General features: G+C 35.6%; 3 protein-coding genes across 8 annotated transcripts; all 3 read right to left on the bottom strand.

Moving 5' to 3' along the window:
• Positions 1-12,224: 12,224 nt before the first annotated feature.
• Positions 12,225-12,923, bottom strand: LOC308653719 (mitochondrial import inner membrane translocase subunit Tim17-A-like). Its single transcript, XM_081302395.1, has one exon. It carries the CDS (start codon positions 12,888-12,890, stop codon positions 12,447-12,449), a length of 444 nt encoding a protein of 147 aa, XP_081158521.1. The 5' UTR covers positions 12,891-12,923; the 3' UTR covers positions 12,225-12,446.
• A 93,356-nt stretch (positions 12,924-106,279) lies between these two features.
• On the bottom strand, positions 106,280-223,449 carry LOC308655339 (uncharacterized protein; the record flags this gene model as incomplete). Its single annotated transcript, XM_081305397.1, has 12 exons — positions 106,280-106,379; positions 108,264-108,399; positions 117,083-117,269; positions 119,141-119,183; positions 120,721-120,878; positions 163,495-163,673; positions 175,724-175,834; positions 186,381-186,482; positions 192,484-192,651; positions 205,654-205,845; positions 211,983-214,322; positions 223,437-223,449. 12 exons carry the CDS (start codon positions 223,447-223,449, stop codon positions 106,280-106,282), a joined length of 3,729 nt encoding a protein of 1,242 aa, XP_081161523.1.
• A 27,606-nt stretch (positions 223,450-251,055) lies between these two features.
• On the bottom strand, positions 251,056-267,617 carry NUDT12 (nudix hydrolase 12). Of its 6 annotated transcripts, none has more exons than XM_081281721.1 (8): positions 267,499-267,617; positions 266,862-266,955; positions 264,695-264,906; positions 263,458-264,047; positions 260,532-260,699; positions 258,878-258,991; positions 254,303-254,502; positions 251,056-253,106 (listed from the first exon to the last, which is right to left on the bottom strand). In XM_081281721.1, exons 2-8 carry the CDS (start codon positions 266,931-266,933, stop codon positions 252,996-252,998), a joined length of 1,467 nt encoding a protein of 488 aa, XP_081137847.1. In that variant the 5' UTR covers positions 266,934-266,955; positions 267,499-267,617; the 3' UTR covers positions 251,056-252,995. The 6 variants fall into 6 exon arrangements, with proteins under 6 accessions (XP_081137847.1, XP_081137850.1, XP_081137848.1 ...); XM_081281724.1 differs by having other exon boundaries at positions 266,862-266,885; positions 267,499-267,600; XM_081281722.1 differs by lacking the exon at positions 266,862-266,955 and having other exon boundaries at positions 267,499-267,613.
• Between the last annotated feature and the right edge of the window lie 20,741 nt (positions 267,618-288,358).

Raw genomic sequence — 288,358 nt, 5'->3', positions numbered from 1 at the left:
TGCTTCCTTGATCCTGTGCCTCTGTTTTGTCCTCACAAGGTGTATCCAAAAAAATCAATGTCTACTGGATTTAGAGGAAATGTTTTTAATGGGTCTGCTGCTGCCAAGTCTCCCTGGGAAGCTTGATCAATGTCTCCACACCAGTGATAGAAGTATTGAGGCTTCAGCAGCCTGGTCTGAGAAGACCATCTCAGGGACTCTGGGTTTCAAATGTTTTGTGGAGGTCACATAGATATTATAAGTGAGTAGAGCAGTTAAGTACATGACAACAGGGACTATCAGGAACTGTGTGGAGCTGGGGGCATCTTATATACAGGAGGCAGCTGCTACTCATCCCAGTCAGCTGCATAAGGCAGCTTGGTCCCTGAGAGACAGGGATGTGAGGCAGGATTTTTCAAAAGAAAATTTCTCATATCCTTTTTCTCCATGTCTAGGATAAGAAACAGGTTAAGTTGTGGTCACATACAGTGACATTTGTGAATGTCCCACCATGAAGATAATGATTAAGAAATCTTCTAAGGTTTAAGCCTCTTGTGGAGGCACACACTATTTCCCTGGGCTGCCATGATAAAATACCATTGAATGAGAGGCTTAAACAAGAGAAATTAATTTTCTTGCAGTTCTAGAGGCTGAAAGTCCAAGATCAAGATGCTGAATTCCTCTGAGACCTTTCTCCTTGGCTTGCAGATGTCCACCTTCTTCCTGTAGGCTCACGTGGTCTTTTCTCTGGGCTTGACCATCCTTGGAATCCCTTTGTGTGCCCAGATGTCCTCTCTTAGAAAGGTGCATCAGTCAGATTGGGTTAAGGTCCATTCTAATGACCTTATTTTAACTTAATTGCCTCTTTAAAGACCATTTATCTGACTACACTGACATCCTGAGATGCCGGGGTTAGGACTCAGTGTGATTTGGATATGGTTTGGGTGTCCCATACAGGTCTATATTTAAAAGGCTTGGTCATCAGGGTGGCAGTATTGGGAGGTGGTAGAACCTTTGATAGAAGGGACCTTGTAACAGGTCCTTGGGTGATTGGAGGAGCTGCCTTAGAAAGAAACTTAAGATATTTTTTAGGCTCTATCCATTGCAATACACATGGAAGTTATGCAGACAAGGGAGAGCCCTTGCCAGAACATGTGCCATTCCATTTGGACTTTCAGGCTCCCAAACTGTAAGCTAAATAAACCTCTTTTCTTCCTAAGTAAATGTCTTGAGTATTTTGTTATACTAATGAAAATCTGGCTAATGTAGAGTTTCAAGCTGTGAATTCTGAGAAGGAACACAATTCTGTCCCTAGCAATGCAGCAACCCACAGCCCCAGTTCTTCAGAGGCAGGCAACTTGGGCCTCTGCATTCCATTCTCCTCATTGAGACCAGTAGACAAGTATGTATTATAAACATGGAGTAAACAACTCTAGTATCACATACACAGTGACTTAATTAATGGTTTAAGCTTATCCCTAGACAAGAATTCCCCAAAGAAACTTGTGATTAATGCAGATTATAAAGGCTTTCTGCACAGAGTATGGAAATACTTGACTCCTGCAACAGAATCAACTTTTTCATCATGTGAGCTGTACTCCATTCTGGAGATAGCATGGTCTTTAAATAGTTAGTAATTGGTACTTTGGTGCATTCCAGCATTTGTCACCACACACAGCTCTATTCTCTAAGAGAAAGCATCTGTGGTGAGAAATGGTGGTTTCTGCTCTCCATCTGTGTGTAGCCACAGTCTTAGAAGTCCATAACTGCTTAGCTTTCCAGATATAGGCTCCTTTGCTGCTGCTGAGAACAGACGGATTTTTCCAGTAAGTCAAGATGAGTTTTACCTCTTGTGGAAAACAGCAACATTAAAAAGCGTAGCAGAAATTGCATATCTTAAGGAAGTACTCCAAACTCTTCACTTGCAAACAAAGTGTATGTGCTTTTGTTTGGGGTGGAATGAAAACTGACAACATTGACCTAGTAACTTAAAAAGTTGGCATTGACTCATACAATTCTATAGCAAAAACAAATAACTTGGTAAAAAGTGGGTAAAGAATCTGAGTAGATGTTTTTCCAAGAAGACGTACAAATGGCCAATAGGCATTTGAAAACTTGTCAGCATTAGAAATAATCAGAGAAGTAAAAATCAAAACCATGGTGAAATGTCCAATCACATATGTTAGAAAGGCCTTTATAAAAAGGAAGAGGTAACAAGTGCTGATGAGCATGGGGAGAAAAGGGAATCCTGAACACTTTTCTTAGGAGTATAAATTTTATTAATGGCTCAACAATTATGGAAAATGGTATGGAGGTTCATCAGAAAATTAAAAAGTGAAATACTAGATGATCCAACAATTCCACATCTGGGTGTATATCCAAAGGAAATTAAATTAGTATCTCAAAGAAATATCTGCACCTAGTGCACCCCTATGTTCATTGAAACATTATTTACAACAGCCAAGGTATGGATGCAATGTAAGTGTCAACAAATAATGGATAAAGAAAAATATGCAAGTATTTTTAATATTCATTATCTACTATCTATCTTCATATATAAAGCATGGATGAACCCATAGGACATTATTTTGAGAGAGATAAGCCTGACAAAGAAAAACAAATACTAAATGATGTTATTTCTAGGTGGAATCTAAAACAATCAAACATAGAAAGTCAATTCATAGAAACAGAGTGTAACAGTGGTTACCAGGGACCAGGAAGAGGGACAAATGGGAGAGGTTGTCCTGATTAATTAGCACATCTAATACCACCTATGCTGTCCCTTTGATTCTCAGAACTTATTCCTCTCATAATTGGAATTAATCTGACAGTCATTACACAATGTATACATATATTAAATCATCACTGAGTGAGCCTTGAATATGTGCAATCTTTATATATCAATTAAATATTTTAAAAAGAATTTGATTTTAATATTCTCATTCACATTTTCCCTCCCTCCCTCCCTCCCTTCCTTCCTTCCTTTCTTTCTTTCTTTCTTTCTTTCTTTCTTTCTTTCTTTCTTTCTTTCTTTCTTTCTTTCTTTCTTATTTTTGGCACCAGATATTGAACCCGGGGCACTTAACCACTGAGCCACATCCTCAGCCCTTTTTTCCTTTTTTAATTAATTAATTTGTTCTAACTTGTTATACATGATAGCAGAATGCATTTCCATTCATAGTACACAAATGGAGCATGGTTTTTCATTTCTCTGTACACAAAGTAGAGTCTCACCATTTGTGTCTTCATACATGTATCTAGGGTAATGATGTCCATCTCATTCCACCAACTTTTCTACCACGTGCCCCACTTCCTTCTCCTCCCTCTCCTTTGCCCTATCCACAGTTTCTCCATTCCTCCCATGCTCCACCTTCCCGCCACCTCCCTGCCCCTCCATTATGAATCAGCATCCACTTATCAGAGAAAACATTCAGCCTTTGGTTTTTTGGGATAGGCTTACTTCACTTAGCATGATATTCTCAAACTCCATCCATTTACCTGCAAATGCCGTGATTGTATTCTCTTTTAATGCTGAGTAATATTCTATTGTGTGTGTGTGTGTGTGTGTGTATCACAGTTTTTTTAATATTTATTTTTTAGCTTTAGGTGGACACAACATCTTTATTTTATTTTTATGTGGTGCTGAGGATCGAACCCAGTGCCTCACGCATGCCAGGCAAACACACTACTACTTGAGCCACATCCCCAGCCCATACCATAGTTTCTTTATCCATTCATCTACTGATGGGCATCTAGTTTGGTTCCACAATTCAGCTATTGTGAATTGTGTTGCTATAAACATTGATGTGGCTGCTTCAGTAATATGCTGTTTTAAAGTCCTTAAATTGCTTAAGGCCTCATCAAATTACTGAGGTTGGCCTTGAATTTTTGATCCTCTGATCTCAACCTCCTGAGCTGGGGGATTACAGGGGTAAACTACCATGCCTGGCTTATTTCACATTTCTGTGACTCATTTTGTTACTTGATGAATCAAACTGCTCTTGCAAGCGCTGAAGTGTTTTTTAGAATCGCATGGGTAAAACAAACAAAATATGATATCTCATCTGTAATCCTAGAAAGTAGGATGCCTTAGTCTGCTCTGTGCTGCTGTAACAGAGTACCTGAGATCAGGTAATTTGTAAAGAACAGAAATTTAGTTCTTAAAGTTCTGGAGAGTGGGAAGTCCCCAAATTGGGTGGTGTGTGTGTGTGTGTGTGTGTGTGTGTGTGTGTGTGTGTGTGTGTGTATCTGGTGAGGTTCTTACTTCACCAATGGCAGAAGGTGAAAGAGCAAGAGAGGAACAGAGAAAATAGGGAACTGAACTTGCTTTTATAGCAAATGTACTCTGATTATAACAGATCATTCTTATGATGAAAACATTAATCAACTTATGAGGGCAGAGGCCTCAGGATTTAATCACCTACCTTTTAACACTATTTCATTAGGCATTAAGTTTCCAACTTTGGGAGACACAAATAAAACATAAATTCTTCTAGAAAATTCATAAGTGACAAATGTTTGGGAGTGGGTACTTGACCAAAGTTATCCTAGTCAGTTTTGCCACTTAAGAATTAGAATTGAGATCTCAGAGGCTCTATTTCATCCCTATGGAGTGTGAAGGGACAGAAACACAGGATTGAGAATATAGTATTTGGACCATGTGCATTCTAAGGCAGAGAAAGCCTGTCTACAAGAAGGAGAAAATTAAAAAGACAACCCAAGAGAAACAGAAATGGGAGCCTCTTTATTCCTAGGGCAACTGTGTAACCATAGTTCTTATCTCCAATTTCTTGTTTCCATCCCTAGTGTGGCCTATGTGTATTTTCTGCACTTGGCTTCAATGAATTCTCCACATTATCTTTCTAGTAAATACTACTATTTGCTTAAGAGAGGTTTAAAGGTTCAGTTTAATTATTAAAAGTGAAAGTATCAGCCTTACCAAGAAAAGCAATCAATTAACCATGGCAATTACCCAATTTTGAATACCATCTCAAATCTTTTGGTTCCTTTCATTTTAGGAGATTATCTCTGTAGTGAGTTATAGGTATTTCTACCAGTATATGATCTTGCCAAGCTTTGAAGAAGCAAATATTGTCATTTTTTGCTTCCTGGTTTATATTACTTTTGATGAGATTTTCTTAGTTTGAAAATTTCATTTGTGAAATATGGGAGCTGATTATGCTAATTTTAACAATGTAATACCAATACATTGCTAGCCCATTTTTGACTTTCAATAAATGGCTATGGATTAATTCATTTTGACTTCTTTTCCAAGTCTTTTGTGTAGCACAGGGCTTATATTATGGGGCAACACATGCTTCGCTGGGTAACACACTCTTCCTTAGCTTCTATGTGGCTGTTGACCTGCTCCGTGCCATGAAATGACCATGTTAGAATGAATGCAACAAATCCATCAACTGTATGATTTCAGATACTGTCTCTATATTACAATTTTCTTTCTTTCTTTTCTTTTCTTTCTTTCTTCTTTTTCTTTCTTTTTTCTTTTTTCTTTTTTTTTTTTTTTTTTTTTTGGTAAATCATCAGCTATGGAGGAGTACCAGATAGTACAGTCCAGAAAAATATAGGGCTGGATGAAGATTCATTTTCTGAGTAAGGTGTGAGATGTTCTGTTTAATTAAAGGTATAGTTTAGATCTCTATGGCTGCTCTAAATTAAGTGCCCTAAAATTACCCAGTGTAAAAAGCCAATTGGATAATCAGGGTTAGATCTAAAGTAGACTGAATCTTGCTGGCAGGTGTAAAACCCATGGGTATTTTAACACCAGGAGTATAGTCCAATGCACTTGTCCTTTGGAAGAAAACACCCTGGAGTGCTGTGATTTGATAGTTCTGCCTTCAGCTTTAGAAGCTGTTGCCAGGTAATTAGTGGTGCATCCTCAGGGCAGCACCTGCATAGCTGTTGCATGTAATTTAAGCAGGAATATAGACTCCTTGAGTCAAGAGAGTCAGAGCTTTCCTTATGCCTTTACTTGTCCTTTTTTTTTTCAGCCATAGCGCGCTCGCCTGGCATGCATGCGGCCCAGGTTCGATCCTCACCACCACATACAAACAAAGATGTTGTGTCTGCCGAAAACTGAAAAAAAAAAAAAGATAGCTGTAACTCTATATTTATACAATTAAAAGTGAATCGTGTACAACAATGTGAACATACTTAACATTACTGAGATATACATTTAAAATGACTAGGAAGGTAAATTTCATATGTATTTTGCCACAATTAAAAAGAAGAAAAAAAATAAAGAAACAAAGCGGTTTATGTCTTATTTTCACCTCTGGTTTGTCTGAGGTTTCAAGCAAGTGCCTATATAAGCAAGAGTATCCCCTTTTATTTTAAATTTATATTAAATGTTTTCTTGAATTAACATCATCCCACTACTGACCTTGAAATTTCAAGATTCTCAAACATCTAGTAAATACCCTTGACTTCTTTCTGTCTTTTCTTTCCATGAATATTTAATGAGCATTTGTGCATCTGAGACCAGAGAGAGGGGATGAAAAGCAGGATTTTCTCTCTGCCCTCAAGGAGATGCAGACTGGTTGGGATGACTGACAAACATTGGAGCAAAACTTAGGAGAGAACATCTGAACATGATCTTTGGGGATTCTAAAGGGGGCCTCTGGACAAGCCTGGAATCCTGGTAGAGGGTAGAGGTGCTAGGCTCACAGGAAAAGTGAAATCTGAAGAAAGAGTAAATAGGAGGTAGCTAGAATGTGAAAGGAAAGCTGGACATTGCTGACTGAAGGAACCACGTCTAAAAGAACACAAAGTATCCTGGGGTGGGGATGCAAAATAGTGCCAATGATTTTGTATATTTAGTGAGTAATATTTGAGTGGGAAAGTAAGGGCAGAGGTAGGGAAGGTAAGGAGGTGGTGGAAAATGAGGTCCCAGAAACAGGATCACGTCCTTATGTATCATACTCAGAGATTTAAAAAAAAAATGTTAGTTGTATATGAACACAATACCTTTATTTATTTATTTATTTTTATATGGTACTGAGGATTGAGCCCAGTGCCTCACGTGTGGTAGGCAAGCACTCTACCACTGAGCTACATCCCCAGCCCCAGAAGATGGGTATTATATGTAGGTTTTCCCAGAATGTTTGGGCAATAACTTTAGAGAGGAATTTAAACAGGAAATGAATAAGATTTGTGGTTTAGAAAAATCATCCTGACAGTGGTGTGGGAATGAATGAAAATAGAAAAGACTGCATGATGTGAGAAGGTGAGAAGCGACAAAGCTCTGAACTAGAGCTGTGGGGCTGGAGGAAAACAGAAGGGATTGAGCAACATAGAAAGTGACTGAGGAGAGAGAAGGAAGTGTCAAGAATGAGCAGCACTTTGAATGATGCATTAAGGTTTGTGGATTTCACTATATGTAAATTCCTTTACCCCAAGTAACCAGTTAATGATAGGCATGCTCAAGTATAGAGGTATGAAGTACACTGATGTCTGTATCCTATTTTTAAATGAGATTGTTTTATAGAAGGCCAAATGGATTGATAGGTAATAAAGAAAAGATAGCACAAATACTAGCTAGCTGTAAAACGTAGATGCTATGTACATGGGAATTCACTGTAAAATTCTTTAATTTTTTTCTACAAGATTAATAATTTTCAGAATAAGAACTAGGGGAAAATGTTGTTCCTAATTTATACAGTTAGAGAAGTTATGATTTATTATATAAAAATGTAGTAATTCAAGTTTTCAAGAATAAACCCAATAACTTGAGAACTCCATCACATGTATTACTTCCACAGTTCTATAGGATTCATATACTATGTTCATAATGCTAAACTAATGGATATTTAACTTCAATCTGTTTAGTTTAATGAACATATTGTATTCTTCTCAAAAATAACTAATATAATGACAGGTAAATGAACAGAGAAACCAAGCATTAACCTGAAGATCAGCAGATAAAACATATAAAGTGTTGCTTAACTCCATGTAGAAATTGGTCAAACTGATTCTGGTACTGCATGTGGGGATTGGGGAAGCGGGAATAGTATTTCTGAAAAGCAAACAAACAAACACAATCAAGCAATAAGTTCCTAACTGTTTGTGTGATCAGGATAATGACTATGCTGTTAATCAAGGGAAAGAATCTGGGAAAAGGACTAGATTTGGGTTGAGTGGGAGATAGCCAGAGACGGTTATTTCAGGTTTGGTCAGACTGAGTCTGAGATGTCACACAGACAGTTGGACATATGATTTTGGAACTCGGGAGAAGATTTTGCAATGGAGATTGGAAGTTCCTGGAATTTATTCATATGGTAATGTAGATGAGACTCTGAGAGGGTGGATTGAGTGTTAAATTGTCCAAGATTAGGACTATGAGGAAGAACTGAAGAAGACAGAGAGACAGGGAAGTGAAAATTTCCTTTAAGAGACAGGAAGAAAGAACACAAGAGAGGCGTGTCACAGATCTGTTGGGTGCTCCCCAGAGTTCAAATGAGGTTAGGGCTAAGCAGTGAATTTGGCAGTTCTAAGTGAGCAGAAACCCTGGTGAGATCAGTTGTGGTGAAGTTAGATTATATCACTGAGAAGGAGCAAACAGGAGGTTAGAATGTGGGTACAATGAGTCTAGATTGTTCTCTAAAGAAGTCTGGTTAGAATGGGTTGAGGTTAGACTTTGTTTTTTAAGATCAAAATGAGTCAAATCTATTTGGGGCATAAGCCTTGGTAATTGATGAAATGAACAGAAGTAGAAAGAGAAATAACCAAAGAGGTGAAAGACCTCTACAATGAAAACTACAGAACACTAAAGAAAGAAATTAAGGAAGACTTTAGAAGATGGAAAGATTTAACTTGTTCTTAGATAGGCAGACTTAATATTGTCAAGATGACTATACTTCCAAAAGTATTATGCAAATTCAATGCAATCCCAACCCAAATCCCAATGACATTCCTCATAGAAACAGAAAAAGCACTCATGAAATTCATCTGGAAAAACAAGAGACCCAGAATAGCCAAAGCAATCCTTAGCAAGAAGAGTGAACCTGGTGGCATTACTATTCCAGACCTTAAACTATACTACAGAACAATAGTAACAAAAACAGCAAGGTATTAGCACCAAAATAGACCTGTAGGCCAATGATACAAAATAGAGGACACAGAGACAAACCCACATAATTACAGTTATTTCATGTTAGACAAAGGCGACAAAAACATGTATTGGAGAAAAGATAACTTTTTCGACAAATGGTGCTGGGAAAGCTGGAAATCCACATGTAACAAAATGAAATTAAACCTCTATCTCTCACCATGCACAAAACTCAACTCAAAGTGGATCAAGAACTTAGGAATTAAACCAGAGACCTTGCACCTAATGGAAGAAAAAGTAGGCCCAAATCTCCATCATGTCAGATTAGGCACCAATTTCCTTAATAAGACTCCTACAGCACAAGAATTAAAACCAAGAATCAATAAATTAGATGGATTCAAACTAAAAAGCTTCTTTTCAGCAAAAGAAACAATCAGTGAGGTGAATAGAAAACCTACAGAACGGGAGCAAATCTTCACCATAAGCACATCAGATAGAGCACTAATCTCTAGGGTATTTAAAGCACTCAAAAACCTTAACACCAAAAAACCAAATAACCCAGTCAATAAATGGGCCAAGGAACTGAACAGACACTTCTAAAAAGAGGATATACAATAAATCAACAAATATATGAAAAAATGTTCAACATCTCTAGCAATTAGAGAAATGTAAATCAAAACTAAGATACCATCTCACTCTAGTCAGAATGGCAGCTATCAAGAATACAAACAACAATAAGTGTTGGTGAAGATGAGGGGGAAAGGCACACTCATACACTGCTGGTGAGACTGCAAATTGGTACAGCCAATATGGAAAGCAGTATGGAGAATTCTTGGAAAACTGGGAATGGAACCTCCATTTGACCCAGCTATCCCACTCCTAGGTCTATATGCAAAAGACTTAAAAACAGCATATTACAGGGACACAGTCACATCAATATTTATAGCAACAAAATTCACAATAGCCAAATTGTAGAATCAACGCAGATGCCCTTCAGTAGATGAATGGATAGGAAAATTTTGGTATATATATATACACAATAGAATATTACTCAGCATTAAAAGTGAATAAAATCATGGTATTCACAGGTAAATGGATGAAGTTGGAGAATATAATGCTAAGTGAAGTAAGCCAATTCCAAAAAACCAAGGCCAAATGTTTTCTTTGATATGAGGATGCTGACTCATAATGGTGATGGGGAAGGGGGAGGCATGGGAAGAATGGAGGAAATTTATACAGAACTAAGGGGAGGGAGGGGAAAGGAGGAGGGATAGAGGTAGGAAAGATGGTGGAATGAGTTAGACATCATTACCCTAAGTACATGTATAAAGAAATGAATAGTGTGAAAATACTTTGTGTACAACCAGTGACTTGAAAAATTGTGCTCTATATGTGTAATATGAAATGAATTACATTCTGCCATCATATATAAGTAATTAGAATAAATAAATAATTTAATAATAAAAGAAAGAAAGAGTAATAACCAAAGCTGTGTGTCCAAATGGCTGAGAAAGAAAAAGACTTCCAGGCTGAGTGGAAGGTTTAAACCTGGATGGGGGTAGGGAAACTTCCCTACCTTCCCATCAATAGGAGGTAAAGAAAGTAGGATGGGTGTGGGTAAGTTCCTTTCTTGCGGGTGGAAAGAAGAGAAGCAAAAAGCCATCTTGTTTTTTTGGGGAATGTTAACAGGTAAAAGTGATAGGGAGCTGGGTGCAGTAGTGTATAGAGGATCATAAGTTCAAGGTCATCCTTGGCAACTTAGCGAGACTCTCTCAAAAATAAAAAAAATTAAAAAAAAAGAAAAGTACTGGAGATGTAGCTCCATGGAAAGGTGCCCTTGCATTCAATCCCCAGGGCTGCAAAACAAACAAACAAATAAATAATAAGCAATAAAAGGTGATAGGAAAAGTGGAGAGTCAGAGATATATGAAGAGAATGGCTTTTATGGAATTATGAGCAGGAGCAGAATAGACACATGGAAAGAAATGCTGGCCATCAGCTGGCATGGTAGTAGTTTTCTTCAGGAGCTCTTAGTTACCTAGATTGGAGGTATCTACCTAGCTATTTCCATTCTGAACTGTTCCTCAGCTCTCAGCTCCCTTTTGCTCTTGGGTTGAATCTTCATCATAGATAGAATGTATCTGAGGCTGATAACTTTTTCTTTTGTAAAGAAATTCTCCACCTGTACATCTTAAGACAAATAGCCAGAAGTGAGTTCAAACATGTTTTCCCCAGAACTCCAATTTGAAATATAGCCTGTTAATGTTTTGATGTTATTATCATAATTAGATTGACCCTTACACCAAATCTGGTCAAAACCTAGCATTTATATTACATTTTGCAGCCTATCTCCTTGGGCAGGTAATATATTTTGCTTCGACAAGCCTGAATGTGTTCTGTGGCAAAACAGAAAGAAGTTGCCAAGTCTAATCCTATTTCCAAGATATTTCATACTCAGGCAAGATTTTGCATATTTAAATCAAAATTTCACTAGTGACCTTTAAATTTCCAACTGACCAACTGGAATCTCAGTGCTTTTCCTTCTAGAAAAATCTCCTCCAATCCTAATATCCACTTTTTCAAGTGTTTTCAAAAAGTAGACTGCAGGGTAGAAATGAACCAGATGCCTGGGTGACCCTCTGGTGTGTGGCTTACTGTGTGGCTCCTAGATGGTTCATTTTGACATCTTGATTCTCATTCTTTCTTTATCCCAATCTGGATTTCAGCAGCACACCCCTTTCTTCAATCTCCATCTGTGTAGAAATCCTAGAATGAGGATATTCCTGGCTTCTTCAGTAGCCATCTCCCCCTGCTCTTTTCTGGCATCTGATGTCTCACCACTGTCTCTTTCTGAGTCATTGTACTCAAGTGACAGGGCTTTTTTGGGTTTCAACTAGCCCTTATTTGATTTTTCAAAGAGTGAAGTTAGTAAAATTTTCTGGATTATTGAGTCCATTCAGAATAAATACCAAAAAATATTTTTTTTCCAACTTATTTGATCTTGATTTTTTTTTTTAAGTTCCAGTAGCTTTTTATTGTTTGAATAATAGAACACACAAAACCAGGCAGAGAAGTCCCTAAGTAAATGATGGTCATGTTCCACTGTTATTTGCCCTTTGGTCCTTCATCTTCTAAGCACTTATTATATTTTCTTTTAAGGATATTAGATATTTATTTTGATCACAAATGCAATCCGAGTGTGAATTCATAAATGTGGCATCTTTTATCCTGCCCCCTCCATGTTCCTTTAAATAGAAAAAAGTGCTAAATGTCTCTGCATAGCCCATTTGGCCACAGTTGTTCCACCTATGGTTTTAAAAACAGACTGCAACTTGATCTTCTGAAATCTTTCTTGAACTACAGCTCATTCTGTTAAAGAAATCCAGGGGAAAAAGTTCTACTGTTATTGTCGATAGTCTCCAAAAGGTGAGGATGGTAACTGAGTGGAAGGCAACTGGGAGGGGTCTTCAGCAAACGGAAGACCATTGGGAAACAGTGTAGAGGCAAATCTTGTCAACAAGATGCCAGCTCCTTCAATTAAAGCTAGGAGAATGCCACCCATTGCAGCTGACCCAACCATGGCCACTGGACCATTTCTTGTTGCCAGTATAGCTCCTGTTAAGGCACCACTAGTGATGGAGTTCCAGGGATCTTCTTTTCCTCTGACTTGAACCATACTACAGTCAATCATAGAGAACAGGCCTCCCCAAACTGCAAAACTACCTCCCAATTGTGGAGCCCTGGTTCTAATGGCTGTCAAACTCCCTCGTAGTCTGTGGTTTACTCCCACTGGAGAATTTTGAAAACCTTTGACTGCTTGAAAGATACCACCACCTATGGTACCCATCGTAAAGGCCCCACCACAGTCATCCACAATTCGCCAGGGATACTGGCATACTCCTCCATCTTGACTCCAGCTGCGTGGGCAAAGTTAAGATCTAATGCCATTCTTTGGATTCAGCCAGTCATTGTGTGAGCTTTGCTTTTTACCTTCTGCTTATGCAGTAGTATTTCCCCAGGTGTTAGTCAGCTCATATTTATTGGGAGCCTGCTTGAGCTTGTTGTTGCAATGAAGAGGTGGATTAGTCATAGTGCTCATCATCAAATGTGTTCATGGTTTGATTGGACAAAATAACGATTAACATACAGCAGCAATTCTCAAAATTTAATGTGCAGAATAATCAGGTGAATGGTGTTTTAATTTGCTTTTTCAATGCTGTGACCAAAGACTAGACAAGAATAATTTTATTTTTGTTTATTAAGAACTGTTTATTAAAATAAGTTTATTTTGGGATTCACTGTTTCAGAGGTCTCAGTCTATAGGTGGCCGATTCTATTCCTCGGGGCCTTAGATGAGGCAGGACATAAAGGTGGAAGAGTATGGTGAAGGGAAGTGGCTCAGAACATGGCCATCAAGAATTAAAGAGAGATTCCCCTCACCACTGACAAAATTTATAGCCCACAGGCATGCCCCCAATGACCCACTTCCTCCAGTTATAACCTACCTGCGTACGTTATCACCCAGTTAATCCCTATCGGGGACTTTCACATACTGAGCAGATTAAGTCTTTTGTAACCCAATCATTTCACCTCTAACCTTCCTTGCATTGTTTCACACATAGCTTTTGAGGGACACCTCACATCTAAACCATACAGATGGTTTTAAAAATGCAGATTCTTGAGCTCACTCTAAAGAGGTATGTTTTTTAAATCTGGTGAAGAATCAGCATGTTTTCTTTCTTTTTTTTTTTTTTCCAGTATTGGGGATTGAGCTCAGGACCTCACACATATTAGGTAAGTGATCTATTACTGAGCTACATTTTCCGCCCAGAATATGCATTTTACATAAGCACATGGGGATTGGGGTGTTGAAGAATAATGGAGGTTTGTATTATGCAGAAAGTGTGAGAATCATATTTTGAGAAATACCAACAGCAATGAATAAAGGTTATAATAAAGGTATCTACCCTGGGTGCTCTGGGTCCCAAAGAGGTACTGCCTGACTTAGCCAAGGAAGGTGGTTATGGGGTGGGGGAGGCTGAGGAGAAGTTTGATGGATACTTCACTGTCACCTCTCAAATTATCGGGTGGAGTAATGTGAACCCCACATCTTTGGCCTTTGTCTATAAAACCTACTCTAAAGCATTTTCTACTTGATCAATAGTGTGTACTCTTTGCTAGGATTTTTTCTTCTTTTTGACTAAACAATTATGTTGTCTAAAACTTCGTGCGTTTTGTGCATATCTTCCCATTTCTAGGCAAGTTGTAATTAGGTAGAAATTTCCTCCAAAACTGTATTTGCCACCCTCAGTTCCTTATTTCTGAATTTACATAATTTCACATGCTTTTTCATTTTTAGTGAACAAGCTTTTTTCTTAAACCTGAATTGAACCACACTCACCTCACCCAGTCATTGACTGGATTATTTGTTTCTCACAGTTCAAAAGGCAGGCTTTCGATGAAACTGGACTGCAAAGGAAGTGTTGAACTCAGATCAAATCATTTTCTCTCTAGAAAAACATTAATATTAAATATTTTTTTCTTTTCCTTGTAGTATGGGGGATTGAACCCAGGGTCTCTAGGCACATGCTCTACCACTCAATTATATCCTCAGTCCTAGAAATCCATTAGCTTTAATGAATACGAGTCTGTAGTTTTTCTCTTAGGAATTTTGTTATAAGAAGACTATGCAAGCAGCCTGATTGGAACAACTGACGACAAATGTGTATGGAAGGTCACTGTGTGATAACTTAGGACCTTTGTGTTTGTGTCTTTGAATTTAAACTTTAATGTTGAGAAAGTGTGAACTGTATCATGTTCAAATTTTTATGCTGTTAATATTAATTTTTTTTTGTTCTTTTTCGTTATACATGACAGCCAAAACTATTTTGATACATTTATACAAACATGGAATATATCTTATTCTAATTAGGATTCCAGTCTTATGGTTGTATATGATGTGGAGATTCACTGGTGGTGTGTTCATATGTACACATAGGAAAGTTGTGTCAGATTCATTACACTGTCTTTCCTATTTCTTTTACCCCTCCTTTCCCTTCATTCTCCTTTATCTAACCCACAGTACTTCTGTTTTTCCCCTCTCCCTGTTTGTTGTGGGTTAATATCCTCATATCAGAGAGAACATTCGACCTTTGGTATTTTGGGGATTGGCTTATTTGACTTAGCATGATTGTCTAATCTCTTAAATCATCGATGAGAAATGAGAAATAATATTAAATTGTGTAATATTTGTTTTTTATTTATTTGAAGTACTAATTTCCTCAAACTGAAATGTTGACATATAGGAACAGAGTTGTGTCATGTTGTCAGGCAGGAGAGACGTGAAAAAGTTGTCACCCATTTTATGAAAGAAGATGCTATGTACTGAATTTTGTTCCCCCCTCCCCAAGTTAGTGTGTTGAAGTCCTAACCTGCAATGTGACTACTTAGATATCTAGATTTTAGAAGGTAATGAGGGTTAAATGAGGTCACTCAGGTGGGGACTTAATCTAGTAGGATTGGTGGCCTTAAAAGCAGAGGAAAAGATTGTTTCTTTCTCTTTCTCTACATACCCCCTAACCACACCCCAACCCCCCCACACAAGGAAAGACAGAATGAACACACACTGAGAAGGCTGCTGACAGCAAGTCAGGAAGAGCCCTCAGCAGAACCCAGCTGCGTTGACACCCAGATCTTGGATTTCCAGCCTTCAGAAATGTGAGAGTGTCAATTTCTACTAAGTAAGCCACCCCGTGAATGGTAGTTGCTGTGGTACCCAGTCAACTAAGACAGCACAGACACAGGCACATTCCGGTTCTAGCTCTGCATCCATCTCACCTTATTCTCTTCAACCTCCCTCTAAGTTTCCTGAGAACCTGCTTTCCTTTCTGCAGAATGCTAGAGAATATATTTCCAGTTGCTGAAAATTTTGATTCTGATTACATCAAATGACCTGTTTTGTTGGAGATCATGTGTGTGGAGCCCAAAGAAATTTCAAGACCTTGTTTCTAACTCTTATTTAGCAGAAGGGAAAAGTAAGGCCCTAAAAATTAAACTAGGTGGGGGCTGGGGTTGTGGCTCAGTGGTAGAGTGCTCGCCTAGCAGTGCAAGGTGCTGGGTTTGATCCTCAGCACTACATAAAAATAAATAAATAAAATAAAGGTATAAAAATAAATTAAACTATGTGACTTGTTGTCACATAGTAGATGCACCTGGTAATGCCTGGAAGTAGTTTTCTTTGTTTCGTTTCCTATTATACCAATGAATGTGTTGTCAGGTGTTAAATATGAATAATGTTTTCTGTCATGAACCTATTTCATTGGAAAAATGTTAATGAACTGGAAAATGTTGAGCTTTTCAGAGTAAAGATAATCTTTATTATTGTATTGCAGAGATTTATGATTAAAATATTCTGAAATTCTTTCTTTTGCAGTTACCTATAATCACATCTAAGCTTTTTATAATTATTTATTAATAAGTAACAGCAGTATGAATATGAAGCAATATTTTATTTATAAATTTTGTATTTAAAAGTAACACCTGAATATGGAAAATAACAAATAATAATGATGATCTTAAAATGGATAGTAAGTTTCTCACACACTCTTCTTCATTTCCAATTATTCTCTCCAAAATAGCCACATCTTTTACTTTCTACAAATCTTTTTGAAGATTATCATGATAACTTTAGATAACATGCTTATTCCTTTATGCTTCCATAATCAATAGATCATATCTATAGAATTCCTGTTAATAAGTGAGTTAGTAATTCACATTACTCCTATATACCTGTCTTCCATGATTAAGTTTGAAAATTATGTTATTTTTAGTTTTTATCAACTTTTGTAATTTTAAATAATATCCTAAAACTTTATTATTATTATTATTTAGTACTATGGATTGAGCTCAAGGGAGCTCTACCACTGAACTATATCCCCAGTTTTTTTATTTTTTATTTTTTTGAGAGAGGGTCTCACTAAGTTCCTGAGGCTGGCCTTGAATTTGTAATCCTTGTGTCTCCACCTCCTGAGTCTTTGGGATTATAGGTATGTTCTATTGCTCCGAACTCAAGCTCTATTCTTTTAACATAATTTACTGATTTGTTGCTTTATAAAATGAATACATCTATGTAGTAGGGATGCCTACTCTTTTCTCACTTTTCCTTTCTTATATCATCCTTCTCTAAGTTACAGTCTTGCTTCTACATTATCAAAGTTAAAACAGTGTTTAGGACCCCAGTTATTTTGTCCAAATGGATTTTCTGGAAAAGAATGTGGAAATTGGAAGTTTGCCATTTAGAAACTTTTGGATTAAAAATTACATTTATTTGAATTATGATAGAAGTTAAATATATCACTATCATCTACTTTGCTTTTTGAAAATGACTTAGCATAAATAAAATTACAGAAAGAATATCACAAATAACATTTAAGTCTTTTTTTTTTTAATTGTGTAAATTTTTGTTAAATCAGAGTTTCCGGTTTGGTTCAAAAGTATCTGATTTGACACTACATTAAACTGTATTGCTTTAGGAGCCTAAATAATAACTTTTAAACTATAATTTGTTTATTTATTGAACTCAGCAAAATTCTATCTTTAATATGTTTTTGTCATGTCATGCTTAAAGTTATTTCATGTAACTAAGTCAGAACCTCACTATGGAATCACTCCTCACTATGGGATCACTTCTTCACGTCAAGAAGAGGTTCTTAGCCTTAATAATCTCTCTTGTATGGAATGCTATTATATCCATTGAAGTTTGTAGGACATATGTGGGCTTTGGGTCAAGTATATTTGGATTTTAAATAGGTTAAAAACTGTACTATGTTGTCTTTTGCGTGTGTGTGTGTGTGTGTGTGTGTGTGTATGTGTGTGTGCAGATTTCCAGTATGATTGCTAGGGACTTAATTCTTCCCATATTTTTGATGAAAATACATCTTGAACTTCCTTATCTATTTAGGATTTCATATCCTGCAGACATAAATCCAGGAACTAAGCTTAGCTCACAGAGCTCTGTATATTTTCACTTCCCCAGGGGTAGTTATATCATTTCTGAGGTAAGAAGATCAATACAGCATAGGGTTCTCTAAGTAAGGGCTAAACCAGCACCAAATATATCACTGATAAAGCCTTTAGTGGCTTCCTGTTGGTGATGTTCATCAAAGCTGTAAGGCTGACTAATATCAGGATTTGACTCTGCACAGGACTATGTGGCTGCAAAATATCTGACACAGTCTTCTTACTTGTCATGGCGTCTGAATGTTTTTTTTTTTCTTTCTTTTTATTGGTTTTATTTTTTAAATACATGACAGCGGAATGCATCGTTACTCTTATTACACATATAGAACAATTTTTCATACCTCTGTTTGTATATAAAGTATGTTCACGTCAATTCATGTCTTCATACATATACTTTGCATAATGATGTCTATCATATTGCCCCTCCCTTTCCTATCTAGAATTCATCTATTCCTCCCATGCTCTCCCTCCCTACCCCACTATGAGTCAGCCTCCTTATATCAGAAAAAACATTCGGCATTTGTGTTTTTGGGATTGGCTAACTTCACTTAGCATTATCTTCTCCAGAGTCATCCATTTACCTGCAAATGCCATGCTTTTATTCTCTTTTATTGCTGAGTAAAATTCCATTGTGCCACATTTTTTTTAATCCACTCATCCACTGAAGAGCAACTAGGTTGGCTCCACAATTTAGCTATTGTGACTTGTGCTGCTATAAACATTGATGTGGCTATGTCCCTGTAGTATGCTGTTTTTTAAGTCCTTTGGGTATAGACCTAGGAGAGGGATAGCTGGGTCAAATGGTGGTTCTATTCCCAGATTTCCAAGGAATCTCCATACTGCTTTCCATATTGGCTGCACCAATTTGCAGTCCCATCCTCTCTAACATTTATTATTGTTTTGTCTTCATAATAACTGCCATTCTGACTGGAGTAAGATGGTATCTTAGGGTAGTTTTGATTTGCATTTCTCTAATTGCTAGAGATGATGAACATTTTTTATATATTTGTTGATTGATTGAATATCCTCTTATGACAAGTGTCTGTTCATGTCCTTGGCTCATTTATTGATTGGGTTATTAGTTTTTTGGTGTTTAGCTTTTTGAGTTCTTTATATATCCTAGAGATTAGTGCTCTATCTGATGTGTGGGGGGTAAAAATTTGCTCCCAGGATGTAGGCTCTCTATTCACCTCACAGATTGTTTCTTTTGCTGAGAAGAAACTTTTTATTTTGAGTCTATCCCATTTATTGATTCTTGGTTTTAATTCTTACACTATAGGGGTCCTATTAAGGAAGTTGGGGCCTAATCCCACATGATGGAGATTAGGGCCTACATTTTCTTCTATTAGACACAGGGTCTCTGATTGTACTTCCAAATTCTAGATCCATTTTGAATTGAGTTTTGTGCATGGTGAGAGATAGGGGTTAAATTTTACAATTGATTGCAATGAGGTTACTCTTTAGGGCCCTTAATTCCTGATCAGATCATATTTATCATTATGAAAAAAATTATTAGGAACTAATATTGATATATAGTTTCATGGTTTTTACTAGATTATGAATTACTGAAGAGCATTCATTGGCTTTTTCTTCTTTATATCTTCAAGAGTATACTGTAGATGCTTCTTATAGGTAAGATAGATGGCAAATGATAGGCAATTGTGCGACCCCGGGGATCCGGGCTGACGGATTCGCCCGGCCTGCCCCGCGGCTACAGAATGCGGGACACCGCAGAGAAGCGATTAATTAGCAAGCAGGGAGGAAAGTGGCTACCATTCGGTGGAACCCCGCCGGCCAAGCCCGCACTGACCCCCGGGCTGAGTACGGGATATCAGACGGGGAAGGAAGCGATACAGTCCCGTCCCCCACAACGGAAACTCCACCAAGGCAATCAGCGGCCACCATCTTGGAGAGCTGAAGTATCCACCGCCACTCTCCGACAGACTGCAACAATAAAACAGGTCTGTGTCTCCTAGGCTCTCCTAGGCTTTCCGGGGGAGGGAGTATCAGAGTGAGCCCGCATAAATACTAGGGGAAAACTAGAGACACCTGACCTTCAACTCCCCCTCCCATCAGCAGCCAAAATGAAACCTGTCTAGCCAGCGCTGGGGGAGGGGCAAGCAGAAAAAATCAAAACGATAGACTGCCAGGGATCCCAATAGCCAATTGTGCGACCCCGGGGATCCGGGCTGACTGATTCGCCCGGCCTTCCCCACGGCTACAGAAGGCGGGACACCTCAGAGAAGTAATTAATTAGCAAGCAGGGAGAAAAGTGACTGCAATTCTGTGGAATCCTGCTGGATGAGCCTGCACTGACCCCCGGGCTGAGTACGGGATTTCAGAGGGGGAAGGAAGCGGTACAGTTCTATCCCCCACAACGGGAACAAAACAATAGAGTGCCGGGGTCCCCAATAGACACCCTCCACACCCAACAAACGGCAGGTCCAGAGTACAGTTTGAACTGCCGAGAGCCATCACTCAGGGGAAATCTGGTCTAGCAGGAGAAACCAAGACTAGCAGGAGAAACTAGGGGACTAGAGGCCAGGCCCTCGTGACTGGGCGGCTGGAAACCGCAGGCCCACCGGCGACAGTTCACCCACTGCCTGAGTAACTGGGATAGGACAACACCTGCCCGCCGGCTACCGACCGCAGGACAGGGTGCCTAGAGATCGCCCGCCCACCGGCGACAGCCAGCCTGCTGCCCGCACGACTGGGCGGCTGAAGTCCACTCCCCCGCCAGCGACAGATCACCCGCCCGCTGCCTGAGATACTGGGCGGCTGGAGACTGCCCGCCTGCCTCAACGGGGAGCTGAAACCAAACAGAGACAGTCCAGGCACACAGCCCCATTAGGACACCCCAGCAAGGAGCCTGGGGCCCGTCATAGCAGAGTAGTGACGTCACTGGAGCTCGGCCGTCGGAATTCCTTCCCAGCAAAATCCACCTTAGCAGGCACAGTTTAACAACACAAAGAAGAAACAACAGAGTAATACAGAACCAAAACAAATCTATAGAAGAGAGCAGAAACACGGCAATCAAATAGAGCTGCAAAGTAATGTGGACAACATGAAAAAACAAGGGAAGGAGTACAAACAATACAGGACAACTTAATTCTACAGGAGGACATAGAAACATCAGAAGCAGGGATAGGGAATGAACTCAAGGCCTACCTAACTCGAATGGAAAGGAATATTAGGGAAGACATGAGACAGCAAGTCCAAACAATAAAAGTATATTTTGAAAACGAATTAAACAAACAAATTCAAATGGCAAAGAACGAGCTCTACCAGGAGATAGAGATCTTAAAAAAAAAAATCAAACAATAATCCTAGAATTGCAGGAAAATATAAACCAAATTAAAAACTCAAACGAGAATATTACAAACAGACTTGATCAAGTAGAAGTCAGAACATCAGATAATGAAGACAAGGTTTATCAACTTGAAAAGAATATAGTCAACACAGAAAAGATGCTTAAATCCCATGAGCAATCTATTCAAGAGATATGGGATGTCATAAAAAAACCAAATTTGAGGGTCATCGGGATAGAAGAAGGCACAGAGACTCAAACCAAAGGAATGGACAGCATATTAAATGAAATAATTCTAGAAAACTTCCCGGAGATGAAAGATGAAATGGATTGCCAAATCCTGGAAGCCTACAGGACCCCAAACATTCAAAACCATAATAGACCAACTCCAAGACATACAATTATGAAGATAGCCAACGTACAGAACAAGGAGAGAATATTAAAAGCTACGAGAGAAAAGAGGCAGATTACATTCAGGGGTAAACCAATTAGGTTAATGACTGATTTCTCATCACAGACTTTGAAAGCGAGAAGATCCTGGAACAATGTATTTCAAACGCTGAAAAATAATGGATTCCAACCAAGAATACTGTATCCAGCAAAATTAAGCTTCAGATTTGACAATGAAATTAAAATCTTTCACGATAAACAAAAGCTAAAAGAATTCGCAGCAAGAAAACCAGCACTGCAAAGCATTTTGAGCAAAATACTACAAGAAGAGGAATTGAAAAATAGTGCCCAAAACTAACAGCAGGAGGTGTCTCAATAAAGGGGGAGGAAAATAACCAAAAAGTAAAACCAGCCAAACTAAAATAAATAAATAAAGAAGTATGACTGGAAGTACAAATCATATCTCAATTGTAACCTTAAATGTTAATGGCCTAAACTCACCAATCAAGAGACATAGGCTAGTAACCTGGATCAAAAAAATAAATCCAACAATATTCTGCCTTCAAGAGACTCATATGATAGGAAAAGACATACACAGGCTGAAGGTAAAAGGTTGGGAAAAATCATACCATTCACATGGCCCTCAGAAGCAAGCAGGAGTGGCCATACTCATATCGAATAAAATCAACTTTAAACCTAAGTTAATCAAGAAGGATAAAGAAGGACACTGTATCCTGTTAAAAGGAACCATCTACCAACAAGACATAACAATTATCAATTTGTATGCACCAAACAATGGAGCTTCAACGTTCATAAAACAAACTCTCCTCAAGTTCAAGAGTCAAATAGACCACAACACAATAATTATGGGTGACTTCAACACACTGCTCTTGCCATTAGACAGATCCTCTAGACAAAAACTGAATAAAGAAACTATAGAACTCAACAGCACAATCAATAACCTAGACTTAACTGACATATATAGAATATATCAACCATCATCAAGTGGATACACGTTCTTCTCAGCAGCACATGGATCCTACTCAAAGATAGACCATATATTATGCCATAAGGCAACGCTTAGTAAGTATAAAGGCATGGAGATAATACCATGCACCATATCTGATCACAATGGAATGAAATTGGAAATCAATGATAAAAGAAGGAAGGGAAAATCCTACATCACATGGAAAATGAACAATATGTTACTGAATGATCAATGGGTTACAGAAGACATAAAGGAGGAGATGAAAAAATTCTTAGAGACAAATGATAATACAGACACAACATACCGGAATCTATGGGACACAATGAAAGCAGTTTTAAAAGGAAAATTCATTTCTTGGAGTTCTTTCCTCAAAAAAAGAAATAACCAACAAATAAATGAACTCACACTACACCTCAAAAACCTAGAAAAGGAAGAGCAAAACAACAGCAAATGTAGTAGAAGACAAGAAATAATTAAAATTAGAGCAGAAATCAACGAAATTGAAACAAAAAAAAACCATTGAAAAAATTGATAAAACTAAAAGTTGGTTCTTTGAAAAAATAAATAAGATAGACAGGCCCTTAGCCATGCTAACGAAGAGAAGAAGAGAGAGAACTCAAATTACCAACATACGGGATGAAAAAGGCAATATCACAACAGACACTACAGAAATAAAGAAGATAATTAGAAAGTATTTTGAAACCCTATATTCCAATAAAATAGAAGATAGTGAAGATATCGATAAATTTCTTAAGGCATCTGATCTACCCAGATTGAGACAGGAAGACACACACAATTTAAACAGACCAATAACAAAGGAAGAAATAGAAGAAGCCATCAAAAGACTATCAACCAAGAAAAGCCCTGGACCTGATGGGTATACAGCGGAGTTCTACAAAACCTTCAAAGAAGAATTAATACCAATACTTTTCAAGCTATTTCAAGAAATAGAAAAAGAAGGAGCTCTTCCAAATTCATTCTATGAGGCCAACATCACTCTGATCCCAAAACCAGACAAAGACACTTCAAAGAAAGAAAACTACAGACCAATATCTCTAATGAACTTGGATGCAAAAATTCTCAATAAAATTCTGGCGAATCGAATACAAAAACATATCAAAAAACTTGTGCACCATGATCAAGTAGGATTCATCCCTGGGATGCAAGCCTGGTTCAATATATGGAAATCAATAAATGCTATTCACCACATCAACAGACTTAAAGACAAGAACCATATGATCATCTCAATAGATGCAGAAAAAGCATTTGACAAAGTACAGCATCCCTTTATGTTCAAAACACTAGAAAAACTAGGGATAACAGGAACTTACCTCAACATTGTAAAAGCTATATATGCTAAACCTCAGGCTAGCATCATCCTAAACGGAGAAAAACTGAAGGCATTCCCTCTAAAATCTGGAACAAGACAGGGATGCCCTCTATCACCACTTCTATTCAATTTAGTTCTCGAAGTACTAGCCAGAGCAATTAGACAGACAAAAGAAATTAAAGGCATAAAAATAGGAAAAGAAGAAATTAAATTATCGCTATTTGTGGATGACATGATAATATACCTAACAGACCCAAAAGGGTCTACAAAGAAGCTGCTAGAGTTAATAAATGAATTCAGCAAAGTAGCAGGTTATAAAATCAACACGCATAAATCAAAGGAATTCCTGTATATCAGCAACCAATCCTCTGAAATGGAAATAAGGAAAACCACTCCATTCACAATATCCTCAAAGAAAATAAGATACTTGGGAATCAACCTAACAAAAGAGGTGAAAGATCTATACAATGAAAACTACAGAACCCTAAAGAGAGAGATAGAAGAAGATCTCAGAAGATGGAAAAATGTACCCTGTTCATGGATAGGCAGAACTAACATCATCAAAATGGCGATATTACCCAAAGTTCTCTACAGGTTTAATGCGATGCCAATCAAAATCCCAACGGCATTTCTTGTTGAAATAGATAAAGCAATCATGAAATTCATATGGAAAGACAAAAGACCCAGAATAGCAAAAGCAGTTCTATGCAGGAAGAGTGAATCTGGAGGTATAGCGATACCAGAGTTCAAACTGTACTACAAAGCAATAGTAACAAAAACAGCATGGTACTGGTACCAAAACTGGCAGGTGGACCAATGGTACAGAATAGAGGACACAGAGACTAACCCACAAAGTTACAACTATCTTATATTTGATAAAGGAGCTAAAAACATGCAATGGAGGAAGGATAGCATCTTCAACAAATGGTGCTGGGAAAATTGGAAATCCATATGCAACAAAATGAAATTGAATCCCTTTCTCTCACCATCCACAAAAGTTAACTCAAAATGGATCAAGGAGCTAGATATCAAATCAGAGACCGTGCGTCTGATAGAAGAAAAAGTTGGCTCCGATCTACATATTGTGGGTTCAGGCTCCAAATTCCTTAATAGGACACCCATAGCACAAGAGTTAATAACAAGAATAAACAAATGGGACTTACTTAAACTAAAAAGTTTTTTCTCAGCAAGAGAAACAATAAAGGAGGTAAATAGAGAGCCTATATCATGGGAACAAATTTTTACCCCTCACACCTCAGATAGAGCCCTAATATCCAGAATGTACAAAGAACTCAAAAAATTAAACAATAAGATAACAAACAACCCAATCAACAAATGGGCCAAGGACCTGAACAGACACTTCTCAGAGCAGGACATACAATCAATCAACAAGTACATGAAAAAATGCTCACCATCTCTAGCAATCAGAGAAATGCAAATCAAAACCACCCTAAGATACCATCTCACTCCAGTAAGATTGGCAGCCATTATGAAGTCAAACAACAATAAGTGTTGGCGGGGATGTGGGGAAAAGGGTACACTTGTACACTGCTGGTGGGACTGCAAAATGGTGAGGCCAATTTGGAAAGCAGTATGGAGATTCCTGGGAAAGCTGGGAATGGATCCACCATTTGACCCAGCTATCGCCCTTCTCGGACTATTCCCTGAGGACCTTAAAAGAGCGCACTATAGGGATACGGCCACATCAATGATTATAGCGGCACAATTCACAATAGCTAGACTGTGGAACCAACCTAGATGCCCTTCAATAGATGAATGGATAAAAAAAATATGGCATCTATACACAATGGAGTATTATGCAGCACTAAGAAATGACAAAATCATAGAATTTGGAGGGAAATGGATGGCATTAGAGCAGATTATGCTAAGTGAAGCTAGCCAAGCCCTAAAAAACAAATGCCAAAGTCTTCTTTGATATAAAAAGAGCAACTAAGAGAACAGAACAGGAAGGAAGAGCATGAGGAAAAGACTAATAGTAAACAAAGACGAATGAGGGGAGAGAAAGGGAGAGAGAAGGGAAAGCATATGGAAATGGTAGGAGACCTTCAATGATACACAAAATTATAAGAGGTTATGAGGGGCAAGGGGGAGGGGGGAAAAAGGGGAGAGAATTGAACAACAGCAGAAGTGGTAGAGAGGGAAGATGGGAGGGGAGGTGAGGGGAGGGGGGATAGTAGGGGATAGGAAAGGTAGCAGAATACAACAGTCACTAATATGCCATTATGTAATAATGTGAGTATGTAACAGTTGTGATTCTGCAATCTGTATTTGGGGTAAAAATGGGAGTTCAAAACCCAATTGAGTCTAATGTATGAAAGATGATATATCATGAGCTCTGTAATGTTTTGAACAATCAATAAAAAAAAAGATAGATGGCAAATGCTTATTTTCTGCCTAGCACTATGCTAAATTATTCATATGCCTGATTTTCTTTAATTCTCAGAACAATCTCATGAAGGAGATAATCTTTAGTTCTGTTTCACAGATGAGTAATTTAAGGAGAAGAAAGCTTAATTCAGTTGGCATAAGGCAGTAAGCTAGTTAAATGATCAAGCTAGTGTTGATCTGAATGCTAAAATCTTCCAGAATGGCATAGACTTGGACTCACACAGTTTATAGCCTTTTCAGATGGCCTCCTTCATTTAATAAAGTGTACATAAGTTTCCTTCATGTGTTTTCCAAGCCTGAATGATATTACATTGTTTATACGTACCATACTCACCTTTAGAAGGACATCTTTGTTGCTTGAAAATTTGGGCAAATTATCAGTGAAGTTGCTATGATCATTGGTGTGCATGTTTTTGTGTGGACATATGTTTTTATTTCCTGTGAGTAAATACCATGGAGTGTAATTACTGGATCGTGTGGTAATAGTATGTACAGTTTGTAAAGTTTTGCATTCCTACTAGCAATGAATAAGGGTTCCTGTTGCGTCAGGTCCTCACCAGCATTTGTTATTGTCAGAATTTTGAATTTTGGCCATTTTAATAAGCATGAAGTGGTGTATTTTATTATATTAATTTGTTAATTCTTGAATGGCATATGATATTGAATATCTTTTCATATGCTCACTTGCCATTTGGTGTCTTGTTATTTATTTATGCCATTAGCTATTTTTGAATTAGATTGTTTCCTTATCATTGAATTCTGAGATTTTCTAAAATACAGTTTAGATAAAAGTGTTTTATTGGATGTGTCTTTTGCAGATGTCTTTTCTCAATCTGTTATTTCTCTTTTTATTTTCTTGACATTGTCTTTCTCACAGAAAAGTCTCAGATCTTATCGATTGATAGCTTATCAATTCTTCATGAGTCATACCTTTGGTGTTGTATTGCTGGCATGGGAGTGTAACACAGCATACAGCACATGCTAAAGTATGTGTAAGGTTTTGTGTTCAGTCCCCAGTACCACATCCACACACACAATAGTCATTGCCATACCCAAGGCCATCTAGAATTTTTTCCTGTTATCTTCTAGCTTTATAGTTTCCTGTTTTACATTTGGGTCTACGATCATTTTGTGAAGGCTATATACTCTGTGTCTATATTCATAAGTCTAGTTTGAGACATTGATTTTATTTGGTTTTGTTGATTTTTCTCTATTGTTTCCTTTTTTAAAAAAATTCATTGATTTCAGCTGTGCATTTTATTACTTATTTTATTTTGCTTACTCTGGATTTAAATTGCTCTTCTTTTCATAGTTTTATAAAGTGGAAACTTGGATTATTAATTTTAGATCCGTCTTTTATTCTAATATATACACTGAATACTGTAAATTTCCCTCTAAGCCTGCTTTTGCTGCATCACACAATTTTTTAAAGTTGTATTTTCATTTTTATCTAGCTCAAAATGCTTTCATTTTTAAAATTTCTTTGAGATTTACATCATTGATCTATTATTTATTTGTTTTATTATATAATATTTATTTTTTAATTACAAGCATATCATTTAATCTCTAAGCATTTGAGGATTTTCCAGTCATCTTTTGTATTTCCATTATTGATTTCTTGTTTAATTTCATTAAACTGTATGAATAACATGCTAAGAGCATTAATGGAGCAACTTACAACATGCAAAAACCAGATGAATAATGTAAGCAATATTCCTGGCAAATCTGTCTGTGGTTCTATTACTTGTTCAACCTCTTCAAATTATGTTTTGCTTTTCAGTGTGTATTGTAACTTTTTGTTGACAGATGGACATGATGTACTGGATAAAAGTTAAGTAAGGGGCTGGGGTTGTGGCTCAGTGGTAGAGTGCTTGCCTAGCATGTGTGAGGCACTGTGTTCTATTCTCAGCATTGCATATAAATAAATGAATAAAATAAATGTTCATCAACATCTAAAAGAATATTAAAAAGAAAAAAATAAATAGGTTGTTAGTAATTTGGTGATAAGGTATGGAGAAGAGAAAGCATTCTCTAGTCCTATGATAGTCTCCATCTTTGGATGAACCCTTGGACTTGAACTTCACTAGTTCTTCTCAGTTATTTGACTCTGTGAGAGGGAACTCTACGTCTAGAGGTGGTTAGGGTTGGGTATTTTCTTCCTTTTGGTAGGTTAGGCTCTGATAAAACTGCAGCGTATTAGGTACTGGTAAATAGTTTTTCCTAACGGCAGGCCTTGATAAATAAGAATATAATGCTCTGATCTATTTTAAGATGTTCCATTTCTCTTCCCTCTGTCACAAATAAGAGGGGATTTTCCTCTAATATTCACTGTAAGAACCTGGTAGAGCTCCTGAATTTAAATGTTTTAAACTCTCAGATTTTTTTTTTTTTTTTTTTTTTTTTTTTTTTTTTTTTTGTGAATCCCTAGTAATTTGTCAGTTATTGTACTTCAGGTTTTCTTACCCCAGCACGGGTTCCCACTGAGGTCACGATTCTCTGTATCTGCTTCTTTATTTTTCCAGTTTTGGGTGTAGTGGTTTGCCTGTGACCTCAGTTCTCTGAGAGATCAAAGAAGAGTTGTTGGTTTTGCAGTTTGTTAGTTGCAATGATGACTTCACAGTTCCTTACTTGCTAGAACAGAAACTGGAAGTCTGCTTCATCTCTTAGTAACCATTGCGATCCACGTCTTCCACTAGCTATTGGCTGACTTGAATTCTGTGTGGTGTGGTGCCTTAGCCTAGGTTCTGTAAGAAGTAGGGTACAGGGGCTGGGGATGTGGCTCAAGCGGTAGCGCGCTCGCCTGTCGTGCGTGCTGCCCGGGTTCGATCCTCAGCACCACATACAAAGATGTTGTGTCCACCGAGAACTAAAAAATAAATATTAAAAAATTCTCTCTCTCTCTCTCTCCTCTCTCACTCTCTCTTTAAAAAAAAAAGAAGTAGGGTACAAATTAAAGGCTTATGTGCTATTACTTTTTAGGGAGTTGAATCCCAGTGAACAAGATGGAGGGAAAGAGGAGTGAAACAAGGAAAGGAGAGTTAATATGAAGGTGTGTTATGAAAACTGGTCAGTGCTGCTATTGCGCTCCATTGATTGCCCAATTTTAAGGGGTCCTTGAAGAGGTCATATAAACAATACTTTTCCGAACAGCATGGTGGGGGGGCAGGTGGGCAGGAAGACTTTATCTGCTGATTCAAACTCCCATTCATTTAAATTTTACTCCATGGCTTAGCTCCCTTCTGAGGAAGTTTGAGAAATATAGAATACCTCTCAGACTTGTCCAGGACCCAGTGACTTCCATTCCCTATTTATTGAGAATTTCCCATGTGAGCTCTTGTTTTTCCTTTCTGGTCAGTGATTCATGTGCACTTATAGTTAACATGGTTATCTGGTATTTAGGAGAAGTCCAATAACTTGAAAAACAGAGATTTTTAGATGTTGGTGTGAGACTGAGCTTGTGTGCATCTGTCCTCTACTGGGTTGGGCAAAGAGGTGTGACATGGATTATCTGATACCTTGGGGAACTGGGAAGTTATGGGCAGATGGTCAGAGTAATATTTCTTTTGAGATGATGTGAGGTTGGATCTCCAAAATGGTACTGAAATAAGTTATACTGTTTATAAACAGGTACCCTGCTAAAGTATTTGTTTGCCCAGGACTTCTCTCACACTAGAGAGAACCCACCTCTATGAAATAGGTTGCTGTCATGAAAAGACAGTGGTATAGTTGCAGCTGGAACAACAGAAAAATTAAGAGTGAGAAGATTTATAGTGGTATGTAGGAAGTAACTGATATGCCTTCTTAAATGCTTCTTTGGAAAAAATTTTCCAGAAGATTTTTAGAATTTTTGTTTTTTCTATATAGGGAGTAATATCAGCAAGAATTTTATGAGTGAGTCCACCTGTAGAGTGTACTGAAAATGTGTTTACAAATTCTTTTCATCCTGGTATTTCTCTATCCTCTTAATTCTGACTGGCAGATTTTTACTTTTAGTTAAGGAGAAGCTGCACTCTTGGAACCATCCTTGCAACTTCCTTGGCCAATAGACTAAGGTAGAAGTAACATTTTGCGAATTCTGGGACCTAGGCCTAAAGAGTCTTTCAAGCTGTACCTTTGCTTTCTACACTGAGACCACCATGGAGAGAAACCACTCTAGCTTATTATATGCTAAAAGGCCAAATAGTGAAGTGTGGCATCCTAGCTGATGGCCAGCACCCATTCCAACTAGGTCAGGCCATTCTGGACTCTCCAATCTAGCTGTTCCTCCAGGTCAATGCAATCACATGACTGAGTTCAGGAAAAACCAGAAGGAACTTCACAGCCAGGCCACAGAAGTCTGAGAAATACTAAATCATCATTGTTTCAAGATACTAAATTAGGGATGGTTGTTAACACATCAACAAATAATAATAGGACATGAACCAGATTCTAAAAATTTTTGGGACCATTTTTATGACTCAACTAAATAGATTATTCAATGATGTAATAATAAATTTGAAAATATTCATAAGATTTCATGCTGAGTTTGGGAGAGTTCTGTGTTTAAACAAGGAAGAAAATACAAATGAGGAGTTGCTGTTCCATGCTCCAATGTAAGCTTATGAAAACTGCCCTCAGTGCACTAAAAGGCCAAATATACCTTAGGTAGTTTTTGTGAAACTACAAAGAATAATCTATAAGTGATAAACTCTTGGATTCTGGGAAAAGAATACCATAGTTGAGTGACTGTCAAGTTTCGATTGCATAGATGGTGCAAATTTATACCCTCGTCTAAATGATTTTATGGATCATAGCAGTAACTAACATTTACTGAAAAGACTTGAATGGGCTCTGTTCGCTGAGTAGGGTCTGAGTTATGCTGGTGGTATTTTGAGGGGGTTTAGAAAATGTTAATAATAAGAAAGAGGAGGAGAAGCCAAAGCAAATAGATTCTTATATTTATGTCTTTGCTGTGTCTGTGAGGCCAAAAAGAGCCAGAGACACCAAATTTTCTTCTGATGATAGAAAGGAAATTTCACATCTGGTCCTTATAATTTTTAGCAGCAGAAATTTGAATTTGATTACAAAATGGAAAAAAAGAGGTGGTAGATTTTTACAATATCACTTATTAAAAGAAATCCTTTTTGTTTAGTATTTGGTATAGAAAATCTGGTTTTTAGTTGTTGTTTTTTAAAATTTTTGTTTGTTTGTTTGTTTTTGGTACCAGAGAATGAACCCATGGGCACTTTAAATTGTTTTGGAGAGGTACTAAATTGCTAAGGCTGGCTTTGAACTTGTACAACTTCTGTCTCAGACTCTTGAGCTGCTGGGATTACAGGCATGTGTGACCAAGTTTGGCTGTGAGTCTGCTTTTTTTTTTTTTTTATCAAAATGGTAAACTATATCTAGATCATGCAAGAGGAAGAGAGAGAGTTCCATGTTTACTGAGAATGAAAGAGCACCTACATTTTACTTTTGCTATCTGCTGGGAAGGAGGAAGACTTCCTGTTGAGTCTGGCAGAGAAGTCCATAAACAGCTTCCCAAAGAAGAAGCAGAGTTCTACAGACATGAAGAAACCAGTTGAAATATCATACCTCAGGGCAATTTGTGTGAATGATGTTTAAGGACAGGGTAATCCACTCTTCATCCTCTTTTCTAGTGACTTACTGTGGCAGAAGATGCTAGAGTTTTCAAAGCCCTATTAAAAGGGGCCAGGTAACACAAAAGGAGCTAGTATTATATTTTCTCAGTGAAATTGTGCTTTGCGTTAGAAATTATTATAAACCAGAGACTTTTTTTGAACATACTTCCCATTGTATTGCCTAAGAATTATAGGGAGGCAAAATCATGTTCCAATAAGGACTGCTTGTTTGTTCAAAGAATTGTTTTATTTTTGCCCTTAAATACTATTAAGTTTATAAGATACACCTGAGACTCTACATTTGATTATTGCACTGAATATTAGAGTCGTGATCCTGAGAGTTAATTGCCCTCGAATGTGCTTCGTCATTTACTGACAGCTCAGTGTCTTTCTTTTAAAAGCATCCTTATGTTGCGTCTTCTCACCAGGCACAAATATTTCCAGTACTATGCACAGGTAATGGCTCTTTAAATTACCACCATTCAGTCATCTTCCGGACAGGTTTTCTTCAAGAGTCAGCAAACAAGCAGGACTTTCAAGGACTGCTCTTCAAACTAGTGGATCTTCTACTTTGTCTGGACATAGTTCCCACTGGGAAATACTGACTGTGGTTCCAGGTTGCTATTTTGGGACACTGAGACATAGTGATACTCTTTCATAAAACTTACTTGAGAATTACAATGCGAATTTTTTAAAAAATGTATATTCACTCATTTATTTAGAATATATTTGTTGAATGGAAACTATATGCCCTGATATCAAATAAAATCCAATAGCTGATCTCTGGGAAAACACAGTTTTCTAGTGAGAGATACAGGCATCTGAATATGGCAGAGGTAGGCATAGGAACTACAAAGGAAAAAATCCTAGGGTAGGGGGTGGGAAGACAGAGTAGGAAGAGGGAAGGAGGAAGAAGCATTCTGGGGCAAGTGATATCTAAAATGTGTTTTGGAGTAAGGATTAGAAATTATTCAAGAGAGGAAAGAAATGGTGATCAATTACTGACTTTGCTCTCATGTTAGGGAATTTGAACTTTTCCCAGGACTGGGAGTGGTTCTATGTAGCACCATTAAAGAATTCTAAACAAGAAAGAGGACTCATCTGATTTCCCTTGTAGAATGAGCACTTTGGTGACAGTATGGAGCATGAATTAGGAGCAGTACAAAGCCAGGGGAAAGTGTATCTATTAAAGAGTGGTTAAAATAACTTAGATGATAAAAAATGAGAGCCCTATCTCAAGCACTAGAAACTGTGTGTGTGTGTGTGTGTGTGTGTGTGTGTGTGTGTGTGTGTGTGTGTGTGTTCAGTTATACTCAAAAGATACTAAGGAGAAAACGTCACCTGAGAACTGGTTGTATATGTGGGGTGAAAGAAGGGCAAGTCAAAGATGATTTCACTTTTTCTACTTGAGTGGCAGCTTGTGTGACTGGATCATTCATGATGTTGATGGAAATGTGGAAGAGCTGATCTTAGGAGACTGATGATAAATGAATCTTTGGAGTTCTTGATTTGAAGGTGCCAGTGGAACCCTCAGATGGAGATTTCAGTTAGCCCTTGATTATGGGTCTGGAGAACAGGAAAATAGCTGAGCTGGAAAAAATACTTTGAAATCTTCAGCACATAGAGAATAGATAAAACTTGAGGATATGTGAGATCATCCAGAGTATTTGTAAAGAGAAGAGAGAAAGGTACCAATTACAGATTTATGAGGCACACCTACTTTAAAGGTACAGTGAGTTGAAGAAGAGAATGTAAAACATTTTTCTGGAAACAAGCAACTAGAAAGGTAAGAAGAAAATTTAAGAGGGCGAAATTTGGGAGCTGAAGGAAGAAATAGTTAAGAGAGGGGGAAATAAAATTCCTGCTAGAAACTAGACCTATCTCAGCTATACCTAAGATTTCAAGGGCTAAATAGAGGTGTTGCTTGTTTGGATTTTTTAATGAAAATTCCATTAGGAAATAAAAAGCAAAATAAATATCAAAGAAACTTTAAATTGGACCCATGAAAATAATTAACAAAATAATTATACATTTTATGTAGTGGTTGAAAAGTGAAGCAAAGAACTAAGTTATCTGCAAATTTATTCAGATAGGTTATTTTCTTTGGTAAGTATTAAGGTAAGAGTTCAAGTGCTTCTGAAGTAAATTGCTTATTAATCTTGTTTTTAACGATTCTTATCACTGCATCTGATATTAAAATGGACAGGAAACCATTTTAAGTACTCTTTGGAATAGCAGATTTCAGCTGTGAAAGAAAAAAAAAGCAGTTGTGAAACTTACCAAGGTATTTACTAAAGCCACACAATACAGCATTAGTCTTCTACGGCTGTCATAACAAACTGCTACAGACTGGGTGTCTTAAACAGCAGACATTTATCTTCTTTCAGTTATGGAAGTTGGAGCCTGAGATAGAGGTGTTGGAAGGTTTGGCTTCTTCTGTGCCCTCTCTCCTGGCCTTGCAGATAGCCATCGACCAGTGTCTTCAGTTGCTTGTCCCTCTGTATGTGTCCATATCCTAATCTTTTAAAGGACACCCGTCACATTGAATTAGGGCCCACACTTAGGATGTCATTTTAACTTAATTACTTCCTGAAAAACTTTTGTCTCCAAAAACCAGTCCCATTCTAAGGTGCTGCAGGTTAGGACTTCAGCATATGAATTTGGTTGGGGTGTGTGTATGTGTATGTGTGTGTGTGTGTGTGTGTGTGTGTGTGTGTGCGCGCGCGCACACACAATACAGTTAATAAAAATCACAAAAATCACTATTCTTGAAAATTTTAATTTCTATTAATTGGCGTAAAAGAACTTCTCATAGATCATCACGTTTTTGCTCAATTTTAAGTTTCAAAAAGGGTTCATTTTTATCAAAGGCATATTTTGATCATTAATAAAATTACTTAAATATGTATGGTAAAGCAAGCACATTTTACTATTTCACTAGTAGATGCACCTAGTTGTTTTTTAAATCCATGGAATGATTGTATGGAAGAACCACAAATTCTTCCACATTCTTCCCATTGAGAGATGGAAGTCAAATGTCAATGTCTCCTTCCTAAATCTGTGAGGGTTTTCTGTGAACTGAGGCTATCCTGACTTCAGCCTTAAAATACTGGCAGCTCCACTTCTTGTCTTTTTGCATTCTCCCTCTAGAATCCCTGAGCAACCATGTAAGAAGTACATGAGACTGCCATGCTGGAGAAGCCAAGTGCAGGTGATGCAGTCAGCTCTTCCCTTTCAACCATCTTTGTCAAGGCACCAGGCATGTCAGTGTACCCGTTTGGGATCCTTCATCGGCCAACTAAATACCATCAAGGTCTCTTGGTGGACCCCCTATGGAAAATAATGCTTGTAGAAATACTTTACAGATTTGGTCTCTTGTGAATGAAAGCTATTAGTACATCAGTCATTTCAGCACATGAAACTGCCTGGCAATGCATCTGTACTCAATATGAAAATGCTCTATGCAAACCATCATGCTAGATCTCATTTTTGTTGTTATAGTTACCATGGAATGCTTGTGTCTGAATTCAAGGTCAAAGATGATCTTTTATGCTTACTGTGTTTCTATCCCATAGTATCAGAAAAAGGGAAGCTATTCTGTGGCAGATGGAAAATATAAGACAACTATGGAATTAGAGGAGTCACAAAATAACCTTAAATTAGTACCAATATGTTTGGAGATTTTCACGTTTAACAGGCCAATATTTCCTATTTTGTCTTTAACTTTCCTATTTTGTCTTTAATTAATTTATGAAAGCCCCAATTGAATATCAGAATAATATAGTTTCATTTTAGAATGTATCTTTCTATTCCTATACAAATGCTCTGAGAACAAGAGACAAGAGATCAGATTGCTATTTTTTTGAACCATCTTTCCATTTACAGTGTTGGTTCATAAATGTGGAGTTTGATAATGATGATTGACAAGTGTTATAGTTCTGGTTCCTTTGATTATAGCCTATGCCTTCCCCAATGCCACACACATATTTGCATTGATTATTCTCACAGGTAGCAGAATACTGCAAGAGTATGATGTATGCATTGCTTCCTTTGTACAAAGTATTGAGAAGTAAACCGGCACTAGAAATGTTCTACCATGAGTTTTATGGATGGGAAAGAGAAGTAGATAAATAAATGTGTGAAAATTGTGTTGGGGGAGTCAATAAGCAAATAACTTAATAAGTCCATAAGTAATTTCAGGAACTTATGCATGTTATGAAGGAAATAAACAAGGCACTATGACAACATGACAGGAGCTGTTTGAGATAAGAGTGTTGGTGCAGACCCTCAGCAGATATGCAGTTGAGTAGGTAAGAACTGAACCTCAGCATGTTATATAGATGCTTTTGAAATATCTGTCTTACCCTACTAAGTTGGCAACTTTTCCCCTTACTAGACACATGTATGGCCTCTAGTTTGCCAAATTCTTGACTTCCTGCATCCCATGGTTAGATTAGTGACTCACATTCCAGAAATACCATAAAAATTGCACTGTTTGCTGTCTCATTTCTTTATCTTTTTTTTCCCAAAAATAATGAATTTCTAGAAGAACAAATCAGGATAATATAACAATTATTCAAATATGTAGAAAATTATGGTTAAAATTTAGCAAGCATTTACTAAATGTCTAGTGTCCTTATTTTTCTGGAGTATTTAGTTGATACTAGACATTTAAATGTCTATGTATTAGTTAATGTTTATGTATTAGTTAATGAAGTTTTTTTTAATAGTCCACAAAATTGATACTACCAATATGTTCCATTAAGGGTGAAATCAGGCCAGAGGAGAAAATAATTTGCCTCTTGTCACACAGCAGGGTAGTATAGGAGTTGATAGAGTACTTTCCATTACACTGCATACACTGTCTTCACAGAATAGATGGAATAGTCATTCCATGTGTTCAATACTTTGGTGGTATAATACCAATTGAATTTTTTTTTTTAGGATGAAATTTTTCTTTTTCCAGAGCCAATGATAACCCTTAACTTGACCTTGGGGATTCACAGGAAAATAAAGATGTACTTTTTTTTTTTTATAGAAAAACTGCATTGAGAAAAATGTGTTTTATCCAAGCAATATTCTGTGTAAACAGTTAATAAATCAGAAAAAAAGAAAAATGTTAACAGTAATTTAGCAGCAAATGGGGTATTTGACCTGCAGGTTCCAGATGAATTCCCAAACGACATGAATAATTTATTTTAGGAAGATGAAATGATATGGGTTATGTAATGCTTGATGAGAAATTGCAGTCATAATTGGGGAAATTGCTTCTACTTAGCAGGGTCACCAGTGGAGGAAGGAGCTGCTCCCACGATATCATTTTCCACCTTGAGAATCTTGGCTGCAGCAGTGGGTAAGTGCTTGCTGCCCAGTTGCAATCCAACTAGCTTAGCAGAAGTTAGCTTCGTTTTCCAAAGGCCTCCTGAGCCATTTGAATATCTAGCACCCAAACGTCTTCTGAGCTATTTTCTTAGAGGTTGTGCTCCATTCATATCTCCACATCTTAGAGTTGCCCTTACCACTTAAGTTTTCTTAGATTTGCACAGATGTAAGGCACTCCCAGAACTAGGATAAGCTGTCAAATTGTAGGGCAGCTCAGTTGCTCCTTGGAATTTATGCCCTGAGGGACAAGCACTCCATAGAGCATTTTGAAAGCTGACAGCTTAGGGTTGGCAGCTGAATTTTGACATTCATGCTTTTATCAAAACTCTCTCAAACAGCTGAAACTGTAGGTATGTGACAGCTAAGCCTTCTGTGAAGCGTGTTTATCTGGCAGGAAAAATGCAATCAATTCCCTTATTATTCCATTATCCTGTACATTGCAGTTGCTTTCTTGTTAATCAACTAAAACTAACATTTTTGAGATATCTAAAATGACAAGGCAACTGAAGAGCCACTGTTAGAATTTTAGTTTCAATGCCATGTTCAATTTAAAGGTATTGCTTTGCTTCAAAATGTTTAGTTGGATAATTAATCACAGAATTTTAGAGAAATTTAAAAAGCATCACAAGACCTCACAGGTTTGTGTCTCTATAAATGTCACACTTAGTCCTTCCCCAATGGACTTACAAGAAAATGAAAACCAAATTTCTACACAGGCTACAGCTGACATAATCAGAAATATTAGTGTCTGAAAAAAATATTTTATCAAAATAAAGAGCTGAAAGTTGAGATTTAAAAGAAAATACAATACGAGCCTTAATTTCCATTCCATTAAGTGTTGAAAAACAAATGAATATTTGACAAGTAAATAAGAATAGAGACACATTTTGAGGAGGTTGTGTCAGAAAGAGGGCATTTTTTTTTTAAGTCAAGGAAAAATAATAGCTCCTGGAGCTATTTTTACTTCCTATAATTTTTTTTTTGGTTAGTGAAAAACAATAGAATTACATTACAACTTATAAAATAATGTGGCTCCTTGGTTTTTAGTAACCAAACCAATTGATTCTAATAACACAATTTTCTCCTTTGGATGACCGCCTACCGTGACAAAAGGAAAAATGACAACAATAAATAAAACACATCTCACTCCCTCAGACTAACTATCAAGTCCACTTAGAGACATGAAAATTTGGCCTCACCAAAGAATGGGCAAAAAATCTTTTCTTTTCCTTATGTACTAGATAAGAACAAATTTAAATGCATTATTAATATAATTAACCCAACCACTTGCCCCTGATTGCCATAACTGCGTATGAACTCTTAGAACTCTCTGATGTTCTTTGATTCAGGACTGGGAACTAAATTTGATAAAACAAGGGGAGTTGATTCATAGTTATATTTCCCATGTGTGTGCTCAACACCAAACAGGTAGTATATTCAACAAGTTAAAACAATGAAAACAGTCCTCAGCAGAAAAAAAAATGAGATATAGTTAGTTGGACTTTTCTCATGATTTTCCTATACAGAGACATAGATTTTGAATTTATCAATATTCTAGTCTGATCTGCAGGCTAAGTTATATGGTGATTTTAAAATGACACTAAAATTGTAGAAACAACACTTAAAGAATGTATATGATGCATTTGACATAATTCTAAATCATTCTTTTTTACACAGGCATAAGACATACATATACATTGCATATTCATATGTATACATGTACACACATATATGTATAATCTTTCATCCTCATAACATTCTTGATGTTGGTAAATGCTATCACTATCCCCATTCTGTGGAGAAGGAAATAGAGGCTCAAAGAGATTAAATAGCTTGCCCAAGGTCACAAAATAATGAGAGTGGTATTTAAGTCTGGGCTATCTGCCCATAAAGCCTGTGCCATTTATTTATCATTATATTATATTGCCCCTGGGTTGAGTCACCAGAACATTTGCATTCATTCAAAGTTAATTTACAGTGCAAAAAATAATTTTAAAATTCTATATGAGTTCCTTCAAAACTGTGGTCGATGCAGTAAAGAGGAATAACCACAATGGAAGGGTATTTTCACTGCTTCCTTACAAAAACATCTGGAGGCAGACTCAATAATGCAAAAATATTGATTTGAGTTTAAAAGGTGATGAACTTCAGGACTGATAACAGCCAAATTTATATCCCTAAAGTTTCCCTCTCATATTTCCTAATCCCCCTTTCCACATTTAAAAAGCTGGTTTTTAGAAGCGATGACAGAAGTATCACAGAGTCAGCCCTAATAACAGCTGTCAGCTCAGATTAGTGCAAGTAAAAATTTCTTTCAGTTTCTGCCACACATCTGTTGTAGCTTATTTTTTTTTAAATCTTTGGCTAGTGAGCTGTAGCATGGTATACAGATTTTTTTTTCCTATATTTAAAGTACTTTTCTGTTTTCTTTTTTATTGCATTGCCTCATTTCCTGGAAGTTTTTCTATTAATGCATTCTAACTGCTTAGCTTCAAACAGGCACCAAGAAATAAATAAAAACGTGAATTCTTGCCTCAAGTAAAATAAAGATTTATTTGTACTTTAAAATATCTTGGATTGATTTTATATATATGTAAAATAATTTCTACATATGCATTTTTCTATATTATGTATCTCTAAGTTTTGGAACTCTTTATTATATCTGTGAGTTGCAATATTAAGACGAAGTAGCTTTGAGACAAAAGTTCTCTTTCTCTTTTCACTAAGACTTCTGTGTTTTTAATCAAAATATTACCATACTTTCTCATTTGTTTTATTAGTAATGTAAAAATGAACAAAAAATAACAACGAGAGAATTTACCAGGTTACAAAATGTAAGACATTTTAGGTTGATTAATTTTATCTTGGACCAAGGGTTTTTAATAAAAGTTTTTAAGGACATTTATATTTAGGGTCTTATTTGTATTTCTTACTATTGAGATGGAATGGAGCTTTATGTGGAATTTCTGCCAAGCAAGGTATTGAATATTTTTAGCATCAGTATCATCTTAGTCTCTGACCTGGACGGTTTTCTGGGGACAGCTGCAACTGTCATTCTACCTTGCTCTTATTATCTGGGGTCATATATAGGCAGTATAGAGAATAGGAATAACTACAACAGTGGTGATATTTTCAATGTTTCAGATACAAGAATGTCTGGAGGCAGAACTGATAATGAAAAATATACTTATTTGTTCAACCGAAACTCATCAAGACTGATAACAGCCACCTTTACACCTCAAGAGCTTCCACAAAGTCTGGCTTCTGGCCAATTCTGGCTCTGTCTACAAGGCAATCCTGAGGAATGAAAAATATATAGATTTATACTCAGACTTAAAAGTTCTCAAATTCTATTCCAGATGGGACCAGAGATTTGAAATTTGTTTCTACAACTTCTGACCTTCAGTTTCCTTATCATTACATTTCAGAGTATTTTTATTTTTATTTTGTATATTTTTATTTTTTCCAAAGATGAAAATGAGATGAAAGTCTGTGAAGTTTTTGGAGTCTCTTAATAAATGTTTTTTTCTCTCTCAATAATGTTTCCTTCCAGTTTGTTAGTAGTTTGACAAAAAATTTAATTTTTGGAATGATGATTAAAATAGAAGAAGAGTAGCTATTGATCAAGATGTATTTTTGCTGAGTCAAGAAATATTTATATTTGTGAAGACCTTTCCTTCTGGAATTTATAATGTTTTGCAGCAACACTTTTCGAAGTGCAGTCTATGGGTAATCCGCATCAAAATCACTTGGGTTGCCTGGACTAACTGAATCAAGATCTCTGTGGAAGTCATCTGAGTAAATATACATATGCAACTACATCCCCATGAGAACTTTTTGTTTCCTACATTAAAATTTGAGAAGTAGACAGATGGTATAGCTCAGTGGTAAAATACTTATTGAGCTCAAGTTTGATCCTCCTCATTCCCTTTCTCCCCATTAAAACAAAGTTTGAGAAGCATTGTCTTGTCTTATATACAGTCCTTTATAATTTATAAATCATAAATCATTGCTGCAGTCTGGCTGGGCACAATTCAGGAGCCACTTGTCAAAAGAAACAAACTTTTATTTTTAGAACACATGGCACCACACAGCTCTTCAGGATTTCCCTCAGAGCCCAACTGCCACCACCGGCTTCCCACAAGCCTCTCAACCTCCCCCACTCCTCCTGCTCTTGAGGCAGATTGGCTGGGTCGCGTGGGCGGAGCCAAAAAAAAGTCCCCCAATGAGCAGCTCCCTGGTCTGAAAGGGCGGGAAACAGCCCAATGAGCATCACCAAAGAGGAGCCAATCAGTTGGCAGCTGGAAGTTTGCTGGGGCCCCTTTGGCTGTGGCTCTCAACAAATCATATTTATGCTTCTTATATCATCTGGTTCTCCATCCTTATCTTTTAATGGGTTGGGAAACTGAGCTCTATAGAAGTTTCTAACCCTAGATTACAAGGTCAAGAAAAAGTAGGTTTAGGCCTGTGTTAGGGCTTCTACTTCAGCTCTCTTTACACTACATTTCACCATTCTCTTTCTACATGAGAGGAGGCTAGCTGCAGACAGCTGGCGCACATGCATGTGAGTCTAGACAGTATTCTACTCTAAAGGCTATGGGAGATATAATAAAGATTTTTAAATATTAGAAAGACTTCATCAGATATGTATTCTAGTAGGCAGCCTGGAAAATGATTGGAGAGAGTAGAAACTGAAGCCAGGGAGTGAGTAGGGAAAAATCAACATATCTTCTATCACATTGGTAATGTAGATGAGGTTACTCATGCCAAGAGTTTTCAAATTGCATTCCAGAAGGCACTGGAAATAAAATACTTGTCAGAACAAGATATAGCTGTAAACCTCAGAAAATGGTACTTTATGGTACTTATTAAATTTTAACATTAATCACATTAATATGGCAAGCTTCTATAATAGGACTTGTTTTGTGAACTCTGTGAAAAGAGAACCATGTATCCCCAGAATCTAATTGAGTATTGGCTGTATAGTTTTATTAGAAATGTTCATTGTTAATTTAATTAACTTGAGTGAATGATGTTGATGATACTTATTTTAACAATGAGGGTCTCCTTCCATTTCCATGCAATTTCCCTTCTCCCTTTCCCTCCCACCTCTCGTCCCTGTTTAATATTAATCTTCTTCTCATGCTCTTCCTCCCTGCTCTGTTCTTAGTTGCTCTCCTTATATCAAAGAAGACATTTGGCATTTGTTTTTTAGGGATTGGCTAGCTTCACTTAGCATAATCTGCTCTAATGCCATCCATTTCCCTGCAAATGCCATGATTTTGTCATTTTTTACATTGTTATACAAAATTACATATAAGAGGAAGTGAGGGGAAAGGAAAAAAAACAAGGGAGAGAAATGAATTACAGTAGATGGGGTAGAGAGAGAAGATGGGAGGGGAGGAGAGGGGAGGGAGGATAGTAGAGGATAGGAAAGGCAACAGAATACAACAGACACTAGTATGGCAGTATGTAAAAACGTGGATGTGTAACTGATGTGATTCTGCAATCTGTATACGGGGTAAAAATGGGAGTTCATAGCCCACTTGAATCAAATGTATGAAATATGATATGTCAAGAACTATGTAATGTTTTGAACAACTAATAATAAAAAAATAACAAAATAAAAAAAGAAAATACTTATTTTACACTGTTAAAAGTAAATTATTTTTATATTCATAGTTTATGCATAAATATATACCAACATTTAGCTTTAGGTATGTTTACTCATTTGATCATCACAACCCCTCATCCTATTACTAGTAGTACCTAGTTTATATACGAGAAGAACAAAGTAGTTAAGGAACTCATCCAATGTCAGTTGCTTGTCCAACCTCTAATCCTAGAAGAATTGGGACTTGAATTAGGTAGCCTGGTTCTGAGGCCTTACTATGCTACATTACTTATGTAAATTGCTTATAACACAATGTTATTTCATATTGGTACAATTTGGAGTTTAGGGTAGAAAAAGGAAAGACAGTGGAATGAATCTGACATAATTTTCTTACATACATACATGAATACACCACAGTGAATCTCACCATAGTCTACATCCACAAGAATGAGGTCCCAATTAGAATATCCATGCTTGTGTAATTATAAAAAAATGAAATGCTTCAGCACATTAAAAAATTGGAGCTTAATAGTTACACCATATGCTATAGCAGTGAACAACCTTAAAATATCAGTGGCTTGGGCCAATAAAAGTTTATTTCATACTTATACTTTCAGGTAGTATAGATGACTTTGCTGTGTGGCTTTCATCCAAAAGATGACTCAGCAATCTGGGCTCTTTCATCTTGTAACTATGCCAGCAGGAATAGTTGTCCTCTAGGAGGAGAAATGAAGTAGGCACACTAGCTCTTAATTATCTTGGTCCATAAGGTCATGTCACATCCACTCATATTTCATTGGGTAGCACTATTCATTCACATGGCTCAACTTAATAGCAAGGAAGATGGGGAAATTTCCATAGATAAGCATACAAAGCATACGGATCTTTGGTGAATCGTGATTGAAAAACAGCATAATTATAAATACATAAAAACAAAACATTGGGAGCAATGCATTTGTTTTCAGGCACTGGTTTTATCATCCATTAGTTCAGTTACCCTGATAATTTAATTTATTCGCTTTGAATCAGTTTCATCATGCATAAAATGGGCAAACTGAGTGATTACAACTCATACGTTATTATATTACCACATCAGAAATGATAGAAGTAATGACCACAGCTCGGTTGTGGGCACACTGCAAGTGCTCAATATAGTGCAGCCATTGTATCACTCAGAGTCGTCCACAGAAATAGAATTCATAGGAAATGTTGGTATATTTATAATATGGAATATTATATTTTCTTAGTATAAAGAAATCAGCTTACATGATTATGAAGGCTGGAAAACCGTAAATCTGCAGCTTGAATCTGAAGGCTGGAGGCTGCTAGGGAAGCAGGAAAAACAGATATTCTAATTCAAAGGTAATCAGGTAGGAGAATTCTCTCTTACTTGGAGGAAGGTCAGCCTCCAACTGATTGGATGAGGCCCACGCAAATTATGAAGGGAAATCTGCTTCATATAGATTATCTATTTAAATGTCAATCTTATCTAAAAACACCCTTTCAGAAACACCCAGAACAATGTTTGACTAAATATTGGTCACATGATGGCTGAGCTAAGAGGAAACTCAAAATTAATCATCACAAAATGGAGCAAATATGTTATTTTAATATATGAGCATGTTATAATGAACCCCACTATTATGTGTGATTATAATATAGTAATAAAAACATTAAAAATGAATCATCACAGCTACTATTATTGTTGTTATTATCAGATACAGTCTATAGTAAGGATTTTCATGAATAATTTGCTTTCCTTCCTAAAGATCCATGTTAAAAATCCCTTCCGTATTAGCAGCAATAGTGACCTGTACAAGATGGATGTCTATGAGTGCAGAGAAGATTTTGGTGCCTAGAATGAGCAGATAAAATTGGTAGCCCTCTTACTAGATTACCATCTTGATGGTCACATAGCCATCATGGAAAGTGCACACAGGTCCTTAAATAAAATGTTCTATGGAAAACTAAAGGTAAAATTGTCTCATCTACTTTCCTACATTTCTCCTCTTTGTTACAATGTCTATAATAATCATTCTGATGTATTTTTTAAATCATTTATAGTGTTTAGTTCAATTTTAGCTAGACTCTCATAATCATATTAAGGCTAATTACTTGTATAATTCTCAGTCTAACACTTAGTGAAATCTTTATTGACACAGTCTCCAAACAGCCAGTCAAGGCAAGAAGGAAGAAAGTCTGCACAAGCTGTTTGGATGTTTAAATAAAACAATGAGCTAATTGACTTAATTTCTCACTTTCAGCTGGTTGTCATCATGGAGACACAAATGATGAGAGATTCCACAGCCAACTTCATCCAGAAAACACTGGGCAGATTATGTTGTGTATTTAAAAAAATAAAATTTAAAAAAAAAAGCCTGGAAAGATGCTATACTCTTGGTGCCCAGAAGCCTGGCATACAGGTTTTATCAAAATGATGGAGAAACATAAGCTCCTGACACACAATGCTTTCCAGGAAAATGCTTCGTTTTTGGAAAATCCAATCAGATAAATCAAATTCATCACATATAAAATGGGCATAATGAGTGTGTACAACTCATAAGGGTATGTTGTATTGTTAATTCAGAAATGATAGAAAAAAATGACCATAGCATGGTCTTGGGCACATAGTCAGTGCTCAATATAATACAACCATTGTATTGCTCAGAGTTGTCCAGAGATAGAGAATTAATAAGAGGTAAGAGAATTCTTACCTCTGGTAAGGTCTAGTTGTACACACTCAACCCAGTCAACCTGCTGGACTAACCTGCCCAATCAATTGGTAATTATTACTAATCAGTTGTTTGAACTGACAATGCGTGTGACCAGTGTGCCATTGAAGTCAGATAAGCACTAAGGAAGGCAATAAGGCAATAAGGAAGGATTTATCCTGCAAAGTCTTATTTCTTAAATGTATCTCAAAGTATGTAGAATAACTATGTCTTTAAATTGCTTTTCTGGTGTAGTTTTATTAGTGAAAGGACCTTGAAGTGCACATCTAGAATGTTAATAAGAAGCATCCACAATAAACTAGGCCAGATCGGTCTTAATTTTATTTAAAAATATTAGAAGACAAAGTTAAAATGTTTTGCATTATTTTATTCTAAAATGAATTAAATTATAGCAAATGCTTTCCTTATCATACAAAATAAAATATCTGTGACATAATAGTTATACAAATTGAAATTTGATGACATATTTTATGAGTTTTTAAGAAAACAAATTTTTGAAGTCCTATCAAATTTCCATTGCCAGGTCCTTTTGCTTTTAATTGTCAGCATGTGCTATTTTATTTTGTGTTTTATAATAATAATAAATGTCATTGCAGAGATATAAAAGGGGGCTAGAGAGTCTCTAGAATCCGCTTCTTGATTTATACATTGACCTGCACTGTGTTTGTTCTAGCTCTGTGTGAGGTAGCACTCACCTCAATTTCAGGAATGTAAAAATGACAGTTGTAAGAAAAAAATATACTATCTGCTGATTTTATAGTTGCCAGGGTTTTTCACAGAAAGGAATCTCTACAAACCGAGATGGAAAGAGTTATTAATGTATATGAGCTAATTAACATATCAGTTAAGCTATAGTCATATTCATCAGGGGAGAAAATATTCCACTCCAAACTATTCAGTCTTTGCTGTGTAGATAATCCTTCATAAAACATATTTTATAAAGTTCTCTGTGAACTCAAGCATTATAAAATGTATCACATAGAAATTTTGTGTCAAGCCACATTATAAAGTGACTCAATTTATATGGTATGATATAGATGAGGAAAGAGGGCTGGGGCAGTAGTGTCTAGAAATATTCAAACACCTGTTCATTGAAAGAAAATGCATGAAAATTTTTTTGTGTTTATATATACATAAATATGCTTATTATCAACTTCAACAGATACAAAGGATTTTAGCACACTGTAAGTAATGTACAATACTTTTTATTATAAATTCCACACATTTAGAATTTTTTCATTGATTTTTCTCAAATATTTATATTTTTAGTTACACTATGCTTGCAATTGATGGATAGTTGTGGTCATGACATGAATATTTGTTGATAATTTCATTCAGCAAAACAACAAAGTTATATTTTGGAATGTCACTATTTAATGATATGGCTCTCATTATTAAAAACAAAATTAAACTTACATAAGTTATATTTAATACACAGGTGATAAAACATAAATTTATCTCTTCCTTAAGTTTATATTACATTTTACTACTATTTTTGATCTTGAGGTTATTTATGTCTCTTATTATGGTGGGAATACTATATAATGGTGAACTGACAATCTGTTTTCTGTTCCATGTTTAGTGATTTCAGATTGGAGGCCAGAAATCTGCCATGATGAAACAATTTACACAATAGAAACCAGCAAATGCTATAAAGTCAGGGTTTGGTATTTTATTTTATGATGTTGAGATTTAAGAAAAAGATGGAGGAAATGTTAAGAATGTCAACTAAAATTTTGTCATATCTCTGGACATTACAATTTTGAAAATCCAAAATATTCTCGCAGTATTTCAAGATTTGTATTTCCATCAGCAGTCATATTTGACATTGTAAATGAGATCATAAATTTCACCAGTCAGCATCTACATTATTCTAATATTGTTGTAGCTCCAACAGTTCCTATGCAATATTCTCATAAACATAGATACTAGACACTCAGCAAATCCTTACTGAATACAGATAAAAATGCAGAGATATCTAAAATGAGGTACTCCTTAAACCTATTAATCATTGACTTTATTATCAGGGGTTCAAAGTCCTTAAGGTGAAAGCAATGCCCTCTGAAGCATATGGATTAAATGTGAGGGAGCAAGGTGTTTCCCAGAAGTTAAGTGGGGTATGGTTACCAGAAGGAGGGTGAATAAATTTAGGAAGCAAAACAACTAGGTGTTCACCTGCTGCTTAGTCTTGGAGCATGCTCGCTGAATCCATTCATCTAGAAATAGAGTCTTTTTTAAAAAAATTTATTTTAGGCTATGACCTAGATTCTCCACTGGCTTTAATTTTATTTATCCACTGTGGTATTTACATATTAATGCAGTCAGTGGTTCACAAATTATAGTAGCTGGACTAGAACCATCAATATTAGAGATTCAAACTTATTAGACATGCCAATTCTTAGGCCTCACTCTAGGTATACTGAATAAGAAATTCTAGAGGTACCACTAAAAAGGTGCATTTAAACAAGCCCTACAGGTGATCCTGACACATGCGGAAGTCTGAGAGCTTCAGCTGGAACTGTCTCTGGTTCTTCTTTGTCATATTCTATTTAAGCACTTTCCAGACAAATGACAAAGCTAAGTCTTGTCCACCATTCCATTCATCTTGTATGCTACCAAGTATGTGCACACATATCCTGTCTTCTTCCTTCCTACTCCATATTGTCCCCAGGTCTGAATTTCTCATTTTCCAAGGCCACTGCATTAATTCTACTTTCAACTACCTTTCGCCATAGCTTCCACTGTTTTGAGAGCCCTTAGGCTTAAACTTCTCCATGGTTAATTGCAAATTAAGTCAATTGGGAAGAGATTAGGAATAATCTTAAATCTATTTCTCCCTTAGGAAAAATCTCTGATCTCTGATCAAGGGCTATAGAGCTGGTGGGGACAACCATCTGAGGACCTCTTTTTGCCTCTTCAGGTATGGAGGCACCACCTCATTATCCAGGGGAGGGCAATTAGGGCCTCAGTATTCTTAGCCTATTGTACTCTTTACAAATGGGGGCTCCATAGAAGAAGGAAGGATCCATCTCTCAATTATTCTCACCTGGGGCTTAGCTTCAACGACAGATAGGATGAGAAATGTCAAATTCCTGCTCATCCTGGGAAGAAAAATCATTTGGGAACTGAGAGAACAGAAACCCTGTGTTTGAGGCTGTAGCAATCTGGACTGGAGCCTCAACCTTGCTGAGTTGGAAGTAAGCAGGGAGGGAGGTTCATGTTACACAGCCTCTTATGCTCTCATCTTTCTTACTGAATTTTCACAGATTTTTGGAACACATGTTTCCTTGTTTGCTCTTTGCTCCTGGAACCATTTCCAGAGACTAAATGTTTGCTTTTTCTTTTCTTTTTTTTTATCTCTCTTCCTCTCTCTCTCTCTCTCTCTCTCTCTCTCTCTCTCTCTCTCTCTCTCTCTCTTGCTCAGGATTGAGCCCAGGGGCAGGTACTTTTGCTCCTTCACTACATCCCCAGCCCAAAAGGTTATAAAAATATTTGCTATTTTGAAACAGGGTCTCCTTAAGTTACTGAGGCTGTCCTCAAAACTACAGTCCTCCAACCTCAGCCACATGAGTAACTGGGATTACAGGTATGTACTACTGTACCTGGCTAAATGGTTCCTTTTTGTGAAATAATTTACTATAGTTTCACTAAGTAGCAGGTCAGTCATGCCTGAAGTTGGTTGTCCTCAGACTGGATGTGAATTGAAGCCAGTTGCTATCTAATTCATGCCTAAAGTTAACTGTGTATTTTGGATCCCATGAGGTCTGACTGTCCACAACTGAGATAGTCCTTCTAGTCCCAGCCCATATGCTCATCATCAAGCTAGGCCTGATAATTCTGACTTCCCAAGTAGATCCATATTGCTATGAATGTTTTCCAATGTCTTAAGCACGTTGGCAGAAATTGTGATGGGAAGTGATGTCAGTAGAGGTAAGAAAGCACGAGAGTAAACTGTCCAGCATCAGCCCTTGTCATGTGGAATCACACCTTTCATGGGTGAATGGACTTCATGTTACAGGGTGCACACATTTTCTTGAGCTCACTTTTAAGGAACTGTACAGAATTTTCCATTCTTTGGATTCAATTTGGTTGTGTTAAATACCCCTTGTTCGGGGACAGTTGCTCAAGATTGAAATTCTCCTAGAAAGGAAAACATTACCTTAAAACCTTTGTGTGTTCAGGTATGTTTTTGGTGCAGCCTGTAGGTCATGGGTATTCACAGCCCTTCAAGAAGTTCATAGTCTAGTAGGGGAAGCAGAGAAGTAATCAGCAGTTATAATGTCATGAGACAGTGTGGCAGCAGTGAGAAATCACAGGCTGCCTGTTTCAGCCACCACCCCCTCATGCTGGTATCCAGAAAGCAGTGCTGAGGGATGGGAAGGTGGCAGTGTGAGATCCCTGAATTCTTGGTTCTCTTCAAAGCTGAGAAGTGAGAAGCAAATTGACAGTGTATAGGAATGTGCCCAGGCAACTTTTTCTTTCTCTGCTTTTCTAATTACCGTAGGAAAAAAAACAGAGGTTTCTATCATCATGGGGGGTGGAAGGTGGGGGGTGAGGGGTGGGGATAGGCTACTGGTGGTGTGACAGTGGCTGTGACCTAGCCAGGATGAGTCTCTATTCCAGGAAGACCTTTTCTTTGGCAAAGTTTCAGTTTAGTAGCTGAGAGCTTTGGTACAGGAAATTATGTCTCTCCCTTGCTCAGAGCATCCAATGGGTCTCCAGTGTCAGTAGAATAAAGATCCTCAGCACAGGACATAAAGCCTTCCTTGTCCTGCCCTCTACCTGGCTCCCTCCTGGCAAGTCGCTACTCCTGCCATGCACACATTTTATGTTCTAACCATAAAAGCTGCATGCACACAGCATTCTCCTTTCATGTTCCTTTATCTTTGCTATATTTTTTATTTTGCTTGAAATGCTATTCTCTTTTTCTCCCTTTTCTTCTAGGCCTCACTTCCTAAGGAAGTCTTCTCAGCCATTGCAGACTAAGTTAGGTGCTCTTCCTCTAAAGATCCTGTCCACATCTCTAATCTTGCCCTTGCCGTAGTATTCTACATGTATACTTTTGCTGTGAGATCCTCCAGGCTCCGCCTTATCTATATTTGTATCAACCATGGCTGAGCATAATGCCTGGGACCTAGATGGTACTCCAAGAGTATTTTGCTGTGTAAATGAATCAAATGGTCCTTAACTGTCTCCTGAATGATTAATATGCTGCAGCATCTGTTTACTTTCCCACTAAAGTCTGGAAGCAATAGGTGCCTTCATTTAACTATTGAACCTAGAAATGTAGCAACCCGTAGCCTGCCAGGCTGAATGCACCTGAAAGCCTCAGGAAATCTTGTCACTGTGCATTTTATTATGTAGCTACAACTTGAGCTGAATAGGGAGATATGAATCCTAGCCAGCACTGAGCATCATGCCAGGAATAGAACAGTGGGGCCATTGCTGTCAGTGAAACAAAAGGTTACCATGGTGTCATCAGGGAGTGTTCTTGAACTGTGGCTGGACCATATACTCCATTTCACCCAAGATACCTCTCCATACCACTGATGGAGAAGCCTCTGGCTTTCTGAATCTGGGGAGGAATTTATCATACCCTATTATCTGCTAAACCTGCCTCTGCAGAAAGCTGCTTGCCCTTGGAGTCTCTAAACAGAAGTAAAGGTGATCCCAGTCCTTCCTGGCTGCTCAGTAAATGTCATATGATATACAGTGCCCCAACCAGGTGACACAAGGAGAGCTGCAAACCTCTCTGATGGTCTTTACCACAGCACTCCTTATGCACAGTGCATTCTAGTTGTCCAGCATCTTTAGTTATGACTCTATTTCCTTTCTCTAAACTTAGGCTATGCTGATCTTACATAGTATTTCACTCAGTGGAAGGTCAAAAGTGTCAGCTAAGAGTATCATCTGAATAATAAACTTTCTTGTACGAGTATGGGATGTTAGGATTTTTGCTTTGGGGGACAATGAGAGACTGCAATAGAGGAAAGAGAAATGCAGTGTACTTCCAAGATGTTAGTGAGAAATTCTGTCATTTCCTTTGAAGTGCAGAGTGATATTTTTTTTAACCTTCATACAAATGAGTTCTTGAATACTGTGTAATTTTAAGAAGCACAAAAAGAAAACCTTTGTTTTGATTATAAGCCCATGGGAATGAGGATGATCTCACAGTATGCAATAAAAAAGGTCATCTCTTGATCTTGGATGTTTCCAGCTAAGCACATTAAGGGTGTCATTGCTGGCAGTGGAAAGCCCAGGGCTCCAGCAGCCTCCACACTGTGATTTAGTGCAGGGAGTGACTGAGAGTATTTTTGTCAGAGGAACTGGTTCTCTGCTTAGCCTCAATATTTCATAAAAAGCTCATTGCAGCAAATTTTTCATTTGGCAGCATCTGCTGTGCTATCATCTTGATATCTTCACATTAAGTAACACTGACACTTCAAGGTCAAATGGAAGTCAAACTGACATGATGACTATTCAATTGTCAGCTACTGTTAGTCCTATACATTTTGAAAAAAAGTTGTAATTTTTATTTTTTTGTGATGATGTAGGCAAAGCATTTCATCAGCAGTGTTCATAGGGAAAAGGAAAAGCTATAGGAATCCTGGAGTCATAGGGCAAACTAAAAAGGTCAATTTGAAGATATGAGTGGTACCGTGGGGAAACCACTAGAATAGATCCCACATTCAATTCTGACACTGCTGATCTTGTAAAATCATTTAATTGTAGGACTCAGTTTCTCCAGTGTAAAATCAGGAGAACGAGGTACATAGTTGTCATAGTATTTACTGTTATTCATATGTTAAGTGATAACCTTTCTAGATGCCATTTGAAGGGATATCCCAAGTGTTGCAAAACAATAAAATATACTACAGAAAAAAGGATGGGTGTTTTGTTTTCCTCCTAAGCACTAAATAATAGAATAGGCAGTATTGCTTACGTGAATGGATTGAATGGAATGAAGATCACAATGAGATTCATAAGGTTCGGAAAGGAGCCTGCCTTGTGCAGTCGAGATTAAGAAAAAACAAAACCTGTTTACAGGACTGTTTACATTTCCAGTGGAAACACTGGATGCTATAGCAATACAAGACCTTTACTGCTTGAGAGGTTATGAGATTACCTGTGTAACCTAGTGTCCAGAGGGCAGCATGTCATATGGCCTGTGCTTTTATCAATGGTCAACCTTAAAATGACTGAGAAACATCTACTTCTGAGCAGTTTTGAAATGCTTTCTCCTTGAGGATAATGTAAGAGTTTGATTCTGGAATTTTGCCCATAACTCAAAGCACACACCAGGGTCTTAGGGTAATTTGATCAGTGCTTCTGTAAAGGAACACCAAAGCCACAGATTCTGTTACCGGCAAGACAGAAAATGCATTACAAGGGAGGACAACATGTTTCATGGGATGATGGCTTGCCCTGAAGGGGGCTTGGAAGAGGAAACTGACAGCAATTAGGAACAATGATTAATGCTAGACTAACTTCCAGGAACCCAGCTGGAACATGTTCCTCAGAGTGTATTGGTATTTTCAGGACTGCCTTTCATTTTGCCTCTGGAATCACTCAGAGTTTTGCTACAGGTCTTTTTAAATTTATTGTCTATTAGCTTGGTTTTGAGCACTAATACAAAAGGATATCTTCAGAAGTGCTTTTTCCCCTCACTTGATCATCTTCCACAGTATTTGCCCTTGCATTCTTTTTGTTGGCTTATTTTCTTTTGTCTTTTTTTGAGATGGGCTCTTGCTATGTTGGCCAGACTGTCTTGAATAATCCTCCTGCATCAGCCTCTTGAGTTCTGGAATTACAGGTGTGTGCCACCACATCCAGCTTCACAGTGTCATCCTTAGAGGTATATTTACTTTCCAGCATTACTGCTTGAGGTGTTTACAGAAGTTTGCAGTCATAATCCATCCTCCATAGCTGATCTCTTAGCTTCTTGGATTTGATCCCGGCAGCCATTGTGAAAATGATAGGCCCATACCTGTGTGTTCATGGACCTTGCCTTCTGTGGCCTTGGGATAGGGAGGAATGGGAAATCTGGGGAAATTGGAAGCATGTTCTGGATCCTTTCTGTGAGTTCCTTTGTTAAAGGTGTTATTTGCATTGCTCATATTGGGCAACTTTCATGGGGAAAGGAGAAGTGGGGAACTCTTTCCTGATATCTATTGAGCTACATTTTATTACAGGCTTGTCTTTCAGTTCTCAGTTCAGTGAATTAGCAGACAGACTAACCAGGGCTTCTCTGAGTTCCAATTTCTCAGGCTAAACTGGGTTAGTGAGGTTGAGTGGGTAATGAGGGCCTGGGGGAGGGAATAGGCTATATACTTCCTTTACCTTAGGTCTAAACTTTATTATTATTATTATTATTATTATTATTATTATTATTTTTGCTAAGATTGTTTCTGCTGAGAAGTCAGGGGTCATTTTCTAGTTCATAGGTTAGCAAACTATGACTCATTAGCAAAATCTGTCTTTTTAAAAATATTTATTTGTTCTTTTTATATATACATGACAGTAGAATGTACCTGATATATTTTACATATAAGGAGTACAACTTTTTCTAATTAAGATCTCATTCTTGTGGTTTAACATGATGTGAAATTACACTGGTCATGAATTCATATAGGAACATAGGAAAGTTATGTCCAATTCATTCTACTATCTTTCTTATTCCCATCCCCCAAACTTTCCCTTCATTCCCCTTTAACTAATACAATGAACTTCTATACTTCCCCCTCCCCTTATTGTGTGTTAACATCCACATATAAGAGAGAACATTTGTTCTTCGCTTTGGGGGATTGGCTTATTTCACTTAGTCTGATCCTTTCCAGTTCCATTCATTTACCAGTAAATGCCATAATTTCATTCTTCTTTAAGACTGAGTAATATTCCACTGTGTATATATACCACATTTTCTTTATCCATTCATCTGTTGAAAGACACCTAGGTTGGTTATGTAGCCTAGATGTTGTGAATTGAGCTGCTATAAACATTGATGTGGCTATGTCACTGTAGTACACTGATTTTAAATCCTTTGAGTATGTGTGGAGGATTAGGATAAGGATAACTGGCTCAAATGGTGTTTCCATTTCCAATTTTTGAGGAATCTCCATACTGCTTTCCAGAGTGGTTGCACCAATTTGAAGTCCCACCAGCTATGTATGAGTGTACCTTTTTCCTCAAACCCTCACCAACATTTATTGTTACTTGTATTCTTGATAATTGCCATTTTGACTGGAGTGAGATGGAATCTCATTGTAGTTTTACTTTGTGTTTCTCTAATTACTAGTGAAGTTAAAATTTTTCATGTATTTATTGACCATTAGTATTGCTTCTATTTTTTATTTGTTCTAATTAATTATACATGATAGCAGAATTCATTTTGACTCATTGTACACAAATGGAGCACAACTTTTCATTTCTCTGGTTGTACATGATGCAGAGTCACACCATTCATGCTATCATACATACATAGGGTAATAATGCCATCTCATTCCACCATCTTCCCCCTCTTCTCCCCTCACTCCTCTCTGCCCAATACAAAGTTCCTCCATTCTTCCCTTGCCCCCTCTCCCATTATGAATCAGCATTCACTTATCAGAGAAAACATTTGGCCTTTGGTTTTTTGGGATTGGCTTACACTTAGTGTGATATTCTCCAACTCCATCCATTTATCTGCAAATGTCATAATTTCATTCTTCTTTAAGGGTGAGTAATATTCCATTGTATACATATAATACAGTTTCTTTATCCATTCATCTATTGAAGGGCATCTAGGTTGGTTCCACAGTTTAGCTATTATGAATTGAGCTGCTATAAACATTGATGTGGCTGTGTCCCTATAGTATGCTGATTTTAAGTCCTTTGGGTATAGACTGAGGAGTGAGATAGGTGGGTCAAATGGTAGCTCCATTCCCAAGTTTTCTAAGGAATCTCCATTCTGCTTTCCAGAGTGATTGCACCAATTTGCAGTTCCACCAGCAATGTATGAGTGTAACTTTTCCCCCATGTCCTTGCTTATACTTTTGATAATTGCCATTCTGACTGATATGAGATGAAATCTTAGAGTAGTTTTGATTTTCATTTCTCTAATTGCTAATTGTTCAAGATGTTGAACATTTTTTTGATCGATTGTATTTCTTCTTCTATGAAGTGTCTACCCATTTGTTGATTGGGTTATTTGTGTTTTTGGTGTTAGGTTTTTTGAGTTCTTTATATATCCTGGAGATTAGTGCTCTATCTTCTTAGTGCTCTGTCTGCTGTGTGTGTGGTAAAGATTTTCTCCCATTCTGAAGGCTCTCTCTTCATATTATTGCTGAGAAGAAGTTTTTTTAGTTTGAATCCATCCCATTTATTGATTCTTGATTTTATTTCTTGGCTTTTAAGAGTCTTGTTGAGGAAGTCAGGTCCTAAGCTGACACAATGAAGATTTGGGCCTAATTTTTCTTCTTTTAGGGCTCAGGGTCTCTGGTCTAATTCCTAGGTCCTTGATCCACTTTGAGTTGAATTTTGTTCATGGTGAGAGATAGGGATTTAAGTATGGATTTCTAGTTTTCCCAGCATCATTTGTTGAAGAGGATATTACAAACAAATGGAAACCAAAAGAATGCAGGGGTATCAATATATCAGAAAAAAATAGACTCTAAGTAAGATAAGTAAATTTTAAAAAGAGTCAAAAAGTCATTGTATAATAATAATAATAATAATAAAGAAATCAAATCAATTAGGGAATTTAAAATTATAAATGTACATGCACCTATATTGGAGCACCTGACTATCTAAAGCAAATATTAATAGATTTGAAAGAGAAGTAGACAGTAATACAGTAATAGGGGAAGACTGCTAGACTTCTGATCTATTTTCTGGTTCACTAATTCCACACTTGTGTCTAATCAGCTGTTAAATATATCATTGAGTTTTAAATTTTAATTATTACATGTTTTCCACAACTAGAAGTTCTATCTGGCTCTTTAAAAAATGCTCCTAGTAATGTTACTCATATTTTCACATCTCTTTTTTATTTCCTTAAAGACATCAAGCATATTTAATTCTATGCTGCCAATTCTAACATATGAAGCAATCACATGTCTGATTCTATTGTTTTATCTTCACTGAATCAGAAGATCCCTCTTATGAATTTTGTATTGTTTCTAATAGTGACTCGGCTTACTTGGGTGTTTTCTGTGGAAATTCCTTGAACATGTTTATTTGGTGTTCAGGGTATATAGCATATATACCACCAGAGAGTTGTTCTAAACCATGTTCTCCATACAAGATTTACTAGAGACCCCTAAACACTGGAGAATATTGAAGACTTACCCAGAAAATTGTTAGAACTAACCCTTTCATGTTAAATTGTCTATCCTTTCCTAGAATCCCTACTTGCTTTTGACTTGAACCTTACAGAGGAGAAGGTGAGTCTCATGTCCTCATTGGGACCCATAGATACGACAAAAGCAGAGAACCATTTCCTATATAGAAGTCTAGGGCTGTTTTTCAAATTTTCTTCACCACAATTTCCCTCCTTTCAACATTTCTCAGAATTTCATGTAAAATATGCATCATCTTAGTTTTTAAAATTATTTCTGATGATTATTCTTTCCCTTGCATGCAAATTTTCCTGCTCTTTTGAGGAAAATGACATCTGGCATGCATCCTTATATTCCAACTCATTCCAGAAATCTACTCCTGTAATAATCATTCCCATTTACTCACTAAAGACTCCTGAGTTTGCCCACAGCTTTTTCTTCCACTCTAGATCTGACCTCATATTGTCTGACTTCAAAGTCTTCTCAGAATTTTTACTTCCTCATTTTCAAAATAACCACTGTGGTACAGCTTCCCACATACCTAGTTACAAGAAACTTTCCATTTTGGAAATCATACAACTAAATATTCCTCTTTTTTATTACAATTTCCTGCCCCTTTACGTCACTCATCAAGCCATTCTTGATATCAGTTCTTTCACCACATTGAGCCCTCTGTTCTATACCCTCTACTTACAATGTTTAAAACATTGCTTTTCTTTTTAATTTTCTCTTTATTTTATGTTTTATAATTCAAGACTTCAAATACCACATTACTTTTACCCTCAGTTGACTTGACTGTATTTATTAATCTTGCTTGGCAAAACCCGAGTCCTGGTTGAAACAAAAAGTTTGGTTTCTCTGCTTCCATACCTGGTCCAGTGAATGTTCCTGAAAAAACATATCATGATTTCCACTTTCGTAATGGTTGAATAGATTGACTGGATACATTTTATATGATGAAAACCACTAAAAGTGCTGGATATAATACTGGATAGAATGCTAAAAATATTTCTTAAAACATTTAAGAATTGGGGCTGGCGTTGTAGCTCAGTGGGAGAGCACTTGCCTAGCACTGGGATTGATCCTCAGCACCACATAAAAAATAAAGGTATTGTATCAAAAAACACATTGTATAATTTAAAAAAATTGAATAATTTAAAGTATATTAGGGAATTACCAGACCAAAATTTACCAAAAAGTAGAAACCGTACAAAGTATCCTAAGAACTTAAGCCACTTGCCCCTAAAGGCATTTTCTAAGGTGGAAAAATTTATACTTTGATTTTGATGTGCTCATTGGGTAAAGGATGATAATTTAAGGGTCAGGGATAATTCAAATGGAAAATCTAACCAGAGACTGGCCCTTTCTCAGGCCATAAACCCAAATTGCTCTGCTGTCAAGGAAAAAGGTGAATCAGGAAAAAATTTCTGGAAAGATTGACTTGGAATTAGACAGAGAAAGGGAAATAAGGGAATGAAAATTTTCTATGGCCATTAACTAAACTTTGGGTAGATTTGCAGATTAAGTTCACTTATTTGGAGGGGAACTAGGGAAACTGTGGTACATGAATTTACTTTAAGGTAGTTCTAGACTGGCAGTGCTCTAGATTTCTAGGCAGAGAAATAAATTCAGATCCTTTTTGGAGGGTGATAACTTTATTCTAGGGCTTAAGGAATCCTTGCTGATATACTTCAGGAAAAGTACAAAGAACATTGTAAAAAATAAAATCAAGTACAGAGGCAAAAGAAAATCATGAGGAGAAAACATTAGTAATAACAGATAGAAGAAATAGGTCTCTAAAGATTTCACATATTTAAAAAAATCATTGGACGGAAATTATAGCTAGTCATTCTTACCCAAAGAACACAGAAAACTAAAACTTGATCTAACAGACTTGAGAAATAGCCAAGTAAAACTTCAATACATGAAAAAAAAAACAATAACCCAAATTAAACTCAGTGTCTGGATATAATACCAACTTATCCATAGAAATAATGTGAAGGTAAATGGAAATACTGATGAGAAGAAAATATCCAGAATGAATCACAGAGAGACAAACAGGAGAAAAGTACAAAAAGAAAGACTAAAAGTCATGGAAGAAGAAGAAAGTTATAAGATGGGGGAGAGAGAAAGAACGAGGACAAAGGCAATATTTTTAAAAATGAGAATTTTCCAGAACTTTTGAAACATTCTAATTAGTTTGGATCTGAGGTGTCCCCAAAAGGCTCATGTGTGGAACAACACAAGAAGATTTAGAAGAGAAATGATTGGGTTATGAGAGTTGTAACCCTTTGGGGCATATATTTTGTATCTGGCAAGTGGAGTCTCTCTCTGCTCTCTGATCATCATGTGATCATATATAACTCCCCTCTTTTGGTGTACCCTTATCCTTAGATGGTATTTAAACTTGAGCATGTATAAATACTATCTTGATACACACACACACATATTCTTCTGCCATGATATTCTTCCTCCTCTTGAGCCCTAAGGAATGCAGTCAGCTCCCCAAGGACTGAGTTCTCTGAAAACGTGAGCCCTCAAACAAACCTTTCCTCCTCTAAAATTGTTCTTCTCAGGTCTTTCAGTCATAGCAAGAAAAAAAGGTGACTAAAACATGTACCAATTTAAAGATTCAAAATCCAGTAAAATCATAAGTGGAATAAATATGAACTCCATTCTTGGATATTTTACAGCAAAGCTGCACAACACCACATAAAAAAAGAACAAATTTAAAGCAGTCAGAGCAAGTTGTCAAAATACTTTCCAAGAGCAGGTTAAGCTGATTGCTATCTTCTTTTCCACCAACAATGAAAGCCAAAAGTCATTGGAATGTTATCTTCAAATTTTAAACAAAAATAATGGCCAAGTTAGATTTCAGTACCTAGAGAAAAATCTTTTTAAAATATAATTTTCGGACAAGTGAAAATAGGGGATGCTTGCCACCAGAATACCATTATTAAAGGAAATTCTAAAAGAAGTGATCCCAAGTGGGAAGCCAAAAAGAAGGAAGGAATGGAGAGCAAAGAAAGTGATGAATATATGAGTTAAATAAAAATGAATACTCACCAGATAAAATAATAATAATAATAATAAACAGTAGAGTTTAAAAAGTATTGAGATACATGATAATAACAATTTGTTGAATGAATAAATTCAGTGAATGCATCCTGTGGTCCTTTATTATCTGGTATAAAGTTAAGATATTAAAAAATCTTAGAAATATTTATATGATCACAAATGTACATTTTGTATATATCACTATATGTATATTTCATAATGAACTAAAAAAAATCCTTAGTGATTTTGTCCACCACAAATTTATTGACTTCAACTTAAATCAGTAGGACTTTCAATGCTTCCTAGCAATTCTACCTGGTTTCTCACATTTCCCATAGGAACTCATTAACATATTCTCCAAATCTCTCCAATCACCTACTTTTCCCCTGTGCCCAACCTCTACTCTCATCCTCAACACAGAACCTTATTTCCTAATTCAAGTGAATATAGCAGCCATATAATGAGAGTTTCCTCAACTTCCTGCCACAAAACTAAAATATTATCAACATCATAATCTATCTCCTTCTAATTTTCTGCTATAATAATGATGGAGTTGTGGCTTCTCCAAACTAAAACTAATCCTTCTATTTCTTCTAAGGGAATTTATTTGCTCTATTCTCTCCCATCCTCCTACCTATATGACTCCTCTCTTTTTGTGTACCCTTATCCTTAGATGGTATTTAAACTTGAGCATGTATAAATACTATCTTGATACATGGGTGCGCGCGCGCACACACACACACACACACACACACACACACACACACACACAGTCTTGACCCCAAAGTTTCCTTCTAACAATATCAGTCCTATTTCTTTTTCAGAGCCAAGTTTCTTGAAAGCATTTTTCTCTATTATCTGTATTACTTTCCTAACTTTGTATTTAATGTGTTAAACAGCAGTTTTCAAACATTTTGATCAGATCCTCTTTTAGACTATTGAAATTATTGGTAACCTAAAATAGCTCGTTTACATGGATATTTACAAGGTAGTTCCTATTCTGAGGTGTTCAGCTTCTCTTTCCAGATATAATAATATTCAGTCCTACTTATTTTACCTAACAGGGAATATCACAAGATCAGAATGAGCCACATCCCCAGTCCTATCTTGTATTTTATTTAAAGACAGGGTCTTGCTGAGTTGCTTAGCACCTTGCTTTTGTTGAGGCTGGCTTAGATTATGTGATCCTCCTGCTGCAGCCTCCTGAGCCACTGGGATTACAGGTGTGTGCCACCACACCCAGCAGAATGTGTATGTTCTTAATCTTGATCACCATGGTACCCTACTCAGAACTTGATATTCTTTGTTATCATTGTATTTGTTACCTTAATGTTACCAAAACAAAATATCTGAGATAATTAACTTATAAAAAGAAAATGTTTTTATTTTGCTCAGAGTTTTGAAGTGTTCAGTCCAATATTGGCAGAGTCATTGGGCCTCTGGTGAGTATGCTGGATAACAATGTGGGGAGCTCATGGAAGAGCCAACTGCCCACCTTATGGTCAGGAAGCAAAAGACAGAAAGAGGAAGAAGCCAGTCTCTCTCAATCCCCTTCAAAGGACCTCTCACAAGTCCCCTCTCCCTAAAGGTCCATGCCAACTCCCAAGAGCAACACCCTGGGGACCAAGCCTTTATGACATAGGACTTTGGGGGACATTCAAAATCCAAACTCTATCAGTCATCATTAATTCTATATAAATTTTTCCTTATCTTCCTAGTTCTTATGGCAATGTGGAAGAATTAGCTACTATTTCAACAGAGTTTAAGTTTCTTTTTAAATGTACATTGTACAGATTTAGCACAAATGAAAGAATAGTTTATGTAGAGGTAGAAAAACAATTTATCTCACAGAATACATGGTCAAGGCAAAACAACAACAACACCAAACAACAACAACAGCAGCAGCAGCAGCAGCAAAACAAAGATCCAAGTTCACACTCCAACTTATGTCTGAGGAAATTGCCCCCAGGTGTCCACAGTGGACTTTCCACTTGAGATTCTAACATGCTAAACATGATTTCTGGTACCTCTCTGAAAAGTGACTGAGAAAAAACTTTGTCGAATTAAAATAAAGCCGAAGTACAATATCATTACTGTGACCAAGTGTAGTGGTTTTATTCCATCTCCAGGAAAAAGAAAAGATCTGTAAGGATATCCAGGAGTGAAGCTCCATTGCTAAGTTACGCATACAAACTAGAAGTTTGTAATGGTTTTGTTATAAGACCATGTGGCCCATCTTTTCACAGAATGAATATTTTTTTTAAAATTTAATATTACAAAGCCCTTAAAAATTAACACACACACACACACATACACACACACAATACAAAATAGTGACAAAATTTAGTGACACTATTAATTAATTAATTAGTTAATTTTGATGCAATTAATGCTTGTACTATTACTAGATGGATTTTTTAGATCTTTCTTTTTATTTTTATGTGGTGCTGAGGATTGAACCCAGTGCCTCACAAGTACCAGGGAAGTGCTCTGCCACTGAGCTACAGCCCCAGCTCCTCATGCTTTATATTTCAACTTTTACTAGTAGACTGCTGCTGGCCCTAAGGGTGTGTGTGTGTGTGTGTGTGTGTGTGTGTGTGTGTGGTTTTGGGCAGGGAGGATGGGCAAAGGGCAGGGATGCAGGCTGGTGGGGGCAGGTAGATGCAAAGCTGAGAAAAAGTGTATCTGAATGGTCCTTACAGATTTAATATCTAGGCCATTCTAAAGATAATTAGCCACATTGATTTTAGTTGTCATAAATGGGATGGTATAAAATGTAGCTTATGGTAGTGTCTTGGTAAATAAAAATTTGATGCTTAATGCCATCCAAGAAGTTGACTGCTTTAAAAAGTAACATTAAACGAAAAGGATGATTTCATTCTTCATAAATACTCCTAATTCAAACTAACAAAAAATAAAACTTGCTTCCCATCTGAGTCTAATGTCAAATCTGAAATATGGTGAGACAGGCAGCGAGAACCCGCTTCCCTGCAAAGCCTTAAGCAGGCCCTTTGTGCGAGCCAGCTTTCATTGAGTGCATGGGTTGCCCTAGTGATGAATGTCCTGCTTTGTGTGGTCTCAGCATTTTTTTCTGGAGAGGCTGTTTTAATGAGAAGGTGAACAGAGGGAGCTTCTTTTGAAACCAGGATAAGAGGAGGGCCACTCCTGAAAATGCAAGCATAATGGTGCCATTCCTTCTCACAGAGATCTGACAACCCTAGTCTGCATCTCTGTCTCTCTCTCTGTTTCTCATCTTTTATTACTAGGTGGCTTCAGAAGCCTGATTTGGCTAAGTACTGTTTTGGAATGGCCTATGGTCTCAATCCCCTGGAATCTTCTTTTAGAAGTACAGAGTAACCAATCAGCTGTCATTTTGTCACTCTGGCCTCATCTTCTTTCCTCTAAAAAGGGACTATTCTTGGTCTTTCAGGGAAGGACACACTCCTGCTCCTTTCTCCTACCTATTTTAAAATAACGCACTTTTTCAGATTTACCCACGCACTGAGAATTATGCTGCAGCCTGTTTGAACACCCTTTCTCCTTCAGGATCCATTATGCTGGGCAGGAGTGGGAGGAAACCATGTAATTGCTATATTTTAGGACTCGCTTGGGGCTAGCTTTGATTGAACACACACAGTAAACTCTTGATTATCCATGCTAATGGAAGGAGTAATAATTCAGACCATACACATTGTTTCCATCTGACTTTGAAATGTATTATGCGTTTTTTTTTTGTTGTTGAAAGCAGTAGCAGGTGGTTTACTTAGAATGATAATAGTGAAATTACTTTTGTGCTGCCAGTGCCTTTGGTAGGCGAAATTGTGAGAACACGGTTCTCCTTCCCACTCCCACCCAACAACCTCTCCTGGCATAGACTCCTATTGCCTTCACCATACCTGTTCCTTATTTCTCTGTTCTCTTATCAAAAGGAGCACTTAGGAAAATGGCAAGTGGGTAAGGTTTATTTAACAATAAACTAAAAGAGCATAATGTCACATACTTACACTTAAATAGGAGTCAAAACCCCAAAGCTAAGAACACAAAAACTGCTAATATTTATGTAATATTCAATGTTTGCATTAAAAGGTATTGTTTCTTGATAGTAAGTATTATAGTTATTATTATAGTTTTGATGGTTCATATTTTTGTTTTGTTTTCTGATGTATCCTCAGTGTCCAGAACAGTTTCAGTTAAATAATATGCACATTATAAACTTTCATAAACCCAATTATGAAAAATAGAATTTTTTAAAATATTTATTTTTAGTTTTCAGTGGACACAACATCTTTATTTTTATTTTTTATGTGGTGCTGAGGATTGAACCCAGTGCCCTGCACATGCCAGGCGAGCGCACTACAGCTTGAGCCACATCCCCAGCCCGAAAAATATAATTTTTAAAACATTTTCTCAAATACTTTTTTGTATTACTGAAAATATAGAATATTGAAATCAGTTATATTATTTAAAAAAATAATTCTTGGTGTACCACCCCTTTTGTTTTATATGTAATTGACTAATTTACATATAAACCTTATAAGAGTATTCCTTATAATTGTTTATAAATTCTCATATGTAATAATGGAAGAAGTTTTTCATCAACCATCTTATTGAACTTATGCTATTTTTCACTTTGCTGATTTGTCAGACAAAGTTTCCATCATCTTTATGAAGGCAGCTTTTCTTTGGAGATAAGTGACAAAGTGGTATGCTGCTCACTGGCCATTTCTATCACTGGGCCTAATCTGTCACAGTGTGTTTGTGTGTGATAAACCACTTACTGCACAGAGTAATAGGAATCTCACTCCAGTTATGCTCACTCCAGACTATTTTTTCTTAATAAATCTTTCAGATTGTGCCATGTTAGTTGAGAAGAAACCAGAAAGAAAAGGTCAAAATGGAATGGTACCTTTTTTCCTTTGTGACCCTCTCAAAGGAACACAAGATGGCTATACATATTAAGGTGGGTGGCTTTTGATGGAGGTAGAACTAAGCTTGTAGTTAGAAATTTCTAGTGTGTGTATATTGTGTTAGGAAAGCAAATGTTTGGCTTTGGAGCCGAACCTGTTTTAAATACTAGCTCTTTTACTTACCAGTTTTAAAAATGGATCAATTTACACAGCTTTTCATGACTTCACTTAAAAGGGTGATAAAAAAAGTATCTTGTTTTTTTTTTTTTAATTTTTAAGTTTGTTTTAACTAGTTATATATGACAGAATACATTTATGCACTCCGATGTGTCATATGTAGATGGGGTATAATTTCTAATTTTTTCTGATCATACATGTTGTAGATCACATTGGTCATGCAATCATATATATATACATAAAGTAATAATGTCTGTTTCATCTGACTGTACTTTCTATCCCCAATCCCCTCCCCTCCCCTCCCTTTACTCCCCTCTACCTAATCTAAGGTAACTCGATTCATAACAGCTAAACCATGGAGCCAACCTAGGTGTCCTTCAATAGACGAATGGGAAAAGGAAATGTGATGTATATATTCAATAGAATATTACTCAACTTTAAAGAAGAATGAAATTATGCCATTTGCCAGTAAATGGATGGAGTTGGAAAGTATTATGCTAAGTGAAATAAGCCAATTCCCCAAAACCAAAGGCTGAATGTTATCTCTAATGTGCAGATGCTAATTCACAATAAGGTGGTGGAGGGGCACTAGGAAGAGTATCTTATTGGGGAAACCAAATCTTAAAAACTTTGCACAGGTATTCACTCCCTGCCACACACGTTTGTATGGCTCTGATAAACACTACTTGAGTACCTACTATGAGCCAAGAATCATGTCAGGCAACTTTCATTTGCTCTGTAATTTAATCCCTACATTGACCCATTTTTCCCTGTGAGAAAACTGAGGCTGGTAGAAGTTAAATTACATGCCCAGTGCTATATAATCATCGAGTACAGTGAATTTGAATCTCTGTCTCTTTACATTGTATAATATGGCCTCTTTGGGGTTTCAGTGGTCAAACAAGTTGAATCTGTTCCACAGCTATGTCCCCTGAAATAAATCCTTCACCTGAAGATACTGGGGAGATAAAACAGAAAATCATTGATCAAAGTGAGGTTTTATTTAACTTTCTGGATATCTTTTCTCCTTAGTGTTCTTTGAAAGGTGCTTGGCTCCACCCTGGGTCTTGGTAGGGCTCAAATGAAGACATGATTTTCAAAGAAGCTTTCCCTGACCACCCTATCTGGGGTTGTTATCGACATCCCACAGCCACCATCACGGCTTCTACCAAAACCTAACAATATATGTGTATTTGTTTGCATCTTTGCCTGTTTAAATCCATTGCACTGTGAGGTCTTGAAGAGGAGACTTTGCTTTGTTTACTGCTGTATTGTCAGCACATGGCATGAGAAGGAGGGCTCAATAAATATGCAATTGATTTACAAATGAAGATGTACAACTGTTATGAGAAGACTTTAGTCTTGGGAGGCAAACACTGTGCTGGAGCAATCACATTGCCAGGCTTTGGTATGTAACAGATAGAGACGTGGGGGCAGGGGAGTAAAAGTTGCCTGAATTCTCTGCCCTCGGTCTGCTTCATGCCCTTTTGATGGCAGGAGGGAGCTGTCCTGATTCTTTTGCCAGGGAATGAGGGCTTGAGGTGCAGCCTGTGGCTAAATATGTCCCAGCTCAGCGTCTGCTTCATCCTCATTAGCTCCACTTCATAGCTGGCCAGAGGGAAAGATTAATTTAGTGACCAAGCTTAATAAATAGATGCTTCTGGTCTTACATTTCATGCATTGCTCTCAGAGGCTGAGAGCTCATTGAAGTGCCAGTTTCAAGATGTCAAGGGTAAGCAGCTGGGCTTGAGGGAAGCACAGAGATATTTCTGCTGAGCCTTTGTTCCCCAGCCCATCTTGTAATCACCAAAATTGCAGAGGCGACAGGAAAAGCCTTCAACATCCATTTCCTGTGCAACCTAAAAACCACATTTCTGAATCGGATTGCCTTTGTGAAACGTTGCCACATACATGGTTCTCCACACACATCAAGTCACACAGACCTAAGATGTTAGAAAATTTTGATTTTGTTACCACATGGCATCTGACATAGAAATCTGTAATATCTTCCCTCTAAAGGCCTTGGTGAAGAGTTTCCATTTTGGAAGGAGTTTGGTTTCAGGCAGCCATCTCTAGAGAAAATCAAGCCTAAGATACTTGAGAGTAAACAACATCATATCCCACAGGGTCTGAGGTGACCTGAATAAGTTCTGGAGTGAGTTTATGATAGCAGCATAATCATTACAGTCTGTGTGTTATGTGTGTGTGTGTGTGTGTGTGTGCACATGTCTATGTGCAATTGTAATGTATAATTAATTCAGAACTAAAATTATACTCCTGGGTGAAAAGAGACTGGCAGGCTGAAGAGGCTGGGACCACACTACTCTTGGTTTAATATCAGTATATGTGTGTGTGTATGGGGTGTGTGTGTGTGTGTGTGTGCGTGTGTGCCATTTTGTTGTCAATGTCTCAGCCTTGAGGAATGAGCATTTTGCAGTTTACCTACCTTCCATTCCCTCAACCCCCCCAAAGAAATGTTTGTTTCATTTAATCTTGTCCTCAGGCCACTTAATTTCTTTGTTTTTTTCCAGATAATTAATTGCTCTCAAGTGGGGTGACTCATAATACAAGCAGAAACAGGGCATAACAGCTCTTTTGGTGCAGTTCCTTTGCTTTCTGTTGGCAATGACTTTGCAAAGAGAGGTATGTGACCTGGAAGTTCTTTTCTTGTTCATAGTGCCCCTCATACCCCTGTGACCTTGAAAGGAGGTTTTCACTGGGCACATTTGTTGTCTGTGATTATTAATGCAGTTTGACTTACGGAATAAGGGTTCCTTGAAACAATTAGAAAGGTAGCTATGATTATTTTTATTTTCAAACCAGTACATGATTTTAGCCTGTGTATTATGCATTTGGCTAAATACACATTCTTGAAGAATATAGATAAAAGATAATTTCACTTCTCTTCTTCCCTATGGATTATTTGGAACTCACTGAGAAGCATGAACTAAAAAACCCTCTGACAAGATGTGGCTCCTATTGCCAACTCAACTGTTGTCCTCTCTAGGCCTGTTCTTATTGAATGCTCTACCATTCTCTACCAAAGTTTGTAGTTACACAAATTCTGCTGATCTGTTTCACCTCTCCATCTTGTCCTTTTCCCTTTGAACAATGATCTTAGTTCTTATTAGATGTACTAACCTCTGGCTCTCGTTTTCAAAGAAAGCTTTCTAATCTATTCACCAAATATCTCCTATCAAGGTGTATTATATACTAGTCACACATCTGCGGGTTCTCCTTTAATTCTAGTGTGGAGAGCGAGAAGGAAAGAAGGAGAAGAAAGGAGAGGAGGTGTTTTAGTCAGCTTTTTTTTTTTTTTTTTTTTTTTTGCTGCTATGACTAAAGGACCTGACCAGAACAACTATAGAGGAGAAAAAGTTTATTTGAGGGCTCACAGTTTCAGGGGTCTTAGTTCATAGAAGGTCAGCTCCGTTTCTTGGGGCTTGAGATGAGGCTGAACATCACATCAGAGTGTGTGGCAGAGGGAAACAGCTCACATTATGGTGATCAAGGAGCAGAGAGAGATTCCACTTTCCAGATACAAATATATACACCAAAGCCATATCCTAATTCCCACCCTCTCCAGCCACACCCTACCACTTCAGTTACCATCCAGCTAATCCCTACTAGGGGATTAAATCACTGATTGGTTAAGATTCTTACAACCCAATTATTTCTCCTCTTAACCTTCTTGCATTGTCTCATATGTGAGCTTTTGGGGTCACCTCACATCCAAACCACAAGAGGAGGGAAAAGTGGGAGGAGCAGGAAGATGAGGGAGAAAGAGACCTCTAGTTTGATCCTGTTAGCTCTTTTTTGTGTCAGTTTTAGCAAATAATTTTCAACTTCAAGTCCTCTTCTCCACGTTCTTTCTTTGTCACTGTGGTCTTGAGCAAGCTCCAAATATCTCAGGACTTTAGGTTCTTTGATTGGAAAAGGACATACAGAAGCCAAGTTGTTTAATCCTCACTAGGTATTGGATTTGGCAGAGCACCTAACACAAATTGAAAACCTTCCATGTATTTTTACTTTTTATGTCTTTGCTGGAATAGAAAAAAAATTGTTTTTTGAAAAATATTTTTTAGTTGTTGATGGACCTTTATTTTACTTATTTGTATATGGTGCCGAGAATCAAACCCAGTGCCTCACACATGCTAGGCAAGTACTTTTCCACTGAGCTACAACCCCAGCCCAGTGCATTCTGGGATTGATCAAAATGTACATTTTATTGACTAGAAAGTCTACTTGACCAAAATGGTTTGAAATCTCCACCAAATCTGATACTACTGAATTGTTAACTTTGATGATAAAATCCTTTCCATCTTTTAGTTAAAATAACTGTCCTGAAGAGGTTCAAAGAGCTTCTTGGAGAATGTCATATAAGGATGGGAAATAAAGTACTAAAAATAAAACCCACTATATTGTTGGCTAAGTATAATCATATTTCTATGATTGTTATATTTATTTGTAGTTATTTGTATCTATGGTGTGGCTATCAAGCTTATTCATATTTATTATATTTGGTTATTTAGAAAGTTCAGAGAATTAAATGATTCATGCAAGTAGACCTAGGGTATCTGCAGAGTCTAAGGATAGCAATCTAGTTGGAAAGAAGAGCCAGAGTTGGTTTTGAAGTTATGTTTGCACAGCAGGCCCACTATTTTTAACCCAGATTGCATGCTTATCAGGGATGACTTTGAGTTGATGAAAATATGGGGCTTGTTTTCAAGCTGCAAGTGCACAGCACACCCAATATGACTACTTAACTGATGTTTATTGGGGGCTTTGAGTGTGTTGAAGGAGACAGTGGTGGGGCTGCATTTTTTTTTTTTTTTGCCACTGCAGTGGATAAATTCTGTCCAAGATATATTTAGAGTTTTTGTTTTGGGTTGAATTTGTTTAAAATATAGTGCTAAGATTAGACATGTGAAGACTTCACATGTTGCCAATTTCACTCACAACTAATTCCTAGACTTGGAATGATTTTTTTCCTTTTGCAGAAACAAGGTGTTTGAAAAAGTAGCTGAGAATTGCAAATGTGATATCAGAGTTGTGCACGTGCTGTGATTTCTTTCCTAAGACACAATATGTTTGCAGGATCTGTGATGTTTGCTCACTTTATGTTTGGGTACTTGAATGAGCCATGGATTCTCTTAACTCTGTGTTAAAGAGACAGTAAGATTATAGTTTTTTTCCCCCCACATTTTATGAAAAGTTCTGTTGACATTTCAGAGGGGTAGTGATGTTTATCAGGGAGTAAGGGTAGATGTTGCATTTAGATGGAATTCCTATCCGATTTGATTTAGATCACTCTGTCCCCAAACAACTTCTCCTGTTAAACATAGTGCCTAAAACCATAATATATCTCACATCTTGGATAAAATCACTACAATTAAAATGCAGTCTGGGAAAAGTTGCAATGTCTACACTAACTGTATCCTCGGATTTATAAGGCTTGGCTGTATGTAACTAATCTGAGAACTAACTACATCTACATTTAACTTTGGAGATTAAGCAACTAAATTTTGGATGAGCAAGAATGATGGACAGCACAAACTTGTCATGTAATTCTTGAGTATATTCATTCGGTAATCCAAGTAGTTAATTGATTAGTACTCTGTAAAAGTGGAAGACATAAACACCAAGACTAGACTATAATCTGTTTTTTATACTAAACATCAGTCATTGCAACTTTTCCCCATAATTTTATTAGGGCATTCTAATTATACTTATTAGTGGGATCCTTGTTTCATACTCATATATGTACATGATATAACAATATAGTTGGACCAATATCAAAAGCCTTCCAATAAAGAAAAACCCAGCACACAATAGATTTTCAGTCAAGTTCTACTGGACCTTTAAAGAACTAATATCAATTCATCTCAAATTATTCCATGAAAAAGAAAAGGATGGAACACTGCCAAATTCATTCTATGAAGCCAGTATCATCCTGATGCCAAAAGCAGATAAAGTTACACCAAAAACAAAACAAAACAAAAAAACGTCAGGCCAATATCCTTGATTAACATATATGCAAAAATTCTCAGTAAAATATTGGCAAACTGCATCCAGAAACACATTATAAAGAGTACATTGTGATCAATTGGTTTCATCCCAGGTATGCTGGATTGGTTCAACATTCAGAAATCAATATATGTAATTTACCATATAAATAGGGTTAAGGACAAGAATTATTATATATTTTTATTAATCATGACTACTCTTGATGTCTTATCAAGAATCTTAGTTTTTAGAATAAGAATCTTCCTGGGACATTCATAGAGAAGGATATCACAATTTAGCATTTGTTAAAATCTGTTAACAGGTCTCTAAAGTAATACTATAATTAATTATTTGCCCTTTTAGTCATGTAGTTAAAATTAGGAGAACACATTCTGTCAAATCTGAGTTCTTATACACATGCTTCCTTATGATGAGCAATGAATATAGAAAGATCTGAGATATGACTGTAATCTCCTCACAGCCATAAAACAGGTATATTAAACTACACTTGGAGAGTATCGTTCACTTGTCCTGTGTTTCCTGCCCCAATCCCTGACAACTGAATTTTGAAGTATATGAAGTATATGAAGATTTTAAGCAGTTTCCCCAACCTATTATTCATTTCATTCCTGAAGTTTTTATCTTATTTTCAAAATTCTCTTAGATCTTAAAAGTAAAATAACCATTTCTTCTTTTAGGGTTTGATGAGGCTTAATAAGTAACAGTCTTTCTTCCCATCTAAGTTAGAACCCATAGACTCTAGTGGGAAAAAGGGAGAGAGGGAAAGAGAATTGGGAGTCACACAGATGAAGATTCAGAATTAGATTAGTTACAAGATGCAAGGTGGATGGGGACAATAGACTCACATGGCAGCCACGTGCTTTTGCTGACACTGAACTGGGGGGATTAAGAAATGCCAATAGGGTAAACCCAGGTCTCTCTTCAGCAGTGCTTACTGCAGATTGGCTCTGAAGGAAAGAGGTTCCAAGGAGTTTGGTTTGGGCCTGCTCAGATACTTGTCCCACACTTGACAGCCATCATCTACTCCATGAGGAGAACTGAGTGAGGGGTGGGGAGATACTAGGGTATTACTCTAGGGAAGTTTCCTATGCTTTAACTGGAGTAAAAACATGATTCTAATAATGGAATTATGTGAGTTAACAATTTTTATTTGTAAGAAAAAGAAAACTGAATCAGATACTGGAGGCATTGGAGGGTGAACACTCGGGGATGTGCAGAAATCAGGGCAACTATGAGACCACTGGCAGCAGAGGCATGTGAGCTCCTCTTTAGCTCTGGTGTGGTTGACGAAATGATTCAAACAGCACTGGGAAGTGATATAGAATATTAAGCATGGATTAATATTATTGTAACCCTCTTGTCTAGATTGATACTTTGCAATTCACTCAGTCATTTTCAAGAGTCCTATGTGTAGGTTAAATTTTATTACCTTCTCCAGCTTCTCCAGGAAGTGCTTGTACTGAGTTACATCCTGACGCTTTTAATTTTATTTTTGGATGGAGTCTCACTAAATCGCCCAGGCTGACCTTGAGTTTACCATTCTCCTGCCTCATTCTTCTGCATAGCTGGGATTATTTCTTGTTTTTGAGAAATGGCATGTGCCATTTACTTCTCATTTTTGACACTTCATTTAGCCTGCAGGGGTCTTCCATCTGCCCTGTCTGAGAGGAAGTTTGTTACTGTGGTTCTTAAGTGTCAATTGGACTAGATTAAGGGATATCTAGAAAGCCAGTAGGGTATTATTTTGGGGTGTATCTATAAGGGTGTTCTATCTAGAGGTGACGTGTCATGAGTTGGTAGAGTGAATGGGGAAGATCTGCCACCAATATGGGGAGGAAGATACCAAACAATTAGCTAGGATCCCAGACAGAACAAAAGAGTAAGGGAAAGTCTCTCTTTCTCTCTGTCCCTCTTTCTTGGAACTAGGATATCATTTTTCTCCTGACCTTGAATGTTGGAACTCTAGATTCTCAGAGTTGCACCAACAGTCTCTCCCAGGTTCTCAGATCTTCAGTTTCCCTCCTGAGTTACACCACTGGCTTCCTTGGTTATGAGGCTTTCAGATTTGGATTGAGCCATGCTACCAACCTCTCCGGGCCTTCAGCTGGCAGAGATCTATTATGGCACTTCTTAGCCTCCATAATGTAATAATACAATTCCCCTATTGACTCTCCTCTCATACATCTATTAATTCATTTCCCTACCTACCTATTTATCTATTTACCTACCTACCTATTATCTTACTGGTTCTATCTTGGAGAACACTGACTGATACAATTCCAAACCTTACCCAGACTATTGCCTTCCATTTGCATTTTCAGTTTCCTTTTCGAGTGGCAAGAAAACACTGGCTTCTTCCTAAGTAATATTATTGGATATTTACGAAAGCACCTTATTGCCCAGAAAAGATGGTTCATGTGGGATTTTTGAGCAGAGTGAAGTTGTGGGAGTAGTTTAGAGGTTGATGCCTTGAATTGGTTCCTACGTCACTTAGAGAGAAAGAAGTGCTGGAAGTAGTGGAGAAAAAGGATGAAAAGTAATCAAGAAAGAAATAAAAAATCATTTAGCAAGCATTTACAATAATCAAGAATTATGCTCAGTGCTTTCTTTTGATTATTTTGTTCAATAATGGACCATATGTGATACGATTTGTTCTCACATATGTTTTAGGTGGCTGTTAGGCATTAGATAATTTAGGTCCTTGGACTTAAATTTTGGACATTTTTGTCAAGTTGAGAGTCTCACATTAAATTCATTATGATACTTCTTGTGTCTGTGAAAGTAAAGCCTGAGACAAGGACTCAGATGCAGACAGTTTATTTGGGAGACGATCCCAGGAGACAGGCATGCAAGAGTGAGAAGAGTGGAAGCCAGCATAAAGTGTGGGATCAGGGCATTGTTGCAGGAAACTTGGCTTGATTTTGCTTAGGCATGATGGGGCATGTACATGTACGATTCTTGAGAATCATCTGCCAGAAGGGCAGAAAGCTGGAGCATCTGTTCACTGGCTCTTACCCCTCATCAGCAAGGAGTTCCCTAAGGATCTAAACTTCCCTGAGCTTTCAGACCCTGTGCAAGGCTTGGATGAATGGGCTCTTGAAACAACAGAAAGATCCTGAACAGAAAGCAGAAAGACATACAGATCATGTCTGATATGGGATATGGTGGGAGGGTGTAGTTTAAATTTTCATATGTCATCCACTGCAGCTCTGCTAAAATCAGGGGTTAACTGAGATTCAGCATCCGAGATATCTGCTCGTGAAATAATGAGAAATATGTATGTTGGTCTCTTCCCCAAGTCCCTGGCACAGAGCTCCTAAAACCCTTCTAATTTCCTAAGCAAAAGTGGTGCTAAGAAAATCTTTTGTTTCAGTATTTAGTCTCTGTCCCAGTTCCTGACATTCAGTCCTAAGACCATTGTATTGTCCTGGGCCATATATTTGTTCTAATGAGATGACCCTAGGTGGGTTTCTGGAGGGGGGATGGTTACTAGAAGACCAGGCAAGCCATGGTCATAATCCTGGAGCTTTCATCCCCACCCCCAATCTCCAGAGAGGGGAGGACTGGAAATAAAATTAATAATTGATGGCACTTGTGTAATGAGGCCTCTGTAAAAATCCCTCAACTATGGGATTTGGAGAGCTTCCAGGTGGCAAAAATGTCCATGAGCTGGAGAGTGAATTGCCTCCTCTTGTCAGGGACAGATACTTCTGTGCTTAGCACTCTTCTAGCCCTCAACCTGTATTTCTTCATTGGGCAGTACTTCTGCATTCTTTTAAAAATCTTTTGTTAATAAACTGATAAGCTAAGAACATTGTTTCCTTAAGTACTGTGATGCTACTCTAGCAAATTAATGCAACCCAGGAGGGTGTCCTGGGAACCCCCAATTTATACCCAGTTGGTTAGAAGTACGAATCACAGCCTGGGAGTTATGACTCACATCTGGAGTTCAGGCTGTCTTGTGGGACCGAGCTATTAACCTGTGGAATCTGATGCTATTACCTGGTAGAAAGTGTCAGAACTAGATTAAATTCTAGGATACCGAGCAGGTGCCCACTAGAGATTTTCTGAGTTAATGTGTTGGGAAATACTCCCACGTTTGGTGTCAGTAGTGTTGTGTAGAGTGGTCTGGGAGTAGAGGGATGATAGTTTATTTTTCCCTCTTATACTGCTATAATACTTTCTGTGGTTTATGCCTCACTCCATTGTGCATTTGTCTATATTCACCTATTTCTTCAACCTTATGAGTTTATTTAGCACCCATTCTATACCAGACCATGAGCTAAGCCCTCAAGACACATGGGAAAGCACAATATGATACTCAAATTTTAGGAGCTTGTATTTTTATTGAGTGAAGAATGTAGTTCATAAAAAATTAGAAGGATTAATAAAAGATTCTACCAATAAAACAAAAACAAAGATTAAAAAAGATGAAAACCAAAATACCCAGGGACACATAGTTTTGGAGAGCCAGATGAGATTATTCTTTAAATTGACTGGCTTTATGGTGCTCAGTAAAAGGTGAATTAGTTGGGATGCTGACAGTTTTAACTATTGAGTTTAGCCTTTAGTGATTTCTACCAAATGTTAGGATTTTTTTTTTTTTGCTATAGTTTGAATATCTGGTTGAGAAATTATTGGTTAGTTAAGATTATATTTCCATTCTATGACTGTCTTTGCTCAATTGCCATTTTATTTTTTTGCTATAGACATACCTTTGCTGAAAAAACAAAAATAACAAGAATGATGTGAATGTTGCTGACTGTTGAATTTTCAGGCAAGTTTGTAGTAAGCAAATGCCAAAAAGAAAACCCTTTGAGGAGGCGGGGACTAATTAGGGGCTGCAAACTGTCTGCTATTAACAGGATCCAAGGCATTTCTTGCTGTGTTGGTGGATTTTCTGGGTTTGCCTGGGTTGGGGTTTGAACAAGACACAGTTTTGGCTGCTGATGTCATGTTCCAGAATACCCAGGTGTACTCTCCCACCATGCGGTCTCAAATGGAGCCTGTTTAGCATCACTTGCTGCTGAGAGCAGTTAAATCTTGCATATGAAGTGTCACTTTCTGCCTACTGTGGGAAATTCTTCCCAAATGGTCCTTGGCTGGCATCTTGCCCCAGCTAAAATCGATGTAGTACAGTCCGTTGAATCTGGGCATGAGGCCAACATAGCAGTAACATAATTCTCATGTGGCAGAGAAAGATGGACATGAGGGAGCTGCATAACATTATCTCTGTAGTCACTTACAAGCTCTAAAATGGCAGAATTATACTAAAGAATGGACATTAGTGTTTGATCTTCCCTCTTGCCTTCATATGGAAAGAAGATTCCCTGAGCATTTATTGGGAAATTCATTCATTACTTATTTCATCTTTAAAAAATATTCATAAAGTCCCCACAATGTGCTAGGCACTGCTGAGACTTGGGCATATGGTAGTGAACAAGATACAGAAGGTCCATATTCTAAAGGAGAGAATATTCTCATATACTCATGTACATATAGGAGAATACTACCAAATAAATAAAATGAAATAAACAAGTAGGGAATGGTCAAATGATAAGTGCTGTATAGAGAAGCAGAGTGATGTGACAGGGAGTGCCGGGTAGATTTTCTGAAGCCTGGCAGTGTGGAAAGTTGCATCCTATTAATGGGGCTGTTATAGTTAAAGCTTCCTCCCAGGGTTTCATAAACTGACTTCCAGACCACTCACGTATAATCGAATCAAGCCTTTATTGAAGCACACCAGTGGCGGCTGACCAGAACATAAAGCTGTTCCCCTGATCAGCCCCAAACAATTGCAAGGGCACTCCTTATAAGCCTGAAAACTGCAAAAGGGATGTTCAGGGGGTCTAGCCAATGCAAGCAAGCCAGGTTACAGAAGCGGGACAGTGCAGTCAAGCGGAGGGAAGCCTAACCAAACACAGTTAGCCCAGTCACCCCAGTTACAGAAACAGAGCCCCGTTACCCTAATTACAGAAACAATACCCCATTAGGTAGTTCCGTGTTCTTAAAGGTTTCTATAGCAAAATGAAAAGAACATCTTGCTCCAGTCATGACTCTTCTACTTGGCATGGTTGTTTTACAGGATGAAGTCATAAAACAAAATGGAGTCACATTTGCTCGTACTATCACAGGGCTATTAGAATAGCAGGCAGTGAAAGTCTAGATGATGATGGGTGATCTACATGATGACAATGGGGTGACTCTGTGTGTGTGACAGGTGGGAGAATCAGCTCTTCGGAGAACATGAATAATTACCTTTTTCTGCATTGTAATCAACAAGGTATGAAGTGCCAAATGGATAAGCAAATCTACTTTAGGACTGAGAGTACCTGAGTAGCACTGAGGTTTGTGGTTTGCAATGGGGAGGGGCAGTCCCAGTGGTTGGTGGGAGGTGAGGATGCACCTTTTTTCATAAGAGGTGCAGTGTTGTGTGGGCTGGGACACACAGTGCAGGTGCTAATTCTCACTGGAGCAAGGAGGTGACAGAACTGAGAGCTTCTCCAATTTTCAGGAGAATTAACTCCCTTCACACACTCTGTCATCACCCTCTCCCCAGGGGGTCTATTCTCATAATACTTGCAGCATCTATGACTTTATCCCTTAGGGAGGATGCATGAGACAAGAGATATATGATTTTTTTCCACTCTGTGTGTATACCTGTTATAAACTGTAGACAGGTAAGCAAACTTCCAATCTCCTTCCATGACATGGCAGAAAGCAAAATGCACATACTGATAATGTTTTTAAATACTAATAATTTCTCATATTCTCCTTACTACATATTTATGTTTAAATATCATCTCCTTAGAGGGGTCATTTATTACCATCTAGTCTAAAATATGCATTCCATCACACTCATTTATTTTCTTTTCCTTTTGTTCACTTTAACTTTATTTGGGCTTACTTTTTCAATTTTATATGGACTTCTGGAGTTGGATGCTTAGCTCATTATTTAAATTTTTTTCTAAAACATGAATTTAAGACTGTGAATCCCTTTCAAGCATGACATAAGCATCACATTAGTTCTGACACATAATATTTTAAAATAGTGCTGTTCAATTCTTCATTTTCAATTTTCTATTATTATTTCACCTTTAAACTACAGATATTTAATGCTTGTGTTTTAAGATTTTCAAATGTATGGGACTTGGACATTTTGGTGCTAATATCTATTCTGCATTCTGGTCAGAGAATGAGGTCTGGGTTATGTCAGTTCTTTGCTGTGTTTTGATGTATGTCCTGTAATAATGCTAAATATTTTATATATTTAAAACATATAAAATAAAATACATAAAAATAAATGTGTTTGAATATAAAATACATATTATATATTACATTACTCTTACTGTGTTGTTCCAATTTTCTACATCCTCACCATTTTTTATTTATTTGATTTCTCTATTCCTAGGAGAGTCACATAAAATTTTCTCATTATTATAATGTATTTTTTATTTCTCTTGGAAATTTTCCCTCATTTTTTATATTTGTTTCAAGCTATGTTATTAGGTGCTTACAGGCTCGCTATCATTAAATTCACAATGAATTCCTTTTATCATAATGAAATGCTTCTCCTTTTTTCCAATAATACTTTTAAAAACTTTGTTTAAAGCTCTTTTTTCCCCATGATACTAAAGATTTAACCTTGCTTTTAGGAAATCTTTTCTTAGAATATATTTCTATATAATTTTATACTTTGGGGGAAAATTAAGCATTTTTCTTGTTACCACATATAGGTTGATTTTTAACAAGTTATCTAAGAGTCTCAGTTTCAATGATTATTGATTGATTGATTGATTGATTTTTGCCGTGGTAGAGACTGAACCCTCATGCATACTAGGCAAGTGCTCTGCTACTGAGTCACATTTCCAACCTGATAATTTTGTTTTGGTTACTGCCATACTTAGACTTTTCTGTCATCATAAATTGTGCTTTTTATTGATCTCACCTTTTCTTTTTTGACCTTTTCTTATTTCAAATTTCTACTAAATTAGTGAAGTTTTCTTCATTCCATTCGGCTCAGTTTCCAATAATGTATTCCGTAATATTTAAGGTGTTTCTTTCCCTTAACATTTTAGCATGTGCTCTTAAGAAAATATAAATCTCATTGAACTCTCTGAGAAATTCATTGCCCTCAGACAATAAAAAAGCTACTAAATGCACTATGTTGATGACTATTCAGTGCTAATGGTGCTTGGTTTTGTCAGTTTTATTTTTGTGTAAATTGGCCCCTCCTAGAAGCAGAAGTTAAGTCATAATTTGTTTGATATGCAAGACATTTATTGAAAAAAGTGCAAGATAAAGAGGGAGGAAAGAGGAGCTGATAGGAAGAGTCTCAGGCCATCGTGCTGGATGGATACTGGCGAAAGAAGAGAGGGTTGGGTAGGAAGAACTCAAAACAGCAGCATAGCTCTGAGAAGATTTTGGTCAGGATGATGGGGCGTTCCTAACCAAAAGTTAACTAATAGAAGAGTTTTATGTTGGCAGGAATAGTCTGACATCAGAGTAAATGAAGTGATAGGTCCAAGCTATCAGTTAATTATTCTTTCCTCAACAGATTCTCTTGTAGGAAAATCCCAGTAGCACACTCAATGGCCTCAACGGCCTTGGACAAGTGTTCTCAGATCTGTTTTCTATTTTGCTAGTTCTCTCTATAGTTCTGTTTGACCTGCTGTTTAACTTGACCTTTGAATTTTTACTTTTTAATTTAAGTGTTCATATTCAGGAGTTACATTTATTTTTTCAAATCTGTATAATATTCTTTTTTCATCATCTGAGCATTTTTATAGTTTCTGTACTCATTTCTCTTAAATCATATTAATTGTTCTTATTTTATAGTTTATTCTGTCTGTCCCTTACTATTCTGGATAGTTCCTTAATGTGCGTCATGTGTCACTTTGTGAGCTCTTCTGCTGGTGTGTTTTTCTGAAGCAATCCACCATAGACTGATTTTCCAGCAATAGTCTGGGCTCAGGTCAGGACATACCTTAATGATCTACTTGGTAATTCTTATACTATAAAAGTAGAACTTGAAACTCCTGTGTGGGACAATCTGGGGTATATGGGATATTTATTTTCCTATTTATGGTAGAACCAAAGTTTTGTTGTAGTTTTCATTGGAAAATGGCTTGAGCTTTTCCAATCTTTCTTTTACTGAGGATACAGCTGCTTTAGAGTCCTAGGTTTATGTAAAGTCCCAGGACCAAGCTCTGTCTGTTTCTTTTCTCCTATCTCTGTGTGAGCATTAAAGCTCCTAGCCATTAAGTCCTATGTCCAGGTTCAGTTACTTTCCTTATCCCATCCCATGTCAGCTTAGTATTTTGGTTTTCAAATTTTATAATTTTTCTTGCTTTTGGTGGTTATTTCTTTAATTTAATACAAGCTTAGCCATAATTTTTAAGTTTTTTTTTAATAACTTAATGTGGCTTTTTTTGCATCTCTGTAGCATGAGAATTTCATGTTCATTTTTCTGTGTTCCACCCCAGATACTGTCTCTTCTACCTGCCATGTTTTCTTATTCATATTTATTACTCTGCCACAGGGTGAGTTTTTCAGAAGCAGATGCTGTGATGGAGTTTGAAGTCCAAGTCGCATTAGGAATTAACCTACGAAAGAAAGAAGGAAGTAGAACTGGGCAGAGGAAGAAGTCAAACTGTAATATAGGCCTGACAAAACCTCAGCCAACTCTTTGAGGAGCCCTGAAGCAAATAGTGCCTGTCGGTGTGTGGCCTTGGGCCAAAAATGCTGGGTCTCTATTCTCTTTCCCTTTCAGTGGCCAGAGGCCAACTTCTGTGGGAGGGGCTTGACCTTGAGAAAGGTGGCTCAAGTGGAGCTCTGCAGCTCAAATGGATCTTGAGAGAGTGGACAGCTGGAGCTCTTTGCTGACCATACTCCCTGCATCTGGACAGCAAGTTCTTTCTTGAAGAGAAGGACTTGGAAAGTAGCTCTGTATCTGCCACATATTTTAAAATTTATACTACTAACTTTTTTTTTCTATTCATTCTTTTCTCCAAAGAATGTCCGCTCTGTGTACAAAGCTGAACCTATCTTGACAGAAATCAAAAGCCTATGTTTGTAAGAAAAGGGAAATTAGTGGGATTAGTGTTGTTGGCCTAGACTCTGATTGTCCTTGGAGAATAGGAGAGTTTGGATTGATTAGCTGATACAGTAGTTTTCTATTGCTGTCTTAATAAATTACCCCACACTTTCATAGATTAAAACAGCACATAAAATTGTTTTTATAATTTTTTAGATTTTTTAATTTGTTATAATTAGTTACACATGACAGTACAATGACCTTGACATATCATACATTTGAATCACATGGGATACAGTATCTCATTTTTCTGAGTATACAGGTTGCAGAATCAAATTGGTCATGCATTCACATATATATACACACAGCAATAATAATGTCTGTTTCATTCTACTATCCTTCCTATCTCCCCAACTTCTCCCCTCCCCTCCCATCACTTCTGTCTACCTAATCTAAGGTAGCACTATTCTTTCTTTTCTTTTTTTCTCACATCTTCATACGTGTACTTTGTATAACAATGAGGGTCTCCTTCCACCATCCATGCAATTCCCTTTCTCCCTCCCTTTCCCTCCCCCCCCTTCCCTATTGTTATTTTATAATTCTGTGGCTCGGTCCAGCACCTCTGCTTTGAGTCTCATAAAGCCTGGAATCAGGTGGTCTCTGTGATGTTAGGCTTGGTTGGTCTCCTAGTTGGACAGTTTGGGGATAAAGGGAAATGAATTACAGTAGATGGGGTAGAGAGAGAAGATGGGAGGGGAGGGGAGGGGGGATAGTAGAGGATAGGAAAGGTAGCAGAATACAACAGTCACTAATATGGCAGTATGTAAAAATGTGATGTGTAACCGATGTGATTCTGCAATCTGTATTTGGGGTAAAAATGGGAGTTCATAACCCACTTGATTCTAATGTATGAAATATGATTTGTCAAGAGCTTTGTAATGTTGTGAACATCCAATAAATAAAAATAAATTTAAAAAAATGTGCTCCTAAACTCATTTGGGTTGTTGGAAGAATTTGGTTCCTGTGATCATAGGTCTTAGGCCTGTTTCCTTGCTAGCTGTCCACTGTGTATTGATCAGTCCCCTCAGGCCCACCAATATTTCTTTTTGTCACCTTGCCTTCCATTTCCAAACCAGTAATGGTGAGTCAAGTGCTTTCCCTTCTCCTACATTTCTTCTGCTTTCAGGTAGGAAACATTCTTGGTTTTTATGGGCTCATGTGACTAGATTGGGCTTACCAAAATATTTTAGGATAATCTCTCTATTTTAATATCTGTAGCGTTATTTATGTATATAAAGTCTCTTTTGTCACATGGTAGAACATGTCACGGATATCTCGCATGGACATCTTTGGGAATTATTATGCTGCCTACCTCTGCTGGGGAGCAGAAGCCTCAGGAAAAGTCTCTGACAAGATGAAGTGACTTTTAAAAAATAATTAATTAATTAATATGCCTATGTTTAATTTTTAACTTTTTTTTTTTTGCAGTATTGAAGATTGCACTCAGGGTGTTGTGCATGCTAGGCAAGCACTCTTCCACCAACCTACACCCTCAGTCCTTCAAGTGGCATTTTAAAATTTATATATGATAACATAATCATTACAATTGTTATTACACATGTAGAGCACAATTTTTCATATCTCTGTATAAAAATATATTCATAACAATTCATGTTTTCATACATGTACATTGGATAATAATGTCTATCACATTCCTCATAATTTCTAACCCCATACCCCCTCCCTTCCTTTCCCACCCACTTCTGCTGTATCTAGGGTTTATCTATTCCTTCCATGCTTCTGCTCCCTATCCCACTATGAACCAATCTCCTTATATCAGAGAAAACATTCGCCATTTGTGTTTTGGGATTGGCTAACTTCACTTAGCATTATCTTCTCTAACCCATCCATTTACCTGCAGACACCATGATTTCATTCTCTTTTAATGCTGAGTAATATGCCATTGTGTACATATGGCACATATAGAATATTTCATCCTTCAATGAGAGAATACACTTTCTTCTCAGCAGCACATAGATCCTTCTCTAAAATAGACCATATATTATGCCACAAAGCAACTCTTAGCAAATATAAAAAACTAGAGATACTACCCTGCATTCTAAAAGATCATAATGGTATGAAATTAAAAGTCAATGATAAAATAATAAATAAAAGCTACTCCAACACCTGGAGACTAAATAATATGCTACTGAATGAACAATGGGTTGCAAAAGTTAACATCAAGTGGCATTTTATATGGCAGATTTCTCAGCAGAGAGATTGGGCTAAGATGCAGGAGTCCTCCTAATCTAACTGAAACTGAAACCATGAGTGTCTGGATGAGGGCAATGACAGTAAAAGTTAGAAGTACATGAGCTCTCCAGAGAAAGTACTGAGGAATAGCTGCCAAATTTGCTGGAGGGTATGTGGGGGATGGGTGAGGTTTTGTGTTTAAAAGGTGTTCTTGCCAGATGTAAGGCTGTATTATTCAAATATCAAAAATTTACCTCAATTTACCCTTTTAGGCACAGAAGCAGGATTACATGGAGCAAGACCCTACATAAAGACATCTGTTTTCAGGGCTGGGATTGTGGCTCAGTGGTGGAGCACTTGCCTCGCATGTGTGAGCACTGGGTTTGATCCTCAGCACCACATAAAAATAAATAAATAAAATAAAGATATTGTGTCCCTCTACAATTAAAAAAATATTTTAAAAAAGACATCTGTTTTCATTCTTGACACTAAAAACATTCATTCCAAAAACTGAGCATGAGCTATAAGATCTGATTAGCTACCCACACAGAGAGTAATAGACTACAGATGATTGAAAATAAGATTCAAAGACCTAAATTATGTAAGTTTAACTAGAGAATACAACCTACAATTCTAGGCTACACACATATTCTATAGTGTGTTTTACTTAGGCTTATATTAAAATAAGTTTGTATTCTCTCAGTATGAGCCACTTAGTGGCTTGGGAATTTTCTCTGGAAGAAAATTAAAGGAAAGTAAGATTAAACAACAATTTTTGCAGGAGAATAGCATACATGCAAATAATTAAGAAATGCTATATGAGATGAGTCATCTGAGGGCTTAAGGTGAATCTGTCTGGTTATTATCTCAGTTGTCACCTGTTTTCACCAACAAATTCCTGGATGAACTGGAGAAAACACACAGAACAAGTGATGTCCCAAAACAAAAAGGTCATATTTCTTTGTTTCCATTGCTAAATTCCCCCAGAGTATCTGGAGTGAGCTGGTTTTTAGCTGCTTGCTTGATCCTCAATTCTTCTTATAACACCTGAAGGCATTGACCTTTAGGTCATTCAAGTTCCTGTTGTAGAAGGATAGAGAGAACTATTTTGAAGTGAGTATCAGATGGCAAAAGAGCAGGAAACGTTTGGGGGAAAGCAGACCAACTAGACTGTCTAACTATATAGAAATGGTACACTTTTCAATAGATGGTGAGTTTGTTCTTCTATTCACTGTACTGCTTTTTTCCCCTTCCTCATCTGAAAATGTTAATTTTGATCCTTTTGATTGCTAAAGTCAGCATAACTTTCCATTGGGTTGTACAGGACAGATTTTACAGTACTTAAAGTGATACCATTACAGCAAATTTATTTGCATTTACGGACACAATAGCTTGTTTTGTGGCTGAGAGCGTAATGGTTTGGGCAAGTGGGAGGAAAGAGAAGAAACCAACTGGGTGTGACAGGTGAGAAGTCTTAGAAACAACAGCATAAAGAAGTATTGGTTAGCAAAAGTTGGGTGAATGCAGGGAGCTGAACCTGAGGCCCAGATGGTATGTGGAGATCCCCCAACCTTCTAATACACTTTTGTTGTCCTTGCTCTGACATGTGAGCCTTTTCTGGGAACTTTCATTAACATCCCCAGGTGGAACAGTGGGATCCATGAAGAGCATTTTAAAAACCAAAGCAAATAGAAATCCAAGTGTATACTCTCTGAAAACAATTCCTGGAACAATCGGTGATAGATAAGGGTGAAGGATGAAAGGTAAGAACTTCATCAAAACATCTCCCCTTTTCTGTTACCTATTGAACATCAGTGGAGTAAAAGGCTTTAGAAGAATATAAGCCTTATTTGCATATTTTCTGGAAATGTGTCAAGAAGAGTAAGTATATCTCCATATGCTAAACTTCACTCAGAATAGGACACCTGAGTGAAGAAAATCTTATTAAGGGAGCTGACCTGCCTATTGACATTTATTTAATTCTTTTAGAATAAAATACACATTGGCAAGAGCTTTTAGGAAAGAAAATGTATCTGATTCCCATCCCAAGGAAAAGCAATGGATTCAAAGCCAAGGAATATTCTTGGATTGAACTTTCATAGTGCCTTAATTTAGCCAGCTGGAGAAATGCTTTTGCAAGTATAAAATTATTTAAGTCTAAGAGAAAGAAAGCTTTTCATTATGGTTTTAAATCTAGAATTTACTGTAAAGTTGTCTATTAATTTGTTATGGTAAATTCCATTTTTTAGTGATGGTGAAAATATTTATGAAGGCGTTTATTGTGTATTAGGGTAGTGAACTTTGTCCTATATACTTATCAAAGAGTTTTACTTCTTTAACAAGTAATGAGATATTTTGGACAAAATTATGATTTACAGTGCCTCAGATCTATATAAGTCATCAGGAACATAATTTCGAAACTTAATATTGAATAAGGAAACAAGTAGCAGAAGGACATGTACAGTATGTTATTTTTGGATACATATATAAGTATGAAAATTTTGGGAAAAAATTATGTATATTATGATACTGTTTGCCTGGTATGGGGGAGTTGCCTGTGTGGGCAGAGAATAAAGAGAATTGAGAAATGAGGCTGGTGCATAAAAGAAAACTCTTGTCTTTCCTTTTCCCTTGCACTTCACTCTCCCTCCCTCCCTTTCTTCCTTAAAAAGTGCAACTAAAAATTGCTTGGGAAGTTTTATTTAAAATTAAATATTCCAGGGGAAAAGATCACTAGATGAACTACATATATGCATATGTGCAGGAATGTACATATCTCAATGTTCACTGTACTAAAATATTATTATGACAACTACTGATCAGTTTCTCTAGCAGGAATCCCTTAGAAGAAAACAGGCAAAGAAAAGAATGAGAAAACAAATCTAATCCATATTTCAGTGATCAAAGAAAGAATAAGGATATGGAAACACTTGGAACAGAGAATTAAGGTGAGAGAAAATAAAACAAGACAAATGGTATAGAAGACTGAATGGAGAGAATGTAAGCAAAGAAAGTAATGTGGGATGATTAAAAACATTCGTATGTACTCTTTCAAAGAAAGTCAATTACATTATAAAGTGAGCCAAGCCAGTTGGTCAATGTCTTGTAAAACAAGTTGAAACTTATGACTTTCAAAATTTTTAATTTTAACCAAAAAAAAAAGTCATAAAAATCTATTAGGCTATATTGTGGAGAAAATGGATCTGTAACATTGGGTTGACCTGAAGCATGTGTTATAAATTTGACTAAAACATTCTTATGTGTGTCTGTGTTTTCTGTTAAATCAATGGCCAAAGACGACACTAGCTCTAAGAGAGTGTGGGAACATGACCTGCCAACAAAGGCTTTGATCTATGAACATAGACATCAGCAGTACAGGACAGATCCTTTCTGGTTAAAAGGCAGCTTTTGTCTGGAAAGTTCCCCTCTAGCAATACATAGACCAAAGCAAAAATATTAATAGGACTGGCGAGGACATGAGACCCAGCCTCTGTAACTGATTGTGGGTTTATTGTCTCACACTGTTCTAAGTCTTACAAATGACACCATGTAAGTAAAGCCACATAAGCCATATAAGTGGAAAGGAACAAGTATATATTGGGTCTTCTTGTATTCTTTGATTTTACATTTCTATGTTTTTCTTGTCTTTACCAGGTGTTTTAGTCAGCTCTGCATTCCTGTGACCAAAAGACCTAACAAGAACAACATAGAGGAGGAGAAAGTTATCTGGGGATCATGGCTTCAGCGGTCTCAGTTCATGGATGGCTGATTCCATTGCTCTGGGACCAAAATGAGTCATAACATCATGGCAGAAGGGTGGAGAAGAAAAAAGCAGTTCAAGACATGACAATCAGAAGAGAGAGAGAGAGAGAGAGAGAGAGAGAGAGAGAGAGAGAGAGAGGGAGAGAAATCGCGCGCGCAAGAGCAAGCGCGCTCTGCTCACCAGGGACAAAATATACACCCCAAGGGCAAGCCTCCAGTGACCTGCTTCATTGTCCAGCCACACCCTACCCGCCTACTTACCACCCAATTAATCAATAGCAGTGGATTAATCCATTGATTAGGTTAAGGCTCTTAACCCAATCATTTCACCTTTGAACTTTCTTGCATTGTCTCACTACGTATTCAATCCATAACACCAGGGCTATTCCCATCTAATCTCTGTGTTTCACATGAAAATAGGTTAGTGTTTGTAAATTATCTTTGAGGCCTCTCTTTATCTACTTTCCTTTTTCCTTAACTGCCCATTTACTTACAGTGAATAATAAATTTATGTTGGATGCAGAATTGTGGACATTAGGAGTGAGGAAAAAATATACTCTAAAGAAAGGGAAGAAACTAACATGTTTTAGTAAGGAAAATATTTTGGGTGTTACAATGCCTCCTGTAGAAGGCATCAACTTCAAGTGCCTGCTGCCTGGTGACTTTGAGTTCCTCCTTTGCTGTAAAAGCAGAGCAGATATTCTGCTGAACAGAGCAGGAACAGAGCACCTCATGGAGAGTAGTGACCAATGTGAATAAATCATTGTTTCAGAATCTGACCTGAATTTTTCTTTCCAGCAGAAGGTTGTGTTCCTCTAACAGAAAGGTTTTAGAATACAAAAGTATATATGATTTCCTGAAAACAGAGGCTCGATATTATAGGCACTTCTAATAATAAATATGAATTCTTTGGCAAAAACAAGTATGAGGTTTTATTGATAAGTTGATTGAGTTCTCTGGGCCATATTGACTTTAATAAAACATTAAGTGGTTTAATTAAATCATTAATTCCACCCTCAGTTCCATTTTTCAAAAGACACTCAATGTAAAAATAAAATGGTTTCTTTTTTTAGCTGGTTCTCTTTCTTCTATAATTTATTAAGATGAGTCTATAGATCAACTTATTGCTATTCTGCTATAAAGCACTTGCTGCCATTTGAGGAATATAGCACTTTATGCAGGATACAAGGAGATATTGATCTTAAGGTTGACATCTTCCTTCACTTTTCATAAAAGGGATTTTTTAAAGAAAAAAAATCTATAAAATGTGTATGAATGCTGAGGTTTATGTCACAACATTTTATAATATTAGTAAAATAATTATTAGCTAGTTTCTCTGTTGTGTGGAGAAAACATGAAAGGTATATATGATATCTAAATATATATGATAGAAGTTACCATATATTAACTTTTTAAATTAATTTTAATTTTTTAAAAGTAATCCATGATAATTATAAAAATTAGAAGGCTTATTTAGGAAACTAATAATCTGCTTTCTCATCATCATATACCCTAGTCTCATTCTCCAGAGGGAACCACTCCTTCAAGTGTAACTTTCTGTATTTTAAAATAATATGCTGTTTTAGCTTAGATCCTTAAAAACAGATCCACTAAGCATTAATGTTTTGGTACTTTATTTGAAGGGTAAAAGCCCAGGAAGGTGAAGGTGTGGAAAAAGAGAAGAGAGACAAACCATACCAAGAAGCAACGCCATGCAATGTCTTACCATGGCAGATGCTGAGCAACCACTTTAGCATGTGGACTTCTGCAGTGGGCTGTGACACATCACCCCATGCCCAGCACTGCATGTATTGGGGAACCTAAGAACTAACATGTTTGGGTTCCTTTTGTCTCCATTTGCTCTAGGTCAGGGTTCACACCAACTCTCCTATACTTCAGAATCAGGTCATCCAGACCCCTGGTGGTCCCACAGGAGGGACCAGCACACTCTGTGGTATTGCACTATATTAAGGTCCAGGAATAAAGGGGTGATCTGGCAGATAGATTCAGATGTAGAATGTGTGGATCATACAGGCTCTGGATTTTATCTTAGGTCCAGCCAATTGGGAAGCTTGGCAAAAAATGGAAAGAGTGTGGTGGCCTTTCAATCTGAGGTGCAGACAGCAACTTTGGAAAGGAGAGAGTAGTGGTAATTGAGGGAATGTATGAGATAAAGACTGTTTTATATCTTGAATTATCAACTTAAGACATTACATAACTGAATTCTTGGTACTGACCAGTGAGTGTAGTCTTTCCTTGGTATCTGTTGGAGAGTGGTTCCAGGAATCCTGTAGGATGCTAAAATCCACAGATGTTCAAGTCCCTTCTGTAAAATGGCATAGTACTTGGATATAACTTATGCTCACCCTTCTGTATGCTCTAAATCATCTCTAGATTACTCAACAATACCTAATACAATACAAAGATATGTACATAGTAATATTTTATTAAGGAATAATGAAAAGAAAAAAGTCTGTACATGTTCAGTACCAACACAACAGATTTACCAAATATTTTCCATGCACAGTTGGTTTAGTCTGTGAATGTGGAACCTATGGATTTGAAAACAATGCACATTCTTATAGCTCCTTTCTTCTCATTTATATTCCAATATAGTTATATGACAACTTTTGTTTAAAGTAAGAGGTAGTTTGCATTGTTATGACTCAGTGAATTATGTTATTGCTAAGCTAGGTGTTCAATATAATTAAAGTTTTCTATGCAATTTTCTTTCTTAAAAAAATATGTTTAGTGATAGATGGACACATACCTTTATTTTATTTACTTATTTTAATGTGGTGCTGAGGATCAAACTAAGTGCCTCACATGTGCCAAACAATTACTTTACCACTGAGCCACAACCCCAGCCCCTCCTACATTAGTTTCATTTTTCCAACTACTGTGTTTTTATTTGCATTGTTTTCTAAGTACCTGTTCTAATATTGTCCATTATGCCCGGCAATGATCTTTTTCTCTAAATCCTTGCACATATTAAATAGTCTATAAACTATTTTTTTTTAATTTTTTTTCTGGACTCTTGGATCCTCCTACTTTAATCTGGACTGATTGCTTTCCAGTTTAATGATGTGGAATCCTTATTTTCTGAATCTCATGTTTATTTGTTTTGGTCGAATCCCTTATTTTTCTGGTTGAGTACTTCCAACAGTGTTTCCAAAGAAAAATATAGAAGACACTTCTAGTTCCCCTTCATAATTGGTTTTCTTTTCACCCTGAACAAATGGAGAGTGACATTTCATGGCCTCCTTGCAGTTGTATAGGGTCATTGATTAGTTTTGGCCACTGGGCTGTCTGTCATAAGCCAAACCAATTTCTTTTCTTGTGTAGGAAACCTTATATTGAGAAGATCAGAAATAATCCTGGATTGCTGAATTCCCACAGAAGAGACTTGCCCTGGAAAGTCTGCTGACTGACAACTGTTTTAATACTTGTTCCTTTGTATGCAACTTCACTATTCTCTCTGAAACTTTGAGTCCTCTGCTTATCTCTTGTATTTGAAAATTTTACCATGATGTATATTGGTGTGGGTCGTGTGTGTGTGTGTGTGTGTGTGTGTGTGTATGTGTGTGTTGGGCACTCTGGGGGTCTTTTGGAGAATTACATCATTCATTACCTGTGGTCAAATTGAAATTGAATCTTTGATAATTTTTGTTTTTGTAATTCTTATAAATTAGATGTTATACAACCTGGAATTTTCTTCTCTTTTCCCCTATCTTAGGTTTCTTTTGTCTGGTCATCCTAGTTTGTGGAAGAAATTCCAACTTTATCTTTCACTTCTTCTACTGAACTTAAAAATTCAATCCATTTTACTTTATGAGTTATTTCTTGTTATCTGCTTATATTTTATAAATTCTAATTTTCTTTTATTTCTCTGAGAATATAATTGATATATTTTTCAATTTATTTGTTGTTCCCTTCATTATTTCCAGTTTTTCTGTTTTTTCTTTCTTTTTTGTTTAAAAAAACCTTTCATCTTGCAGGTTTCCCTAAATAGTCTGGTGATATCTGCTGTCCATTCATTTAGATACTAAGCATCAAGACCTAAATTAACAACCGTGTGCCTAGGTGGTGCATGTTTACCTAGAAACAGTACACTAGATTTTTTGGTGAGGGAGTGTCTCCAAATATCAGTATCTCTAGATCTTTCCTTTGAAGTTATTCATTTTTCCCTCAGGAGATTCCCTAAATTTCCTTCCTCAGTCAGTGAGAGCAACCCTGATTGGTAGCCTTTTTGGCAAAAGACAGAAGAAGGAACTACCACCTTTGAACACAAAGACTTTCTCCAGTTTCTAAGATGTCCACGTCTGAGACTGTGGTTAACAGAGAACAAATGTCTGGATTTTTATCATAGAATGAGATGATGGTTCCTTGGTTTCAAACAATGGGAGAAGGACGTACCCATGGAGGGGTGAACTGGAATGAGCTACTGCGGCATAAGAAGGGCAGTGCAGTACAGGGTACAGTGAGTGGGAACCTAGATGGAGCAAGGGGAGCATCCATACAGAGTATGGCCCTGTATGAGATCTCAGTCTGGGAGGAGCGAAGAGAGTGACCTCTAGGAGAACTTTGTGCCACAGAACATTGGGGCCTGGAAATTGAAGAGTATATTCTCACTGGAGTGAGGAGGATGGCTGCCTAATGTGGGGCTTTAGAATCCAAGCTGGGTGAGGAAGGCTTTCATGTGGTGATGGATGTTGAATTCATTTGCTAATGCTGCTGTAATCATTTACTACAAATTTGGTGGCTAAAAACAATGGATTTTTTTTTCTCACAGATCTACAAATCAGATGTCCAAATCCAGTTTTACTGGACTAAAACTCATGTATCAACAATGCACATGCCAGGAAGAAATGCATTCCTATGAGTCTTCCCTCTCCTAGAGGCTGCAGCCATTCCTTTGTTCATGACCTTTTCCTAACTCCGACCTCTGTTTTCCTTGTTGCATTTCCTCTGATTTCAATTCTCCTTCTTCCTTTCCTTTATAAGGACCTCATGGTGGCATTGGGTCAATCTGAAGAGTCCAAGATAATCTTCCAATCTCAAAATCCTTAACACATCTATGAAGGCTCTCCCCACCTCCTTTTTCTAAATCAAGAATTAAAGTGTGTGTAACTTTACAGGAGCATTTTTAAGCCCTCCACAGATATATGAGTGTGCTTCTGCACATCCACACATTCAATAGCTCAGCCTGCCAGAAGACCTGAGAGAAACTATACCACAATATCCATGAATATAACCAGTGACTGGATCTTAGCACCAGTTGTATTTTGGGTTTTTTAGGAGGCATGTTCTAAGAGAAACTTTTATCGGGCTGCCTTAGTTGGGCTGCCCCAGTTGGGCTGCCCCGGCCAGGGTGTGACTTAGTAAAGGTGACAGTTTACAGTACTCTTACTTTCAACTAAAAGGAATGAGAACTTCTTGGTGATATGGTTGATTCCAAGGCTGAGCAGGGAAAGCACAGCGAGTCCAGAACAGCCTTTGGTAAAGATGATCATGTGGACATGTCAAATGGATACAGAAGTCAGTCCCACTGACCAAATGTGAGACAATTTGAGCATCAAAATAAGTAATAATGATATGGGTTACATCATTCAATAAATTCAGAAACCATGAATTCATACTTATTTTAATACATAATAAATTGAAAATTTGATTAGTAAAGGGATATTTGCATAATTTAAAGGTAGCCTTCAACAACTTCTTATTAGTTACAGGGAGACAAAGCATGAAGTTTGGCTTTGTCATGTGATCAAGTGATCAAAATGAATATTAGTAGTAATGTTGTGAATAGAGATTTAGTGTTACCTGATAGGATGCAAAGAACAGAGTACCACATCTGGATTTTTTTTTTTTTTTGCACCCAGGATTGAACCCAGGGGTACTACATCCCAAGCACCACCACTCCTATCTCTTTTTTTGAGACAGGGCCTCACTAAAGTTGCAGAGGCTGGCATTGAACTTGTTCCTCCTGTTTCAGCCTCCCCTATTGCTGGGATAACAGATATATGACACCATACCTAACTTATAATTTTAATCTTAAAATGAGTAAACATGAAAATAAACAAAATTATAGGGATAATACAATGAAATAATTAACCAGTAATCAGTTATTGGGTCAACTGGTGAATGGGATCTGAGGATTCCTTAATGGTAATTGATCAATGTTGATTTCTTGATTTAATGGTTGTACCGTGGTTGTGTAGAATGCCCTTGTTTATAGGAAGTACACTTTAATGTATTTGAGTGTGATGATGCATCATGATGCCAACTTATTCTTGAATTATTCTGAAACAATTTTTGGTGCAATACTTGGAACTTTTATGTAAATTTGATATCATTTTAAAAATTGAAGTTGCTACTTTTAACTTTTGCCAAGCACCCCATACAATTGCTTCCAGATTGATTATTAGTTCTCTCTTCTAGAGAGAGAGAGAAGGAAAGGGACAGGGTTGAAGTAAAGCACAAAATGAGGGAATACAAATTTATGGAACCACATTTCTTTGTCTCCTACCCATACTGAGAACTGACGCTCAAGGTTTATTAATTTCCCCTCAAACTCTACTTTTCTCATTTCAATTCCATTCAACCCTAAAAAGCTAAAACTATAGGCCACTGATTTGTTTTCTAACATTTTATTTCCAGTACCCATCCCAGTTCCTGGCACATACATGGTTCAATGGTCATTTAAAGAATTGATGGTGTCCTCTAGAAATAATTCAGGCAACAAAGCCTTAGAAAATAACTTAGTTCAACCTTCATTTAACATTTTCCACTACTATTAGAACAAAACATAAAAAGAGTCTTTGTTTTTCTTTCTATGTTGTTATTTTTTAATGAGATAATTCTATTTATGGCCCCTCCATCTGCACACATTTTCCTGAACAGTTCCAGTCAATTAGCTTCCAGGAATATTGCTATGTGACGAGTTCCTCTTTTCCAGTTTTTCTTACTTTTTCCTGCTACAGTTACCACCTCTCTAGGATTTATGGAAGAAATTGCTTTCCCAACTTCTCTTCAACATATTGACTCCAGGTAAAAGAATTTTTCTTAGGTCTTCATGAAAATAAAACGTAACCAGTAAATGCATTCTACAGTCATGTATAACTAATTAAAACAAATAAAATTTTTTTAAAAAGTAACCAGTTTTACCTCTGACCAAAATTTTATATATCTGATATGCAAATCCCCTTTATTATCAACTCTTAATTCAAATCCTAATAACTGACATTAAAATTCTAATAATAACAAATAATGATTTCCAGGTGTCAATCATTGTGCTAAGCTATTTTATGTATTAGCTTACTACTCCTTACAACAAACTCATGAGATAGGTAGCATTTTTATGTAGATATAGCTGAAGAGACAGAGATAAAACTGAGCTTCTGACAGTGATTCCCAAGTCATGGAAAAATGGATTGCCAAGTAGCTGCTGCTCTTTCCTCCATCCGAGAGTTGGCTGTGCAAATGATGCTCTTTCCAGCTATCAGCTTAGAACCAGTCTCACAACATGAATGCTCCTATCCTGCTATGTTTCTACTTACTCAGTTCCAAATTCAAGCTTGTATTTATTTATCTGATTCATAGTACCAAACATCATATCTGGACCCAAGTTGACATGGAGTTTGGGAAGTGTCCTTCTCAGCTTTCTATCTCTGTGATGATATAGGAAGGAATACAAAAAAGGGCACTGATATAGATGTAAAGTAAGCTAATTCTCAACCACAGAGGAACTTCACTGTTTTATGTGGTTTAAATGGAAGTATGCTTATGGCCTGTTTGTAGATACATCCTGGAGTAACCTCTCACTTTATTTTCAACATTTGAGTTCACACAATCTTCACAGTGATTATCATTATTACATCTATATGAATAAGACCTATTTCTACAAGTCTTTGAGCCTATTTCCTCCTTCTCCCACCCCTCTAGCCCTAGTAGTTTCCAACCCAGATAGTGCATTTCATTGCCTTCTGGTCACTGATTTCCTAGTTTCTCAAACACAGAAAAGTGCAGCTTTCCAACCCTCAGCTTCTTAGTGATGCAAGGATTGTGTAGCTGTGCTCATCTCCAGCTAAGACTTCCTGGAGGAGAAAACTTGTCTCTGCTGTGGTTTATTTTTACTTAATACCATATAGAAATTATAGCTTATCACAGTCCAATAGAAATATGTTGTAAGCCACATATATAATTTAAAATATAAATTAAAAAACTAAGAAGAAATAGGTATAATATTTAAGCCAACACTTCCAATATTTTATCACTTTAATATATAGCCAATATAAAAAATCATTAGTGAAATACTTTTTTGGGGTACCAAGTCTTCTAAATCTAGTGTCTATTTTCTCTTCACTCACATCACTAACTACATTTCATGTGCTCAATAGCTACATATGTCTAGAGGCTATGTTACTGGATTTGGTTCAGAATGTGCTGGTCATGTGTCTTGAGGTACTTATATCACCACAATGCAGAGGTCTATGGAAGGAGAAGGAATTTTTTTGACTTCACTTCTGTCAGTGATATGAATAAGAAGCAAGAAGCTGGTGGTACCCCCTTCCCTTTTGCTCTGCCCTGAGCATTTTTAGCCATTTTTTAACCATTAATGACTGAAATATTTTAGTTAAGGATAACTTCATGACTGATAGTGATTAAGCCTGGAATACTTAGTACCAATACACTGCTACTAAAGTACCTTATTATTTCAAAGACACCCCTAGTTGGATTATATTTCAAAATAAAAAGTCATCATTTTCCATTACTCTTGTAATGGCGAATTGTTCAAACTTTCTGGTGCTTGGTGTATTGGGTCTGGATATGCACTTTCTTCCTTGCTAACATAGTCATTTGTGATCTTTTGCTCCTCTTTCAAGGAACAGAAGGTCAGTTTTTGCTGGAGATAGACATGTATTGTTTATCACATTCTCCATTTATGCCGCTGAACTCACAATATCTCCTGTCATTCTTCTTAGCAAGTACAACATGCTTGTCATTTGGGGGCAGGAGAATTGATTCTACTCAATATTTGGGAAGTTTTCTTGTTCTCACATGGTGTCATCATAATGGAGTACTCTTAATGCAATTGCCAATGTCCTTTGGATTTTTTTAAAAAAATAACATTTGAATAGTTTATCATATGAAATAATACAGACATTCCCATTGTGTAACACTTGTGTAACACTAGTCATTATTCCTTTTGGAGATACATTTTGGATACATGGAGAACTCACCACACCATCTTATGGCTAGGCTCTCAGTCTTCCAATGCTCAACCTGTGGTTCTGTGTTGATGCATTAACTTCAGTTCTTTGGGAGAGAATAAAAAGGAACCTAATGCTTTTCTCTAGATTCCCATTGCTTTTCTGTTTTCTTTTTTTTTCATTTAAAAAATTTTTAATTTTAATTTTTTGCATATGACAACAGGATGCATTACAATTCATATTACACATGTACAGCACAGTTTTTCATATCTCTGGTTGTACACAAAGTAGGGTCACATCCTTTGTGTCTTCATACATGCACTTAGAGTAACGAAGACCATCACATTCCACTGTCTTTCCTATCCCTGTATCCCCTCCTTTTCCCTCCCTCCCTCCCTCCCCTTTTCCCCTTGGCCCTATCTAGAGTTCATTTAATTCTCTCACTCCCACCACTCGTAGTGTATTATGGATCAGCATCCTTAAATCAAAGAAATTACTTGGCATTTGTTTTTTTGGGATTGGCTAACTTCACTTAGCATTATGTTCTCCAGATCCATCCATTTACCTGCAAATGCCATGATTTTATTCTTTTTTAATGCTGAATAGTATTCCATTGTATGTATGTATACATACATACATATACACACATATACATACACACTCCACATTTTCTTTATCCATTCATCTACTGAAGGGCATCTAGGTTGGTTCCACAGTTTAGCTATTGTGAATTGTGCTGCTATAAACATTGATGTGGCTGTGTCCCTGCAGTATGCTGATTTTAAGTCCTTTGCATATAGGCCAAGGAGAGGGATAGTTGGGTCAAATGGTGGTTCCATTCCAAGTTTTCCAAGGATTCCTCATACCACTTTCCATATTGACTGCACCAATTTGTAGTCCCACCAGCAATGTATGAGTGTGCTCCCCCACCACACACATCATTGCTTGTATTCTTGATTATTGCCATTCTGACTGGTGTGAGATGAAATCTTAGAGTAGTTTTGACTTGCATTTCTCTAATTGCTAGAGATGTTGAACATTTTTTCATATATTTGTTGATTTTTTAGTGGAATCTATGCCATTGGTTTCCGTAAGTAAATCTATGCTACCCAGGTCACTATTGTTATGTTATATAAGATCTGGTGTCTCTAATTCAATTATTTTCAGACAACTTGATATTTCAATTTCTGGCAGACTTCAGTTTATTTGTCTTAAAAAATGAGAGGAAAAAGATCAATTATTTCACTTTTTCTAAAAAGGAAGATGGAAATGCCCAGTGAATTAGATTTGTTACCTTAAACCTTTTACTCCTGTTCTATCACATTCACACTTGTAAATAGCCAGGCAATTTCTTTCTGGGTTATGATGATGATCTTTTAGCAGGTTTATTTTTAAGATAATTGAAGTCTCCTTGCTCTTTATCATCAGGGATGGGTGTTTGCTTCTCTTTTTCATCATAGTTTTTCTTTAGAATCTCAACAAGTCATTTACCTTTACTCTTTACTCTGCTTTAGCACAGAGCAAGAATTTTATAATGTAACAAAAGAATATATTCAATGTTCTTTGTGTATGACAAATTTGACATATAAATTTAGGACATATACTTTTAGTTATATTTGGCAGATAATTTTCTTCTTCTAAAAAAAGTCTGATTTTTTTTTTTAGAAAACTAATAGAGTTTTAAGGGTGTAAGTTGAGGCTTTGAAAGAGAACAAAAATTACAACTGCAAAGGCATTTGACTTATTAAAAGACACATTACTACTGATCATAATTAACTGAGGCAAACAGTTGTAGAGAAAAGAAAAAATGATTTAGCATACAACACTTTACTATTCCAAAATGATTTCACGATTGTATATTTCAATGGTAAGGGTGAAAGTAGCAGCAGGGAATCAGAACCCCTTAGCACCCATTAGTGATACTCCCACTGAGTGTGGACAGTGCCACTAGATACAGGGATTTGGTAGTGTCAAAAAAATCTTATGTCAATTTTTCATATTTTGTTTCTAAACTATTATTTATAATTAGTTAAAAATTATGGAGAAATGTGTGTTGTTGCAAATTTCATCAGTGTTGCTATCGTAGGTAATCATTTCATCTAGAAATGATACACACTTAGCAAAATATTTAATACCCCAATGCTAGAAAAACGTCTACCTTTATGACTCTATCACAATGACTTCAATCATGCCTCTCTTCCTAGTTTTTCCTCAGCACGGCATTAAGCCCCTGCTTCCTAGGTATCCATTATTGCCTCATCCCCATACTAGGATCAGTTATTTGTTAGTCTGACTTAATATCCCCAGGCCTCTGGTGCCCTGAATTTCCTGATCAGTGATCAGCAAACTCCTTTGCATATTCAAACTCTTTTCTGAATGTTCACTTGTTTTTCTTGCTACAATATAAATACAGATATTCCAAAAGAGGCTTCTTCTCATCTGCTCAGTCTCAGTTTAATAAACAGTATTTTCCTGTACATCCTAACATCCTATCAGACTAATGTCATTATTCTCTCTCAAAATGAACTTCTTCCTGCACTCATCACCATATATATATATATATATATATATATATATATATATATATATATATAATTTATTTATTGTATTGCTCATTTACTGTTAAGACTTCCCAATTAGAAGGTAAGATCCTTAATGAAAATGGAAAACTTATTTACAAGGTTATTATTCCTTAGTGCCTGACATACTGAAAATGAATCCATGAATGAATGAATCATCACAGAGGCTAAAGAGTTGTGTGTATTTTTAAAATGAATTTTATTTTTAGACTAAATACATTGATGTTGTGGTAATAATTTTTTACCTGTTTAAACTCATTATTTATCAATTGAATGATGGGCTATTGTTGCTTTTACTGTTGTGCATGAGAAAAATAATCTTACATAGTTGTGTCAGAAGACTACATTTATTTCACTTGGTTTCTGAAGCAGTTAGACCTTAAAGCATGGCATGATAGAGCAATGATCTTATTTGATATGACATGTTTGTTCATTCTCGGTAAAAAGTACAATATTTTACCTCTCTAGATATTCACTGATTAGCACCTAGATCTTTTTTAGTTGAACTGATGTACACAGAATTCTAAGCTACTAATGCATTTGGAAGCAGGTGCAAGCAGCTCAAAGTAAAAGCAAAATGATTATAAATGGAAAAAATAGATTTTGTCGGGGAAAGGAGGAGTTTATAATTTTTTATTGATACTTTGCTGAACTGGGGTAGGGAAATTTCCTCCTTTCTTTTTCTTTTTTTCTTTCTTTATTTTTATGTGGTGCTAAGGATTGAATCCAGGGCCTCACATGTGCTAGGCAAGTGCTCTACCATTTAGTCACAATCCCAGCCCGAAGAAAGATATTTTAAAGTTGACTAAACACATACACATACGTTTCTTTCAAAAGATCAGGAAGATATGAGAATAAGAAAAATAAACCTGAAAACAAACCATTAATGTAATTGGGGGAAAACCTGTAATTAACTAATTCATAGAAAATATAATAATGCTGAAAGAACTAGAGCTATATGTTAATGTATTGTGCAATTAGTATGAGATTTCATATGTAATAAATACTCCAGAGGAAGGTGATAGAAACAAGAATAAAAAGTCCATGTGGGTAGAACCAAACTATCAGATAACATTACCTTATGTTACTGCAAAGAGTATAGTAATTCCAAGAACTAAGTTCTAATTTATTTTATAGCATAAAAACATACAGCCTGGATCATTTTAAAGTAAAGTCATAATTAAGATGAATATAATTGAACAGATTCACTGAGCAAAACATGTTATTTAATCTGCAAGTTGAGAAATTGATGAAGCATGAAAGACAAATGTGCATAACCAGTTGGAAAGTCTGAGAGGATGATTTTAGCAAAATAAAGGATTTGGTGTGGTTCAACGGAATTTGCCCAAGAGGGTTCTCATTTCAAATTCACATTCACAATGTAACTGCTGCTTGCTTTGCTGACAAATCAACATAGTAGTGGAGTTCTGTACAAGGACACATTTTCAAATCAGTGTTATAAAAACAATGTCTACCTTCTATTGTGTTATATCAATAATTTTAAGTATAGGTAACTATATCTTTTTCATAATTTCAAACTGCATTGTAGTTTATTATAAAGCACACTAATCTTTTGAAAGTATAGGATAATGGGTTGCTCAGGAGAAACAATAATTCCTCAAGAACTATTGCTTAAATAAACTAGCTTTGAAATTTATTTTTGGGTTGGGTCTACTTAGTACAAAAATAAAGGAGAGAAAATTAAATAAATGAGTATCAAATGACTTGTTGCAGGTGATAATAGTCAGTTTGTATCAGAACAGAACCAGTATAATAAGCCACAGCTTAACAATTGTGGTCTGTAGCTGCACTTGGTTTAATAAAGTCTTTTGTCTCTGACATAGAATTTTTAATCTTCTGCAAGCATTCCTTGAATGGAGACCGGCTAACTCATTAAATTATAGACATTTTGGTGGGAATTCTTTGGCTTCTATGTCTTCTCCACACCATTAAACTCATATAAGTAGGATGAAATACCAAGAGTTGGCTTCCTAAAGACTCCTTTTTTCTGGAAATACACTATTTCCCTACTACTTCACTTCAAATAAACATAGAGTTTGGGCTACAGAGTTCCCAATCTATTTTCTTATGTGACCTCATCTCGTTGATCATGAGTATTTGGTTTCTTAATTTGTTGGAACTGGAATTGAAACAGATAAGTTATTCTCTCACAGGGAACTGTACCTGAGAACATAGAAACTTGAACTGAGAACATCTAAGCTATTCCTCCATATGGGTGAGGAATCAGAGAATGGCAGTTTGTGTGTCATTCCTAAGGTGACACATTTCTCCCAGGACATTCACTGTTTACACCAGTTGTCCCAGTATATTTACCAGTAGTGTCTTCTCTCAAAATGTTCCAATTTAGAAACTAAATTACATGGTCACATTAATCACTCAATATTGTGATGGAAAATAATGAAGCTCAACTTGAACAGCAACTATGTAGGTATCATTCTGGGTTCCATCATACAAGTCAAGAGACTCAATTTTCATAATTTGGAAAGAGGGACAGAACTTACCCGTGTAAGAGAGCAAGTGCCTTTGAACTATGAAGGCTCCCATCCTTTATATTCTACAAAGGGGGAACCACCTTTCTGAAATTGGGTCTCCTATACTGTTGCTGAATAGGTAGGTGCTTGCTGTTAATGCTGGTATGCAGAGTAGTTGTCCCTAACACACAAGTTGTAGGTATGATTGCTACAAAGGATTTGCCATCCTGTATTCTGGTCATAGAAGCATGGAAGTTTACAGTCTTCGTGTGGATGCTGATAAGCAACTGGGACTGTCACTGGGGTTTAACATTCATGATACATTCACTAATGTTCTATATCAACAAAAGTCAACTTTCAGGGAGAAAGAAGAATGAAACAGATGCATAAAGAACAGCAGAGCAGGGCTGAGTTTGTGGCTCAGGGTTAGAGTGCTCACCTAGCACATGCAAGGCCCTGGGTTCGATCCTCAGCACCACATAAAAATAAACAAATAAACTAAAGGTATTGTGTCCAACTACAACTAAAAAATAAATGTTAAAAAAGAACAGCAGAGCAGAAAAAAGGGTACACTGAGTTTCTTCTTATGTTCCACACTCTTTTGGAGCTGCCCTCGATGTATGTGACACCATTTCTTCATAATTACAATGGATTTATAGTCCAGTTCTCTCCAAAAGCTTTCTGTGATTTTCAGTTCTTGAAAGTCCCAATATCACTGTGAATCTAAACTGAAAATAATATTAAATTTTATCTGTGATCAGATCAGTAAATGAAATTCATTTATTTATGCTTTTATTAGATGAATATTGAATGTTTAGTGTATTTTCAACATTGTGTGGGCTTCAGGGCATACAGTAAACCAGATAAACATATTCCTACCTCCTTGAAGATATCAAACTAATAATTATAAATGTGAGATATTCCCATTCTGCTTCAAAAGATTGATCAAATAACTTACTAGAGTATTCAAAGCCTTGTTTATGTATTCAGGGTATCCATCTGCTTTGGGTTAATAGTCTGTGAAGAGTCATTGAAATGAAAACTCTCTGCCCAAGAATGGATTCTATTCTAAACAGATAGACTTGAAAACATATGAAAATATATGTGTTACCCCCAAAATATCTATGTGTAAATATGGAAATATGCTTATGTATATATGATGTAAATTTTTGTGTTAACTTAAAAAAAATTGCTCTACCATTTCATTACTTTTTGCATCCTATGATAGACCTGTCACTTGATAGGATCTTATGTGGTTGCTGGGAAATATCACATGAAAAAATAATTCTACTGTGTTAGCCAAACCTCTATGGAGAAAGGGTTTTTTGTTTTTTCCTGAAAATTTAGGGGCGTAAATATTGTTCCAAGTCTAAGAGAAACTTTAAAGGTGATTTGGAGGTACGGAATTCTTGAAAAAAATTTCTCAAGTTTTGTAAGTAAGACAAGTAAGATTTCTTTTAGTATTCCCTTAAGGCAACAAGCCATTGTGGGTTTTTTTTATATGCATTAATTTATTTTCACTGAATATAATTCTGCTGGGAAACCTAAGTTCAGAACAGTCCAGCAATTTCTCTTCAGGTGTGAACACTGTTAACAGATGGGGCAGAACAGGCCTGACAGGGCACCTGTGAGAACATTTTGATTTTATGTTAGGGGTTCTAGGGATATAATGGAAAATCTCCCAAGTTTATCAAAAGTTGGGGTAGTGAAGTTTCAACAGTTGTAGGCTAGTATTTAGAGTTTTAAAAAGGCAAAAATCTGAAGACTATGACCCAGGAAGACTGAAACTACACCTCTCTCTCTCATGTCCTCTTAAGATAGAACCAGATGGGTATGTCCATTGTCCTCTCCACCTGTCGTCAGTGAGGGGAAGGGACAAGAGGCATTTTTTTTCAGTACTGTCTACAGAGATGTGGAGTCTGTATATAAGCTGACAAATCCTTGCTAGTGATGTTGATAATCATGTTGAGAGTGGGCTAGGGCAGCCCACTGTTCCAGCACTTTTCATACACTGCCCATTGAATTTTCATAAGCATGAGACATGTACTATGATTATCCTTATTTATGGATGAGTAAATTAAAGCAAAGAGAGTTCACACAGTCTGTCTAAGGTCATAGGCAGAAAGTGGCATCCCTAGAGTTTGAACTAGGGCCTTCTGGCTGCAGAAAGTATGATTCAAACAAATTTTTCCTGACTTTTCTTAATGGAAGTTAATTGGTAGCAGCCGGTAAGTGTGGCCCATAGCAGGTGCTCAGTGAGCCTTTATTGACTGACTGACCATTCGATTTGTGGGCAGCTCTCCTTAATTTTCCAAAAGGTTAAGCCCCAAATGTGCAGTCAGATGTTGCAGAAGGCTGGCTTTGCACTTTCCCCTCCCTATTACAGGTATTGGAGATGGAAACCTGGTGAATTTGGGGGTATTCTTAATCTTAGAAAGAAAAGTTGGGTTTTTTTTCCTCTTTCTGGGTCACATATCTCTTTTTCAGAATTACATAAGAGATAAAAATCCTTTCCAAAAAAATACCCACCCACAAAAAGTTTTGCATAATATCCTGGATTGTTTAAATCTTTAGAACCTTCCAGGAATAACACCAGTAGTTTTGGGGGTAGTGTCTCTAAAATTTGAATGTCCAAACAGTTAATTTTCAAGCCATTTATGTGAATGCTTGATTCAGAGAAAATTGCATTCACATTTTATTGAGGTATTTGCTTTTGTTTTCCTCCTCCAGGGGAAAGCTCTGTGCCAGTGTTACAGTTGGCTGTGGTCACTAGCTGGCTGCCTGGTAACGGCACAGTTTGTGCATTCCATGGCGAGGCTCCAGAAAGGCAGAAAGCACTGCTGGGGAGCGGATGTACGAGCCCCAGGTTTCTGACATGAACATTACTAATGCTGCTGCTGAAAGACCTCATTATTATCATGGCAGATACAGGGAGAACAAAGGGACCATTTTCAGCACAGAGAGCTATCTGTTGTTGCTAATTGAATATTTTTTTTAATTATGGTTTTAAGTTGGTCAGAGTATTCTAGCATGTATTTTTTGGCATGAGTTCATTAAGGAGCTTCTCTTAATACATGGACTGAGGAGCACATCCTCACACACTCACAAGCCTCCTTTATTTGAATTATGGTGAACAACAGATGCAAGTGTAGCCATTGTTTGAGGACTTTACATTATTTTTGGCCAAGAAGAAATAGAAAGTATAGGAAAAAAAATGACATGAATTTGGATATCTTCTTTTTTTTGCATTTAAGATTCTCTGGAAAAGAATATAATTTAATTAACATGAAATCCTTCCATGAGATCGGAGAAATAGAAACATGGTTTATTGCTAGAAATGATGTGTTTTATTTCTCAGCTGAAGACTAGAAATATCCAACAACTTTGGGTAGTGGGTGGTTTCTTTGTCTGTAAAACTATATTTCACTTTTCTGGGCACAATGAGGAGGAGGAGGGTGACTGAGTGAAAACACTGGATGGAGATACAAAGACTCTGATTCAGTTCCTGTTCTGCCATCAACATGTGTGATCTTCAATAGGCAATTACCTTCCTGAGTTTGAGGCTTCTGTTTAAAGGAGAGGAGTTGAGCTGTCAGGTCCTTGTAAGCTCTAAAACACTATTATTTTTTTTCCTTTAATTTTTCTTTTATTTATTTTAAATATTTTATTGGTGTATTATAATTATACATATTAGTGGAGTTCATTATTACATAGTTGTACATGCACACAATATAATGATTTAGGAAATGTGATTATTTTGTTTATTTTCTTCCTTCCTTTCTTTTTTTTTCCCCCTTTGGTGACTTGAGTCAAAGCACTTGAACCTCACAGCTGAACTCCTTGAAAATCTGTGATCCTTGTTCCATTAGCAAGGTCATGGGGCTTCAAATACATCACAGCATCTTGGATACAGCAAAAGGATTGTTCCACTGAAAAATGAAGCCAATGCTTAGAATTTCTTTTGACTTCCTCTTACTTTCAGCATCAAGAGCAGAGCATTCTTAATATACTTTTCGTTTGCATTGTGACAGAAGTTCAGGGAGAAACACGCAGTGTCTTTCAATCTTCTCCCTGAAACTCAGTCTAATTCCTTATTGATTTTTCTACGTATAATTTTTACTATCTTTTTCATCTGGGAAGCCTTAGGAGGCACTTGGGTCTGTTAATTGTAAAATGGCCCAAGAGAGACCTTGTTTAGCTGAAATATTTACCTTCATTTGAGCCATTTCACTTCCATGATTTTGATTTTCCCAAATATCGGCTTCCTTCTCTCTGGCTGAAATCACCCTAGGAAACTTAGAGTCAAAGAACAGAACATAAAATAAAATCAGAAAATAAAAGTTTGCTGTATTTATTCTTTCAAGAGATGAGGATAGGAGGTTCTATTATATTTTGATGCTGACATAGACCACATGAAGGGGAAATATGTAATAGAAGTGGTGTCCCTGAACTTCAGAGTAGGTATTGGTGCTTTGGTTCAAAGGCAAATTTGTAATCTCATCATAAATTTTCAGTATACTGGAGAAACATTCATTTGAAAAGCTGTATAGCAATTAACATTTTGTTTCTTCCTACAGAAAGTTGGTGATGACCCTGTGGATCCTTTCTCTTAAGAACTAGGTTTCCTTTCACATTCTAGTCTCCTCTAAGGGTCGATTCATGAAGTCTTGAATAGCCTGGTGCAAAGGAATCCATTTTTTGATAGATATTTGCAGAGCTGTAATCCAGCTGCAGAAAAAAACCAAAACAGTATTAGAACAGGTCACTAAACCAATTGTTGGACTCTGGAGATATGAAGTAGTACAATATCTTTTAATTTATTTTCTAATTGTTTTTCTTGGTTGCTTAGCTTGAAATTAATAGGATAAACCACACTCCTTAGATTCTGGAGTCAGAAGGTAAAATACCACATGTGGACTATGCACTAATAGTGATGAAGTTTGATAATATAAACAGTAGAATCCAAAGAGAGTATAATGTTTGTAAATATTCATTAATGGATATAAAGGTTTTAAAAAATTGTGATTAATATTTTATTGTTTCTATTTAATTTAAATTTTAGTTGATTAAATGTAATCAAATATTGCCAGATGGTCAAATGTTTTTAAATCGGGAGGCCACAACAAACACTCCAGTTAAGTCTCCTTTCATCTCCCTTTTTTTTAATTTTGTTGGATGATATTTTATAAACTTGTCCATATAACATTTACTCTAAGGGCAAGTGCTAGTTTTTAAAAAATACCACCAACAATGACTGAAACAAATGAACTAGAAATCTTTCCAGCAGAATGTCTCAGAAATTCTAACAGGTTAATGTGCTCTGTGATTCTCTGAGAGGAGAATATGATTTGTGTCATTTCCTGAATTTACTTTAGGGATAAGTAGAGTATCTTGTGGATCCAGAGTCCTATGCACTTTGTAACCCTATGCTGTTATGCTTTGAAATATTGCTATAATGTCTCAATATTTTTCTGATAAAATCTCCTGTGAATTTAACAGTGAGGGCCAACCATTCAACCTCCTCTCATAGAGAAGCTGGTGGACTTCATCAGATGAGCCTAAACTCTGTTTTAGTGACTCTCTTTCTCTGATATGCTAGGTGAAACCATACCCAAGTATCTGTCTTTATCTGCTGTAGGGATGGTAACACATGCCCAGGAAGGAGATCCTGGTAAAATATCTAGTGGTTCTACCCTCACTCTCCTCTAGCCCAGCCTTAGGAATGAGAGATACAGGCAAAGTTTACCACATTGAAGAAGGTGTAAGAGATCTCTATATCCCTTCCTCAAATGGACATTTGGTGGAAATCTCCCTTTTAGAATTTTATTTCTTTGGGTTCAAACAATGTGTCTAGTTCTTGCAAATGACCTTGGAAATTTTTGCCATGTCATTTGCCACACTAAGTTACTGGGAATTTCTTTCTTAGATTCTTGTTTCCCACACAGTTGTATAAAGGGTTTGGATGAGGTAGGGGATGGTCATGAAGCAGGTGAAAGTAGGGATAGAAAATGGAGGGTACTGGATATTTTGGAGATTGAAGTCGGGTTATGGAGACTGAAGGGAGGAGAATACTTTCAGTAACAGAGAGCATTTCCTCTGTCTCAAGGTTTTGTCTCTGTTAACTTGATTCTTTTTCAGAATCATTATGAACTAAGTGGTATTTTTTGCATGTCAACATGGATATGAATGCATCACAAATTAGGTAAATTCTATCTCCTTCAGTGGCTTATAATAAAAGGAAACCACCAACCAAATGTAGGTGGATATATTATATACGAGTGAAATAAAATCTGTGGATTAATAAATTATAAGAGTTACAGATTATGGTGTTTGTGGATATTTTATGTTGAAGCTTGAGGAAGCAACTGCCTGGGGAAGAATTGAAGATTACTACTTTTCCATTTGAAAAAAATAAAAGAAACCTTTTAGAACAGTTATCTAAGGAGGCATTGGAGAAAAAAAAAACTATTCTATGGAATATTAACTATGAAAACTACAATGAAAGAGAGGGATTTAACTGAAGATGTGGATTTGGAAAATAAGGACAAGGGTTTGCTAAGAAGGCCTTGTCAGGACTGATAAAGAAGAAGAAATATGAAGTCCTTGTCTTACCGCTGGTTTTCTGTTTTATTTTCTGCACAGAGATAGAAAGTCTTGAACTCTTCTGATGGAGGTTTGAGTTCAATTACTGATTGTTTGAAGCTATGGATCTGTTCACTCACCCTATATCCTTGAAGATATAGGCCACCTACAGAGCATGAAAAAAAATTAACGCACGTGAGAATAGGGAAAGAGTAAAAAGGAGAAAAGATGTCTGAAAAGGTTTCAAGAACATTTTGTGTGTGAAGAACCCTCTAATCCAGCTGTCTCGTTTCACAGGTGAAGAAACCAAGACTTCAAAAGAATATGTAATTTCAGGTCACACACTATTTAATGGTTAGTAGAAAAAAAATTGAATTTACTTGTTTCCATTTGTGCCTTCTTCTTACTACATGATGAATATTTAGCTTTGGATAACTGTGCTTAAACTGGTTTCTTTATCTGAAGAGCATATTTTGAAATAAAATTTTCAGCATCAAAGATTTTCACCTGGAATATCACATTAGAGGCAAATTAAATAGTATTTGCTGAGGCAAATCATTAAAATATCCTTCCTGAAGAATAAAGATCTCCAGCAGTTTCTACAACCAACACAGACTCTCACTCTCTTTGCAAATATGCAAAGCATATTTAAAATATGAACCCATAGGGTGACATGAAAGAGCCAACTTGAATTAAAAATGAGAAAGTGATTTATTTTATTTTATTGTACTGGGGATTGAACCTAGAGGTGCTTTACCACTGACCCACATCCCCAGCCCTTTTTAAGTTTTATTTTGAGACAGGGTCTTACCAAGTTGCTTAGGGCCTCACTAAGCTACTGAGGCTGGCTTTGAACTAGTAATCCTCCTGCCTCAGCCTCATGAGTTGCTGGTTTTACAGGTCTGCTCCACCATGCCTGGCACGTGATTGATTTTAAAAGATAATTTCTGTCCTGTGATATTCTGAGTCCATGTAAGAGGTCAGACTGTACGTAACTTGGCCTGATTTTGTTTTCGTTATTTAGAGGCAGGGAGGATCTCAGTCTAGGAGAAGGCTCTGAAAAATCAACACCCTTGTCTGTTTTTTTGTGGTGTTTGATACTTTGAGTAGCTTGACTCATGCAGATATGCCAGGCAGTGTCAGCAACAGTGATGACGGGGTGTTTAAAGCTCTCTTGCTCCTGCTCACTCCCCTAACTCCTCCCAGGAGCCACTCTGGTGCACTACACTAACAAAGAAAATGCAAAAATATCATTTAGATTTTTGCCTCTCTACCTGATAACTGTTCTGGGCAAATGTATTAACAAGAAGGCTAGGAAGGGAATACGTCAGACTTTTCCTTTTGGTTGTATTCACTTCCAATATGTACTGTCAGGAAGATGCAAATTTTCTTTTTAAACACAATGAGTGGACATTGGTCTTTAAAAATTAGGGGATAGGGACTGAGGTTGTAGCTCAGTATTAAATTACAGCATGTGTGAGGCACTGGGTTCAATCCTCAGCGCCACATAAAAAATAAATAAAATCAAGGTATTGTGTCAAAAAAAAATTTAGGAAAAAACCTTGTTTATTTTATGAGAGGGTTAGATGCGATTTTAAAATCCTTCTAATTTCATTTAAAGCATCCAATTTAGAATTAACTTCTGAGAAACTATTCATTTCAGAAATGGACAGAATTTCTTTTTCCCTCAGTAGATCTCAGTAGTAGGGTATTTACTACCAAAACTATAGGGTGATATCTTTTTCTTTCTTTCTTTAAGAGAAAGATCTAAAACAGCTTTATTGAAATATAATTTGTATACCATAAAATCCACCCACTTAAAGTGTATGGCATCTCTGTAGTCTAATTTTAGAACATTGTCAACTTAAGTAGAAACTCCACACCCATTAGCAGTCACTTTTCATCTGATGTACCCTCCCAACCATAGGCAACCTTAACCTACTTTCTGTCTCTAGAGATTTGTCTTTTCTGAAGCATTTAATAAACATCAACGCTTCATTCCTTCTGGTTGCAAAATTATATTACACTGTACGGATATACCACATTTTATTTTATCCATTCACTAGCTGATGGACATTTGAATTTTCTTCCATTTTTGACAATTATGAATAATGTTTTGAATATTCGTGTACAAGTTTTGGTCTAGGTCTGTTTTTATTTCTTTGAGTATATACTAGAAGTAGAATAGGCAATGTGTTAAATGTTTCAGGACAGTAGAGTACCTAAAGACATATCAGGGTTATTTTACTGTCTAATTTCCCTGCTCCAAATAATAGCACACAGTATTTATAGGTTGCTTCATTGGTTTGTGGCTTCTTCCTGATTGTGAGACGACTTCTTTTTTTTTTTTCCACGTTTGAGAAGACATGAATATCCTTCACTGTCTCTACCCTTTCTGAGAATGAATAGAAGGTGTTGTCCAAAAAACTGTTTCCTACAAACAGGAAAGTTTTTTTTTTGACCCTTTTTCTAATCAGAAGTAGGTTATAAATGATTGGCAGAAAAGACATCCAATAATAACCCCATTAACTCACTTGAGGTGACTTCACTGGGCTGGTGTCTCTTTGTTATGAGACAGGTAGCAATGATTATCAAGTCTGCACAATGTTGGTTGCAAGAACTGTGCAAGCATTGGGTGTCCTATTTGTTGCAATAGTGTAAATATATCTTTCTGAGAAGTACACACAGACCTTGATTGTGATTTATTCATGACCAATAGCCAACAGTCATGATTTGTTACTTTCAGCTTTTGCTGGAGAGAGATAAAAGGAAAAAAGTCATCAAGTGCATAGTGAATGACAAAGGCCTTCAGGCTCATGTGAAGGCACTTTACTGAGGGGCTTCCAGAATAATCACACAGTGGCTTTTTAATATTAGCAGGCACATGAGAGCCAGCAATATATGTTGTTAAAATACTAGCACTTTCCTTGACAGGAAGGAAAACCTTCAGGGAACCCATGAGGCTCTTTCTCATTACACAATAGAGGTATATTTATCCAATTGAAAGTCAAATATGGGATTAGTGTTTAATATGGTTCTTACAGGAAACTAGGGCTGTGTTCTTCCACATCCTGCTCTTTCCTCTTATAGTAATTTTATGTTTTTCCTGACTTCCCTTTGTTACCCTCTGTGTCCTCACAACATCTCAGTTAACTGTTACAAGGAATGAGGCATGCTGATGATGCTATAGAAAGCTATAAAATAGGAAATACCACATGTAGTCTTTGAGATCTCTAATGAGGAACACAAAGCTACAGATTAAAACACTAAAATTAAATTTAAAATATACAAAACAGCAAAGCAACTACGATGGTACAATCATGGAACCAGGTCTCCATGAAGTGGTGACTACAGAAGCCTGGGTCACAAGGACAAAAAAAATGAGTGGCAAGTTTACTACAAAAATATTCTAAAGGAAGTAACCATCTTTAAATACCCTGTTTTTAGGATTCTGAGCATGAAGTTGACCATCTGAACAAGAATACATGTAGAGACAAAAAGATTTTTATATCAGCATTTTTCTAACTTTTTTGGTTGTAATAAATGCAAACATCTACATGTTTTCATATTATTGAACAAAAGTTTTATGAAACATTGTGATGTGCTGTGATATTTTCTACTCAATTAAATTCCATTCAGCTGTTATTTAAAATATTCATCACAGCCTACTACATTGATTGCATGACTCACTAATAGAACCCAATCCTGCAGTTTGAGAAGCACAGTCATAAATGATAATCAAGACTTTCTTCAAGGTTATGACATTCATAGGGCAGAAGAACAAGCAAATGGACATGTGTGGGATGTGCAAGAGTCAAGCAGAATTTGTACAGTACAAACAAAGGAAGAATTATAGATCAGAGCATTTTATAGACTATTTACTCAACATCACCTAGAAGACTTAAGAATGAGCATTAGAACTTGGCATAACCTTTATGAATGTAATAATGATTCATATTCTGCCAGGTGGGTGGAGTATACCTGTAATCCCAGAAACTTGGGAGGCTGAGGCAGTAGGATGGCCAAGGTTGGGGTCAACCTCAGTAACTTAGCAAGGCCCTAAGCAGTTTAATAAGACTCTTTCTCAAAACAAAAACATAATGATTCATATTTCATGCATATAAAATGATTATGCCACACTGAATACTTTGTCTCCAGTAATGTTCAAGTTATAGTATGAGTTCTGTCATTCTCAACCAATTCTGCTACTGTTCTCACAATTTCCATGGTTCTCATGGATTGGGTGGACCCTGGCTAACTTAGTGTGCTGACACACACCATTACTAACTTAGTGCTACTGTAAGAAGAATAATTTCTGCCAGGGGGCGCTACACATAGAATTGTGGCTGAGTTTGGGCACAGGATTCAGTTAGCACTTATTCCTATTTTGAGTCTGATCACTTAATTGCTGGGTGATTATCAACATATTAGTTAAAATTTCTAAGTTTCTCACCTATTGATGGGCAATAACTGGGGGTGTTTTGTAAAGATTAGATATAGATAAGGAACATTAAGTGCTTATCCTAGTCTTTGACACGTAGGAGGTTTTCAGTAGATGCTAACTTTCCTCCTTCAGTATAATTAAGCAGTATGTCCCAGCCCTCTGATAAAATGTCTCACCTGGGCAGTGAGGGTGGAGAGAGTGAATGTATTCTGAGGAATTTCCACAGGAGGTTTGGATATACCTCCATTCTGTCTTGAGTTGCATCATGTTAAATCATTGGCTGTGAGCTCAGGTGATGAGTCAAGATTGAACTGGACTCATAGAAAAAAGATGTAAATTTCACTTTAAAATTTAAATCTAGGGCTGGGATTGTGACTCAGTGGTAGAGCACTAGCCTACCGTGTGTGAAGCACTGAGTTCGATTTTTCAGCACTGCATATAAATAAATTAATTAATTAAGTAAAGGTCCATTGACAACTAAACAAAAAATTTAAAAAAATTTAAATCTAGGGAAAGGTACTTCAGAGGAGCTCCTCTACAGCCTGAAGAAAGGTTAGCATCTGGTTAGCTGAAGGGGAAATCCAGTCTGGACCTAGCTGTAGTCAGAGTGTGAGGGGGAAGAGAGATGGTGATGAAGTTCAGATTCTGGAATAAGCTGCATGCTCAAGGAAATAGTATTTTGTATTCAGGGAAGAGTAGAATCATGTAAAAGCAAAACCCCACAGTCCTCTATTTCAGAACAGGACCTAGATATAGATTTTCTGTTGTGATTTCAATAAGGAAAATATTCTCTAAATATTTGAGATAATCTGGGCTAGAAATTGAGAATCTGTGGAGATAGAAATATTCAAGAAGTTAAGGAGGGATAGGATGGGTAGGTTAAGATTGTATTTCTGTTAACCACAAAATAACATATTTTTAGAGAGAATTATGGTTAGATATGTGGTGTCTCCCAAAATCTTGTGTGAGACAATGTGGGGTTTAGAGGTGAAATGATTGGGTTATGAGAGCCTTAACCCAATCAGTGTGTTAATCTCCTGATAGGGAATAACTTAGTGGTGACTATGGGCAAGTAAGGTGTGGCTGGAGGAGATAGATCATTGGGGGCATGGCTTTGGGGTATATATTTTATGAGCTGAACTTAGTCTATCTGCTTCCTGATGCTACATCCTGAGCTATTTTCCTTCACCATACCCTTCAACCATGATATTCTGCTTCACCTAAGGAATGAAATCAGTCATCTATAAACTGAGAACTCTGAAACTAAGAACACCAAATAAGCTTTTCCTTCTCTAATTGTTCTTGTCAGGTCACAGCAGTGAAAAGCTGACTAAAGTAGAGGCATTTTTTAAAAAGTGATAGAAATTAGATAGTTTCTTATAGCTGTAAAAAGTGTGATAGAGCAGAAAGACCACAGATATGATGACCTGAGTTGCTATATTGTATTTGAATTACTTTTGCAATCTTCTGATTTTTCTCCACTAATAAATGAGGAGATGATATACTACACATACCTCATAGGACTGACGACCAGTTGAGGTCATTTGAATATCCTTTCATTCATTAATTCATTCAATGTAGATAATAGTGATTTCTAGAGGATATAATTCCTTGGAAAAGATAAGATGGCCAGCAAGAGATAAAACACAGGGTAGAAGGTGATAAGTGTTACAAGATAAATAGTTCGAAAAAGAGAGGTTTATCAAGGGTAGTCTGGGATAGCTTCATGAAAGAGATAGAGGCATTTGCTTCCATGTTTGAAGGACAGCTTGTACTGGTAATCAGTAGTAGTAGTAGAAGATTTCAGGGAAAGGAACTAGCACAAGCAAAGGTATAGGATCTGAAAATTGTCCAGGAGGTGAGGTGCCTCAGTGGCCCCTGACTAAAGAAAAGATAGAAGCAGCCCATGACCAATGCCACAGTCTGGCTGGGCACAATTCAGGAGACACTTGTCAAAAGAAACAAACTTTATTTTTAGAACCACACAGGCCAAACAAAACAGCTCCTCAGGAAAACCTTCAGAGTCCAACTGCCACCACCAGCTTCCCACAAGCCTCTCAACCTCCCCCACTCCTCCTGCTCTTGAGGCCGATTGGCTGGGTTGCGTGGGGGGAGCCAAAAAAGTCCCCCAATGAGCAGCTCCATGGTCTGAAACAGCCCAATGAGCATCACCGCAGAGGAGCCAATCAGTTGGCAGCTAGAAGTTGCTGGGCTGCTGTGAGCCAATCATCAGCTGGCAGCTGAGGTGTGCTAGAAAAATTGAATGTAACCGTATTTAGGTGGAGTGCACTATGCTTTAATACAAGGAGTGGAAGATAAAGCCAGATACAGGAGTTGTAGGACAAAGATAAGGCCCTAAAGTACTTAGCAGACAACTTTGGAAGATTCTGGAAAGACATGTGCAATTATAAGTGCTGAGAAGATATAAACTTTCCAATTTTTTCTACTTATCAATATTTTTTTGGGGGGGTTATGAATAACTCAGGTCACCTAGGTTCAAATTCTGTCTTCACTTTTTACATGGGCCACTTATTTCACCTCACCAAGTATGACTTTCCAGATCTGTAGGTGAAATGATAATCTATCTCTTTTAGAAATGAAATAAAACAATAAGTAAAAACACTTAACAGAGTGACCTGTACAAGAAGAGTTGCATTAACTAAGAGGTACATGTTGTAAATGCTACTTTTGCTGTTATTATTTTCAGGTTGTTCCATAGTAGCAGTTTGCAACTTTCTAAACAGGACTTCCTATCCAAGTAGCATCTCTTCTGACCTTTGGGAATGGAAGAAGCCACCTAGTAGTTGTCATTATTATTTTTAAACCCTTGGAATCAGAAACAGTCTTGGCTCCAAATATTTGGAAGTACTTTATTAACATTTATTTCAGAGTTTGGAATAATCTGCACATTCCATCTTAAACATTTCTTTCTATCTTGGAAAGAGTCTCTCAAAATTAGCTTATTTGATCTATCAATTGAAAGGGCTCAGATTTTTTTTATTTTTTGGGCATTAGAGGTTGAATCCAGGGGCCCTTAGCTCCCCAGCCCTTTTAATTTTTTATTTTGAGACAGGGTCTCACCAAGTTGCTTATGGTCTCAGGAAGCTGCAGAGGCTGAATTTGTGATCCTTCTGCCTCAGCCTTCCTAGCTGCTGCAATTACAGGCATGTGTGACTGTACCCTGCTAGGTTCAGACTTCTGTAATGGTATTTGATGAGTCCAAATCAATGGCAGCTTTGTAGATTTAATTCTCTTGTTTATCTTCATCCCCATCCTGGTATCAGCGACTTAAAGTCATGCATATTGGTTTGGGTAAGAGCAGCCTATTTTGTAAGTGATTAGAGATGCTGTCTACCTCTTCAAAGTTGTGTGATAATCTGGAACATGTTTTAAAAATGGAAGGGTGATTAAGTAGAGGAGAGTCATAGTATTGTTTATCCAGAGTAATACTAGCTTTTTACCTCATGTAGACTTCCAAAAAAGTCTAAGGGGTCACCAATGCCTCCTTCTCTTTTGAGATGTCTACCTAGCTTAATTAAACATAAGCAGTAGTGCTAAAACTAGAAATTAAGTTAATGAGATTCCAGGATGTTTACTACTGCTAATTATTTATGAATTATTTGTATGTCAAAAAAATAGACCACAAATGATTCGTTGGGTCAAAAATCACAAGAAAGCTAGTTTATTTTATGGAAATCAGGTACACATATTATTTAATTGTGTTATTTGTACAATCATTATATATATTTTAAATAGTATAATTTAATAAATATGTATAACTAATATATATCAAATAGATATAATATATACAAGAGAACTTTTTGTAGAGAAAACTTCATGTGTAGAGCTAAAATCACCTGAATAGCTACAACTCACTTGATTTTCAGAATAAATTTATAAAATAGACAGCTATTATTCCTATTTTATAAATGAGGAAACTAAGTTTTAGAGGGTTAAGTAACTTTTCCACAGAATATAGGATTTTAATATTCCTTTTGTTACTCATTTACCCAAAGTAGGGATACTACAAGAAAAGGTTGGAGACACTACCTAAGAAAACAATTGGCATTGACTACGAATGTCATTGATGACCTAAAACATGGAGGAGTTTATTTCTCAATTTTCTAAGCAGTTAAAGTGAGGAGTTACGGGTACAAGCTCTGAGGTTAGCCTGCCTGTATTCAGAAGATTTCAACTTATTTCATTATGTACTACTTGTCAAATTATGTAGACTGCAGTCAGGTTTCTAATCTGTAAAATAGGAACAGTAATAGTGTCTCTACTCTGGAGAATGCTGAATTAATTTAGGTAAAGAACATAACACAGGGCCTGGTAAAAGCTCAATAGATCTAAGATGTCAGTACTATTACTATGCTGTTACTTCAAGTGAAAAATGACTTCTTACCTGAGGCCCGGGTGGAACGAATGCTATCATAGAAATACAAGCAGCCATCCTTCAGAATGCAATAGTGCTGGACCCACAAGTCTGTGCTTCTATCCAGCTGGTGCAGGAGGCCCAGACACTCTGGGTTTTTAATGGCCAAAGGTGGAAGACTGCTGTTGTGCAGAGTAACATCTTCCCAGACATGGTTCTGAAAATGTAGCACAAAGGGATCATCTGAATGGTCATTCTGCTATTGACCTTTGGCAAAGCCATTGATTCCCAGAGACAGTGCCCTGACCAAGTGTGTTTGATTTTAAGGAGACCACTGCCCCAAATGATTCTATTATCAAGACAATCTGAATAATTGAGCAACTAATCCAAAAACCTAAAACCCAAATTTACCCATTGACCATAGAGAACTCTTCTCCTTTTTCAAGACCATAGACATCCCTTCTCTTTGACTTCTATTGTATTCTAAGAAAATCAAAAGATTATCAGGCAAAGAGCAGGAGGTTGTGAATAGAAAGGAAATGGAAATAAGCACTCCAGCAAAGATTTTTTTTTTAAATGCCTCTGCCTGTAATTGCTGGACCTGTTCTATTTTACTCACCGCTGGGGTTGTCCTTGTACATCTGTTCCTGGTATGTCCACAGTGACTAAAAACAGCCCCTGGTTCATGCTTTTCTTTATCTGTAACCTCCATTTGTGCAAAGGAACAAGTTAAATGCCCCAGGCTAGCTCAAGCTTTAGGCTTTCATGGCCAGTGATGTAATAGACTGTTGATAAACTGGAATCCTCTACCCTGGAGGGCAGCCCTCAGTCCACAGGCATGAGACAGGCTCTTTCTGAGAACTCTGACTGAGGCTGGGGACACTGTGCTTTATCTCTTTATCAGAACCCTTGCTTATGCTTGCCAGTTTCTCTTCTTGTTTGAGTTTATTTTTGCCCTTTAGTTTTAACAAGGCAGTGCAAAAGATTTCAGGATGCAGAGCTTGCTGTATTCTTTTCTGTGAAGTGGAAGCCTGCTGGGAGTTTGGGTGTTCAGTTTTTCACTTTGCTGCAGACACTCTGAGTGCATTAGCAGAATAGATACCTCTTAAAAATATCGAGGCTCATTAGGATGATGCATTGGAGAGATGGATGAGTGCATCGAGTGTTGTGTTCCAGGCAAAATGAAACACATGTCCTGCTGTTTGTCATATGATGATGTTTGTGATTGTTCTGAAAGGACAGTCAGGAGGCAAGGTATATTCATACTCAATCTGAATTTTCCCAAATGCACAAGAACCAAAATATAGAGAGAACATAATTGATGCTAAATGCCTTTTGCCTGCATGCCAATTTGTGAGGGAATAAGCATATTTAAAGAAAATCTATAACCTCATTAGAAATCATATCCATAGCATAAAAATGAAGCAATTGAGTATTAAAGCAATTTTTTCTTTCTCGACAAGGTTGTATATAGTACAAGCTCAGAAAGAGAACTATTGAATGCCTTAGGGGCTGAAGTGATGACTCACTTGCTGGTGTTATGAAGTTATCTATCACTTTATAGGTAAATTCTAAATTAAAAATGATATTGCTTCAAAATTGGGAATCTTGAGTGGAAATGAATATTGAAAGTTGGCCTGATATGTCTATAGAACAACAATATGAGAATAAAGCACTGTATATCCAAATATAATGATAAAAAGTTGCTCAGCCAACAGAACCATCATGAGATACCTCTGAGATCTTATCTTTTGAGGGTGTAAAAAAACAGCAACGTTGGTTTATTATCATGGGGAACTACTGGACTGCTCTGTGTGAAACAGAAATTCCACCCCAGTTTGTGACTCCCTATTGAGTATTACTGGGAAGGATGTCATACAAACCCCTGAAAATAAAAAGAACAGCAGGAATGCAAGCTTCCCCACAGGATCTGAGCAGAAAACCCTATTGACTTAACATCCTCTTTCTGAGCTTTTAGAACAGATCTAAAAAGTCCCTGGGTGGACTGCATGTCATTTAACTTGTTCCTTTTCCCCTCTGAAAAGAAAAGCAAAATGAAGGCAGAGATAAATATCAAGGAAACCTTACCTGGTGAATAGGATGGGCTGCTTTTTCCATTGCCTCAAGCCACCTGCAAGACAGTAAAATGAAAGGAGCTATCCTTGGGGACTGGATTAGTGTCATTTAGAGGGGCTTGTTTTGCCAGATCCACCATTCAGACAGAACAGTCCTGGGGCAAGATGTATTTTATTGCACTAAGTTCTTGGGTGAAGGGCAACATATTCTTGCAAAATTAGGTTTACTATGTGACAAAATCCCACCTCCAATAGCTATATTAAAAATAAATTATTTCTTCCCCTCCTTAACTGTTGTTTAATTAGTATCTGAGAGAAAAATTATTCATTCTTTATTTTTCCAAGGTATGAAATTTATTAACACCAGCAGACCTGATAATAATTGGTACATTAATGGTAAGGCACTGTCTATTAAAATATGGAAAGACTGGTAAATGCTCCATCCTGTGTCCTTTCCCCATGTGCTCCTTGGACATAGTGGTCACCTTTAGTACATCATTAGTGTCCATTCTTTTTTTGAGGGGGTGGGTACTGGGGATTGAACTCAGAGGTACTTAACAACTGACCCACATCCCCAGCCCTATTTTGTATTTTATTTAGGGTCTCACTGAATTGCTTAGCACCTCGCCATTACTGAGGCTGGCTTTGAACTTGCAATCCTCCTATCTCAGCCTCCCAAGCCACTGGGCTTACAGGCATGCGCCACCGTGCCCAACTTAGTGTTCATTCTTGAAGGTTGAATTTTCTTAGTCTTCCCTCCTTAGCCAGACATGATTAGAAATCATATCCACTGCATAAAAATGAAACAATCCAGTATTAAAGCGATTTTTCCCCTCAACAGTTTGCATGTAGCACAAGCTCAGGAAGAGCTATCAAATGCCGTCTATAATAAACTCTGCTGATCCACTGCCTTTCTTGTATTTACTCCCTCTCCTTCATTCTATCCATCCCTCACTCCAGATAAGCAGCATTTTCACTGCAGTTTCCAGTTGATTTACTGGATTTCCCAGTGAACTCCATTTCCTCTGGAAGACAGGGTAAGTAATAATCATGGTGGCTGAATGGTCATAGCTTACAGGACACTTTCTTAGAAATTCATGCACACTTCTCCCTTTGGGTATTGTGTTCACAAAATGTCAACTGTGTTCATACTCCTCAAAACTATACAAATTAATTAATCAAGCTCATCTCAGTGTGGTGTATTAAGCTTCAATCCTTCTACATTATTTTTATACCTAAGACTATCAATCTAATTAGCTTCAAATACATCTATCTGGCAGTTTTGGGGGATACTAGGTGTGAATTCTAGCAGTATTGAGGTTTTTTTTTTTCAGAAAATACAGAAATCTAAAGCAATTGAATTAGCAAAACATACTTATTTTCTTTAGAAATTCTCTTAGCAAAAAACCTGAAGGCATAATGAAAAAAGTAATCTTCTCACACCTAAGGGAGAAAACAGCCAACTTGTTGACTCATGCTATAAATTTGTCATTCCCTTTTCTACTTCAACTGCCAAGAATCTTTTAGGCTGTCATTGAAGAAGCATTTTTCCATTCAAAATGAAACTGGTAGGGTAAAAGATTAATGAATTACCTTTTCATTTCTTGGTTTGAAGTTGCACAGAGGCAAAGACTTCTATTTCCAGGTGGAGGGACACAGTTAAACACAAATGATTTTCCCAAGCTGCTATCGATACCAACTTCTGCACCTTCTAACTTTATTACCTCTAGAGGTGGCCACTTTCCTTCATCCTGTAATTGATAAGGAAGATGTTAAGTACTGATGCTGTAATTACATAGACAAGGGAGAAAATGAGAGAGAGAAAAGGAAGACTAAAATGATTGCTTTAAATTGATTTTTTTGGTTCTGTCATGAAAATAAAAACAAAAAGTTTTTGCAGGTGGCACATCTTTCTTAATATAGTTCATGGAATTCCAAATTTTCTACCTGTGATATTTTTCACATCATTTTTGAACAACCACTATTAACATGTGTTTCATTTATGACAACTTAGGAAAGTATCAATAATTATTAATGCCCATTTTTTTTTCTATCAGAAATAAAGAACAGCAAAAGAATTAACATCACAAAATATACATGGTTGGTAGTGACATAACATCTCAACTTAGTACCTATAGTTATTATATATTTTATGCTTATTGTGTGTCAGGCCTCTTCTAAATTCTTTACATCTATTAATTGATTATCCTCACAAATGCAAATGAGGAAGTTACTCTTATCATACCCACAAGCTCAGTGAAACTGAAGAACATTTTTGGGTTTTTTTTTTTTGGACTGGGGATTGAACCCGGGGCTCTTTAACACTGAGCTAGATCTCCAGCCCCTTTTATGTTTTTGAGACAGAATCTTGTTGTTTGGGGACTTTTAATTGCTAAGGCTAACCTTGAACTTGTGATCCTCCTGCCTCAGTCTCCTGAGTCACTAGGATTACATGCAAGAACATTTTTCTTTAAAGGACAGTCCTTTAACATACCATAATACTCATGTAAATTGAAAATTATTTTGTAGTAAGTATTTTCTTATTTGTACTTATTTTACAATTATTTCCCAAAACATCCTGTCCACTATACATATTTGTTCTAAAAATATCTACTGTAGATATAATTTACATACCATGAAGCCATTCATTCTACAAGTACAACTCAATGGTTTAAGTTAAATTTATATTTAGGAAATTAGCATCATAATTCAATTTTAGAACTTTCCCATTAACCCTAAAATTTCCTCTGAGACTATTTGTAAATTGCAACTATCTCCTTCCTATCAAAAACAACCAAAGACATATTTTCTATGTTTATATAGTTGCAACTTCTGGACATTTAATACAAGTGGAATTACAAAATATGTAATCTTTTGTGACTGATTGCTTTCACTTAGTGTAATGTTTTCAAGTTTCTTCTATGTTGTAGCACTTATCAATAAGTCATTTCCTTTTATTGCTGAATCATATTCTATTGCATGGATATGCCACATTTCATTTATCCATGCCCAAATTGGTGACTTTTTTTCAGTTTTGTGCTATTTTGAATAACACTGCTATGAATATTTGCACATATATCTTGGATATATGCTTTCATTTCTCTTTCATAGGTAACTAAGAGTGAATTTTCTGGGTCATATGGTAAGTTTATTTTTAACTTTACAAGAAATGGCCAAATATGTTCCCAAGTGACTGTACCATTCTACATTTCCCCCACCACAGAATGAATTTCCCAGACTCTCTACACCCTCATAATAATCAGCAATGTTTGTATTTTTGATAGACACCCTACTATGTGTATGGTGGTATCTCATTTTCTAAAGGCAGATGATGTGGAACACCATGTAATATGCTTATTGACTATTGTAATGTCTTCTTTGGTGAAATGTCTCTTGTTTAGTCAGTGTTTTTCAAATATTTTATGAGAAAAATATTTTCTGAGAAATCAAGTAATAAATGAAACAGAGAACTTAATCCCTAGTATAACAGCTCTGTCTTCCTATATAACATCTATCAAATTTCTGATTTCTTGAGTCACTGGAATTTGGGGACTGCTGGCTCTGGAGTCAGCACTTGATGGTTATGATATTCAACATCCAGGTGTCAGAGTATCTCCTGATACCATTAGCTTTCCTGAAATAGCACAGAGTCTAAAATTTTTATCTGCTTTGTTATATATCAGAAAGTTGGCATATCTTATAATAATAATAGTGCATGGTCAGTAATATATTAGGAACTAGAAGAATATATTTTCATTTGCTTTAATGAGGATAAAGATCATGTGCCTATACAAAGAGGCTAATTTTTTATCTTTTTCTTAGGAATATCTTAAATGGCAAAAATTTATATAAATGAAGCTTGGAGGTTTTAGTCTATTGGTAAGAGATTGATATGTTCATTTGCTAAAAGCAAATGCTCAGTGGGTCTGCTTTCTGTGGATGCATTTTACAGATAGGATGGTGCAGTATGTTGGTCTCTGTGTCAGTGCTGTTTAGTCACACTCTACTGCCAGTGCTCTCTCACATCCTTTGCTGTAGAATACATAAAAGTTCACTTATACAGTTCATGACACACAGCCAAGAATAGTACCTCAAGTCATGAGCAGAAACAGAGACTGTTTCCCCTCTGCTCAAGTTTCTTCTGTTTTAGAAAATGGATTACCGAGTGAGCTGTATTTAAAAACGAGAGCTACTCTCTCTTCCGTGTTATCCATCATGGCCCAGATTCCACTTTTACTAATCTCAGCTGCTGCCTCATTGCCCCTGTTTATGAGCCTGCTCTGGCCCTTGGAGCAGCTGCAGTAAAACCATGGTCACAGAGCCTGGCTCACAGGGGTTGGTGCTCCTGCAGCTGCACTGACTCATCCTACTTTTTTTCTCTCAGTTTCAACATCCCAGGCAACTTTAAATTGCACTCTTGTGGAGATGCAGAGGTTAAGAAAAGATTGTCCATTTAGCCTAATCCTAATGTTGCCTGGATGATGGTGCCATATTCTCCAATCAGATGTTTTCTAGAGATAAAGGACAATTAGAATCCCTCTTGTACTTCACTGCCATGCCCCTGAGGCTTTTAACTCGACCCGTAAGCAAAACTCTATCCCTCAGTTTGGCAATGAATATTAAACTGGTTCTGTTTGATTTCCTCCCCACAGCTCTGCCAAAAGTCCCTCTTCTGTCAGTGCTAGAACAATGAAGATTTCTTTAAGACTCTGGTTTCCCCACAATTTTACATTTTCCTGTCCAAGGCGCAGAAATTCTTTAACTCCAATTTTCTATTCCTGAGCCAAGTCATAGATGCAGCTGCTTCATGCGTGCAGGATTGATTAAAATGGCAGAGATGCTGGAGGGATTTATCAAGGAATTGTTTCGTGATGTCCAGAAGCTATATACTGAGAATAAGGGAATTTGGGCTGTTCATGCCAGATGGCACTGGGTGATGTTGACATTGTCTATCATGGAGAGAATACTTCTGCAGAAATAATCCCAAAGGTCAGGATGTTCAGAAAAAGGGAACAGTAAGCAATAATAATGACAAAAACTCAACCTAGAGTGAATCCACTTCTAAATTAAATTATTTCTTCAGAGAAAAATACAGACAAGGACATTTGTATCTTTCTGCAATCTGGCTCTGCTAAAATAAAATTACCTACACATATTTTTGAATCATTTGCTTTGGTCAAAATTTTGGTTTAAATATGCTAGAAATTATTTGTTGATGTCAGACCTCCTAGTCTAAGGGAAGAGAAAATGTGGGGACACTGTACTGATATGTTTCATTTTATCCAGAGACACAGCCATGAAAATCCACAAACTAAGGAGGTGGGAAAGGCATCTTTAGTTATGGGAGAGATCTAATTCTCAGTGGGGAAAACAGAGCCAAGATAAATTTAGAGGGAAGAAAAAGCATGTCCTAAAGCAAAACATCACATGAAAGGGTACATGAAATACACAGCTAGGGAGCTCTATTTAAAGCTGGAAGGTTGAAGCAAATTGAGGAATGTGTGTCCCTCCGAGCCTTATTAATGATGCTGAGAGCCCTTTATCTCTAGGTGGCAGTTTAAAGTCATCCCCTCCTTGTCAGTGACTGAAACCATCACTCCTAGATAGCTATGAGATGATGGCCTCTGTCCATGTCACAGCTGATGGGATCAGGAGAGCAGCAAAACTACATGGGAAAAGGGAAAGAGACATAAAAGGGTGATTTCACTTTTGCTATCTTTGTTCTGTGAATAAATAATTCTTGGCTCTCAGAGCACTGGAGACCCTCATTATACCACTCAAAATTATTTATGTATGCAAACATTTATGTATTTATGTATGTATGTATGTATATATGTATATATTTATTTATGCTTTCTTACCCCACCCCCTCCAGGTAGGCAGGATGGAAAAGGATGGAAAAGATTAGAAAGCTGAAGGTAAAATAAATAGGCAAATGAGACCCTTGTTCATGGAAAATACTGGGTTTCCTGTCAAAGCTTTACAGATTTGACATTTCTCTTTTACTTTGATCAAAGAATTGAGATGAATACAATTCCAGGGCTCCCAAAGTTGCAGCAATTCTGCAACATCAGAAGACAAGTACTTACATTAGATATTTAATCCTTAAGTATAGTTATGATTCCCTGTTTTTAGAAAAATGCCTGACTGCATATGTGACATCAGCAGAGGTAACTGGCTGCAAACTCAGAATTTTGTGCTTTCCTTTTCAGCTTTCCTGGAGTAGGGAATCATGTTTTAGGAGTGATAAATACATGCTGGCTGCACCATGTTGTTTCTTGGCACCAAGGAGACTCCAGGCTCCAGGAAACACTGGCAGCCCTTGCAACTGAATGAGTTCATCTGTACCAGACCAGTGATGATCCTGTGCCCAGACAGACAGGCTTCCGCTGGAAAAATAGCCAAGGAAAGGGGTGCCAGTGTACCGGAGTCTGGGCTGCCAGGGCTCTACAGGTTTGAAGAGGCATTTCTGGCCTCAAACACATGGCTTATTTGTCACCATTTTTCTTGGCTCCTAAACCATCCCTTAGAGTATGACAATTACCACCCAATACTTTTTTCATAGCAGAAAGACTCTGAAGGGTGACACTGAGACATAGTTATGACCTTGTTGGCAGTCAGAGTTGCAAGGTCAACTGAAAAAGGCCTTCATTCTGCATCTTAAATTCAATTAAATAGTTATCCTAATAGGTTGCCTGCTTAACTTCGTGTATGGTGTAGTTCCTCTTATCTTGGGAGGGTACATTCCAAGAACCCCAGTGGATGCCTGGAAGAAAGACACACACACAGACACACACACACACACACACACACACACACACACACACACTTTTTTTATATGCCCTTCAGCATTACCACATCTTACTAGAGTTAATTTGTTATTCCGTGTTTAGAATGCCAGTACCTCCTTTGCATCACTACTCTTATACTTCAGACCATTATTAACCAAAATAATAATTAACCCAAGTTCTGCAATACAATAATAGGGGATCTGATGATCAAGTTGGCTACTAAGTGATTAATAGGCGGTAGCATGGGCAGTGTTGATATGTTGGACAAAGGGATGATTCACATCCTGAGTAGGATGAAACTGGACAATGTGAGATTTCATCATGTTAATCAGAATGGCATGCAATTGTAAATTTATGAATTGTTTATTTCTGGAATTTTCCATTTGGTATTTTTGGAACACAACTGACCATGGGTAACTTAAATCTTGTAGAGTGAAACTGTGGATAAGTGAAGACAGTTGATTATTCATTTTTAGATGGATTCTAAAGCTAGAAAACATGGGACATACCATTTACTAGGTAATTTATGTGACCTTAGGCAAATTACTTAATCTTTCTGTACCTCAACTTTCTGATCTTTAAAATGGGATTGTTCGAAGGATTGAGTTAATATATGCATAAAGTGTTCAGAACATTGTGTGGCTCTTCAAAAGTGATATTAGCTTCCATTATTACAGAGAAATTTGATAAGAGTGATAATCTAAAGAAACAATTACCCAAGAAGCATTAATATGGATAACAGTGTAACTTTATTTAAAATAAGCTTCTCTCTCTCTATTTTTTCCCTCTAACAATCACAGACCTCATGAACAAGGGGAAAAGCTTAATCTCTGTGAATTTCAGTATCTTCATTTTAAAATGGGGCTGAGAACATCTTTCTTTGTATGTATGTAAAGTGTTTGTCATATATATAACTATTCAATGAAGGTTGTTTTTTCCCCCATTTTGGGTTCCCTTTCAATTTGTGTATAAACAAAACATCACCAAAATATTCCTAGGAGTCAGACAAGCTGTGTTAAAAATAAAAGATCTTGCTTCAGCATCAGTGATGGTCATTTCTGGGAGGAAGGCTGGGCTGGGGCCAGGGTGGGGTGAGTATGTAGTGGGAGTTGGTTGAAGAGAGATGGCAGAGAGGGGAGGGAAGCTGGGTGCTTGACTTTTCTATCCTGCATGAGAGTTGTAATGATCAGATAGATTGGTACCTGTAATGGGATTCCTGAAATTCCAGTGGCAGAGCCTGTTAAATGCTCAACTCCACCCCAACTCAGAATTTGGAGGATTCATTACTTGTGTCCACAGGGACTGCCAAGCTCCCACCACCCACAGACAGAGGCATATTCTCCTACACTGAGCCAGACCCTTCCTGCTGTGTTTATAGTCCTCTGTGATCACATTCTCAGGGGTTGTCCTTGGGATCTTTGCTAAACCCTGCCTGACCATGTCTGCAATAACAAACCAGGCTTTAGTGGATCTCTCTTCGTACTTCTTAACTCCACCCTACCTCCTTTCCACCGATACTGAGTGTGTCTGCTTTCTTTACCAGACATTGTGCCAGGCTCTTCAGTCCTCCCTGGCCTTAGACTGATTCTGAGATAAGGCCTCTCTTTCTCTCACTCTTTTTTTTTTTTTTTTTAAATCAGTGCTGGGGCTAGAACCCAGGGCCTCCCAGATGCTAGGTAAGCACTGTACCACTGAGCTAACCCACAGCCCTAGGCCTCTCATTTTTGACAATTCTTCAGCTTTCTTTCCTGGTCAGGTTGTTGGATACCTGGATTTTTTTCTACCCAAATCTAACTTGTGCATTATTATTTCTCTCCCTACTCTAGCCCATTCTGCCCCTTATTATGGAAGAAGTGACCTGGTTCTCCTGAGAAGGAGTGTCTGGCTCTCAGTGGATTCAGGTGTTCATCTATACACAAGCTCAGTGTTTTTGCTCAAAAGAAAAGAAAAAAAAAGTGACTCTCTTTCCCTTTCTATTTTCAGAACCTTTTTTTTTTTAACTTGGGATGGTAATCTGGAAGAAAATTCTGTTTTCCTTTGAAATATCCCCATCACCCTTCTATTTAGTTCCTACTTATGGTACTTTTACACAAGGCCTTGACATCTCATTCTATATCTCAATTTACCAGAGGCAATTGATAAATCCCCCAAATCCCTGAATATTGGGGCAGGTTTGAGCACTAAACAGTTTCTGCCACCTGAATCACAGGAATCCAGGTACAGGAGCCTACCAGTCAGACTGAGGGCCAAACTTCTTTCTCCATGGTCCTGACAGCCTGAGAATGCCCACCCAAGATCTGCTTCTATTGTACTGTTCATGATGCCGGTCACCAACGTATTGCCTCTCAGCTTCAAATTCAGTCCTTGTTGTCTGATTTGTGAAAATGGATTTTGGTCTTTTAGATAATTTTTTCCTTTACCAGCTGGCATGAAGTCAAACTGTCAGTACAGAGCACTGGAGAGACCGTGCAGGACGAATGGGGTCTTCTTCCTGTTTCCAGAAGATGGTTTAAATGTTGCATTTCTTCTCAATCCTCAGCCCTCGTGTACTCCAGTGCTGAGTACTTTTAGGATGTGGTTTCTCCTGGGTTTTCTCTAACTCTCAATCTGGGCACCAATGATGTTTTGGGGAGCCCTGGACTGTGTGGTCGTATTCCCTGGCCCAGGTTTCTGCTCCACATATTCTCTCCTCTGCTTTACAGAGCTAGAAATTTAGGAAACTTTCCCCTAAATCCCAGGCTAAGATATACTCAAAAGTATCCTGTCTTTAAAGAGAGAGGCTGCTGCCATTCCAGTTCCAAGAGCATGCACAGTGGCCTTCAATAGCCTCTAATGTATCTGACTCTCTCTGAGCCCACCCATCATCACCCTTGGCTCACCTAAGCCCTGGATGTGTTTCTGTGGCTAACTCCATGCAGACACCATGCTCCAGCAGCATCCTGACACTCAGTATTCCTGACTCACTGTACACCTGCCTAGCAGCCTTGGTTCACCCGAACCCCAACAGGTTGTCCTTATTTTTCCAGAGGCTGTGGACTAGTTCTGGCTGGGCAGCCCAGCAAATTTCTTCATTATCCAGTAAGCTATAACTGAACTTTTCTAACTGCCACATTATACCCGCTTCTAAATTGGTCCTTTCTTGAGTATTTTTTTTTTTTGCCTTAAGAAATATTTTAGAGTTCTCTTTTTAGATTTATAACTGTCCTCTTCATTGGTTAATTGCTCTTTATATTAAATTTCCTCTAAGATATTTTGTGTAGTAGCTAATTTTCTATGTGCACTTGACACCCCATTCATGGGTCAAATGCCATTCTGGATGTTGCTTTGAAAACATTTTTAAGACATAGTTAACATTTAAAGCAGTAGACTTAGAGTAAAACAGATTAGTGTCCATAGTTTGCAAGGATCTTAACCATTCAGTTGAAATTCTTTAGAGAGAAAGATTGAGGTCCTCTGGAAGAAGAAATTATGACAGCAAATTGCCTCTAATATAAATTCTTCCATGAGTCTTCAGCCTGCCCACCTGGCAGAATTCAGCCTTGTTGACTTGTCCCATAATTGCATGAGCCAATCTCTTAAACTCTCTTTGACACTCTTTTGTCTTTCTCTCTTCTCTCAATCTCTCTCTCTCTCTCTCTCTCACACACACACACACACACACACACACACACCACACACACCCATCTTTGTTTTTGTGTTTTCTGAAGAACACTGACAAAATTATACTCTTGTTATTTCTCCTTCTTCTTCCTCCTCCTCCTCCTTCTTTTCCCCCTACTCCCCCCCCAACCTTGTTCACATGTTTTCTTTCTTTGGTGGTACTGGAGTACTGAATCCTAGGCCTCAGAAGTATCAGACAAAACTGTACCACTAAGCTACAACTCAGCCTCACTGTGTTGTTTCTATTTCCTGAATGAATCCAGACTGATACTAATGGACACATCAAAAATATCCAATGGAAGCTCTCCAATTGATTCCGATGCCCCTTTATAATTCGGTTCCATCATATCTATCAAATTTCATTAATCAGTGGCAGAGCACTTGCCTAGCATGTGTGAGGCACTGGGTTAGATCCTCAGCACCACATAAAAATAAATAGAAATACTGGGTCTATCTACAACTAAAACAAATATTTAAAAATTTTTCATTAATCATCATCTGTCCTAGATTACATCATACTCATTCCTTCTCTGCCTGTGCTCACGTCCCCCTCATCATTTCATTCATGCTCCTATTTCTTCTCCTTCATGGACATCCTAACTATTCTTCAAGGTCAAGCTCAAATTTCTCTTCCTTTGTGAAATATTCTTTGCTTCTTATAGGTATCACCAACCAATTTCTCTCTTCCCACACAATATGCTCATGCCACAAAATTGAGTGCCTTGTGCATATTTTCTTTGCAACATTTCAAGGACTGAACAATTATTGTGCACCACACACTATGCTATGCACTTTATAAAGTTGACTTTTGAATGGGAAACACGATGAGTAATGATGCTGATGATAATTGGTTTCCTGAGTGTCAATTACTTTCCAGATATTTCTAAGTTATCTTATTTAATTCTTAAGATTTTTATAGGATAAATTATTCCTCACATTTTTATATATGAAAAAACTGGGGCATAGCATTTCTTGTCCATGTGCATGCAGTAAAACAGTCTTTCGGAAAGCAGCAATTCAACTCAGGGTGAGTCTGAGACTCCTTTCTGCAAGATCATGGGTATCATTCATAGAAATGTTTGTAAGGGAAAGCTTGCTGGAAGGGACCAATTAAGGAGTGAATTTAAAAATTTAAATCTTATTTTTAATTAAAGATCATGATAAAATATATACTACATAAAGTTTACCTTTTTAAAGATTTTAAAGTGTAGTCATCACCATGGCTACAGAACTTCAGAACTTTCTTCATCTTCCCAAACTTAAACCCTATATTCATCAATAATAACTCCCCACCCTCTGCGACCTGTACCCAGTCCCTGGAAATCGCCATTCTACTTCGTGTCTCTATGAAATTGACTACTTAGGTACCTCACATAAGTAGAATTATACTGTATTTACACTTTTGTGGTTAGCTTACTATGCTCAGCATAATGTCTTCAAGGTCATCCATATTATAGAATTTGTTGGAACTTTTTTCCTTGTTAAGACTGAATAATATGCTACTATATGCATATGCCATACTTTGTTACTCATCTAACCATGAACGGAAACTTAGGTTGCTTCCATCTTTTGACTATTATGGATAATGCTGCTATGAACATGGGTGTACAAACAACTACCCAAGTCCTGGGTTTCATTTTTCTTGGGGCATGTACCCAGAAGTAGAATTTCTTGATCATATGGTAATCCTGTTGAATTTTTTGAAGAACTGCCATATTTTATTTCATAGGGATTGCACCATTTTACATTCCCACCAGCAATGTATAAGTGTCCATTTTTTCCTCATCCTTGCCAACACTTGTTATTTCTGTTTTTTTTTAAATAATAGCTATTCTAATGAGAATGGAGTGATATCTCACTGTGGTCTTAATTTGCTTTTCCCTAATGATTAGTGGCATTGTTTATCTTTTCATCTGCTTGTGGGAAATTTCCACATCTTTGGAGAAATTGCTACTCAACTCTTTTGCTGATTTTTTAATCATGTTGCTTTTTAATTAATAAAATCTTAATAGACAAATAAAACTCATATATATTGTCATGTACAACAAGATGCTTTAATATATATATATATATATATTCATTGGGGAATGGCTAAATTTAAGTAACAGATGTGTTACCTCACATACTTCTCACTTTTTGTGGAGAGAACACTGTAAAAATCTACTCTTAGTTATTTTTACAATTTAATCATCTCTTCTGGGAGATTCCTTATCCAATACTATATGTATAGGTCTGTGCACTCCCCTAAAAGCTACTATATAATTAAAAGGTTTCTTCTTTCTCTGGGAAATCAAATGAGATTAGCAAACTGGGAATATGGTTTATTGTTCTTAAGTAAGATACCATAAGATCAGGGTATCCCCTTTTCAGAAGATAGACATAGGTATAAAAACAAGGGAAGAGAAAAAAATATATGCTAAATTGTGAGAAATCTCTTTGTGCATATGAAAATTAAAGCTGTCTTCTGATTTAGTATTTCTAATGAATAACAGAATCGTTCCCACTGAACCTACCTCAGCTGAGAGAACTCATCCTGTGATTCACTGTGAAAACCTACAGAGGTAATACAAAGAATTGGAACCCTCTCTGTCCTTGCACTAGTTCCTTCATCATGCCCACAGAATTAACTGGAATTTCTAGCAAACTCCTTTCTGTCTAATCTCAAGAATTATCTTCTCAATGATTCAGATATTAGACAAAAAGGAAACTTTTATCAGCATGGAGATAAGAATACTGTAGTTGATTTACAAACACTGTTTAGTTTTGTCTTAAGTGAAGATTAAAATGGTAGCAGAATAACTCTTTATTCCTGATTCTTCTTCATATCTTGAAATTTGTCTTAATATTCCTTTATGATTTTGGCTAGGTTATAAAACACTCTACTATGGGGGTCACATTATCTGCATTCTACAAATGAGAAGATGGAGGCAAGTGAAGTTAAATAATTTTTGACTAAGGAAATACAATAAACAGGTGGTAAAGCAGGATATGAACAGAGGTTTATCTAACCACAAAATTAGACTGTCTCCACAAAATGAGATTTATTTCATAAGGGACAAATGTGCAAAATGCCATAGTATCATTAACCCTGGAGGTCAGGGATGTCATTATCTCCATCTTACAGTGGAGGATAAAGCCTTAGAGAAGCTTCTTGAATTAACCATGTCCACTAACGTAGTCAGAAGCTGGGTAGTATCTTTATGACTTAGAGCTGGTGTTCAATCTCTTGTTAGCTGCTATTTCATCTGGTCTTATTGACTCATGTAGATACAAGCTCCATCAGATCAGGATTAGGTGTTTTTCCCCAGATAGTAGGTAAGACATCACTGAGTCCCAAGGAAATGCTCTTTTAAACAAACACTGATGCAGGTGGACAACTGTTAAGGGGTCCATAATCCTAATATCCAGCATGAAGATTTCTTATGGTACCTTGCTGTGTTTCTTAGCAACAGTTTCTTTTAACGTCTATAGAAGTAAGTCCCCTTAACTCTTTTTTTCAAGCAGTTTCTCCCTCTCCCTGGAATTGGATAAAGAGCAGTTGTCTGGGGGCTTTGGCCTTCTTTCCACCCTCAAGGCCCCACTAAGATAGAAAACTATTCTCTTGGGACATGTTGTTCTGAACAGATGGACTGAGCCAAAAGGAGGCCTGGCTTTAGACTGTCATGAAGAAGTGGAAAAGGTATTCTAATCACTGACTATACCAGGGCTTTAGGATGTTCTGTAGCTTTATTATTATGTAGCACATTTTCACAGAAGCAGAATTGACTAGGTATTAATTTTCCCTTCAGTGGAAAAACACTTTTAACCTCAAAACTAAGTGACATTCTCTCATAAAACATTTTAACTCTATGAGCACTACTTTTATTCTACTCCCACAAAATTTAAAAAAAAAAAAGATGAATCCTACTGGAGTGCTGTAGCTGAGAGACAATATTCCAAGGAATAGGAGACTGTAGTTTATTGGAAATATTATTGAAAATAAGATCAATAAGGAATGAATACCTTTAATTTTCTGCCTACTTTGTTCCAAGGATTCTACTAGATGCATTAGATGTTGATACATATAGTACCAACAATATCTTCTTATGATCTGTATCATCACCTTTTATGCCAAGTTGAATTATGCAAATTTGGATTAGCATTATGTAAACATCAGGCACAAAATCAGAAATAAGCTGAATACCCTCAAATTAAATTTAAAAATTGATGAGTATTTTGAAACACCCACATGGGCCAAGAAAACTTAGTTCACTCTATTGGCACAGATATTGCTCCTTTATCTGGCAATGAAAATACCTGTCGTTCTTTGTCAAGATTAATTTTGAATTCCATTAGCACTTGGAAATGCATTCCTTGCCCAAACTGCAATTGTCTCAAATTGTAATTCCAGAAAGTATAGGGCAGTATATTCCTTTTACGTAGTGAATAATCAATAAATAATCATTTGGTTGATTTGGACAGGATCAGACAAGCTAAAAGGGAAGTGCAATCAGACAGAAGCTGTTTAGTCCTATGCTTTTGGAATGTGAGCCTGTCCACTCTTCTTTCATTCCTTCCTAGATCATGGCCAAGGTTTGGGATTCCAGCTGAGGCTACGTGATAATATGTGATGTCCAACTGAGTACCATTTAGACCCTTTAATTTTTTTAAAAAAATTTAAGTTCTAATTAGTTATACATGACAGTAGAATGCATTTTAGACACTTTGATTTTATCTTCTTAGTTTCACTCTTGAATTCTTTTCCCTCTCCCTCACCCTCCCTTTCTTTTTAACTTCCTTGCTTTCTTTTCTTTCCCTCCTTCCAAAGAATATCATGGGCATGATAGCTCTTTGCACATAATCTTGTATTTTCAAATAATAGTAAGTCACAGGAATTTGAAAAAAAAGTCATCCCTCCATATCTATGAGGGATTGGCTTCAAGATAGATCCCTTGGGGATATCAAAATCTGAGGATGGTATAGTCTATGCATTTAACCCATGCACATCCTTCCATATACTTTGAATAATGTCTACGTTGCTTAAAATACCTAGTGCAACATAAATTCTATGTAAATGGTTGTACTGTGATTTTTAGGTAGTAATAACAAGAAAAATGTCTCTAAATATTCAGTACAGACACCATTTTTTCCCAAATATTTTTGATCTATAGTTGGTTGAATCTGAGGAGATGGAAGGCCAATTGAAATACAGAGTGCACCTGTCACTCAGTTTATCCCAATGGTAACATCTTCTATAACTATAGTAACAAATGAATTTTTGAAGTGTAGGAGCAGTTCACTGAGTTTAGGGCTCAGGAAAAATGTATAACAAGATGCAGTGATCTTTTCCTCTGGTCTAAAACTAGGGAAGGTATCATGAGTGTGCATCCAGTGTCTTTGTACAAAACCCCACTAGCAGAAGGATGTACACTGCATCTTAAATTTTTTAATAATTTTATCTTTGAATCTATATTTTGCAAGCAAATTAAGGTGAAGCATGTACTGTGAGCTTTGCACCTCTGTTCATGTGTGGTTTTACCTCTCTGCCTCCCTGGCATAGTGTTGGCCTTTTGCTCCCAACTCCTGAACAGTGACCAGTGCTGACCTCCTTCCCTGGCAAGATGCTGGTTGTGGGTGCAAGAGGGTTAAGGTGAGGAAAAAACTCCATAGGAGCTTGCACTTGCCTATCAGACATCCTGCCCTGGGAATCACAGTGTTAGAAAACAAATTCAAAAGCAGCATGACAGTTCAAGGCAGGGATGGCAAGTGAAACAAAAGAAAAGTTTCGAGTCAGCATTTTTAAAAAGGGGCCCAAAATTTTCATTTTGCACAGGACTGCACATGTCGTATTGCCAGTCTTACTTAATACTATTTTATAGCCCAGGCTTTTACAAGAAACTTAGGCATGAAGATGAATATTTATCAGGAAATAAGAAACTTTAATAGACACTTAGAAGAATACTTGTTCATGGAAGGAGAAAACGGTTTCCACTAATGCCAGAGAAATCTTCCAACAGCATATTCTCATCAGGTCATGGACTGCTCTAACTGCAGAGCCTTTGTTTACAGAACACAGACCACAGCCAGAGCTGGCTTTTGGGAACGCTTCATAAATAATCGACCCTGATCCTAACTCCTGGATTTCAGATTTCACCAGACCTTGATTCAAATCCATGCTTGCTTCCAAATAAATGAAGTTCATGCTTTCCCAGTTCAGCACTTTTACTTATGCCATTTTTACCCATTCTTTGAGCCTAAACTATCACTTCTCTCAAGAAGTTCCCAGACTGTGCCACCCCATCACCCCATAGCCTTCACTTTTCACTTGCCTGTGCCATCTAGTTCCAGGACTTAATGACTAGACTGTGTTGCCTGTCAGAGAGAAAGCATTTACTGGCTCTCAGATAATTTCCATGCCATCCCATTCCTGGTCTATCAATTCTATTTATCCATCTTAAAGTTTAATATATATATGTTTTAAACAGGTGTAATGAGGATCTCTTCCCATGACAACAGAACCTTGTTAATTTTCTTCACTTCTGCGTCCTTCGTGACTTAAACTGTGCCTAATATATATTTGTTGATTAAAAGAAGAAATGCTTTCTCTCTTCCAAACCCTGGAGCATACGGTATCGTATTTGGTGTACATGTTTTCTTCTCCTTTTCTATGCTATTAACTTCTTGAGGGTGAGGAATGATACATTTTCATCCTCTACAATGCCTCGGAGAGACTTAGCCTTCTCTAAGTCTCCCTTGAATAAATATATAAAAATAAATGGTGCTGAGGTAGAACATTTCTTTTCTCTTACAGAACAACTGGACCCAGCATTAAGCCAGAGAGATCAAAACTAATTACTAGAACGCTGGGCACAGGCCATTTAGCATTCACTGTGCCTGTACTGAGGTCGGCCTTGAAAAAATGTGTAATCAACTAATGGCACACAGCGTTCTGAGTGATCTCTGTATTCATTGTGGTGCCATTCTCTTTAGGAAATTGGTTGTCTTTGTGGCATATGGGATAAAATGTTTCCCAAAATAGAGACAAGGAATGAGGTTCAGTTATTATGAGAGATCAGAGCAAGAGGGCACCTCCTTCACAAACACTGGGCATTTGTGTTATTCTTTTAGCAAAGAACTTTGCTTCTCATAATGGATAAAAATGGAAATACTCACCTGTATGTCATTTTGGGCATCTAGGGCTTGTAGCAAGGATAAGGCAAGTCATTTATCTGGAGAGCGAGTGACAGGTTTGGCACAGAGGTGAGACCATTCAAACAAAATGGCGTATGAAAAAAAAATCATCTTTCTGCTTGTTCTGAGCAAGGAGAATATGAGACCCACTGACCATCTCAGCTGGGTTGAGATGAGGCATTGTAAGCCCTAAGATAGAATCTGGAGTCAATAAGACCCCCCCCCCAGGCAAGAGAAAAGAGACCAATTATGCACATGGTTTAAAGATTTGGAGGCCATGTAGAGAAAGGGAACTGAAATGTTTTGAAACTCATTTGCACAATTCCCCCTTCCCTCACCTCAGAAAAGGGGTTCTCACTGGTAACCCCAAGCCCTTGTGGCTTCCTACAGGCACTGCTATTGCTCATGCTGAACATATAGATGGCTCCTGGTGGGAAGACTCTGATGAGACTCTAGCAGTTTCTTTCTTAGGGAAAGTTAGTGGATTCAGGAGGGGTTTTGGAGGTGGGCACATGAACTACACAGAAAAAAATATAACAACTATTGAAAACTGGAAGAAATGAGAATCATGCTGCAGGACTCAAGGCAGGTTTGCTGTGGTCAGATACCTCCTCAGAAAGCCCATATGGGCTAGAGCAATGACGGAGAAAGGTGTGTAATGCTGCGTGATGCATCAGAGTTGGGAGATGTGATTTTAAAAATTCTGCAGGCAAGGGCTGGGAAGGCTTATGTGTGGTCCTCTTTTTGGGAAAAAATGCCCACTGTGTGACACAGGAAGCACTGCTGGTGCCACACAGTGGAAAATGGTACTCAGATTTTTCTGATAAATGGTACTGGGTAAGAAAGTTATTACTTTTTCTCTCTTTTTCACTATGAAGAGTATCATTCTTGATTCATGTAAAAAGGAAATTCTGTGTAGCCTGGAATTAGCCCCCAAACACATTTTTCTCCTCAAAGGCATCCACTGTTTTCATGCTCACTGCCATCTTTGGCCTTATTTTTCTACTCTTCAGGGAAGTAGAGAGCAAAGTTTGCCTTTAGACTGGTCCAGTGTGGGCTGTGAGCTAGGTTTTTCCATTGGCAAGATGTTCCTGGCTGTTAAATAAATAATTTATTTGTCAAATCATTCACCTAGTAAAACACCACTTGCTTTCTAAGACTGATGTCTCCAGTTTGCCAAATAGTACCCAGGGGTCTCAGCTCCTGCCAAACCAAAGAGCAGCTTAGGAGCTAAGGGAATCTGGCAAGTCCTATTGGCTCTACCTCCAAAATTCATTTCCAGCACGTGTCCTTACCTCAGATCTATGACACAGGCCCACTGTGTGTGCACTGCTGTAACGGCATCTCTACTGGCCTCCTGCTTTCATTCTTTATCCCCCTTGAAGACTTTCTCCATGGCAGCCATAGGCATTGCATCACTTTCCTAGTGCCACTATAACACATCTGGACAAATAAACTGGCTTAAAATGACAGTAATGCATTGTCTTATTGTTTTAAAATTCTGAAATTAGTTTCAGTGAGGCTAAAATCAAAATTTTGTTAGGGGTCCAATCTTTCTGGGGGCTCAAGGTGAGAATCCACTTTCTTATCTTCTCCAGCTCTCGGGCCCCCATCTCTCCAAACTCTGCTTCTGTTATTACATCTTTCTCTGAGTCTGGTGTTTCTGCCTCCCTCTTATAAGCAGGCATTAGATGATATAGGGCTTATTTGGATAATACATAATAATATCCCCTTCTCAACAGCCTTAATTTAATCACACCCACAGAATTTCAGAGTGATGGCTATCTTCTAAGGATCTCAAGTCCTGATGGAATCCAAATCAGAAAAACCCAGTAAAACATTTCTCCACCTTGATTGTGAGTTGGTACAATCATTATGGAAACATTATGGTGCTTCCTCAAAGTAGTAGAAATGGGACCACCATATAACTAAGCTATACCACATCTTGATTTTTATCCAAAAGAATTAAAATGATCAGACCAGAGAGACACACACATACACATGTTTAGAGCAACACAAATAACAATAGCCAAGCCATGGAACCAGCCTAGGTGTCCATCAGTGGATGAATGGATAAGGAAAATATTGTATATATACACAATGGAGTTTTATTCAGTCATAAAGAATAATTATATCATTTTTCAGAAAAAAATGGACGGAACTTGAGAGCATTATGTTAAACAATATAAGCCAAACTCAGAAAGTTGAGAGTCATACATTTTCTCTCTTAAGTGGAAGCTAAAGAGGATAAAGGAAAAGAAAGGGAGGGAGGGAGAAATCTCATGAAAATCAAAGAGATACCAGTAGAGTAGGGAAGAGGCACTGGGGTGGAAGGAGAGTAGACAAAGAGGGAATTATTGGAAAACGCTATTTATTGGGCAAATTATATTGTTATATTGTATACATGTATGCATATGTAACAACATATCCCATCACTATTTAAAACTGTCATGCACCAATAAAAAATATGGTTTCCTCTTTATTCATAGTTTAATAGTTTAATTTTACTATCCCTAACAACTAATTTTTCAATCTTTTCAAGAACATTACTCAGTTTTATTCCTAAGTTAGAAAAATTGTGGAGAACATTTTCAATACATTTTTTTTGTCTAGGGTTTATTAGTACATGACTTTGATCTGAAATGACTGAAGTTAATCTATTTAGTATCTTCTTTCAAAGTGGTGCTGGGTACTGTGCACAGCAGAGGGCACACATTGAGTGGGAGTATTAAAACATGGATATTCATCCAGTCTGGTGTACTTGAGATAAAGAGGCTTACTAAATAGTCTCTTGCATAAAAGTAGAAGAGATACTCATCTCAGCAGATGGGAAGAAATACAAACAATAGGAAAAAAGGAAGGGAACAAGCTGCCCCAAACAGCCTAAAACACTTCAAAAACGAATCCCATGATCACTATGATGGAGGAAATGTTAGGTAAAGAATTTAAAAGTTTATAACTAAAGTGTTCAATGAACTAAAAGATGTAAGGAGTGAACTAAGAGAGAAAATACAGGAAGTAAAAGAACATTTTGATAAAGGCATAGAGATTCTGAAAGAGAACCAAACAAAAATACTGGAAATGAAATAGTCAATAAATCAAATTAAAAAATTCAGCTGAAAACATCACCAATTGATTAGACCACACAGAAGACAATTTTTCAGGTTTCAAAAACAAAGTATATAACCTTGAAAATAAAATTAACAATAAAGAAAAGATACCTAGAGATGATCACCAGAATATTTAAGAAATCTGGGGTAACATTAAAAGACCAAATATTTGGATGACTGTTGTGGAAGAAGACACTGAGATAAAAACTAAAGGAATGCATGACACTTTCAATGAAATAATATTAGAAACATTTCCAAATCTTAGGGATGAGATGGAAATCCAAATATAAGAGGTATTTAGAATCCCCAAAAAGATCCTTATCAAGAAATATTATAATTAAGATGTTTAATATACAGAACAAGGATAGAGTTTTTAAAACTGCAAGAGAAAACGAGCAGGTCACATTTAAGTCAATTAGAGTTAAGTCTCAGCCTAGAATCTAAAAGCCAGGAGTGCTTGGAACAATGTTTACCAAGCCCTGAAAAATAGCGGGTACTAATCAAGATTACTATATCCTACAAAGCTATCCTTCAGAACTAAATATGAAATAAAAACATTACACGATAAACTAAAAGAATTTATAATGACTAATCTATCACTACAAAACATATTCAATGAAATATTTCACATAGAAAAAAAATATTAGAGCCAACATAAGGATGAATCAATCTCACTAGAAGAATAATTAAAGGAGAATCAAGTCTGAATTAATTAGAAATAATCAAATCCACAGGAAATAAAAATCATCTTTCTATAATAACTCTGAAAGTAAAAAATCAAAACTCTCAATCAAAAGATATACAATTGGTCAGGCGTGGTGGCTCACGCCTGCAATCCCAGAGGTTTGGGAGGCAGAGGCAGGAGGATCATAGGTTCAAAGCCAGCCTCAAATTTAGCCAGTTACTAAGCAACTCAGTAAGACCCTGTCTCTAATAAAATACAAAATAGGGCTAGGGATGTGGCTCAGTGGTTGAGTGCCCCTGAGTTCAATCCCTGGTACCTGCCCCCCCACACCAAAGAAACTAAACAAAAAACAAAAGATATAGATTGTCAGAGTACAGTAAGACAACAAGACCTGACCATAAGCTATTTACAAGAGACACACCTAACAGGCAAGGGCATCACAGACTGAGGACAAAAAGATGGAAAAAGATAACATCTAAGTAGGAGTATCTACTCTCATATCTGTCAATGTAGACTTCAAGCCAAAATTAATGAAAAGAGACAAAGAATATAACTTCATTCTGATTAAGGGCACCAACCAACAACAGAATATGATGATTATAAATATTTATGCTGCAAAAGTCAGTACACTTATATACATAAAACAAACCCTATTCAAGCCCACACCTGTAATCCCAGTGGCTGAGGCAGGAGGTTGAGTTCAAAGCCAGCCTCAGTAAAAGTGAGGCGCTAAGCAACTCAGTGAGACCCTGTCTTAAAATAGAATACAAAATAGGGCTGGGGATATGTAGCTCAGTGGTTGAGTGCCCCTGAGTTCAACATCTGGTGCCAAAAAAAAAAAAAAAAAATCAAACAGACCCCAAGACAACAATACTGGGTGATTTGAACACACTTCTCTCATTAATAGGTAGGTATCCAGACATAAATTAAGTAAAAACAAATGTTAATCAAATGGACCTAACAGACATCTATAGAATATTTCATCCATCAACAAATTCATTTTTATTTCAGCTGCACATGGAAACTTCTCTAAAATATACCATATTTTGGGATGCAAAGTAAATCTTAGCAAATACAAAAAACATCAAAATAATTCCTTGACTTCTATCAAATCATATAGAAAGAAATTGGAAATCAATAGTAAAATAAAAAACAGAACCATTTTAACAGATGGGGATTGAATAATATAATTTTGAACAAGAAATGGGTTATAGAAAATTAAAGGAATAAATTTTAAAATTCTAAGAAACAAGAGCAAAATCTCTGGGACAGTATAAAGGCAGTTCTAAGAGGAAAGTTGGTAGCATTGAATGCTTACATAAAATAAGACAAAACAGAAAGAGTATAATATAGTGATACAAGCACATCAACATTTACAACAGCACAATTCATAACACCCGAGTTATGAAACTAGCCCAGGTGCCTGCCAACAGACAGATGGATTAAAAAGTGTGGTGTATGTACACAATGGAGTTTTATTCAGCCACAAAGAAGAATAAAATTGTGGCATTTGCTGGTAAATGAATGGAACTGGAGAATATAATGCTAATTGAAATAAGCCGGACCCAGAAAGTCAAATGTTGACTATTTTCTCTCATATGTGAAAGCTAGAGCAAAATAAGGAGAAAGTGGGGTTATTCCCTGAAAATAAAAGGGACATCAGTAAAGAAGGGATTATGGGGAAGGGGGAGGGACTGGAAAAGGGAGGAATTATAGAATTAAATTGACCAAATTATGTCATGTACACATATGAATATACAGGCTGGAATGTAGCTCAGTGGCAAAGCATTTGTCTGCATGTGAGCGGCCCTGGGTTCAATCCCTGGTTCCAAAAAAGAAAGACAAAAATAAAACAATGCCTTTTCCATATATGCACATACCACCATAGTGAATTCCACCTTTATGTACATCTATAAAATACAAATTAAAATAATAAACAAATAGACAGTAGTGTAGAGGAAAGGAAGGAATCTTATACTAACCAACTTGTGGCTGCTGGTAATTGGGGTAGGACCATTTATAACTTAATCCTCAAATGACCTGTACTCAAACATTTGGGGTGCCTTTTACCAGAAGAACAGAGGCTTATTAAACAGTGCATTAAAAATCTGACTACAAATTTTCTGACACTCAATCCAATACTGTTATTGTTGTATGTACCTGCATATTAGAGATAACACATCCAAGTGGAAAGACCTAGAATATCGGGCCAAGACATCAGTCCTAACCATGCCACTTAGTATTTGCATGACCGTGAGTAAGCACTTGAGTCTTTGCAGACCTGAACTCCCATATTTCGTAAAATTGTTTTGCAGAGGAAATGAAATAAGATATGCTGGTTGTCTAGCACAATTCCTATTGGTAAAGTAAATACTTAACACACAGTAGATCTATTTTATTAACAGAAATTCTACTACTTAAGAGAGAGGCATTTTTGCCTCTTTTCTTTCCTGTAAATTAAAAGAGGCTTCAGTGAGTAAACTTGAAATAAATGTACTTGGTCAATAGTCTGCCCTATTTTCATCATTACTTCTTCCTGTCATAAATATGCTCAAGCCTGACCTTACTGAAATAGCTTTCCTCATCGGTAGTGAATATTTTGTAACTAAACCCAAAATTTACAGGAAAGAGGCAAAATTTATCAGTGCTGAAATGCTGTTCTTTGGGGTAACTGCTCATTTGGGACACTGGAAGCTGGGGAGTCTTCCAGGTGGGTGAGAAAAAAAAAATCTCTTTCTGTTCTCATAAGGTGGTTGCCCTAGGGGAGTATTTCCAGAAAGCTATACTTTTCCTATTGTACCTCGAGGGCGAGGTACAATACATCTCCTCAAATAATTTCCTTCCTAAAGAACAGTTCATACCGCCATGTTTCAATGACAAATCTTTAAAAAATGCAAATATGAGTGTACCACACCTTTGTTTGAAGCCTCCAATGAGTTCTCATAATTTTCAGAATAAAGGTCAGACTTCTTTCACTGTTTTTTAAGTCTCTTCACCACTTCATTCCAGTGGAACTTGAAAGCTCACTTTCTTGGTAACTGTTCCCCGTCCCTTGTCCCTTTACTACTGCCTCAATACACATCACTTCATGGAGATAAAAGGTGCTGTTTGCATTTGTATTTTCTCACATTGGGAATTGACTTCATGGACACCTTTATGTTCACAAGGGCACCAGAAATGAAATGTAGACAATTCTCTTACATATCAGAAGAGAGTTCTTAATATCTAGTTCTCATTCATCCAAGCTTTGGATGGACTGAATCTATGGGTAGTAAATATCTTTACAAGGAGTTAGGATCATCTAGAGAATTTCAGGAACATCAAAGACGTTTGAAAACTGTATTTAAAGTGTCGATTTGTTGGTCAATTCCTAAATGCCCAAAGGTATTTATCCCTGTGAAAATTCAGTCATTTTTTAACAAGAGGCAGAAATGATACCTCCGTTTTCCTGTGTAGAGACCATCCTAAGATACATAATATATATTTAATCATCTGTGTTCCTGGAAGAACATATTTTCTTATTTCTTTCTAAGAAAGTACTGTAAACTCAAAAGAGTGTGTTCTTGAACAAACATAAGAAAAAAAGATTGTGTTGTCTAAAAGGCTACATTATGCTCCCCCCCCCCCAACACACACATGGGATTTATAAGAATGTCAACAGAATAATTATTCATGGTTAAAATTAATAATTTAAATGGAAAGTTTATAAGCATCTGAACAAAAGATAAATTGCCTAAAAAATACAACTGAGTTTTAGCCACAAAATGATATTATGTTAATCAATTTATTTAGAAATCAGAGACTAGAATTATTTTTAGGAAAGTCACACAGCATAGAGTTACAGGGGCACTCTGACTTTGGAACCTAGATGAGGTGAGATCCTCCTCAGCTGACTAGCAACTGAGTGAGCTGGGGAAATGTACTTCCCTCTCTAAGCCTTGGCTTCCTCATTTGTAAATGGGAAAGCGGTTGTTGAAATAAAAACAAAACAAAACAAAACAAAAACTTATTAAGTGTTTGGCAAAGTCTTATTTTGTTTATAATAAACTCAATAGATATTTGCTACTTTTTTTTTACTATTATACCCTCCTCCTTTTTAAAAACAAAACTTGACAATGAAAGAAAAATCATCTTTTGTGTTTCACTTTTTAATTCCATTAATTATTTTTATTCAAGTTTTATAAGGGAAATTTGATCCTAATTTTCCTTCTTGCTAAAATTTATTTTTAAACCCCCCAATCAATACTCAGAAATCTTTCATGGTCATTGATGGTCATGTGCATATGGAAAAAAATAATTTGACTAGTGCAATACCCTTATCCCTAGCTGAGGCTGAGGAAGACAATGCTTTGCCTTCTTGTTTCAATTTTTATACTATAAATAAGTATCCTTTCCTATTTAATGTCACATCTTTAGCATTTTTATATTTTGTTGTTAAAGGTGGTGATTTCACTGATTAATATGTCCCAACTTAGTGCTGAAGTGCTATCTAATAGTTTGAAGTACAAGAAAGCTATGTGGTTCCTTGTGAAGAAAATATCTATGTTAGGCAAGCTAGATTCAGGCCTAAGTTATAGTGTGATAATCTGTGAGTTCATTACCAATGAATCAACAATATATATATATATATATTTAATATTTATTTACTTATTTTTTTTAGTTTTCGGCAGATACAACATCTTTGTATGTGGTGCTGAGGATCGAACCCAGGCCACACGAATGCCAGGCGAGCGCGCTACCGCTTGAGCCACATCCCCAGCCCTCAAAAATATATTTAAATGAGATATCTTTAAACAGAAACACTCATAAAACAAGGTTATGTATCCATTGGTTGATGGAAATGTGACTAGAGGCTTATAGGAACTTAACCCTGAATTTCCCCTAGGATCAATTGCTCACTATTCTCTGATTCAGAGTTTACTATGACTTTACAGAACATAGCTACTGAGAATAATGAGAATAAACTGTATTTCTGAAATCTGTCTTTATAAAAATGAATGTCATAGATGATATGTTAGTTTTTTCAGAAATAAACACATATCATAAGAATATATAACTGTGCACATATGAAAACATTGTTTACAATTTCTGGTAACTACTTACTTTTGGAAATTTTATATGGCTCAATCATTCTCATTTTATTTGCTATGCTTTTATAATTCTTTGCTGGTCCCCTAATTTTGTTCTATCAACCTCATGAAAAATCAATTAAAACAAAATGTGAAAGGCTGGTGTTTTCATTATTTTATTCCTTGGATTTTTGTTTTAGACAAATAGTAATCCTTAATTAAATTTTTTTGTGTGTTTAACCTCAAATCCTTAATTAATTTTTTTAGTGTGTAACCTCAAATTGATAGAGTTTTGAATAATTATCACAAAATTCTGATAATGGTTGTACCAACAGTTGTCAAAAGTATCTTTTTTAGTCATAGGAAGAACAACATTTAGAACTTTCTCAGTGAACCAAGAAAAGATATGTGTAGGTCCTTTTTGTAAAAACTCAGGGCACACAAGGTCAAGGCCTGTGTGATCTATGAATCAGCATGAAATTCTTGCTCCAAAACTGTTTTGTAATATGGATTTCCCTTCCTCTCAGGCCCGTTGGTGCATTAGAAAAGATCTCTAGAGGAGTATTTTTCAGAATTTCTTTTTGTTTTAATAATGTTCCTTAAAATTTTTAAAAATTTTTAAATATCTACAATTATTTTTCAGCTCTTCAATTTTTTTCAGTTTTGATTTGTTCTTGGTAAAAATCAATCAATTTGTGTACACACACTCTCTGTAAAAGTCTACTGTGTTTATATAGACAATTGAAATGTTAATGAGCAAATTTTGTCACTTAAACCACTGGCCTTTGACAATCAATTAGTTTTCAAAAAGGCCCATCTTACAAACTGATAAGACCTTGGTAACTGTTGTGTGCATCTCAGAGACTGAAAAGGAAGAAGAAAATAATAAAACTTCTATTTTTAGATTTCTGCCTAAAATATAACAAGTTAAAATTTACAAATGTTTTGTATATAGCTGTCCCTGGCATCATCTGAATTTTGTATTTCAAAGTGTCACAAGTTAAGAACCTGTACTTGAGGGCTCTGCCTGCTGAAGGCAACTGAGTTCCAAAACATGGAGTATAGACTGTACACTCATGGCCATGTGTTTACATTCAGCATAGTGCACTGTTAAGTTAATGTGTCTTGGGTGAATTGAGGAATTATAATACTTTATATATTTTAAAATTTTCTTATAATAATTTCTATGATGTGGGGTCAGTGAGCATAAAATCTTTTGTACAATACAGAGGTATGCTGGTTGTCTTACAGGAAGATATATCAAATTTAAAGATGAATTGCTTCCTTTTTATTAATACAAAAATCTAATAACCAAACTTTGCCTGCCAAGTTTGCTGATTTTACGTGTGTGTGTATGTGTGTGTGTGTGTGTGTGTGATGCCAAGTAGCTATTAATAGTGCACTACAGAGCAGATATTTGAAAAAAAATGAGCTTGATTTGCCCCTTCAAGTAAAGGTCACATTTTAATAATAAATAAGAAAGGAATGGCTCTAGAAAGAAACTCAAGTTATGAAGAAAGCATTTTGGGAATGTTTCTATCTAATGATTTAGCTGGCATAAATAGTGGACTCCAGCTATAAAAGAGGATATCTGCACATTTAAAGAACCTGTATTTTCACATCTCCATATAAGACGTAAAATGCACCACTGCCCAGCTAGTTTGCATGGATGATTGACTGTTATCAGGGAAGATGGAAATTTACTATCCATATTTAAAGGAAAAAATTTTGCATAATTGGTGGATGAGATTGCAATATGAGAACCAGGAATCAGAAAGTGCAGCCAATAAAGTACTTCTTCCATTCAGATGGCTGGTATCTTTGAGAAGTATTTGTTTTAGTTATGACAGCTATTAAAATTACATAGGAAAATAAGCTAAATTCTGAAGTAGGACTTTGAATTCCTGAGTCAAAGCATGACTTTTTAAAATAATGAGGTATATTTAATCAAGTGATCTCAGTTACAATGTTTTTAAGATGAAAGAGAACACAGAAATTTTTTTTAGAACTTTAATAAGTAAAATAGTTTTAGTTTTTTTCTTTATTTGCCTTTTAAAATTTTTATTTTTGTGTAAATGTCAAAATATCTACATATATTATGAGGGCAATATGAATTAAATTAATAAATAAAATATTATTCAATATTATTGGATTAATAAAATAGGGATATATGTTAAAATTTTTCTGAAGATTTATGTCATAAATAAGTTCAAGGATCACTGGACTGGACTATCCATTATAAGAGCAGAAAAGGTAAAATGGGAGATGAGACATACTGTTCAATTCTTTTAAAATTTTTTCTCAAGGGGGAATGTTTAGGAAAATATCTACCATTATTTCTTTTTAAAAAGAAAAGACAATTTAACACCAGAAAATCAGGAAAGCTATAATTGTAGAAAAATGCATACACTATCAAATTGAAAATGATTTACGTATGAATAACAATACATTGAATACATTATTCATAATTTTCTCCCCCATGGACTACTCTGAATACCTCAATATTATTCTCTACCCACTATCTTCACTATCTTATTTTTCAGGAATTTGATATGCCACGTTCCTTTTACTCCCCCCCCCCCATTAGTTTCCTAATACCATATTAATTTTCTCTTTTTCTCTGACAGTTTTCCTCCTTCTTCCTTGACACAGGGTTTGGGTAGGGCTTCTCTGGTGCTATTATTACATAAATAATAACTTCACAGTTAACAGAGAGTAAGCATTTTTACATTTATTATTTCAGTTCTGTTTTCTGGATGTTTACAGTCCACTTCAATCCCTTGGCAATTTTGGTATCACATAAATACCCATGTGGTTTCTCTTTCTGGAGTCTGTATCCTACCCACAACTTTCGAATTATAAAAGTCATTTGAGTTTAAACCTAACTTTTGTGATATTAGACATTGTTCTGTCTGTGACTCTGATCTTAATGATCAAACTTCATCTTGTTTTTTCGATTATTGCCGAAAATGATAAGTTACAGACTTTCAAGAAGAATCCCTGAAGTCTCATGGATTTATTTGCTTCCAATAATGTAACAGAATATTCATAAAAAATTTTTTACAATATTTTAGCAAATTATTTGTTCGTTATCATTTGGTAGCTATGTAAAATAAAGAAATAATGTCTAATGAAAACAAAACATTGAAATTTCCACTGTTTTATAGTATGCATAGTATTTTCTATCACTAATTTCATTTCTTACTCATAGGAAATGAAGTAAGTCAAAAGGAACTGTCATAAAATTATAGTGAAACTAAAATAATTTTAGTTTCATAATGTTAATATAGAGAATATTTGTGTGCTTTTATTTGCAGTGTGTGTCCCACACCTGTGGCCTTTGGTTTATGTAACAGAGGTTATCAGTTTGTGCATATGTGCCAAGATTCTCAGCACACGGATACTCAGTGAATCTAATCAAACACAGATCAGCACAAGTTTGTTGAACTCCCTGTCCCTGAAAATATCCTCTTTACATTCTTTAATCAACAATTTCCTTCCTCTCCACATCACTGGATGGTCAAACAGGCTTGTCCAGGTGCTCTGTACAGTGAAGCATTAGCTTCCAGCAGGAAATTCCTCTTATAAGGAAGTGAATCACAGGAGACTTGGCATTCACCTTTGAAACTGGTCAGCTTCTGGTATGCAACAACAATAAAAGGACTTAGATTCAGGAAGAGTGTAGCATATTATTTGTCATAGAAATAACTTTCTAGAAAAAAAGCAAAATGCAGATTGAGATTGTGCTCAGTTACAGATATTATGGAATTCTGAACATGTTTCTAGAATACTCATAAACTAGAAAATGTTAAAAAAAAAAAAAAAGAAGTGAAACCTTCCATGAGGTAACAAGTGAGGGGATAACTCTCCTTCTCTGGGCTGCAGGTGATGGGCAAATGTAAGACTGCCCTCAAAAAGTGTGAATGTTGCAGGGCTAGGGTTGTGGTTCAGTGGTAAAGTGCTTGCTTCACACATGTGCGGCACTGGGTTTGATCCTCAGCACCACATAAAAATAAACAAACAGAATACAGATATTGTATCTGTATACAACTAAAAAAACTTAAAAATATATATATTTTTTAAAAGTGTGAATGTTGGGATATTTTCTCTTAAGAATATACATCTTGGAGATGGTTAGAGAATTTTGAGTCCCACAAACTCAAATGATGACCTGGAATTTTACAAGATTTCTACAAATTCCTGATCTTTGGCAGTCTGGAGATTTCAGACTAACATTTTTAAAATGTGTAAATCAAACTACATAGGATTACAAGACAGAGCAATTATATTAAAATATAATTATCAAACTATTAAAGAAAAATTTGTGATATATTAGCATCTGCTTCAGAATAGCATATAAGCTGAACTAATTCATAAAGGAAACGAAAATGAAAGTGCTTACAATGGCACAGAGGATTCAAGACTGGTAAAAGGGGTGCAGGATAGCAGCAAGAGGTTCAGATCAACAGATGCTTAAACAAGATTTTCCTAAGGTTGATTTTCTTTAATTTTCAGTGCCACCACTCAAATTCAGTCTCTTATTTCTTGTTTAAATTAAAGGTTTCCTAATTTATCCTACATCCCAAGTTTCCAGCACCACCTCAAAGTCTTCCAAAAAGCTTCCATTCAGTTTTGGTTATGCTTCTAGGGTTCAAAACCATTTAGTGGTTCTTCATCAACACGGAAGTAGGGTGAAACTTTACAGTTTGAATTCAAGGTTCTTTAGTATTTGGCTTATCTTTACAGTCCAAGTCTCCATTAGTCTTTTCCATGTACAGTACTTTATGATGCAATCCAATGGGCCTACTTATGACTACCTGGTTGAGTCTCAACACAATCCTGTCTGGCCCTTCCTCAGGATGTTGCTTCCAGATGGAATTCTGTTTCCTACATTGCATGTCCAAGTCATACCCCCATTAGAAGTTTTGGATCAGTCAGCACCTATTATGAGTATAGGAATTTTGTCTTATTCAACTTAGTTTCTAATATAATGATTATCCATGTCCCTTACATATAAAAGATGGTCAGTAAGAGTACTTAAAATTAATGAACAAGAAGATTAAGCATGGTATATTGCAAAAGTCCCTAGATTATAAATTGATGAATTGGGGATGGGATTTAAGATATCACATTTCAGAATCATGCCTCAAAGAGTGGAAGAGCAGGGCACTGTGGCACACGCCTATAATCCCAGTGACTTGAGAGGCTAAGACAGGAGAATTGCAAAGTTGAGGCCAGGCTTGACAACTTAGGAAGAGCCTATATTAAAATAAAGAACAAAAAAGGGCTGAGGATATAATTCATTTTACATAGAGGTATACATTTATGTAAGAGTGGGAAAAGGAATCCCAACATTTGAAAAGAAAAAATAGGGAATCAATCAATAATGAATTTGAAGTCTTTTCTTATTTTATTTGGATTATCGTATTTTAATTTTATTTGGTTTTCTTTCTTTACCTTGTTGTTCCTGTTACCATCATCTCCTCACCTAATATAAAAGAGGAAAGGGTGGAGGTGATATTAGGAGAAAGAGGGTTGCATATTGGCCCCAGCCAATTTCACAATGGTGGAATGTCAACATTGGGTGGGCGGACTACAGAGTTTCTTTTACAGGCAAGCTATTTTTTAAAAGGTTACTTGTGTATAATTAGTTTTAACTCAGGCTTTTCCTTTCTTAAATATTACCTGCCTTTAACCTACATGAGATTCTCTATCGAAATTCTCATGCTAACCAACCCTAGCTTCCTAGTTCCCATAGCCCCCATTATAGAACAATGAAATCTCATGGCTGCTGATGATATCAGAGTTGATGAATTCTCTGTTCCCTATAAATTATTCAAAAGCAATTTCAACTTACCAGAAATGAATTTCCCTTTCAATGAAAAGGCAAGTTTTGGTCATTTTCACCTTAAAATAATCTAATGATACTCAAGACTTAATAAATGGATACAGAATATTTCTCAAGAAATTTGTCCTTTGAAGGCTAAGCTGGCCTAAATTCATATCTCTTTGCCAGATTCAAATGCAACTTGATATCTCTTAGATGAAAGAACTGGGGGAAGAATTAATATTAAACTGACCTTGAGCTCTCTCAATTTCTGATGAAAAGTTTCAAGTTGCAAATGTTCCTTCTGTGCTCTCAGAACACATTTTTCATAGCTAGAGCAGGCACTCCATTTGCAAGCTTTGTAAGATTGCCTGAGTAGAATTTTATGCAGCTAATTCAATGTTATAATTCCTTGCAATATAACAAACATATCTGACCACCACACAAAATGGCAGTGAGTACAAAGAGACTCAGGAACCATAGCCTAGTTTGCCTTGTCATTGTGTTTGGCCAAAGCAAACAGGAGATGGCAGACTGTGCCATTATGCAATATTTAGGACAAGGATGACTCAGTTTAAATGGAAACATTATCTTAGTTCTGAAGTAAAAGGGCAGATCTGCAAGCAAATACCCTTCATGTAAACAAGGATGATAAACTTATCCCAAAGGGAAAAATGCAAAGGACATTGTTGTACCTCATGAATAATTTATCTTAATTGTTTATTCTGGAGCTTGTTCCCCAAGAATTTCTCATGAAGAAAAAGGACAATAACTTTAATTGGCTAATTCTTTTGCTGATCTAGCAGATAAATGGGATAAGGCCATTTCATGAAAAAAAATGTACTATAGAGCCATAAAATGATTTCCATTCTAATAATATTTTGGTTAAACGTCTTTGAAGAAGTATGAACAGTGGTTTAATAGTCTTTGAGCAAAGGTTGTCAGTTTCAGAGGCATATTTTCCAAAGGCCCTGCTACAGAGACTACTGCTGCTAATTATCAGACATTATGCCCTACTAGAAAAACCTACGTGAGAAAGAAGTTATGTGCTTTCTCTTCAAGTTTTTGGAGATTAAAAAAAAGGAAATTTATAAGAAAAATTTAAAAATACTTGGTTATATCATGCCAGGCAAGTGGATAATCATGGTCTTTTGTTTGATTATTGGAGTTAGATCAGTGGAAAGATTCTAGTACGTAATTCTAGTACCTAACTAAGATGGAAGAGAGGTTTATTGTAATTTTTTATTGTAGTTAATTTTATTGTAGCTTTTTGGGCATAGTTTTCTAAATCAAATGCAAAAATTCCAATGTAAATGAGGAACATACTGATTTTCTTCATTATTCCAAATCCATTTGCTATATCATCATTGTTTTCTGCTGCCGAGCTGAAATTGCATTCTCCCAACCCACTTTTCACTAACAGAACTCCTCCTCATTGTGTCCCCAAACCAGGATGAGGTGAGGGCTCTGTGCTTTTAACATTTAGGGAGAACACATTATAGCCCACAAAATTACAGCATGCATAGGAAAAATAATATTGTGGCCTTAAAGAATGTCTAATGCTCTTTCTTTATTCAAACCCAGAAAGAAAAGTGCCTCTTTAAATATATTATAGATAAGAAATCATGAACTACAAAAATAAATCTATGGGTTTTTTTTAAAAGGGAAAAATTAAATATCTCTTAACAACTCATTAGCGTTTTGAAGGTTTTTGCATGCATTGATCTTTTCTCTCGAGGTGTTTAACCTCTTCCTATTTAGAAGAACTGAACCTGTGCAAGGAGAAAGAAGGACATACTATTTGAAGAGCTGAAGCTCTGTGAAAATACAAATTCTACAGAGCATCAGTTCAGATTTGGTAGATCTGATGTGATGCCTGGGGTATCTGACAAGTGCCTGGGTGGTTCTAATTTGCGGTTCTCAAGTCACATTTTGAGAAACACTCAGAGAGCTAGAGATAGGCAGTTATTTTTTTAAAGCTTTTGAAAGAACTGCTTTTAAGTACTGATCATTTATACTTGGAATTGTCAGTTTGCCCCATCAATGGGTCTTTCTGATTTTTTTATGACGTCCTTCTCTCCTTTTACTGGTGTACCCTCTATGGGTGTCACAAGGCTGTACTCATTTACCCAATCCCACACTCTAGGGGAAGGATACATGCTTGACAGGTTCCAGAAAGAGCCCTTCCTCCCCTCATTTCAACTTGATTTCCTTTAGTATCTTTCTTTATACCAGGTAGCAACACTTATGAAACAATCTGATGAATTACCCAAAGTTATATAATGATTGAGAATAGTTTTGTGCTTCTGCCTCAGGTCCTTTATTTTAGCTGTTTCTGCTGACTATTCATTCTCCCACATCTTTTGTTGTTTGTTTAATACCTTACTCATTATCTTTACAGACAAGCTTCTTTGATATTCCTTGGAAATAGCCTCTGAATCTCATCTCACCTGTCAGCCACTCTCAAATCCAAATAACTTATCACAATGTAAGATCACTTTATATATTCTGTCTTTTTTCTATAGAAAAACATCATTCCATAAAACTGTTGGCCTTTTCTATAATTTTTACACTTCTATCCCTAGAATATAAGTAAGTTATCAGTAAATATTTGGTGTATAACTGAATAAATGTGAATTTCTCCCAGGAATAAATCTCTTAACAGTGGGCATGAAGACAAAGCCTTGCTTTTTAAAATTTACTGAGGATATGGAAAGTGGGATTTTGTTGTGCAGGGAAAAGCAGATGGTAGTAGAAGAAAGTTATAAAAGCAAAGGGGTAGGTGAATTTCTGTTCTAAAATGTCCTCTTTTGGGGCAGGCTTTTCAATAGAAGTAGGTCCAAAAAGGTTATCATCCTGAGAAACATGGTCATCCTATGATATAAAATCTCCCTCTAATATCATAACACCCTCCTAAGACAGAAGTAGCTGCTTCTGGTATTACATGGGCTTCATAAGGGAAGTTACTCAAAGTTGGAGGCAGGTAACCAGTATCAAAACAGGTATTTCAGTGGACATTAACTACTTGAGTTGAGTGCTAGGCCTTTTGTTGTAAACTCTATAGAGTTTATTTTCTTATTTTGGAAAGTAAGAAAGTAGGTATAAATGATTTCTCATGTATTTTCCAACATTAATAAGAATTTTGATTCAAACTACCCTCTACCAGGGGATATGAAAAACTAACTGTGAGCAAGTGACTCCACCTACTGGGTGTCTCTTAAATTACAAATAAGGTTCCAATGAAGTATGAAAACTTGGAGACTTCCTAAGGTCTCTATTATATTGAGTTCATGTCTCTCTATGTCTCTCTCTCTCTCTCTCTCTCTCTCTCTCTCTCTCTCTCTCTCTTTCACACACACACACACACACACACACACACACACACCATTCTTTTTGAATGGTGAAGGCACTTTCCATGGGTATGTCTTTGTTTTATTCCTGTGGACTCAGAATTATGATTATGGTTACAAATTTTACTTAATAGGTCTTCCATTTGTCTCTTACCTTTTGCCAGGAATGACAGGACAGTAAAACAGGTTGGATGGGATACTAGAGATAGCTGAGATCTACATTAGAACCAGATCCACTGTGGTAGGCAAAGCACCATGGCGTGACAGGAGCTGGGTCAGGGTCTATAGTCTGTAGGGGCAGGGAGTTTGCAAGTAGTCACAAAGATGAGAAGGAAAGCAGTAGGATGCTTGATGTAGTATAAAGAAAGAGCATGATTTGATCCTTTTAACCGAGCATACTTGATTTTGAATCTGTATTCAGTTATTAGTTACATGACCACAAGCAATTTACCAAGAATGGAGAAAGGAGATGTACTCTAGTATAGTATTTGAAATTATGTAACAGCCCTTGTAGTAATTGGTTTGCGTGTAACTTAATTTAATTCACATAAAAGCCTTATCAAGTAGATATAATTTCCTATGACATTCTGGTGACCTGTTGTTTTTCTCATTTTGCACACTCTTCTTGGATAATCCAGCATGATCATTATTTAAATAACCACCTGCATTGCTCAAGCAGACACCTGACTGCAGTGGGATAGAAAGAGAAAGAGTGTGAGAAATCTCTTTCAAAAAGTTTGCATTAGGAAAGGAGAAGAGAAACAAAAACTAGTTGAAAGAAATGTTTTTTTCAAAGGAGTTTCCCCCTTCTCCCTTGAGATGGCAAAAACAAATGTGATTTTACATTGAAAAAAAAGCAAAATTTAAAAATCTAGATAATCCAAACAAGACCAGTCACAGCAAGACAGGTTCACTTTCTGACCAAGAGGTTCTTGTCTCATGAACAACCACTTTGTAGCAGTTTTTCATTCTACTGATCTCTTCATCCTCTCAAAACACATTCCTCTGAACCCTTTGGTTTTCCTCTTGGACCACTGGCTATCTCTGGATCTATTACCAAACCCTTCTCCCTGTGCCAGACTTCTGATAGAATTTGTCTTCTACCTAAGGGCTAGGTTCTCAGCTCTCTTCTTTTATAATCTACATTCTTCCTAGGTGACTTCTTAGCATACAATATCATCTAAACATGCAAATGATTAACACTACCAGTCTCTTTCCATACCTCTAACAAGTGCTCCAACAAAGTCTTTGCCTGGATATCTAATAGGCATAAAACCTTTTGGGTGATAAACATAACTTCAAAGTACTCTCACAAATCAACTATATTGTTTCCTTCCACTGTCCATTCAAATCTACCCTTTGGGCCTGGTTTTCTTATGACGCTTGGATCATTTCCAGGGTAGCTCCCAACAGCTACCAACTTTTCTAGTAAGCTTTAGTTAACTAAGAGTTGTTGCATAAAATCTTTATTCTAAAACTGTGGTCTGTAGAGTCAGAATGACCTTCAGAGCCCACACTATTTACTTTCTCTACCCTGCCTCCATTTAGTTATAGAACTTTATAATTCTGTAAAATGAATTGTTAGACTCTTGAAAATTTTGAAGGGAGTATACATCACTTTCCTTTGATAAAAGGAAATGCAGATTAAGAGGTCTACTTACAAAAGAAATTCAACATACGTAACTGAAATAATTAATCCTATTTCATGCTTCCAATTTTAATCTTTGTTGAAAATGAAGTCTTCTCTCACTGTGTGTGCCATGCCATCCACTAGACTCCTTCTCCAACACAGCAGAGTAAATATGCAATGACAATCAGAACTCTTGAAATAGAGACAAGTATTTACAGCACAGTACACTGCTTTTTTTCTTCGAGCATCTGTAAAGCCCAGTGTGTGAAGAGCCTCCCAGTTCCCCCCACACACACCCACATTTGGGTTCTTGCATATAGATTCATAGAACAGAACAAAAACTGGCTTGTTTCTCTACATTATAGAGGGAATGCCTCCTTTTATTTTTAACTTGGTTGAACATTCAGTCTTCATTTTCATAAAGTTCAACCTGCTATTGGCACTAATGGCCTGATATAGCCAACTTTTAGGATAAATAGTAAATAGGTCGGCCAGTCATTCCTCTTCTTTTGTGTCTTCAACTTTTTTTCTCTGTTTCTCTATACTCCACCCCCAGCATTCACATTTAAACTGGTAACTTACATTTTAAAAACTATGACAAAAAGAGCTTTTCCCTCATACCATCTTCCTTGTCACTTGTCACTGAGAAGGTATTGGCAGACTAGTTGATCAAGCATCATCTCTACTGCTGAGAAAATGTAAGAGTTGAAATATATGTTTCTGAATACTGCACAGAGCTAGGAAGAAAATGAATATTAATGAAGGTAAAACCCAGCAGAAGAACCCAACATCAGGGTCATACCCATTTGAAGAGGCTGAGAAGTGAACAGAGCATTCAACAGTTATGGAGCTGACCATCTGTTAAGGAGGTATTCCTGATAGGTCATGATCTGAGCTAGATCTCTGAAGAATAACCCTGGAAATTAGGTGAATGAGGCAAATGCCAACCCTCACAGGCACTGAAGGTTGTCTTACAACCACTCCAGCACTGATAAGATTGAGATGACCTTGAATTATGAGTACTTTTATCTTTATAACAGAAACAAAATCGCAGAAATGGAAGATGATAGAACAGATCTATGGGGCATCCAGATAAAAGAATCATTAGACATGGACTTTAACACAATGTTAGTATGTTAAAAGAAATGAAAGACAAGCTTGAGAATTTCAACATAAACAGGAAACTATAAAAATAATCAAATAGAAAGTAGAAGTGAAAATGTAAGTACTGAAGTTCAGAACTTTATGGAATTAATTTGCTATTAAATTATACAATTGCAAGTATGTCAGAAGAATATATACAAAATAAAGCAAAGAGAGACAAGAGTTTTTTCTTAGCTTTCTGTTGAGAAAGTAGTTTAGGATCTTATTGTCACAATGAAAGTCAAATAAAATGTAAAGACACATTCAAAGTTCTGAAAGGAAACAACCACCAAATCTATAATTCTATAGCCAATAAAAATTCTCAAAGTATTAAGGAGAGACAAAGATATTTGCTAATACTGAAAAATTCATCACCAAAAGACCACTCACGAAACAGTGTCCTGCTAGAAGAAGAAGAATAACCTCAGGCTAAACATTTGAAGATGCAGGAAGAGGAATATTAATAGGAGGGGTAAATATGTGGGTAAATATAAAAGAATACCAATAATATGTCACAGTAGTTATGGTATATGTAGAATTAAAATACAAAACACCATGAACATATTACTTAGATAATATTTAAATTAAGTGCTGTGAATTCCATAAAATAGTACAAGTATTAATTTATATTAAACTTTAATAAGACAATGTATGAGGCAAACTTTTAGGTAACTTAAAATTATAATAAAAGAATTTTAATGACTATGATATATATGGAATAATAAAATTATGAAATCACTGAAAGGAAGAAAAATGAGGAAAAGAAAATATGGAACAGAGGGGTAAATTGAAAGAAAAATAGTGATGGCAGACAAATTCAATGATATTAGTATTTGCATTCATTGTATATGAACTAGACACTTTTAAGTTATCTGCTTCTGTAGTCTCTTTTGCAGTTAAGCTTTTTAGAAGACTAGTCTCTGAATGCTCTGTCTAAACCCACTCGAGACTGCTTTTGCCAAAATTACCAGTGACCTCTGTGATGCATAATTGAACAGATGCTCTCCAATAGTCATTGTTACATGGTCCCTCTTCGGCATGGGGAAACAGTAATCACCTTCTTTCCTGAAACTTCAGTTTTTCTCTTGGCTCTATGACACATGCTTTCCTAGGTTTTGTTTATCCCTCTCTGGCTACCCCCTCAATCATTTTTCCTATTTTCTCCTTCTCTACCCACCCTCTGCTTATGTTAAGGGCTCTCTCTCTCTCTCTCTCTCTCTCTCTCTCTCTCTCTCTCTCTCTCTCTCTCTCTCTCTCTCTCTCCATTCTCTCCCTTAGCAATGGCATCAATTTCTGTGACTTTAAACACTATACACACTCACTACATGGCATACTATAATATCTCTATATATCTTTGTATATAATCTCTCTCTCTCTCTCTCACACACACACACACACACACACACACACGTGTGCACTTTTCAATTTTTCTTCCTAGCTCCAGTCTTGAATATTCAAATGCCTATGTAAAAAGGGCACCCACAATGTCAACCACAATACCACTCGAATCAAACTGAACTACTAACCTTTCTTCATTCTATACTTCTGTGATCTGCTCCTGTTCCAATAGTAATCCAACCACTTACTTTTGAAAAAACTTCAGAACCATCCTTATCTACCCTTTCTCTAAGTGGTAGAAGGGATATCCCCATCACCACACATACACATTCATGTGTTGAAACCTCGTTCCTTAATGTAGAGGCATTTGGAGGTGTGATATTTGGAAATTAGGTCACTAGGGTGAAGCCTTCATGAATGGGATTAAGACCTTTACAAAATAGACTTCTAAGAATCCCTTGTCCCTTTCACCATGTGAGACGTGTGAAAAGATGGTCTCCTATGAAGCAGGAAGGGGTTCTCAAAAGCCAGTGAAGCTGTTGGTGCTTTGAATCCAGACTTCTCAAGCTCCAGAACTGTGCAAAATAAATTTCCATTGCTTATAAGGTGCCCAGTTTATGGTATTTTGTTATAGCCATCCTGAAACACTAAGATACCACATTTAATCCATTACCCAATCTTATTAATTCTGGTTCTTAAAGATATCTGGAAATCTGTCTAGTAAAATACTCTTACCTGGGTCAACACTGTTGCCTCTTGCCTAGAAAGCACTGACTTTCTGAGTGGAATTTTCATTCCACGCTTATCACCCTCCAATTCATTCTCAACATTAAGTCAGAATGAGCTTTTGAAAATCGCCTTACCTAAAACACTTGATGGCTTTCTATTGTGGTTAGAAGAATATGAAAAAGTCCCTCTTACTGTCTCAGGGCCTGCGTGATTGGTTTCTTGCCTACCTTCTATGCCTAACTTTCTTTTTCTGCCCTCCACCTTCCACTCTGGCTTTAGCTACACTAGACTTTTTCTAATGTCCTCAAATATGACACACCTTTTTCTAGCCTGGAGACTGCACACATGTTGTTTCTCCTGGCTGGAGAAGGCTCATCCCAATTGGGTAATTATTATTCAGCCCTCGGGTATCATCTAAAATGTTATATCCTTGAAAAGGAACTCATTACATATCCCCCCCATCCTAATTTATCTAGACCATTCATTTTACTTTTGTTCCAATTGTCAATTTATTGCCTCTTAGCCTCTGTTCAAATTCAACTCTTAAAATATGCTATGTAGAAAAGGACTGAATTCCTTGACATTTACAGTACATTTACATTTTCCTTTACATTTAGCATAGTGCTAAGATTTCTCAGTAGAGGGTGCTAGAGGAGCATTGCAGGGGGAAGGGATGATCTTGCTCTTTCAGCTGCAGCAGGGTGGGGTACACAGTGTGAATGTAGGAACAACCGGGGGTTCTTTGTCTCAGCCATGCACCCAGAACACGCTGTGCTCCTGAAACCTTGTAGCTCTAGTTTGGCCTGATGATCACCTTCCTGCAACTCTCTCCATAAGGATTTCCTTTGCTGTAGGTCTCTAGCCCATCCTGATGTCCTGATCTCCTCTGCTCATTTCCCTCTTCCCCTAGGTTTCCTGCCCCCTGCCCCCACATAGCCCTTTCCAGACCACCACTTCTTGACAAAGTCTTTCTAAAAATGCACACCTCATGCTCTAGGCCTTCTGCCACCTGAGCACTCTCATTCTCATTGCATAACTTTCTAGCAACAACCAGTTGAGATTAGCCTGTCTGATCTGTGCCTGAAAGGGTTGTTTTCTGTTTGTCCTGTGATTACAGACTTAACAATGGCCTGGCAAAGTGGTGAACTCTGCCATCCTGTGAATTAAACTGATTTTCTAATGGGATATGAATCCCAAATCTTAGAGAGGGATCCCCCTTCCAAGTTGGTCATTTCTTGGATATGCTGTCTTGGTGTCACATAGAATTTTCTTATATTTTATACTTATTCTTTTATTATAGTTTAAGAACTTTTTATATTGAACTTCCCTTGTTTAAAAGCATTCTATGAGGCTGTCTCTTGGTTCCATCCAGACTGCTGCAATTTTCTTCTCCCTATAATTTTACTTATAGGACTAATAACAATTGTGTGATTATTTGTTAGTAACAGTCTCTTCCACAGAACTATAAGCACAAACAGGGCAGGCTTCGTGTCTGTTTTGATACCTTCCCAGTGCTTCCATAATGCCTGGCTAATAAAAAGCACTCAATAAATATTTGCTGCATGAATGAATACTGTGTGGCCAGGTTCATTTTCTGCTAATTTATTCTGTTATGTTCTTCTTATGCTCCATTAACTCTTCTGAGTCATTGCTATCTATTTTAAAGATCAGACATAATGTATTCTGGAATTTGGAGCACTACAAGGGATCTGATTTTGGCTCTTTATAAACAAAATAAAGCTGTATTCCCATCTCCATATTGATACCTATTGTGGCAATGACGGTCACAGTTGCATTTGCTCATGATAACTTTTTCTTTTGTGTACAAACTATAAAATCCACAATTTTTTTTTCAAAAGAAAACTAGAGGCAATTAAAACATATTTTAACAGCAGCTATTATTATCACTAAAGTTCCAACTTTTTCACATAAATTCTACCCCAGAACTTATACACTCAAATCCCAACAGAGCCTGGTGGGTAATTCAAATGACTGGACTCAGGGTAAGGAAATGAGGAGTTGTGGGGATTATGGCCAATTGCACAGCACATGCTTCACCTGAATTCATTTAATTAAAAAATTTATGAAAACACTATGGAAGCCAAACACAACACCTGCAAGCAACACCAGTCCTATGACCACTGCCTGACAAACCCAGACCTAAAATATTGGCTCCAGATGCCATCTGAATTTCAAAAACCAGGAATCTTCAAACAAGGGGTCCCTGACTTAAAGTTATTTTATGTATTTATTTTGCTGAAAATAACATTGACATCTAGCTATTAATTAATATTATTAATAATATTAATACTATTTAATAAGAGGAAACCAAATTATCCATCAAAGGCAGTAAGTACATAATCTCAGGATACCAATCTCAAGAAAGAACAACTGGCAAGCTTAGATGAGCTGTTGTTGTGAAACTCACCTAGGCTACAAATCAAAATCAACTTGAAAGCTTAGAAAAGAATGCACAAATTCAAGGACCACTCTTGAAGATTCAGGAAGAGAGGAGACAGTTTGTCTGTGTATTTTGAAAAATTCTGGGGCTTCTGAAATAACACCTAGACTGGAAACTTCTGGTCTGTTCCACTTTAGCACTCAGACAACAGAAATCAAGGATGGATCATCATTTCTCATCCTAACTAGAGAAAATTTTTATTTCCCTGCACTGGAGGGAGACAAAGTTTTTCAGAATAGTTTATAGGGCTCACATTTCCATGAAAGCATAGCACCCCATGTTCTGTGTCACAAATAGATGGTTTATATTGTATGTACATATATATGTGTATATACAATACATATATATTGTATATACATATATACACATTAAAACCTAGCTATTATTTAATACTATTAATACTAATTAATACTATACACACATATATATGTGCAACTTAAAGTTAGGAAACTAGGGTAATGTAAATTAAAGGAAAAAAAATAAGATTGTGTAATGAATGAGGTAAAAGATCAAAACTCCTGCTTTCAACTCACAAATAATGTCAAAGTGAAGCCAGTAGGTGGTCCTTTAACAGATGGGAGAGTGTATGCACTTCTTAGGAAAAAGAGTCCATCTAGCTCCTGCCAACACCCAGACTATTTGAAGAGAAACTGGAAATTGAGATGTCCACGTGAAACCTCTGTTTTTACCATGTTTGCATCTGATTAAAAAGTATTAGACACTGGATTTCATGGGGCTGATAAAATACTTATGCTGACAAAATGTGAACTGCACATTAGAACCACCTGAAATGCTTTCCCCATATGTATGGGCCTGGGCTCCATCCCAGTGCCAAATGAGAAACATCTGGGAGGAGAACTAAGCTTGCATATTTTGAGAATATTCCCTAGATGATTCCAATTTTCACCTATAGGTAGACATCACCTAAGAGATTTTGGAAAATGAAAGAAGGTATTCCAGGCCACTTCCCTGGTGCTCTGCCTCAGGAGCATTAATGACATCCGAGTCTTATCACACAGGGAACAGTGCCTGAGCTCTTCAGTCCTGGCCAGCTGTGCTTTGCCGTAGGTCCACCTTGATTTCTCTAAATATTCAGTTTGGTTCTTATTTTCTTGACTTTGATAAGAAAGTTTTCACAGAGAAGATGAAAATAGGAGCAGACAAGATAGAAACTTATGCCAGCCTTGATTTATGCAGCAGCAGAGAAAATAAATTATAATTCTCCAAGCTTTTGAAGAAAGAAAAAGTTTCCAAAAAGTCACAGAAGAGAACACTGTTTCCAGAATCCTGCAACATGGCACCGTACAAGAGAATACTTGGGACACAGAATAGTTCATAGGACTGCTTTGCCTATTGCTTCTTGTTCTTCTCCCTGGGCCAGCCCTTACCCATACCCTCAGTTACCTTTTTATGTTTGTAATAGTGGAGACAGCCATCATGTTTCAGCACAAACCACCTCTTCCTCCAACCCTTCATGAAGCCAGAGTGAGTCCTCTTATGTAGATAGCCACGGCAGGTGGGCCTGGGGGTATTGGGACAGTGGCTGATGTCAGATCCCACCACCAAAGTCAAGATGTCTGGACCTAAAGGCATGAACATAAGATTGTTCAGTGGCTAGAAATCTTAAAATCAACTGGAAGGACACTAATATTCAGGAGTAGATGAGGAAACAGTTATAGCTTGTAGAAATGGAATTAAATAGAATTTTAGCTTAGGAATGAAACGAATTCCTTAGCGATTAAAACCCTCATGTTTTTTTAGGAAAATACAAATTGGTGAGGTAAAGTGACTTCCTCAAGGACTCACATCTTACAAGGGGTTGAGTCAGATACAGGACCCAGGTGTCCTGACTTCCAGGACACAGTTCTTTCATTCAACCATAATGACCTATTGGTTCTAATTATGAACTCAGTTCTGTTCATTTTCATTTTGGGCTTATTTGACCCAAGTAAGCAAAAGGGAAGATTTAAGTCACTGCTTGAATAAGCAAAAGGGAAGATTTAAGACACTGTTTCCAATAGTGTCTCTCATCAAAATCGATTACCAACCCTTGAACTTGGAAGTAGAAGAAGATCTAGGAGGGCTAAAGTGCTTCCCCCCCACCACCACCACCTACATATTTGACTTAAGCTAAGAGTTTAACCCTGAGCTTCCAGATTCCTATCTTCTCTTTCTTAGAAAGCCTTTGGTGCTTGGATTTAATGGCATCTTCTTCCCCATAGGACTGGATGGTGTGTAGCTTGGGGAAATTGTCCCTGTTCCTGTTAATATAAGGTAATTGTGCTTTGATGCTGCCAATGTGGACATAGACTTTTATCATACACCTATCTTATGATGTCTCAAGACAACACTCTGAATGTCACTCAGACAGACAGCAACCCTGACATGCTTTGAAGACTGCAAATGGGGTATGACTTCATTTACAATTCCTCTGAGAGAGAGGCCACATCCCTGAAGGGGGACATTTGGCCTTGGCTGCGCTGACTTCATCATGATGTCTGACATTGAGATTACCGATATGTTTAGAGCTGTCTATGGAAATGGGGGTCAGTGAGGAGACTCCTCTTCTATAAATGACAAGCTCCAACCCAGGGGATCATTCCTGGCTGAGCCACATGGCCCTGAAAATAAAGATTTGTCCCAGAAAGGCTGACACAGTCTTAACTTTAGCAGCACGCAATGCACCTTGGTAATTAAATAACTCTCTGTGTGTCAAGATAATTCTTCATTGCCATGTAAATACATTTTAATTTATTGAACTGCCCTTAAGCTCCTGTCAAAAACACATCCAAAAAAATTAGAAGAAATGCTCCAGATTGACCAGCAACCCACAAATGTCTTTGTCTTTGGACTTCAGTCCCCAAAGAACTGCACTCCTGGACTAATATGCATAGTTGACACATCTGCCAATTTATTTATGTACTGTTGCAGTGGGTGCCCCTAGAGGTCATTTTCCTCTTGCTTACATAGTCTGCATATGGGTTTCTCTGATACTGATCAGGCCAAGCTTGTATTTCAGTCTGGCCATAAACAAAACTTGGTGCACCACAAAAAATTCTCTCTGGGGTAGGGATACAGATGGCCCTGCTGCAGCATAGTGTCATCATAGTAGAAGAAAGTTTTTCACAAGCAGGTTTCGGACATGAGCCGGATGCATTGGGAGTTTCTGAGTTCCAAACAGCTGTCGGGCAGTGGTGGTTTTTATACTATTCATCCAATTCTATCAGGGCCCAGAGAACTTGGATCTGACATTCACAGAGAAGCTTAATTTAAGATTTTAGACAATTGATGTTACCTTCAAAAAAAGTTATTAGTATAGTCATTGTAATATGTGTGTGTGTGTGTGTGTGTGTGTGTGTGTGTTAAAAGAACCAAATTGTCAAGTAGGAATGTTTAAAGCCTCCTGGTTTTGTTATCATATATTTATTAACTTACTGGGAGCTTAAAATTAGAAAGTGTCTTTAGTTCAATGCTTTAAAAATAAAATAAGAATGCAAATCAGCCAGTGGTTTGCTAAACTGCATATCCTCACTCAGTTGGTCTGCATGAGGCTTGAGATTCTGAATTTGTAACAAGCTCTCAGGTAATGTTTGACTGTAATTTGAGTTGCAAGTTCTCAGGTACCTCTCAGTTTCCAAGAGGCTCTGTTATTTAGCACAGTCTTTGCCACCAATTTCCCTATTTCTTCCTTTCCTTGATTATGATTTACCATTCTCTGCCTGCTTCCATTTTCAGTCCCTATATTTCTCAGCAACAAAACTAGCTCCCTCCTTTGCTTCTTTTTCTATGTATCTCTCCAACCTGAAGAATTACTTTCCTTTTCTGGACATCTTGCTTGTTTTTTGGTGGTGGGTGGGATGAAGGATGTGGGAAAGTAAATATCTGCAGCCTGAGATTAAAGGGTCAAGAGAACTTCCAGTTTCATTAGATGAAAAAAAAGCTTGAAAACTTAACCTTTAGCAAATTTAGCTCTTTGGTGATGATGTTCTTCAAAACAAAAGCTACCCAGCAAGCTCTTCTTCCCTAGCACTTTGGCCCAGAGCTTTGAAAGTAAGGAGTTGTGTGAGGTTATTTACAGCTACAGGAAAGAGAAAAATAATTTCTTTTTCTAATTCACACTTTCTCCTTGGCTTACCGTCTTCTTATTATGCCACCAATCTTAAACTGTGTCAGAGTCACACCTCTGCTGTCAGACAAACTCTACCACCCACGTCAGCACAGAGGAGAAATGTGCAAGACAAGTACTGTCCCTGAGGGCTTGCTGTGTGCTTCACAGCTGAGGGCCTGGCTTCCAGAGATACCTGTGTGCTTGATTTTAGTGAAGCCTGCACTTAGTGCAGCAAAGTAGCCCAGAAGAAGGTGAAGGATTCTGGACTGATTAAGCTTTACTGTGTTCCTTTACTCTTTTTTATTGTTGATTAAATCTTCTATTTGAGTCTACAAATATATATTAAATCTTCTCTTTGAGTCTGCCCTATACAAGTATAGAAAAGCCAAAAACAGAAAGAAAGGGACACCTAACTAAAACAAATATTCACACAGAGACATTGTCATCACAATGTGACACTGAGCACTTTAAAAAAATTTGTTTTGGTCTTCCTGTCAGCAAAATCAAGGTATTTTAACAGGTGTGTGTGATCAGTACTATTAAATAGTAATCCTAATTATAAAATTAGACTTTCTAATCTTCTGTAAATCCCCTTTGTCACGCTAGTCTGGGGAGGTACCACTGGTGTTGGAGTCTAAGAAAACACACTTGTAATCATAGGGCCATAGCATGTCTCTGAGATGCCCTGCTCTGATGCAGGGCTGTTTGTGAAAGAATCATCAGGGAGAGTTAACTCAAATTACAAATGTGCAGACCACGACCACAAATTTCTTACCAGTGACTAATATACAGCTAGATTTAGGATTCAACATGTGGCAAAAAGTGATTTGATGTTCACAAATATAGATCAATTCCATGGTCATGTATATTCTTCTTGTAGACCCACCCTCCCCAGTAATCCTGTTTTGTTCTGCCTTCTTTCACCATTACTGCCTATATATTTTAGAATGTAGATGGGGCTAAAGTTATTTTTTGGGTTCCCCTTTCTTGAGAAAGACTATCTGCCTATATCAGGAAGCATTCCTCTGTTGCTGTTGAACTCTGGTGTTCTTGATTCTCAGATCAGCTGATTGTCACACTCAGATTCTGGCACATGGTTCTCTGCAAGACCTCTTTTTGCTTTATTTCATTTTGTTTTGTTTTACTTTATTTTCTCGTCAGGCATTCTGTCCCTTACAAAACACACTGACTGTGGTATTTTGTGTACTTTGGTTTATTTTTTAGAAACAATATTATGCTAAGATGTAGTTCTATATCTTTCTCTCTCACTCTGCTTTGTTTCTCCCCTCCTCTTTTATTTTCAACTCAAAACCATGTTTTGCAAATCTATCCATGGTCCTAACTACTATTGTGAAGTGAGGTATAGAAACGCAGAGTGTGAATCTCTTGTGGTTTACTTATCCTTTCGTCTAGTGATGGCCACCCAAACTGCCTGTAATTCTTTTCTACTACATAGAACACTGCAGCAAATGCCCTTGCATGGGTCCCTTTGCAAGTTTTTTTTTTTTTTTTTGGGGGGGGGTATTCATGCTAAAGTGCAACTGCTAGGACATAAAATTTATAGGCACTGCCCTAGTCACTGCAAGATTGCTCTCTGAAATGCCTGCATCCCCTAAGGAGTGCATGAGGAGGCTAATTTCCTTATCCTTTCTGTCTTGTATTTCTATTATTTCAATTGTTGTTGTTTTTTTAAATCTTTTGGATTTAAACTATCATCTTGCTGATAATTTGCATTTCTTTGATTACTGACAAAGTTATTCTCCTACAATTTCTTTTATTGACAATGCTTTTAACTTTACAATAGAAGTCTTTAATATAGCTGAAGTCCACATTTGTAAAAGATATAAAGGTTAAGCCATAATGCTTGAATCCAGCTAACTTCTCTATAAAAGTGAGATTTTTTAGAAATTTTGTCCTCTCCTCATTGTTTTGTGGGGTTACCTTTTCCATATATAAAGTTTTGATTAATATTTGAGTATGTTTTTGAGCCGTCTAGTCCTTTTCTTTCCACTAGTCTTTATCTGTTCTGTGGAAGAACTCCACCTTTTATTTATTGTTATGGATTTGTAATAAATCTTAGTATCTGGTATGAAAAGTCCTTTGTTTTGGCTTGCCTTATTTACAAATGACATAGTTATTTGCAGATATTTAGTTTTCTACATATTTGAGGATAAGTGTGACAAGCTGCACACAATTTATTAAAAATTTATTGGAATGTTATTGAATTTTTATATTCATTTTGGGTGAATTAACATCTTTACAAATTTTTCCACCCCATTTCCAGGTATTTAAATTTTCTTTTATATACCTTGAGGGAATCATAAATATTTTTTCCATGAAGTTCTTGTGCATTATTTTTTTGTTAGATTAATTCTTACCTACTTTATAATTTGGTTGATAATGTTAATCATATATCATTTCCTTTTTGTTTTTTACTGATGTAAGCAAATACTACTGATTTTTATAAGGTGATCTTGGTTTGGTACATCTTTTTCTATTTAGTTATAGATGCTGGACTGTTGATTCAGTTATACTCATATAATCTGCCAACGATAACGTTTTTTTCTCTTTCCTCCCAGAACATTTCTCTTGCATGTGTTATTGGATTCTTCAGGCCCTTTGATATTTTGATAAATAGGGTTGTTATTATCAGCATTGTCTTTTTTTTCAATATAAAAAGAAATGTGTCCAAAGTTTCTCTGTTATATGTTTTGATCTTGTGTGTGTACTTTTTTGATGATTAGGATTTGGGTAGTGTTACGGTATGGATCTTAAAAGTCCCCCAAAGGCCCATATGCTAAAGGGTTGGTAGCCAACCTGTTATGCTATTGAGAGGTGGTGAAACTTTAGGAGGTAGGGCCTAGTGGAAAGAAATGAAGTTACTGGGGTTGTGCCCTTGAAAGGACACTGAGAATCTGTTCCCTTGTTTTGTCTCTATTCTTTCTGATTGTCTCTCTTGCCTCCCCTCCCAGGCATTCTTGCCATGGTAGACTGTGCCACCACAGGCCTAAAGAAGCAGGTCCAAGCAATCATGAATTGAAATATTTGAAGCTATGAGCCAAAATAATCTTTTTATCTTTTTAAGTTTTTTTTTTCAGGTATTTTGTCATAGTAACAGGGTCATAGTAACAGAAAGCTGACTAATATAGGCAGATAGTCTTTCTCAAGTTATGAAAGAAAATTGCTATTCCTACTGTTTAGTGGACTTAAAAAGTTATTATTTTATTAATTAATTTAACTTAATTACATTATAGATAGAGAATATAATCTTTATGATGTCAAGTGCCTGAAATTTATTGAGGCTTTATTCTTAGCTTAATATATTGTCAATTTTTGTGAATGTTCTTTTGTATTCAGGAAAAGAGTATGTATGCTCTGTAGGATATAGAATTTATTTTCTTTAAACCTATGAATGAAGTTCAAATTTACTAATACTTTTTTTGGATTTTAAATATCAATTCTTTTTACTGATATAAGAATTAATAATAAAATTTTATTTATTTATTTAGCCTGGTGTCTACCCTATTAACAAATTTTTAAGTGTATAACACACTCTTGTTGACTACAGGTAAAATGTTCTGGAGATGTCTGGAAATTATTCAGTTGCAACACTTTAATTTTATACTCGTTAGATTAACAACTCCCTCATTTTACCTTCGTCTAGCTCCTGGAAACCTCCATTATATTCTTTGCTTCTATGATTTTGACTATTTGAAATACATCACATAAATGTAATCATTCAGTGTTTTTTTTCCCTGTGACTGGATTATTTCACTTTGAATACTATCTGCAAGGTTCATCCATGTTGACATATTTTGCAGAATTACCTTCTTTTTAAAGGCTGAATGGTATTTAATTATTTATATGCCACATTTTCTTTAATCCATCTCCCAATGAACCTTTAGGTTGTTTCCACATCTTATCTTTTATGAAGAGTGCTGCAATGAACATGGGAGTGCAGATCTTTGGGATCCTGATTTTATTCCCTTTGAAAACACACCCACAACTGAGAGTCCTAGGTCATACAGTAGTTCTCTTTGGATTTTTGAAATCTTTTCATACTATTTTCCATAGTAGCTGCACATTCTATATTCCTGTTAACAGTATGCAAGGATTTCAATTTTTCCACATCCTTTCCAACACATGTTGTCTACTGTTTTTATTTTATTTTATTTTTGTAGTAGCCATCCTGACAGATATGAGGTGATATCTCAGTATGATTTTGATTTGCATTTCTGTAACAATTAGTGACACTGATCATTTTTTTTTTTTTGGTATGCTTGATGGCTCTTTGCATGTCTTCTTTGGAGAAGTATAAAATCCTTAGCTCATTTTAAAATTGGATTACTATGTTTTTTTTTCTTTTTCTTTTTAAATTTTTTTTTTAATTTTTGCTTTTGAGCTTTAGAAATTCCTTATACATTTTGGATGTTAACTATAATGAGAAGGTTTTTAGTTTGATGTATCCTATTGATTTATTTTTGGTTTTGTTACCTGTATTTTTGTTTTTATATATAAAAAAATCACTGCTAAAATCAATATCATGAAAAAATTCAATTTGTTTTCTTTTAGGAGTTTTAGTTCTTAAATTTTTAATTCATTTTGCATTGATTTTTGTGTATGGTATAATATAAAGATCCAATTACATTTATTTACATGTGGATATTCAGTTTTTTCAACACCATATATTGAAGACAACATTTCCCCCCATTGTGCATTCTTGATATGCCATCAAAGATCAGTTGACCATATATGCATGGCTTTATTTCTGGGCTGTCTATTATATTCTTCTGAACTATTTGTCTATTTGTATGCCAGTACCATATATTTTCAAATACCTTTATTTTATTTATTGTTTTATGTGGTGCTGAGGATCAAACCCAGTGCCTCACACATGTGAGATGAGCACTCTACCAAAGAGCCACAACCCAGCCCAAGCACCATACTGTTTTGATTACTGTCATTTTGAAATATATTTTGAAATAAAAAATGTGATGTCTCTGTCCTTATTCTTTTTTATCAAGATTGATTTGTATATCTGTAGTCTTTTGTGATTCCATATGAATTCCATAATTGGTTTTTCTACTTCTGTAAAAAAACTGCTGCTGGGTTTTTGATAGTCATTGCACTGAATCTATAGATTACTTTGGGTGGTATGGATATTTTATTATGAACCCAGGACAACTTTCCATTGCTTGTATCTTCTTAATTTCTTTCATCAATATTTTGTAGTTTTTGGTGTATAAATCTTTCACTTCCTTAGGTAAATTCATGCTAAGTATTTGATTATTTTCAGTGCTATTATAAATGATATTGTTTTCCTAATTTCCTTCTCAAATGCCTTGTTGTTAGTGTATAGAATAATAAGTAATTTTTTATATTGATTTTTTTTTCTTGCAACTTGACAGAATTCAATTCTTTGTTGTTTTGGCATCTTTAAGTTATCTGTCTATAAGATCATATTGCCTGCAAATAAGGACAATTTAACTTATGATCTGGACACATCAGACCTATTGATATTCCAAGACTGGCTAAATGAATGCCAGTTCTTTTGGCAGTCATGGAGATGTTGGGAAGCTGCACATATAGATCAAATCTTTCCCTCCCTATGTTTAGCTAAGAGCTAGAATTTTTTCTTCTTGTTCTTTTCTGAGCAAGGAAAGATTATGGTGCTTACCAGCTGAAACTTCCATGTCTGTTCTTCAAGACTGAAAGCCAGTCCTCTGGAACTCCACTTTAAAAGTTGGAGTGTTTGATGTGTATACCAATCCTTCCCCTCTTCTTAGAGAAGGTGGTAGCTAGGGGTTCTTTTCCTGATCATATGGTGCAGTAGTGGGTGTAAGAATTCAGGTGAGAGAATGTCACAAATCTTCCTTCTAGCTTTAGTGAGGTTGATTTACTGTTTCTGGGATAAGGCAACTTTTACCTAATATCCAGATTTCTCAAAATGGGAATTTGTCTGTGAATAGTTGCTAAATTGGTATGTTTGTGCAAGAAAAGATAGTCTGGCACTTCTTACTCTGTCATCCTGCTTACATTATCTATTATTGATGGTTACTTTATATTTGGATATTTTAATCACTTTTTGAGATTAGTAAATTCTGAGTTAAATAAAATTGTTTTGTCCTGGCTGGAGGCTAATATGGACAATGGGAAACTTTGAGTTATTTCTTCACTTCTATTTCCCATGATTAGCATAAAACAATTCTGGATTTATATTTCTTCTTTGTGCAGTTTCATGTGGGAATATTTTAAACAATTTTTTCTAAAGCTATGAATGCCAACATATGTGTTTATTGTGCACTTACATTTAAGTAATAGTTTCATTGACTCTTACAATTGAGTCATACTGCTAATTTCCTGTAACACTATGAAAATATTACTCCATCATATCCTAGCATCTGGTGTTGCTGCTAAAAAGTTCAATGCCAATCAAATTTCAGTTCCTTTAGTGATAATATGATTTTTTATCTCCTGAAAGTTAAAATTTTTCTCTTTTTCTTTGATATCTTAAATTTCACTTCAATATGCCATTTTGAGGGTTTTACCCCTATCTATTGAATAATCTGTAAGCATTTTCTCAATTCTCTCTTTCATTAATTCTGGAGAAGTCTTTTACTTTTCTTAAAAATATTTTTCATTTCATGTATTTGAGTTTTTCCTTCAAGACTCTTGATTGAAATACTATCACTTTTTTAATATTATCTGTATTTCTTAACTGTTCTTATGTATTTCCTTTTTTTTTCCATTTTTTGAACTCTTCTGATACTTCCTTCAAGAGTGTTTACACTAAATAGTTTGGATGATTTAAAAATATTTCTACTATATTTCTCATTACTCAATTCACCTACTACACAATAATTTCAACAATTGTCTTCTTTATATCTAGTACTGCCAATTGCTTCTTCTTTACATTTGCTTTTCTGCTTCATACATAATATTCTATGAATATCCTCCTTCACCATTTTTATATTTATTGGTCTTATTTTATTTATTTTTTATTTTTTTTAAAGAGAGAGTGAGAGAGGAGAGAGAGAGAGAGAGAGAGAGAGAGAGAGAGAGAGAGAGAGAGAGAGAGAATTTTTAATATTTATTTTTTAGTTCTCGGCGGACACAACATCTTTGTTGGTATGTGGTGCTGAGGATCGAACCCGGGCCGCACGCATGCCAGGCGAGCGCGCTACCGCTTGAGCCACATCCCCAGCCCTATTGGTCTTATTTTAAATGCTTGTTTTATCAGATGTGTTCATTTATTTTGCTTTGCTTGCTATAGATTTTTTGTATGTTATCATTCTTTTATTGTAATTGTGTTTCTAAGATGTCTTATTATTTTTACTAAACATCTCCTATTGCTCTGGAATTGTTTAAAAATCCAAGAAAATGTGTACAGGGAGATGGTTTAAATTCCAGGCCATAGTTGTTATCCCCCATGGTGAGTAAATGGTGGTGGTAACAAGGTATTCCTCAGGGCCATAAGCTTCTCAGGTTGGTGTCTTGTCCCAGCTACTGAATTTGTGTCATTTACTTCATTACCAGATGATTCTGAATCTCAGGGAATCTCCTTGTTCTTCTGCCATAGACTCCACTGTTTCTCAACTAAAATCTTTGCTATAATCAATTAATTCTAGGAATGTGCAGATTATGCCTGAGTGAGGAATATTCAACTCCCCAAACCAGCTGGGCTCATCTCACTGTCTGCCCCCAATAGATGCTGCCATTTTTATGGCTTTAAGTGGTGTTGGAATGGAGAATTTGTCACCCAGGGCCACACCTATTTCTTATAGGAGATGCTTAGCTCTCTTTTACTATTAGTTGTAATTTCCACCTCTCTCACACAAACATTGGTGTGAAATGATCTCCCCCTACCCCCAGTCTCTTTCTGTCTGTAATTGAGCATCTCAGATCTAGAATGTTGGGTTTGAGGATTGGAAAAGACACAGGTCCACAGTCCTCATTGGAGAGCAGCAGTGTGGCAAACAAGGAATCGTTTACTGCAGATTATAACAACAGATAAATCCATCTTACCAATAGCTCCCAGGGGCAGCACAGGGTGGTGAATTTGGCCTTTCTCCCACTACCAACGTTTGTTCATCACCTTGTCAGAACCCAGAAACCCCTCCATTCAAGTTGTAGAGATATTTTCTGCCTTCCATTAACTGATATATTGATGTGAAATGGTTCAGAATTATAAAGAATACTAAAATTCTTGGGGAAAAATAGAGATATTAAGAGTAAAAATATTAGCAATGGTTTATTTAACTAAAAAATATTATATAAAGCAATTATTTCTGAGAAAGAACCTAGGAACAACTAAGTCCAGAAGCAAGGGGTAAAATTCTCTTATGGTATGGGATACTATCAATTCATTATTATAATCATGATAATATTACTTTGACTTCTCAACTGTTCTCCATAAACCATAAATGTTTATGGAGGACTTAATGTAGTTGCTACGTAAGCTTAACTGACAGTGTTCTTGGATTCCTGGTAGACCCAGTACCAGTACTACAGAACAGCAAAACACCAAGGCAAATTCTATCTCAAAAAAAGTTCAGAACACTCCTCAGGACACAGCATTTGTCAATGATTTTCTTGTGCTAGCCTAGAGAAGTCTCTTGCTGTTGCTAACCCCTAAGCATGAGAAAGGCAAGTGACACCTACTGCTTGAGAAGTGTGTCCTCTCCCAAGTGCACACATTTTAAATATCTTATTGTCTGATAATATACTTCAGTGACACTGAAGTATTTATACATCATTTAGGGAACCAGGAATGGATACTATACCAAATAGTCCCATGGTAGAACACAACACTTTCCACTGTGTATTTTTAGGTCTGCAGGGAGATAAGAATTCCTAACATGGTCCAAAAAAAGTAAGTTGTTTTGCAGAAAGGATGACAATATTAACCTTTTCACAAAGTTCAATGTGAGGGGATGCAAGGGTATGTGGCATGCATTAGCACTGTTCTTGTGGTCTTTTTCATCTTTGTTAGAATTGTTTTAAATGGAAGCCTCAGGTGGCCTTTGCAGAATCTCCAGAAGCTTTAGACCAGAGATTGATTGATTGGTTGATTGACTGATTTCTTTTTCTTCTTTTGCTCTTTTTTTTTTTTACACTAAAAGCCTGAGGCTCTTAACTCTACATACTGATAAAAAGGAAAAAAAAGGAAGAAAGGAAGGGAACAAGGGATGTAAGTAGGAAAAAAAGAAATAATAAGTGAATCCTTGTAAAGAGAATATCTTTTTTTTTGTGTTTGTGTGCAAGGAATTTAAAGAAATATATTGGTAATAAAGAGTGTTCCTCTTACTGCCATTTTTCTGGTTTTATTTTGCGACTGACCATCAATACTAAAAGTACATCAGTTAGATATGTGCTTTAATTCTTATGAAAAATTATGTTGATGACAAAGTTTTAAAGAGGCAACTTGGGAGAGAAGTGCATTTGTCTCCTTTGTGCAGTTGTCCCCCTCCTCACATTTGAGCTGTGCATTGCAGCTCTCTGCTCCTCTGTAACTGGCCCACCTACCTTTCCTTGCAAGGTGCACAGCTTCTGCATGCTCCACACTGGTGACCTCAGTACCATTGACAGACAGCACCACATCTCCGATCAGGAGCCCAGCTTCCTCAGCAGCACTGTCTGTAAGCAGACAGACAATGGTCTCATTGAAGGAAAGTTCCCATTAGAGGATCCTGCTGTTTGTACTCTTTAAAAAAAGGCTTTCTCTAAAGGGCCTTTATTTCCAACTTTAGACAATTGCCTATGTCATTAATAAGAAGGAAAATGCTCTCCTTGCCGCCTGCCTTTCATTTCCTGGACTCCCACATTCAGCCAGTTGTCTGAGTGGCCTCTTTGCAATATAATAGCAAAGCTGCTCAGAAACGCAATCTATTCATCCACCAGAAGGTTGAACTGCTAGTTCTCATTCCTCCATTGCTGCTAGGTCTCTTTGTAACCCTGAGAAAATCACTTAACCTCAATATCTTCATCTATAAAAGGAGGATGGGGGCAGGGGCAGAGCTTCTCTGCAGGATTGTTGAGGGAACAAGTAATTGAAATACTTACAAAGTTGTGCAAAAACAGATCTTGGAGTGGTCAGGAAAAAAAAAGAAAGAAATAGAGCTGCTTTTACTTTCATCGAATAGGCTCCTCCCTGAGCAATTACAGAAAGGAAACAGAAATAGTTCAAGCCTTAGAACTCAGGGTATGAAACATGGGGAGGACCTTTCTAGAAGGTATTTATTTTATCCCTTGGATTGTAGCATTTGCATTTACTGCAACATACCTAACATTTTCTAGGGATAAAAAAGATGCAATAAGCCATTTCAAGGTTAATTAATTTTTAATAAGTTCTTCCATATATTGGCCAAATTTCTTACATCTGTTTTTTCCTTTGTGCTTCATTTTACATTTGTTTCCTCTTTCTTAGATCTCAGTTCTTGGTGCATATGTACTGTTCATGGACATGCAGAGTACTATGCAGCAACATCAGAATTTTATTATGTAGAATGTTATACATCTCAAAAATTTAATCTTAAAGCATGGCTCTACTGGTGTGGTAACAAGAAAGACTATTTCCAGTAATGGCCATGGTCTGTCTAAATCTGTTCATAATAGTAGGGAAGGCCTTTTCTGCTTGATAATCACCAATACTGGAGGGTAGGTAAAGCACAGTATTTGATATTTTGTTCATTTACATAATATCAGGCTCACCAATACAGGAGGGTAGGTAAAGCACAGTATTTGATATTTTGTTTATTTACATAATATCATGCTGGTACCTAATTAAAGTCTCATGGTATGGGTGACCATTTGAATATATTCCTCCTTAGTCTAAAAGAACTCAAAGCACTTACTCATGGCAATGCTTTCTGAACTAAATTCCAAAATGACAACATAGGTCCAGAGACAATTCCTAATTAATTTTTGTATTCCTGATGGTACTAATTATAAAGACCTATATATTATAGTCTTCCAATCAATACATGTTGAATGAATGAGTGATGCCAAAATTGTATGTCATAATTCCTACCTGCAAGGAATTTTAAATTCCATTGCAAAAGAAAAGATATGCTTAATAATATATATATATGTATACACACACACATATATATATATATATATATTTGTAATATAGTGAGTGACAAATATAAAAAAATAAAACAAAGGCAATAGATAATGTAGAACTTTGGAACAGGACATTTTCACTCCAATTTGGGATAGTTACAAAATACTTTTCAGAAGAATTAGAATTTTGTCTGACTGATTAATAAATAGATTCTTTTTAGTGGGGAATCATAGGGAAGATAAAGTGGCAGAGTGCTAGGTGTTCACAAATACAATTCCTCTTGTCTTTTGACTCATGCATTCCTTTGCTGTTGGGCATGCAATATATATGAAATCAAGCTATTGGACTGTAAACCAAAGCAAAGGTGCCACTTCCAGACTTGGCCCATGACATCATCCCAAGAGCCAACCCTTCATATTCTTTTCCTACTGCCTGCCAGATGCCAATAACTTCAATGCCATTAGGGATGACAAACTCATAAGAAAAAGAAACTTAGGTATCACAAAACATTATTTGGTATAAAACTATTCTCCAACCAAAAACATCCACAATGGAGTAACAACCTTTGTGGAGTAACAACCACAAAGGACTAACAACCTTTTTTTTTTTTCTTTTTTACCTTTTTAGTTTTTGGTCTTAAGTCATAAATATATTTTTGTTCCAAAGCTAACATAATTTAAACAATATGAAAAGCAAGAAATTAAAAGTATTCTGAACAAACTTATGGCAACAACTTTTTAAGACATGTCAAAAAGTAAGCGACTAAGATTAGCTGGAGAGAGGCTGTGGGGAGACAGAGGGGACAAGGCAGAAAAGATGACCAAAACATAAAGGGTCTTCTTGGTGGTGAAGATCTAGAATTTATACTTGATCCTTCAACAATAGAGAACCATTAAAGATTGTGAGCAGAAAATAAATAGGCAGTTGTTTATAAGAGCTTAATTTTGGGTAGGGAGAGATTACGTTAAGCAGATCAGTATGAACATTATTACTAAAATATACAAACCTGAAATATGACTCCAGAAATGAGAATTGGAAATGAGGTATAAAAATCTGTCATGGGAGCTGAAACATTTTATTCATTCATTTGTGTATCTATCTATCTAATTTTAATGGACTGTAAACACATTATGGACAAGTAAAATTTCTAATTATTTTGATATTTACCCTGCTTAGTATAATCTCTGACACCAGGCAGGAGATTTTTAAGTGTTGGTTGAATATGTGTGTTTAGATACACTAAGATAAACTTGGAAGATAAAATTGAAAATATTCATTTGAGTTATTGAAAAATATGTTTCAAACCTAGAAGATAGGCCTGAGAAATAAATTCATGTTTCTTAACCAATGGGACAAATGTAAGAAGATAAATCAGAGCTTTGAAGACAAAATTTTGAAGAATAATTAACTTTAGAGAGAGGAGAAAAGAGGGGGCAAAGAGAATATAAGAAAGAAATAGATATATCTTAGCATGGACTCAAGAGTAAAAAGTCAATGAAGACAGTGGAAAATTTTAGGGTTGAAAAGAATATCAACAATCCTATCATGGCGCCATAAGAGTAACCACAGTTGTTGGGTGTGGTTGCACTCCTGTAATCCCAGTGGCCCAGGAGGCCTAGACAGGAGGATTGTGAGTTCAAACCAACCTCAGCAACTTAATCAAGGTCTTAAGCAACTTATCAAGACCCTGTATCAAAAGAAAAAAATAAAAAGGGGCTGGGGATGTGGCTCAGTGACTGAGCGACCCTAAATTCAATTCTTAGTACCAAAAAGAAAAGAGTAACCGCAGCATTTTTAATCCTTTTATGTCCAAGAAGTAAAAAAAGTAATAACAGAGGAAAGGTGATAATATCCGGAAATGGGAAAGTAAATGATAAAGAACTTTAAGGATTATGGAAGTAGAAGGAAAACATTTGAGTATTTGTGCCAATCAATAGGTTAAATGATTGATTAGATAAAGTTATAAACCACTAAAATAAATGTAGGGGTCCAGTAATAGGTTGTCATTACTAAGTAAAATTTGATTTTAAATAATTTATTTACTTAAAGAGTTTACTAATATGAAAATAATCCTTTTTTAAAAATAAGCACCCTTAATTCACATATAATCTACTTGATCCGTGTAAACTGAACAATTCAATTGTTTTTAGTATATTGATGGAGTGGTGCAACCCTCACCACAATCTAATTTTAGCACATTTTTTTTCACTATGGAAAGAAACTAGTCAATATTGGTTACTTTCTATCCACTGCCCCTCCCCCCTCCAACCTCCCATCCTAAGGCAACCACTAATCTGCTTTCTGCTTCTCTGGATTTGTCTACTGTGACTATGCCATTTCTTATAAAATGAATCATAAAACAAATGGTCTTTTTTGTTTGGCTCTGTTCACTCAGCCTAATGTTTTTAAGATTCATCTGTGTTATAAACTGTCATATATTCCTTTAGCTGACAAACAATATTCATTGTTAGAATATGGCATATTTTTAATCCACTCTTCAATTGATGGGCATTTGCATTATTCACATTTAAAAACAGCTATGTAAATTTGGAGACAAATTTGAAATTTGTGAACATCTGTTTTCATTTTTTTGTGAATTTATACCATAAGTGGAACTGCCCTAAGTGAGAACTCCATATCTAACATTTTGAGGAACAGTCAAGACTGTTTACCAAAGTGACTACACAATTTCATATTCCCACCAGTATTGCATGCATGTTTTGGATTTCTCTACATTCTTGTCAATGTTTATTATCTAACTTTTTTTTTTATTACAGCCCTCCTAGTGAGTGTGAAGTGGTATATCTGTGGTTTTGATTTGTGGTTCCCTTATGGCTACAGATGGTGAACACTGTTCACTTGCTAATTGGTTATTTATACATCTTCTTCAGAGAAATGTCTATTCAAATCCCCTGCTCATTTGAAAATTATGCTATCTTTGTATCATTAAGTTATGAGAGTGAAAATAATTCTTGTTTGTAGAGGAATTATTTATGGAGTATAACTCTTCTGGGTAGTTTATATAATTGCTTTTAAGTTTAGTTATCAAGGGTACTGATTGTGTTCCAGTATCATGCAATACAACTTATAAGTTTTCCTTTATCTACTAATTATGGTGGGAGTTTGAGGCATTAGGACTTCTTGGGGGAGATATTTCAAGGTAGCCTTGTGATATATACCACACAGATGTTTCCACCACTTGAGGCTGATCTTGGGGGTGGGTGGAAGAATTCAGTCTATGTTGCTGGTGGAAAACAAGACCATGATTTTCTAAATTTACATTTCCCTCTAATAGGATACTTGACTTCACAGTTCCGTGTTTATTATGGAGAAATGAATGCTGAGCTACTCCATATTTTCATGCATATTTACATATAATGCAGAATCTGAAAACCTTATAATTAAAAAAGGAGCTTGTAGATTTCATTTAAAAATTGTTCTATAACAGTAGCATTTTAAATGCTAGAGCTTCCAAAAAGATGGGCCTTGTTCAAAATGTCCTCTATAGTTTGCCTTTCCTTAAATTTATAGTTTTCTTTTCAAGTTTGCTTGGTATCAAAGTTGAAACATCTGTTTCTTTTGTTTATGCCAACAGATCTCACAAGCATTTAGGCTTTCATAGAAAATGTTCATGCAAATGCCAGCCGGGTGTAGGCAATTAGTTATGTAAGCTCCAAGCAAGCTCAGTCTCTCTATACTTATGGATAATCATTTCCATCCCACCTACAGGTCTCATCGCTTTATCTTTTTATCTTCAGTGTGTAATTAAGCCTCTCTACTGCATCCAGAACAATGTTTTGTGGTATGAATAAGATTCTCAGAAGGGCTGAAAATATGTGTAATTTTAAAGTCCCTCAACCCCTCATTTAGTAGATTTGACTAGACAATGGATTTCAGAGGGTGCTCTTCAGCATTGAGGAATACATTTTTAAAAAGAGAACTAGACTCAGCAGCTACATGAAACCCTGCCAGGGCAGCACTTTCTTATGATGAATAAAATCCTAGGTTAACTATGTATTGTACCGTTTCTGGTACAGTAAAGATGTCTCGGCTTTTCCTATTACCAAAACCTTGGGGCCTCCTAAATAAAAAGCCATTTGCAATACAAACATTTTTATTTGTCTCACATTTCAACAGTTAAAAAGGTCTCAGAAATTAAATAAGTCATAAAATCTTATTAAACTACATTAACTTATTTTATTTAGAAGGGCAGGCACAACAGGTATGTAAAAATTTGGGATATGTTGAAAAAATCTACTGAATTTATGAAGTCAGACCACTTTGGTTTGTAAGAGGTAATAATTTTTATATTCCTTTACAAATTCCTTTGTTTCTGTTGAAGACTAAACTGGTGAAGTCAGAGGGAGAAAAAGGAAAAGAGAGAGGGGAAATGGGAAAGAGGAGAGGAAAGAGAAAACAAGACAAGGGGGAGCAAGGGGAGAAGGGAAAGACAAAGTGGAGTGGGAATGTGTACAACATCATTTAATATATTTCTCATGAATAAACATTGATTTTTGTTAAATCCAGATTTCTATCAAAAATATAGTAAGAAATCTGAAGCCCTCGATGCTAAAATATTGCCTGTCTTTTTATCTGTGAAACAGAAATGACAAAGCACACAATTGTTTTGTGTTCTTGCTCATATAAAGGACACGAAGGAGCCAAGTCAAATTGACCTCAACAGCATTTGCAATTTTGGTCTTTTGTCGTCTGAGTCCTGCTGCCAAGCTCTTCTTCAGCTCTGTTTCCTCACTTGTTTGTATTTCACCTTTCCACCCCAAATCTCACTGACATGAGAAAGACTCTCTCCCTTCCCTAATCAGTAAAGAAATAATTGGCTAAATAGCATACACACACACACACACATGCACACACACGTACATAATTTGATTAATTGACTTAACTTTAATTGAAATCCATTCACATTAGAATAAGAATATATCCCTGCATTTGTATTTTAACATCTAATTATGAAATAGAAGGCTTTTCCCCTGTATTGAAAAAAAAAAAATTTAGTTTAGTAACTTAGCCCTTTGTTTTCCTGTAAATGCTTTAGAATCTAATTGAGAACTTCTTACCAAAAATAAATGAATAAATAAATCTGAAGACAAAAATAAGTACTAGAATTTTGAATATGATTATACATACTGATAATTTGGGGAAGAACTGACATTTTTAAATACTAAGATTTAAAACGGATGAATGCGTTTTTCCCTGCTGTTAATTTTGTCATCCTTTGATTTCTTTCTATAGCATTTCACTTTCAAAGCAGTGATTTTTACCTTTATTAGAATTATTCCTATCAGTTTCCTTTTTTTCCTCACCAAGGCTTACTCTCCTGCACCCATTGTGGCGGTCTTACGTTAACACTGCCCAAATCTACCTGTTGCAAGGACTGGAACCAAGAACATTTGACTGCCACTCATTTGGACCCATGATCTCTCACATCGAGGCCATGCTTTTTCCAGGCTGATTCCAGGTTGTGACTGAATTTGGAGGGGGTGCTAGAGTCAAGCAGTTGCTTGACAAAGCAGGATTCCTTTAATAGTCCCTCCTCTGGGGCTCCCTATTAGCCTGTCTCAGAATTTCTCAGAACTAGTGTGAGGCTCTTTCTGCCTAGTCCTGCTTTTCTTCTTCTCTCAGGTGCCAGACAGACCTGCACTGTGCTCTGAGGCTCTTCTGCCCACCTTTGCCAGGCACAGGGATTTCCTTTAACCTCTTGTACATTCATTTTCAGTCTATTATCAGAGGACAGGAACTGAGAAAAATGAACTTCCTTTGTTACGTTAAAAAGGTTTTTATCTGTTCCTAATTTACTAATATTTAGTAAGTCATGGCAAAGTGAGAACAAAGGGGATCAAGCACACATCAGAAAGGACTGGATTTTGATAGGTGAAGGAGGCAGAAAAAGGTACAAATTCCATTCCATTTGGAGGTGTAGATGTAGGATTTCTGATAAACAGGAAGTAGAGATAGGAAATTGTAGAGAATATAACCATGCTTGCAAAGCTGAGAAGGTTCAAACTGAGGGGAAGGAAAAAAAATTAGAATGGATAAGAATTCTGATATATATACCTACAGATTATATATATATATATATATATATATATATATATATATATATATACTCACAAATTCTGACATTTTGATGATTATACTAGACTGACTTGTAGTTCTCAGATTATTACGTTAGTCTAGACTTTTAATGATGAAACAAAGAGGTGGCGTCTTTATTATCTAAGAGAGACAAAAAAAAATTAGAGATCATCTCAAAACTCACCTAGATTAATTGATTAGAGAGAGTGTTGAGAAAAAATTGTTTTATTTAATATACCAACTTAATGCTGTTCATTCCATAAACAATTAAATGTCAGAAGTAATGTGTAGTTAGCTAAACCATTAGCTAAGAAGAGTTGATGTGGTATTTAATGTATTTAACATTTTCAGTAGTCAGGAATAAATTTGTCCTGAATCAAGTCATGAAAATTTCAAAGGCATTTCTTTTGATAAGTTGAATCAGATTTTTAGAGAAAGGGATGAGATGTCAAGTACTATTACATCAAGAAGAGGCAAAAATCCCTCTTTTGCATTAACTAAGTGATACTTGGTGTGTGTGTACTGCTTGTTTGTGTCTCATTGGGTGCAGGGAGCCACTGTCTTAATATGGCTTGATGCTGGGAGGTTAGAGGGTTTCTTTAGACCTCACAACCTTACCTCCTTCTGTTTTCCATCATGTAGAAGCTTGTGGAAGGTAAAGGAGTATTTCTCTGCTTCAGGTCCAGAGTAGGCCCTGGCTTTCTAGTAAGTCAGTTATAACAATCTCATTCCCCTTTGCAGTTGGCCTATGTAAACCGGCTCACAGTGGGCCCCAAGGGTGATAGCAACATAAGGGTATTTGAAGCTGGAAAACTGTCCTCTAGGGGCTGGGGATGTGGCTCAAGCGGTGGCGCGCTTGTCTGGCATGCGTGCGGCCCGGGTTCGATCCTCAGCACCACATACCAACAAAGATGTTGTGTCCGCCGAGAACTGAAAAATAAATATTAAAAAAAATTCTCTCTCTCTCTCTCTCACTCTCCTCTCTCACTCTCTCTTTAAAAAAAAAAAAAAACTGTCCTCTATCTCTTTTTGACCCTATGATTTGTGATGGAGAAAGGCTAGAACTGTGGAGATTGTTTTGTATTCAACAGGAAGCATGCAATACTAAGGAAGGGAATGAAAGAAGTCATGCCTTTGATGAAATTATTGAGCCACTGAAGCAAAGCAAATCCCAGCACCAGCTCAGAGCCTTCAGTTTCTGTGAGCCCATCCTACCCCTTTATTGTTTAAACCACGTACAGTCCAATGTTCTGTAAGCTCCCAAAGAGTCCTGACTGAAATAAAACATAGTGAAATAAATCATAGTTTTGGAGGTAGAAATTCTGAGACCTGAATGCTGGTGTTGCCTTGGCCATAGCTATAAAGCCTTAGGCAGGCCATTTAGCATTTAACAACTTTGACCTTAATCTATTCATCTGCTAAATGGATGTGAAAACATCAAGTTTCAAGTTGTGTTAAACATGCATTATCAGAAAGAGCATGTATGCTCTCAAATATACTGCTCAAAATAGGCATCCCTAGTGAACGTGAGTTCTTTTCCTCTGTGACATAACATGGCTTTTACACTTAAAGTGAAATTAACTGATCGATACTTTGATATTATAAAAAAGTAAATGTCTCTCTTTTGTAACATCAATGAATCTAAAATAGGTGTTCAGGTTACTTAGTATTTAGATATTCCTTTCAGGTTTATAGGAGACTAAACTCTACATTTCATAGAATATGTGCTATTGACCACGTGGGATGAGTGATAACCTGCAAGAAATTTCCTCAGGATGAACTTTAATTATCTTAACGGGCCCAAAAGACCTTACATTCTACTCTACTCTCATACCCTGAGAGTTGGTTAAAAATTCCATTAATATAAAAAAAAAAAACTGTTGGTGGTCTGAGCACTGTTTCCTGCTCAGCTATGCCTGTGTGATGGGCTGGGAGGTAACAATTTACTCTGATGCACCTGTCACCCCTGTCACTTTTACCAGAGCTGAATTCACATTCACTTCTTTACAATAGAAGAAGGGCAGTTTCCAACAGAACTACAGAGTCTACAACAGAGGAACTCTGACAGAGAGAAATGAAATGCGACTCTAATGATAATGAGGCCAGAAATGGGATTAGGGTGTGTGGCCAAAGCAGGAAGGGTGGGTCTTCCTGAAGTATTGGTCTCCCTTCCTCCGTGCTGTTCCAGCCTTCTGGTATCCAGGGCTCTCACAGTTACTCAACAAGTGTTATTGGAGTACCCTTCTGTTGTCCTTTGGATGCTTTGCCAGATATTGAGGATAAAATGATAGATGAAATGCAGTTTTTGACCCCTTGGGGTCAAAAACTCAGAGTTCAGATGGGGACATAGATAAACAAACAATTGATAATAAAGGAATTCAGAAACTCTCTAGAGGCCCTGAGTTTCCCTCTGTGATAATCTCATTGCTTCTCCCCTAACGCACCAGGCTGAGTATGGAGACCTTTATTTTATGTTTCTACCAATGATATTGTTTGGGATCTGCTTTTTTTTTTTTTTTCAAATCATCCATCTCAGGTTATTATCAAATTACAAATCAGGAAGTAGAAAAATCAAATTTAATATTATTTACTAATTCTTAATATGCTAATTAAAAAATCTGGACACTTGGGAAGCTATAGAGAAAATAATTTAGGAGTACTAGAATTCCTCCCAGAAACTATAAAATACTGACAAGAGATGTATGGTCAATATTCTTCTTACCTTCAGAATTGAGTCCTATTTCTGTAGAAACAAGAAGGGCTCTTTGGTAGGAAGACTAAGTAATGCTCTCTGTCAATCAGAAAGGTACATTCCATCAGGAATACATGTCTTAAAATATGCAATCATGATATGAACAGTTCTCAATCATGAATTTTTGGTAAACTGAGATTTTCAAGTTGCTTTTACTATGTATGTGGACTTTACATGACTATGATATTGAAGGCTATTTTATGTATTTTGCTAGGGTTGAGAGAGTTGTTCTGAAATGAATTAAAGCTTTTTATTACGAGACCACTTACTGGTATCCACTTCAGTTACCATGATTGGTTTGGAGAACTGAATTCGGAATCCCCAAGGATAATCTCCAGTTCCCTTGAATAGTCTCACCGTTCGCTCACGAACTAAAAAGAAAGCAAAGGGGCATTGCTTTGAGTTAATTTTTAGATATTATAAATTAACTATATTATTATTAAAGTAGCTAATATTTATCGTTGTTTATTACATGCCAGACCTAATAAAAATGTTCTAACCAATACTAAATAAGTAGTATCCACTTTAATTTATACAACAGCCTATTATTCTTATTTTGGGGGAAGAAGAAACTGAGGCACGAAGAGGTTAAACAATTTGCCTGAGTCACCCAGTGAGGAAGGGGTAGAGCAGTACAATGCCCAAGCCTTCCCTGTTAACCACTGTGCGACAGCTACCTGCAAAGCACCTGAGCCTTAAAGATCCAAGTCACCTATATCTGTAAATAAGATATTTAGTGTAAGGTTATATATGTAGATAAGAAAACAGAATCTCCACCCATAGATTTAAGTCTTAGGAGAATCCAAAAAAAAGCTGAGCTTTTCAGAAGAATATAGGAATAACTGGGTCTTTCTACGAGAAACTCCTACTTGTGCTTCATTGAAGGTGGAGAGTCCGAAGAACTTCACTAACAGCCCATGGCTTTTTACTCTAGTCCAGCAACCTCTTCATCTGCTTTTCCTTCTGTTTGTTCTTCTCCCTGCTGACTTCATACCCTCTTTTCTGTGTACATAGATATAGATGTGTGTATGTTTCTTCCTCAGCTTCTGCTTGTGATAAGTTTGGCTTATTCATAACTTCAGCCCATTCATGGGCCCTCTTGAGTTTTCTCCACCTTGAAACATTTTAACTTCCGTGTTCACTACCAAGAGCATTTTCCAACTTTGAATTCCAGTAGGAGGGAGGGAATCTCACAGGTAAAAATCCTTTCTGATCAGAATTCTTCTGTGTTGTTAATTTTCAAAGGCAAGGATTCGGCATGATTCCAAGCCAGAAAACATGCTGCAACAAGACCGTCTCTTCCTTTTGTGGAAGGAAAGTTTCCATAGAGGGAGATGTGAACATGGTAGGCATTTTAATCTTTTAATGATACAATTAATTCATTTCTTATTTAGGAAAAAAAATATATACCTGAATCATCTCAGAGTACACGAAATAAGATACCTGAAGGGCTTGCGTAATTGCAGATGATTCATTTTTAAATGCTAACAATGGTCTCCAATAAAGAAATATAACAAAAGACTTCAAAATAATGTGTATTCTGTTTTATTTATGGTCAAGTCCACCAGAGAGAAGTACTAAAATAATACTGAGAGCATTAATCTTCCTTGAACAATTAGATTGATATATATCAATTTTTTCTATGTCAATGAATAACTAAAAATAACTGAAAGTAAATAATAATAAAGTATGATAAATCTCTGAGCTACAAAAGTGAAATATTAATAATAGGCCTATTCTGGGGTCCTGGGGAAAGCCAGGTAATTCATTGTGAAATAAGAAAGGTGATTTATTAACAAGGTCAGGGTAACCTAACACCTTAAAATTTAAACTAAAAAAAAATTCAAGAGTCTCCTTTCATAAAAAATATAGGAAACATTAGAATTTAAGGATAATACACTTTGCTGCCTTATGTCAATTTTTAAAAATGTTTTTGTCACTTTTCATTTATCAGAGAGAAATGTGCAGAGTAGTCTCTTTTTTAGGTCTGTATTCAAAGACTATTACAGAAAGTAAAAATGTAGCTGAAATATGGCCAGAACTAAGAGCATTTAAGAGGCCAAAGGAACTCTTGATAATTTAAAGTGATGGACAACAATTTATTTAGAGTGGGAAGGCCCTTAGTTCAGTCTCCCAATTGGTGTGGAATCTCTTTCTTACCATCTCTGGCAGGTAGAGTTAGGTGAGCATGTCCTTGACATGGGGAGAAATATTAGTATTATAGATTTATATTACTTGGCACAGTTTATAAGATGATTTGCCATTTAACTTATTCAATTTTCTCTCAGATATTATGAGGTAAATCAATATTTTTCAAATTAAGTTTCCTATGAGAAATAACAAATATAGTAAAAGGTTAAGCAATTTGTCCATACATGCTCAGATGTGACCCTTTAGGTATCTTATTTCGTGTACTCTGAGATGATTCAGATAGATAACATAAGTATCTGATAAAAACAAGGAAACATGCATCTGTTCTTCCAGATTCATCACAGTTTGATAGCAGAAGTCATTCATTAATAAGCATTTACTGAGCACCTACTATATTTCTGATGTTTCCCTATGTATTAGAATGTAGTGGAGAGGACAGACAAGTGGTGATTTTCTCATGGAGTTTATGCCAGACATTGGCAGCCAAAAGAGGCAAACATTCAAAGACAGAAATGATAGAGTCTTTTCATGTAAATTCCTGAAGGAAGGTTAGTTTTCACAAAATGTCCGAAGAAAATGCATTTTTGTTGTTGTTGTTTTATTTTACTATAATCAGGAAAAGCCTACCAAGGTTGCTGAGAAGATAATAATGCATTCCAGCTTTAAAATTCTGTGCTCTGCTCTGTTGGATGCTTCTAGGGAAATCTCCATTACTTGTTAACACAATTCTCTTTGGTACGACTGTTTGGACTGCCACTTACTGGATCTTGGTATAATTTAAGAAACAGAACTGGGAAATTCAAGGACTTAGGAATTAATATTTCAGCAATCTGCAACAGGTTGGTAGCTAATCAAGTCAAAAAGAAAATCAGAAATCCTATTTCTGACCCCTGTAGAAATCATTTCTAATATCTGTACTTGTCAAGACTTCTTGCTTCCTCTGGGTTACTCTCTTGATACTATCTTGTGCTTTTGACAGATTGATTACCCAACAGATATTTGTTTAATGGAGTATTTTTACTGTGTTGATTCAAATCAAATTATGTTTGTTATTTTACTTTCGTATGGCATGAGACTGTTAAGCTAGCTATTGCTTTCAAGGTTGTGTTTCTTTCTTTTCAGTTTTTCAATCAGGCAAATTGAATGTCAACAATGTGTATGAAAAAATAAACAATTCAATAAAATCTTGAAATGGTGAACTGTAGAGTTCTCCTGTGGGAGAAGAGACAATCAAAATGTTTTGTATCATGTTCCCCTCCCATTCGGAAGACAATTTTCTCATATTTTAAAATGAATAGTCCTGGTTTCCCTTGTCACTGTCTAGTAGAAATTCTACAAATACTGCACAACTGCAGAAAAGCCACAAATGAATATTATTGTTGTTTCAGAGACTTTTTGGCACATCATCAATAATTTATCCCCCCAGATAATATCTCCTTAGAATCATATTGCTAGATGTAAAACTTCAAACAAAGGGCAAATATTTCCACAAATATAGCAAAACTGGTATACTAAACACACCCTAAAATTTTCACATAGTGATATGGTCTTTGTCTATTTATTCAACACAAAAGAATTCTTTCAGGAAATTCAGGATAGGGTTATTTATTTTTAAATTATAAATTTTATTTCATGAAATTCATTTTGGTAGATATAAATTAATATTGTAATATGCTTAAAATTTTATCTGGTTAATGAGGATATTTTCAGTTCAAAAATTATCTATTTCCCCTCAACTAAGTTTTCTTCTTAATTTCCATCTTCTTTTATTGGTCTCTTGGTACCACATAGTTATGAACATAGGTCTCTGACACATGTAACACTTGAAGTATTAGTAATAATAAGAAAAGATAACAAGGATATTCTTGAACTGAGGCTCAGTCCAATAAATTGTATCATGAGCTCACTTGCAAAATTTAAATATATTTTTGTACATCCACAGAGACACATATATACATATGTATGCATATATGCATGTGTACCAATATATTTATATGCTCACACTAAAAAATCAGTCCCATTTGTTTTCTTTTACCAAAGCAAATGATACCAAATTAAGTAAAATGCTGTTCTTTGATAGATACGAACAATAGTAGAAATTACAATAATTGTACTTTTTATATGCATTATACATCAGGTTTTAGCTAAAATACTATGAGGGTAGGAGTTATATCTTCCTCCTCTTTATGTTCTTTGCTTTCTGCCACAAACAAATATTTCATAAATATTTGATAATTTACTGAATTTGTAATACAATATAAATTATGTATATTTTACATATAAATGTATGTGAATATGCATAAACATGTATGTGAATACATATATATTTATAGTTGTCATTGAACTATACTTGTCATAAAATTAAAAGAAATTAAAGGGGGAGATGGAAATAGCTAAAATAAATAGAAAGAGCCCATTATAATTTTCACATATATAACTTTATTTTATATTTTTATAATGCTGAGATAGGCAGAAGAATAATATTTTTTCCAAGATCACATAGGTGATAATTATTCAATAGTACTTATTGTATTGTACTTATAGTATTTTAAATTATTTATTTTACAAATGCACATTGGTTTCCCATGATGAAGCAGGTACTGTTCTGGGACCTTGGGCTATACCAATGAACAAACAAATGGAGGTCCTGACCTGAAGATCTGACCTTCAGTTAGTGTTCTTTCCCTATATTTAACTTAAATAAAAGATAAAGAAAATTTACTGTTTTTTTTTTTTAAGGCTACTCTTAGATCCCCATCATCCACCTTTGGTTATTATTGTGTTTGTTCTGATTTATTTAATTTTTAATAATCTTATTTTATTCAGGTAAGAACACTTAACATTAGATTTCCCCTCTCAAATTTTTAGATGTGCAATCCATTCATCTCACTTAACTGCAACTTTATACCTCAACCCCTCTCTTGATTTTCACAAACTCCACTCTGAATACTTTTGGATTTAGAGTCTCATGTTTACTTTTCAGTGAGTGGCTAAGCATAAATTGTTTATGATTTGATATGAATGTAAGTAAATATTCTAAATATGCAAATAACAAACCTTGTATTCTCTTAGGCATGTATATGAGAACTCATTTAGATATACAACTTTTCCTCATTAAAACTCTCCATTGTTAAATTTCATAGTATTTTTAAGAAGAAAACCAAGAAAGGCTCTATTTTACTCTACAGGTAAGACAAATGACATTATACATAATATATACATATGTCCATGTATTACATCTTATCTGTATAATTGGAGGTAAGATGAAACTGAGCACATGATGATGCCTGTACTGAATGAAGTATGTGCCATTTTGTAGAATTTGTCATACTCTAAAACCTGTCATTTCTCTCTATGTATCTTTGACAACTCCTCCCAGGGCCTTGACCATAGTAGGCATGATGTTTATTAAATATGTCATTGTAAAATTAATTTAAAATATTCTTTTTTGCCTGGATCTTTGCTTTTGTCCAATTGTTTATTCATCAAGGTTATTTGTAACAACAAAATAGAAACTCACAGAAGATCTGCACCCTGAATATTGAAAATTGTAATTCAGGTGTAAGTTGTTTTTTTTAATCACAAGCTATTATTGCAATAGAGAAATATATAAAGTTACTAATTTTTAATTTACTAAAATTTATCTCAAAATATCATGGAACATTAATATTAATGAAGTCTTCAAAAAATTAAAATGCTTACATTATCAATTAAAGGTATAATTATTAAATACTCATTATCAAATGTAAAAAGCAGACTGTAAGATATGTTTCAAAATAAAAATAAATACATGATAGTATCAGATGTGTATTTCATGTATTTTTAAGAACAGGGCCACAAGAATGTATAATAAAAAATGTAGAAACAATAAAACAGTTATCTAGAGGAGCTGGAATAAGAAGTGACAATTTATCACTTCTTTATACTTTTTAGTATATATTTTTAAATTAATAAGTACTTTTTAAGCAAGGATAAAAATACACTCTTTATTCTGAGTATATTGATCTTTATTCCAACTGTAGAATTACTTTCCTGTTTGGATAAGCTTTTAAGACAGTTTTAGAAAACCCAATATTAAGAAATGTGTTGTGTATGATACATTCTTTTGTTCACCAAACTCTCCCCTCAGTTTTCCAGTTTGGTGACTGCAGAGATTTACCTGGAGTCTAGCTACAGATTCTATAAGGCTCACCCATCTTGCTATGATTGTAGAGTCCTTACCAGCTACTGGTCGTGGTTTTTTACTAAGACATCTAGGGCTGTCTTCAGGATTCCCATCGTCGCCTCGGAAAACCCATGCTGCTGAATGAAAATTCTCTGTGTAGAAACCTTTTTCTTCAGTATCCAGTCGAAAGCCAAAATCCATAGAACGACCATCTTCTGAGGTGACTGAGGATCAGAAAAGATAACATCAATTATGCTCTGGTGAGAAAGAAGGTCCAACACACTGAAAGTCAGGGTGAAAAAGTGAATACACAGAAGTAAAGTCTGTATTAATAAAGAGTGTTAGACTTGAAAATAAGTAGCTAAATTTCCTGGACAGTTCTCTTGGGAAGAATTTATATAGACAAAAAATACCATAAATCAAAACAAGTATTGCTTCAGGACTTAAGGCATGGGAGTCTGTGCCTTAGAAGTAGCACTATGAATTATTTTGTCAAGGAAAAATATGGGAAAAGATTTATATATAATGTATATTAATATTTATAGGTGAAGATGAAAACCCACAAGACTTGGAATCATCTTGGAGTCCCTTTGAATAATCTTGGAGTCTATTTGAAAGTTCTTTTCAAAGTACCAAGCATAAGGAAAAGGATTATTAAGTGTAAATTTTTAAAAATCTCTACTCTTACCATCTCTGTGCTTGAAGAAGGCACTGCAAAATGTCAATTTTTAGCAAAGTCACTCTGTTCTTACATGAAGAGAAAAGCATAAAAGGGAGCATAGAAAGTTCCATCTCACTGTTTTTCACAGCAGTTTAGGGCTCTCTCTCTCCTCTCTTTCTCTCTCCTGTGTAGGAGTGGCTTGGATAGTGTGGAGGGCTGCACCATTTACAGAAATGAGAGGGTGTTCTATATTGCCTCCCAAGTACTTTTTTCTGTGACTTAACACAACTTTATTTCCTTTTGTGGGAGTATTTGTTGTTGTTTTTTTTGTACTTTAAAAAATTATTTCGTGTAGATATACATAATATTGGCTTCATTTTGACATAATTTAATGGAGCATAATATAATTTGCTCCAATTTTGGTCTCCAGTACCTCCTTTTTCCTTCCTTCCTTCCTTCCTTCCTTCCTTCCTTCCTTCCTTCCTTCCTCCTTCTGTTCCCTTTTCTCTACTGATTTGTCCTATTTATATAGTTTTTTAAATTAGTGCATTATGGATATACATAGAGGTGAAATTCACTGTAGTATATTCATATATATATATATATACATATATATATATATATATATATATATATATATATAGAGAGAGAGAGAGAGAGAGAGAGAGAGAGAAATTTGATCATATTCATTTCACCATTCTTTCCTTTTCCTGTCCCTCATCCCTTCTGGCCAATTCCCTTCCTCTTTTTCTCTATTCCACTGATCTCTCCTCTATTTTCATGGAATACACCAACCCTCAAATATTTTTTTTTCTTATTTCAGTTTAACTTTTGTATATGAGAGAAAACACTCTACCCTTGACTTTCTGGGTCTGGCTTATTTCACTTAGCATCATGTTCTCTGGTTCCATCCATTTACTGGAAAATACAGTAATTTCATTCTTTATGACTGAGTAAAACCCCATTGTTGATTTATACCACAGTTTCTTTCACCTATTGATGGGCATCTGGGCTGGTTGCATATTGGCTATTGTGAATTGTGCTCCTATAAACATTGAAGTTTTTAGGATGTATCACACAGTACTATGATGGTTTTAGTTCTTTTAGAGAAATACCAAGAAATGGAATAGCTGGGTCATGTGGGGGGTTCCATTTTTTGTTTTTTGAGGAATCTCCATGCTGCTTTCCAGAGTGGTTGTACTAATTTACAGTCCTACAAATGTTGTAAAGTGTAAATTTTCCCCACATCTTCACCAACATTTATTGTTATTTGCTTTCTTGATAATTGCTATTCTGACTGGGGTGAGATGAAATCTCAATGCAATTCTGATTTGCATTTCCCTTATTGTTAGAGATGCTGAATATTTTTGCATATCCCATTTAGGTAAAGTCATACCTTAAGGTGTTTCAAGTGGGAAGACTCAAGAATTACCACTTCATAACCAAAATACGACTTCAAGAAAAGCATAAGTCATTTACTTGTATTCAAGTACATGGACAGGATAGGGTAATCATTTTTGCAATCTGCTCTTTGTAATCACTTTTAAATTGTACTATTCAAAGTCATCAACTGCCGCAGTCTGGCTGGGCACAATTCAGGAGCCACTTGTCAAAAGAAACGAACTTTATTTTTAGAACCACACACGCCAAACCACACAGCTCTTCAGGAAAACCTTCAGAGCCCAACTGCCCTCACCGGCTTCCCACAAGCCTCTCAACCTCCCCCACTCCTCCTGCTCTTGAGGCAGATTGGCTGGGTCGCATGGGTGGAGCCAAAAAAAGTCCCCTAATGAGAAGCTCCGTGGTCTGAAAGGGTGGGTAAATAACCCAATGAGCATCACCGCAGAGGAGCCAATCAGTTGGCAGCTAGAAGTTTGCTGGGGCCGCTGTGAGCCAATCATCATCTGGAAGCTGGAAGTTTGCTGGCAGCTGGAAGTTTGCTGGGGCCCCTTGGGCTGTGGCGCTCAACAATCAACTATATTCACAAAGATGTGCTGTCCCCAGCTCTATCTTTAAAGTCAGCTCTGCAGCAGCAGTAGTGGAGAGCCCATGACAGCATAGGATAATTTATCCCCCAGAAAGCTTGCAGTTAGCTCTGCTCCTGGCCATTCCTAGTAGAATGAACTCCATATACAAAGTTCAAACCAAGTTTAATACAAAACATGTCAGCTTCTGTGAAACTTGAGCCAACTCTATAAAAATTGCATCGAAGGGTCCATGCCAGCAAAGGGCCCATCCAGCTGGGGAGGCCAACTGGTCTTCAGCTGTGGATCAGTTATATAAACCCTCTGGGAAGGATGTGTTATCTGCTTCCAACTGGGTTTTCCCTGGAGTTTCATTCTTAATGGTTCCTGTTCTTGCCTCTACAATTATACCTCTGCTTTCTTAGTACTGGACTGATAAAAGAATGGATTAGTCATTGTCCTGACACATAGATAAATGCACTAAGATTTTATCTCACTTCAGTTAGAATGGCAATTATCAAGAATTTCAAGCAACAGTAAATTTTGGTGAAGATGTGGGGGAAAAGGTACACTCAGACATTGCTGATTGGACTGCAAATTAGTGCAACCACTATGGAAAGCAGTTTGGAGATTCCTCAGAAAACTTGGAATGGATCCACCATTTGACCCAGTTATCCCACTCCTCAGTTTATATCCAAAGAACTTAAAATCAGCATACTACAGTGATGCAGCCACATCAATGTTTATAACAGCTTAATTCACAATAGCTAAACCATAGAACAAATATGTGCCCTTCAACAGATGAAGGAATAAAGAAACTGTAGTATATACACACAATGGAATATTAATCAGCCATAAAAAGGAATGAAATTATGGCACTTTTGCTGGTAAATGGATGGAATTGGAGAGGATCTTACTAAGCAAAATAAGCCAATTCCCCCAAACCAAATACTTAATGTTTTCTCTGATATGCAGATGCTAATTTCAAAATAAGGGAGTGGGTAGGGGAGATTAGAAGTAGTTTAGATGAAGAGGAGTGAAGAGAAGGGGGAAGGGGAATAGGAAAGATAGTATAATGAATTGGACATTACTATCCAATGTGCATATATGATTATACAACCAATAATTCTACATCATGTACAAACAGAAGAATGAGAAGTTATACTCTCATTTTGACATGTAAAATATGTCAAAATACATTTTACTATCATGCATACAACTAATTAGAACAAATAAAAATTGCAACTAGATTCCCAGCTCATACATTTGGTTAACTTGTGTAGTAATTGTCAAAGGTGGTGTACTGACAAAGTATGCAAGAACAGTTTTCTGCAGACAGACAAGAAAAAATTGTTAATATCTTTTAACCCCAAATATCTTTAATGCTTGTTACTGTATTTTTAATTTTGTATTCCAAATGAGACTGCACTAGTCATTTGACAGTTTGAGTGGTTTCAGATATATTCATTCATTCATTAAATTGAACTGGTTTAAAATAAATGTTCTTCTTTCATGAGCAAGGTATAGTTTTGTGTGTAATGGGGATAGATTGATGAGAAATTCAGGCTCATGATGTTGTAAACAAGTTAGAAGAACAAGAAAGAGATTCTGACTGAGAGGTAAAATTAAAGAAAGAATATCATTAGACTGGATCTGGTGGAGTGAGTAGACTTTCTATGGGAAGAGAGGGTGGGAGAGAGGCAGATAAACATGTATGGACAAATGGCCTGCAGTGGGAGAACAGGTGGAATTTAAGCATCTGTATTTTGAAACCCAAAAGGCAAAATCTGGAACTTTTTGAGTACCAATATAGCACCACAAGTGGAAATTCCATATCTGATGTTTTGTGAGATGTCACAGTCAAAACACAGGTGTACTAAAAATATTATGTAAAATTGCCTTCAGACTGTATTGTATATGAAACATAAATTAAATTTTTGTTCAGATCTCATCCCAAGATCTCATTATGCATATGAAAATATTAACAAAAAAAACAAATTCTGAAATAATTCTGATCCCAGTCATTTCAGTGAGGGATCCTCAACTTGTAAGATAGGTCATGTTGGTTGAAAAATTAAATTATAGTGTATGGGATAATAAAAGGCAATGACATAAAGTTGTATACTTCACCTGATGTTTGTCAAAAGGCCGAGAAGCAATGTAACAGTAAAGTTAGAATGTAAATGAAATGATAAATTTATGGGGCATATTGTTTATTGGAATAAAAATTGTAAAAATTTCAGAACAGAATACTATAAATCAGGATATAGGATGCATTCTTCCACAGATACTATTTCATAACCCTTCAATACTTTTTTTGCTTTCAATTGTTGATTAAGTTTGAGTACAACGTTTGATGTTAAAAAGTAGAGAAAGCAAACCAAAAATTATAGTAATTTATTGACTTACATTTCTCAGCTTTAAGGTCAAATCAAAGCTTTTTGCTAAAATAATACTTGCTAAAGTTATAGAAGGGCTAAAGGATTTTAAAGTGCTAAAACATCTCTTGTTTGATTTATTTCCTATCTGCTTGGCCTTAAAAATTCAGTAACATTTTAACATTTATGAATATAACTTACAGAGATTCCTGGGCCCATTGATTTATTATTTTTTCCCTCAGCCATAGCTGTCCACGATGGATATGCAATCATCTCCCTATCATGAAAAGGGCTGAGGGTGGGTCTTTAAATTATAGTGATCTTTGTTTTTATTGGTATGCATGAGTCTGTTAAAACAGCTCACTGTTTTACAAACAAATTTGATTATGTGGATGAACAGTTCTCTATCCATTCAGTTACCAAAACACAGCTAATCAACATACTCTTACATAAACTGAGACATAAAATTTGTGTTAAAATCTAATGAAGCAGCAAGCCACACACCTGCTGCAAACTTATAGCTGCTAGATTTCTCAACATCTGCCCCTTGAGTCAAATAGAGAGCAGTTCGAATATTCCTTTGGCACAAAAATTTTGCCACTAAAATTAGGTGTGCTTGATGAGCCTTTTAATAAATGAAATTCTAAAATACAATGAATTCTTGAATATGCTTGATATTACGGAAATTGTATTTGAACACTTGTCCTCAAAAAATGTAAATACTTCATTTTTAATTTTAATTTTTTGACTTCAGAATAAAAAAATATAAAATGTACAATCTGGTTCTAAGTGTCTTTAGGCATTCTTATACTTCTTTCATTGTATTGCATTATTTGAAGATAATAAAAAATGTAGAAGTGAGACCCTGTTTGGACTTTTCCAGAGAGATACCAGGATTAGATTTGGAGAGTCCAATCAGATGCAGTGGATTCTGTTTAAGAACATGGATTCTGGTCTAGCTGTCCAATTTGAAGCCCAGCTGCACCACTAATAATAGCTGAGTGATCTTAGATAAGTCACTTATCCTTTCTATGACTCAGAACCTTATTTACTAAAATCTGGATGAAAATATGGTACTTAACACATAATGCTACTGGGAGAAACAATAAGGTAATACATAACAAACAGCTTACAATAGCTCTGTAAGCACATTTTAATTGTTAGTTTTTAGCATTAAGACTTGGAGTTCTTTTTCTTTTTTCCCTTCCTCCTATCCCTCCCTTGATTTCTTCCTCCATTCCTTCCTTCCTTTTTCCCTTTTTTTTTCTCAATGGCAATTAATATTTGGAAAATATACTTCCATAATAATTTTAATAGCTGAGTTAAATAAAGTAGCACTATCAAGTGTCCTCACATGATTAGATCCAAATTCTTGCCACATCTGTTCATGATATTGGAGCCATTTGAGATTACAAAATTCAGAGCTCCATTTTGCAGGCCCTTCCCTCTTCCATTTATTGCCTTCCAGTTATTTACCTAGTGTGCCTTAGTCAGCATTCCCCACAGCCTAGATGGATTGATTAACTGTGTCCATACACATAAATATGTCATTCCTAATGTCTTTTCCAGCTATTATATAGGAAGTCAGAGATGAGTGAGATTAACAGAGTGAAAAACACCAGCTGTAATGATGCTCGATAAAGCTGTCAGGTTTTAAGTCATGGATTAGTAGCATATCCTGACTCTATAAACAAGATAAAATTTAAACCACACATTAAACAATGCTAGCCCTAGCAGCTCTTGGTAAATTGCAGTCTCTACTGAAAAGTTTCCAAAGAAATAACAACATGCTTTCAGTGTGTCAGTGGCTTGGATAAACTGAAAAATAGAAATGGCAGACCGATCAATTCTCTTGAGTCTAATGTGAAACAAATTGTCAATATTAAGTTTCCATTCAAAACAGAATTCATCCAAAAGAAAACACAAGCATTGTTTTAATAAATGATTATTCTAGTTTGGCACAAAATTTAAATGTGTATAAATTATACAGCTGATTGCTGTGTTATTTCAAGTGGAGTGCTGGTAAATGTTTTAAGTGTTCCAAAAGGAAAACAACTCCTAATTTGCAGTGTTTGCCAGTTTCCATTGTATAAATACTCCCACCATGACCAATTTCAAGCTACCAACCTGCTGTCGCTGAACTGCAGTGTTAGAAAAATGTGCCCAGTGGCTTTTGGGAGCCACTGAGAGCTGGCTCCAGTACACCTGATTATTCTTTTTCTCAAGAAATGCATAGCAGACTTGAATGTCTAAGAGCACTAGTGGTGAAAGATTTGTCCATAAAACAATGGCTAAAGTAGACTAGTACTGAGTCCAGATAGCTGAAGGACACACTGGACTGAAAAGTACTGCACCTATTCTTTATAATACATGAAGATCATCCATAGTTAATCAAATTAATCAAATTAATCAAATTTTCCATTTGATTGAATTTCTTAGTTTTGTTAGATAGAAGTAAGTTCTAGTGTGCTATCACACAGAAGGATGACTATAGTTTTAGCAATAAATTGTGTATATTTTAAAAATCTAGAAGAAAGGATTTTAATGTTTTGGCCATAAATAAATGACAAATGTTTGAGGAAGTAGACATGTTTAACCTCATTAGAACATTACACAGTATATACATGTATCAAAACATCACACAAATATGTACAATGTTTTTATGTATCCTTCCTTAAAATAAACTTAGTTAAAAAATTGTTCCAGGTAATAGTGGAAGGTATATGTAATAAATTCAAATTATTAATATAGAAATAAAATTATCATATTAATTTTGTATGATTATTTACATTAATAACTATTTACATTAATGATTAATGTAAAATTTTGTTTCTGTTTTTCATATTTATAACCACATTGCTCATCCCTCAGTTTCCTTACACTTAGTTCTTCAGATGGGTAGATGCTGATTAATGTTGGTCAATTGCAGAACACCTCAATAATTTTGGTTATACAGGTTTCAATTAAAACTGCAGTTGAATACTTCTTCAATATAAAAGAGAGAAATTTTAAGGTCTAAAGAAAAACAGAAACCAGTGAATATAGGAATTACAAGGGAAGCCATGCTGTGAATGTGACCCCTCATATTGCTTAGGTGTCCTCGAAATAGAAATACATAAAGGAAACTTCAAATTGTTTACATAGTGTAAACCCTCTCCATGTTTCTCCTTTGATGTCTTGGGAAATCCTATATTCCTTACTTTTAATTTTGTGTGATATAGTCTTGCAGGACCTAGAAACATAGGATCAATGTCAATTAATATAGCAGTTGCATACATAATACAAGATTTGTATTCGTACATGAAGAGAAATAATATGTTCAAAGATAGAAAGTCTATCAGTCACAAAACCAAAAAAATAAGAATGGCAGTTCAAGATCATTGCTCTCTAGAGATTATCATCCTAAGTGAAATAAGCCAATCCTAAAGAACCGAAGTCTGAATGTTTTCTCTGATAAGTGAATGGTAATTCACAATAAGGGGCGGGGGTCTAGGGAAAAAATAGATGTACTTTGGATTAGATTGAGGAGAGTGAAGGAGGGGAACGGATATGGGGGTAAGAATGATAGTAGAATGAATTGCACATTATTACTCTATGTGCATATATGATTACACAACTGGTGTAACTCTACATCATGTACAACCAGAAGAATGAGAAGTTATGCTCTTTTGTTGTATGATGTATCAAAATGCATTCTACTGTCATGTATAACTAATTACAACATTTGAAAAAAAAAAGATTTTCATTGCTCTCTGGAAAATCCAGTTTGGGGCATCAGTCTTAAAAAAATCTCAGGTATTTATTTAGAGAAGATTAGAGTACACTGAGAACAAAACTTCTATCTCATTATTTGGACACTGAAAACATAAACCTCCTACTATCATATGTCTTCCTTTCTTAATTAGTGTGACCTTATTCCACAGGCTAAGCACAATTTTGCTCTTCCAAGAGACTGGTGACAGGCAAACACTTTATTATAGGAACTTAAACAAAAAAAGTCATCAACTTTTCAGGGAAAAGGACCAACAAATAGTTTATTCTCTTAGATTCTTTGAAATCTTTAAAAGCCTTGCCTTACCATTTCCACTAGTCTTAAACTGTTAATTCGTGACCCTGACTCAATTCTAATGAACCTCTCATATTGAAACACCTACATTAAATCAAGTTTTTAATTCTCATTGAAATCCAACTTTGCCTATTTCACTCTGAGGCATTATCAAAGCTTTGTTGAGTGGATGACCCTTTTCTCTGTAGGCAGTAAGCGTTTGTGTCTTATTGGTAGATGTTTTGGTGATACTTGATGGCATGGCATTCAACAGCAACAGAGAAGAGTACTGGTGCATCATAGGGTCATGGCATGAAAAAGATGGTACACTCGAATGAATACCTGAGGTGAATTTAATAAAAACACTATTCAAAAGTGTGGACAGGATTTAAGGAAATCAAATGTCATAGTCTTGAGAATAAGAATAGTTCGTCTAAGACAAAAATGATAGGGGAAGAAGCAGGTAGCTTTACCACAACACAGAGCCATTGAAGACAGTGTGAAGAGGGTCACTCTATGGGAGTGTGGCTTTAGAGTCAGCCAGCCTTTGGCATCTCACAGGGAAAGATCAGGAGCAATTTTTCCAAGACCTCACCCTCTTCACTCCCTCTAGGCCCCTGCTGATCTCCCTCATTAGAACTCAACAGAAAGTCAGAAAGGCCTTTGATATAGGTCAAAGAGATGAGACTACTGGGCCAGAGAAAAAGGTAAGAAGGGCAGAAAAGAAATCCAGAGGGGTAAATAGAAGCAATTCTCAGAGATGATTTTTAGACAGTGGAACAAGGATATATCACAGTGTCCTATTTTGATAGAAATGCTAGAAAAACATATGTGTGGGTAAGTCCTAATTCCTGCAGAGTCTTTTATGAATACTATAATAAGTTTAATTACACATATTTAGAAGCAAGAGTGGCAACTGAATTTTTATGCATAATAAAGGAAAGAGGTATTTCAAAGTCCAGCAAAATATCAAACAGGAGATAAATGTTTTGGAGATAGAGGTTGTGTATACGTGTGTGTGTGTGTGTGTGTGTGTGTGTGTGTGTATGTGTGTGTGTGTGTTTTATAAGATCTATAGATGAGTTTAAAAATAAGAAGGAAATTCTCATTATGCCACAAATTGGCAATACCTGAAATCCTTAATCAGAGTGTGCATTTGAGGAAATAATTGATAGAACAATTAGATAAAAACTTTATATAAAATAATATTCTCAAAAGTATAAGAATTAGAACAATAAAAACTTCAGAACAGCATAGAGATTTTGAAAATTAGAAATAAAATTGCTCAAATTTTTAAAGTTAAAAAAAAATAGGCTAAAGAGCAGGGAGGACTTAGATGAGGAGTGAATTACTAAATTGAATGATAGAGCTAAGGAATTCTCTCAGTACAGAAAAAAAAGAAAAAAGAAAGAAAGAAAGAAAAAGATGAGATGTACAAAGGAAAAATTAAGGCACATGGAGAATAAATGCAAAAGTTAATGACCAGCGGAAGGGAATGCAAGTAGGACACATAAAAGAGGAGAAAACAAAGTGAATATTTGAAAAAAATCTCTGGGAATTTACAAGGCTTAAAGAAATATATGAAAAAAAAATGAATTATGAACATGTGAGATCCCATGGAATGCCAAACAGGAGACAGATATTTAAACTACACACACTGGGTGCATAGAAAAATTTTAGAAAACCAAGAGTAAAGAGAAACCCTTAAAAGATACTAAAAAAAATGTGTATTAATGATAAAAGTTGTAAGAATCAGATTGGACTTAGACTTCTCATTAGCACCATAGTTAGAGGACAACAATGAGCCAGTTTCTTCCAGAATTTGAACCTAGAATTCTACATCAAACTATGCCAAGCTATCCCTTATAAATAAGATGGAAGTGAATACATTTTCAGATATATAAGGATCCAGCTCATTTCCCACAGAATTTCCCTGAAAATATTATTAGAAGAATTATTATAACAAGAAGAAATATAAAGTAAATTTTGTTTGAAGTAATTAATACAAAAAGCAATGATGAGGAAAAGTTAATGAAATATCTAATTTATTATTAAAATATTTTTAAAAATCTGTACCAAATTCTAGAATATAAATACAACAGTTGATAAGGGGCTGGTAGGCTGGTAGTAGAAAGACATGAATATTAGAACAAATGTGAAGCAGTATGGTTATTTTATTGGAAGTCTAACAAAAAAGGTATATTCTCCAGGAATGTATTTAATGGTACATGGATAATAAATGACACTAAAAGAACCTTACATTGCAGTAAATTTGAAAATAAAAATTTAGGTTTTCAGATCCTGGGGAGTTCTTGCTGCCAAATAAGAAGGAACTAGGAAAAAAAAACAGACATTGATCAAGGGAAAAGAATATAAAGTCTCAGGGCAAAATAGAACATTCAACTTACATTCCTCATTGCTCACATGTGCTGATAATGATAGAGCACAATGTTTGGTTATTTAAAATAATTGTAATTGTTCCCCCTATATTTTCGGCTCTAGCCTGTGCCAACACTTCAACTTCTTCTTGATAAGTTCTACCACTACCTTCATGAACTATACTGGTGTCATCACATCAGCCTGTCTGTAAGTCAGGACCTAGGACACTCACTACTGCTTTTTCTTGAAGTCATTCTCTGTATCACAATGCTGTTCTGTCTTTTTTATCCCTTCCTATTCCCTTCCTCTTCCCTCCCTCCTTCCTTCCATCCCTTCCTTCCTACCTCTTTCTTGTGTAACTAAATGAACTAATCCCTCTCTATTTTTTTCAATGTGGATTTTCACTTGAGTTTTCTCAATGATGTTCTATCTTCCATTGTCATTTACTATTGATTCAGGGACTGCAGTATCCACTGATTTTAAAAACGGACTGTCAATAGCAAGAGAAACAGTATCTCACTAAAATGCACATCCATTTAAAGATATTTCTCATTTCAGAAATGTTAACAGAAGAAAATGTGTTACTTATTTTTTTTATTTGTTCTAGTTAGTTATACATGACAGTAGACTGCACTTTGATACATCATACATAAATGGAGTATAATTTCTAATTCTTCTGGTTGTACATGATGTAGAATCCCACTGGTCATGTACATAGGGTAATAATGTCTGATTCATTCTACTATCCTTTCTGTCCCCAAATCCCTTCCCCTCCTTTCACTCACCTCTACCTAATTTTAAGTAATACTATTATTCCCTAAGTGCTGCCTGCCATTGTGAATCAGCATCAGCACTTAAGAGAAAACATCTGGCCTTTGTTTTTTTTTTTTTTTTTTTTTTTTTTTAGGGTTGGCTTATTTTGCTTAGCATGATATTCTCCAGCTCCATCTATTTACCAGCAAAGGCCATAATTTCATTCTTCTTTTAGGCTGAGTAATATTCCATTTTGAGTGTGTGTGTGTGTGTGTGTGTGTGTGTGTGCTTATCTCACATTTTCTTATCCATTCATGTGTTGAAGGGCAACTAGGTTGGTTCCATAGTTTAGTTATTGTGAGTTGAGCTGCTATAAACATTGATGTGGCTGTGTCATTGTAATGTGCTGATTTTTAAGTCCTTTGGGTATAAACCAAGCAGTGGGGTAGCTGATGGTGGTTCTATTCCAAGTTTTCTGAGGAAATCTCCATACTGCTTTCCATAATGGTTGCATCAATTTGCATTCCCACCAGCAATGTATAAGTATACATTTCCCCCACATTCTCACCAAAATTTATTGATGCTTGTATTCTGACTGGAGTGAGATCAAGTCTTACAGTAGTTTTTATTTGCATTACCACATGCACCTCAGATAGAACATTAAACTTGTTACTTATAATCAAATGTGTTTATCTTATCCTTTTGCAGTATACATACTTTGTAAACCAATACAAATTCCTTGAAGTTGGACACACATTTAATTTCATAAAAAAACCCTATAGATGGCTTTTTTCCTACAAAGAGAAAATGTGCCTTAGCAGGCAGTTGTACTTTCTAAAGAAGATAATTTACAAAGGAAGGATTTCTTAATGGATAACAGAGAGTTGATTATTCCACAAATGCCATTCATATTAAAACTTATAATCACCATGTTGCCATGTTCAAACAGTAGTTTATGTTTGCAGATAAAAGCAACTGGATGGGGGAGTCTGGTTAAGATTCAGTAAACTGCTGCCTTTGCTGAGGACAAGGAGCTGACTACTCACTGGATCCTTCTGTGATGTTGCTGGTGAATGAGCTCCCTCCTGTTGAATTGCATCTTCTGCCTTCTCTGAATTGCTGCCTCCTCCTGGCCCACTGGTCTATTGCTTCTTCCTGGGAACCATCACTGGCTCTTCCACCTCTTAAAGCCGACTCCTGGGAAAACTTTCCCAGGCTACTGATTTCCAAATTCTGATCTAGATTAAACCACATAGAATATGAAAGTTAGACAATATTTCAAGATAAAATGTGAAACAGAATCACAGTAGATCAGAACTAAAACATTTAATTTCTTTATGATTCATTTACTAAACTTGTATAACATAGAGAGAGGGAGAGAGAGAGGGAAAAATGCATACTACGCAGCTTAAAAAAATAGACTTACATTGGAAAAGGGCAGATCACCAAACTTTGCTTTAGATAGATTCAATTCAACAGAGTATCAACAATTCTATACTAATTACCATGGAGGGGCAAAGTACAATTTGTAAAATGTATATGCTAAATTCTCAATAAGAAGATATTATTACCTGAATTAGTTAAATTACAAGCCAGGACAATGAGTTAACTGCTGAACTCTAGTACTTATGGTTTAAATTCTATTAATCATGTTATTTTTCCTGCTGTGTATGTTAGTTCAAAATGATGGAAAGAAAAATTCATAAATATGTGAAGGCATTGTTAACTTTACATTTGTATAAATAACAACTTGAGATACTTTATACAGTTACAAACTATTGATATTTGTCATCACAAGCAAAGATACTATGTACTATAAGAAGGATAAAAATTCAAATAAATGACCACAATACAGTCAACTTTAAAATGAAAACTGAAAAAGCACACACAAAAAAAACCAAATAGGAGAACACATAATACCTAGAAAGATATTTTATATATTAGAACTTGTTAAAACTGCACGTGATTTTACAACATAGATTTTAAAAGAGGCCAACTCTGGACCTTTATTTTTACTTTGTTCCTAGCAGCAAATGAGTGTTACAATTTGGTCTCTGTAAAAATGAAATTTATTAATATAAAAATTTTTTCTAAGAACTATTTAAATGATAAAAAATTTGTTCTAAGAACTATTTAAATGATAAATGGGGTAGACATTAAATAAATAGCATTCTTTATTTATATATATGATTGTTAAGGATTTGTTTTTATTACAATTTAAATTCATTTGTCAGGGCTAAACAGGGCTAAACAGATGGGAATGGGAAAGGATCATTATTGAATTTACCTAGTTTTCCATAACTTTGTTGTTGACTCTTATCTCTTTCTTGGGAAAAGAAAGAATGACAGCAAAACTGCCTTTATTCTGTAATTTTTAGTTCTTTCTTCAGTTTAATTTTTGTTGTACTGGTTATTAGGACCTTAACAATGAACAAGAAAACTTTCACCCTCTGGAATATTACAGTACTGGATCTTTTAAAAATATTACAAAATGACCACCAGGTATTTTTTCCCAAAGTTTCTTCAAGTTATGCCATTTGTTAAGATTAAGAGCTCATGATGACAATGAAGGTGTCTATGAAAGGGAGTATTTTCTAATATCAAATATTGCTGGGGGAAAAAGAAGTCCTATGAGCCTAGGGAATGGTGTGTGATATAGATCTTTGCTTGTGATGACAGATATCAATAAAATACCTTATGCATTGCATGTAAGGGAAATCTCCCTCTAGGACTTTCTTATACACTAAAATTAGGAGAAAGTATATGCCCTATAGTATGTTTTGAAATGTAAGTTGAGAATTTCTGAACAACTTACAAAGTATAAACATCACTGCTGTTGTCCAACTTGGGAATTTTAAATCTGTTTTGTACAGAACATAGATGTGATATGGTCCAACCACCCTCTACAGCTCAAAACACTTCTACAAAATTTCTACCAAGTAGTCTTTCAGTCTAAGCTTAAATACTTCCTAGACTCAAACTTATTATGTGTAAGTCAGCCTAATCCTTGTATACTAAAACTTGTTAGAAAGGTTTTGCAATTTGCATTGAGTCTATACCTCAATAACTTTCATTCACTTGTGTGTCTATTCCTGATTCCATGAATACACTGTAGATATTTTTGAGCCTTGGAATCAGGCAATTTTCTGGGGCTGGAATGCAGGGACTTAAGTCTCTTGAGGGGCTCTGTTAAAATATGCACTGTCACTTTGTGTTTTTTAAAAAACACAAGAGTTTTATTAAGTGCTATCATTGAAGATATGTGTCTCTTCAAAATTCCTACGTTGGAACCTAAGAACAAATGTGGTAGTATTAAGAGATGGGGCATTTAGATAATGAACTCTGGGACTTTGACCTCATGAATGGAATTGATATCCTTTGAAAGAACTAAAGGGGACTAGTTAGGCTTTTTATACCCTCTGCCTTCTGCCATGGGAGGAAAGCAACAGGGTTTCATCTTGGTAGCAGCAAGAATATTCACCAGATGCCAAATGCTGACACTGTAATCTTGAATTTGTCAGCCTCCAGAACCATAAGAAATAAATTATGTAATCACTGACATTTTGCTATAACAGCATGAATGGACTAAATCCCAAGTATGAGTGTAAAGGTGGAAGCTACTACCTTAAAAGCCAGAGGAAGGCACAGGAAGTGTGTGAGAAGACCAAGAAAAAGACACAGATCTGGGAGGAGCCCTGCTGGAGGAAACCACAAGCACTGCAGAGCTGGACCAGGCACCTGTGTTTGTGCATGGACCAAGAAATGTTGAAATATGCACATGTATGGAAAGATCCCAGTTTCACCCTGTCAATCTGTTGAATATTATCCCAACATTTATAGGCTTCTGCAAGGAAAAGAGTAATTTTCATTTCATCTTTTTATTCTTTTTTATTGTAAATCTTTTTTTAAATTTTTTATTTATTTATTTTTATTTATATATGACAGCGTGGTGCAGAGCTTGAGATCCCAAACTTTTTTGATCTGTAGTCTTTTACACCTTTTTGCTTCAGTATGGGCTCTTGGAATTGCTCCTTTAAAAAAAATATATTTTTAGTTGTAGATGGACAGAATACCTTTATTTTATGGGGTACTGAGGATCAAACCCAGTGCCTCACATCTGTGAAGCAAGTACTCCACCACTGAGCCACAACCCAGCCCCTGAAATTGTTCCTTTTAAGAGGTACAGGGCAATAAAATTTCTTATTCATTGCATATAAGTTTTGTGTCATGTTACATATAAATGCCCATTTAGTTATGAATATGTTTTATGCCATATAAAATGTCACCTAATACTTCTAATTATCTGTCATTTTCTCATGGTTGCTTAGTTTTGGTTTCCTCATTAAAATTTTTTTATGATATAGAATTTCTAGTTCTTTGGTTTAGATCTTATATTTCAGTTCATTTAAAAATGAAAAAAAATCAATCCTTGAGCAAGTATTTTTTTTTTAATCCCACAAACACACAAGCAGAGGAAGAACACAGTATTAAGTTATAATAGATTCAGAAGGAAATCCTTTCCTTAACATTATGCTGGCTCTGTTGCCTCCTGCCACACCCCACACCTATATCCTCTCATTTATCAAGTTCAGAGGTGGCATACTGTTTAACTTGCACTGTGTCTTCCAAATTTTATAGTATGGAGATTCACATGTGAAAAAATCCACATCTCCAGGTATCTCGAAAAGTCAGAAGGTCTGGATGTACTAGACTGCACTCTCATTTCCTCAGATCACTGTTTTACCAACATTCCTCACTTTCTCACACACAGCCTGTTTTACTCATTTACATTGCCTGTCTGACTCCTGTAGATAGTCTAGTTTGTAACTTGCAATCTAGTTAATTCCCAAATACAATACACGTTGGAAGACACAACATAAATATTACAGTCAGCACTCATGTCAGGGATTCTTAACCTGAGTTACAACATGGATAGATTCTGAAGAGTTAGAAAGCTTGTTTGAAAAGGTAGATGTAAGTTTGTGCCTATATCAAATTTATGATTTATGGTACAATAGCCCAAAGGTGTCCAGATTCTTCAAAGCAATTCACAGCCTGATAAGTTTATTCAGTCCTGACCTGAGGTAATAGTAGTATACTTATAATTTTGTTCAATAAGATGAAAAGATACTCATAACTCTAGGAGAATCAAATACATGCAAACATTTATAGATTTATATATTTAAATAGCTTTTCCGCAAATATTTAATTGCTGAATTTTTATCCTGCTGAGAGTATGTGTTTGTGTGTGGGTATATGTGTTTGCACATACACACAAGCGTAGGTATGTGAACAGGGAATTTCATAAAGAAACCTGATACAACTTCTCTGCATTTGTTCTACAAAATATTCATTGAGTTTGTACACTACAGGACAGGCATTGTCTAATGCTGTGGCTATACCAATAATTAAAAGAGAAAAAAATCCATGCCTTCATGAAGTTGACATTCTCATTGAAGAAAATAGAACATAAACAAAATAAACCAGTAAAATATACAGCATATTAGAAGGTGAAAGTGCTATGTATGAAAGTAAAACATGGAAGAGGGATAGAGTTTGCCTGGGCTGGAACAAATCAAACTGAAATTTTAAACTCAATGGTCTGAGAAGGGCTTACTGAAATTGTGCTATGTGAGCAGAGAGACTGAACCTGTGGACATGTGGAGAAAGACTGGTCTAGGTAGTACATGCCAAGAGCCTGAGGTGGGATATTGGTTGGAAGGTTCTAGAAACTCAGGTAGGTCAATGTGGCTGAAACAGAATTACTAAGGGGAAGAGAAGTTAAAGATCAAGGGAGAGAGCTGTAGGAACAACCTTTTGATGAACTATAGTTACACAGGGAACCAATGGCTGGAATTGTTTACCAAATGGGACAATTTCTAAGTTTTTTGAAGGGTTATCTCAGTTTTGGGTAGATTCTGGCTTGGACTATTGATTGTTTTAAGGAAATGCGTCTTGTTAGGAGAGAAAGCACAAGGATGAGCATGCCTCTGGATGAAAGAGTTGTTCAGAGAGATAGTCATCCAGGTAAACACACAAGTACTCTTATTACATGCCTCTTTTTCAGTTCTCAATAACTATGCACTGAAGAAAATGTTGGAATTGATGTCATTGATCCTGATATCTGGAGTTACATTGGCATTGGAAAACAGTAGCTGTGATAGATAATCTTTGCTTGAGGTTATTCATATCATGCAGGTGACTCAGAGGTTTTGCATTGTTTTAAATCATTTATTTGTTTACAAAACAAATTTCACATTTTATGCTAACATTTATGCAATTATGCTTTTTTATGTTTCTATTCTTAATAAAAATTTTAAAATTTTGATTAATCATTAACTCACAAATTTAGAAAAACAACAAAGATAGCTTCTCCAATAAGTGTTAACATTCCAAATCTTATTTTTGAACATCTGCAGAGTGTAATTGGTCAGTTAGCTTCCTTATTTTCTTACTTATTTATTTAATGGTGCTGAGGATTGAACTCAGGATCTTCTGTGTACCAGACAAGCACTCTGCCTCTGAACTATATCCTCAACCCCTGTTATCTGCAGCTTGGAAGGCAATTTTTACCCATTCAAGATGTATTTTAATTTACAATATGGAATAATGATAATAATAAATATAAAATAATTAGGACTCATTGAAAAAAACAAGGGTCTTTTATAAGGTGACAAAAGGAATATTGTGATGATCCAAGATTGAAAACAGACAGAGAGTATTATGTAATTAGAAAAGAGCTTCCATCTTAGCCCTTCTTGAGGACTGGAGAGCTTCTGGGTTCTATCAATGGTTTGAGCAGGGCCAGCCAAATGCACAAGGGAGACCAGAGGTCTCCTGGAAGTCAAAGGCCTCCTGGATGTCTCAGTTTGCATTAGCCCTGATTGTTTCTGGTTTTTGTCCTTTGCTCTAATTGCTATTCCACACTTCCTCCTGAGACATCTATAACTCTGTTTGTAATGCCACAGCAAGGTTTTAAAACAGTGCTTATTATAAACATATTCTTCCCATTCTTTTAAACATGCTTAGCTTGCAAGAAAGAACAATATGGTGGATTATTTAAGAGTGGCAAGAGGCTAACATTTCCTACAAATTGATCTGGCAATACATCAACTTCTTAAAGAGAAATTGATTTTTTTAACTTTATATTAAACTCTAGCATTGGTGATTTTTCTATGCACTATTTATGGGTGGATGGATTATAATGTAAAAAATCAAGCTGATATATGATTGTTCATGTACATATAACTCTATAATACTCTATCTTGGACAAAAAAAGAAAAAATCCCAAGCAATTAAAAAAAACCTTACCCTTAAGACTTTCCAAGATTCAATAAAAATAATGAAAGTTAAAGATTCTGTATAGCCACTGTACCTTTCAACGCCTTTTGCTTCTGGGGAGACAGCAATATGTCTATTTGATGATAGCAGTTTTCCTTTGAGTCATTTTTGTCCTCATCTCCTTCAGAATCTTGTCTTGTTAATGCAATTCTTTGGCACTCCCCTGGCTCCTGTTGAAAACTGGTGAATTCAAGGCTCTCTTTGTCTTGATTACCACATTGGTCTGCATCACTGTTTAATGTTTTCTGTATAAGAAACAGCTTATCCGTCACACACACTTTGTAGCTGGACTCAGCAGTGTTTGGTGGAAAGTCCATTTTAAAACAGTTTTCATCATGATTCTCACTGGGTAGGTCTTCAAAATCTCGGTGGCATGCATTCATTATCACTGGTATTAGTTGGCGTTTTTCTTTTTCAATATTCTCCAGAAAGCTGGGTGACTCTTTGGGGGTTCTCATTCCCAAGGGACAATTAGAATCAACTGTGTGTTCTTTATCATTTTGAGTAATTACTCTTTGCTCGAACTTATCAGTTATGAAGCTCATGACTGACACTTTTGTTCTGCTAGGGGCTACTGTCTCTGGATGATTTTTCTGGGCTTCTGTTTGATCCCATTCAACAGTGGTGTGGCTAATATTGTGAAGTGAATCCTCAACAGCTAGGCTGCTGCAGGATGCAGGGATGAGGGTTGGACTCTGTGTACTCTTTGTTTCCAACAGTTGCTGTGTGTTTGCACAAGAGTCACCATGTATAATGGCTTTTTTAATGTCTGTTTCAGTCATATCACCATGCTCTTTCTCATGGTCTATCACAAATTCAGCACAGTGGTTAAAGGGAAATGTATGCCCAAGGGTATCTTTGGGTTCTAAATGTCTGGTGGCCAAGTGAGAAGGACTGAATGAGGTAGAAGACTTCAGAGCATTTTGACTGGAGGAAAAAGATTTAGAATTTGAGTTCTCACAGCTTTCTGTGGATGAAGTTTTGTTGCCTTTGCAATAGATACTAGTGGCCTTTTCTCCCAAAAGCTGAATGCTTAGAGAAGACAGAGAACAAAAGTCAGAGTCTGAGACATCTTGAATGGGAATGATGTTGGTAATGGTACTTGGCAAATGATTTGTTCCATCTGTGCTTTGCTGTGTATGTGACTCTGGTGTGATATTTTCTGGGACAGCAGAGTTGTTTTTTCTCTCTTTATCCACATCCTTAGGATCCTCAAAAGGTGTTTTACTTAAGTGTGTATTATTTAAATGTGTGGTCTTTAGAGTATCATGTGAAGTAGGAAGAATGTTTTTCTGAAGAGCATCAGCTCCAGAGAAATGTTTCTTCTTGGGGTTGTTCTGACTAATTTTAAAAGCCTTCTGCTGAAAGATGGCAGATTCTCCCTCAGAATCATCTGAGACTGAAGATAGTGTATCAGACTTATTTTTTTCTCTTTTGGGAGTTGAGGTTAAAGAAACCAGAACTGTGTCAGAATTCTCCTTCTGAATGGTGCACTCAACAGACGGAGAGGCCCCTGAACTCTGGTGCTTTTTTTCAAGCTGCTGCTTTTCAGGGTACTTAATATCAGATTGCAAAGGAGACCTGAAACTTTCTTTAGTGGTGGGATTAGAGGGAATGGTTCTGTATTTGGTTATTTTTCCCCTTCTTTTAGGATGAGTTATGTTAATTATTACATTCTGTTTCTTACTTATGTATTTAACCTTAATTTCTTTTCCTACAATGCTTACTTTCAGTGAGGGGCTCTCAGTTCTGGCAAGTTTCCCCTGTTTAGATGACACCTCAGGTTTTATTTTTTCTGCCAGTGTATTATTGTGTTTAGGAAAGCATCTCCTAAATGTGTAACATCTCCTAATAAACCTGGCAGAGAACGGCTGGTGACATGTTGGACATACCTTTTTTGTTGGGAACTGTGCTCCTGTTTTACAGAAAATGCTTTTCTTGATTTCTACTTGCACATTGAAAGCCCCACATTTCACTTCTGTAATAAATTTTCCATTTTCTGCTTCACAGTTTTTTACTGTGCTTGGGAAATCCTGTAGTGTAATTTTTCCTGATAATGATTCTTCACCATCTTTAAACATGACCACCACCGGTAATGCTTTCTTTAGCTGGTGAGAGATGGCCAAAGAAGGATCATCATTTTCTTCCCCCCTACCTATTTTGCTGTCAGATGGAGGTTGTTTCTTTTCTTCAGGGAGAAAAGAGAGATTTTGCTTTCGGTTCACAGAAGCAGATGTATGCTCGTCTCTGTTTTCCTTAGATTTCCTTAAAACACCAGTCTGATGAAACGCAGCTTTTGAGGTATCTCCTTTGACTTCCTTTTCAAGTTCTTCTGTATTTTTTTGGCATGCTTGACCAGAAGGCTGAGATGTACCTAAAAGAAGAAGAAGAAAAAAAAAAGAAAGAAAAAATAATTTAAACAAGATGAAACATAATGCATATCTTTTTATATCCTTTATATTTTTTGTAGTGTAATTAATATTTTTCATCCATTTCTAGTATGTCAATTTATTTTCCACAAAAGTTCATTTCTAATAAGTATTTATTTTTAATTCTCAGAATAAATAATATCACCTGTTAGTTTTAGGAGATAATAATTTAATTAAGCTTTACTCAAAAACAACTTCCCAAAGTGGGTGAAGTGAAAATTTCAAAAGAAATGTATGCAAGTAATTTTTAAATGCAACTTCTTAATAAAGAGCAAGTTGCCATTATCAGGTATTTGAACATGGCATTATGTTACAGGCTATATTGAACTCCATATAAGTTGAGATAGTGCCACTAATGAAGATGTGAGTAATGAGGATCAAAAAGAGCCAAGTATGGTTTCCAGGCAACCTTTCAAACATGTCTGACAGAATCCTTTGTCCCATGCCTTTTATGGGATATCATTATGAACTCCAATTCCTAGGACATCAACAGGTGAAGCAGGATAGATGTACTTCCTCTGCAATTGAGTTCCAATCAATAGCGGACATGTGAGAAGGGATCCTGGTATTACTACATCTTCTCATTTCCCAGGACAGAATAAGATTCTGGTTTTATTATACTGTGCAAGTCCTCCTAATTTCTAAGAGTTGGATCAAATAAAAAAAAAAAACACCTCTTTTCAGGTGGGGACCAAAAATATGTAGAAACCAGCTTTGACTTCAGGATTGTCAGCCTGCAACTTGTGCTTCTCTGCTTTTTAAAGTTGAAATTGTGAGAAATTTGTGAAGCTGAAATCAAGGTACTTTATGTAAAACACAGTGGGGAAAAACAAAAAGATCTCACATTCTATTTTAAACATCTCAAGGAGGTTATTTATTAAGGAAAAGAAAGAAGAATGGGCAACAAGTAAATAATGATGCTATAGAAATTGATAAACTAGGTGACCAAAAGGTGATTCTTAATAATCTGATGAAGTTTAAAAATTAGAAATGATCATTTATAAATTTTATTTAAATGTTATTAGATTAAGCATAATTTTATATATAGTTAAATATTTTGTATAAATACTTATGTAAGTATGCATATAGAGAGTAAATAAATAAATTCTCTTCAGCAGGAGAAGAAAAACATCAAGTATAATAGAATTATTTGAAGAGTATAATCATTCCCATTTGTCTGTTTTCTAGTCTGACAGAAGGGCTTCTCTCTAGGTAAGTACTGAAACAATTTCTAGTGGGTCTGGTTATAATCTAAAAGTTGTAATGTGGAAGTCATGGGAGAAAAGACAGAGACAATTTCTCTAAAGTACATTTATGACAGAGCATGGCCATAATAACAGTTTATAAGCTGAAGGACTGCCTTCCAGAACTGGAGATTATAGTTCATTCTTAAAATAACACCTTTATGCCAAGAACAGTTCAAATATATATATATATCCCCTTCCAATTTTATAGCCCCCTTCAATTGACTATTCTTAATACATGCAAGCAAGAAGATAGAACTGAAAAAATAATATAAAGATGCACTGATGACAGACTCTAAGGTTGGTGGTCTTAATATTCTATGTCTCAATAAGTGAATATTTTTATTTAATTTTTATTATCACAACACCTAACATTAATAATTAATGCAGAATTGTATATATGATAACGATAGACCAAACTTTAAAATCATCCTATAATATTTATAAGTACTTTTCTTCCTATTTTATATTATAGACATCCCTGTGGTAAAGAACAAAGTGCATAAGGTGGTAGTTAAACTTTTACATACTTACAAAAGCATCAAATGGAACTTACATACTGTGGTATTCAATGCTTTCTTTTTTTTATAGCCTCTTCTTCTTTTCCTTCTCATTTTGGAGAGCTGTGGATCTTCAGTTATCACTGCCCTTTGAAAACATACAATTTGAAATTATTTTTCATTCTAAATTTAGGTTTAATCAATTTACTGGCCAACTCAACTCATTTGTAACTTGTTACCATAGTATTTTTCTCTTTCCTATAGTATTTTCCTTTGAATACATTTAATTTTCATAATTATATTTTCCTTACTGTTTTGTTCTATCCCAGCTATCTAGTGTATTATCATATGCCATGTGAATATTTTACACACACACACACACACACACACACATACACGAGCACACAAATTGGTAGACATTTAGAATTCAAATTATAAAATTATATGAAAATAACAATCATATTTTTAAAATAATCATATTTTTATGTTCCATTTTTTCCTTATCCTAATAGAAGCATCTAAGTTTTTGTGAAGTTAATCTAAATTCAATATCATCAAATTTTTAGCCTTCCCAATTTAAGTACGGTAGAAAGATGGTTTGCCTTCGTTGACATATCATTATACATAGTGGATTTAAATATAAAATTGAATGCACACATTGACAGAGTTGGCAATTCTTGTAGAAGACTCAATTAATTCTTTATATTAATTGTGAAACAAAAATTTATATTCCCTGTTCATGATGTCTTAAGTAATAGAAAATGTTGGAGGAGGTATTTGGGGGAAGGCAGTCTCCTAACTTGGTAAGTAGGCATCTGCCTGTGCTTAGAACTCTGCCTGATTCTAACTGCATTAATTACTACTTTAAAATATTAAAGTACTTGCAAAGATGCAAGAGGAATAGCTTCCCATGGAAGCAGTTTATTTTATGCCTTTGGACACCTCCGCTGAGCATCTTGGCTTGTTTTATGAGTAATTTAAACTAAATGGGGCTGATTTATGGCCAGTTTTAATAAAAATTTACTTAAATCCTTAACTCATTTCTCTACTCAACTCCCACCCCATGCCATAGGATACTATGATACATCTAGGATACATAGATATATTGATTTCAAATCCTTCATACTCCAGACTTTAAAAGATTCACAACTTGATGACAATTTTTTTTTCCTTAGGTCATGTTTCTCATATAGAGCAGTTGATACTCTTTTGGAATCTTCCAATTGTCCTTTCTTCTCTCTCCTTCAAGAGGCACAAGAAAGTCCCTTAGGCTGACAAGACAGCAAATAATCCTTTCTTCTTAGAAGGTTAATGTGGGGGTTGGATTTGGAAGCAGATTACAAACACATAATTTAATCTTTTTCTTTTTAGTCCTTGGGCTTTTGAATTTAAAACATTCTTTGAAAACACTTGACTAATATAAACTATTTCTCTGTGAGTCCATATTGTGGACAGAAAATGTGACCTGCTATACTGGGTTCAGTGGAGGGCATCTGGACTTTGATCAGAAGACCTGAGTATCTTACTCAGCAGATGCTATAATCTCTGTAAGGTTGTTTTCTTCACTTCTAAGGTAGAAATGATAACAAATTCTCCCTTACAGAGTTGTCTTAAAGAAACACAACTGAAAATATGATGCCTGTTCTTCTCATTTCTTCTTCTCCTCTTCCTCCTTCATCTTCTGTGTTGAAGATTGGTTCCTGTTATTCTTAACCTCCTATCATCAACAGGCAAATTACGTAATTACTTCCATAATTACTTCCATTGAGCATTGCCTGGCTTTAGGAGACAGGTCATCTCATCAGAGTTATAGGTGAGTGCTCAGATAATGCTAACCAAAATATAAATTCTTTTTGAGCTGGACTTTCTAGAAGTTTCCAAGGACATCTCATCCAAAGCTCTCATTTTACAGGTGAGAAACAGACCCAGACTGTCCTTGCTTCCTGTATCTCACTAATAATCCTATACCTCACTAACAAACCAGAACTAGAATTCCTGCTGTTGAGAATTAGACATAGACAAGCTCTCTGAGTAGACACACATGGTGTAGATGGCTTGGTATTGCTTCTGATAATACCAAGCAAATGTTATAGTAAGTTTTAATTTTAGTTCAGAGAGAGCACAACTTTGTTCCACAAAATTGAATGTACTCAGAATCTAGCAGAGTACCTGACACCTAGTAATTATGCATGAATATTTAAATGCATTAAATTGACAGTGCCAATCTGTACCTAATTATGTTTTTAATAAAGTGCCCTCTTGTGTTTCTAAATATATTCATTCCTTTCAATAAAATTCCATATACTTACTGTATTTTCAATTTACTGATAGTCAATTTATAGTTAATTTGTTTATAACTGTTTTTTACAACCAAATTGTTCATATTTTCCACTACAAATTATCTCTCTTGCCTCTACTTTTGTAAGGGGCACCAAAATCAGCTGATGGCATTCTCATTGGCATTAGTCTCATAATCAGCCTGTGGGGTACTATCAATTCTACTTTAACTGAATGGCCTCAAATATTTCTTCCTACTAAATGTGGCATGGCTGCAACCACATTTTCTAAAGTGACCCTAAGTAAATGATGGGTGGGAGAAGGTGTTTCTTATCATCCCTGTCTCCTGTTTTCTGTGTGTTTTTTTTGTCCCATGTGACCCTCTTCTTTCAAGACAGGTGATCATTTTATGTTCTTGTCAGTTTCTCTCCCTTCTTTCAGAAAGGCATGATAAAATGAGAGAGAGAGTGGTTAGAAAACAAATATAGTAGGGGCACTGAATTATGTTTTAGAACAGGAAAGAATTTAATATTTTATTTTTCAAAAAATTTCAAAGTAGTGATCATTGGAAAAATTAGAATATTCTTGGACTTCCTCAAACATGGTTTGGAATTTTTAATTTTACATGCAGACATCATAATCATTTCAGAGATTTCCTATAACAGTTTCATAATATGAACATATTTCCTATCTCCTAAACAAATATTTACCATCTTATTTCTTCTCCAGATTCTGATCTCTCTTCCTCTTCCTATACTCTGGATGAGGAGCTTGACACGTGGGACATGGGAAATAGAAATTGACTGAAACTCTTTTTGCTTTCCAATACCCAAACTGCCAATTTCTTTGAACTTGTATCAGATTTTATCAAATTCCTTTTATTTTGAGTGCACCTGGACCATTTTTCCTACAATTATTTTCTCTTCTCCTATAGTAACAATTTCCTTCTTTCATGGTTATCACTCCATGTACTGTCACATATCTCTGTTCACTTTGACAGCAGCACATCTTGAAGAATTCATCTATATTTTCTGACTCCTCTTTTCTTTCCTCACATCTTTTCTGAAGCCCACTACAAGCAGGTCAATATTCCCATACATTCCACCAGGATGTATCAGGTGGTTATCACTGACACCCAGATTATCACTGACACCCAGGTTATTACTGACACCCAGGTTATTACTGACACCCAGATTGCTAAAGCGAAGAGTCACTTATCTGCTATCATCTCAGAATTTGACTCACTGTTCCTCTTGCATGTGTTCCTTCCTCAATTCCTCAGAGCCACACTCTCCTGGTCATCATCCTGCTCTATTAACAGTCCCTTCTTAGATGCTGTTGCTGGATCTTCCCTTGCTCAGTCTCTAATCTTTGACATCTTCAGGTTTCTTTTGCTTCTTCATCAACTCTCGTTAGAAAATTTATGTCCATTGCTTTAAAATCTTCTATATTGAAAATTTTATGTATGTATAAAATCTTCTGTTCTAAAATTCATAAGTTCATAAGCTCAGAAGTCCTGGCTTAAATACTCAACTGCCAAATAGACATATCTTCTTGGATGTCTAATTGGAATCTCAAACTTACCATATACCCAACAGAGTTCTTTATGTCCTCTGCTTTCTCCAATACTTTTCTCCTCTGAATCTTTCCAGTCTCAGTCAGCAGCATCACCATTCATTCAGCTCAAATCAGATACGGACATGTCATCCATGACCCTTTAACATTCCTCATTCAAGCCATCAGGATTTGTCCTACTCTATTTCTCAACATCTTATCCCAAATGTATCCATTTATTTCTTTTTCCACTGTTACTACCCAAATCGAACCCACCATATTTATGTTTTTAAAATCTCAACTAATGTAACAATTTTCTAATTAGTTTTCTTATTTCCAAAAAGTTCAAGTTACAAAATATTTGGAGAATATGTATATTTATACTTATTTATATGGTTAATATTCATATCCTTTGATTATTTACATAGCATCCAGATTGATTTTTTTAATGAAAATTAAATCATACCATATCTCTCTGCTGAAAACTCTTGAAGGGCTTCTTATTTCACTTTGAAAAAGTTCTAAGCACTTAACTTTTTCTTCATAGAAGCATAAAATTTAATTTTATCCACAAGCAAAGAATATCACCATTAGAGTTTGGTTATACATTACAGAGTCCATTCCATTACAGATTTTCCTGACTTTATATGTTTCATAAATATTTATTTGTTCTGTGCAAAATTGGCAATAAAGTTCAGGGAAGTCACCATGATTGCTATTTTTTATCAGCTGAATCCTATTATATCTGTTGCTTTTATATTGGATTTTATAGATTTTTTTTCCAACTGGGCTTTGACTCATTACTATAATCATAGAAGAATGAAAAAAAATCTGAACAGAAAAACTTACAATATTTTTCTACTGCAGAATTATATGGTGGTACTGTTACTCTGAGAAAGCTGTTGAATTGTGAAGATTTTTTTTTGAAAGGTATTGTTAGAAAATTTTACTGATGTCACTTTTCTGACAAATTACTTAGAAATTTCTCTATTGTATTGCTAAGCTGGAACATTTTCCTTGAAACATTGAAAGATAATGCTCTATTACCAATACAAAGAAGTTCACGAAAGAATAGATAATGATCACTATTAAAATGCTAGAAGGAGACTAAATATGAAATAAATTCAGACGGTTAAATGCTCAGCTTCCAAGGTAGCACATCATCACTCTTTGTAGTGTCTTCCATCATCTTGAGTTTTCTATAGTCTCTTTTTTAGTGTTTTTCATATGACTTCATTGTCTTGATTTTAAGACAAAGCTTATGTACTCTGTGCTAAATTTTTAAAGAAAATTCATACATGTGAAACAAATTCCAAAAAGTTCACATTCAAAAATGTTGAAGAATATGCATATTTATAATCATTTATGTGGATAAAATATTTGAATTAATTGTATTAAACTTTTTAAGCATAAACATTCAATAAAACCAAATTTTCTTTCCTTCAAGCATGCAATGAGTAAGTTATTAAGGCACCTGAGGAATATTTCTGTCCATATGCTAAAGAGATTTTTGGTCATCACTAGAGCATAAATCTGTTAAAGTCTTGAGTTCAGAGGACTAGGTATAACAGAATTTCAATACTAAAATAATTGTTGGAGTGCTAGCACCTTATTTGGCCCACAATGAATCAAACATAACTTAATGGATGAGTCTAATCATTGAAGAGACAAGGACATACAAATTAAATGAGAATCTTTGAGAAAATGAAATGCAGATAATAGAGAATTGTGTGATGTGTGATTTATAATGTTATTAGTAATAATAATGTTTATAACTTGAAAAAAACTTACCAAACCAAAGAAAAATGAGGGCATTATTTAATGAAGTTTGATACATTAGGTAACACCAGGCCAAAAAGGATGAACTAAAAACGAAAATCCCTTACAGTTACAATGAGTCTATTTTGCATTTGACTGAAGATTCATATGAGATCATCTACCCTACTCCCTCACTTCTCTTCAAGGAAAACTGGTAGGCAAAGCAAATTGTCCAAACATTATGCTGAGATGTTGCTTAATTTCTCTTTCCACCATGGCCAGACTCTGCATTGGAAGAATTTTCTCACTTAAGATTTTTTAAAGATTTTCATTGCTGACATGCTTCAGAATCTTTCCCTTACTCTCACTTTATTATAGAATAACTCTGGTGAAAGGAGTTCAATTATTATTGGGAAAATTTGCAGTATGCTTAATAGCCTTAGAATTTGGCAGGCTATGTTCTGGGCTAGACTTGATGTAAAAATGTAAATACAGGTTAGTGGTAGAGTGCTTGCCTAGCATATGTTGAAGCACTGGGCTCGATTCTCAGCACCACATATAAATAAATGAATAAAATAAAATTTAAAAATGTAAATATAAAGCAAATTTCAAGTAGTTTACAGTTTAACACAGATTCTCAAATAGAGTGTGTTTGAGAAACTTTGAGCAACAAGCTAAAAATATAGATTTTGAACCTCAGCTTAGAGATTCAGGATCTAGATATATGTATTTTTTTTTTTTAAGAGAGAGGAAAGGGGGAGAGAGAGAGAGAGAGAGAATTTATTTATTTATTTATTTTAGTTCTCGGCGGACACAACATCTTTGTTGGTATGTGGTGCTGAGGATCGAACCCAGGCCGCACGCATGCCAGGCGAGCGCGCTACCGCTTGAGCCACATCCCCAGCCCCAGATATATGTATTTTTAATACGCATCTATTCTTCCACACCATTACACACACACACACACACACACACACTCACCAAGTGATTTTGATTCAGAAACTCCACTGAAGCAGACACAATTGAATAGATAGAGTGGAACTTAATTCAGATAATCTCTGAAAGCCTAAAATTTCAGGCTAGGGAGACCTGAGGAACTTGCTATGAATTCAGTGTCACTTGATTCTACCTCAATTCCCTTCTCTCTCAATTGTTGGACATTAAGTCTTGAATTTAAAAAAAAATTCTTTTGGTTTAAGAACAGATTGTCTTTTTTATATGAACAAGCTTCTAGAAAGACAACTCAGCAAAAGGTTACTTTTTATTTTTTCACAGCCAAATCAATGAAAAGGAGTTCGACCTAAACTGTTCTAACTCACTCACATGGTAGCTCCCCAATATTTATTTATCTTGAGCTAACCATATATTGTTATAAACATTGAAAAAGTCAAATTAGCAAGCCAGGAATGCTGGAACAAGTAGAAAAATAATGTTGTCTTTTGGATTGCTAGTCTCTTCCTGTCTAGACGCTCAGCTTCCCAGAGTCAAAGATTTCCTACACTTTGTGTTTGACATTGCTTTTAAGAGCTGAAATGGTTGACAAGTGCAAGGGGGATTACAGTAAAATATTTGGAAGTAGGGTAGCTGGAAGGGTACTTGATCAGATATCTAAAGCTTGATCTTCCTATTTATGATCTATCTGTCCATTCTTTAGGGCTCCATCATTTGTACAGCATGTTCTTTTGAAGCACCTCTATTGAGAATATTTTAGGATTGTAGTAGTCACCTGGATGCTCCATAGTTAACTTGAGTTAAGCCAACTAGGCATCAAAGGAAATTTATTTTTAGGTCCATCAAAAAGAGACAAAGCACCTAATATATACAATCTTAGTTTATTTTGATCTTCTGAGGCATCACTAAAAGTATGCTGACAAAACATTGGATTCACAAAGACAGGATATCTTATCTATCTTATATTTAGAAATTTTCTTATTCCTGATGTGTGGAAGGAACATAGTAGTTAATAACTACTTGTTGGACTAATTACTGAACATGACTTGCTCCATTGGTTTTCAACTTCATTTATTTGTGTACTACCTTCATGATCCTTATTACATCCAGCATTACACCTGTGCAGTTATTGCTCAATAATTTTTTGATTCATTATATATTCTACTTTAGATACACATTAAGTCATAATATACATGGGATCATGGATTACATCCAATAAGCATGAAAACAAAAACAAATAATTAAAAGTAAATATCTCCATGTTATAATAACTAAAACAATTTTTCATACTAGCCTTAAATGTCTCTTGATTTGGAAGATGTGGTCATATTCCATGTGCTATTATCATGACATTATTAGACTAGAAATCTCTGAAGAATTGTATTTTGCTTTGCTTCATTTCCTCTCTGGCTTTGGAATGAGTATTACAGCGCAAGTTTAATCTCACATGCAAAATGATGAGAGGAGAAAGCACTCTCTTCAGTTACAATTAGAACTCTAGCTACTATAAGGTGTGTGTTTGTTATTTTTGCTGTTGTTGTTTTTAATTGTTATATCTGAGAAATATGTAATTATGATTTTCCTTACTCTGACCTTGACCAGCAATGGGAACTTCCAGAATCTAACTTAATTAACCCATTTCCAAATTTCACTTAGTCCCATGTTTACATTTTATATCACTCCTTTTTGACTAATTGTATTGCCTACAATAAGAGAGCTTCATTTCAACACATATTTCAAATAAGAAAAATTTACTACATAGTGATACTTCCATTAGCATGAACAAAGAAAAAATGACGTACATTTATGTACTTGAACATAACATTAGATAACTTGTAAAAGAACAGGCACAAAAGGCTAATTGAATATATCTCAGGGACTACTTTTTTCTTCTCAAGACTTTCCTACCTATTAATTAAATGGAGAATTCCTTTGAGTTTTCTAAAGAGGAATCGCCCCCCAACTCTCTCTCTCTCTTTTCACTTATTGAAGTGGAGACACACTACTTCAATAACCATGGTGCAGAAGAGCTATGCTTATCTGAAGATTTAATGATTACTGAATTTTCAGTTCTTACTGGGTTTAAATGACATCCTCTTAATTTTGAAATATTCAGTCTTAAACCTCAGTTTGAAGGAGTATTTGAATATATAACAACTCTATCTTTACACAGAAACATCTGTGTGTAATTCCTACAAAACATAAAATCACTGTAACTCAGTGGGTTGTGTCTTTCCCCAGAGATGGATCTCATCAATTCTGCTGATACCAGAGAGTTTTGGATTGCTCAAAGCAGATCCCCTATAACGTACTCATTCTTTTCAGCCAAGAATCAAGGAAAACCCATTTATAATCACATTGCTAAAGAGTAAGAAAGAGTAAGAAAAGTCTCAAATAAATGGTAAAAAAAAAAAAACAACCAAGCATTTGACATATTAATGTAAACCAGATATGAGGGTTCCAAAGAGATGTCAATCAAAAGCTTGAAAGGATAAACCTTCAATGATTTTAGAATCACTATTTAAAAATATTTTTTAGATTCACTTTATTTACTAAATATGTTTCTGTAGCTTAATCCAAACTACTGCATGATTCTGAAAGTAATAAAAAGGCATGTGTTTAAAAATGTTATATACTTGATATTTTCTGCTGGTCTTCCTTGTGCTATTGATTGTGCTATATTTTTTCCCATGGTCATAAAAAAGTTTGCAATCGGGCCAATGATGAAGGAATGAGAAACTATGCTTAAAATTAATTTGCCAGCTTAATTTAATCACCTTATGAATAGATTTATATTGAGCATATAATCAGTGCTAACAATATATTCCATCTCAAATTCGCTGAGGTCTAGGCAGTCTCAAGGGGTCAGAATAATAGGCTAGTACATTTTGTGTAGTATAGGTACATCTTTACAACTTAGATAACATTCAGAATTTTTATTCTGCATGTTGCAAAAGTAATTGAGAACTAGTACATGAAAGAGGCATCATATTTAATGAAAGAGTTGAGCATCTGATACATCACAGTTAATTTCTTGATACATCATTTTAAAGACTTATTTGAAGATGTTGTTATTGGATAGTTTTGTCCCTGGAGAGAAGACATCAACACTATCTTATAAGCATCCTAATTGTAATTTTATCACAGTGTTACTACAAAAATCTCTTTGAAAAGTCAATCAACTTTACATAACTTTTTTTAAAGCTAGCAACTGAAGGTATATCTCAAAAAACAGAGATTTAAAAAAATATTTCTAAATAAAGAATTTGAGGATACTCATTTCATATTACAGTTTGACACTAGGATAAACAAACTGATGTTTAAACTCTGAGAGGTTAAAGGAGAGTAAAAATGAATATTCATATTCTGAATGAGGAAGATGAGAATAGCTGACTGAATCTTTAATGGCAAAAGAAATCTTCCATCATAAATGTATATTGCCCTAAAAATTTTGGGGCACATTCAATCAACCAACATCAAGATTGTATAGGCTATTTTGCATAGTTTGTTTTTGGATTATTTACATAAAAGATAATATTCAGAATATTTTGCCTGTGAAATTGACCTAAATCATAAAGTAACTGCAAATGTTATAGACAAAAATTTCTGAGTTTAGATCAAAATGTTTGGGTAATTAACATAATTCAAAAAGTTAAATATAAACACTTATTTAAGTAAAAGTGTAAAATTAATGTAGAAAAATTCAACTAACAAAAGTAGATAAAGAAATCACTTTGGCAATGAGTACTTTAATACTTAAATGAAAACAAAGCAAAATATAGGAATTCAAAAAAGGTCTTCTGTTTAGAAATGAAAGTGAATCTTCCTACATTCAAGATGAATTTCAATTATGCTTAGAAGACTGGCTTGTCAATTGCATTTTCCTTGCTTTCCAAATGTACAATTTATTTGAAATAACCAAATTAGAATATGGGTAATGGCTATTCAACTGTGCACATGATGTCTTTTTTTAAAGAAGAAGTCTAAACATATTGAATATTTAGAATTTTGGGGATGTCTTCATGTTCTCTATTTGTAAACAAAAAGTTACAAATAGCTCCTATATAGTTCGTAGTTGGAAAGAAATATGTTGTTAATTGTGTTCATATATAACATTCAAATAATTTTCCCTTTGCCATTATTCTTTGCCAAGCAGTCAATTTACAGCAGCTAAGACTAAAATAGAGAATGCTTCACTCAAAAAGAAAAATATATATAAAATCAGCTCACCTGGTGAAGCCTTCATAAATCATTCATCCCTGAAGGAAGCATGGATAAAATGCTAATATGCATTTTGAAAGGCAAGAAAATGAAGCAGAGATTTGAGTACTGTGTCTTGCTCTACTCTGGATTTAACTGGGTCCTCTAAGTCCAAAATCTGATTAGCACTTTTAATCTCATGCAGTGTCAGGAATAGTCTACCAACATTTAATCAGTCTATTATTATCTTTCTTAATCACCCCAATAGATTATTTTTAACATACTTTTAGTGAACAATGATGCACACTGTGCTTTTATAGCTTAGGAATTTTGATAGGAATATTCATGAAATACAGGCATGATGTTCTTGTGTGGTACAGATGAAAGGGAAGAAATCCAAATAATAATGAAAACTTAACTGATCTAATTTGGCTATTTATGTGGGTTGGGCTAACTATTAAGTAAATTTATATATCTTTGTGTGATAGGACCAAAAGTAGTGTGGTATACAGTATGATGGATGTTATAGATTTTGGTTCAAAAGACTTAAATTTCAGTACCATTTCCACATCATATATTTATCTTAGGAAAGCCATTTTACTCTTAGATTCAAAATATTGATTTGTAAAACTTGGATGAATATTACAGGACCTGATATAGAATTTTTGAATTCCCATGAATTTTGTAAATGACAATATAGTTCAGAATCTTTAAATAATTGAAATGTTGTTTCTATTTAAACTACTCGCCTATGGTATTAGTTATAATTCTCCAGATTGTCTTTAGTGAATCTTATTAATGCACCATAAAAATTTAGAAGTTTTTTTCTACAGTTCCTTGAAAGAACATAAATTATGCTGTATATATAAGGTACTGGAAGACACAGAAGTATTATGAGTTGAAATGGAGAGGTAAGTTGTTATGCCAAGGAGAAGTGACATTTTCTTTGTTGAAGGGGAGGGTTCTTTTTGAAGTTTAAAGTAAGGTAAAGATTAGATAAAATTGATCTTTAGCATGATATCCTTAGCTGCACTGTGAAAAATGGATTGGGATTAAAACCAGATATAAGGAGGCACATTCTGGAAGCTGATGTAAAAACCAGGTGAGTGAGCAAAAGTAGGATAGTGGCAGTGAAAGGTGTGAAGGAAGGAGAAGCAAGCTATGGGGAGTATGGAGTAGGAGAGGGAGATGCTGAGATTTAAGAAGCATTCATTCTCAAGAAAAATCATACGATTTAGAGATTGCTTGGCTGTAGGGTGAAACAAGGTGAGGGATATATAGATAACAATGTCCAAATTTCTGTGTTGGGCAAGACTTTTGACATAGGGATATGAAAGCTGAAACATGCTCAGAAGAAAAGATAACGATAAGACATGTGGTATTTGGGAAGCTGGAGACATCCAAGTAGCTATTTCTAATGGGCAGTTGGAGACAAAAAGAAAAAAAAATGAGAACCAAGTAAGTAATGAAGATCCTAAAGAAATATATAAAGTAACAAAAGTAGAATACCCAAAATGATGAAAATTTAAGGGAATAAAAGAGGAGATAGAGACTGGAAGTGCTTTTGTCTATGCAGTGTTATTATGGAACATCTTTAAAATAAGTGAAAAGATAAAAGGATTTGGAGTGAAATATCTCCTTCAAGCTTTGGTTTTCCTATTTATAAACAATTTGCCTTTGAGAAATGGGCCTCTTCTTTGCCAATTGTAGATTGGAATGGTGATATTAGTAAACATTTGTAGTGTTATTTAAGGATAAAAATAAATAATTCCCAATTTTGTTTATATAAAGTCCTGTGTAAATATTATTATTATGAGAATAAGCTAATCAAAGAGTTGTTTCCTTAAGAGCTTGTTTTAAATAGGGATCCTTAAGTAAATGTTAGAAATGGATTGCAAAGATCATGCAAAAAATAACTTCTACAAAGTCTAGAAGTCTGATTTTGAAATAATATACAACTTATTAGAACTAATGATACATATACTGAACAAGGAGAATATTCATACTCTTTTCCCTGTGTAAAATAAAACTCAGGGTTTTATGTGACAAATTTATCATATTATAATAAAATGTGTCTTTTTTTTCACAAGGATGTATGAAATGACTGAAAACTGAAGAAAAAGATTGACATAGCAAACCTAGGAATTTGTACAAAGTAAATTTGACATAGCAAACCTAGGAATTTGTACAAAGTAAATTGGGGGTGTATTTTGGAAATAATAATTAGATACCTTTTGCAGTCATGAAAACTTTGAGGTACACCTAGACATGTACATATTTTCTCCTAGTATCCCAAAACACACAGATTTCCAATTGGCTTCCTATTTATGGATACACTCCAACTGAAGCCCTAACCTTGATGCAGAGGGTATAGTGGTCAGACCCAAAAAAGTCCCTGTGTTTTCAGTTTGCATGCATCATTGGAGTATTCTTTCTTCAGATTTGCAAATGAACTGGCACTAGAGTATTCATACTTGTTCCAAAAGTACAAGTAAACCTAGCAAAAAAGCAAAATAATTCTGCTGTAAAGCTTTTGGATAAATGGCATTTAAAATCGCTTTACCCCCACTGATAGAAATGGTTTCAGCTCACCGACACCTAAGAGCAGTAATAAATATTTATAAGGTACTCTCCTGAGGCATTCAGAACATTGTACTGCTCCAATAAACTGCAATTTCAGGCTAGTACAAAAATAAACTTCAGACCACATCAGTTGTCCACTCACTCTGTCTGAATGGGTAAGAGTATCATTTTCAGTTTCTACTCATGGATGTAACTTCCTCATTACTAAAAATGTCCCCACTTCTGTAGTTAAGTATTTAAATGAAAGCCTTTAAACCTTCATGGCTGAGACAATGAATGAGTTGGTCTGGTAGAGTTCTCTTGAGCCCAGGAATGGAAAGCTAAGACATTTTTTCATTCTTCGTGCTGCTGTTTGTCTATTTCTTATCAGACTTCTCTAGTTAGAAAGAAAGAAAAAAAGTCTCCATTAGCATGAAATCTTTTTGTTTGTTTTAAGTTTAAAATTCATGTTAAAATTTCATAGCTGTACCCACTATTCTGAAGAGTATTACTATAATGGAAATTTTTAAAGGAAAAGATTCCCATCACTTGGTGTAATGGCTATGTCTCTGCTTAGCAATAAAAAGAGAAATGTAGTATTCTGGAAGGAATAATAAAAAAATAAAAGTGTTTCTTTTACCAATTAGTACAATTATATATGAATATCCTTTAGTGAAAATAAAATGAGGAATTTGCTTATTAGCTCAATTAACACATTCGAATGCCTATTTTATAGCTGAAAACCATGTTTCCAAACAAGTAAAAAAATTCAGGTTGCTGACTACACATTTTCGCCAAACTATTTTTATTATTTGAATGACTCTCCTTTGAATTATTTCTACTTTGAGCAAATAAAGTGAGTTATTTGAAAATGTGTCATATATAACAATCTGCACTTTCTGTTTTAGAAGCTGTTTGGAATTTTATGCTGAGTGTCCTGGGAAGGAAAAGAACAAGGTACAGTGTAAAAAAAGAAAAATCATTTTCAGTATTTATTTTTATAAGCAATTCCTCTTCAGTTAACGGCTAATCAATGAGACTTTTTTTTGAAGGTGCAGGTGTTTGGCAACTTTACTACCCCTGTCTCCTCAAAATACAGCCTGTTTCTATCTGCGCCTGTGGTGTCAAAACTCCCAACAATTTGATCCCTTTCCTTTCACCCTCTTTTACCTGCAGAGAATGCAAATTCCCTTGCTCTCCTTTACCAACTCCTTTTCAAGTTTCCCAACTTCTCTTGGTTTGCCTCAAGACCTAGATCTTCACATTTGAAGATAAAAGCATGTAAGTTTGCACATTAGATTTACTTTGTCCTACACATTTTTGTACTAGAGAAAAGTGCCCCCTTTGAGCTCCGTAAACACATAGGTTTCACTCAGTACCCACTACTTGTCTCACATACAGATATATTCAGAACCTAAAAACTGGTTCTCAGTTCTAATAAAATTTGCACTGTGGAAATTTTATTCTAAATAATATTTAATGGGTTTGTTTTATAAAACATTTTTACCTGATATTTTGTTATACTCACATTAGCAATAAAGTTATACAACCAACTGTCTACTATTATTTTTTATGTGGGGTTTAATCTAGTTTATTTGGCTTATTAATAGTCTTGTTTGCTCCTTCTTGTTCATGGTCCCTCCCTCCGTTTGCCATTCTTTTCTGTCTTTACCCAAATTTCTAACTGGGTCTTTGACAAGCTAACTCATTTTCCAAAATAAATTAAATATGTGGACTTTTAATTCTTCATGAGGAGTAAACAAGTGAAAATTTCAAAATGCAAAGATTGCCAATATCAGAGAAGTAATGAAAATATTCATTATATTACATATATAACTTACAAACTGAAAAGTAAAAATTATCGACCATATATATATATATATATATATATATATATATATATAGAGAGAGAGAGAGAGAGAGAGAGAGAGAGAGAGAGAGAGAGAGAGCTCCTAATGTGTGTGTATGAATTGACTCCAAACTACAAAATACAAGATTAAAATAATTTTTTTGCTTTTTTATATTATAAATATTAACATTAATTATACAAATGGTTTTTACTGTGACATTTCCACACATGTATATATCATGTTTTAATCATATCCACTCTTCCTAAAACCCTCTTTTCCCATTTATCTCTCCTTCCTCCCCCTTTTTCTCTTTCCCTTTCCTAAAGGTTCTTCTTCTATACTCAGTTTGACTACCCCTCCTCCAAATTTTTACCTATGAGAGAAAACATAAAAACTTATTTTTCTGTATCTGGCTAATATAGCTAACATGATGATCTCCAGTTACACTGACTTTCCTGAAAAGACTATATTTCATTCTTCTTTATGGCTAAATGTTGATATACCATGTATTTTTTTGTGTGTGTGTGTATGTGTGCATGTGTGTAACACATTTTATTTGATAGGCACATATGCTGATTCCACAACTTGACTACTGTGAACTCTATAAAGATTGATTAGCAGATATCTATTTGTATGCTGACTTTGTTTCTGTTGGTTATATACCCTGGAGTAGTATAGATAAATCATATGAAGTTCTATTTTTTTAAAAAAAAAACACCATATTATTTTTCATAGTGGCTGTACTAATTTTAATTTCAATCAATAGTGTATAAGGGTTTCTTTTTCTCTACATCCTCACTAACATTTTGTTGTTGTTGTTGTTATTTTGATAATAGCCATTCTGCCTGCTCTAAGATGAAATCTAAGGTATTTTTGGTTTGCATTTCTCTGATGACTAGAGATGTTGATTTTTTTTCATACCAATTTATTGCCATTTGTATTTCCTCTTTTTTGAAAAGTGTCTTTTGGATCATTTGCCCCTTTTTGATTGGACTACTTATTCTTTGATGTTAAGTTTTTCAAGTTCTTTATACATAGTAATTCCAGTCATATTGAATAGATAGTGAAGATTTTTTTTCTGTTCTGTAAGTTGTGTCTTCATTCTGGTGATCGCTTCCTTTTCTATGCAGGAGCTTTTTAATTTGTAATCCCATTTAAAATGTAATCCCATTTGTCAATTGTTGCTTTTATTTCCTGAGCTATTGGAGTTCTATTCAGTTCTATTTTTATACTGTGCCAATATCTTGAAGTGTTTCCCTCTAGTCATTTCAAAATTTCAGGTTCTCTCTTAAGATCTTTGATACATTTTGAGTTGATTTTTGTACAGGATGAGAGAGAGAGGTCTAATTTTAATCTTCTATAGGTGGATGTCCAGTTTTCCCAAAATCATTGGTTGAAGAGGCTCTTTTTTTCAACATACATTTCTGATACCCTTTATCAAGAATCAAATGGTTATATACATATAAGTTCATTTCTGGATTCTCTATTGATTCCATTGGTATGCACACATGTTTTTATGCCAATACCATATTTTTTTTTGTTGTTACTATGGCTATATAGTACAGTCTGCAGTCAAGTATTGTGATGCCTCCAGCATTATTCTTTTTGCTCAGAATTAGTTTGACTATCTGGGTTTTTTTTTTTTTTTGTAGTTCTAAATAAATTTTAGGATTCTTTTTATCTACTTCTGTAAAAAGTGACTTTGGTAGTTTGATGGGGATTACATTGAGTGTGTATATGCTTTGGGTAGTATGAGCATTTGAACAATGCTACCTCTCCCAATTTCATGAACATAGGAAGTCTTTACAATCTTCTAATTTCTTCTATTTCTTTTTTTGCCATCGTACAATTTTCATTGAAGAGGTTTTCTATCTCCTTGATAATGTTCATTCTTAGATATATAATTTTTTTGAAAGGGATTGTTTCCTGATTTCCTTATCAATGAGTTCTCATTATTGATGTACAGAAAAGCTACTGATTTTTGTAGCTGTCGTATATTCCATATATGTCATATGATTTATTTTGTCTTATGTTATTTTGATTAATTTATTCATTAGTTTTATGAGTCTTTTGGTAGTCTTTAGGACCTTTTATATTTATAATCATATCATCTGCAAATGGGGATAATTTGACTTATTTTCTATTTTTATACTTTTTCTTTACCTTGCCTGATTTCTCGGGATAAAATTTCTCACACTATATACAGTGAAAATGGTAAGAGTGGGCACCCATGTGATTTTAGAGGTCATGCTTTCAGTTTTTATCCACTCAGTGTGAATTTGGCTATAGGTTTGTCACATACAGTTTTTATTATCTTGAGATATGACCCTCTATCCAATCTCCTCAGGACTTTTATCACAAAGAGATGTGAAACTTTATGAAAGGCTTTTTCTGCATCTATTGAAAAAAATCATGTTTTTTTTGTTTTTGATTCTATTTATATGGTGTATTACATTTATTGGTTTTCACATATTGAACTATTCTTGCATCCCTAGAATGAAACAAACTTGCCCGTGGTACAAAAACATTTTAATGGGTTAGTTAGTTTGATTTGCATTTTTTGGGGGGTGGGTACCAGGGATTGAACTCAGGGCCACTCTACCACTGAGCCATATCCCCAGCCCTATTTTTATTTTATTTAGAGACAAGGTCTCACTGACTTGCTTAGTGCCTTGCTTTTGCTGAGACTGGCTTTGAACTCTTAATTCTCCTGTCTCAGCCTCCGGAGTGGCTGGGATTACAGGCCTGCACCACCACACCCAGCTGATTTGCATTTACTTTTAAGGATGCTTATATCTATGTTCACAAATGATATTGGTCTATAGTATTTGTTGTTGTTGTTGTTGTGTTTTTATAGACATGTAATACCAGCTTAATAGAATGAGTTTGGAGGTCTTTCTTTTTCATGGACTATTTGGTGCAGCATTGCTATAAATTCATTAAAAAGTTTGGTATAATTCAACTGTGAATCCATGTAGTTCAAGGCTTTTCTTTGTTGGGATACATTCTTATTACTCTTTCAATTTTAGTGCTTGTATTGATTTTCTACTAATTTTCTCTTAGTTCAATTTTGGAAGGTCATATGTGTCTAGAAATTTGTCCATTTCATCTAGATTTTCCATTATTTTGAAATATAATTTTTCAAAATAGTTTCTAATAATCATCAGGATTTTAGTGATATCTGTTCTAACATACCTCCTTTTTTTGTGTGTGTGCGTGGTGCTGGAGATTGAACCCAGGGCCTTGATCATGAAATGCACTTTACCAATTGAGCCATATCCCTAGCGCCTCCTGCCCCATTTGCCCTTTTTTTGACTGTAATTTTACAACTGGGTATTTTCCTTTTTTTTTTTTTTTGATTAGTTTGGCTAAGAGTTTGTTAATCTTGTTTATCTATTCAAAGAACCAACTCAATTAATTCTTTGTTTTATTGATCCCTTGTATTTCTTTTTCTTTTTAGTCTCTATTTCATTTATTTCAGCTCTGATATTTATTACTTCTTTTCTGTTACTGCATTTGGGTTTGCTTTGTTTTTGCCTTTTTAGGATCTTGAGATGCATCATGTGGTTATTTATTTGAAATTTCTCTCATTCTTTTTTAAAGTAGGCATTTATTGCTATACACTTCCTGTTTAGTATGGTTTTTGTTTTTGTTTTGCTTTTCTGCATGATGACTTGAGAACACCTATCATGAAAACTGTGACAATCATATGAGATTTTATTTTTGATACTTTTATTAGTGCATCATAATTATACATAATTCCTTGGTTTATTCTGACAAAATCACAAATGCATGAAATTTTATTTTCTCCATTTTAGTCCTGGGTGCCTCCTCTGTACTTCTTTCCTCCCATCCCCCTTCTTCTGTTCTACTGGTATTCCTTTTATTTATTTATGTGTTTATTTTAATTGGTGCTTTATAGATATACATAGGCTTAAAACCAAAAAAAAAAAAAAAAACACACACACACACACACACACAAAAAAAAAACAAACAAAAAACCCCAACCTAATTAATAAATGGCCTAAGGAGCTGAACAGGTACTTCCCAGAAGAAGATATACAATCAATCAACAAATATATGAAAAAATGTTCAACATCTCTAGTAATTAGAGAAATGCAAATCAAAACTACTTTAAGATTTCATCTCACGATAATCAGAATGGCAGTTATCAAGAATACAAAAAAGTCTCAGAATTGAGAGGAAGATGGCGGCGGGAAGTGGGTAAGCCGCTCAGTGCTCCGCGCCGCCGTGCCCGCAGCGTATGTTGCCACGTCTTAAAAGATGAAGTAAAGATCATTAAAGGAGATCTGTCGACAAAGACTCAGCACCGTGTCAAGAAAGGGGCCTAGGTGGAGTGAATCCGCCATGACTCCAGCCAAGGTGGAGTGAGTCCATCACAACTTCAGCGCGAGCAGTAAGGCTGCAGCCCCCGAGCTGCCCGGCTCTCTCAGCCCCTTCTCCTTCTCCTCTCCGCCTTTCCGCTTTGCTTCTCCCCCGCCGTCTCTCCTCCCACGCTCAGTCCCTAAATCTAGATCTCAATTTCTTTCCCCCACCCCGCCCGCTCTCCCGCGTGTCCAGTACCCGGCCCGCGCGGGCCCCGAGGCGCTGCCTCCCCTCCCCCAGCCCGCACCCCCTCCCCGGGGGTCCCGAAGGCCACAGCTGGGCCGCCACTGCGCCGCCGCTGCCACCGCCGCCGCCGCCGCCACCGCCTCCGCTTCCCGCGGAGCACCATAGAGCAGACTCTTCACCGCGCGAGTGAGCTGCCGAGTTAAATGGAACAGCTGATAAGATGAATTTAAAATCTAAGTGATCCAACATGGTGGCGGACGTGGAGAGATCAAGTCTCTAACCCCTTCAGCTGCGCGAGCATAGGGAGAAGTACACTGTCAAAATACTGTTCGCTCAGGACCACTAGGCACTGTTGAGCTGAAGGGGATCCCGGGCGAACAGTCTGCCCCTCTCAGAACACACCGAGCGCGGATTGGGCTGCATTCTAGTTCTGCTTCTCGTGACTCAGCACTAATGATCCCGCTGAAATAACTAGTTGGCCCACCTGAACTCACAGAGGTAAAAGCCAACTGAGCACGATAGTCAGACCCAGGGTATCCCTCTGCTGACAACAGAGGTCCCTTGCACCAGCTACCAGGGGAGTTGCTACCTGAGGGCAAACAAATGCACTGGGGGTCCTCAGCCCCAAGCCCTACAAACTTAGGGTCTGAGGGAGGCAAACAGAAAGGGTGTGCCCAGGCATCCATGGAAACAGGGCTCCCAGGAGCAGCAGACCCGGTGTGTAGCCAGTATTGTGGTGAGCGTCACAGGTGAGCGGGGACTGGCTTGAGGAACCACAAGAGAAGGCCCTAGGCACTCAGGATTGGAGACCCACACAGTCTGGGAAGAAGAGCTGAGGCACAGTGATTGGTTCCCACCTATCAAGAAGAGAAGCCTGGCCCAGTTCCCACCTACTGGAAGAGAAGTTAGTTGAGCTCTATGACTGCATTTATTATTATTATTATTATTATTATTATTATTATTATTTAATGATTATTATTGGTATTTTTTAAATTTTATTTTCACTTTTTGTTGTTGATGTTGTTGTTGTTCTTCAACTTTCTTATTAATGGTTTCAATTTTTTTTTAATTCTTTTTATTCTATTATTATTACTATTATTTTTTAAACATTAATTTCCATTTGTTTATTATCATTATAATTTTTTTTGGTTTTAAATTTTTATTTTTTCATTTTTTCTTTCTTTCTTTTCACTTTTTTCTTTTGTCTTTTCATTTCTTTTCAATTTTCTTATTCCCCTTTTCTTGAATTCTACCTGCCTACACTCACTCTATTTAGTGACTTCTTCCCTTCCCTTCTAATACCTCTCCTCCCAAGCATCAAATAAATTTATAAGAGTAAACAGTAACTCAGCAGTCAAACAGAACAAGAAGTATCATGAGCATAAAAAAGCAAGGAAGAAAAGGAGTACAAACAATGAAGGACAGCCTAAATATTCAGGAGGACCTGGAGTCATCAGAAAAATGGCCATATAAAGAACTCAAGGAACACCTTAGACAGATGGAAAAGAACTTTAAAGATCACATTGAGAATGATTTACATAAACAGATAAAAGAAGAAGTTAAGCATCTTTATCAGGAGATAGAGATTATAAAAAAATCAAACAGTAATTCTAGAAATGAAGGAAACGATAAACTAAATTAAAAACTCAATCGAGAGTATCACTAACAGAGTGGAGCAAGTAGAAGCCAGAACGTCAGATAATGAAGACAAAATATATCATCTTGAAAAGAGTCTAGCCAACTCAGATAGGCTGGTAAAAAATCACGAGAAAAACATCCAAGAGATTTGGGATAACTTAAAAAAAACCAAACTTACGAGTCATCGGGATAGAGGAAGGCACAGAGATTCATGCCAAGGGAATGAGTAACTTGCTGAATGAAATAATTACAGAAAACTTTCCAGAAATAAAAAAGGAAACAGATATACAAATTATAGATGCATACAGGACACCGAGCACACAAAATCACAGTAGACCAATGCCAAGACACATTGTTATGAAGATATCCAATATACAGAACAAAGAGAAAATATTAAAAGCTACAAGAGAAAAGAGGCAGATTACATTTAGGGGTAAACCAATAAGGTTAACAACGGATTTTTCATCACAGACGCTGAAAGCGAGAAGATCCTGGAACAACGTATTTCAAACACTGAAAGACAATGGATGCCAACCAAGAATTCTGTATCCAGCAAAATTAAGCTTCAGGTACGACAATGAAATAAAAATCTTTCATGATAAACAAAAGCTAAAAGAATTTGTAGCCAGAAAACCAGCATTGCAAAGCGTCTTGAGCAAAACTCTACATGAGGAAGAAATGAAAAACAATAACCAAAACCATCAGCGGGAAGTGCCTCGGTAAAGACAGAGGATGGGGGGAAAGCTAATCATGGAGAAACAAACTAACTTAGAAAAAAAAAAGAGATAAATAATCAAACATGGCAGGAAGTACAAACCATATATCAATAGTAACTCTAAACGTTAATGGCTTAAACTCTCCAATAAAGCGACATAGGCTGGTAACATGGATTAAAAAAACAAATCCAACAATATGCTGCCTCCAGGAGACACATCTGATTGGAAAAGACATACACAGGCTCAAGGTAAAAGGTTGGGAAAAAATATACCACACACACGGTCCTCGTAAGCAAGCAGGGGTGGCCATTCTCATATCGAATAAAATCGACTTCAAGACTAAGTTAATCAAAAGGGATAAGGAAGGACATTATATACTGTTGAAAGGAACCATTCACCAAGAAGACATAACAATTATCAATATTTATGCACCAAATAATGGCGCTGCGACATTCATAAAACAAACTCTCCTCAAGTTCAAGAATCAACTAGACCACAACACAATAATCATGGGTGACTTCAACACACCTCTCTCACCATTGGACAGATCCTCCAAACAAAAGTTGAATAAAGAAACTATTGACCTCAATATCACAATCAATAACCTAGACTTAACTGACATATATAGAATATATCAACCATCATCAAGTGGATATACTTTTTTCTCAGCAGCACATGGATCCTTCTCAAAAATAGACCATATACTATGCCATAGGGCAACCCTCAGTTAATATAAAGGGGTGGAGATAATACCATGCACTTTATCAGATCATAATGGAATGAAACTGGAAATCAATGATAAAAGAAGGAAGGAAAAATCCTACATCACATGGACAATGAACAATACGTTACTGAATGATCAATGGGTTACAGAAGACATAAAGGAGCAAATCAAAAAATTCTTAGAGATAAATGAAAATACAGATACAACATATCGGAATCTATGGGACACAATGAAAGCAGTTTTAAGAGGGAAATTCATCGCCTGGAGGTCATTCCTCAAAAAAAGGAAAAACCAACAAATAAATGAGCTCACACTTCATCTCAAAGCCCTAGAAAAGGAAGAGCAAAAGAACAGCAAATGTAGCAGAAGGCAAGAATTAATTAAAATCAGAGCAGAAGTCAATGAAATTGAAACAAAAGAAACTATTAAAAAAATTAACAAAACAAAAAGTTGGTTCTTTGAAAAAATAAATAAGATTGACAGACCTTTAGCCATGCTAACGAAGAGAAGAAGAGAGAGAACTCAAATTACTAACATACGGGATGAAAAAGGCAATATCACAACAGACGCTACAGAAATACAGAAGGCAATTAGAAATTATTTTGAAAACCTATATTCCAATAAAATAGAAGATAGTGAAGACATCGATAAATTCCTTAAGTCATATGATTTGCCCAGACTGGGTCAGGAGGATACTCACAACTTAAACAGACCAATATCAATAGATGAAATAGAAGAAGCAATCAAAAGACTTCCAACCAAGAAAAGCCCAGGACCGGATGGGTATACAGCGGAGTTTTACAAAACCTTTAAAGAAGAATTAATACCAATACTTTTCAAGTTATTTCAGGAAATAGAAAAAGAGGGAGCTCTGCCAAATTCATTCTATGAGGCCAACATCACCCTGATTCCAAAACCAGACAAAGACACCTCAAAGAAAGAAAACTACAGACCAATATCTCTGATGAACCTAGATGCAAAAATCCTCAATAAAATTCTGGCGAATCGGATACAAAAGCACATCAAAAAAATTGTGCACCATGATCAAGTAGGATTCATCCCTGGGATGCAAGGATGGTTCAATATACAGAAATCAATAAATGTTATTCACCACATCAATAGACTTAAAGATAAGAACCATATGATCATCTCGATAGACGCAGAAAAAGCATTTGACAAAGTACAGCATCCCTTTATGTTCAAAACATTAGAAAAACTAGGGATAACAGAAACTTACCTCGACATTGTAAAAGCTATCTATGCTAAGCCTCAGGCTAGCATCATTCTGAATGGAGAAAAATTGAAGGCATTCCCTCTAAAATATGGAACAAGACAGGGATGCGCTCTCTCACCACTTCTATTCAATATAGTTCTCGAAACACTGGCCAGAGCAATTAGACAGACGAAAGAAATTAAAGGCATAAAAATAGGAAAAGAAGAACTTACATTATCACTATTTGCGGATGACATGATTCTATACCTAGAAGACCCAAAAGGGTCTACAAAGAAACTACTAGAACTAATAAATGAATTCAGCAAAGTGGCAGGATATAAAATCAACACACATAAATCAAAGGCATTTCTGTATATCAGCGACAAAACTTCTGAAACGGAAATGAGGAAAAACACTCCATTCACAATATCCTCAAAAAAAATAATAAAATACTTGGGAATCAACCTAACAAAAGAGGTGAAAGACCTATACAATGAAAACTACAGAACCCTAAAGAGAGAAATAGAAGAGGATCTTAGTAGATGGAAAAATATACCTTGTTCATGGATAGGCAGAACTAACATCATCAAAATGGCGATATTACCAAAAGTTCTCTATAGGTTTAATGCAATGCCAATCAAAATCCCAATGGCATTTCTTGTAGAAATAGATAAAGCAATCGTGAAATTCATATGGAAAAATGAAAGACCCAGAATAGTAAAAACAATTCTAAGCAGGAAGTGTGAATCAGGTGGTATAGCGATACCAGATTTCAAACTATATTACAGAGCAATAGTAATAAAAACAGCATGGTACTGGTACCAGAACAGGCGGGTGTACCAATGGTACAGAATAGAGGACACAGAGACTAATCCACAAAGCTACAACTATCTTATGTTTGATAAAGGAGCTAAAAACGTGCAATGGAGAAAGGATAGCATCTTCAACAAATGGTGTTGGGAAAACTGGAAATCCATATGCAACAAAATGAAACTGAATCCCCTCCTCTCGCCATGCACAAAAGTCAACTCAAAGTGGATCAAGGAGCTAGATATCAAATCAGAGACTCTGCGTCTGATAGAAGAAAAAGTTGGCTCCGATCTACATATTGTGGGGTCGGGCTCCAAATTCCTTAATAGGACACCCACAGCACAAGAGTTAATAACAAGAATCAACAAATGGGACTTTCTTAAACTGAAAAGTTTTTTCTCAGCAAGAGAAACAATAAGAGAGGTAAATAGGGAGCCTACATCCTGGGAACAAATTTTTACTCCTCACACTTCAGATAGAGCCCTAATATCCAGAGTATACAAAGAACTCAAAAAATTAGACAATAAGATAACAAATAACTCAATCAACAAATGGGCCAAGGACATGAACAAACACTTCACAGAGGAGGACATACAATCAATCAACAAGTACATGAAAAAATGCTCACCATCTCTAGCAGTCAAGGAAATGCAAATCAATACCACCCTAAGATACCACCTCACCCCAGTAAGATTGGCAGCCATGATGAAGTCAAACAACAATAAGTTTTGGCAAGGATGTGGGGAAAAGGGTACTCTTGTACACTGCTTGTGGGACTGCAAACGGGTGCGGCCAATTTGGAAAGCAGTATGGAGATTCCTGGGAAAGCTGGGAGTGGAACCACCATTTGACCCAGCTATTGCCCTTCTCGGACTATTTCCTGAAGACCTTAAAAGAGCACGCTACAGGGATACTGCCACATCGATGTTCATAGCAGCACAATTCACAATTGCTAGACTGTGGAATCAACCCAGATGCCCTTCAATAGATGAATGGATAAAAAAATGTGGCATTTATACACCATGGAGCATTACGCAGCACTAAAAAATGACAAAATCACAGAATTTGCAGGGAAATGGATGGCACTAGAGCAGAGTATGCTTAGTGAAGCTAGCCAATCCCTAAAAAACAAATACCAAATGTCTTCTTTGATATAATGAGAGCAACTAAGAACAGAACACGGAGGAAGAGCAGGAAGAAAAGATTAACATTAAACAGAGACATGAGGTGGGAGGGAATGGGAGAAAAAAAGGGAAATCACATGGAAATGGAGGGAGACCCTCATTGTTATACAAAATTACATATAAGAGTTTATGAGGGGAATGGGATAACAAACATGGAGGGAAATGAATTACAGTAGATGGGGTAGAGAGAGAAGTTGGGAGGGGAGGGGAGTGGGGATAGTAGAGGATAGGAAAGGTAGCAGAATACAACAGTCACTAATATGGCAGTATGTAAAAATGTGATGTGTAACCGATGTGATTCTGCAATCTGTATTTGGGGTAAAAATGGGAGTTCATAACCCACTTGATTCTAATGTATGAAATATGATATGTCAAGAGCTTTGTAATGTTGTGAACAACCAATAAAAAAAAAGAATACAAAAAAACAATAAGTATTGGTGAGGATGTTGGGGGCAAAGGCACACTCATATATTGCTGGTGGGACTGCAAATGGGTGCAACCAATTTGGAAAGCAGTATAGAGATTCCTTAGAAAACTTGGAATGGAACCTTTTGACCCAGCTATCCCACTCCACATTATACCCAAAGAACTTAAAACTGCATTCACATCAATATTTATAGAAGCTCAATTCACAATAGCTAAACTGTGGAACCAATCTAGGTGCCCTTCAGTAGATGAATGGATGAAGAAACGGTGGCATATATACACAATGAAATATTACTCAGCATTAAAGGAGAGTGAAATTCTGGGATTTGCAGGTAAATTGATGGAGTTGGAGAATATCATGCTAAGCGAAGTAAGCCAATCCCCAAAAAACCAAAGGCTAAATGTTCTCTCTGATACGTGGATGTTGATCCATAATGCAGGCGAGGCATGGGAAATGTGGAGGAACTTTGATTGGGCAAAGGAAAAATAGGGGAGGGGAAGGGGCATTGGGGGCAGGAAAGATTATGGAATGAGATGGACATCATTACTCTCGGTACACATATGACTGCACATATGATGTGATGCTACATTGTGTGCAACCATAGAATTGTAAAGTTGTGCTGCAGTTATGTAAGATGAATCAAAATGCATTCTGCTGTCATATATATCTAATTAAAATAAATTAATTAATTTTTAAAAAGATGAAATTCACAGTGATATTGTTGTTGTTTGGACATGAGGTATCCTCCACAATCTCATGTTGAGAAAATGCAAGAGAATTCCAAACCACAACAATATCTCTGTGAATTTCATTGAAAGAGTTGAAACCTAGTCACTGGATTAGTTCACTCATATAAAATAACCCGGTGGTAATTGTCAGTAGATAGTAGGATGTAGCTAGAAGAGGTAGGTCATTAGGGGTGTGCCTTTGGGGTTTATATTTTGTCCCTGGTGAGCAGAGCTCTCTCTGCTTCCTGATTGCTAGGTTTTGTGCTTTCCTCTTCCATACTTTTCTTCCATGAGGTTCTGCCTGACCTTGGATACAGAACAATGGAGTTGGTCTTCTCTGGACTAAGACCTCTGAAATTGAGTGTCAAGTAAAATTTTCCTCCGCTAAAATTGTTCTTGTCTGGTCTTTTGACCATAGTGTCAATAAAGTTGACTAAAAGAGGTATATTTTTACATGCACATAGCGTAATTTTGCCAAATTAATTTTACATTTCCTCAAATTTCCTGTCTTTCCTTCTTCCCTCCTCAATCCCTTTCTATTCCACTGATCTTTCCTCTGTGTGATATTAGCTTTCCCTTTCCCCTTATTTTGCTCTAACTTCCACATATGAGAAAAAACATTTGACCCTAAAATTTCTGAGTTTGACTTGCTACACTTAGCATGATATTCTTCAGTTTCATTTACTTACCAGCAAATACCATAATTTCATTCTTATTTATGGCTGAGTAATATTCCATTAAGTACATATATAACATTTTTTAATCCATTCATCTATTGAAGTGCACAAGGGCTGGTTCTACAACTTGGCTATTGTGAGTTGTGCTGCTATAAGCATTGATGTGGGTATATCACTATAGATAGTATGCTGAGTTTAGATCTTTTGATTCTATACCAAGGAGTGTGATAGCTAGATCATATGGTGCTTTCATTTCTACTTTTTAAAGGAATCTTTGTACTGCTTTCCAGAGTGACTGTACTAATTTGCAGATTCACAGGCAATGTATGAGTGTACCTTTTCTTCCATATCCTTACCAGTATCTATTATTATTTATATTCTTGATGATTACCATTTTTACCTTAATGAGATAAAATCTCAATGCAGTTTTTATTTGCATTTGCTTAATTGCTAAAGATGTTGAACACTTTCATATATTTGTTGACCACTTGTATTTCTTCTTTTGAGAAATGTCTGTTTAGTTAGTTTGTCCATTTATTAATATGTGTGTGTGTGTTTGTGTGTGTGTGTGTGTGTGTGTGTGTATGTTAAGCTTTTTGAATTCTTTATATATTTTGGATATTAATCCCCTGTCAAAAGAGCAGCTGGCAAAGATTTTCTCTCTTTCTATAAGTTCTCTCTTCATGCTCTGATCATTTTCCTTGCTGTGAAGAAGATTTTAAACTTAATTCCATCTTGCTTGTTGATTCTTCACTTTATTTCTTGAAATTTAGGGGTCTTGTTAAGGAATTTGGGGCCTGCACCAATATGTTGGAGTGTTAGCTTCCTGTTTTCTTCTACTAGTCACAGAGTTTCTGGTTTGATTCCTACCATTGATCAACTTTGATATTACTTTTGTACATGGTGAAAGAGAGTGATCTAGCTTCACTCTTCTACTTCTGGATATTTGGTTTTCCAACCACAGTAAAAACACTATCTTTCCTCCAACATATATTTTTGATCCTTTTGTTAAATATTAACTAACTGTAACTATGTGGGTTTGTCTCTGTGTCTTCTATTCTGTTGTATTGATCTACTTTGATGACAATACCATGCTATTTATTTTAGAGACAGGGTCTCACCAAGTTGTTCAGTTCTTGCTTTTGCTGAGCTGGCTATGAATTTAGGATCCTCCTGCCTCAGCCTCCCAAACTACTGGGATTATAGGTGTGAGCCACTGCACCTGGTTTGTGAGGCTAATTTTAAAAACTATGCATTTCTTAATCTGGTGGAAGAAATTTCTAGTCAGCATAGCATTCAGGCATTGGCATGAATATTGCTGGCAGCTTTTAGCTAAATTTATTGTGATAATCAGGAGTAGAAAGCAGAGCATAAAGATTTGGAAAGCATGGACTTGAAAGGTCAGAGTAAAAGTAGGGTAAGGAAGTTGCAGTTGTTAAAGACAGTACCGGCTACTAAAGAAATGCTAAAGACTTTGCATAGAGACAATAAGAACGATGGCTCCAGGGCATCTCAGGTACTGGCAGGACTTCACCCATCTCAGGCTCAAGGGTATAAAAGTAAAAGTTCTTTTTAGAAGAGGATGCTGGGGAACCCTGTTTGCATAGGGAAACAGGAAGCTGTTTCACCAAGTGCAGCTGCCCAGGTGTTCAGAGGCTGCTACAGCCATGTTTCCAGGAGGCTTGGCTACTCCTTGAAATGGTAGCAGACTTCAGCATCAACCACATGGTGCTAGTTCTGCAAGAATGCAGGATGCTGGAGTTAGGAGATAACAGAGACTTCCATCAAGATTTCAAAGGAAGGCCTGGGAGGCCAGGCAAAATACATCAGGCAGCCCCTGAGAGGATGATGCACAAAGATATGAAAAGCCAAAGTAGCAGTGGAGACCCCTGAGAATAAGAGATGATAATAATGTTGAACTTCTTCCAAGAAAAGCTGCAGGAATCAAGCAGAAACAGCCAAGAGAGAGGCCATGGGGACTACAATCAGCAAGGCCATAGGATAGAGCTATAGAAGTTCTTTGAGAGAACTTCATAATGCCCCAGATGCTGAATATGGAGCTACAGAACTTTGCCCGGCTGGATTTTGGTCTTGTTTTTGCCCCATCCCTTTTTCCATTTTTGTGTCTCCAATTTTGTGAATGGAAATGTTTACTCAGTACCATTATATGTTGGATAATTGTAAATTGCTTTTAATTTTACAGGAGTTCACAAATGCAAGATTGATTTGAGCTTCAGAGAAGACTTTGGACTTGAACTTTGAGCAGTCTTGGAACTGTTAAAACTATAACTCTTGGAAATAGCCAAAATGCATTTTGCATTGTGAGATGGTTCTGAGCTTTTGGGGACCAGGGGTGTAATTATATGGTTTGAATGTGAGGTGTCCCCCAAAAGCTCATATATGAGACAATGCAAGAAAGTTGAGAGGAAAAATAATTGGGTTGTGAGTCTTAACCCAATCAGTGAATTAATCCCCTCACAGGGATTAACTGAGTAATAACTGAAGTGCTAGCATGTGGCTGGAGGAGGTGGGAATTGGGACTAAGACCTCTGGAACTGTGAGCCCCCAAACAAAATTTTTCTTCCCCAAAATTGTTCTGGTCAGATATTTTAGTCACAGCAATGAAAAAATTAACTAAACCAATTGGAATATTGAAAAACTACAGATTTATGATTGTGAGCTTCTATCCTGCTACTTTGCTGAATTCTAGATTCAAATCATAATATGAATATAGTTACTTCTGCTTGATTTTGGATTCTACTTGTTTGAAACATTTTCTGTCCTTTCGCTTTCTGCCTGCATGTGTCTTTGCCAGTGAGGGTATTTTCTTGCAGGCAGCAAATTTTGGGGTTGTTTTTAATCCAATCAGCCATTTTACTTTTTTTTTTTAAATTGGAGAACTGAGATAATTTACATTCTGGTTTATAATTGAAGGGTATGTACTAATTCCTGTCATTCTGCTACTTTTCTGATGGCTGTTTCAAATAAGCTCTGTTTATTTCTTTCTCTCTTATTCATCTTAAAAGAGTTGATGGTTTACTGAATTAACAATATTTGGTTCTTTTATCTCATTTGTTCATCTACTCTTCTAGCGAGATTTATTCTTTCACATGTTCTCATAATTGTGTTTATCTTGCTTCCTTTTCTCTGTGTAGTATTCCTTTAAGTACTGGTTTACTGGTCACGAATTACTATGTTTATCTTGAAAGGTCTTTATTTCTGAACAACAATTTTGCATTATATGGTAATTTAGGTTGGCAGATATTTTCCTCTAGGGCTTGAAAAAATCATTCCATGCCCTCTGGCCTTTAGAATTTCTGCTGAGAAACTTGTTATATTGATAGATTTGCTTTTGTAAGTGACTTGATACTTCTCTTTTGCAACTTTCAATATTTCTTTGTTCTGTACTTTTGATAATTTACAACATGATATGAAGAAATTCCTTTCTAGTTGTGTCTAATTGAAGTTCTAAAGACCTCCTGTATCTGGATGCCCATATCTTTCCCAAGACTTGGAAATTTTTCTGCTATCTTTTCATTGACTAGGTTTTCAATACTATTTACCTGTACATCTGCTTCTTTTTGTACACCTATAATTCACATATTTGGTCTCTTCATCATATCCCAAAATACGTTTTGCATGTTTTGTTGACTCTTACTCATTCTGTATGACTAATTCATTAACCTTGTCTTTAAGCCCCAATATTCTTTCTTCCACTTATGTACTTTTCTCTCTATTGGTGAGATTCTAAACTTTTTTTTTTTAATTTGACTTGTTCAGCTTTTCATTTCTAATATTTATTTAGTTCTTTTTCAGCATCTGTATCTCTATATCAAATTGTTCTTTCATATCTTGCATGGTCTCTCTTAATTCAGTTATTTGTATCCTCTTTGAATTGATCATTTTGGCATTGTACTTTTGAGTTCCTTGTCTGACATGTCATCCACTTCAATATCTTTGGAATCGATTGAAAGAAAATTTTGAACTTTTAGAGATATCATATATTTTGGTTTTTCAGGTTTCTTATATTTCTATGTTGTGATTTGTGCATCTGTTGAGATATATATCTCTTCTGCTTTTATGTGAGAGCTTTCTTAGGGAATGTCTTCTCTTGACAATGTGCCCTGGGCTACCAATTTGTTGTGTAGTGTTCAATTTAATTCCAAATGGCCTTTGTGGTACAGAATCCCTGGACTTCTTGGCTATAATAGTTAGGTGGGTTTTTTTTTGGGGGGGGGGTTGTACCAGGGATTGAACTCAGCGGCATTCAACCACTGAGCCATATCTCCAGCCCTATTTTGTATTTTATTTAGAGACAGGGTCTCACTGATTTGCTTAGTGCCTAGCTTTTGCTGAGATTGGCTTTGAACTCCCCATCCTCCTGCCTTAGCCTCGGGAGCTGCTGGGATTACAGGCATGCAACTGTTAAGTTTTAACAGTTCATACTATGTCAAAGCCTGAGGAATCTTTCCTCTGAAGGTATTGATATTATGTAGTTTAGGCAGTTGTGTTGTAAACAGAAGAGTACATAGGGTGGTTACTTCTCCAGACTTGTGGACAACATGTAGTCTGCAAGGGTATGGGAATGACTTGTTGAAGTATCTTGTAGGTGCAGTATCTGAAACAGTTGCATTATTTCTCTCTCCTGTTGCTAAGGGAGCATGTGCCTAGGAGTGGGAATTTGGGCACCCCCTAGATGTGTCTACTTGAGGTCAGGTCATTGGTTGGGGGACTTTGTCTTGTATATTCTTAAAGTAATCTACTAAGGTTTGATTGGGACTAGATCATGGCTGAACTGAAGTGCAATTTCTCTCAATAGTGCTGAGGGTGTAGTTCAACAGTAGAATGCCCAACTTCAATTTGCTTGAGGTGCTAGGCTCAAGGTCACCCTCCACTCAGGGAAGAAAACAAACAACAATAAATACAATAAAAACTCACAACATAAAATCAAATCAGATATAGTAATACAGTAACAATCAATTTAAAAACTATAAGAACTATATTAACAATAGCTGTAGAAAAGGGGCAAAAATATAATAGAATAAATTTAAAAGTTAAAAATAAAGAATAAAATTACTTTTATAAAAGGGAAAAATGATAAAGTAGAGAGAAAAACATACTATTAAAGTATAATATGAAAAGTAAAACTAAGGAAAAATAATGAAAAATAACACAGTAATATAATAGATGATAGAATCAATGGAGTAGATAGAAAAAGAATGAAAGGTAAAAGAAGTGTCGAAAATTTCTCCTGAGATGTTTGGTTTGGAGACACTTCTTTCCCAGCACGCATACACTAGTTCCAGAAGCCCTTTGGTCTGCATGCTCAGGGGTGGGTTAATCTCTAGCCACAGCAAGCCTTTCTCTCTGGCCTAGCTTTGGCATTATGTGGACATGCCAGGCTCATGCCAGACAGATCAATATTAAGGATAACAGATTTTAGTCTGGACACTGGAATACAATTAATATCTGATCTACATCAAGACCTTGTTAGGTATGTTAGCTGTGCTGGGCAGGCCTATTTTCAACTCTGTGGACTTGAGTCTATGCACTTGGGAGCATGGTCAACATCCAAGCAGAAGAAAGCCTTTCTGTCTAATTTTTGGCATTATAAGTGTGGCATAGTGAAGCCAGAATTAGGCAGATAGGCAAGGGTCAGATCCAGAGAATAGAAGGATTGAAATGTTAATTCCTTCTGAGCCCTTCCTCCACTCTTATCAAGAACCTGCACCTGGTCCAACCTGTTGCTAAGATAACCAGTCCCGGGAATTGCCCCTCCCTATAGGGAGTTGTAAGTTGTTAATTAATGTGTCCTGGGCTGCTCCAACCAGCCCTTTCCCTGTCCATCTGCTTCTCACCTTTTGTCCATCCCACAGAGCATCTCCTGGGCCTAGTCACCTACTCAGAAAAGAGAGAGATAAGAGGAAGAGACAGGAAAACAAAGAAAGGATAGGACATATAAAAAGGCAAAACACCATCGCTTATTGGGATACTATGACCCCCTTCTCCTTCCTGGGAGGAGTCTGTTACCCCTTTTCAAATAAACCCTGCTTTATATGTGTCCCTTGGAGAGCTTTTCTAATATTATACTTCAACATGTGAGGAAGCAGAACTCGTCACCGGTAACCCATATTATCAATAGGACAGACATATATTCAGCCTCACAGACTCCAGCATGTGCAAGGGAGGCATGGCAAATATCCAAGCCGTATTATACATTCATGATGCCTCAGTGCATGTGTGGTGGGACAGTCAAAAACTGATTTCTGCCCAAGAAGGGAAGCACACAAGCCAGAACATTTTGCTACCCTCATCCTAATGCTCTAACTTAGGTCCTTGCCACACCCCCTGAAACTGGTCTTGCTCCAGTGGTGAGTATACACAAAAACTCCAAATTGTAATGTTTCTAAGTTTTCTGCTCCCCAGAACAGCCTGGTTCCTAACAATAGGAACCCTCTCAAGGTGACTTCTGGTTATAGCAATGAGAATTTGCTATGTATTAACTTTCTCCTCCCAAGCGATCTAGCAAGTTATGCGACAGACAGGCTCAGACCAAATCACCAAATTTAAAGCTTGCATAAACCGTGGATTTCGCCTGCAATTAAGAAGGCTGTAGCTAGTACTGAGTCTAAATACACTTCCACCTATCCTATGCTTGTGATGCTGACTTGCACTGTACTATTCTGTTTAATTTCTAATTCCTCACACTGTTTAGATTTCCCATCACTCCTCTATTGGTCCTTAGACTTTTCCCTCCATTTCTCTCCTTGGTTCTTATCCCTCAGAGTCACACAAAGGGAATTTTTATTCCACTATGTTTTTTTTTTTTTTTTCTCCCCTGCCCTACTTTTTTTTTTCCTTTTCAGTGCTGGGGAGCTTGGGATAAAACCCAGGACCTCACACATGCTAGGCAAATGCTTTACCATAGTGCTATATCCCTGTCCTTCATATCAAAATTTTACATCTTCCAAATATGAAAAAGTTTTAATAAGAATTTTGTACCTTTGCTTGTCAATACATCAATTCTAAATGGGATAAAATCTGAAATTTGGATTTTTTCCATGTGGCAAAACATATTAAAATTACACATCACTCAAAACAGAAAATAAATATTTTAATGTACTGTTACATTCATTTCCATTAGAATATATTTATGGAACTTACACCGATACCATTTTTAATTGGCTATTCTTTCTATTTACATGTAGTTATTTACCTCTCAGAGGTTAGCAATTTAGGAATAATTATTAAAATAATAATTTACTTATATATTGGTTTTCCCCAAGTGCAGGATTAAATATCAGATACTAAAATTATAACCACATTTTCAACACTTAATATTTTACCTTCTTATACTAACATTAGGAGGACATCCTTGGTTTTACAATGTAATGTTAGAATGTGCAAGTATTAAAAGTTCATTAGAGTAAAATTGAACCTCAAGTCATTATAAGTCATAATAACCAAGGCACATCATTTTACATAGTTTTGTAACTGCAATATTATTATATACATAAATGTCCTATGTAAGTCTTAATTTGGCTTATGATATCAATTAACTAAAAAATTATTCATTAGCAAAATAAAGCTTTATTTGAGAAAGTTATCTTATTTAAGTTAAATACATTTTAGTACTGTATGTAAAGTTTTAATATTTGGTAAGGAAAATTTATTCTTATCATCCCTTCTTTTAATTTATTCTACATACATTTTTGGTAATAGCTTCTATTTCCTATTACAGGGAGAATCTTGCCCTGGGTTATACAGTACAGTGGGTTATAATTATTTATGTAACTTTTATCAATTAATTAAACTTAACTTTCATGATATCCTTTTATTTATCTATAAAATAAGGGCAATGAAATACATATATTACCCCTAAGATCTCTTCCAGTTCTAAAATACAATAGTAAAGAGCCAAATTATATAAATTTGTACATTTATAAAAATGTACCTCTCAAAATGATTTCAAAATAGCCTTGTAAAATATGAATTTCTATGTTGCAAAACTGTCAACCACAATTTACTTTCTTAGTTCTAAAATATACTTACTTTATCAAGTCTCCTTAGAATATGTTGAAATAATGTCAAAACCAAGATGTTGTATTTGAGCATCATAAACGTTGATGGTAATGATTATATAATTTTTTGGTTAACACAGATACAGCCCTCATTATGAAATGAAATAAAGTCAGTGTTTTTAATTGAATATGTAACTATACCTGGAATTTATTAAATATCTTACCTTTGAGGACAATTCTTTTTAAATATGTTTAATTTCAGTGAAAAAGCAGAGAATCTTGATTAAGAACAACTTTGGGTATAAATAATATATAAACAGGTGTATTTTAACTTCAGATTTAAGGAAGGGTCCTAGACAATGGTATGTTCTCTTGTTAGCTCTCTTTCCATTAAGTATGGTATCCTAAGATCACCTATAGAGTTATTTAGCAAAAAATTCTTAACACTGGTCAAATTAGACTAGGAGCAACACCATAATAGCACCACTGCTAGAACAAGAGAACCAGAAGGAAAGAATAAGTGGAACTGCAATGAGAAAATGAGGGAAAATCAGATACTGGTAACTTAAAGGACCTTTACAATAATGAAAAGACTGAAAATCAATGCAGGCTCAAAATTCACTAAAATTATTTTGTTTCAGTTTTCAAATAAGGAATTTTAATGAACAATCTAATGCTTATAAGAGGCACTATAATTCAGGCTTACTCACATTTCTATATAACATAATTTTTCTTATTAGAAATACAGTTTTGTGAGAAAAAAATTGTGAAACAAACTACCCGAAAATTCAAAGGTTGACCCAAATGTAACACAATCCTGAGGCAATGCTGTAATTTATAAAAATATGATTTCTGTGGTTAACTATGGAAAGAACACTGTGAGATATTTTGAAAGCCCAATATGGCATTTCATGTTATTACATTCTAAAACACATTGAGTATTTCTAATCTCACATAAGGAGTAAGTGGCATTAGAAATTAAATAACACTCAAACAAATCTATTTCTTTGATTTAGAGATTGGGATTCATTCCAATCCAGTGTTTGATTAGTTGATGTGCAATAGCTCGGCTTGGTGGCACAAAGAATGCCTGTTGCTTCCCTTTGGTCAGAACATCCACAACCTAAAATAAAGCACAATAAAATGCATTAGGATTTCAACATTGTAGCAGTTAAATACTATTTCCATGTTTATATAATGCAACCAAAATGTGATGAGTTTTATAGTGACAAAAATAGTAGAATGTGACACCTATTCTCAGCATGCAAAATTTAGTATGCATGTTGAGAATAGATGTCACATTCTACTATATTAAAATTTAGTATAGCATTTTTAATTGCTTCACTGAATAGTTTTTCAATTTATAATGTTCCAGAAAGGCACAGTTCCTTATGAAAATGAAGCTATGAAAAAACAACTCGTGCTTCATACTTAATTTCAAAATAAAGTCAACCTTTGGGACTGTTTCCCTTCCTTTTTCTAAAGTTTCAAAACAATAAGCCATTCTCTACCTTTTGGGGTTAAGTATAAAATAAAATTAATTTTATGTGGACAAAGTTAGAAAGCATTTCAGGTCTACTATTGCAGAATGCCCATTTGCTTGTTTGTTTCTTTTTTTTTTTTAGTATTTTTTTTAGTTGTTGTTAGACCTTTATTTTATTTATTTTTATGTGGTGTTGAGAATTGAACCCAATTGCCTCACACATGCCAAGCAAGTGCACTACTGCTGAGCTACAACCCAGTCCTCCATTTGTTTCTTACACAAATGCTTTGTTATATGCAAAACACAGAAAAGTAACATCTTTCATTATAGTATTTAGAGATGTTTTAAAAAGATTTTAGAAGTGTATATTTGTTATATACAGTTATATTCTTTTTGTCCTTCAGTATATTTCAAAATAAATAGTTTTCAAAAGCTTTAAGCATTTTTACTGACATTTTTTGAGGCCTACTTATTTTATGCTATGAACTAAAATATAAAATATCTGAGAATATATTCTTGTTTCTTATCTCTGAGCTAATGTTTATGTACATTAAGTCCAGTAAAAGGTGTTATCATTAATTAGAAGGAATCATATCTGAAATTTGAAATAACATGGAATTATCCTTACTAAAAAAAATCACACAGAGTAAGTTAAAATAGGATACATTAGTGAAAACATACACTTCCTATATGCAATTATCAATTAGATTGTAATCCATGCATAACAAGAAAGTGTGGATTCATTCAGCTTGTTGAAAATATGCTTCTTTGCTGCATGCCCAACCAATACTGTCAAGGAACAGTCAATAGGAGGAGGAAATTAAATTGAACTTTACCTGTTCTCTAGTGAACCAGCGGGCATCCTCTATTTCATTCTTGTCAACTTTAATTTCTGTAGACACTGCTACAGCTAAACAACCAATCATTAAGGAAGACGGCATTGGCCATGGTTGACAAGAGACATACTGAACATGGCCAACTTTGACTCCACTTTCCTCTTCTACTTCTCTCCGAACAGCATCTTCTATTGTCTCCCCTAATCAAATGGAGCAAAAGAACAAGTTGCTGATGAACATGCTCTGGACATTCTGTGCTCCAAATGGTGCAAACATTTGAAATGCACTTTGAGGAAAAACCCAATTGAAAGATTGCTAATACTAGACTGGAAGTGCAAAATTAAAAAAAAAAAAAAAAACTCCATTATTTTTAAAAGTATACGTCCACGTATAGACTATTAAACTGTCAACAAATACATTTTACAAATAATAATTATAAAGTCTAAACTTATACATCACCTACTGTTAGCTAAGCATTATGCAAACATATTATCTCATTTATAGATTATCACCAAATAGTTCCAAATTATCTTTTATGACTTTCACAAATAGTTCTTTCTTTATTAAAATCTTAAAACTTAAAAGTTACAACTATCTTATATTTGATAAAGGAGCTAAAAACATGCAATGGAGGAAGGACAGCATCTTCAACAAATGGTGCTGGGAAAATTGGAAATCCATATGCAACAAAATGAAATTGAATCCCTTTCTCTCGCCATTCACAAAAGTTAACTCAAAATGGATCAAGGAGCTAGATATCAAATCAGAGACACTGCGTCTGATAGAAGAAAAAGTTGGCTCCGATCTACATATAGTGGGGTCAGGCTCCAAATTCCTTAATAGGACGCCCATAGCCCAAGAGTTAATAACAAGAATAAACAAATGGGACTTACTTAAACTAAAAAGTTTTTTCTCAGCAAGAGAAACAATAAAAGAGGTAAATAGAGAGCCTACATCATGGGAACAAATTTTTACCCCTCACACCTCAGATAGAGCCCTAATATCCAGAATGTACAAAGAACTCAAAAAATTAAACAATAAGATAACAAACAACCCAATCAACAAATGGGTCAAGGACCTGAACAGACACTTCTCAGAGGAGGACATACAATCAATCAACAAGTACATGAAAAAATGCTCACCATCTCTAGCAATCAGAGAAATGCAAATCAAAACCACCCTAAGATACCATCTCACTCCAGTAAGATTGGCAGCCATTATGAAGTCAAACAACAATAAGTGTTGGCGGGGATGTGGGGAAAAGGGTACACTTGTACACTGCTGGTGGGACTGCAAAATGGTGAGGCCAATTTGGAAAGCAGTATGGAGATTCCTGGGTAAGCTGGGAATAGATCCACCATTCGACCCAGCTATCGCCCTTCTCGGACTATTCCCTGAGGACCTTAAAAGAGCTCACTATAGGGATATGGCCACATCAATGATTATAGCGGCACAATTCACAATAGCTAGACTGTGGAACCAACCTAGATGCCCTTCAATAGATGAATGGATAAAAAAAATGTGGCATCTATACACAATGGAGTATTATGCAGCACTAAGAAATGACAAAATCATAGAATTTGGAGGGAAATGGATAGCATTAGAGCAGATTATGCTAAGTGAAGCTAGCCAAGCCCTAAAAAACAAATGCCAAATGTCTTCTTTGATATAAAGAGAGCAACTAAGAACAGAACAGGAAGGAAGAGAATGAGGAAAAGACTAATAGTAAACAAAGACGAATGGGGGGAGAGAAAGGGAGAGAGAAGGGAAAGCATATGGAAATGGTAGGAGACCTTCAATGATACACAAAATTATAAGAGGTTATGAGGGGCAAGGGGGAGGGGGGGAAAAGGGGAGAGAATTGAACAACAGCAGAGGAGGTAGAGAGGGAAGATGGGAGGGGAGGGGAGGGGAGGGGGGATAGTAGGGGATAGGAAAGGTAGCAGAATACAACAGTCACTAATATGCCATTATGTAATATTGTGAGTATGTAACAGTTGTGATTCTGCAATCTGTATCTGGGGGTAAAAATGGGAGTTCAAAACCCAGTTGAGTCTAATGTATGAAAGACGATATATCATGAGCTCTGTAATGTTTTGAACAATCAATAAAAAAAAAAAGAAAAGAAAATGCTAAATTGTATACTCATTAATTTCCCTAATGCCATCAATAATAAATTTGCAAAGTGGCAATGTGAATATTTGCAACGATTAATGATATCAATCTTCTGTGTTGATTGCAAGGCATATTTATGCCTTTTTCCTTACCAGATTGCAGACTTGGAAAATTGACATGGCTGCTATTTAACTGAACATCAGTGAATTAGTAATCTCATGGGACAAAAACATGGATTTATCATTTTGTTATGATTAAAATATTAGAGTATTATTAGCATGGCAGTAGAAACAACACACTTTAAATATATTGAAGTATCTTCAAAAACTAAAAAAATGTAATAAAAACTTTTAATTTCTTGTAAAAATAAATGGTCAACTTTAACTAATGTAACATTCATAAAATTTTAATACAATTGTCAAAATTAAATTATAAAATTAAAAAATCTGCTAATTTGATCGATATATCCACTTGATCTGCTAGAATCAATCTGTTATCACTATCATATACTGATATTTCATTTTATGAACCATTATTAAATAGTTATCCTGGAAAAAAAAAAAGTTGTCAAACAATTACTGTAGAGAACTTTTTCATCTCATTATACAAAAAATAAAATTCAATATTTTGTTGACTTGGCTATCATAAAATAAAATGATGCTTATAAATGTCCTTTACATTTCTGGAATTTATTGAAATTGAGAAGTATAACAGAAAAAAATGCTTTTATTTATTTATTTAAAATTTATCTGTAAGTTTAGAAGTTTTTTGTTACATGTAGTAGTATTTAGCTTTCTATTTCAATACATTAATAAATCTACACAAAAATTACAAACATATTTATCAAAAGAAAATAGTTTTGGAGTAATACAAGATATCTGTAATATCATAATCATCAGAATTTAACACATAATACATATTTAAAGACTACTAAAATCAATAAGGAAAAAGGATAAGCAATCAGAATTTAACACATAATACATATTAAAGACTACTAAAATCAAGAAGGAAAAAGGAGAAGCAACCAAAAAAATAGGCTATAAAAATCTAAAATGAAAAAAATGGATGTATATGCATATTTGAAAAAAAAATGCTGCACTAGCAGAGAAACAGAAATGCAAACAATGGCATACTATTTCATACCCTTGAAAATGAAAATCCTAACTTGGTGAAGATGTGGAATAATGGAACATTTCATCTGCTAATGGTGGGAGTATAAATTGGCAGCAACCCTTGGAGAGTAACTTGACAAAGTCTAGAAAAGGTTAAGATGCTCATGTATAGCTAGCAATTCTGCTCCATGTATATATTCTATGTAACTTGTACAAGTATGCATTAGAAGTATAAAAAATTCATTGCAGTCTTGTTCATAATAGTAAGAACCTTGAAATAAATTCACAGCAGAAAGGATGAGTAAATGGTAGCATATTCATATGAAAATATATATATGTGTGTGTGTGTGTGTGTGTGTGTGTGTGTGTGTGTGTATATATATATATATATATATATATATATATATATATATATATATATATATATATATATATATATATATATATATATATATATATATATATATATATATTATACTACCCAGCAGTTAAAAATTGACCTAATACTAGTGGAAGCATAGTGATTAGGAGCAAAGACTCAGAAGTCAAACTGCTTTGGTTTGAATACTTTTCCTATCATTTACTAGTGATCTGCCTTATTGCTCTCATCTGTAAAACTGCTAGAATAGTACCTACTTTATAAAGATCATATGATTTAATAAACATAAAGCCTCCAGAACAGAGTCTGGTATTACATACTATTATAGTTTGATTTACCATTATTCTTTAGCAGTGTAGATTAATATCAAAAGTTGTGAATAGACATTGATTAATTATTTATTAACTTATTTCCAAAAATCCTTACTGAGCTCCTAGGATATGTGAAGCATCTGCCTTAATGGTCTGAGATATAGAAAAGAATAAAATAAAGTTCCTATTCTTATGGAATAGACATTCTAGTAAGAGCAGAAGATAAATAAGTAAATATACACATATATTAGGTGATGTAAAGTGCTGTAGGGAAAAATCAAGCAGGATGTTATGGGATTATGAATGTAGGGTATAGGGCCCCACTAATACATTAGGGGCAATCACGTAGGGCTTCTCTGCAAAGGTGACAGTTAAGTATAGTACCGAAGGGAGGTGTAAACCATCTAGATAACTTAGCCAAGATCAATATATAAAATAGAAAATACTGAGTTTTTAATAAACAAAATTACAATATTAGCAAAAATATGAAATTTATTTCATTTAAATTATATCATTAAAATATGATTAAAATATTTTAAAATATACCAGCTTTATAACATGATAATTTATTAGAGATTATATCTCAAATGCCATCTAAAATTTTATTTGGAAATTAAAAATTAAATGAAATTATAAAAATTATTCAGAAGAGGCTTACCAGGTTCAATAAATCCAGCAAGACAAGTAAACATGCCTGGGGGAAATCTTTTCTGCCTGCCTAAAAGACACTTGGTCCCATCTGGATGAATAACTTGCATGATTACTACTGGATCTGTTAAAAAATAAAAAAAAATATCAGATACATGAAGGACAGGAAAAAATAATTTAGATTCATTGTGTAAAGTTACTGTTTGACAGGATAACATATCTCTTGTAGAAACAAGACTCATCATAATTATAAGACTGTTTTTTTCTGCTTTGACGTGGCTGATCAGAGCTTCTTAGAGAAATTTTATGGAATACTGTCAGTATGCTAAAGGAAGATCATTTTTGTCCACCTTCCCTTAATCTTAGTAACATTTATTTTGTACTTAGGGTAGTCTAGGAATATCATTATCATTATCTTTATTATTATCATTATTATATATTTTGTAGTTGTAGTTGGACATTTATTTACTTATTTTTATGTGGTGCTGAGGAACCCAGTGCCTTGCACATGCTAGACAAGCACTCTACTGCTGAGCCACAATCCCAGCCCCAAGAATATTATTTTTTAATGAGAAAGAGTAGGTAATACATGGATGGGCATGGGGAAAAATTCAAATCTTACAAATTAATACAGTAAATTTCCCTCTACTTTGCATCCTAATCCTTTGAAAGCTAATGTGGCTGTATGATTAGGTTTAAATTATTTTTTAAAAAAGTAAATAATAGTTCCTCTCTCTAGAAGTCATTGATCTTTACTAGATGATGATTGAGAACAAGGCTCTTGAGCGACAAAAACAGATGTCACTAAGCCATGCGTTTTACTTCCTGGAGACTTCCTCAAGTGTTGCTGAGTCTATCTATTTTTCTAGGTTTTCTTTTTTGGGGGGCTGACCAGAGATTAAATTCGGGAGTACTTGGCCACTGAGCCACATCTTCAGCCTTATTTTGTACTTTATTTAGAGACAGGGTCTCAGTCAATTGCTTAGTGCCTGAGGTTGCTAAGGATGGCTTTGAACTGGCAATCCTCCTATCTCAGCCTCTTTAGCTGCTGGGATTACAGGCATATACCACTGTGCCTGGCACTATCTACTCGGTTCTCATGGTTTTAAAGGACTAGGTTATCAGATTTCCAAACCTACAGACACAAAATAGTAATTAGAAGGAAAGGAGGTATAATGGACTGCTTTGGTAAGGCCTCAAACAGGCACTGAATTTTTTTTTTTCCTCTCTCCATAAAAGGAGTCAGACTGGCTGACTTTTGAAATCATGAATTTCACATCAAATTCAAAATGATTAACAAAATTAAATGATTAATTATGTGTCATGTCTTAATACTGAAAATTATGAAAGTGCTTAACCATTGAGCCACATCCCTGGCCCTTTTCATATTTTTATATAGGGACAGGGTCTTGTTGCTCAGGGCCTCATTAAATTGTTGAGGCTGGCTCTGAACTTGCAATCCTCCTGTCTCAGCCTCCTGAGCCACTGGGACTACAAGTGCGTGCTGAAGCGCCTGGCTAATATTTATATCCTTAATGGTTAAATCAGGCATATTTTAATAAACAGGTAAATCTTTTAGCACCTCAAAGAACTTGTTTTTCCAGAATGCCTAATTCCCCATGACTCCAGGTGGTTGAAATTTCACTATAAAACAAAAGGCTTACCAACTCTTGGATATGATGTATTATGAACGCCTTGAAGACTAGGACAGTCTTCTTTTAAACATACTCTCTTATAGCCACCTTCTTCAATTTTAGTTGCACTTCCACAAGTTGGGCAGAACTTGTATCGACTGTGCCAGGCAAGGACAGATCTTGCTTGAGCTACAACCCCTTTAAAAAGAAGCACCAAAAAAATGTAATCAATAAAAATTGTAAACACACACACACACACACACACACACACACACACACACACACACAACATTAATATATAGGTACAGTTTGTTTTTCCACATTATTTTATATGTATTATAGTTGTACATGATGGTGGGATTTGTTGTTACGTATCTGTATATGCACACAATATAACAATATGTTTATTTGTCCAATATTATTCTAGGTATAATGTTTTAAGCTATAATAAGCATAGTTTTCTGAATATCCATGTGATATTCAGAAACAGTTTAGTATTTTTTGTTATGTTAGTATTTTTTCTGTTAATAGTTGTTTGGTATTTGTTTTTATGTTATGTTAGTACGTTTTTTGTTAATAGTTTTTGTTTCTATGATGTATATTTTCTTTTGAAGTAAAAGACTTAACTTTTCAGATAACAAAAGAAAATTGCATTTAACTTTCAACAACAGCAACAAAACTACAAAGAAAGTTCCTAATGCCAGCTTGAATTATAAAGGAGATATTAGTAGAAACTTATCTCTATTCTCCTTCTTGGTGACTAAGTTAATGCTGGTCCATGACATGGTGGAACACATCCTATTTTCAACTGGAGACTCCTTATAGTATAAAATACATTATATTCACAACATTTGTGGTTAATGTTGTTTATAGTATGTACATTTTGGCTATAACCTTTACACTGGCACATCAAAAAGAATTAACATGGCCTGATTCAAACTATTACAATTGAGGCAATAAAACTAATGATTTAATGATTGGTGAATTTCCTTTTTAAAATACCCTTAGTTTTTGGAAAAGGGAACACAAAGAAGTGACTGTGTTATACAGCAAGTTAGTAAGGTCCTGAGTTTCCTTACTTGTAAAATAATAATTAAAAAAAGCAATTAGGTCATTTATAATTTTGAACTTAAAATTATACATATAGAAAAAAATTATACATATAGCTTCAAATAAGAGGTTTTTTTCCCCTCTCTCTTTTTTAAAGTCAACCTTCTCTTCAGTTTTAGATAGAGAATAAAACATACCACACCAGCCTTTAAGGAAGTATCCAAGCAGTCTCTAGAAGGTCTACCATATCATGTAAGGGAAAGTGAATATTAATAATTGATCCCTTTCTAACCTTTTATTAAATCTTTAGTATATCATAATTTGATTTCTGTTCCTTCTACCCAACTGATATTCCTCTGGTCAAATTCAACAATAGCTTCATAATATCAAAATCAAAGACATTTTAAAACAAATTGTCTTCATTTTACTCAAATTCTCATCAGGATTCAACATATTTGAGCTCACCCTTCTTGAAATATTCTTTCTTGGTTTCTAGGAGCACATTCTCTTGGTTTCTTCCTACCTTATAGCCACACTGGCTCTATCTCCTTTGATGACTCTTCTGCTTAAACCTGACCTCTAAATTTAGGGGGATTTAGGTATAATTCTGAAGCTTTTTTCTTCCTTGATCTCAATCAGTAATCTCAGTAATTTCTTTGGACTTAAATATCATCTCTTTGTTGACAACTATCAAATAAGCCTCTCCAGTACAGCCCTCTCTTCTGAGTTTCAGATTCCAATATCCTTCTCTAAAATTTAACATACACAAAAGTAAACTCTTGATTTATTTCCTCCAAGTCTGTCCTACCTTCCTTGCTCTACCTATCACCCATTATTATTAATCTATTTTGCTGTCGTGTATAACTAATTAGAATTAAAAAAAGGAAAAAAAAAGCAGTGGCATTACTATATATCAAATTACTCCAGTCTCCTAGTAGTCATTCATGATCTTTTTCTTATTATATACTCCATACCCAATCCATCAGCAAGTAGTACTGATCTTATTTCCAAAATATGTATCTTAAATGTACCTTCTTTTCTACATCTCTACTGTTAGCTATTCCTTCCTTGGTTCCTTGCTCTTCCTTTCTTTTTTCAGTACTGAGGATTCAACCCAGGGGTACTGTATCACTGAACTATTTATCCTTAATCCTTTTAATTTTTTTGAGACAGAGTCTATTTTGAGTTGTGCAGAATTGTCTTCAAACTGTGATCTTCCGGTCTCAGCCTCCCAAGCCGCTACTATTAGCACTTTAATTTGTGCCTGAGTCAAGGGCACTTATATAAATACAGATAAAGCTATCAGTCCTACCTTCAGAATATCTCAAACATTCCCTTTCTCTCCATCTCTACTGCCACCATCTAATCTAAGCCATTGGTCAGATGTGTTTGTTATATTGCAAGCAATCTATTATCTGGGCAATACTTAAAACAGGACTCCTAACTTCCACAGTTTAGCTATATATCTACAATTCAGGCTCTACAAACAAACTAGTATGAGGTTTTTCTTTAAAAAAAAATAAAACACAAAAAACGTCAGGTTACAACATTTAAATGGCAATTAGAATAAAATACTACTTCTTATCATGTTATAAAAAATCCCCAGGGACAGAAAATAATACAAAAGAAAAACAGTTGAGAACTCTGCCATCATGTTCAGTGTATAGCAGGGGCTGAAGAATGAGAAGCAATCATCAGGCATTAAGGTTAATTCTGAGGAAATATAACCAAGTGGTCTAGAGGGAAAACTTTGGAAGTTTCTAATGAAGATAGCTTAGTTTCACGCTTACTAGAAAAAATGTGCCTCCTGGAAATTGCAGATACAATTTAACTCCATATGGTAATAACCTGGCTTTTCTAAAAACCAGATTATTACCAATGCAAGCAAGCAGTATTCATTTCTTACCAGCTTCTTTTTCTTTCAACTGTAGGAGAGCTGGCATTGGAGGATGAAGAAAATAACAATTTTCATGTCTTTGCTTAAACTCTTCAGCAGCAATAGGGTCTATACCTAGTGCAAACCAGGCAATCAATCCATCTTCCTCTTCTTTTGGGACTTCTCCATCATAATTGCGTAGCTTTTTTTTCATCTCAAGTTCTACTCCAAGGAAAATCAAGGTGATCTTCTCAGGCTGAGTCAAGTAATCCTTTATATCTGTATGGTTCAGCTGACAAAGTCTTACTTCTGGCTGTTGAAAACTTTCTTTATTGCCACCTAGAGTAACCAAGGGACTTAAATCTGAGAAAAGGATATAAACTGTGGCAGGATGGCTTTCTTTAGCTAGCAGCCAGTCAGAATTATTTCTTTTTTCACTTTTCCGGTCCAGTAGTGTTCTGCTAAAATAATTTTCACATTCTTCTGCTTCATTGGTTAGAAACCAAGGCTTTTTCCCACCTTTAGCATTAGCTAATAAGTTGGCTATATGTTTATAACCCCAAAATATAGCAATATCTAGTGCAGTTTGTCTTGATTTATTGACAGTTGATCTGTCACACCTACAGATTAAAAAAAAATTGGAGAGGAAAAATAAAATAGAAAGTAAACATTTTTCTTGTAATTATTTCAATAAAATATTTCCAAATACACATTATAGCCTCTCTTTAATGATTTTGTAGATTATTTCTTTCTTTTGGTATGCAGTTTTTTTTTAGTAATGTTAAAAGAATCATTTAATAATTATAAGTAATGAAATAGTGAAGATAGTGGACTTTTATAATTTCTGGATAATTACTTATAAAAAAGCAGTAGTTTTATGTTCAATAAGGATACCAATATTCTAAAGTCATTGGTAGTCATAATGAGATTTGCATTTTTATTTGTGAGAAAAAGATTATGCATAAATTTGCTTTACTATTAAGAAGGAAGGAATTTTATTTCAATAATAAAAGTTACAGCTGGGGATGTTTTCTCAGAGGACAAAGGCTTGCTTGGCACATAAGAAGTGTGGTTTAATTCCCAGAACCAGGAAAAAAAAGAGGTTAACAGTTTTAAGTTAGAAATTATGCTCTATTCTTGAATAACAAACTGGTCAATGTATTATTTAGTAGCCCAGAAACATAAGTACAGCTACAAGAAAAGGAAATAGGTAACATAGAAATTAAATCACAAGTCCTTTCAGGTGGTAGAACTTAAAAATGTTTACCCTTTCTCAAGCAGAAATTGAACAACATCTGGGTGACCATTCCTTGCAGCATACATTAAAGCAGTCCAGCCATTTTCAGAAGTTTCATTGAGTAGAGATGGAGAATGACTGAGTATTCCTGTTAACTTGGCAATATCTCCTTCAGCAGCTGAACTGAGAAATTCAGAAATTATTTCCTGTTTTGGACTTCTTTTTATAGAAGACATTTCTTCCTTAAAAATAAGGAAAATAGGGGAAAAATGTCATTTGCAATTGGTTTTTGTAGTGATGTATGAACATTATCTGAGTGCTAATGTTAGAATAATGTAATAGTTTTCAAAGCAATATATTCTTCAAAAGGTAATCAGTATTCAACGGTCTTTACAATATACAATTCAAAATTGTTATCAGTGAGAACTGTAATTCAATCCATATGTCCACAGGAAGGTATATAAAATAATGTACGAAGAGTTTTAGTAATACAAGAGACTTGGAAGAGGGGGCCAGTAACCTCACAAACAAGAGAAGGTATCTGTGGCAGATCAGAGATTTCATTACAGTGAGGGGACAAGAAAGACAGAATAAAAGCAGACAAAAATAAAAAGAGGTTTTTAGCAGATGACAAATAGTAGTGTCTGATTCTATGGTATCAGATATAGGTCTTTGCTCTCAAAAAAAATATGATCCTATAATTGTTCAAAAGCTTTCTACATTTCACATATAAGCAATTTACTGCTTTACCTTGCATGATTAATTTTGCAATCCATTTGATAATGACTTTGTTCATGCTATGATGTAGGCTAGATTAAGGTATTTTGTATTTGAATAGATAATTTATATAAATCATTACTATTATTTTATTGTTAATTTTTCCCAGTATTAAGGGCTAAACCCAGGGGCACTTTACCACTAGGCTACATCTGCTGCCTTTTTTATTTTTTGAGATAGGGTCTAAGTTGCTGAGGCTGGCCTCAAACTTCTGATCACCTTGTCTCAGCCTCCCAAGTAGCTAGGACTACAAGAGTGCACCAATGTGCTTAGCATCTGATAACTATTCTTGAAATTACCATCTATGTCTAATTGCACTGCAGCATTATCTTCATCACAAATTAGATGACCACAAATTTTTGAATCTATTATTGGACACAAGTTCTGTTAGTCACTCGGGTATTCTTGAATCCCTGAATCTTTTCAAATCATCAACTTTGCTTTTTCTTTCTGATGTTTCAATGGAGGGCAAAAAAAAAAAAAAAAAGAGGATTTACCCCATGCTTCTTAATAAATGCTATCTAATCATGAATTACATGTGTCGGGACACATACCAAGATATTTTGTATGCAAAATGGTTCATGTTTCAATTGTCTATCAAATTCTCAAAGCATTTTTAAGACATATTTTTTTCTATGAAATGCTATTAAAAGATTTAGAACTATCTGAAGTAATCAGGCACTTAGGAAAAAAAGAATAAAAGGTTATATATAACACATAACTTTCGAAAGCTGTTGTCTGTTAGATTCTCAGACATCAGTCTAGCTGATCAATTCTGTAGTGCATTATGAAAAAGTTTAGGAAAAAATGAGCTAAAGGTGAACTTTCTTATTTTGTAACTGTATAAATCAGTTAAAACTGCTCACAGGAATGGAAACAAACTAATATTTAAAGTCTATTTACAAATTAATGATATCAGAAAGCAATTTTTAAATTTCTTTTGTTTTACCCTAGATTTACCCTCCAATACTTTCAATTGAAGTTTCCAAATGTGTTTAAAAAGTATTATGAATAACAAAAGCTATAACTTTTCAACATTTTATTTTTGAGCACTGCTGAACAGACTCCTGTGTGGTCTCTATTCCAAATTGCTTTAAATTTATTTTCCATAATTTTTTTTCCAGTTTCTTCAGTGAGGATTGGTTTTATTTCACTGTCTCCTGTTCTAAGGTCATGGTCACTCCCTCATCCTCCTCACAGGCCACCAAGGGATTGCAAAATTGACCTCCAAAAATATAGTGTCATTCACTATCACTAATGCAATGCTTATGCATACAGTATTCTCTGGAAAGAGAAAGTGAAAAAAAATATACCCTGCTCCCCTTAGCTTTCTCAACAGAAAAGTCATCTCGAAATAGTACCATTTCTCATTCCGGAGAAGCACAGAAAATCTGACATCCAGCTCTACTGCTTGATTTACCTTTTCATTTCTTATTGACACGTCCTGTAGAAGGTAAGGATTTAAAGGCAGGATAAAGTGCTGCCCTTGCATTCCAAGAAGAGCATGAACTATTCTGGGAGGTCATTTAAAAGAATCTTAGATTTAAATGGACTTAGATTTTAATGAAACAAACATCCACGTTTACTAATGTGTAACCCGGGTCCCAAGGTCATATGGCTCCAGTGGGACAGAGCAAGACCTCATAGATGGCTCTATTACTGAAGTCCCCAACCATTATTTAACGAATTCCATTCCCTGGGCACTCAAGACAGTCAATTAACCAATTAGGCAAAACCCCAGCACGGCCTCTCCAAACGGAGATGGTTTATTTTCTTGCCACTACTGTGAGATTCCTTCTTAAATGTGAAATCACATCCAAAGTAGCGTTACTTTTACCCCATCTCAAAACTTGGGCTGGAAGCTCCACCAGCCACCGGGCTGTCTGCACCCCCCGCCTGGTTCCGGGCCCCGCAGCAGCCCGGGCCGGGGCTCTCGCGCAGGCGCCCGCCAACCCAGCGCAAGGTGCGCCACACGACCGAGCTGGGGACCCGGGGAACTGGTCACCGCCTCCAGAGGGGATCCTGGGGTCGACTAACTCGCCGCTGCTGCTACTAACCCACGGGTGACCTGAGTAGTGGCAATCAGGATACAGTAGAAGGACTAGGAAAATCCAGCTCTCACTTTCCCCAGCGCCGGAGGCAACCTTCCCGACTTCCGGGGGAGGTCCGGTGTGCTCGCGCGGCTCGGCGGGAGTTGTAGTTTAAAGGTCACTGCCGTGAGTTCCGCATCGGGAGCGGGGCTCCGGATTGGAGGCGTGAGCGAACCGGGCTGACCGCTCCGCAGGTTGTCGGTCCTCTCTTATTGAGGTGTGGAGCGCCCAGACCGGGCTACCTGAGAACTGTAGGTCTGTAGAAACGGTTTTGTTTTCCAGTATTTCCCAGCCAGCTCCCCAACATTCCCTCAGCCAGTACAGATCAATGCATTTGAGTTTTTCAAAGCATTTTGCGTGTTATCTAAACCTGGAATATTGGCCGAACCAAGTTACTTAGGTCTTGGCTGCTGTAAAATCTCAGTTCACCTCACGTGGAAAATGGTACGGTGTTCTAATGTCTACCGCATTCAGTAGCCCTCTAAAACGTATGTATCAAACTCCCACAGTACCTACCTCCTTGGCTTGTAAGGTTTAACTAGAATATTGCATGTAAAGCTTTTCGGAAAGTAACAAGTATAGAACCGGCACCCACATTACAGTTATTGTTGCTGTTATTTATGTATTTCATTTTCTGTGCTTTCATTGCTGCCGAACTACAAAATTTTTGTTAGTTTGAGATTACAAGCTAGGTACTCCCAAACCAGTGGTTGTTCTTTGGCCATCAGCCACATCCATAAGGGTCTTTTAAGATCATCATTGCTTCCTATCCGAATTTTACGCTGTGGAAGCTCCTTCCCAAAGGAAAACCGCATATACCCGCTGATACGTTGTTTTCCTAACTGTTCTGTCCTTTCTCTGAGTAGTAATCTTTAATGATTTCAGTGATCAGATAGGAGATCAGAAATACTACTTAGTTATCTCACTGGAATACCCAATTTTGTATTCAATGTATTAGATAAATTACATAATGAACTCTCATGAATTAATAATCTAGCATCAACAATTATTAATATACAGTTCTTGCAGCCCTTTGGATTCTTTTGAAATAAATTCCAGACACTTTATTATTTCATTGATAAATACTTAAGGATAAACTTCTTGGGATTATTAATATGTATCTAAAGAATAAGCACTTTAGAATATAATTATAGTATCATAAGTATAACTTAAATTTTTAACAATTCTATCATATGAACGATATTCAATATAACATTTACAATTATGTCATAAATTTTGTTTCCTGTTGTTTTATTCAAATCAGGACCTAAAGTAGGTCTCCACATTAAATGTTATGTTTTTAAGATGTAGAATCCTTTCATTCCCATCCCCCAGCTTATTTGTTGAATTAACAATGAATTACAGTATTTTCCATTTTCTGAATTTTTTAGGTTGTATTCACATAGTGTACTTTCTCCCTGTATTTCTTATAAGCCAGTAGTTAAATTTACAGAATTCTTTAGATTTTGTCTTATTTCTTATAGCCTTACATTAATAGGTGTGCAATGTATGGTTATGATTTTTTTTTGTTCTGCTGTAATTTATCATTGGTTTCATATGTTGTCAGCCTGATAAAGTTTATGATAAACATCCAAAATTTTCTATCAGTTTTTGAGCCAATGGTTTTAATAGCCATTGATGACTATTTCAATAGGTGTTGCAAAATGGTGATGTTCTAACTAATTTGATCATTCACTCTACACTTAGGAGACAAAAATAGTTTATAATAAACAACTTTTTTCTCATTAAGTATATGTATAGTTGGGAGGTAGGATAAGTAAGTGATTTTCTCCTTTGTTTTCTGAATAGTTCCCTAATATCCTTCAAGTTTAGAAGTTTATTTATGAACTCATGGTTGTTAATATTTTATGTATTTTGGTCATTGAAGATATTGTTGTTTAAAATATTCTTATAACATTTATTATTTTGATATGCAGATTATTTAACCAGTGGGAACTTCCTCAAGTGGACCCAGAGTTCTTTCAACCAAACTCCTAGAGAGTTTGATAATTTGCTTCCTTTCTAAAATGACAAAATGCATAAACTCATCTTGTAGATATTCTGTTCCAGGCCTAGTGTCATCCATTCCTCTATGATTTTTGGTTCCTTTGGGTGAAAAATGGTATTTGGATACCATCCTGTGTATTGGGGTGCTTATTGCTGATGGATTATTGTGGACTTCTCTGCATGTAACCCTTGCCTAAGCAAATTGAACAGATACAGATCCTTTCCAATAGGCGTTTACATTCTAAGGGCAGTAATGATGCCAACACAGGTATTAATGAAATACTGTATTACTTTATTACTTTGACATTTAGAAACTTAAAAGTTGAAATTCTTTAGCTTGAGATACTATCCTTAAATGGATCCAACACATATTTTTAGGCATATTTTTAAAAGAATTTCATATAAACATTCTCTGATATGGTCAAACTGACCTGTACTTTGACTTGGAACATCTCATGCTTTCCTGGATTGCTGCTTACGCTTATGCTACTTTTCCTAACTTAGGTGCTTTCCTTTATTCAAATCCTACTGACTTCTCAAAGCCCAGCTCAAGTACTTTTTCCATTAGATTATCTAGATCATTTCTGTTCATTGTGTTATCAGTTTCCCACCAATATTTCATTGCTCTTACCATCTTAATAAATGATGCCCATTTTTCCAACTGCTATATCTGTAATTTTTCTTTCTTTTTTTGACTTGAGGGCTTTTCCTTGTCACCAGATCACACTTTTCTTCTGCTCAGCCGATCAACAAAATCAGATAATTAATATTGCTTGAGAGAAATCCTCAACTAATGACTGACATGATGTGAATAAATAACTCAGTCTTTTTTTACCTTCTCTTTCAAAGGAACATGTTCTACACTGTTTTTTGATTTCCCTGGTGTGATTAGATTCTCTTCATCCATAGTAGATTAATAACCAACTCTCTTTTGGCTGTATCCCATTGCCTGTTTCCCTACCATTCCTTCCCTTCCTTACTTCTCTACCTTTGTTTCCTCCTATATGACCAATTATGTGTAAGTCCTTGTCTTAGGATCTGCTTCTGAGGGACATAAACTAAGATAAGGATTTTTTCCCTCTTTTCAATTCATAACCACCATTATGCAGTAGTTAGCCTCCCCTGCATGTCTTGGGAGAATCATTAACCATCATTAAGTAAATAAGTCCCTATTATCAGTCATTCTGGAACACATTATATTCTGTTGCCTTTATAAGAACAGTGTAATTGCAAATCAATGCATGAAATTCGGATTGATTGCCCTTGAAACGAATAATTTGTAGTTCAAACTTGAAAGCAACTTTTTCTTTTCTTTTTTTTCCCCTCTTCCCATAGAATCACTTCACAAAATGGCTTGTCCTTCACTATTACTGCCCTCTAAAGACCACGTGGACTTCTGGAAAGTTACTTGGAACCTTTTTTGAGTGTACTGCAAATGAATGTTGATATAACATATAGATTATTTTTAAAGACAGATACATGTCAACTGTATCCTACAAATTTAGTGAAAATGTCTGGTCATTTTTCTGCCAATCAGATGGAAATCTGATTTTATGAGCAATATATAAATAAATAAAAATGTATGTATGTAATTTTATTTGGTATTAAACTTATGGATCTGGAGATGTGCCTTATTCTTTCCATACTTACTAACACTTCTAGTAATTTTGCCTTTTTCTTTTGACAGGCTATAATTTATTTCAATATGGAGGAGCCTGATTTTTAAAAACCTTATATAATAATAGTTTATTTCCTTCCACATATAAGGCACCTTATAAAAGTTGGTGGAGGATAATGATGCCATATCTGGGAACTGTGCTTAAAATCTATACCATTTAGAGTTGAATTCAATAAAAGTGAGGGTATCTTGAACTCTACATATACATATAGTCTTTGATATGAGATAGTTTCAAATGTAACTAGATGTAGGTTACATAAAATATATACACATTTTGCATTCTCAATACACCAAATTGTTTCTAGTCTTAGGACTTTTGTTCCACCTATTTCCTCTTTTGAAATATTCTTCCCCAAGATGGATGTGATAATATACTCCTATAATCCCAGAAACGTGGGATGCTGAGTAATGAGGATCTCAAGTTTCAAGCCAGCCTAGGCAACCTAGCTAGGCAGGCTCAAAAATAAAGGCTGGGGATGTAGCTCAGAAGTAGAGTGCCCTAGGTTCAATCTTCAATAATGGAAAACAACGAGAGCAGCAACAACAACAATGGCAGCATAGAAATATGCTTCCTCCAAATTTTCTAATTATAGGCTTCTTCTTGCCATTCAGATGACAGCTCATCAGTTATCTCTTTAAGGAGTTTCCTGATCACAGTAGCTCTTCTATTGATATATTCTTATTTTTGGCATTCTTGTTTTTTGTATTTATTGGTTTTGATCTTTATTTATTGTGTTTTTCTATTAGAATGCAAACTGATCCGTAATAAGATTCTTATTTTTCTTGTTTATTGCTGTTTCTCAAAGACCTCGATTTTTTTAATTTGGCATATCACAAACATATGGTGAATATTTGCTAATTTTGAACAAATGGTTGTTTTCATATTAAGTCAAATATATTTTTTGACATTGCTACCATATCTTGAATAACATTAAGCAGGAAGTCATCTATCTAACTTCCTGTGGTTAAGTTTATGGAATTTAGGTAGGGAAGTAAATTTGGTTGCTCTCCTCAAGGAACTCCTTCTCTAATGAATTAAAATAGGTGATAAACAATACTTGTATTATAGTAAAGATGAAATGGAGAGCTCATTGGGAGCATAATGGATAAAGTGCTTATCCATATCTTTTTCTTTTTTCTTGACTCTTCTGGGAAGAGGATATTGTTCATGTTCCTTGCAGCTGGACATGGCCCTGTGACTGTTTCTAGCCAAAATACTATGAACAGAAGTGACTGTGTTTTGGCTAATGCACTTCAGGATAGTATATAGCCCTCCAGATAGCTCTTACCCCATTATGGTGATCTGGAAGCACATGTTAAGATAAAAGCACAGGAGATAGGACTGGCATTCACCCTTGGGAGCACACTGACATGGAAAGCTGCCAGATCTTCAGTGGACTTTGTATGAGCAAAAATTAACCTTTGTGCTGTAAACCATTGAGATTTTAAGGTCAAGTTTCTGACTCAGTTTATTCTGAATGATACAGAAAACAATGAGAAGAGGACCTTTGAACTGAGTTTTGAAGGACCAGGAACAATGATAGGACAAAATCTGCTTGTCAGAGGCTCTTTCTTTCTTGGCTTGAACCAGGTCCCTTAAAATAGGGACAAACTTAGAGATGGTAGGTTAATATTTCAGATGCTAAGGAAGATAGTGCCATAGTCTACTAAGTTTCAGAAATTGTCTGTTTTAAGGCCTGTTGTATTTACTGTTTTTGCAAATACATCTCCTCTAACTGAAAATGATAGTATGTAATAGCAGTTGGCAGAGATGACCAAAATAAAACATTTTGCCTTTTGTGATATGTACATTCGGAAATGCCTTTAATCTTTAAATGCACTCATTTATGATTTTTATGGGTACAAAGCCAGTTTTGTTGACTTTAATGATGATTTCATCTAATGATTTTCAAAAACAATTTGTAGAGTTTTTTTATTCTTGGAAGTACATGGAAATGACTATTTTTCATGCAATCATCAATTTGCTTTATGTATTTAGCTCCTAAATAGTAGTTTATTCTTATTTACAAATCATTCCTTCCTTTTTTCTGTATAAGTTGTGTTTTATGAAACAACAACCATGGAGAGGGAGTCCATCTGATCATAGGCAGAATTAACATTGCTTGAAAGAGCAGCATTCTTTTTGTGTACTCAAGTTAATTGATGCAGTAATTTAATCATTGAGATGCTGTTCACATTTCATGTTTAAGTCACTTAAACTTGATATTTTTTCTTTTTTAGAATGTCTAGGTTGATGAGCATTTAAATGGATTTGTAGCATTTAAAAATGTCCTCAAAACTGATTGCAGCATGACATCTATCAGATTCTGTATTCAGTTTTAGTTTAGTTATTTTGAAGCTTTCAGATGAAAAAAAATCCAAATTTAATATTCTGCAACAGGTTTTTCCATCACCATGCCAAAGCCCAGAGGAGTGCGATATATTTTTTGAGTTTTAGTCTTCTATTTTTTCCTTAGGTTATTTTTGACCCTAGATACTTTTTCCTTTAAATTTGACAGAGCTGTGATCATGGCTCTGACCTCTAGCCTTGAAAGAAGACGAGTTATGCCTCTCAGGAGCGATGCCTCAGGCACTTTGCAAGTTGGCTGGCAGGGATTATTTCCCAGGCTGTGAAGCAATGACCTTCTACAGAGAGTGAATGTCTGCAGTGCACGTAAATTCCTTCAGCCATGATTGAGAGCTTTAGGTTTGTTACCTGCTCTATGAATCAGAGTCCATTCTTTCTCTATGGAGAACGGGTAATTTAATGCTATATTTAAAGCCACATGTTATGTGCTCACATGTCAGTTAATTTACTGTTGGAGGTGAATATATTCTGTTTTTGAGCCTGATTTAAGGTTAGTTCAGAAGTAAATCTGAAAACTTGGAATAAAAAACTAGCATGACTTAACTGTGATTAGAGGGCACCTTACCTGTTATTTCTAAACAAAGTGCCCTGTCAGTATTCTTTTAGTATTCTTTTAGCCATTCCAACTTGTCTAGTTTTAGTATCCCAGAGAGGATTTCTCTTGCCTCCTCAGCTATCATTACAACAATAATATGTTGCTGATTGCTATGATATTTTTGGAATACATTAAAAAGAGGAATGAAATTTAGAATGATTAATAAATACTTTTGAATCTTTAGGATGGCATTCTGGTTTTATTCTCTGAACAGAACTGTCAGTCTGAATTCAGTGAATTTCTAGAGTTTTGAAAGAATTATAAGAATATTTTTCTTTTTTTCTGAGAATATAGTTATTCCAGAAAAAGCACTTATACATTTTTAAGATCAAAAAGGATATATTTTTAAGATAAAAAATATTTTCCGTATTATGTGGTGACTTCTTATGTGTTAAGAATGCCTTATATATTTTAAGTTCTTGTGAAAAATCCTATAGCTAGTTTCAGCATGAATCTGACAGAATTGTGGGAAAGCTAGAGGGACTTAAATGAGGCTATGTGATACTGAAGGCCATAAGAAATCCATGGAAAGCCAGGAAAAGGATCTATTACCTGTTAGGAAATGCTACTAGGTATATCTCATTTAGTATTCCATTTTGTCCTAGTTAAAAAATTATCTGGTGTGGGTAAAAAATATTTTAAATTTAAATCACAGGGATCTTTTCTGGCAACAGGACTACCAATGTAATACTTTTTTTATAGGACCGGGCACTTTGATCTGAAATAAAATTTGAAAAATCATTCATTCCTTCATTTATGCATTCCAAAATGGATAAGGGATTCTTAAAGTGTCGGTGAATAGTACTTGAATGAACAACTTAATCAATTTTATTATCAAATATTTTTTCCTTTTCTAGGGTTTTAATCTTATGGAGATTAGTTCTTCAAAACGATTGTAATTTGTCAAATCCAGCTATTGAAATTTCAGTGGCTAAAGCATAACTTAGTACTAAAGTTATATCTCACCATTCTGTTTTTCGAGGGGTGGGGGATTGGGGATTGAACTCAGGGGCACCCTACCACTCAGCCACATCCCCAGACCTATTTTGTATTTTATTTAGAGACAGGGTCTCACTGAGTTGCTTAGTGCCTCGGCTTTTGCGGAGGCTGGCTTTGAACTCGTGATCCTACTGCCTCAGCCTCCCAAGCCACTGGGATTACAGATATGCACCACTGCACCAAGCTCACCATTCGTTTTTGCTCAGTTTTATTGTTCTCTTAGCAAAGGAAATTTGATATATTTGAATGTGGTTAAAAATATCTGGTCTGTGGAATCTGGCAAACATAGGAGGAAAGCAGAAACAGTACCATTTTTTTTTTTCATTCGGTATTATGATGGCATGGGATGATTGGATATTGGTTGTAACATTTTATTGTTTTATCAGCCAGTAGCCTTCACTCTCACTTTTGCTTTTCCCTCCCTTCTACTGTCCCATCTTCCGTGATCAATATTTTAATTTCACCTGTACAAAAAAATATCTAGAGTGATATAGCCAGGATAGTAATTACTTTTCTCTTTTAAAGTCAGCATCAGAATATAATTTAATCATTGAGTTTTAATGATCTCAAATAGGATAATAGTATGTTATAACTTGATTTGTAAGCCTGCTTTTGGAAGAGTATATAAATTATCTTTGTAGAATTGTATAGGGTCAAAATGTAATGAATGATGTAAATCAATCTGATTTATAGTTTATAATCTTTTTCCTCATGAGCAGTTTCTGTCTTGTCCTTGGCTTTCCCAGTTGGCAACAATCATTCTTTAAGATCTTTTCACTGGGATTATGATAGAGATTTCATAACTGTTTTTACTTGTCTCAGGTCTCATCTTTTAATTTACCTTCTAGAATATAGCCAGATTGATCTTTTAAAATCAGATTGTTCTTCATTTTTCCAAAATCCCCTATTACCATGCATCACTTTCAGGAGAATATAAAATATAGTGATGCTTCCTTTTAATTGTAATTAAAATTTTCTGAGAACATATATACAGTATGTTTATTTAATTAGAAAGTACACATGTATATAGGTCTGAAAATATTAAGTACATTCCATAGTAAGTACAAAAACAATTTTAAAAAGAACTTCTAATGTTTTCTTTCTCTACTCATGTATTTGTCTTGTGTACCTTTGGGTATGGGCACCCAACTTTGGAGAACTCTTATCACTTGCCCTTTTTCTTCCTAAACTAGAGCCACAGCTACATAATTACAATTATGTCAACTCCTTGTATTCTCTTAGAAAATCTACCTCACTCCATTCACTCACTCACACAACCTCTTATTGTGTATTTCCCACTTAATTTTCAAGACTAAGTTCATGTGTCACCATCTCAGGAAAATTGAATTGTATCTCTTTGTCTCCTTGCAAAACATCCTAAATTAGCCTTTCTCATGTTTTGAAATATATATAGTTATTTTTTTTCTATCACCCGAAAGATTAGGAGCTCCTCTGGGGAACAATTATCTTCTTCATCTTTATATGCAAGAGGCTGTTGTTCCATATGTGTTAATATCCTCAACAGAAGTTAAATGAATTCATGAGTGTGTCAGGTGAAAGGGAAGGAAGTAGGGAGGAAGAGAGGGAGAGAAGGGAGGAATTAATATTTGAGCTGGTGACTGGTAGAAGGAGGATTTTAATCCATATTTTCATGGCTCTTTGATGTGAATGATAAGTAAAAATTCAAATAAGGTGATTTTGCATTATTTGGTGAGAAGCTGTTTTTATTATATATCAGAATCAAATGTAAACATCTATTAAGAATCATCCCCCCTGCCCTTTTCCAGGTTTTAAATACTTACCTTTTCGTATTGAAAGCTTTGTTTTTTTCTTTAATTTTTTTTCTGTTTTATGTAATGCCATAGGAGTAGCATAAGTACATAAAATATTGAAAGAAAACACCAAAAAAAGTACATAAAATATTGAAGTGCTTAAAGTTCCTTTTGAAATGAGTGTGAGGATAGAGTGAATCATAGGAAGCAGGTTATGGATAAGGATAATGTATTTTGATGATATTCAAATTCATTCAGCAAAGACTAAATAAGTCAGAGCAGATTTGCTGGTTCATCAGTTGTGCTGCTTCTGCATTCTTATTAGTAAACTGTAACACATTTTACAAAGACTCAATCTTTTTCCACAGGGCACAACTGTAGGTTAAGCCTAAAATGCAACTTTCATTATAGATCATTCATTGAAAGTGAAGTGAAGCTATTATTATATCTCTCTGAAGAGGTATACTGGCCACTCTCCTTTAGAATAGTGCATTATACTGGATTAGTTATTTAATACTTTAGCTATTACTGAGACTTGGAAATGTGTATAAATGTCCCGTGGGGCTTATTGATACTGTTAGAAAAACACTATATATATTGTGAAAAAAAATTGGAATCTTCACCCAGCCTCTTAAAGGTTAAAATGTAAACATTTTCCATTTGTTGTTTTTAAGTAAAGTTTTTTTTTTGAGAATTTACAGAAAATAATATTTAATCATTTGGTTCACTGTAGTAATCATTATTCTGTGACATTGATATAACCAAATTTCCATTTGGTTGATAACCTGATTTTGAGCAAATTGAGATGTAAAAATAGAGGGCTTTTTCTTTTTTATTTATTTGGATTTTCTCATTGATAAATTAGAATAAAATGCATAATATCTACTTTTCCATAATGGGCTAATCACTAAATCATAGTTAATTTTAGGCAAATTCGTTCTTCTAAGGGGTCAATAGTCTCCTTGGAAATGACTGACCCTTTTCTCCTGCAAATAATGAATATTTGTCACCTTTCTGTGATAGTGGGGCTTGAACTTTTTTATTTCCTTAAATTTAAAAGATCCAAGGTATTTGAATACTTCAGAGTTATTTAAATTAAACTGTATCTTGTCATTCTTTTTTTGCTTTATTTATTTATTAAAAATTTATATGTGACAGCATAATACATTACAATTCTTATTACACATATAGAGCCCAATTTTTCATATCTCTGGTTGTATTCAAAGTATATTCACACCAATTCCTGTCTTTATACATGTACTTTTTGGATAATCTTGACATTCTTTCTAGAAGGTTTCAAATATGATTCAAATTTGGAAAAATATTTTTCCAGCTAGTAAATAATTTCTTAAATCATGAGTTGAAATTTCCCTATTTAAATGGAATTGTCTTCTTTTGTTAATGTAATAACTTACAATAAATTGACAAATCTCAATTTATGATGTGTTTATTTCAGTATCTGCTCAGAGTTGTTATATATTTACATGGGTTATCCCATGAAACATTTTTAAATTGTCATCCTTATATATTTGTCTTTTTTTGTTGTTGTTCTTTGTGGTAGTACTGGGGATCAAACCCAGAGCCTTGTGCATACTAAACACTGCTCTACCACTGATCTAGATGTCCAGAACCTATATATTTTTTCTTAAAAGGTGTAATATAACATGCTAAATGTATATTCTAGATGCATTCCTGTGATATACTGTGCTGAATCAATTATAGCAATTCTATATGCTATATCTATTTATGGTATTATAGTTACCATACATTTATTTGTTTCTGATTTAACCTTTCCAACTGTATGTTTTCATTACCAAGGAGAAATATGGCTCACAGACTAAAATTTCCAAGCACCATTAATGAAATAAAAATGAATTCTTCAAAGTTGAAATGACAATAAAAAAAGGTATTGTAGTAATGAATCTAGATTAATAACATTGATGTTGATTGATGAATTCACATGTTTTTATAAATATGAAACTTCAGTAATTCATGTGAATGGGATTATTCAGGACTACTTTATATGTATTAATGAAGTAGCCTCTTCAAAAATGGTGCTGGGAAAACTGGAAATCCATATGCAACAAAATGAAATTAAATCCCTATCTTTCACCGTGAACAAAACTCAACTCAAAATGGATCAAGGATTTAGGAATACAATCAGAGACCTTGTGTCTAATAGAAGAAAAAGTAGGCCCTAATCTCCATCATGTGGGATTAGGCCCCAACCTTAATAAGACTCCTGTGGCACAAGAATTAAAATCAAGAATCAATAAATGGAACTGACTCAAACTAAAAAATTTCTTCTCAGCAAAAGAAACAATCTGTGAGGTGAATAGAGAGCCTACATCTTGGGAGCAAATCTTTACTCCTTAAACATCTGATAGAGCACTAATCACTAGGGTATATAAAGAACTTAAAAAGTTAAACACCAAAAAAAAAAAATAACCCAATCAATAAAAAATATTCTTGTTAGACTGTATTTCTTTCTTTCTCCTGTTCTTTTTGCTTTAATTGTATAGCTACAATAATATTTGGTTGAAGTAGAGTTTTAATGATTCTTGGATTCAAAGGCTGTCTCTGCTAATTATAAGCTGTGACTTTGGGCAAATTACTTAACCTGTGCCTCAGTTTTCTTATCTGAATAATGGAGTAATTAATAGCAATTTTCTCATAAAATTTTTATAATTGTTCAGTGACTAAATACATGCGCAAAGCATAGAGTAATAGTAACATAGTAATTTTAACATTTGAGTTATTTCATTCTCTTTGTTGTTATGGAAATAAGTGCTTTTGTTCTTGAAATGGAGAGTGTTTATATACTGACTACTTGGAATAATAAAGTGAATTGCTGCTGGGGAGTGAAATTGGCCAAATTATGTTATGTGCATGTGTGAATATGTCACAATGTGTCCCATTATTATGTAAATTATACTGTACCAACTAAAAATTAATAAAAATACAAAGTGAATTGCATGAGTAAATTCTCTCATTATTGTAGTTTATTGTTGTAGTTGTGCCCTTAGAAGAAAAGTTATGATAGTCTTCAAATAATTTGGTTTTTCAATAGTTTAAACTTCATAATAAAGGTTATAAAACTGTATGCAACCATCACTACTTTCATTGTGACCATTTGGCACTTTTTAGGTTAGTAGTTATAGCAATAGATTTTAGCAGTGGATTTAGACCTTCAGTATGTATGCTCTGTCAACTCCAAGGATCTAAGGTTAATATATATGAAAGTAATTTTAATTCCAATATTTTTAAGAGATTACAATAAACATTGTGCTGTATGGCTCCTAACTACTCTTTGCAATAGGCATAGATTATTATCCTATTTTTTCTGATGAAGACTCATGGCTTAGAAGAGGTAAAATGACTTCCCCGAGATTGCATATCTAATCATGGTGACAACGTATGAAATTGGGCTTATGTTTTATATTTGTTTGATAGTTATTTTTAATTATGAAAAATCTATTACATGTGACAGATTGCTTTAGGAAAAAGGTACTTGCAAAGTAGAATTAATATGCTGAGTATCTAAAAATTTAAAGCCATTGCTATTATAAAATGACCAAGAAAGAAGGTCTAATGTTAAAATTGCTTTTTTTTAGTTTAAGTGTCTGAAAGATTTGTAATCTTTGGCTTTAGGTTGTTTTCATAATATGAAAGGAAAATATAAAATATCCAAGAACTTTTTCTTAGTTGTTTTGAAAAATATAATATTCACAGTTTTTAGTAAAGTAGAAATGCCCAAATTAGAATATCTATGAAAAAATAAGTCTTTTGATAAATGTGTTGGCATTTCTTAATATAGGCTTATTAACAATAAGTAAATGAAATTCATAATGCAGTATTTACTTTCTTGCCCATTAACATTTTTATAGTGAGAATCTGAGACATATACCAGTTTTTGTCCAGTTGTATTGAGATACTAATCTACCCCCAAATTTCAGTGATAACAATATAGTCTTATTAATTGTGCATGTTATATTTCTATTGAGGGTTGACATATAACCTTTACATTGTTGTTCTTTCTTGTGTGGGCACAGAGAAAGGAAGGCCACAGTGGAACTGCCAGTGGTGTAAAAGTTCCTGCTTGATAATGCTTGAGGTCATTTAGACTTATTCATGATTTTTCAAAGTAAGTGGGTGGGAATGATATTGCTCTCTTAAGAAGAACTGCTAGGGGGCTGGGGTTGTGGCTCAGTGGTAGAGCACTTTCCTAGCATGTGTGAGGCACTAGGTATGATTCTTAGACCACATTAAAAAAATAAACAAAGACATACATTAAAAAAAAGTATTGCTAGGAAGGTAATATATAAGGAAGACAAATAATTTGAATTAATAGTGTAATCACTTATAGGTGATATTGAAAGTCCTAGGTATAGAATCAGCTCAAGTTAAATATTAGGGTTTTCTGTGGAGGGTGCTATCTCTTGAGCAATATCTCAGTTTTTTTTTTAAATTTTTATCTCATGAGCAATATCCAATTTTTTTTAGTTTTTTAAATATTTGAATAGGATTCTAATTTTTTGTTGTTATATTAAAATTTCCTCTGCATTTCTTGTGTCAAGAAATTTCAAGGCTTTTGGCTTTAAGAAATAGAATCCCACATCAAACTGGTGTTAATGCAGTTGGAGAGAGGGTTGTGTGAATACAGAAATGCTAGGGAGCCCATAGGTAGAAATACTGCTGAGCATATGTGGGGCTGAAAAGCTATCAGGAATCTATCCCCTGGTCCCCTGCTTCTTCTCTCCTGTTTTCTGTGTGTGTTTCCTTCTTTACATGTGAGTATTTTTCTCTATATTTTCATACATTTAGTACTTAGTGGAAGCCCCCTAGATCCTGAGTTTACCTGTCACTACTTCAAAAAAACATCAGAGACTGAACTATGCTTTCTGAATCTTAGTTCTGAATTCTCAGAAGAGAGAAGAACCAGCTGGTAGGTTATAACCAGCTAGGGTCATGGAATTTAAATTTATATGGATAGGAGAGATGGAAGGAGGACTTTATAGGAAGAGATAGACAATAGATAGACAATGCAAAAGTTGTCTGTTTATGCCAAGGTTAGATTTCTTATCAAAACAAGGAGCTTTAAAATGAATTTTCTTTATTTTTAATAACATCTTCATGAATGCTTAAATGAAATTGTCAGTTATTTATGTATTTATTTTTTACTCTTTGATGAGAGAATTGAAGAACACTGATAACACTGAAGGCAACTAATGGGTCATTTTTGATGTGGTTAAATTTTATAAAAGAGATTTGGGTATATCCAATTTTTTGCATATGCTTTATTCCTGTCTTACCCCATAGCAATGTTAGGTCAATGCTCCAGATACACTAAAAGCCATCTGCTATAAGATCTATGTTGATGCTTGTTTTCTAGACTAATTTGCCCATGCTATTCCATTTATTTTTATTTCTATTTCTATATGCTGGAAAATGGTTAGAGTCAACAGCAGGTGGCAGTGCAGGCAAAGGTTGTGCATTTGGTATCAGCTTGGAAAGGAATATTTTTCAAACCTACATGAGTAGGTTAAATAAAGGAGTCATTAAATGAAGACCTACATTTATCTTCTATTAATTTAATTTCAAGATTTATTTTAGGAATTAGATGAAATCACAAATGTATAAAAATATCAATTTGGAGACTGAATTTTGTTTTGATTGTGGAATCAAATAACTGTTTGTTTTACCCATGTTTGTACTTATTTTACAACCAGGAAAAAAAAAATCTAAGCACCTTAAATTAAAAAGATTAGGTAGTTTGAATCCTGTTATAATTTTCAGTAAAAATTTCACAGAAACATCATTCATTTCTGTAGATATAAAGTTAGTTATTTTGAAATTTTCTGGCAAACTTTAAGAAAGCTATTTAAAATAAAACCACTCTGATTAAATAGGGTAACAAATTTTTGAAAGTTTAAATTGCTCAATTACTGCTCAATAAATATTGAAGTAATTTAAATAGCCATTTTTAGCTATAATTTCATGGACCATATTTTTTTAAAAAATTCTCTTATTTTAAAGCAAAGAAAACTGGACTAAAAAAGGATTTTTTTGTTTTAATTGAGGTATTATAATTGATTTTTCACAAATTTTGTGTTATTTTACTAGAAATAATGAAGACTTTTGAGGATATAAAGAACTGTTGAATATTGCTTGGATTTTAATAATGCTATATGTTATTTGAATAACTTTCATATGGCTTATTTAAATTTTCACGTTTAAATGTCCATATATCACCGAGATATTAGGTAAGAGCAGGTTAGTTGGTTTCTGTTACTAATCTAATTATTTAAACTATTAAGAACTCAAAATAAATAAAATTAGAACAGAATCCAGAGGTTATTTTCGCTCAGATGATGAAGAAAATTAAAATGACAACAGTTCACTGAAGGAGAGATTTAAGATATGGAAGGATCTTGCTATATTCTGACTGGATTCTGAGACTAGCTTAGGAATGACTGAAGTTGCAAATTATTATTTTATTTACTCACAGTCTCAGGGCTCTTTAATTCAGTAGGTTCTTTATTTTATTATAATGAAAATTATCGACAAATTCTCTGTCTTCTCCAAAGTAAAAAAAGAAAAAAAGATAAGCATATCTAAATTATGTTAAGATAAAATAGCAAATCATCAGGAGATTTAAGTATGACAAAAGGACTCTTAGGCATAATTACATATTCCCCAAAGGGGCAGCTTTATTCATGAAAACCAAACAAGACCAAATCTTAAATTTTCCTTCAAGGATTACATTAGAATTAGGAAATGAGATGGAAACAGTCTATTCATTGTGGGATAAATCATTTTGAAATAGAAACACATTGCCTGTTCTTGAATAAGATATCAATAGTTTATTGAAATTATTAACTAAAACCACAATGTTTAGTGTACTTTTGAAATATAATCATGATTAAATTCTTAATCATTACTCCATTAAAACCCATTATTTACATACAATAGTGTTTATTAAGGTTAGACAAATCACTGTTTCTTGAAAAGTCTCAGGTCAAATGGACAACCAAGTGAGAGTTCCTTTGAAATAGAATTATATCAGGTTGTTCTGTGGTAATCTATGTCTTAAATTACAGAACAACTCATTCCCAATCAATATAATAAATTGATTTGTAAATGTTTCAGGCAGGACTGCTTTCTTTGGATTTTGTCTATTTAATGTGCAGTACAGTTAAAGCATCTTTTTTTTTCTGCATAATTAAGTCTGTGTTCTTGGCCTTTCATTGAGTTTAAACTGGGTTTAAAGGCGGAAATGTATGTTAGGGCAATATTATGCACATCCATTATCTTAGTCTTATAAATATTGAAGCTTTCTTTTTCCTCTTTGGTGAGAAGTAGATGAGAAAATAAAGCTGAATGCCCTGAATTTGAGTGTCCCCTTTTGAGGACTCTGTTTTAGTTGTTGAAAAAAATGAACTAAATGCCTTCGAGTGTTTAAATTACTTGAATACATGAGAACATCCATTATTTTTATAGCTATGATTATATTTAAATTACAGTATATGATAAAGAATAAAACAGAATAAGATAGTGATTTGAATTTTTAGAAATCTGACTAATTTATATTAATTAGTTAATATATAAGTGGAAAGAGCTATCATGAATAAGAAATCCAACTAACATTGAGTACATAAAATATTGCCTTCTATGTATCAGACACTGGGTTAGTTTCTTTCTTTCTTTCTTTTTTTCATTTGCTTCATAACAGTCCTACAGGATGTTTTCCTTATCTAAATATAAGGAAATTGGAAAGTTAAGTTATTGAACCTAGGATTAAGACACAGGTCTCCATATGGTATTTCAGTTCACAAAAACATATTGCTTCACCACCTACTAGTTTTCAGATATTAGGGATATGGAAATGAATCAACTCAGTTCATATCTTCAACAAATTCATGATAATCTATTAGAAAAGACAGTTATTCAAGTGAATAGTTTACATTCCCATGTAATAAGTCCTAATAATAATAATAAGTACAGGGAAACAGGAGAAAATTATTTTTTATAAAGGGAGCTAAATTTGTAATCACTGAGATGTGAAAAAAAGTACAGTGCTGAAGAAATAAAAAGTAGTCTTGTAGGACTGATTTTGAAGGGTCTGGAATTTTATCGCAAGTAGGTTAGGACTCCTGGGTTACTCGCTTTCTATCGGTTCTCATTATTTGTTTTCTAAATGGTTGTTGATAATGATGGATTTAATAACTTTATATTTTGAGTGTACATTATAGGGTTCAAAACCTCAAGTTATTGAAGATTAATACTTTTATAAGTTTTCTTCATGAAGTATTTACGTGTAAGACTTTGTAAGATATATTTGACAAGATAGTGTTTAACAGTAGTTATTTGCAAATCCCACAAACAAAGCATATTCCATTTAAAAATATATATATACACATATTAAAACTATAGATTTTAATTATTGTGAAAGAATGCATGCAATATGAGCTACTGGTAGTGGTCATTTGGCAACTTTATAACAGATTTTTCAGTGTTTATGAAAATAAACAGGGAATTTTATGTAAATACACGGTTGCATTGTAAGGTAACTTTAGGATTTTACAGTGTTTGGAGGATAATTGAAGTTAATACATATTTGTGGAGCTGATAGTCTTCTGTCTTTAATTTTTTATTTGCTGTCATCATAATGACACAGTGAACTATATTTAGGCAATCTTAAGAATAGGTATCTTGCTCGGGTTGGTAATCTTTGTGCTATTTTATCTGCTGTTTGAGATAATTACATTTTCAGGTAGGCAACCTAAAATTTTATTCCTAATTTTATTTATTTATTTATTTATTTATTTATTTATTCATTCATTACAGAACTTGGGATTTAACCCAGGGCTTCATTCATAATAGGTAGGCTACATTTCTAGTCCTTTTTATTTTAATTTGAGACAGGGTCTTGAACTTGTGGTCCTTCTATCTTAGCCTTCAAAATATCTGGCATTACAGCTATGTGTCATTGCATTTGGCTCCAAATTTTTATTTTGAAAATTCATTTGTAATTTGAGAATTGATAGACAATTCAAATACTCAGAGCATCATCCTAAATAATATCTTATTTCAGCATATTCTATCTCCTGAAATGTTCTTCAGCCCTTTGGGATTTCTTGTGGTGTTGGTTAGTGCTCTGTGTATTTTTAATGAATAGTTGTATTTTGAAACCAAAATTATTCATTTATAGATAAATGTCTAGATTCTGAAGTACTTTACTGTACATACCCTTTACATATAGGTATATAGAAGGCTCAAGTTGCACTTTTCTTTAAGTTAAAAGTAACTTAAAATGTAAAGCATCAGCCTGGAAAGGAAAAATTGGTGGAAATTCAGTAGTTCTTCTCAAAAAGACTTTAAACCTTAGTTCCTCTGACATCTCTTTAGCTTTATCACTTTCTTCTCTTCATCACAAAGCAGGGGTCCGTATTGTCAGCATCATTGACTCAGAAATCTTGCCATTAAAAACTTTTCACATTTTTTTTATGTTTTCTGGACATGAAACTTCAATGGGTTTTTAAAGAAATAAGCATTTTTTTTCTTGTTATTATGGGTGCCGAATAAAATATAAAAGGTAACCAGTGACCATTATATATTTTTAAAGAGTTCTGAGTTAAGGGAGTTTAATGTTTTTGAGACAACATATAAATCAGTGAAACTGCAAAGTGTGTGTGTGTTTAATCTTGATATTGATTTTTTAATGTAATAAAGCATCATTTCTGCTGTTCATTTTGGGATATTGTACTAGATTAGAACTCATTTCTGTGCCTTGTGTAAACAGGCCCAGATTCTGAGCAGATTTCATCATACTAGTATCAGGAAATAAGAACTGTGATACCTAATCATGGCTTTACTGTTGAATTGTTTTGTGCCTGGGAGGCAGAATCTTAAATTCTTATTAGCTTGTTAATATGTCAGACATAATTGGAAATTAGGGAGTGCTTCCTAATTATTATCCTAGTAACTTCAATTCTATATACTTCTATTTTTCTCAACAGTGTGAAGAGGTGTGAGCTTCAATTAATATTTGGGATTATGAAATCACAGATTTAAAGGTATAAAGTGTGTAAATGTCATTATTCTAATAAAAATTCAAATTTACAAGATGAAACCTTTGAGTAGCCTTGTATAAATTTCTCCCACTAAAGAAAATCCTAAAATGACCATTAGAGGGTGCAAAGGCATTGCAGAAATGAACAGACTATTCCTAGAATAAGAAATAACTGGGAGAAGTGCATTTTTGGACCACAAAATGCTTAATATTTCAGAAAGCATTCAAATCTTCCAGAGCATTTCTCTGAACATGGGATGAGTATATGCTCATCTGAGTATAATCCTGCTTTTCTTACTTGATTTCTTCTGAATGAACAAGTTGTCACTATGTTGCTTTTTGAAAAGCTTAAATAGGATCAAATCAGTAAAACAGTGTTAAAAAGGGGGGATGCCTTTGCATCTGCTGCTATCAAAACAACTGGATTTTTTTTAAGACAGTTTACTATTTTAGAGAAATTTAGATTCTAAGCCTTGGTATTTTTCTTTAAAATGGACACTTGGGGAGAAGCAATTGATTCCTAGAACAAGAGGCTTTGGGAAAAATCTGAGAAAGACAAAAATGCTGTGAATGTCTTGTAACTAAATAAAATGCAAAATTTACATTAATTTTGAAATTTAGTCTTAAAATTGTTTTGTTTTAGGTAAGGTAGCTTTGTGAAACGTATCTGTAGGCTGACTATAATGGATTATTTGAACCTTAGCAAATTTTTAGAAATAAACCTAACCTATGCAAAACAACTAATCTAAAATTAACTGTAACTATCAATGGTTTAATTGACAAAAGGAAAGTGCAAATTGCCTCTAATAAAACCTGTTTTTAAAATACATTTTCATTGTATAGTTTCATTTGGACAATTAGGTGAGATGAATTTTTTTTCAAAATAGTATTTTTTGTCTTATAAATTTTGAAAATATTGAGATCTACATATCCTATTGGTTATAAGTGAGGAAATATAAATAAATAATTGTTGGACATTTTGTTTTGAGACTGTATCTGAAAGAACTGCTTAGAAATAAGCTTTTTGGTGATTTTTATTTTTTGGTAAGCTGTCATATATAGAGATGCTTCACAGCTCACAGCATTCCTTAATTTTTCACTTACAGGATTCTTGACTCACAGGAAACCCCTAAAATTATCACCATTTCTTCTTTTTGGTGACCATTGTCCATAAGAGCAGAGTTAAGGGATGATTTGGTAATACGGTTCTTTACGTTGGCATGTATATGGGAAACAAAGTTGTGGGACTTGCTCATTTAGGTGGATATCTAGATTTAGCCCTAGAATTCTGATGCTAGTGATACCTCCATTTATACCTCTGCAAATTTTTATTACA

The sequence above is a fragment of the Spermophilus citellus genome, assembly GCF_964194105.1.
Source record: "Spermophilus citellus genome assembly, chromosome: 1".
Taxonomy (NCBI): domain Eukaryota; kingdom Metazoa; phylum Chordata; class Mammalia; order Rodentia; family Sciuridae; genus Spermophilus; species Spermophilus citellus.
The sequence above is the reverse complement of the archived record's forward strand: the minus strand, read 5'-3'. Positions and strand labels throughout refer to the sequence as shown.

Coding starts and splice junctions, on each gene's coding strand:
- NUDT12 (XM_081281721.1), bottom strand. CDS start 266,933: ATGCAAGGGCAGCACTTTATCCTGCCTTTAAATCCTTACCTTCTACAG. Junction 264,907..266,861: donor TGTCAATAAGAAATGAAAAG/GTAAATCAAGCA, acceptor CTTATTTTTAAG/GAAGAAATGTCTTCTATAAA. Junction 264,048..264,694: donor CAATTTCTGCTTGAGAAAGG/GTAAACATTTTT, acceptor TTTAATCTGTAG/GTGTGACAGATCAACTGTCA.
- LOC308653719 (XM_081302395.1), bottom strand. CDS start 12,890: ATGGGTACCATAGGTGGTGGTATCTTTCAAGCAGTCAAAGGTTTTCAA.